Source organism: Toxorhynchites rutilus, chromosome 1, assembly GCF_029784135.1.
Source record: "Toxorhynchites rutilus septentrionalis strain SRP chromosome 1, ASM2978413v1, whole genome shotgun sequence".
Lineage (NCBI taxonomy): Eukaryota > Metazoa > Arthropoda > Insecta > Diptera > Culicidae > Toxorhynchites > Toxorhynchites rutilus.
Window position 1 is genome coordinate 142889801 of NC_073744.1, and position 272500 is coordinate 143162300.

Genomic DNA, 272500 nt, shown 5'->3' on the forward strand with positions numbered 1-272500 from the left:
ATGTAATGCCGATCTCAATAAGTCCTCGCATGATAATCGCTGCCACCTCCTAATTAATGAACAATCACTGTATGGGTGACACTTTTCGCTTTGCTTTGATGAAATCTTGCATGAAGTTATAATGATGTATGAAATCTTGCATCTGATTGCTTCAACATCTTGCTGATTTGATAGATAGAATGAGTTATTAAATGCAATTTTGTGTTACCTACAACATTCATGGAATCGAAGTTGGAAGAAAGAATGCATAATACATGATTTACCTTCGCACCCGCTCGCAAAACATACCTCTTTTATTTGTTAAATTGCTCACTTGTTTTATTATTTCCACTATTGATGTCTCAGGCGAAAAAGATGCTGGATATAATTGCCGTCTAATGGTATATATTATAACATATATCGTAAGAACAATTCTGCGTCATATGCATTTGAAAACTCTTAATAAACGTTACATTTTTCGTAGAGTGACCCCCCTATATCGAAATCAAAGTTTGGGCGGGGCATTCACCGGGTCAGCTAGTTTGCTATGAAAATCTTGAACAAACATTGACAAATTCATCGAGAAGATCTATCTGAAATAATGTTTTAAAGCATAAAATCGGTGTCAAGCAATGTACACCATTATGGCGCAATCATTTCGGTTCAAGTACTTCCATTGTTTCCACTTCACTTTCGCCACACTCGGCAAGGTCATCCCAAACTTGTCAGCGGAAATCACCCCCTCAATCCGGTACATTAGTTCCAGACAATAATGGCGTATGGTCATACCAATTTCTCCTCTCCGCTTACATCTGGAAACATTTCGTTATTGTTAGGAGTGGGGGGAGAAGGCACGAGCGAACATTGTTGGTAACCACTCAACGAGCATTCCACTCATGAAGTTCGCCCATTGCCCGGCAAACATCGAGCTGATGCTGCCGCTTGACGATGATCCATTTCCATCCGCTGGAGAGGTGGATGGACTGGATATAATAAGGAATGAAAAATGTCCCATTCCGTCCACCGAAAATCCATCACAACGTGTATCGTTTCCCTTGGTAAAAATTGCGCCCAGTCTCCCCGGCTTTCCGGCATTCTTTCCGGGGCAACTTTTCCACACAATCGGTTTGAAGTGGTACTCGAGGATTTATTGTTATTCATATTTGGGGAAAATTTGCCAAACTACCTCTCAATTTCTCAGCCCCGAAGTGCTAGTTGTTGGCACTTGTTTTGGATAACCTTTTGGGAGTGAGAGGGGGGAATGCGAGGAAGTGATGTTATGACTCTCGTTTTATATTTAGCGCCGTCGGGATGAAAGTTTCCCCATGAATATATTAATACTTTTCTATCCGTTTTTTTTAAATTTTACCTACGAGGGAATCTGCCACTGTACACTCTTCAATAGGCCAGTGTCAATCTAATGGCAGTATTTCATAGCCACTTACATTGGAAGCGATGTCGTCCATTACCCTAATTGAGCATCTTGCTTTTTGATTAGTATAGGGCTGAAGAGTAGCCCTTAAGATGCAAGGAAACACCCTCTCAAAGGTGCTGTAAAATCACGTTGGAAATTACGGCACGTCACACTACTGGACCTGCTGTTTGACTTTTGCTGTTTCCTGCCGGCAGTAAATTATTTCATTCCCTCATCGTCCCAAGCGGGCTGCGATCTGCTGTTGGAATGTGGAAAGTGCGTTTCGAACAATAGCTTCGGTTGTAATTAAATACATTACCGGAAGCTAGCACGACATCGATTGTAGCGGCGTCTACTGATATCCTTCGTAATCCGGGATCGCCTCCGGTATGATTTCCAATGTTCCTCTTACGATATCTGCAGTACATGTCACATAAATACGTCTCGTGTGGGGGCGTTCTGCCTCCGCTTCTTTCGTCTTATTACAGGATGGATCCGGTCGGCTCTCGTTATCCCCAATATGATGTGCTGCTGTTCTTGTTAGGATCTCTTGGACCCTCAGGATAAGAAACCACATCCTGCTAATCCGGGTGACAGACCAACCAATTGTAGGGTTGTATTCAGCGGAAATTCTGCTTCCAAAAATTGGTGCCAATTAATATACCGCCAAAAGCGCAACACCCAGCCTCTCAAGGTGAGCAATCAATGCCAGAAGAATATTATGTAAGCATATTTTCTCCGATTTCATTATCACATAACCAAACTTCGACTCCGGCCTTGAATTCATTGTCCTTTCGTAGAGCGTGGCGCTAGCAACCGGACAGAGAAACCAATCTGTAAAATACGATTTCAATTCAATTCTAATGTCTGATTTATAATCATGACCCAGTTACTCGTCACGCATTGCAAATGCATCGAAGGTTCTCTGCACCGGCACCGGCCCTGCATCGAAGCGTTCATCCTTGAGGCCACATCAACCGCAAGCAGCATCGCGTTTCCTACTGCTGTACCGCCCGAGGGAGAGATGTTTTTCGTTTCCCACACCACTGACTGGGTTCAAGAGGACTGAATGCGATTCCTGCTCACGATACTGACGATATCGGTATTGCACCTTGAGCGCACGGAACGTAACACGGCATGGTCAAGTTTCCGATCAGCAGCGCAACGAACCATTTTGCTTCTAGCAGGATTGCAAACGGAGCGCCTCTGAGCGCTCGGTCCTCAGAAGTGGCTGTGCTTCTCAAGACCATCGCGGTGTCAGAGAGAGCTGATCATAGCGAAACATTTATAGTGATTGCGGTGTGAAGCAGCCGAGATGTCAAAGAGCTGTTCCACGAATGCCTTACCGACGGTATGTCAGCTAATGAATATAACATTTAAAACGTTTCGTTTTCGAAAAGTTCCCGGAATTGATTATTTTAGTTCAATTTGTTGAAAATTATTCCATCTTCCTTCAAGATTACAATCACTAGGAGAGGTAATGGGTTTTAGTAGGGAAAATGGAGGAGGGGGTAGTTCGTACAGTTTTTATATAATGAGAACATTACAAGAAACTACTTACGTACTCAAATAATGTAAGATCTTGGTTTGTCCACTTTTTTGACGTAGGACTACGTCTTTCATGTCTATACCGGGGTGTAAAATTAAAGTTTCGAAAACGAAAGCGTTACGCCGGAGACCGAGATTTTGAGCGTTAATAGCTCCTAAATAACTGAACGAAATGGTATGATAAACACTTCATTCGAAAGATAAAATGTCTACGCGTTATATACTTGTTACTTTTTGATCCAAAAACTTGTTTCAATAGTCTTAAAATTGCTTTCAAAACAGGCTATTGAAATCACCAATCGGTATATAAGGGAGCGCCGCTCGGAAATCCACTCAGTTCTAAAGGAACAGCGATTGGAGCATGTTGTCGCTGTTGTGGTGAAGCTCTTCGTTTATCATGAAAGCGCGGATAAACGGTGTCACCAAGAGCCTGTTTGTGCACCTTAGGCTAGAAGGGAATCCATCAGGAGGAGAGTGATGCCACAAACGGTTCCCCGGAAAGAGATCGGAGCAGCCGCCACACACACACATACACGCGCGGTACTCTTCGTTTGGATACCATCCAGCATCGAGAAAATTCCGGAAAGATTCAATCGTTGCTGAAGAATAATCTGCCAGTTCCCCTGGGAATTGAAAAATACATTCATGCGAAAGAGTTTATTTTAATTTTTCTAACCATATAACACAGCGACCGAATATTTTTCAATTAAGTGCTATTAACAAGTGGTTATCGAGTTAGCATTAACCACTGGTGGGCTTCGAGTATCGAGGAAAATATGGAAAGAACTAATCGTTGCTGAAAAATAATCTGCCAGTTCCCTGGGAATTGAAAAATACATTCGTGTGAAAGAGTTTATTTTAATGTTTTCTATCCATAAAACACTGCAACCAAATACATTTGGTTTTGTGATTTTTCAATCGATCGCAATTAACAGGAAAGCTTCTGAAAATAATTCTTCCCCATCAATAGAAAATTTTCGTATCCAATATTGTATGCGCGCGCAACGAAAAATGTTTCGCATCGCGAAAATTATATTATTTTCAATCGATTATTGCTCAGTCGCCGAAAGTTTCAAACTCAGAGAGTTCATTCCCCTCTAGTTTGGCTTTCAAATTTCCATCGTAAACCACACCTTTTCTCGATTCAATCACGCACAAAAAGCATACTTAAGCGATATTCTGGTGGTGAAACGCATTCATTTTTCGTGAGGCCATCGATTTGGCTTGACCTGAAACGCATTCAGTAGGTTTGGAACTGTGAGGGAGCGCAGAAAAGCCGATCCATCAGAAGAAGAGAAGACGAACGAGAGAGTATCAGCACCAAAAAACGGTTCTGTTTGAGACACCGAATCAGCCGCCACACACACATATATACGTGCGGAACTTCTTTCGTTTAAATGCCATCCAGCATCGAGAAGATTCCGGAAGAATATTATCGTTGCTGAAAAATAATCTGCCAGTTCCCCTGGGAATTGAGAAATATATTCATGCGAAAGAGTTTTTTTTTATTGTTTTCTAACATATAACGCTGCGACCAAATACATTTGATTTTGTGATTATTCAATCGAGTACAATTAACACATGGTTATCAAGTTAGCATTACCCACTGGTGGTGGACTTCGAGAAGAATCGAGAAGAATCCGGAAAAATGTCATCGTTACTGCGAAATAATCTGCCAGTTCCCTTGGAATTGAAAATTACATTCAAGCGGAAGAGTTTATTTCAATGTTTTCTATCCACATAGTACTGCTGCGATCGAATACATTTGGTTTTGTGATTTTTCAACCGAGTGCAATTAGCAGGAAACCTTCTGAAGATTATTCTTCCCCATCAGTAGGAAATTTTCGTGTCCAATATTGGATGCATGAAACCTTGTACCTCCAACGTAACGCTCTCGTTTTCGAAGTCCCCCAAATATTCATTTATTCATTCATTCAAAATGGATTCAGATTCAACCTCAAACAAATAATCACTGAATCAACGATAGTCCTACGTCACCATTGCGGTTATACCATAGATATAACCCACTTCCTGCTTTTAATGCTCTAGTTCAGCGCACCTGTGTCAAATCAGGTATTCAAATGGTTCAAAACATATAAATAAAATTGTTTTTTCATGATTTACAGTAGTTTTATAGGATATTTTTTACGGATTCACACCCTCCTTTTACGGATTATAAAATCCACCTTCTATTGGTGTCAGAGCGCCCCTCAATTGAGCTAGCTTTTAATCAATCACCGAATGATTTTTTGGTACGTATTCAGATCATTTCTGGATTATAACACATACAAATGTTGTAAACATCATGCTTGCACACCATTTGTATCAGATTTATATATCTCAATCTAAACCATGTAATTTATGCATCTCGATGACCTCAATTCTGATCATGGTTTGTCCGATGCGCTGATGTTGGTTTGTCCACATGATTGCTATGGCAACCGCATGGCGTGCTGCAGTTTGTTTATTTTGTTTGGTTGTTCTTCGCGCGAAGCAGAAATAAAGTTTCTCTGTGCAGAAAACCTACATCATAGTAAGCTCAAGCAATGAAAAATGCAATATCTACTTGAAGATTCGATTTTTTTTTTCATTCAAAAATAATCTTTTTTCGGACAAACCATGATCATGATTTCTCTTTGAAGAAAATCGTTAAAAGACATAAAAAATTGGATAATTTGAGCTCTTCATGGTATTATTAGCAACTAGAGACTTGAGGCTTTTCGACAAAACCAAACTCATCTTGATTATATGTGACTAGCTGACCCGGCAAACTTCGTCCCGCCCAAAATTTCATTACCTTCAAACATTCACGTTTTCTTACTAAACGCAAGTTCATGAGTCCAATCGCAGAATTGTTCTGTGATTGATCTTCTAATCGACCCCGTTGAGTTTACCTTTTACTATAAAATTCCTAGTACTTTTACCAAGCTGATCCATACCATTATAATATCAGATTATTTACAGACATAATTCTCGTTCAAGGGGGTCTTCGTAGCCACTTGGTTACGCGTTCGCTTACTAAGCGATCGATCGAGAGTTCAAACTCAGGGCCCTCAATTGACCATCTTTGTGTTGTTATAGAATAACTACGTCCACGCAACCATCATCAGCTATGGAGATCGATCTACGGTGGAACAAAGATCGATTCATCCATACCACTGCTCTGCTCTGCAAGAAACATCGGGCTGCTGTTCTATAAATAACCCAACAATGATCAATATCAACTGTCTCCGCTGTCCGGTCTACTGAATAATGGAAGAACAGATAGATTACCATTACGCCTAAATGGCTACTACAGTGTTATTTAACATAATGTAATGGAACAGAAAAACCTAACGCCTAAATGGCTACTACTTCTACTGTGTAATTTACAATTTATAGAAACATAAACATATGTACATGTACACGATAAAAACCCGGCTCTGTTACAGATAAAATGCTAATGAGCCTGATAAATAAATAAATGGGATAAAAAAAAATTCTCGTTCAAGATTTTTCAACCACTTGCAAATAACATGTTTCTCCGTTTCTCCGTTACCCCTCCCCTCTTCTCCCCTTAGAAAGGGAAGAGGAGTATCGAACCACCATAGAAACATTTGTTGCATTCTACAACCTCCACATGCCAAATTCGGTTTCGTTTGCTTGATTAGTTCTCGAGTTATGCAGAAATTTGTGTTTTATTTGTATGGCAGCCCCACCTAAGAGAAAGGGAGGAGTATCTAACTACCATAGAATCATTTATTGCACCCTACAACCTCCACATACAAAATTTGGTTCCATTTGATTGATTAGTTCTCGAGTAATGTAGAAATTTGAGTTTCATTTGTATGGCAGCTCCCCCTAAGAGAGGGGGGTGGAGTGTCTAACCACCGTAAAAACATTGATTGCACCCTAAAACCTCCACATGCAAAATTTGGTTCCATTTGCTTGATTAATTCTCGAGTAATGCAGAAATTTGAGTTTCATCTATATGGCAGCCCCCCTCAGAGAGAGGGGTGGAATGTTTATTCATCATGGAAACGTTTCGTGTCCCCTAAAACATTCGCAGAACAAATTTGGCTCCATTTGCTTGATTAGTTTTCGAATTATGCAGAAATTTGTCTTTCATTTGTATGGAAGCCCCACCTAAGAGAGGGGGGAGGAGTATCTAACCACCATAGAATCATTTATTGCACCCTCAAACCTCCACATGCAAAATTTAGTTCCATTTGCTTGATTGATTCTCGAGTAATGCAGAAATTTGAGTTTCATTTGTATGGCAGCCCCTCTTAGAGAGGGGGGCGGAGAGTCTAGCCACCATAGAATCATTTATTGCACCCTAGAACCTTCTAATGCAAAATTTGGCTTCATTTGCTTGATTAATTCTCGAGTAATGCCGATATTTGAGTTTCATTTGTATGGCAGCCCCCTCTTAGAGAGCGGGGTGGAGAGTCTAACTATCATAGAAACTTTTACTGCATCATAGAACCTCAATAAGCTTAATTTGGTTTCATTTGCTTGATTAATTCTTGAGTAATGCAGAAATTTGTGTTTCATTTGTATGGCAGCCACGATTATTTCTTGCCTTTGCGAGAACAATACACTAACTGGTCATATGTCGCAATTTGTTTCTTTATATAGAGTTGGGGAAAAAAAAAGTTGTATTTCTGATCGAAATTTGACGTTTATTTAACATACTTATCCAATTTAAGTCAAATATGCGCCGTTTTGTTCGCAAACTTGTTTCCATTTAGAAGGCAACTTCATGTTCCTGGCCAATCGAGCGAGTGCTCACATGCCAGTCTACCTATATGATTTCAACGATTTTATCGGTTTCCACGACGATTACCAGTACGGGGTGTATCTTCGACAGCCACTACACCAGAACGAAATCGATCAAACCAATGCTGTGCTTTGCGAATAGTTACAGTATCGGTTCCATAAACTACACGATTTTTTTCGGCCGCCTTCGTTGCAGTTTCACCTCGGTAGTAATAATAGGTAGGTAGTAATAACGTAAAATATGGCGAATTTCTTGCTTGGTGGACTCCATCTTTAACGCGCTATAACTTGAGACTGAAAAGGACAATCACAACACTGTCAAAACGACACTTGTAGCACAGATTATCGTCTTTAAATAGCCGTATAGTACGACCCGATGCGATAAGTACAACACAAGATATGTTTAAGTGTTGTTAATAGTGACAATATACGATATTTCTTTTTCCCCAACCCAATATCAATGCACGCATTGCACTGAGTATATAACGAGATGCATCTCCCGTGCATCGCCATTCAGCAAGCGTCAAACACGCGTCTAACAGATGCATACAGTTGCAGCGATAAAAATGAAACATCGCGAGAATGACCGTTTATGAAAAATCGTTTCTCGACTCTCGGTCAAAACCGTCAACAAAGCTAGGAGCTTGTTGCATCAGAACAGAGCCGATGCGCACGAGAGCAAATACGAATGGTAACTGAAAGTATCGAACGTGTGCTAATCACATGTACAGAAAATGAAAAAGTTCTAAGTTTCGCGCAACGAAAACACGCAACCAACACAAAGCCAAACACTGATGCCTAGAAGCGACCTATAAACATTTGCACTCTTCTTTTTTTCGCCTGCTTTGCCATGGCTCGGACCGTTGTGTTAATTACAATGCCAGATGTACTTCAAGTGAAATATTCGCTAGCGTTCACAGCTCGAAGGGAAACATAAAACACAAAACGAGCAGAAAGAGCGACCTTCGTTTTTTCGGGTACGGAAAAATTCTGAGAATTTTCCTCAGAGGAAATGCAATACTTATACGCTAGCGATAGCTTACTTCCTATGTAAGGGTGGGGTTCGCAAATATTCTGGAGTCTCGCTATATCCCTTCGTTGTTCCTATTCTAACGGCTGCATAAGTTGCCCGTTATTGAAAGCTCTGTTCGGGAAAGCACACAAATGGGCAGAGCAAATGCATGGGAAAATGGGAATGCTTCCAATTTTCATCAATTTAAACCATATACAGACTATGGGATTGTAATGTATAGCATATAAAACAAATCTTAGAAAATTTCCGATTCGATTGGTATGCAAATCGTTAAAATCCGTTCGCAGCAAGAATAGTTATTAACGTTATCTTTTTTACATAAAAACGTGACCTGTTTTCTGATTTGGCACCCTTAATGTAAGACGTAGTCCTACGTCAAAACAGCCGCGGCTCAAAAAAGCCGCTTTTTGAAAAGAGTCTCAAGACTCAAAAAAAGCCGCTGTTCAAAAAAGAGCCGCTTTTTGGAAGAGTCTCGGCTCAAAAAAGAGCCGTGGTTCAAAAAAGGCGTGGCGTGGAATTGCTCTATATTTTGGGTCTACCTAAAGGGTGTGTCACATCAAATTGCATCACGGAAAAAACGCTGTAGAAATTTAATTTTTAGAAATTATATCTTCAGCTTTCGCTTATAATCAGATAAGAGTGTATAGATCACGTTGGTCATACTTCACTGTCAATTTTTCGTAAATTTGGAAAAATGTCGTCGAACGAAAAAGAGCGTCGTGCATTAATCCTGTGCACTCATTTCGTGAATCCGGAGTTGTCACATCGGGACATCGGTAAGATGCTGGAAATCGTCCAATCCACGGTCAGCAGAGTACTAAAACGATACTTCGAGAACCTAACCATCGACCGGAAGGTGAAGAACGGCAAAAATGGATGCTCCGTCAGTGAAAAAGATCACAAGCGCGTAGTTAAGCAGTTTAGACGTGATCCGAGAAGTTCGGTCCGGGATGTCGCCAATAAGCTGAATTTGTCAAGTTCATTCGTCCAGCGGACCAAGCAGCGGGAGGGCCTGCGTACATACAAGGTTCAGAAGGCTCCTAACCGCGACGAAAGGCAAAACATGGTGGGGAAAACGCGAGCCCGGAAGCTGTACACCGAAGCCGCATTGCCTGGTAATGGACGACGAAACCTACGTCAAAGCGGACTTTTGTCAGCTGCCGGGCCTGTTGTTCTTCTCCGCAGAGGACAAATTCAGCGTTCCGGAGGAGATTCGCAAGCAGATACTATCCAAGTTTGCCAAAAAGTACATGGTGTGGCAAACGATCTGCTCTTGCGGAAAGCGGAGCGCCCCCTTCGTGATGACCGGCACGGTAAACGGGCAGGTTTACCTTAAGGAGTGCCTACAGAAGCGCTTACTACCACTATTGAAGCAGCACGAGGGCCCGACCATCTTCTGGCCGGATCTCGCTTCGTGCCACTATTCAAAGGACGTGTTTGAGTGGTTCGAAGCCAACGGGGTCACCTTCGTGCCAAAGGAAATGAACCCGCCCAACGCGCCGGAGCTTCGCCCAATAGAGAAATATTGGGCGATTATGAAGCAGGCCCTCCGGAAGAACCCAAAAGTGGTCAAATCAGATGCGGACTTCAAGAGAAAATGGATTTCTGTTAAAAAAAACTACAACCTGACGTTGTACAGAACCTTATGGACGGGGTAAAGAGGAAAGTGCGAGCATACGGGCTTGGGCTCGAAGTATGAATGGAAAGAAAATGCCAAAAATTGTTTAATAGTTTTTATTTTACTGTCTAAAATTTTCAAAAGGATCGGTCTACTGGGCGAATTTCTACAGCGTTTTTTCCGTGATGCAATTTGATGTGACACACCCTTTAGTAGTAATGCGCCTGTTAAAATGATTTTTTCTGCCATGAACAATATGTGGACAACGGAAAAGTCACGACTCAATGTTGAAACCATGAAAATTATGATAATTGTCAAACAGAACTTCGATCTGGAATGTGACAAATATAATGATAAAACTTCCAAAAATCATTATATCCTTTACAACGTCATTTCATCATCTAAATATTCATTCGTTGAATTCCTAAGAATGTTTGATTATTGTGTTTTATACTCGGTTTTATTCATCAAGTTTTTTTTCGAAAAATATCAATATCAAAGTTATTTTTTTACTTACGTGTCCCGTTTTGATTCCTGAACTATTTGATTAGCATACCGAGAGATAATCATTGAATTTCGTTGCTCCCTAATACAATATCGGTGTTTAATGGTTAATTGAGTGCAACCATTTCGTAGTCCCACGTTATAGTCGTGGCTTCCATCCTCAATTTTTTGTTTTGTTTTTGTTTTTCACTCGGAAACAGTGCAACCGTGGTCCTAAGCTGTAATGATACGAGTCGCATTATCCGGCGCCATGGAGGCCGCACTCTCCTTCCTCAGCATATGTGTTATTTCGTATTCCACAAAGTCACAAACTGATAACGGAAGAACACATTTTTTTAAGGTGAAGAAGACTCCCAAGCTGTCGAGTTACAAATCTTAAAGGACTGCACCGAAGAAGACTTCGGAAATTCTTCAATCAATAGAAGAGACGTTCAAAGCCATGTGATTGCTGAAAAAATCGTTTGTATCCAAAATTATCACCCAAAATCCCAACAATTAAGCGCCGCACCCATCCTACCCATGCAAGTTGTGCATCGGAAAAACCTACATGTCATACGTTCGCCTCCTCTTTCTCGTTAGTATCCGTCTCGATATAAAATAGCACCAATCTTGTCGAGAAACTGAACGCCAGCATAACAAACAACAATACTTTTCAGAGATTTAGAATTCCACAAACACACACAATCAGAGGGCGGTGTTCCGCCCGTTTGTCGTTGAGACAGGCATCGCACGTGAACCGCATCATTTATTTACCCGATTGACCATCAATTCAACACACGGTGAGATACCTCTCCAAGATCACCTTCCCTTGCACCGTTGTTTAGCTGAAACCCTAACGATATTAGATCCTGCTTCTTCCTTCGGCGTCGTGTCGTATTCGTCTCCGTCCGCTTCTGACGTTTCCTTTTAATTAATGTTATTCAATTGATGCTGAATATTTATGTTACATTATTTTTATTCAATTAAACTTGTTTCCGATTTGGGCGGCCAGTCGATGATGTTGCTTTCGAAGGCGGGAAGAATTTGTAGCATCGTTGCTGACCCAATCAAAATCGAGCAGCTTGAAATTGGCGTTACGAAACTTTCTCCACGACACATAATAAAAAGGATAAACCAAAAGATATAGTCGAAAAATTAAATTTTCTCTCAAGAACCTTTGTCCTCTGTGTGTCAAAGTGTGTATGTGAACCTCTCTCTGTGCGTCACTATGTCGGACCGAGGTGGGGACCAAACTCGATTAGTGTAATTAATCCGGAATCCAAGCAATTTCTGAAGACTAAAGTGGAGCAATCATTCCATCGTGGGTTCAGAACTCAGTACCCTCAATTAACCATCTTTGTGTTGTTATAGAATAATTACGTCCACACAACCATCATCAGCGATGGAGATCGATCTACGATGGAACGAAGATCGATTCATCCATACAACTGCTCCGCTCTGCAAGAAACATCGGGATGTTGTGCTATTAATAAATCAACAGACGGACAGTGGAAAGTGTTTGATACATTTGTTTATTATATTCATTAGGAATGCCTCGCATCCATAAACAGACAACGTCTTGCCAACTGTACAAAATTACTTGACAGGTGTAGGAGATTTAAGTTAAAGATTTCATTACTAAATCTTCATAAAAAAATACTTTATCACTTTTCGAACTTATACTACACTTGCTATTCACTTGCGATCTGAACTAGACCTAACTGAACTATCTTGTCCCTCCTGCTTTCATAAGAAGCAGTTATTGTTGTTGTTATGGCTTTGGTATATCGTGGTAACTCCTCCCGTCCCAAATAAGTTTGTCCTCAATGTCAAATTGGTCGTGCTGAAGTTGGGGTATTGAGACAATTAACAAGTTCTCGAAATCTTCCATCTGAAATGTCTGGGTATGGTGACTTAGATATTTTTTCTGTTAGTTGATACTCCTCAGGTGCTGATGCGTTTATTGGAAGGTGTTGTTTCTCCTTACTAAAATGATATAGATCAACATTATGGCTGCACAATGACTTTTGTACTGATGCTGATGGTTCCAACTATTGTTATTTTCTATTTTAGAGAATTATTCTCTAGGTAGACATATTGAATCAAATGTTAAATTACCGAGAATGTTTATTTGAATTTGATGTGGCTTACGGAATATTTTGACTTTCAAAAAATCTTTCATGTCATCATAGAGAATTTCGTGTTGATGTTGTATGGCGTAGATTTTGAGAATGAATTTCAATTATTTCAATAATATGCTGCTGTTTGAATTTGATGTGGCTCAGATGATTAACTCTGGTATTGAGGGCTTCGTTGAATAGAATTTGTTTGCTGTTGTTTTATTAATAACTAGCTGACCCGGCAAACTTCGTCCCGCCCAAAATTTGTTTTTTTGCTATTTATTTATTTACACCGTCTTCGACTAGTCGTACAGACTGTAATTTGCTTATACCTATGATAGACATTTTATCCTATTTCTAAAAGCGTTCTTAGTCAAGTTTAAATCATACACATCACAAATAAGATTGAATTGGCGGAGGCAAGAATCGAACGGATTGTTGTAGCCGTAGTGTGTTCTGTGGTATGGTATTGCAAAGAAAGGCGAGTTCCGGAAACGTCTGGGAGGTATGTTGAGCGGGATCTGTGCAAGCAATTCAGGGCAGTCAATAGAACCTCCAAGAATATCGAATATAAGTAACCGCTGCATCGTAATTCGTCTGGCTGATAATGCTTCCAATCCTATGAGCTTGCATATGTCAGGGTATGGCGGTAGGTTGGTCGCATCATTCCATGGAAGTAGTCTAAGAGCGAAGCGCAAAAACTTTCTTTGCACCCGCTCGATCGACAAGGTGTGGACAGCGTGGTAAGGGGACCAGACTGGCGCAGCGTACTCCAGCGTACTGCGAACTAGTGAACAGTATAGTACTTTCAGTGCATGGATATCTGTGAATTCAGCTGCGTGACGTCGAATAAAGCCCATAACGGAAAATGCTTTCGCGGTCGTAACCGCCACATGCTCACCGAATCTAAGCTTGGAATCAATAGTAACTCCAAGGTCGTTGATGCACGATACACGTTCCAACTCTGTCGATTCCATCCAGTAATGATGCATAACAAGACTATTGCAACGGCCGAAAGAAATAATTTTGCACTTATTGCCGTTGACACGCATTCCGTTGTCTCTACACCACACCAACATAGTGATAATATCTGCCTGGAGTGCATCACAATCTGAGGAAGTCTCGATAGTACGGTAGAATTTTAGGTCGTCAGCGAAAGAGAGTTTAGATGAGGAAAGTAACATGTGCAAGTCATTGATAAATATGAGGAATAGCATCGGTCCTAATACGCTACCCTGCGGTACTCCAGATGTAATATTAAAGACTCGGGATCGAGTTGAGTTGAGCGCCACATATGCGGTTCTGTAACGCAAGTACGAGGAAATCCAATTTGTGATTGAATCTGGAAATCCCATGTGCTTCATTTTCTCGATGAGCATAGTATGCGGAACCGTATCGAACGCTTTCGCGAAGTCAACGTATACTGCGTCAACTTGTCGTCTATCTTCTACTTCGCGAGACAGGGCAGTGACGTAGCACATAAGATTCGTAGTAGTAGAGCGATGCTTCATGAACCCGTGTTGTCCTTCAAAAATAATGGGGGACATCACGTTGTACAAAACTTTGTGCACCAACCTTTCAAATACTTTACTAATACAACACAGTATAGTAACGCCACGATAATTCTCCACTTTTTTGTAGTTGCCAGACTTGTGAATGGGAACGATGTAGGCAGCTTTCCAGGCTTCCGGAAAGGTCATTTCACGAAGTGACTGGTTAAACAAGAGGGTAATTGGTGCCGCTAATTCCCTCGAGCAGTTCTTCAGCAGTAGGGGAGGTATACCATCCGTCCCGCATCCCTTTCTGATGTCCAGGGCATCGATAGTTTCCACAATTTCATTTTCGGTGAACTGGATCACTGGCAGGTCGATGTTGTATGCAGGAATGTGAGCAAAACAACCGCGTCTTGGTACCGGTGACTCTTTGCTAAACACGCTCCCGAAGAACATAGCGAAGAGGTTCGCGGCTTCTGCGATTGTGTTGGCTTGGATACCATTGAAGTTGACGCTACGAGGGATTCGAGTGGATGCTTGCCTTTTTTCACAAAATCCCAGAAGCACGATGGGTTTTGTTTTACGCTAGTCTGAATCCTGGCAATGTAGTTGCTGTAACTGTCGAACAGCACTGTCTTGTATTGCAGTTCGACATTTCGAAGATAGTTCCGATCGCTTACAGACTTCGAATTGAAGAAGCGGTGACGAGCTTTCCTAAGAATGTTGCGCAGGTTCCGGAGTTCGGGGGTCCACCACGGTTTGCTAGACATTGATCTGAATGAACGTCTTCTGCGAGGCACATTGTCATTAAGCACTGCATAGAGCTTGTCATAGAATGCTGATAACAGTTGTTCTATTGGTCCGGTTTGCTGTAAGAAGTCCCAATTGATAGCGCTCAGAACCGTTTTTAACTGCGCGAAATTGCATAGGTTGAAGTCATAGGAAGGATTATCGTCTAACTCGGTGTGCATAATTAGATCGTCGCTGTCCTCGTCGAGTAGTATAACAAAGGGTGCATGGTGATTGTCCACTGACAACAGAGGCGAGCCGGGTTCGATTACGTCCAACTGCTCTGGAAGGCTCACAAATGCTAGATCAAGAAGCCTGCCGTTCGCGTTCAGGTATTGGTTGACTTGTTGCAGTCCAATAGCAAACATTGTTTCGATGAGTGCCTGTTCATGTTCAAGGTTAACGTTTGTGGGTATAAAACCGTTCACATCATCATCAAATTGCCAACGCAAATTTGGTAGATTAAAGTCACCTAGCGATACAACAATATCAACTGCGGCAGCTCGGTTCGCAACGTCCTGTACTGCGTTAGCATGCGCGTAATAGAGATCAGTGCTTGAATTGGGTGGCAGATAGATAACCACAAGGTAGAGGCACCTACGATGAAGTCGTAAGCAGACTGCGACTTGCTCGAGGTGGTCGCAATTCATTAGCGGAATAAACTCGCTGTTGAGTTGAGCTTTAACTGCGATTAGCGCTCCACCTCCCCGAGAATGCTGGCTTGATAACCGGCTCCGATCACAGCGATAGAATATGTAGTCGGTCGAGATCTCAGCACTATCAATGTCCTCCCGCAGCCAAGTTTCAGTGAAGACCAGGACATCGTAATCGCAACTATCAATACCTTCAAACATTCACGTTTTCTTACTATGCGCAATTTCAGGGGTCCAATCGCAGAACTGTTCATTGATAGATCTTCTAATCGACCCTGTAAAATTACCTTTTATTATAGAATTTCTAGTATTTCTAACAAAACTCATCATTATTTTCAGACACAATTCTCGTTCAAGATTGTTTAACCACTTGCAAATAACATGTTTTCCAGTTACATGGAATAAATGTTTTATACACAAAATATGATAGAATTAAGACAGCCCTTAATCGGACATTTCCTTCCTCGAGTTCTGCTCTTATCAACACATTCGTAATTTGTGTTTCATTTGTATGGCAGCCCCCCTCCCTCATAGAGAGGGAGGTGAAGTGTTTAACCACCATAGAAACATTTATTGTAGACTAAAACCTCCATATGCTTAATTTGGTTCCATTTGCTTGATTAGTTTTCGAGTTATGCAGCATTTTGTGTTTCATTTCTATAACAGAACGCCCCCCTTAGAAAAATTCACTTAAGAAATGTTTCTTGCATCCTACAACCTCCACATGCCAAATTTGGTTCAGTTTGCTTGATTCGTTCTTGAATTATGCAGTATGCTTAAGTATGTATGCTTCATTTGTATGACAGTCACTCCCCCCTCCAAGAGAGACGGGAGAAGTGTCTATTCATCACAGAAACGTTTCGTGTCCTCTAAAACATTCGCATCACAAATTTGACTCCATTTGATTGATCAGTTTTCGAATTATGCAGAAATTTGACTTTCATTTGTATGGCAGCCCCCCTTAGAGAGGAGGTGGAGAGTCTAACCATCATAGAAACATTTATTGCACCCTAAAACCTCCACATGCCAAATTTGGTTTCATTTGCTCGATTAATTTTCGAGTAATGCAGAAATTTGTATTTCATTTGTATGACAGCCCCCCCTTAAAGAAGGGGGTGGAGAGTCTAACCACCATAAAAATATTTATTGCACCCTAAAACCTCAATATGCCTAATTTGGTTTCATTTGCTTGATTAATTCTCGAGTAATGCAGAAATTTATGTTTCATTTCTATGGCAGCCCCCCCCCCCCTCTTAGAGAGGGGGGAGGGGTCTCAAATTATCACGAAAACCTTCCCCGGCCCCAAAAACCCCTACATACAAATTTTCATTTTGATCGGCTCAGTATTTTCCGAGTCCATAAGAATCGGACAGACAGACAGATAGACAGACAGACTGAAATCCATTTTTTTATTTATAGGCTAGCTGACCCGGCAAACGTCGTCCCGCCCAAAATTTGTTTTGGTTATCAATTACTTCAAACATTCACGTTTTCTTACTAAGCGCAAGTTCATGAGTCCAATCGCGGAACTGTTCATTGATTGATCTTCTAATCGACCCCGTTGAATTTACCTTTTGCTAAAAAATTCCTAGTACTTCTACCAAAACTCATCATTATAATATCAGATTATTTTCAGACACAATTCTCGTTCAAGATTATTGAACCACTTGCAAAAAACACGTTTATCCGTTACATGGAATAAATGTTTGATACAGAAAATATGATAGAATAAAAACAAACCCCTCCCTCTTCTCCCCATAGAGAGGGGAAGGAGTGTCCATTCAACATAGAAACGTTTCGTGCCCCCTAAAATCTTAACATACCAAATTTGGCTCCAATTGCTTGATTAGTTTTCCAAATCAGAAAACAGGTCACGTTTCTATGAAATAAAGTTAACGTTTATAAATATTTTTGCCGCGAACGGATTTTGACGATTTACATACCAAACGAATCGGAATTAACCTAAGATTTGTTTTTTATGATATATATTGCAATCCCCTGACGTTTAAATTGATGAAAACTAAAAGCTTTTCCATTTTCCCATACATTTGTCATTTGTGAGCTTCCCTGACCATGCCGTCAATAACGAGCAACTTATCGGCGATCAACGAAAGGGAATTATTCAAATTCAAAAAATTTAATTCAAATTCAAATTCCGTAAATAGTTGAAATGAATTCCGTGATTCTTTGTTCACAGAATAAAAAGAAAAAGAACGAAGGGGAATATTTGGCTAGAGTAAATATATTGGATCTCACTGAGGCAAACTTTCAGTATCGTTCTGGATACGAAGCAATGAACATCGCTTGTTCTTCCTTGTTTTGCATCATCACATGTCTTCGTTTCGGATTGATCTGTGGACGCGACCAAATTACTTACATGCTGTTGCCTCTGGCATTGCAATCATTACATCAAACTGACGCCATTCCATTAAGGTTCTGTGCTACACTAAAGTGACCTGATGGTCAGAAGTCTAACGCGGGACACAAAAAACAAAACGTTATGTTATGTTATGTCAAATTACCGAATGGAATGCTCGAAAATTCCAATTCATTTGTCATTGATTTTAATGTTAACGTATGCATTCAAAAAATGGACCAATTTCGGATGGCGATGAAAGAAAATTAAATTTTTTTCTTTCAATCTTACGTTTATTAAGTCTACAACAAAAATTATTCAAGGATGTTGATTCGCAGCAGCAGCACTGTCAAGCAACTTGATGATTTTTCCATACTGCAAGCTCCACCCCGTATCTGAGCAGCAGGTAATCACCCAGAAGGAGTAACTTGAGGTGCTGGTAAAAAACTTCCTTCCGGCGAAAGAAGTTAAAAACTTCTTTTCGTACTCATAATGAAAGACGAGACTTACTTGATGCTAGAATTCAACGAATGGCAGGGGACCGGGTACTTTACGTTCCCCAGGTAAGCGATGACGTCGAATATATCATTCACATCAAGTTCTCGAAGACGGTCCTTCTCTGACAAACGTGAAGGGAATGTCCAATATAGTACCAAGTGCTTGCCGGAGTTGGGAAGGTGATGTGGTCTTTATGCCGAACCTGGGATCCAGCCCATTATGCCAAAGATCACTGGAGGATGGATCGGCTGGAGATAAACATTGTCGCGAAGACCACCAACCTTACCAACATTCCCCAGCTTCGCCCGATAGAAAACTTTTGGGCGAATGGCCAAAATAGAGAGACAGAAAAGGTAAAATAACACGCCGATATACATCTTTTCATCGGCCATGGTTCAAGTTCCGGCCAACTTCCGTAAGACCGCCCAGCGCTTCATTTACGATACTTCATCAAACAACTCTGCCTCTTCCTGTCGAGTATACACTAGTTCTTCCGGCTTATTTCAAACGTCAAACCCTGACCGAGCTAGGGAACCAAAGATGAACCTTTCGTCTGACTTACGTTGGTCCCTGCGGATCAATAGGGGACTTTTAAAAAAATCATTTTCCAATTTTGTTGCTGTCGCTACCAGTTGATACTCTCTAAACAAAAAGCCCAATATCGGTACGATGAAACCAGCTTAACGTATTAATCTTTGGATGCATTAGAAGCGCTCTTGAACAGTCTGCCAAATAAAAGTTTTTTTTTTTTTGAGGTTCATCCATTTAAGAAAATCAACATGATCAAATTGTGATAATGGAATATATTGACATCGCGGGACATTTTCGTTTCTTTTGCCAAATGCGGGACGTTTCGCGGGACGGAATCGTACGCGGGACATTTTGTCGAAATGCGGGACTGTCCCGCGTAACGCAGGACGTCTGGTCAGTTTATGCTACACAATTGTGCTACTGTGCTACACAACGAATTATTTATTTCTCGGTCCGTGAGACCAGTGCGCGACTATAGGAGGGTTAATGACAGCAAACCTGCTCCAGCGTGGAGGACAGTTATGTATAAATATACAATCCTTTCAGGTGAACTTTTTTCAATGATCAATTTCTGACAGGGTATTAACCAAATCATAACCTTCAGACATCAGTCTTCACCTACTTTCCCCCTACTATCACAATTTCACTGCAACAACGTGTTGTGCTTTCATAAAATGCTTTTAAACATTCCGCCGAGTAGCGACTGAACCGTCGCCGCCTTCATCACGACATTGGCCGCTGCATGGCAGAGACCGCACAACAAAGGGTAATGTCATTGCCTCGGGCTGCTGTTGGCTGCTTTCCGCTTGCGAAAATACAACACCTCTTACATCCGGAACATTAACCAGCACAAAGCACTCTTACTCTTACACCTCATTCGGCAGTCGGTTCGTTTTCGGCGAAGGACGGAGCGGAAGTTTCGCCACAGATAGCATATGCTCCGCCGCCGCCGCCACCCCATCATCCATTGGTCATCCTTGAAATGCCAACGCTGAAGTGATGCGCTTCGGGTTTCCTTTAATGCGAGGATGCGCGGATATTGTTTATGTCCACACATAAGGGTGTTGTACAGCGTACTGCGAAAACTCCACGGCGAATCCGTCGGAGGATGCAACGTTTCAATCATAGATAACTTTCTGGCGCGGGACGAACGCATCAAACCGGCAAATAGAGAACCCAGCAAATCTGCACGAGGAGGCCAAATTGAGTTCACATTGGCATGAAACCGGAGTGGAGGCCTGTCCCCCGGAACCGCGCGAATCTCAATCCCGGTGAGCGAGGGTATCCAGAGTTGAAATTCAATTTGAATTCTTCACTCCGTTTCATTTGCTTTCGGTCGGATAGATTGGTAAATTATGATAGTTGATATTTGGTTTCGCATTGTACGAATCTGCGTTTGTATTTGTTCGCAGCGTGGGCAGGGATTTGGAGAAGGAATCGGGATGACACTAGGTAGTTCGGTAAAAGCGGAGCAGAAGCCGTCCGGATGTGTGTACGACGAGTCCTTACGAGATACGATGATGTGCTTGCTCTTTGAGGGGGCGGGGAATCGGGCTTGGAATTTCGCAATAAACCCTCAGTCCTTTATCTTATGCCACTTCACATCTCCGTAATGCCGTTCCGTTCGAACACAAATGTACGCTCTGAAGTAGTCAAATTTATGAGTTTAAATTGTAACAACGAGTACAAGAACGATGACCATCGGGGCTACACAAATCACTTTAACGAGTAAGTACAGAAAGAAGTTTTATGTGGACCTTTGTAAGTGTATGTGTGTAAGTGTATCTCTCTCTGGAAACAGATGTATGGAATGCATGTTTTGCCGACTTATGTATGCTACAGCTGCAGCAGGCAAAAACCGCACTAGTCCAGACACTAAACCGCACACAGTACTCGTGTGTAAGTCACACAAACTTTCCATCTTCAACCCCTTTTTTGCCGACTTTACCGGGGCATACGGGTATGGCAACATGTTTTGTGGTGCCGAATGTTGAATATAAATTTTTCCAGATTTATTTTTGTGCTAAGTGCATAAGAAGGCACCGAACGATGGTAGCAATTTCGGCGAGAGAAAACAAATTCTTGAGAGTTTATTGTTTCAAACTTTGTCCCCAATGTCAACGCAGACGAGGTGATCCAATTTTGAGTTCTCGTAAAATAACTTTAAGTGTTACGACCGACCTATGCGATATATGTCGGAGTCGAGGAGGACGGAAGCGGAAACCCCATTCTGCCTCGTAGGACATGTGGCTGAACGCATAATCTTTTTATGGTATGTGTTTCCGAACAATGGCACACGTATAAATTTGAAATTGCACCGTAGGACATGTAAGACATGCCGTTAGTTGAAGTATAGATCTGATTGCTGATAGCAAAGAGTTACGTTTACATTGACAGTTGCATGGGTGCCCACATGTAGAACAAACGTCAATGTTCTCTATGAATGGTAATTTTCTGCGGATACTCATTTTCAGTTCACCTTACCCGCTTCCATGTTGCTAATTTGTTTCACAGAATGGTTTGTCGCACCCAGATCCAGCAATTCAAAGTAAAAGCATGGTGAAATCATCAATGCAAAGTATGGTTTGTACTTAATTTGTAAATTGAAGTTTCATTTCAGAGTAATCTCAAAGGTGTCCATTGAAATAACAAACAATTATTTTCCACTCAAATGAACTTCGAATTTCTTCAAACTTTTTGAACGTCAATGCTGATAAATGTGTGTGTACTAAAAACATATTTCACAAATTGGAGGCGATCTGGCGTAGTGGTAACATCCATACCTCTCACGCTGAAGGTCACGAGTTCGATTCTCACTCCCGACATTCTTCCAAAAATGGAAGTAAAAGTGACGAACCGACCAAAAGTATTGAAAGTCATTATAAATAGATATTTCACAGGGAATTGTAATTCCCTTCATTTACTAGTCCTTTTCCTTTTTCAAAGGGAAACTAATCATATCGTACAATTCACTGCTTAGAGAATATTTTGGAACTTAAGCCGATCAGGGTAAGAAGAAATTTGATTGTATCTTTGACGACTTTTCAAAACATTAATGCAGTTTTTTTTTTATTAAATCGTTTATTTTTACAGGCTCAGTTGCATAAGTTTAAAGGAGCCAAACTCCTATCTGTATTGTTACAAGTATATATAAACATTTTTCATTAATTCTAGTGTTAATGAAGTAGAGAACCGATTACTCGCGGTTTGCTCGAGTTTAGAAGGGTGACATTTTTTCAGGAAAAGGAAGGGATATAAGGATATGTTGACAATGTTCACACTCACATTCGCACTCACATTCATCATACTCAATTCTTAAGCCTATCTTATATCTAATACGTATTTACATTTCACCTTATTCTATTGTTAGTAAGAAGGGATTTGCTTTCTCGCAAAGGAAAAGGAAAAGGAGAATATAAGGATATAAGGACAATCACACACGAAGATCGATAACTTTTAGGAAGACATATATTTGGGACATGTAATCAAGGTATAACCGAGCCAATACATCTCTCACCGGCACATTGGGCTGTCTTCCTCTGGCCCGAAGAGAGTTTTCTAAATTCGATCTGGCAACAAGATACACCTCGCACGACCAAACAACGTGTTCGATGTCGTGGTAACCTTGGCCACAAGCACAGATATTGCCATCGGCAAGATTAAAACGAAAGAGTAGCGCGTCTAACGAACAGTGATTGGACATGAGTCGAGAGAAGGTGCTAATAAAGTCCCGACTCAAGTCCAGACTTTTGAACCATGGTTTGAGGCTAACCTTAGGGATAATCGAGTGAAACCACCGACCTAATTCATTTTCGTTCCACTAACGTTGCCAGTTAGCGATGGTATTTTTACGGACTAAAGAATAAAATTCATTGAAGGCGATTTGACGCTGATAAATATCGCCTTCAATTGCACCTACCTTTGCCAATGAGTCAGCCCTCTCATTACCCGGAATTGAGCAATGTGAAGGGACAAAGACAAAGGTAATGACATAACAGCGTCTGGTTAAAGCACTCAAAATTTCACGTATTCTCTCAAGGAAGTACGGCGAGTGCTTTTCCGGCCTCACTGAACGGATAGCTTCGACAGAGCTAAGATTATCCGTTACAATGTAATAGTGTTCAACAGGTCGTGAGGCGACGCTGTCCAGCGCCCAGTGTATTGCTGCCAATTCAGCAATATACACTGAGCAAGGATTTTGAAGACTGTGGGAGGTGCTAAAAAATTCGTTGAACACTCCAAATCCTGTGGACTCATTCATAGAGGACCCATCAGTAAAGTACATATTATCACAATTGATACGCCCATACTTTGCATTGAAGATCGTAGGAGCGATCCCCGATCGATGATAATCTGGAATTCCATGGATTTTCTCCTTCATGAACAGATCAAAATGTACAGAGGAATTGATGTAGTCAGGAAAACAAACACGGTTGGGAATATACGAAGAAGGATCAACCTGCATGGAGATGAATTCATGATATGAAGTCATGAATCCAGAATGAAAATTTAGCCCGATCAGCTGCTCAAAATTTCCGATCACCAATGGGTTCATAACCTTACACCGAATGAAGAACCGAAGAGATAATAAATTGAAGCGATCTTTTAGTGGGAGTACGCCTGCCAAAACCTCGAGACTCATGGTATGCGTTGAGGGCATACATCCCAACGCAATACGGAGACAAAGATAAAAGATACTGAATTCGCTCGAGTTTAATGAGATGTGTTTTGGCAGCTGATTGAAAACAGAAACTGCCATACTCCATCACTGAGAGAATAGTTGTTCGATACAACATTATAAGATCTTCGGGATGGACTCCCCACCAGGTGCCGGTAATTGTACGGAGAAAGTTTATTCTTTGTTGACATTTTTTACTCAGATACCTAATATGGGCCCCCAAGTACATTTGGGGTCGAACCAGACCCCAAGATACTTGAATGACATAGCATGAGTGATCGGTTTACCCAAAAGTCTTAATGCAGTTGTTGCAGTTCAAAATATTGTTTTTAAATTTATAAGGTTAAATGTTCCACAAAAAAACCTATTCCCAAAATCAAACATACAAGTTGAACACATTTTGTGGTACCATTGAAACGGATATATGGCGGGAGTAACATAGACAGGTGATTTAATATGTGAAACGTTAAAGCTATTCGCTCGTGAGAGGTATAATATCAAATCGTTTGTCTGTCAATGTAAACAATGGGCCCTATTGTCGCGACCGCCGATATTATCCATTGTGATCAATGGATAGGCTTCAAATATGAAGTCTCAGTCTAGAAGTTTCTTTGCTAGCTACAGCGAGGAAAACTCATTAAAACCCTTTCTGCAGCTAGTCAATACGTGGATGCCAATCACGTAATGCGGCGTTGATTCCACACTGCGATACTCTCCCGGCTCAATGGAAGCGCGTCCTCACGCTATCAGCGGAAAGAGAGTGCCGACAATGTTCAGCTCGCGATGTTACTGCTGCTGCTACCGACGTAGACCGATGCGAGGCAGAGCTCGATTGTTGGTTGTCCGGATGAACTTCGATGTCCGTTGCTACTGCTGCTCCTGTTGCTGCTGCTATTGAAGCAGGCCGATGCGACACCTAGCTTGATTATCGGCTGCTCAGGTTAGCTCCGTTGTTCGCTGCTGCCACTGCTGCTAGTTTTCCTTCCAGATGTTGCTCGTATCATGTCCGTTGTCAGAATGCCGGCTGCACTTTTTTTTTACAACTTAAATGCATTTTTATTCAGATTTTTTTTTCTATTTGAACACATATTTTACAGTTCAAGTGACACAGTCTGGGCTTTACATCTTTGGTTCAGCTTTTGGATTTAAAATCATACTGTTGAGCAAAAGTTCCTTATTTTTAATTTGACAGTTGTTCACCATTTTAATGGTATTGTTTGAAATTAAATTTGAAAGAGACTACTTATAAACTACTAACTAACTAACTAATAACCAACTAACTAATCTACTATATACAAATTTTTTATCAGGTCAAATTCAGAGGATCTAGATTTCTCAACAAATTTAGCTTTTGTTTCATACATAATTGCATCTAGTTTTTGGATATTAGCCTCTTGGTGTAGATCCGAGATCCTTGTGTCAAAAGGACGATCAAGAATCATCCTCAATGCACGATTTTGCGCCACTTGGAGTTTGTTCCAGTGAGTCTGAGCACATGACCCCCACACCACAATTGCATAAAGGATGGCAGGAGCTATTATTTGATTGTAGACGGCCAGTTTGTTCACCTTTGAGAGACGGGATCGTCGACAGATCAGAGGGTACAGAGATCGAACCAAAGCGGAACACCTATTCAAATTCTTCTCCACGTGCTGACGGAAGAGGAGTTTCTGATCTATCACTAGCCCCAAATATGTTACTTCAGCGGACCACTCAACCCTTGTGCCATTCATCACCACAACGCAAGATGGAGGAGGTTTGAGTTTGGGAGACTGCCTGTGCAGGAACATGATTGTTTGGGTTTTGGAGGCATTGATTTTAATTTTCCATATGTTAGCATATTCAACAAAGGCGTCAAGGCATCGTTGAAGCCTGTTTGTAATTTCACGAGGCATCCTACCCTTGACGGCAATTGCGGTGTCATCTGCGAACAGAAAGGACGCGCAGCCATCTCCCAGGGGAGGAGTGTCAGAGGTGTAAAGGCTGTACAGCAAAGGGCCCAGCAGACTTCCCTGCGGGACCCCTGCCTGGATGGAAAATGTGTTTGACAAACAGCCATTCAACGATACCCTGAACGACCTTTGCTGAAGGTAACACCGGATGATTTTCACGAGATAAATTGGAATGTTAAAGGAACAGAGCTTATATACAAGCCCGTCATGCCAGACACAGTCGAAAGCCTTTTCGACATCCAACAGTGCCAAGGCTGTGGACTTGGATACAGCCCTGTTCCTTTGGATGGTGTTCATCACTCTCACTAGTTGGTGGATAGTCGAATGCCCCCGTCTAAACCCAAACTGTTCAGGCAGGAGGATGTTGTTGACCTCAACAAATTTTTGCAATCGGAATAAAATAATTTTTTCAAAAAGTTTGCCCAGCGCTGAAAGGAGGCTGATAGGTCTGTAGCTTGAAGGTAGAGTTGGATGCTTCCCGGGTTTGCGGATCGGCACGATCTTCGCTTCTTTCCAGATGCTTGGATAATAGTGCAATTCCAAGCATCGATTGAAGATGTTGCTGAGCAGCGAGTAGACTTTGGGAGTGAGCCTTTTCAGGATCAGGTTGAAGATTCCATCAAACCCGGGAGCCTTCATATTCTTAGTGGCCTTCAGCGCTGAGCAAACTTGTTCTGCATTGACCTTATCCTCCCGAGGTATGGCACAAGGGGAGGTATCTAGTTCTTGGACGCACTGCGCAACCTGCTGTTCGAGCGGACTAGCCATATGCGAGCCAAGCAAATGCGACGATGCAATGTGATTGCCTATCGCATTCGCTTTCTCAATAGGCGCAACGAGGAGACTATCGCCGACCTTGAGAGGAGGAACTGGTTTCGGATGGTTTTTCAGCACTTTGGCAACCTTCCAAAATGGTCTGGAGCGATCATCCAAGTTTTGTACGGTGCGCCCGAAGCTGTTGTTTCGAAGAGAGACCATCCTGGAAGCAATCTGCCTGTTCAGATCGGCCATCTCTTCCTTTCTGCCGAGATCCCCGGTCCTCTGAAACTGGCGTCTACGCACATTTCGCAAGCGGATCAATAGTTGAGTGTGAGAGTCAATAGCAACGAACTTATCCCTCACAGGAACACGCCGCACACACGCCACATCAGCCACGGAGATGGCGTATTGAAGTCCCTCTATTGCTTGGTCGATGTCCTCCACTGAATGCAGCAGCGGGTTCTCCTCGAGGTGATGGTTCACCATCCTTCCAAACGCCAGCCAGTTGACGTGATGGTAATCCTTTCGAAGGTAGATGGCTGGAACAATGTTGACCCCTACTTCAGCAACCACCGGAAGGTGATCGGAGCTGAGCTCGTTTAGCGCCACCGGCTTGGTCAGCATGATGTTTGAAAGGAAGATGTCCAAAGTCGATGGATTTCCCGCAGGTGAGGTGAAGGTCGGCTCGTCCGAGAACTGTACCGCATACTGCCCATGTTGCGCGTGGTCGAAGAGAAGCCGCCCGTTTTGATTTTGTCGGTAGTTCCGCCAATCCTCATGGCGGGCGTTGAGATCACCCCCAACAACAAAGCGAGAAGAGGTGCGAGTGATGGCAGTCAAGTCATTTCGGAACTGACGCGCCATCCTGTTGCTGTTCGGACACTGATGAGGACAGTACACGGCAATGAAATGGATGTTGCCGTTTGTCAATGCGACCTCCACACTAATCGCCTCGATGACCGACGTGCGAACGTGCGGAAGTATGTTGAGCCTCAGGCCTTTCCGTACGATGACCGCAACACCGCCCCCCCTAGAGCTGGTGCGATCAAGCCGGATGATGTTGTGATCCGGCAGCCAGAAACTGTCGCCGGATTGTAGGTGGGTCTCTGAGAGCAGACCCACGTCGATGCTGTGTCTGCCGACGAAATCGGCAAACTCGATGGCTTTTGCTCTTATCGAGCAAGCGTTCCAAGTGGCAATTTTCAGAGACCTAAGAGCCATATTCAATGATAAACTTACCAAGCACATTCATCTGCTCGGGCTTGTTGCGGCACGCGCGGAGGGCGGTCGTCATCTTGTCAAAAATTTCCAGTAGCTCCGTCGGGGTGAACTTTTCGGAGTTGGTTTCAGTTTGTGGTGGGCGCCAAAATCCAGGGGGGGTGGGAGTCGAGCGCTGTCCGGCGGGCTCGCCGGAGGAACGTTGAGGAGGGGCAGCTCGATCCCGAGCGCTTGGATGAGTTGTTTGCTGAGTGGGGCGAAGCGGAGGAAAATCTTCTGCTCTAAACGACTTCTCCTTCTTCCGCCCCGGTTGATTGTTGATAGACGCCTGCTTGCGGATATGTTTGAAATTTTCGCGTTTCGGGCATTGCCGGTCCGAGCCCTGATGAGCGCCGCCACAGTTGATACATTTGTACTCCACTTTACCAGCTTTGTCCACTGGGCAGTCACCAGTGGCGTGGTCCTTAGCACACGTGCTGCAGCGAGGTTTGATGTTACAGTTGCGGGTGCCATGTCCAAAATTCAGGCACCGCTGGCACTGGGTGACGTCGCGACGGCCGCCACGGTAAGGTTCCCATCGGATTCTCAGGGAAAAAAGAGAGCGGATCGCTTTGAGGGCATTCAGCGTCACCGTCCCTTTCTGAAAGTGCACCAGAAACAGACAGTCCGGGTACATCTTCTCGTTTTCACCTCTACGTTTCATCCGGTAAATGGCGGTTACGACTAACTTAAACCGATCCTTGAGTTCAGCGGTGATCGTCTTCGGGTCGTAGTTAGACAGGCCGCGAATAACAGCCTTGAAGGGTTTGTCCCCCGGGATGTCGTGGGTGAAAAACTCAATATTGGCATTCTTCAAAAACACCACGACCAGATCAAATTCATTCCGCGTACGGAGGAAAACTTTAGTGCCGATGCCACATAGCTTATATTCTGCTTTAACGCCCATCGATGCAAATTCACTGATGAGTTTGTCGAGAGCGACCGCCTTCACCACCAGCGGAGGGAGTTTGATTTTGGTTGCTGCCTCAGTAGCAGAGTTTGCATTTTCAACCGTCGCGCCGAAGTCGCCTACTTCGGTGCCGTTCGATGCGGTGTCACAGTCGCGAAGGCTCGACTCTGTGCGGGCACTTTTCACCGCGCCACCATCGCGTGCATCATTAGATGACGCTTGCCTTGAAAATTTATTGCCCCTGGCAATGCGATCATTTTTTGCAGGGCTCGAGCCTGCCTTCCTCTTCTTCTTGCTCATCACACACTACGCGAAGCGTCAAATTTATGACGCGGTAAGAAGAAAACACACGATACGAATAACGCGAAAAACGAAAAGAGAAAACCACACGACGATATCCAAGTTGGATTACCACTGGTGGGGTCCAATCTTAGATCGAAGCGCAGCGAAAGCAAAGTGAACTGGACTGCTCAACAGTCCGAATGATGATAATGAATAATCATGCCGGCTGCGCGGAATGGCTCGCGCTTTTATAGCCTGGCTCATATTTTCCTTTCATCTGATTGGTCTATAGTTTTCATGGCATGTTTCTCATGCTTTTTTTATTATTATTATTATTACTATTATTTCATTTGGTATTATGTTAGCTCTGTACTCTACACCTATTATTATCATTATCACATCGAGTAAAATCTGGAATTATAGAAATCGAGGAAAACAGCTCGATTCGTTACTCTTGCTCGAATGTCAGCGATGGTGTTGAAATATTTTGAAACGGGTTTGAAATCTTTCACAAAGCACTATAGAAAGGAAGCCAAGTCTTTTTTAGAAACATCTGCTATGAAAAATTTAAATATCTGTAGATTCAATCAGATTTTCATTCACTGCTCTATGATAATTCATGTCAATTTGCGTAGTAATATTCTTTGAGAATTGGTGATAGAGTATTTGAAGTACAGGGTTTTCCATTTCGGGCTTCCGAAAGTATACAGCCTTGCGCTGACAACCGTTTGACATAGCTGTCAACCAAAGCGTCATATCGTTAGTTGAATGTTACTTTACAATATGGATCGTTCTAGCATCGCACAACATGTTAATTTTGTTAGATTACACTATAAAAATGATGAAAAACCGGCAAATGTTTTTCGAGCATTACGGACGGATTTTGGTCGTCATGGACGGCATACAGAGCACACAATCGCTAATGTAGCGCGTAAATTCCAACAAACTGGATCCGTAGCGGATATTGTGAAACCTGTACATCATCGTAATGTGCGTTCGGCCGAAAATATTGCTGCTGTTGCTGCCAGTGTGGAGGATGACCCGAATGTTTCGATTCCACGACGTGCTCAGCAATTGGGCTTGTCAAACACATCATTGTGGCGAATTTTGCATTTGGATTTGCACCTACATCTATATAAAATCCAACTGGTACAAAAATTAGAGTGTGGTGACCATGGAATGCGTCGGGCATACGTCGATTGGGTGAACGAACAACAGCAGCAAAATGCTGAATTTTCGCATCAAATTTTCTTCAGCGATGAGGCACATTTCGAGCTCGGTGGCTATGTGAACACCCAAAATTTCCGTATATGGGGCTCAGAAATTCACACGTGATTGTTGAGAGGCCATTGCTACCGCCAAAAGTCACTGTTTGGTGCGCATTATGGTCTGGTGGAGTCATCGGGCCGTATTTCTTTGAAAATGAGGACGGCGAGACGGTAACTGTGAATGGTGAGTGCTATGGCCGCATGTTAACCGATTTTTTTTTGCCACAAATTGAAGATATGGATACGGATGACATGTGGTTTCAGCAGGACGGCGCCACGTGCCACACAACACGACCGAACATGGCCATATTGCGAACGAAATTTGAGGGACGCATAATTTCGCGTTTTGGTGATGCCAATTAGCCGTCTAGATCATGCGATTTGAACCCGCTAGACTTTTTTTTGTGGGGTTATGCGAAAGACCGTGTCTATGCCAACTCTCCGCAAACTCTTGAACATATGAAAGACAACATTCGTGAAGTTATGACCGAGATACCGCCCCATATGTGCCGAAAAGTCATCGAAAATTACCTGTTCCGGATCAAGGTGTGCGAGGAAGCCCCAGGTGGACATTTGAATGATGTTGTATTTCACACATAATGGCATAAACCAAACTTTAATTTGGAATAAAAGTTTCATCGAAATTCGAATTCTAAGTGTGTTTTATTCCAATTTACTTTCGGAATTTAAAGTTGGAAAACCCTGTATATACGGTTCAACAATAAGAGGAGAGAACATTATAAAAAATCCAAGTTGAGCCGTACTTTTTGAAATAAAGGGGTGGTCCAAATCACCCCGTATACCCAACTGTCCCCGTGTTACCCTAATACAGGGTGTACTCGATTATGTGCAGTCTCCGATTTATTTTCACTGTATATAATCGGATCCTGTGTATAATTGAGTAAAAAAGATTTTTCTTATTCGTTTTTAATGCAATTCTTTTCATCCCCTTAACGTCAAAAAACACCATTCTCACATGGAAAAAATAAGTTCATCCAGAACCTTTCAGGAAGTGATAGACAGGACATGCAGGAAGTGCAATAATAATAGAGCTATAGAATTTTTTTGCTTTGTTCCGGGCTCTGTTTGCATCAAACTAGCTCTACATTAAAAAGTACACTACGTATGACGATTATGTCGCTTCTGTTTGAAAGATGTGAAAATATCATTCAGGATACAGTCGGGAAACATATAAATTGGTGGATTTAAGTAACTTTTTGAAAGTATAAAACTTACTTACGGTTTTAAGTTGTTTTTATAAACGGAGTGAAGCCCTCTAACCGCTCTTCAATTGTTCTTTGATACAAAACTCATATCTCTTCCAATTTCGCTGCAATATCATTTTAACAATTCGTGGTGAGAATTCGATCAAAATCTTCAAAAATTCAGATTTTTACTCCACTGTACTTAAGATAGCCAATTAACATTCACCTTCAAGTTAAAATATTACAATTCTCCAATATATAATCGAGTCCGACATGTAGTGTGATAATTTAGCAATTATTATTATTCCCAAGAATATTTATTAGGCTCCTTCAGAGTTGGCCCTACACAAATAATCACAGTTGTTCTATTTGCACTAGTTAATATTTAATATCTCTCGTGACGCACAACTAATTTCCTCGTTACACAGCTTCGGTGCTGTTTCATTTTAATCAGTAATATTTATGAATTGCAGAAAGACAAAGTTTTCTGCGGTGCCGAAATTACTAACAAATCTACCCACGCACATACCCTGATCACTGCTGGTTAGAGTTAAACTTGTTACGCTACACAAACACAAATCATTTGTTTGGGCATGGAAGTGGATCAAAGCGGTTTCCGAAGTTTCTCTCGTCGATGCCATGCCATTCCGTACCATTAAAATCTCATCAATCCGTCCGAGTTGTCATCGGCGGATGTATTTGTCGCTCGCGCTGGCAGCAAAAGGGGGCAGGCGATAATCGCAGAAACATTGGCTATTGAAATCGAAACCATGATTAATCGATGACAAATTAGCAAACCACTCAAGCGTTTATCGGCGGTGATTCTCCGGTTTCGGGTTTGTGGCCGTCTCGAGCGAGTAACGACACATTCCGCATCCGGAATCCGTACAATCTTGTTGACGAGTTCCTTTGTCTTCGTGCCGGCCGGGATAGCGTTCCGTCAATCCACTTTGTGTAATTATCTTTTGCAGGAAAGGTGGGAGATTCTAGGACTTTCGTGATGACGCCTATGGGGTTGAACCAAACTGCTCTTATTTGTTTGGGGGGTCACTCGTTCTGTCCTGAATCGCTACATAAACTTTAACGGACATCAAACAGCACACTAAAACGTTTATTTTGAATATTTTGTGCTTAACTCTAGCCCAAACTAGCCTCGTAAAACCGTTCACTTTAACTCGACACTTTAACTCAAACTTTCCCTCGATTGGTCCCATTTCCAAACTGTTCTGATTCGGGAGCACAAAAAGGTTGTTCTCAATCCGGACGAGTCGTACCGTCTCTCAAGGTACACATCGTAAAATGTTCGCCGGTAAAACTTCTTACGCAAGAAGTGGCGGTAGTTTCTAAAGTAAATGACTCTCTCTTCACCTGCGGGACCACCCGATGGCCCACATGATTGCTATCCGAGATCACACAAGAAGATTATACACTAATAGCCACCGATTTGAGGATATGTTCGGTGTCATTTAATCACTTCCAGTCGGACGAACACATTCCCTCTTTGATTCGGGGGGAGCACTATCTTCCCTGGCCAATCGTCGCCCGTCGTTATCCTTATCAGCAAAGCTAAGTTTTGAACTCCCCAATCGCTGTGAATTGTCTCATTTTCCACAGTGCAAACACACACACACACATCGCTCTTAAGCAGACAATCTCGTTAGGATTAGTTGTAGTTGTGGGAAATGACTCTAATGGCTGCTGTCGTAACTGTTGTGATCAAAGATTTCGTTTAATTACCGGAATAATAGCTAAGTACTGCTGGTCTTGCTCCCCCTCCCCTTTCTCGCACCGAGAAGATGTGTTGAAATTAAAATTCCCGCAGCACAGAGTGTATCAAAATGAAGTTACCGCTTCAAGTACCAATCTGTTGAATGTGAGGGAAAAAAATAATCTCATTCTCGCATATTAATTTGACGCTAATGAAAATTTCCACGTTGGTCGTCATAAATCACGGCGAACCAGCCTCCGGCTATTTCATGCAATAAATCTGCTCTCTTCGGAAAAAACATATCCTGCAAGACGAATATTTGCCTTGAAATTTTCAAAAAATAAAAACAACGCTGAGATGAAAGCCTCGTAGAAAAAAAACGCGAGGTCGATGGATGAACAGCGTAAGAATCTGCCATCTGCTGGCTCGTGGAGATTTTCCGTTGTGAGAAAAAGAAGCATAACGCGAATTGCATGAATGATTTACCGTAGAAACGTCATTTTCCTTGACTCCCCAACCTCAGCCGGTTCGTCATGAAGGAACAAAGCAAAAAAAAATGGACATGGTTCGCGGTAAATGGCTAACATGGGAAGCGCATTTAAAATATTAACGCTGTGATAAGGATTTATTAATAAGTGAGTTGTGGTGGTATTGATGGTGAGACTGACATGAAAAATTGCGCCCTCCTGTTTTTGAAATTTATCATACTTTATACAGGATAAAGTCTGTAGGATTATCCAGTAAATGCTCACTAGATTAAACGTGGTAAAACCTTCGGCTCCAAAACCATTCAAGACTAAAGAATTTGATCGTAAACTAGCTGACCCGGCAAACTTCGTCCCGCCCAAAATTTTTTTTTTTTTGTTATCAATACCTTCAAACATTCACGTTTTCTTACTATGAGCAAGTTAATGGGTCCAATCGCAGAACTGTTCATTGATTGATCTTCTATTCGACCCCGTTGAATTTATTTTTTACTATAAAATTCCTAATATTTCTATTAAAACTCATCACTATAATATCAGATTATTTTCAGACACCATTTTCGTTCAGGATTTTTCAATCACTTGCAAATAACACGCTTCTCCGTTACATGGAATAAATGTTTTATACAGAAAATATGATAAAATAAAGACAGCCCTAAATGGGACAATTCCTTCCTAGAGTTCCGCTCTTATCAACACATCTGGCGAATCCTTTTTTTTGGTATAGATAGAAGAGGAGTATATAACCACCATAGACTCACTTATTGCACCCTAAAACCTCCATATGCCTGATTTGGTACCATTTGCTTGATTAGTTCTCGAGTTATGCAGAAATTTGTGTTTCATTTCTATGGCAGCCCCCCTCAGAAAGGTGGGAGGAGTGTTGAACCACCTTAGAAATGTTTCTTGCCCCCTAAAACATCCACATACCAAATTTGGTTCAGTTTGCTTCATTAGTTCTTCAATTATGCAGAAATGTATGCTTCACTTGTATGGCAGTACACCCCTCCCCCCTTCAGAGAGAGAGAGAGAGAGAGAGAGAGAGAGTGGAGGAGTGTCTATTCACCATGGAAACGTTTCGTGACCCCTGAAACATTTGCATGACAAATTTGGCTCCATTTGCTTGATTAATTTTCGAATTATGCAGAAATTTGTCTTTCATTTGTATGACAGCTCCCCTTTAGATAGGGGAGTGGAGTGTCTTCCCACCGTAGAAACATTTATTGCATCCTAAAACCTCAATATGCCTAATTTGGTTTCATTTGCTTGAATAATTATCGAGTAATGCACAAATTTGTCTTTCATTTGTATGGCAGCCCCACCTTAAAGAGGGGGGTGGAGAGTCTAATCACCATAGAAACATTCATTGCATCCTTAAACCTCAATATGCCTAATTTGGCTTCGTTTGCTTGAATAATGTTTGAGTAATGCAGAAATTTGTGTTTCATTTGTACGGCAGCCCCCCCTTAGAGAGAGGGCAGGGGTCTCAAACTATCACGAAAACCTTCCCCGACTCCAAAAACCCCTATATACGAATTTTCATGTTGATCGGTTCAGTAGTTCCCGAGTCCATAAGAATCAGACAAACAGACAGACAGACAGAAATCCATTTTTATATACAGAGTTTTCCAACTTTAAATTCCGAAAGTAAATTGAAATAAAACACACTTAGAATTTGAATTTCGATAAAACTTTTATTTCAAATTAAAGTTTGGTTTATGCCATTATGTGTGAAATACAACATTATTCAAATGCCCACCTAGGGCTTCCTCGCACATCTTGATACGGAACAGGTAATTTGTATCTCGGTCATAACACGAATGTTGTCTTTCAAATGTTCAAGAGTTTGCGTAGAGTTGGCATAGACACGGTCTTTCGCATAACCCCACAAAAAAAAAGTCTAGCGGGTTCAAATCGCATGATCTGGACGGCCAATTGGCATCACCAAAACGCGAAATTATGCGTCCCTCAAATTTCGTTCGCAATATGGCCATGTTCGATGTTGTGTTGTGTGGCACGTGGCGCCGTTCTGCTGAAACCACATGTCATCCGTATCCATATCTTCAATTTGTGGCAAAAAAAAATCGCTTAACATGCGGCCATAGCACTTACCATTCACAGTTACCGTCTCGCCGTCCTCATTTTCAAAGAAATACGGCCCGATGACTCCACCAGACCATAATGCGCACCAAACAGTGACTTTTGGCGGATGCAATGGCCTCTCAACAATCACGTGTGGATTTTCTGAGCCTCATATATGGAAATTTTGGGTGTTCACATAGCCACCGAGCTCGAAATGTGCCTCATCGCTGAAGAAAATTTGATGCGAAAATTCAGCATTTTGCTGCTGTTGTTCGTTCACCCAATCGACGTATGCCCGACGTATTCCATGGTCACCACGCTTTAATTTTTGTACCAGTTTGGACTTTATATGGATGTAGGTGCAAGTCTAAATGCAAAATTCGCCACAATGATGTGTTTGACAAGCCCAATTGCTGAGCACGTCGTGGAATCGAAACATTCGGGTCATCCTCCACACTGGCAGCAACAGCAGCAATATGTTCGGCCGAACGCACATTACGATGATGTACAGGTTTCACAATATCCGCTACGGATCCAGTTTGTTGGAATTTACGCACTACATTAGCGATTGTGTGCTCTGTATGCCGTCCTTGACGACCAAAATCCGTCCGTAATGCTCGAAAAACACTTGCCGGTTTTTCATTATTTTTATAGTATAATTTAACAAAAGTAACACGTTGTGCGATGCTAGAACGATCCATATTGTAAAACGGCAGACATTCAACTAACGATATGACGCTTTGGTTGACAGCTATGTCAAACGGTTGTCAGCGCAGGGCTGTATACTTTCGGAAGCCCGAAATGGAAAACCCTGTATATGATTCGATTATATACAATTTGTTTTGAAAAAAAACTATCTTTTTATATTTGAAATATGACTTATTTTAAGAAAAAAATTTAATCTTCCAACGTAAACGTGAAAAAGCTATTTTAAGTACAGCGGGGAAAAAACGCGGTTTTTGAAGATTTTGCTAGAATTTTCACCTGGAATTGTTTATATCGATATTGCAGCGAAATTCAGAAAGATAGAGGTTAGGTGTCGAAGAACAAATTGTAAAGTGGTTTAAGAGCTTCAATCATGTTTAGTATGAATTTTCGAGATAAAATTAAATTACACAATTTTTGATTTTTTTACTTCCAAAATGTTATTCAAATCCACTAATTTAGATTTTCCACTACTATATCTTGTACTAAAGTTTCACATCTTTCAAATGAAAGCAACAGAATTGTTTTACAAAGCGTACTTTTCAGTGTAGAGCCAGTTTGAAGCAACAGAGTACGAAACACAAAAAAAAGTTCTATAACTCTGTCATTGTTGAAATTCGAACATATGCGTGGAAGGATTTTTTCCATCAAATATGATCTTCTATCACCTCCTGAGAGATTCTAGAAATAAATATTTTTTTTCCTGTGAGAAAAGTGTTCTCTTTACGGGGATGAATCAAAAACCAAATTCTTTTGACGTAGGACTACGTCTAACCGGAAGATATAGGGGGTGAAATGGAAATCTAGGCACTGAACAAGTAGGAAAAAATGCAAGATTTGGAACGCTTATAACTCGAGCGATTCCCAATAGATCGCAAAGGTTTTTGCATCAATTGATAGGAAATATATCTACGCATCTATCATAACGAAAAACATTTCATTTTTCTTGAGATAAATAATTGAATAATTGTGAAATATCAACCATTGTCAAAATGCACTATGTGCCCATTTTTGATTGGTCCATTTTGTGCTCCTCAAATCGTACCGACCAAAACGGGCAACCAGAGCAGCAGTGAAATATAATGAAGCACGATTGGAAAGGAAAAAGAAAAAAATGAACGAAACATTGGTCGCTGTCTCACACATGCGTAATTCTCGAGCCAGCCAGTCAGCTTAAAAATCCCCGCTCCGCTGCCGTAACGATCATTCTCATTCAAACCGTACACCACATCGGTTCTCATCACAACACATCAACAAACCAACCCAAGCAGCCATGTCTGGACATGGTAAAGGAGGAAAAGTGAAGGGAAAGGCAAAATCCCGCTCGAACCGTGTTGATCTGGAGTTCCCCGCAAGGGTAGCTAGGCCGAGCGCGTTAGTACCAGTGCACCAGTCCACCTAGCCGTCGTTATATAGTTTCGGCCGCCGAAGTGATCGAGTTAGCTGGCAAAGCTGCTCGCGACGATAAGAAAACCCGCATTCGGAACAGAACACATTCGGTTCGGTGGACATCAAGACAACAGGCAGTTGCAGCGAGTGGCGAGTGGCAAACGCAATCGCAAAACGGCATCAGGTAGCAGAAGAAAAAAGTTTGTTCTTCATACAAACTGCTTTGGTGGCAAATCCAGAACAAGGCGGCATCGAGGGCGTTCGAATAGGTTTTTTTCAAAACCACGAGTACTAAGTTTTCTAAATTGGAACCATTCCATAAAACAAGGCGCTTTTCAGGGCCATTAAACCTTCCAAAAAAGAGTTTAGGAAATACAGTTCAATGCTTTCTAAAACATTATGCAAAATAATAATAAAACACGAATTGATTTTTTCATCATTTGTTTGCCAGGATCTGATGAGTATGTGAATTTGGCAGTTGTTCTGAGCTTATTGATAGTTGGGGACTTTCCTGATTATTCAATTTTCACCCATTCTTAAATTGTTTCCAGATTGAAAGTACAGTAATTTACAATAAGTTCGACATTTAGCTAATTGGACGGACATGTAATGCGACTTATTTAGTTGGACATTTTTGTAAACATAGAGATCCAAATTATGACCCCACATTGAAAGTCGACACTGTTCCACTGTCATCGCAAATGTTCAATTACAGGTTAAAATCGCCTCCAATGTCACACTGAGTGGCGCTTCGGCACGTCGCATTGAATGTAATTTACTGTACAACATGTCACAAAGCTGGATGGGAAGAAATTTTCCAACTGTGAAAGCTGTGGCGAGTGGCAACAAATCGCTAAACAGGAAGGTTTAGCCGAACAAGATGGGGATATCGAGTGATAACAAAACAATAAACTCTTTAGATTGAAGATAATTTTGTGATCCTGAAAAGCACCCTTTTTAGCCTGCATGTGAATCCAACGAGCGAACAAATCGTAATGAATGTATTTTTTTTGCCATCGCTCCCTTTTAACGCTCATTCGTTCGTCTCGTTGGACTCGCCCCTCTGGCTGAGTCTGCCGATTTGTCTCTATCCTGTGAGTGTGTACCGCTAGAGTATAAAACACGCGGACCCCAAAAAAATATCTTATTTTCTTTCAAACCGTAAACCCGTGTGGTTGTACGGCATCGGCATCGTGGACGTAACAAAGGAGGACGAGTTAAGGGAAAGGCAAAGTCTCACTCGAACCGTGCAGGTCTCCAGTTCCTTGTTGATCGCATTCACTGATTGCTCCGCAAGGGTAACTAGGCCGAACGGATTGGTACCGGAGCACCAGTATACCTAACAGCGATTATAGAGTTTCGGCCGTCGGAGTGCTCGAGTTGGCTTGCAAAGCTGCTCACGACAATCAGAAAACCCGCATCAAGAACAGAGCAGGTTCGGTTCGGCGCTCATCAAGGCAACAATTAGTTTCAGTGAGTGGCAAAGTGTTTCTCCGGCACGTCGCATTAAATGTAATTTATTGAACAACATGTCACAAGCTGGATGGGAAGAAATTTTCCAACTGTGAAAGCTGTGGCGAGTGGCAAACGCAATAGCTAAACAGGAAGGTTTAACCGAACAAGATGGGAATATTGAGTGATAACAAAAACACAACACCAAAGGTTCTTTTCAGAACCATCAACATATTCATAAAGAGTAAACAGTAAACTAATCCATTTTTCAGGTAGATAGGTAGGTATTCACGTAGGAGAAGAAAATAAAACAATATATTTAAAATATATATTTAACAAAAGCTGTCCCCTTTGTATAGTCCTACGTCACTCCGGTTATGTCCCCGACATTACCCACCCGTCTTTTTTTATTCTCAATAAATGAAAAATATATGCATGAAAAACGAAATGAAAAAGGTGGTGTGTCTGGGCCTAGGGGCACGGACGGGAACTTGACATAGGACAGTGATTGTGTGTAGTAATTGCATTTTGATCCAGTTTTTTTATTGTTCAAAATCTGTAATTTTAATCTCTTTAGATATATCAAATGGAAGCCCTGAAAAAAAAACCGTTTCCTGTATGAACTTGTATCCTTTAAAAGGGGTAGGTAAGATAACGTGGTAGAATCCGGAACCACGTATAAACATCAATTTACTGTCCAGATCCAACGATTTAACATCATAAGTTTCTATGGAGCTATGGAGGTTTACACCGAACATCTCCAAATAGTTTCAGCTCAGGAACATAGAAGCCACAAAATGATTTATTTTTTTAAGAAAAAGAGAAATATTTGCAAAAAGAGCCGTTGTAAACAAATTTCCACCCACAAATTTCATTGTATTCTTTTAACCGTATGAACATAAATCTGAAATTGTAAGTAAAACTAGCTGAAATTGTATTGTGTTCATCTGTGAAGTTTAATAGTTATTCATACAATAGTAAGAATCATATCGTCGATACAGCAAATCAACCTCGAAAATAGTTTCTGCACTGAAAATACGGGAAATTGTAAAATGAATTAATCGCTAAGAAACTCAGAATCTTAAATTTTACCGTGTCCAATATGATAAACACCATCAAGTGACCGTAAAAGTGGTTAATAAAATTTTGACATAATTCGAATTCTGTTTTGTTCAGAAAATTATGAAACGTTGTGGACTATATGTTTCCGGAATGCAGAAAGCACCAAAACCGTAGTTAGAAGCAAGATATCACAGTGAATTCCCGTGAGCGGGAACTCTACACATAGTAGGAACCAATTTGTGTTGCATCATGAAGAATAACGAAACTTACGTCGCTGGACAAGAATGTTACATCGCGAATTTCAACGTTTTCGTTCCATAGCATATTCGAAAGACAAAAAATGCCGAAATTGGCGATACAATTCACATCTGGCGGGCATTGAATGCGGAGAAGTTAGCAGAAGTATGACCGGTAAGGTATACCAGAATGAAAGTCTTCAGAAGCGTCTTTACTCATTTCTAAGAAGCGCAAAGATTCCACTTTGTTTTGGTTTGATCCAGCGTCCTGCCACTGTGCTCGAAACGCGTTGAACTAGCATGACACCAACAATGAGGATTTTGGGCCAAAAAAAATGAAACCCATCAAATTCGGCGGAGCTTCGCCTTAAGGCCGTTTTATATTATCAGGCACGTAGCGTAAACGGCACGTACCGACACCGGCAGACAAATACATGATGTATTCATATCATCAGGCATAGCAACTTCTCTGTACGGACTAGAGATGGGCAAACCGTTCACGAACGGTACGAACGAACTAGTTCGCCGAAAAGAGTGAACGAACGGTCGTTCTTTTTCAAAGAACGGTAGTTCTCCCCACGAACTGATTGCGAGCGAACGGTTTGTGAACGAACTGATTCCGAAAGAACGGTTTGCGAGTGAACTGTTTGAGAGTAAACTGATGGAGAGTGAACTGCTTGTGAACGAACTGGTTCAGAACGAACTGTTTGCGAGTGAACTGTATGAGAAAGAACTGATTGAGAGTGAACTTATTGGGAACGAACTGTTCGAGAACGAAGTGTTTGCGGGCGAACTGTTTGCGAACGAACTAGTGCAGCTGAACTTATTTGCGCTGGACGGAATGAACAAATATAACGATAACGCTTGTAAGGAAAATAAAACGATATTGTCATGATGAGCAAAATACATCTAGCGCAGGGTTTATTTTGTTAATGTATACTCAATTTTGTGTTAAAAATTAAATTTGATTTTCATAGTTTTAAAAGCAAAACTATATATTTACAATTACATGTATTCTTTCATTTCCGCCTAACATTCATATATTTCGTGATTATCAGAAAAAAAAATCTGGGGGAAGCTGGGGCGATTCATGGATTAGGTAAACATAAAATTTTATAGTGAGGGCATGTTGAGAAAAAAGTTTTTTCGTTGCTTTCAATTCATTGATTTGCCTATTGCGTGTTATTGTGATTGATTGTTAGTGAAAATCGCTGTTGATTTTTTTCCCTGAATGAACATTATGAAATATGTAATCTTACATGGAACCAGTGTGTTGTCCAAAAAGAGAATATGAAAAATTGCACATATTTTGTGCGCATCAAATTATTACATAAATCACATACGTACACTATCCAATCCAACGATATCAATTAATAGCTGTCTATTGATATTGGGTTCCAGCCAACATTCTATGTTGTTCTTAATACCGCTGAACGAAAGAGCGAAAGAACGGTTCAAAAGAACTGATTCACGTAGATGAACGGTGAACCGTTCATCAAAGTGAACTGTTTTGCCCATCTCTAGTACGGACCGGCAGCGCAGACGGAGCGTAGAAAAGCTACTGGTGATTGAACCGATGTCGTACCGAAGAGCGACGAACGCACCCACACCACGAACTTCGACGTTGGGTTTGTATGTATGGTGCTACTCGCCCATGTAGTTCGTGCCCGGCACCGGCAAAATATTCGTTTCGAGAATTCCTTCATGCATTTGTCTGAAGCGTGCTGTGTATGCCCGGAGCCGTTCCGCTATATATACGCATACACATTTGAAACACACGCAATAATATTTGTCTTGCATGAAACATGCCGTGCCGGTTACGCTACGTGCCTGATAATATAATATTACCTTTACTGAAAAATTTTAGACTATCGTGAAGACAACACTTTGACGGCATACTAAAATGATTGAAAATAGATTGTCGTTGCAGAAAGTAGGTATTGTTTTATAATTCGTTTATTTTTACTCAGTTATATAGGTTTTGAAGAGTCGAATTCATAACTATTTTTTTTATTATAATGTTCCTTGGTTTTATGATTGATAAGATACTCGCGGCCGACTCGAGGCTCACGCGGGTAGTCGTTGAGAGTAGACGTACTTTTCGTTCGCTCCGCGTTTGGTTTCGTATCGTGTTATTTTGCCTAAGGGTTGTGGCGAATTGGCCAAGTGTGATGGAAAAGTTCTGTTTCTGAATCATTTCGAAACAGTTATTTGCTATAATATCCGCATCCAATATCGGTTCGGGTTCATTATTGTTTGATTCATGGTATTTTTTTAAATTAAAGTGTTTCAAATTACGACGGGTTCGGACAATCATGTTCAATCGTGTACACATGTGACGGAAAGTGTATAAGTATGAGTGAAACGCTACGTGAAACGAAGCGGCATAAGCAGGAAAAATAACGAACAATTCTCCGCGATACTTGCAAGCTGTTCACAAAATGAGCAGTGATGATATCACCACTACTAGAACGTCACAGGACCGCCAGCAGCAGCACAATGAAGCTAAGGAATTTGATGTTTTTTTTCACTCTCTTTCCCTCTCTCTTAAGGTGGCCGTACACTGTTTGTCCGGAGGTCAGGTATTTGATACCTTTTGAAGTTTGGTTTGAATTTGTGCAAACACTGTTTTGTTTGCCACTCTTTAATTATCAACATTTGCAAACAATGCCAATCATCGAACATGGAAAAAATTCTTCTGAAATATTTAAAGTAAACTAACCATGTACCGACAGGATCGAAGAACATACCGAAAAATATTTTAGACATCCAATAACTGAGTATTTGCTTGTCGTGTTTTGTGTGTTTTGTGTTTTGTGAATATATTTGATCAGTACACGTTGATAAAATTTTATCTGTCATGGGGAGTCAAGTGATTGGTTTCGGTCAGACAGTGTATGAGCACCCTTAGCTTGCCATGTTGCACTGAATGGATGAAAAGCAACTACGAGCGAGTGTTTTTTTGCTCCTTAGCAGTTTTTTTTTATTATTCAATATTTATGTGCATGTGAATACAGTAGAAGCCCAATTATTCGCGAATTGATGATCCGCGGATTATTCGCGATGGAGAGTTCCATACTAAATTTATAAACCTTACCAGGATTGGTCAGTGAGTGGTAAGCTCATGCTCTTTCATTTTGGTCATGGCCTTCACATTATCTGACCACTTGTTTACACGACCTTATAGATGGATAAAAATTTTCTGTATTTATTCAACACTGTTTTCATGTTGAAATGCCTTTTTTCGCGTTTTCACCTCATTTAAGTACTACATTGCGTTATATGCGATTTTTGTTATTCGCAGCGATCTTGCCAGACTATTCTGCGGATAATCGGGGTTCTACTGTACTTGATACTTGATTTTTGTTTTTTTTTTTTTTTTATATCTGTATTATAGTGATTTTCAACTCATTTGGCTGGTTCGTCACTTTTACTTCCATTTTTGGAAGAATGTCGGGAGTGAGAATTGAACTCGTGACCTTCAGCGTGAGAGGCATGGATGTTACCACTACGCCAGATCGCCTCCTCTGATACTTGATAATTATGACATCTAGGGGTGTCTTTTTTTTTCTCGCTTTGTTATCGGTATAGTAGAATTTTTTGGCCGTCTGAAAGCTGATTGCTTGTCATTGTTTATGCGTGAGTAGCTTTAAAATATGTGTATTTTTTATGAAAGGGTGGTCCTGCACCGATCTGATAAAATATTGGCTACCTCAATTTCTACAATTTGGAGGATTGGCGTGGATTCCAGATTCTGGATCGGAACCAGTTATTTTGTTTGGATGCGTTCTTATGTGTGTATTTAGGTTTAATTCATTCCTTATTTATTATTAGTTCGGAATACGAATACAATTCCAAATTTCCAGTTTGCAAATGTAAGTTTTAGATCTAAAAATTTTGAATTGAATAATGGTAGATATTAAATATCAATTAATCATTAAATATCATTATCATTAAATATCAATGTAATGAAGTGTTTTTGCGTAGTTATGTATATGAATCTATCTGAATATAAGTTCGTGATTTATAGTAGGTAGTTGGTATCAATAAGAATTGTAAAATTTCATCGCCAGTTTGTTTTATATACTTTATTTGTGTATTCCTTTCGAATGCTCATGGAAATCAGATTTTAGATTCAGTTTTTCTATTGTATTTTAATGGTTTTGGACGCTTTGATACATAATGTACTATTTTTGTCTGTAGTTTGTATTTATATTGGTAAGAATATATACCTTCTAAAGTGATCTTAGGTAACTCATTAACACTTTGAGCCCCGTGTCGGTCCATAGGGATAGGGCTTTTCGTCGGAATAACGTTGATAACTGGGACATTGTTTGTCTTCGGATGTCTTACGATATCGCATTACCTTCTAATCGAATTTGTGACTTTTTTCACGTTATACAATAAATAATATTTTTGGAAAGCGGGGACTGAACTGATAGTATGTAAATGCGCTTGATACGGACTGAACGAAAAGTATAGCAAGAAAAATCCGGGCCTCAACGTGGCGACGCGCTCTAAATCTCTGATATAGTACTATGCCCGAAAACCGCACCGATTCGAGCTATGGTTGAGGATTTCTTTCGGTTACCTTCTCAGGTAGCTTAATAATAATCTCCGGTGTATCAATTTCAGAATATAACAGAATACTATACGCGAAAAATCATATGATAAGTCCTCGATACGCGATCCGAGTCATTGTTGAGGAGTTCCTTCGGTTACCTTCTCAGGTAGCCCATTCAGAACCTTCAGGGATTACAATCGATTCGCTGATTTAGACGATGCCAGTCAGCGCTCTAGTTGATGTATCCAGTGAATAGAGAACAGACACTCTGTTCAAGTTAGAGGCCAATTACTTGTTCGACACTGGTACAAGTAACTTGGACAGAGTGTCTGTTCTCTGTTCACTGGATACCTCAACTAGAGCGCTGACTGGCATCGTCTAAATCAGCCTTAAGGACCAAAGATCGAAGTTCTCGCTCGGCTGCGCGATAAATATTCAGTCAATCAATCTAGTTTTCGATGAACCGTGTATTGTTGATATTTTCGTCTCTTCCTTTTCACTGAAAATTCTTTTTCAGAGAGAAAGAGATGTGGAAAATCTCTATCTCGGAAGTTCAACGAGAATGCTTTTTCGTCTCGCATTTGGTACTGAAAATATGGAGCGAAAAATCAAAGCTAACTTTACCAACATTAGTCTGTTAGAGCAGCGTCCAAACGATCTACATTTGGACAGCGTCTGAATTGTACAAATATTAATCCATCTCATGTTCATTTCACGACGAAACCCAATATTGCCGCATGTTTTCAGCTGTACTAAAGAAGTGAAAAAGACGGGTGGGTAATGTCGGGGACATAACCGGAGTGACGTAGGACTATACAAAGGGGACAGCTTTTGTTAAATATATATTTTAAATATATTGTTTTATTTTCTTCTCCTACGTGAATACCTACCTATCTACCTGAAAAATGGATTAGTTTACTGTTTACTCTTTATGAATATGTTGATGGTTCTGAAAAGAACCTTTGGTGTTGTGTTTTTGTTATCACTCGATATTCCCATCTTGTTCGGTTAAACCTTCCTGTTTAGCTATTGCGTTTGCCACTCGCCACAGCTTTCACAGTTGGAAAATTTCTTCCCATCCAGCTTGTGACATGTTGTTCAGTAAATTACATTTAATGCGACGTGCCGGAGAAACACTTTGCCACTCACTGAGACTAATTGTTGCCTTGATGAGCGCCGAACCGAAGCTGCTCTGTTCTTGATGCGGGTTTTCTGATTGTCGTGAGCAGCTTTGCAAGTCAACTCGAGCACTCCGACGGCCGAAACTCTATAATCGCTGTTAGGTATACTGGTGCTCCGGCACCAATCCGTTCGGCCTAGTTACCCTTGCGGAGCAATCAGTGAATGCGACCAACAGGGAACTGGAGACCTGCACGGTTCGAGTGAGACTTTGCCTTTCCGTTAACTTGTCCTCCTTTGTTACGTCCACGATGCCGATGCCGTACCACACGGGTTTACGGTTTGAAAGAAAATAAGATATTTTTTTGGGGTCCGCGTGTTTTATACTCAAGCGGTACACACTCACAGGATAGAGACAAATCGGCAGACTCAGCCAAAGAGGCGAGTCCAACGAGACGAACGAATGAGCGTTAAAAGGGAGCGATGGCAAAAAAATACATTAGAGGTGAATGAACTGCAAAGTTTAAAGCTTCTTAAAAACAAAGAAAGAAGAAGAAGAAAAATACATTCATTATGATTTGTTCGCTCGTTGGATTCACATGCAGGCTAAAAAGGGTCCTTTTCAGGATCACAAAATTATCTTCAATCTAAAGAGTTTATTGTTTTGTTATCACTCGATATCCCCATCTTGTTCGGCTAAACCTTCCTGTTTAGCGATTTGTTGCCACTCGCCACAGCTTTCACAGTTGGAAAATTTCTTCCCATCCAGCTTTGTGACATGTTGTACAGTAAATTACATTCAATGCGACGTTCCGAAGCGCCACTCAGTGTCGCATTGGAGGCGATTTTAACCTGTAATTGAACATTTGCGATGACAGTGGTACAGTGTCGACTTTCAATGTGGGGTCATAATTTGGATCTCTATGTTTACAAAAATGTCCAACTAAATAAGTCGCATTACATGTCCGTCCAATTAGCTAAATGTCGGGATAAGTGTAAATTACTGTACTTTCAATCTGGAAACAATTTAAGAATTGGTGAAAATTTAATAATCTGGAAAATTCCCAACTATCAACAACTGCCAAATTCACATACTCATCAGATCCTGACAAACAAATTATGAAAAAATCAATTTGTGTTTTATTATTATTTTGGATAATGTTTTAGAAAGCATTGAACTGTATTTCCTAAACTCTTTTTTGGAAGGTCTAATGGCCCTGAAAAGCGCCTTGTTTTATGGAATGGTTCCAATTTAGAAAACTTTGTACTCGTGGTTTTGAAAAAAAAAACCTATTCGAACGCCCTCGATGCCGCCTTGTTCTGGATTTGCCACCAAAGCAGTTTGTATAAAGAACAAACTTTTTTCTTCTGCTACCTGATGCCGTTTTGCGATTGCGTTTGCCACTCGCCACTCGCTGCAACTGCCTGTTGTCTTGATGTCCACCTAACCGAATGTGTTCTGTTCCGAATGCGGGTTTTCTTATCGTCGCGAGCAGCTTTGCCAGCTAACTCGATCACTTCGGCGGCCGAAACTATATAACGCCGGCTAGGTGGACTGGTGCACTGGTACTAACGCGCTCGGCCTAGCTACCCTTGCGGGGAACTCCAGATCAACACGGTTCGAGCGGGATTTTGCCTTTCCCTTCACTTTTCCTCCTTTACCATGTCCAGACATGGCTGCTTGGGTTGGTTTGTTGATGTGTTGTGATGCGAACCGATGTGGTGTACGGTTTGGATGAGAATGATCCTTACGGCAGCGGAGCGGGGATTTTTAAGCTGACTGGCTGGCTCGAGAATTACGCATGTGTGAGACTGCGGCCAATGTTTCGTTCATTTTTTTCTTTTTCCTTTCCAATCGTGCTTCATTCTATTTCGCTGCTGCTCTGGTTGCCCGTTTTGGTCGGTACGATTTGAGGAGCACAAAATGGACCAATCAAAAATAGGCACATAGTGCATTTTGACAATGCTTGATATTTCACAATTATTCAATTATTTATCTCAAGAAAAATGAAATGTTATTCGTTATGATAGATGCGTAGATATATTTCCTATCAATTGATGCAAAAACTTTTGCGATCTATTGAGAAATGCTCGAGTTATAAGCGTTCCAAATCTTGCATTTTTTCCTACTTGTTCAGTGCCTAGATTTCCATTTCACCCCCTATATCTTCCGGTTAGACGTAGTCCTACGTCAAAACCATTATCGGCATCAAGGAGTCACTGAAAACGAAACCATGTTTCGGCAATCATAACTCACCGAAAAATAAAAATCGGCTTTGCGTTTCTCGCGAGAATCGAAGTGAGCGTATAACATTCTCTCGCCTCCTATATTCTCAGCTATTTTTCCCTGTGGGTGAAAACGGATGTTTTTCGTCTCAAATCGGCGAGCATTTCGATCTCTGCTAAGGACACAAAGCATGTTAATTGCGACGTCTTCTAATCTAACGGGTGTTAAATAAAAAATGAGAATTTTTTCAATCACATATAATATATAAATTTTTTTCATTGATTTCAGTATTTTTTATTAATAACATAATGTATTTTCTTCAAAAAAATGTCAGTGAATGTTTGAGTAAGGGCCGTGGTCTGCTGTTCGACGCAACTTTGTCGCGATGCTCTCACAAGAACGTTGTACGGCACTTACGTCCATTTTCCGGATACAATTCCGGATTCTTGTAGTCAGTTGCTTCGTGTCCTTGGCCCTCCAATTGTTTTTATACACTAGGGCACTGAGTAATCCAAAGAAATCCTGGGACAAGTTTGTTGGGTTACGATCTTTCGGCACGAACGGTATCTTTTTCTCCTCAAGATACGGCAGCGTCTTCTTGGCGTAATTGGAAGACGCCTTGTCCGGCCAGAAGACGTACTTCCCATCCGCGTGATGCTCGTTTAGGAACGGCAGCAGGATTTTATCGAGACACTCTTCTCGATAGATTTGTTGGTTGATTGCCAGACCGCTCGGCTTAAACCAAGGCTTTGAAATGCCCCGGTCGGAAATGGCGATGTACAACATAACCTTTTTTTCAAACTTGTGCTTGAACTTGTATTTCATTTCAGGCGGTGTGGATGACTTGTCGCTGGAGTAGTAATTATCATTTCCTGGAATATGCGTTTTAGACAGCGGAAAATAGCTTTCGTCGTCCAGAACGAAAGACGTCCCGCGGTATTTTTTGATCATCCACCGACACTGTGATTTAACCGTCTCAATCTGCTCCTCCGTGTACTCCGGCGACCTCGTCTTCTTCCTGCAGACGATTCCTTCCATATCGAGGGTCCGATGGATCAATACGTGGGAGCAGCCATATTTCCGACCGGCCTCACGCAGGCTGGTTGCGCCCTTGTTGACAAACAGCTTCTTTAACGATGTCTTCCTCTGCTTCGTCATTATCGTCACCGGACGACCACTTCCGACCTTCCGCTTTACGTTCCGGGAACCCAGGATACGATATACCGTACTGACATATACATTTTCTTCCTTAAAATGTGCCACCGTGAACTTTTTTCCTTGCTGGAAATGTGTTTCGTAGAACCGTACAATGCGTTCGCGGAGCACGTTCTGTTTCGACGCCATCTTTGCTATGACTAAATTCAAACTAGCAAAATCAAACACGCCTACTGTTCCTAGGGAGCCCAAAGAACAATTTTTTTGGAGAAAGAAAGATTTACGCTCTTTATTTGAGTTACTGAAAGGTATTGAAAAAATTCTCATTTTTTATTTAACACCCGTTATATCGAATTCCAGAAGAGGAAAACGCACGTTCAGAGTCTACTGATGTTGGGCGTACATCCAATACCATTGTTATGTAGTTGCCTCCGATGCCCTCTGCGTCGTAGTACGAAAACTCTTGTTTAAGGGTTTCTATTAACACTAGATTTACGGATGTTGATTGTATACCTATTTTTACTGAAGTGAGCCAATATGGCTCACACAAAAAAAATTGAAGTTTTGCAAAGAAAGTAGTTCTAATGAAATGTTTATTATCAAAAAAAAATCATGGAAAACATTTTTTACATATGAACTTTGTTTTCGAAACACATTTTTAATGAGTCAAATAGGCTCGGTCCGTGAATCTAGTGTTAATCCGTGTGTAGACGTTGAGCATGGGCTGGACGTTGTTACCTATGATTGCTGCAATCGTCGTTCAAGTTTTTCCTTGATGCTCAACTGTTCCGCAGGTTCTAAATCGTCCAGTGGAATAATTCCCTCCTGTTATCCAGCCCAGCTACTGAATCAATACAATCGTCGTTAAATTTCATCCAGACACGCAAAATTTCGAATGACTACTTGATCAATGCAGTACGTGACGTTTGATAGAAGACACCCACTCTACATTGTTGTGTCGAATCGGTCCCAACAAATGGTGTCGACAACGATGCCGATATCGTGCCATTTTGCAATGATTTTGTCGACAATCAATTACGAGCCAAGGATGGGCCAATCTGGCACCACGTCGACCGATCGCAGCACTGCTTGAATCTTATTATAGCTTTGTTTGTGTTCAAGGAAATTAAAATAAAAAGTGCAGTAAAGCGTTCTTTATAATCCTTTTATTATACGCATAAAACGATAAGACGATAAACTGATTATTCAACTCTGGTAATACCATCATAATTCGAAGCATCCTCCTCATTCAATTCGTTAACATCGCCGGCCGGGATTTTCATACGTTATAATGAGGGAGAAAGTGCGGCAGCAACAGCTGAAATAAAATAAATTTTAAAGCCTAATCTTCTATCGTCTTCGCTAGTAATACCATTCTATTTATCCTCCTCAGTTTAGCCGTAATATATCGTAACTAATCGTTTCATCTTATTCACATCCTCGCTAATCATTCTTCAATCACTGGTGTTCCAGCTGCATGTTCTCCAGGACGGGTTTGGTGCATGAAATTTGTGCCGCAACAACTGAAATAAGATGAAGTTTACTTTTGAGAATAATGAAAATATAAGCCTACCGTGTTAGCAAGTCATTTGATTTGAGAAATTACCCTTTGCTGTTGTAACCATTCAACCACTGCTTCAATGTTTTGTTTTTAAATGTAGCACTCGCTTTCGTGTTTTGAATGACAGCTTAGCGAGAAAGAGAGAAAGCAAAGCTACAGTGATCGCTCTGTTCAAGTTATCTTGTAGAATTATAGCTGAAACTATAGACATTGTTGTCTGCGGGAGGCAAGGTGAGGTAATATTCCAGCACTTTTGTAGCACTTTTCGTCGCTCGGCCGACATGGTGTCCATAACTGCTCGAAAATATAGGAATATAGGAATCTGGCAGTCACAGTAAACATTAATTGTGTCACGATCACGAACAGAATGAACATTCATGTACGCGAACAAAACTGCATATACGAAACATCTTTCTGCAATCCTTTCAATCAAGGCTTCAGGCAGCTACTTAGAAATTTCTGATGTTAGATCCGATAGCTGTTCTAACATAAATTGCAATCTGACTTCAGCTTCGTAACGGGTTTAGTTTTTCCGGCATAGCAGTGCAACAGCGACCAGAACTTTTTCGAGAACATCAACCAATTATTTTGTTGTTGTTAGTTCTTCGTCGCTGAAACTTATGTTGTGCTTCGTTACCAGATCGAGCAGTAATTTTCGAACTGAAGTTTGGAGGTCGTAGAATCGACGCAACATTGCCAGAAGACTAGTCCCTCTGGTTTTCCAACCAAGAAGCAAACAAATATCCTTTCCGTGGTCCGCGATAACATGCTTATGGAGAACATTGTCGATTTTTACCGGAGATTTTCTGGAGAGCTTAACTGTTTTACCTACTTTGTGGATTGTAGAACAGTATTCGGTCTTGATGATGAATTCGCCGGTTTCGTTAAAATCGGTGATATCATCATTATCATCGTCATCTTCTGTATCCAACCCGTCACAATCGACAGAATTGGATGTTGATACCACGCGTCCCTGACCACTAAATGAACACAATGCGCAAATAGGCAAATATTTGTAATGTGTAAAAATGACAATTACCGAAATTACCGGTTATTGATAGTAAAATTACCGGTGATTCGGTAATGAAAAATGACCCGGTATTATCGGTAAAACCGGTTAACAATCCCTACTTGGAACGGAAGGGGAAATTAAAACCAGGACTAGGAGACGAAAAATAGAAACCATTACCATTTATTGGTTTATTTCCTGGCGTGAGCAATTTCGTGTATTTAAACTTCATCGAATACACCCTTCATTATATATGTATTGACGATGAACAAAAAACTAAAAAAGAACGATCTACACTAGGTGAATCTGTTCAAATAAATATCATTCCAATGCGAACTCATTCTGTACAATGTATTTTAGTAATAACCTCTTCAAAGACGAAAGCCATCCATGCAAAAGTTGAAAGAACCCCACTCCTGAATATAACTCATTAGCCGCCATTTAAAGAATTCGACCCTCACCGCAGCGAACACATTCTCGATATCGTTTGAAGTCACGACCGAAGCAGACTTATGAATTATTGAAAAAAAAAATATCAAGACAGCATCCACGCCATTGCCATTCATGGGAATGCTTTCTCCAAGCGAAGCTAGGAACCTCAATCATCCGAGAAAGCTCGCTATAGCATTCGACCGATATACTTGCTGTTCGCCCGCGGAGATGATTCCGACATTGTCTTCGCGCGCGAAAAATATTTGATTTACTCCGTGCACTATCAATTATGCAAATAGAGAACGCGCGCGCAAATGCAACGACATTCGCTCCCAAGTGGATGCAATCTATTTAACGCTATCGCGACTCCGTTGGTCGCAAATTGCTATTGGAGGTCACCGCCGTGGTGGGAGTTGTAGCAGAGAAAAATTTCTCATTTCTCTTACAAACAGCTTCGCGCAGCAACATCAAACGACTAATAAAGATTTATGCTGTCGTTCATCTACGTCAGCTTCGGGACCACCATAGCAGCGAAGGAATCGGAAATTAGAAGATAGAGGAAGAAAACTGCAAACCGCACGTACGATGGCCATACGGTCGGTGGCGATGTGGGCGTTGGGTTGGGAAAACGAACCAGAGTGTTATCTATGGGTGAAAATTGAAAGCTGGCGTTGTGCTTTGGTGCTGCTATCTATAGGGAATGGCGAGAATGTTTGGAAATAGATGTTAACGAGAGCTTTCCTAATTTCTAAGTTCCAAATTTGTTGGAGGTTAGAATATTTCGCATGGAGACAGTGTAAATTTGTGTTTATGTCGACCTCAAGAGAGTGACTTGCACTTTTATAAAAGGTTCAATACAAAGTGGTATTGCACACACTAAATTTTGCATAACCTCAGTTGACAAACCACAATTATTTTGTGTCAGGTGAGATCATAACATATGTACGAATTAAAATGAATACTATGTTATGATCATTCAACACATACGACACTACGTCAAAACTGCATAATTATCAAATTGCATTATTAAACAAAGCAACTGTTTGCCTAAGCAACGTTTTTTTGCTATGTGAAGAATGGAACGCGATACATGAATCATGGCATCGCAAAAATTTGGGTTTAACCCAAATTTGTGAAATATTAATAAAAATATTAATATTTTTGTGCTCCTCCTGGACTACACCCAAACTACACCCAAACTAGCGTTGACTGAAAACATTTCATCTTTGGCAGAAATTTTTTTATTTATTTCAACACCGTCTTCTATTAGTACAGACTGAATTATTTACTTATAAACTAGATGTAACTGTTAATTCTATTTTTAAATGCGTTCTTTGTCAAGTTGAAATCGAAAACATCACATACAACATTGAACAGACGAATACATGAATCTAGCGGGTTGTTGTAGCCGTAGTTTGTCCTATGGAATGGAACCGATAGTAGAGATGAATTCCTCGAGCGTCGAATGGGAATATTTAGAGACACCTGAGCTAGAAGCTCAGGGCAGTCGATGTTTCCTTGAAGTACATCAAAAATGAACAATCTTTGTATCGTTGTACGCCTGACAGATAGTGTATCCAGTCCTATGAGCTCGGTCGGCATAAGGGGGGAGATTCAGTGGGTCGTTCCATGGTAGCTGTCTTAGTGCAAAACGGATAAACTTTTTCTGCACCCGTTCAATCCTCAGGTTGTGAACTACGTAGAAGGGGGACCAGACAGGAGCAGCGTACTCAAGAATGCTACGGACCAACGAACAGTACATGATTTTCAGAACATGGATATCACTGAACTCGTACGCGTGGCGGCGTATGAAACCCAGAACTGAGAAAGCTTTGGCAGTCATAATGCCTACATGGTCATTGAATCTCAGTTTTGAGTCTATCGTGACTCCAAGATCGCAGATTGCCGTTGTGCGATCCAATATCGTCAATTCCATTTTATATTGGAAGACTATGGGGCTTTTAGAGCGACCGAAAGATATAGTCTTACATTTCCCTTCATTGACTCGCATCCCATTATCACAGCACCACTCTAGCATTGAGTTAATGTCTTCTTGAAGAACTACGCAGTCCAAAGGAGATGAAATCACCCGGTATATTTTAAGATCATCGGCAAAAGAGAGCTTGAGCGATGAAAGCAGTGAGTACAAATCGTTCATGAATATGTTGAACAGCAGTGGACCCAGAACACTTCCTTGTGGTACCCCAGACGTGATATAAAAGCTGCGGGATTTAGCTGCATTGACGACGACATGTGCTGTGCGACCACAAAGGTATGATGAAATCCACTCCGTTATCCAGTCAGGGAAGCCCATACATTTCATTTTCTCCGTTACTAGGAAGTGTGGGACTGTGTCAAAAGCTTTCGCGAAGTCGACATACACCGCATCAACTTGACGTCTCTCTTCTATCTCGCGTGATAGTGCGGTGACGTAGCACATTAAATTTGATGTGGTTGAACGGTGCCTCATAAACCCATGTTGTCCATTGAAGATTATTGGAGACGCCACGTTGTATAAAACCTTGTGCATTAGTCGTTCAAATACCTTGCTTAGGCAGCACAGCATAGATATACCACGATAATTTGTCACCTGATTGCAGTTTCCCGATTTGTGAATAGGAACAACGAAAGCAGTTTTCCATGCTATTGGAAATGTTTTCTCCTGAAGCGATTTGTTGAAGAGGCGAGCAATAGGGTTCGCAAGTTCAGTGGAGCATTTTTGAAGTAACAGGGATGGTATGCCATCTGTACCACATCCCTTCTTGATGTCAAGATCGTCCAAGGCGTTTGCAACATCATCAACCGAAAAGCGAATGACGGGTAGATTGATGGTGTGAGACTGAATATGAGCAAAACTGTCACGTTTCTATACTGGATATGCTACACTGAACACACTCTCAAAGAATGAGGCAAACAGGTTAGCAGCGTCTGTGTCCGTGTTGGCCTGGACATTTTCGAAGATAACATTGCGTGGGATGCGAGTTGAATTTTGCCGACTCTTTACGAAGTCCCAAAAGCACGATGGGTTTTGCTTAACACTGGCCTGGATCTTGGACAGATAGTTATCGTAGGTGGATTTTAGTACCGACTTGTAATGAGCTTCAATATCACGGAGATTTACGCGGTTGATCTAGGTTTTTGTTCGGAAGAAACGGTGACGGGCCTTTCTTAGGACGTTACGGAGATGCCGAAGTTCTGAGGTCCACCAGGGTTTGTTGGAGTTGTGAATTGCTCGTCTTTTGCGTGGGACATTATCATCAAGTACTGAGAAAAGCTTGTCGTAAAATTTAGAAACTAATCTGTCCAAAGATCCGGTTTGCAATAAAATGTCCCAGTCAATGTCATCCAATACCACTTTAAGCCGCCCAAAATCGCAAGAGCGAAAGTCAAAACGAAGTTCGCTATCTAACGTTCTTTGTTCCACAAGAACATCACTTCTCTCATCGAAAAGCACGACCACAGGTACATGATGAGTGTCGACCGGCAGTAGAGGTGCAGTCGGCTCTATAATATCGAGCTGCTCAGGGTGACTTACGAATATGAGGTCAAGAAGTCTACCATTCACATTCGAATAGCGATGAAACTGCTGTAATCCGATGGTAAACATAGTTTCAATAAGAACCTGCTCGTGCTCAGTAGAAACATTCGAGGGAATAAGTCCGTTTATATCATCATCCAATTGCCACTGTAAATGTGGGAGGTTGAAGTCACCTAAAGAGACAATGATGTCCACTGCAGAAGCACGGTCGGCGATTTGTTGAACTGCACTGGCATGTGCAGAAAAAGAGTCAACACTTGAGTTAGGCGGAAGGTAGACAGCGACGAGATAGATGCATCGACATTTCAATCTTATACAAACTGCTACTTGCTCAAGGTTTTCACAATTTGACAATATAACGACTCCACTGTTGAGGTGAGATTTGACTGCAATCAATACACCTCCGCCACGAGAGTGTTGACTGGATTGGGCGCTACGATCACAACGGTAAATTTTATATTCGGGTGATATTTCGGCATTATCGATATCTGCACGAAGCCATGTTTCCGTGAAGACAAGCACTTCATAGTCACAACTAGAAAGCAGCAATCGCAGTTGCACAATTTTGGTACGTATCCCTCTTACATTCTGATAGTACAGAGCAAAGATTCGTCGGGATGAATCGTATCCAGGAGCAGCTGAAGGGTCAACGCTATGATGTTGCTCAGGTGTTGTAAATGGATTGAGAGCGACGGCTGGGGTTGCATCTTCTACAAATTGAGTCGCTCGACTGGATATATCAGAAACTCCCGGCCTTTGATAGCTGAAAGCAAGGTGCGTTACTGGAAGGGATACGTACAAATCAAATGCATAATTGCCTGCTGAAGATGACTGGAAGACCCCCTCTCTACTTTCGTACACAGGACCGGGATGGCTGAAGGTCGATGGCTGAAATGTCTTGACTGTGACGAAAGGATTGGGGGCTTCCATAAGGTTTACAGGCGTGCATCCCGGTGAAATTGGTGTGATCGACAATGTTGTGAGATTCGACGAGCTGTGAATATCGTTGCGGCATCTCTCTATCGTAGAAGCGCTGAAATCGGTTGGTATTACCGGTAGTGAATTGTCCAAATTAAGTAGGTACTTGCCCGTTGGACCACTGTGGAAGTCCCCGTTTCCACACCCAAACACAGGTCCGGGACGACTGATGATCGTAGACGGGAGGAGCTCGACTGTGAAGGGGGGATAAGGGGCTTCCATTGTGCTTAGTTTATTGCGTCCCGGGGAGGAAGCGGGTGTCGAAATTTTTCTGATGCATTGTCCTCAAACTCTCGAAACATTAGTCCTTCTGGCCATGTTGCTGGATCAAGAGCTTTGCTTTTAAGTGATTTATCAATTCCAATCTTAAATGACACGAATGAGAGCGTGTTGATGTCCTTTCCTCTGGGAACCAGCCTAACTACTGGAGGGTCACATTCAATTTCCAGATTAGCTTTCGTCATGGTCCGTACTGCATCTTCGGAGACATCAGGACGAATCCGAGAAAGATATAGCCAAAATTTCCTATCCTCATCAGCTTTGAAAATAGGAACAGATGCCACAGTATCCTGAGTGGGTTTGCTGCCAATATTGCATGGTTCGGGACGTGCAGTTATTTCCATAGTACGAGGACGTTTTGCGCCCCTTCGTTGATCGATAGTTGGCCAAGTAGAGCTATTAGTTGGAATGTATTGAGCAGTTGGCTTCGAATTGAGCTGCATTATCTCTGTTCGTAGTTCGGAAATTGCCGTTGAAAGAGAATTCAACGGCGATTCCCTATCGATATTGTTTGAAATAATACGAAAATGCGAGTTTTCAAACAAATTTGCGCAATCGTCGCACATCCAGAATAAGTTTTTGTTGTTGGATGTAAAATAAGAATGAAGTGCGCGCGATACTCCAGAGCAGGTGATCATGTGAAAAAATGCTCCACAGTAACCACGGCAGACAACCATGTCGATACCGGTTATCGCTTCAGAGCACTTCTTGCATTGCTTTGCCATCGTAATTCGCTAATATATAGGTTTTCGCGTGAATTAATACTTATGCGCCTACAGTTAGGTGACCGGCGAGTGTATTAGCGGTTTATAGCAAGATGCAAGCTTTAGAGTATCGGTTTGGAATTTTTCACGGTAGATGTCGCTTCGGACAGAAAAATCGGCGTGGAGAGTAGTGCGCTTTTGTTGATTTGCAAATCAAAACAAAAAACACAACACGCGCGAGAAGTGATAATATATCACAACGGCACAACTGGATGAGATACAGAAGCACATATACAACACAGGACCGCTAATGAAGCTTCGCAAGTACGGAAACGAGAACGAACGGGATAAAAAACACGTAGAAAAACGTAAGTAAACAGGACTGTAAAAAACACACTTGTACACATGAGACAGATGCCCCTATATGATGCCATTTGTGTGCTGGAGGGTCAAATGCGCAAATAATGAGCTGTTCTTAAAGTTTAAAAATGGCTTGTATGTATACGAGCAGACATCTCTTTCTGTTTTCTTTTCTCATTTCATTTGGGATTGTACCAGAAAAACATTCCATACGACGTCAATGGGGATCGAACCAAGGCCGGCTGGAATGCAATGCTATTTCCCACGACCACGCTATCCATATAGCTGCCAGTGCTGTTATATAGAAGTGTGATAATATTACACCTCATCGTAAAATGAAGTTGGAAAGTGTTTCCTAAGAGGATAAATAAGAACATAAACGAGAATATATCTTTCTCTGTCTGGGCCGTGTATTTGGCAAACTATACGAAAAGCTTCCACGTGCTTTCATTTAAATGTGTCTGCTGTTCCGCTCGCTCATATTGGCTCTAGCATATATATTATATAAATGATATACATGTATTGGGGAGTAGAACATTTTCTGTTATTTTTCAGCTCATTTAATGTAATAAATTGGGAAAATTAACTTTGGGCGTATATAACGAATACCGGCTGAATACCGAAGCCGCTCAAAACCGAAAGGGTTTGTCCTGTTTGTTGAGGAAATGCAGCATCCGTTTCTCCAGGCATTCATTGAGGTTCATGACCTGGTTGATTCATGAAGCGATTCTGTTTCCATAGACTACGGCATGAAAAAATGTGTTAATTGCGATCAATCGCAGGAAATTATGAAGCATGAGCTGATTGAAAAATTGATTAACAAGTAGCTCATTCCACCGTACAAATTTTCATGGAATGCCTAGAGAGAAAAGGAAAAAGTTTCCTAATGACCCATTCCATGAGGTTATGCACCAGAAAACCAAATTTCAAATCTAGTTTTAGGAGAAAATTGAAAACGCTTTTTGAATAAGCACTAATTATATCATAAATTTTTTGCAACAAATTTAATTTTTATGCACCAACCATTGAGAGAGGCGAGTTTAAAAAACTACTTAATTATATTTAAAATATTTTAGGTTTTCACTATTTTTATATTTCTTGAGATATCTCTGCACATGCTTAACCAAATTTCAATGTCTAAAGGGTGTGTCACATCAAATTGCATCACGGAAAAAACGCTGTAGAAATTTAATTTTTAGAAACTATATCTTCAGCTTTCGCTTATAATCAGATATGAGTGTATAGATCACGTTGGCCATGCTTCACTGTCAATTTTTCGTAAATTTGGAAAAATGTCGTCGAACGAAAAAGAGCGTCGTGAATTAATCCTGTGCACTCATTTCGAGAATCCGGAGTTGTCACATCGGGACATCGGAAAGATGCTGGGAATCGTCCAATCCACGGTCAGCAGAGTACTAAAACGATACTTCGAGAACCTAACCATCGACCGGAAGGTGAAGAACGGCAAAAATGGATGCTCCGTCAGTGAAAAAGATCACAAGCGCGTAGTTAAGCAGTTTAGACGTTATCCGAGAAGTTCGGACCGGGATGTCGCCAATAAGCTGAATTTGTCAAGTTCATTCGTCCAGCGGACCAAGCAGCGGGAGGGCCTGCGTACATACAAGGTTCAGAAGGCTCCTAGCCGCGACGAAAGGCAAAACATGGTGGGGAAGACGCGAACCCGGAAGCTGTACACCGAAATGCTGACGAAGCCGCTTTGCCTGGTAATGGACGACGAAACCTACGTCAAAGAGGACTTTCGTCAGCTGTCGGGCTTGTTGTACTTCTCCGCAGAGGACAAATTCAGCATTCCGGAGGAGATTCGCTAGCAGAAACTATCCAAGTTTGCCAAAAAGTACATGGTGTGGCAAGCGATCTGCTCTTGCGGAAAGCGGAGCGCCCCCTTCGTGATGACCGGCACGGTAAACGGGCAGGTTTACCTTAAGGAGTGCCTACAGAAGCGCTTACTACCACTATTAAAGCAGCACGAGGGCCCGACCATCTTCTGGCCGGATCTCGCTTCATGCCACTATTCAAAGGACGTGTTGGAGTGGTACGAAGCCAACGGGGTCACCTTCGTGCCAAAGGAAATGAACCCGCCCAACGCGCCGGAGCCCAATAGAGAAATATTGGACGATTATGAAGCAGGTCCTCCGGAAGAACCCAAAAGTTGTCAAATCGGAGGCGGACTTCAAGAGAAAATGGATTTCTGTTCAAAAAAAACTACAACCTGACGTTGTACAGAACCTTATGGACGGGGTAAAGAGGAAGGTGCGAGCTTACGGGCTTGGGCTCGAAGTATGAATAAAAAGAAAATGCCAAAAGTTGTTTAATAGTTTTTATTTTACTGTCTAAAATTTTCAAAAGGATCGGTCTACTGGGCGAATTTCTACAGCGTTTTTTCCGTGATGCAATTTGATGTGACACACCCTTTATTTGCAATGCCGATTTCCCCCAGGCAGCTAGATTTTGTAGTCTCTGTTAGGGAACACATTTCGGTAGGAACAAAAGTTCCCCCTACTCTCATGTATTTACAATGCCGGTTTTTCCCAGGCAGCTTGGTTTTGATGTCTCTGTTAGGGACTCGCCGCATGTGTCGTCAATTTTGACCAATCAGAAGTGGGTATTTCCGTTAGGATAGGGCTTGAGATTTTTTAATTGTTCGATAGTTAGTTTTATGACATATATTATTTTATTCAATATAAAAAATTGTTATGGAGTGCCGAAATCGATTGACGCAAAAATTTCATCAATCCATCATGAAATGACTGAGCAAAAAGCGTTTGAAATTTATTTATTTATTTATTTTGACGTGGGACTACGTCTAACCGGAATATATGGGGGGTAAAATGAAAACATAAACACTGAACATGCAGGAAAAAATGCAAGATTTCGAATGCTTATAACTCGAACATTTTCTACTGGATCGGAAAGATGTTTGCATCAATTGATAGGGAATATTTCTACGCATCTATCGCAATTAATAAAATGTCATTTTCCATTAGATAAATAATTGAATAACTGTAAAATGTTAAGCGTTATCTAAACGCCCTAACTGCCTCGTTTTGATTGGCCCGATTTACGGTTTCCCCAACACAGACTTCAAAAACAAGCAGCGTTGGGGAAATTGGAATTGAAAATACATGAAAGTAGGGGGACTTTTGTTCTCTCCGAAATATGTTCCCTAACACAGACTTCAAAACCAAGCAGCATTGGCGAAACCGACATTGCAAATGCATGAAAGTAGGGGCAGCTTTTGTTCCCACCGAAATGCGTTTCTCTAACACAGACTTCAAATCCAAGAAGCGTGGGGAAGTTGGCATTGCAAATACATGCAATTCGGGGGCATTTTTGTTCCGACTGAAATGTGTTTCCCTACCACAGACTTCAAATTCATGGAGCGAGGGAAAATTGGCATTGCTAATACATGCAAATCGAGGGCAATTTGTTCTGACTAAAATATGTTTCCCCAACACAGGCTTCATAACCAAGGGGTCTAGGAAAATAGGGATTGCAAATTCATGCAGGTCGGGAGTATTTTTTTTCCGACTGAAATCTGATTACCTTTAAAGACTTCTAAACCAAGGTGTCTGGGGAAATCGGCATTGCAAATACATGCAAACTGCGAGTACTTTTATACTCGTTTGCCTTTGTGCAGACTCGAATGCGTTTCCCTAACACGGTCTCCTAAACTTAGGTACCTGGTAAGATCGTGCAGACACTAGAGACATAGCATTTGTTCAAACTTTTTACTCACAACGTAAATATATTGAATTCAATTGAATTCGGAAATTGTTTCATTCAATCAAAAATTCAATCAATACATACAAATGATTACTAAGCTAAGGAAGTCCCACGTCAACCTTGCGGTTATATCATAGATATAACCCACCCATTTTTTATTTTATTAATCATTACAGTGTAAGGTGGAACCTTTTAATTTACTGCAACCAGTTACTAATTCGGATTCAATAGTACATATCCTTAATCAGATCAATTATCTATTTGTCTAATTTATCTATTTACTAATTTGATTATTTTTTTATAGTTGCTGATTTTCCCCATTAAGCCAAGCCATGCTATCTCGCCGAAATCCACTGATTGAATGATTGTTTTTAACGAAATTAGGAAGGAGATTCCAATAAGTTATGCCCCTGACAAACAGAGTGTTGCCATAATGCGAGGTGATGAACTGAGGGATTATAAAATTTCTCATTCTAGAACTGCGGAAACTTTGCAATTTTTGTTTTAGATATCGAGGCGATGAATAAATTGCATCATTAGTTAAGTATCTTGAAAATTATTAAGCATGCACGCAACTTCAAAAACTCATTGAATGGACATCCCAGTAATTTCTTTTGAAGGTGGCTGACTCTGGAATATCTATTAAGGTTGAAAACGTACCTGACACAACAATTTAAAGCAATTCGCAATCTATCTAAAGCTCTGACTGAAACAGAAAACCTTAGTTTTCTCAATGTTAACAGGAAGAAGGTTTCGACAAGACCAAATGTGAACTCTTTTTAAATCATCATTTAGAATGTTAACCATCACTTCAATAGACAGATTAGTAGAGCGTAGATATATTTGGACATCGTCAGCAAACATATGAATTTGGCACGCTTTCAAAATAGTTGTAAGATTATTTATATAAGTGAAAATAGTAAAGGGCCTAGAATGGAGCCCTGAGGCACACCAGATACTATATGCACTGAATTAGATTTTTCTTCATTTATCGAAACAATTTGAGATCTGTTAGATAAGTACGATTGTGCAAGACGAACCGAATTACTTGAAAAACAGAACTGCTCGGACAATTTTATCAATAACTTGGTATGTGACACGCGGTCAAATGCTTTAGAAAAATCTACGAGTAAAAGAATTGCGACACCTTTATTATCAACGGTTCTACTACTATCATCATGTACTTTGAGAAGAGCTGTGATTGTACTATGGCCTGATCGGAAACCAGATTGTAATTCACTGATTAAATTAGAAGAGTTTATGTACTCATGAATTTGATTTTTAAGAATTTTTTCCAATACCTTTGACAAACTACACAGAATGCTAATAGGACGCAAATTATTCAAGTTTAGATTGTTTTGTTTCTTTTTTATCGGTATGATCTTAGCACATATCTATGTTTGAGGAAACTTTGAATAGTGTACTCATAAATTCATTATGAAACAAATGTTTTGGGAAACTAATGGTACAATCATTTTAATAAATCTAAGCGGGATTCCATCCAACCCAATAGCATTGGATTTATTAGAAGTTATAGCAGTAATTACTTCATATTCAGATATATGGGAAAATTTTGAAACCATTTTCATTTCTAGGAACAACTGGTAAAGTAGTATTATCCGAAATAAAATTAGATCCAAAATATTCGTTGATTGTATCACACGAATATCCAAACTGATCATTATTTTTGACAGACTTTGTAACTTGTATATTTTTCAACTTTTCAACAAATCCTTACTAGAGCTGGATTCATTCGATCGAGATGAAATATAATTCATCTTTGCAACGTGAATCAGCTGTGTTACTTTGTTACGTAAACGCTTGTATTGAATGAAATTCAAAGAATCTCTGGTGGTAATCCAGATACGCAATATTTCTTTCGACCATGGCATTTTGGATTGCATTGTTGAACCATGGATTTTTCTTTGGCCTTGAGATTTTAATAGGTACAAATGAATCATAAAGTTCAATGAATCTTTGATTTAGAAAATCCAAGGCAATATCAGGGTCAGAAATGCTGTACAATGAAGACCAATCGATAAATTCTGTAGCACGGCCTAGACCGATCAAATCAACATTGTTATAATCTCTTTAACATTGAAATTGATTTGTAGTGTCAGTACGATTGAAATCCAACGATGCAAAAATAATGTCATGTTTAGAAAAACCGGGAGCTGATACCTGATTGAAACTTAAGATGAATTCCGTTCTATTGGTTAACGTTAGATCAATCAACGAGCATCCTCCGGGATAGTAATGAGTAGGCTCGAAATTGACACATGCTATACCTAAAGAATTCAAATTGCTATCTAATCTCATCGCTAGAGGTGAAGAAGATCTCAAACCAGTATTAAAATCTCCAATTACAACAATATTTGTATAATTTAGAGATAAAGTACCAAGTTGATTGAATAATATTTCAGAGCTGTCGTTTCAGGGAGGGTTGTAAATAGTACCAAGAAGACATTTATTATTATTCATTTGAACATCGAGAAACATAAATTCAGTGCGATTTACATTTTCTACACCATCAGAGAAATCAGAATGAGACAAAACTTTGCACAGCAAATATTTTTTATAGTAAATACAGAGTCCACCACCTTGGCTGTAAATTCTGTCATTCCTGATCAGGTTAAAACCTTCAATAGCAATCACGTCATCGGACACGCTATCAGAGAGCCATGTTTCGGAAATACAAACTATATCCAACTTACTATCAATAAGCATCATTTTCAATTCACTAAATTTACTCAAATTGCGAGCACACAAACTTTGAATGTTAATGTGGCAAATATTCAGTTTACTGGAAAGTAAAGCACAATTCATAACAACTCGTGGTATACAGGCAAAACTCGTATTTAAGAGGGCATTATCTACATTAGCTAACATCGAACATCATTGTATCATTGTATGCGAAGTAGCATAACCCCAACCCATGAGTGGAAATCAGCAACAAATTTAAGTATTGAATGAAGCTTCATGTGCACAATATTACAATTATTTCGATACAATTTGTTTATAATTTTATCTATATATGTGATTCGTTCATTGTGTAGCGAGAAGAAAAAAGTTCACTCATTTTGAATATCAGTCGTTGCGAGTTTCGAACAACAGCAGCAGATTCAGCAACAACAACTGCAACATCAACCAGAAGGCAGCAATCCAGGTCCAAACGATGGCATCATGACTTTCAGGAAGGAATGATTCAAAGGAGAAATGAGGAAGAGAGTCAAGGAAAAAAAACTTGGGAGGAATATACAGATACTTATCGGATAAGGTTAAATTTCATTCGATTTTCAGGAGTGGAATAAACAAGGATTAACATGATTGGATACATGGACGTCAGGGCAGGAAATGATAAATAAATAAGGAAAGGTTCGATTTTACTTCAGTTGATCCACGGAATTTATTTGATTTGCATCAACATTCGCAATAGATTTCACGAAAACTGTACCGTCCCTTGTAAAGACAGAATACAGCTTGCCTGCCTTCTTCAGTTTAACTGCAAGCGCCTTGATCCTACGTGCCTCCATTGTTAAGTTTTCGTGAATGAAAAAATTGGAAAATTTTTACTATGTGCTCGATTTTCGATTTTCAATTTGTACCCCAATATATTCCCGAAAGACGTAATCCTACGTCAAACAAAACCAACTCGGTGCCTTGATTGATTCTCGATAATATTGATCACAACGGAGCAAAAGAAATTGTCGTCAACAATCGGGCACACCTCCAAAAAATAACATTATCCGAACCCAATTACTGTAATTGTTTTTAAATACCATCAATGAATCAGCCGACTGTCATTGGAAACCGCCAGCGATCGTAAATTCAACCCGTCCTACATTACCATTAATGCTGCGATTTAACTCTCCCCAGCATTATTCCTGCGGATATGCCTTTTCCCCACAGCTGAAGTCCAGCGAGAGATGCAATTCAGGCCGATAAATTACCCCCCTGGCCATTTTCTCAGCAACTCTGAACTGAATCCCCGCTAGAATCAACGATTATATGCAAAATTGCAATTTCAATTACCGCCTCCCGCCAAACGGCTCGACTTGTCATCGAAACTCCCAAAAGAGAGATCACTGTGCCTCTCGAGTGGGCACACTTTTTTTCTTCTTCTCTCGTTCAATAAAGGCAATCGAATTTGCATATTTTTAATCCCAACCATCGCCACACATCCGATGAAATTATGTCGCTCGTGTACCCCGAACAGCACAGAACAAGTGAAACCTCTGTCTAATGGAAAACATCAAATCGCATAAGGCGGTAAATTTGCGACCGCGCGACGGAGGCAATCATCTTATCAAGAATTCAAATGAGAATTTATGATATTTAGCATTGAGTTGAGCCTAAGGTATCACACTTCGCTCGTTGCGATAGCGAAACTGTCGTCGCAAATTGAGGGAATAGATTTAGAGTAGCGAAATGAATGGATCACCTTACTTCTAGACTGTTTTCTTTCGTTGCAATGCTGTAAAATTGGCGGAAGTGATTTTTGATTTCTATCAGATGGGATCTCTCAAAATCGCTTTGAACGTCTTTTGTATGCGAGTGCCGTTTGGTATCATTCTTCTTATAATTCCATTCAAAGCAAATCATTTTCACATTTTTATACACCCTCAGAGCGCCATCCGATTTTCTCCAAAACTCGAAGTAAACATTGTTTCACCACTTTTCCCCCCAATGTTCGCCAGCTCTCGCAGCTCATGCTCAACAGTTTCCCGGCTGTCGGGTTTCTGAGAGAAAGAGAGAAAATATGACACGCACGACGCGTTTTCCAAGCATGGGAAAGTTATGACGACCGCGACAGTGCCGGCATGCTATCTAGCTAGCGGACCAGCACCTGGTCCGGATCCGGTTTTCACCTTCATATGACTTTGGCTGGTGTAACAATTTGGGCAGCTAGAAAGGCCGGAGTTTCGAATATTTTTGTTTGCCGTGCATCGAGGGAACAACCTGAACGATAGCACGTTTCATTTTTCCGGGGTTTCCGCTACAAGGTCCCGTAGCAAACTTACAATTTTTGTTCTATTTAGAATCAGGTCATGAACACGTCAATTGCGAAAATTTACACACGAAAATGTTACGAGTAAAATATAAGTTTTTCAGGAGTCTCGATACAAAAAAAGCTATATATTTTATAAACAACTAGCTGACCAGGCAAACTTCGTTCCGCCCAAAATTTATTTTTCGTTATTACAATCACGTTTTCTTACAGAGCGCACGTTCATGGGTCCGATCGCAGAACTGTTCATTGTTCATTGACCTACCCATCAAATATAATTTTTTCCTATAAAATTACAGTACTTCTACCAAAATTCGATATTGTAATATCAAACTATTTTCAGACATAACTCTCGTGCAAGATTTTTCATCCACTTGCCAATAACATATTTCTCCGTTACATGGAATAAATGTTTGATACAGAAAATATGATAGAATGAAGACAACCCCAAATCGGACAATTCTTTTCCTGAGTTTTGCTCTTATCAACACATTCGGCGATCCATTTGTATTTATATAGATAGATGACGATATAGGAGTGCGTTTTATCACATCAAAATCCATCAAATCCATTTCCGAACGAAGATCTATTTCGTTATCGCAAACATCAAATGGACTAACAATGTTTGTCAATATGTAATTGCAGAACACATGCGACATGAATTTTTTTAACTTTCCCATTTTCCTTCAGTGTTTTCCGAAAATTTTCAATTGTCATGTTTGGTTGGAATATGTTTGGTTTAAATATGTGCATTATGTTTATGGGATCCCTCTCCTTTTCAGAGGAGGAAGGGGTGTCATACCATCATAGAAACATTTCTCGTACATAAACACCCTCACATCCCAAATTTGGTTCCATTTGCTTGATTAGTTCTCGAGTTATGCAGAAATTTGTGTGTTTATTTCTATGACAGCCCCCTCTTTTAAAGGTGGGAGGTTAGATGAACCACCTTAGAAATGTTTCTTGCACTCTAAAACCTGCACATGCCAAAATTGGTTTCATTTGCTTGATTAATTCTCAAGTAATGCAATGATCCATCCACCCCGCTCCTCCTAAGAGAGGAGGAAGGAGTGTCTAACCACCATAGAAACATTTATTACACCCTAAAATCTCCATATGCCCAATTTAGTTTCATTTGCTTGATTATTTCTCGAGTAATGCAGAAATTTGTGTTCCAGTTGTAAGGCAGCTCCCCCTTAGAAAGAGGGGTGGAGTGTCTAATCACCGTAAAACATTTTTTGCCCCCTAAAACCTACACATGCCAAATGTCTCTACATTTTTTTTTGCATTTACCTGAGACACCTTTACATGATACTTGTTTTTCATTGTTATTAATATCCACCGATATACTTATTCCTATTTTCTACTCATTAAGCTAGCTGCGCAAAAACATGTTAACTTTGAAAAATCATAACTCGAAAACTAAAAAAAAACGCCTCTCTGAATTTTGGATATTTTAAGTGAAATAACTCAGCTTTCAAGAAAAAATAATAAAAAATATAGCGCCCGTGGTCCCGACACCATGAAAACTATAAAAAACAAATACAATCAATAATAACGAAACCCAAATTCAAATTTTGTGCAACTCTGGCATTTTTTCAAAAAAGAATAAATCAGCTAATTGGCTTCAATTTGATATGTCGACCATCTAAATCGGCTCAGTAGTTCAAAAGTTGAGATTTTTTGAAAAAAATAATTTTTTTGAAAAAAGTGGAAAAAAATTATTTTTCGGGCCACCCTAAAATGGAAATGGTCCCCCTAACAAAAAAATAATAAAAATACGGGTCTAATGAATAACAAAATTTCCACTTTCCACGAAAATCTGAGAATCACTATTAGTCCAGTCAAATTAGCTCATTTAAGAGCTCAGCTTGTAACAAATTGGCGGTATTTTTTTTCGCCAAAGTGCTTGGGAAGGTGTCCTAATCATCATACAAAAAGTCTACCAAAATCGGATCGGTGCTTCTCCCCCAAACTCCACATTTTTACCCCCTGAAACATTTTTTTTGCATTTTTCTCGCTCCTTATCACTTTTTTCGATAAAATTGGTCTATACAATTTTAAAGAGCGTGAAATTATACATAAAGGGTGTGTCACATCAAATTGCATCACGGAAAAAACGCTGTAAAAATTTAATTTTTAGGAATTATATCTTCAGCTTTCGCTTATAATCAGATAAGAGTGTATAGATCACGTTGGCCATGCTTCACTGTCAATTTTTCGTAAATTTGGAAAAATGTCGTCGAACGAAAAAGAGCGTCGTGAATTAATCCTGTGCTCCATTTCGTGAATCCGGAGTTGTCACATCGGGACGTCGGTAAGATGCTGGGAGTCGTCCAATCCACGGTCAGCAGAGTACTAAAACGATACTTCGAGAACCTAACCATCGACCGGAAGGTAAAGAACGGCAAAAATGGATGCTCCGTCAGTGAAAAAGATTACAAGCGCGTAGTTAAGCAGTTTAGACGTGATCCGAGAAGTTCGGTCCGGAATGTCGTCAATAAGCTGAATTTGTCAAGTTCATTCGTCCAGCGAACCAAGCAGCGAGAGGGCCTGCGTACATACAAGGTTCAGAAGGCTCCTAACCGCGACGAAAGGCAAAACATGGTGGGGAAGACGCGAGCCCGGAAGCTGTACACCGAAATGCTGACGAAGCCGCATTGCCTGGTAATGGACGACGAAACCTATGTCAAAGCGGACTTTCGTCAGCTGCCGGGCCTGTTGTTCTTCTCCGCAGAGGACAAATTCAGCGTTCCGGAGGAGATTCGCAAGCAGAAACTATCCAAGTTTGCCAAAAAGTACATGGTGTGGCAAGCGATCTGCTCTTGCGGAAAGCGGAGCGCCCCCTTCGTGATGACCGGCACGGTAAACGGGCAGGTTTACCTTAAGGAGTGCCTACAGAAGCGCTTACTACCACTATTGAAGCAGCACGAGGGCCCGACCATCTTCTGGCCGGATCTCGCTTCGTGCCACTATTCAAAGGACGTGTTGGAGTGGTACGAAGCCAACGGGGTCACCTTCGTGCCAAAGGAAATGAACCCGCTCGACGCGCCGGAGCTTCGCCCAATAGAGAAATATTGGGCGATTACGAAGCAGGCCCTCCGGAAGAACGCAAAAGTTGTCAAATCGGAGGCTGACTTCAAGAGAAAATGGATTTCTGTTTAAAGAAAAACTACAACCTGACGTTGTACAGACCCTTATGGACGGGGTAAAGAGGAAGGTGCGAGCATACGGGCTTGGGCTCGAAGTATGAATAAAAAGAAAATGCCAAAAGTTGTTTAATAGTTTTTATTTTACTGTCTAAAATTTTCAAAAGGATCGGTCTACTGGGCGAATTTCTACAGCGTTTTTTCCGTGATGCAATTTGATGTGACACACCCTTTAAATTTGATTCTATGAAATTTTTTGTACGACCACCCCCACGCGAGCAACACCCCTATTAATACCCCGAGTTTTATATTTTAGTTAGTGGCAGTACTCGCATAGCTGTTATTTCAAAACAATCTCAAAATAGAATCATTCGAGATAAATCAGATTTACAAAACATATTGACTTTCTTTCAAAATCATTCGCCATTTATCACATCTACAAGGCTGATGGCTCTTTCATCCGGCATTGTTGCAGATGCGAGCATCAATTGCCATCATGCTTGCTCCGAAAGTATTTCAAATATGAGCTCGCTCCATATCCTTCATCGTTATTCGATGAAAATGGTATGAGAAAAACTCAAAAATCCAGCCTGTATTTTGTATTTGAGAAAAGCTCAGTTGAAATTGACGGAAATATTTTTTATATTATCGATGGCGGATTCTTATTACAACTGTTATTACATTCAACTGTGAAAGAAATTATTGATGCTTACGCGTCTTATGTCCAAAATTCCTAAGGTAATAATGTGTGCGCCGTCTTTGATGGTTATGATCCGTCAGGCATCAAACATTTTGAGAGGAATCGACAATATGAAGGAGAAGGAATTAAGGTAAAAGATATGGCGCCAGATACAATCATCGAATTCAAGTCTCAAGATTTTTCCGCGAGTAGCGAAAATAAAATTCGTATAACATAGAGCTGTTAACGACTGCCTTCACTTCGAGCGGAGTATCGACTAAACAAGCGCCAGGAGATGCGGACTGTCTCATTGTGAATACCGCGATCGAGATTTCAAAAATTGAAGAGTCGCATTCAGTTGTAGTTGTTAGCCAAGACGTTGATTTAATGGTACTACTGTGTGCATTAACACCACCAGATTGTTCAATCTTTTTATCGAAGCCGACAAACGATAAAAATCCTCCTACTTTATACTCGATAGCTGATAGTTTTTTTTTTCAAAAAGGGAAAAATACAGCTAAGAAAATTCTTCAAAAACACGATTTTTCCGAAGTTATTGAAACGTTTCATACGGAAGGGTCCAGTCGGGAAGAAATTTTCGAGCAAGGCCTGAAATTTGTCATGGCTTTATATGGTGGAGATCCTGAATTTGAATCGACGTTGAACGAATTTCGGTACATGTGCTTTTCGAAAAACGTGGCGAGAAACAAGACCATTAAGCTAGCAAATCCATCCGTCAACATCTTTACAGAACGTATTTGCAAATACAGAAATTTTAAAGATCCTGCTGAAAGCGAGAAAAATGCAAAAGAACTGTTTCAGGGGGCAAAAATTTGGAGTTTTGGGGGAGAAGCACCGATCCGTTTTTGGTAGACTTTTTGTATGATGATTAGGACACCTTCCCAAGCACTTTGGCGAAAACAAATTTTTCCGCCAATTTGTTACAAGTGAAACTCTAATTATCCTGGACTATATATTGGTTTGGCATGGAATGGCTGTATATTAGGGTGCCAATGAATGTATGGGAAAAAACGACCCTAAAATTTCAAAAAGTTACCCTATACAAAATGTTCACTACACGTTGTTTGGTCGTGGGAGGTGTCAGATCGAATGTAGAAAACTCCCTTCGGGCTAGAGGAAGGCAGCCCAATGTGCGGGTGAGAGATGTGTCGGCTCGGTTAGACCTTGATTACATGTCCCAAATATATGTTTTCCTTAAAGCTATCGATGTTCGTGCGTGAGTATCCTCATATCCTTTTACCCTCCTTTTCTTCCTTTACGAGCAATCGGTCCCCTTGCTATAAACAGGAGAATAAGTTGAAATGTAAATTCACAATGGATATAGGAATAGATTTAAGAGTTGAGTGTGTGTGATTATCAACATTCTTATATCCCATCCTTTTCCTAAAAAATATGTCATCCTTCTAAACTCGAGTCCACCGAGAGTTTTAAAAATATATTTAAGAATTCGGCTCCTTTAAACTTATGTAACTGAGCCTGCAAAAATAAACGAATTTTAAAAAAATATGTTCACCACTTCTAAAAAACACCCTATGCAAAATATCAGCTCAATCGGACTTAAGGGACAGTGGCGCAAAGTGGTCAAAGTTTGAGTTTTTAGAAAATCGAAAAATCACCATCAAGGGGGGAGTAGACGAAATCGGGGTTTTCGAAAAAAAAAATTGATGCCAAATGTCTTGAAATTGCATGAAACGTCGAGATATAGTGTCATCTCAAACCGACAATCTGGAACTTAGTTTTCTTTACGGAATACGAGACGAAACGTATGATTTTAAGTGCCAATAAAACTAGTTATCTCGATTATTCATTCGGAACTTGATGCGAAATGTTGATTTGCACGATAATAAACCCTGTGCAAAATATTAGCTCATTCGAACTTCATTTATTAGTGTCACAAACGTTAAAATTTAAGTGTTTTGAAAACCGAAAAATCACCGGAAATAGGGATTTTTTTTTTGATGCCAAATGTCTTTAAATTGCATGACACGTCGAGATTTACAGTTATTTTAATTTTTTTTTGAAAAATCGTCTTTTCAGATAGAAAAATGACTAAGTGCCAAAAAAATTTTTTTTGACGTAGGACTACGTCTAACCGGAAGATATAGGGGGTGAAATGGAAATCTAGGTACTGAACAAGTAGGAAAAAGTGCAAGATTTGGAACGCTTATAACTCGAGCATTTCTCAATAGATCGCAAAGGTTTTTGCATCAATTGATAGGAAATATATCTACGCATCTATCATAACGAATAACATTTCATTTTTCTTGAGATAAATAATTGAATTATTGTGAAATATCAAGCATTGTCAAAATGCACTATGTGTCCATTTTTGATTGGTCCATTTCGTGCTCCTCAAATCGTACCGACCAAAACGGGCAACCAGAGCAGCAGCGAAATAGAATGAAGCACGATTGGAAAGGAAAAAGAAAAAAAATGAACGGAACATTGGTCGCCGTCTCACACATGCGTAATTCTCGAGCCAGCCAGTCAGCTTAAAAATCCCCGCTCCGCTGCCGTAACGATCATTCTCATTCAAACCGTACACCACATCGGTTCGCATCACAACAAATCAACAAACCAACCCAAGCAGCCATGTCTGGACATGGTAAAGGAGTGAAGGGAAAGGCAAAATCCCGCTCGAACCGTGTTGATCTGGAGTTCCCCGCAAGGGTAGCTAGACCGAGCGCGTTAGTACCAGTGCACCAGTCCACCTAGCCGGCGTTATATAGTTTCGGCCGCCGAAGTGATCGAGTTAGCTGGCAAAGCTGCTCGCGACGATAAGAAAACCCGCATTCGGAACAGAACACATTCGGTTAGGTGGACATCAAGACAACAGGCAGTTGCAGCGAGTGACGAGTGGCAAACGCAATCGCAAAACGGCATCAGGTAGCAGAAGAAAAAAGTTTGTTCTTTATACAAACTGCTTTGGTGGCAAATCCAGAACAAGGCGGCATCGAGGGCGTTCGAAATGGTTTTTTTCAAAACCACGAGTACTAAGTTTTCTAAATTGGAACCATTCCATAAAACAAGGCGCTTTTCAGGGCCATTAAACCTTCCAAAAAAGAGTTTAGGAAATACAGTTCAATGCTTTCTAAAACATTATCCAAAATAATAATAAAACACAAATTGATTTTTTCATAATTTGTTTGCCAGGTTCTGATGAGTATGTGAATTTGGCAGTTGTTCTGAGCTTATTGATAGTTGGGGACTTTCCTGATTATTCAATTTTCACCAATTCTTAAATTATTTCCAGATTGAAAGTACAGTAATTTACAATTAGTTCGACATTTAGCTTATTGGACGGACATGTAATGCGACTTATTTAGTTGGACATTTTTGTAAACATAGAGATCCAAATAATGACCCCACATTGAAAGTCGACACTGTACCACTGTCTTCGCAAATGTTCAATTACAGGTTAAAATCGCCTCTAATGCGACACTGAGTGGCGCTTCGGCACGTCGCATTGAATGTAATTTACTGTACAACATGTCACAAAGCTGGATGGGAAGAAATTTTCCAACTGTGAAAACTGTGGCGAGTGGCAACAAATCGCTAAACAGGAAGGTTTAGCCGAACAAAATGGGGATATCGAGTGATAACAAAACAATAAACTCTTTAGATTGAAGATAATTTTGTGATCCTGAAAAGTACCCTTTTTAGCCTGCATGTGAATCCAACGAGCGAACAAATCATAATGAATGTATTTTTCTTCTTCTTCTTTCTTTGTTTTTAAGAGGCTTTAAACTTTGCAGTTCATTCGCCTCTAATGTATTTTTTTGCCATCGCTCCCTTTTAACGCTCATTCGTTCGTCTCGTTGGACTCGCCTCTTTGGCTGAGTCTGCCGATTTGTCTCTATCCTGTGAGTGTGTACAGCTAGAGTATAAAACACGCGGACCCCAAAAAAATATTTTATTTTCTTTCAAACCGTAAACCCGTGTGGTTGTACGGCATCGGCATCGTGGACGTAACAAAGGAGGACAAGTTAAGGGAAAGGCAAAGTCCCACTCGAATCGTGCAGGTGTGCAGTTCCCTGTTGGTCGCATTCACTGATTGCTCCGCAAGGGTAACTAGGCCGAACAGATTGGTGCCGGAGCACCAGTATACCTAACAGCGATTATAGAGTTTCGGCCGTCGGAGTGCTCGAGTTGGCTTGCAAAGCTGCTCACGACAATCAGAAAACCCGCATCAAGAACAGAGCAGCTTCGGTTCGGCGCTCATCAAGGCAACAATTAGTTTCAGTGAGCGGCAAAGTGTTTCTCCGGCACATCGTATTAAATGTAATTTACTGAACAACATGTCACAAGCTGGATGGGAAGAAATGTTCCAACTGTGAAAGCTGTGGCGAGTGGCAAACGCAATAGCTAAACAGGAAGGTTTAACCGAACAAGATGGGAATATCGAGTGATAGCAAAAACACAACACCAAAGGTTCTTTTCAAAACCATCAACATATTCATAAAGAGTAAATAGTAAACTAACCCATTTTTCAGGTAGATCACGTGGGAGAATAAAATAAAACAATATATTTAAAATATATATTTAACAAAAGCTGTCCCCTTTGTATAGTCCTACGTCACTCCGGTTATGTCCCCGACATTACCCACCCGTCTTTTTTTGCAATTTTTGTTCGAGATAACAGTAAATGGCACCGAATTTTTTTTTTCGAAAACCCAGATTTTCGGTGATCTCTCGGTTTTCAAAAAAACTCAAATTTTACCGTCTGTGACACTAATAAATGAAGTTCGAATTAGCTAATATTTTGCATAGGGTATATTATTATGCAAATCAACATTTCACAGCAAGTTCCGAATAAAAAATCGAGGTAACTATTTTTATTGGTACCCAAAACCATACGTTTCGTCTCGTATTCCGAAAAAAAAAACCCAGAGTGTCGATTTTTGACCAATAATTTTTTTTCGAGATGACACTAGATCTCGACATTTCATGCAATTTTAAGACATTTGGCATCAATTTTTTTTTTAAACAGGAAGTGGGTTATATCTATGATATAACCGCAATGGTGATGTAGGACTATCGTTGATTTGGTGATCATTTGTTTGAAGTTGAATCTGAGTTCATTCTGAATGAATGAATATTTGAGGGACTTCGAAAACGAGAGCGTTACGTTGGAGGTACAAGGTTTTATGCATCCAACATTGGATACGAAAATATCCTACTGATGGGGAAGAATAATCTTCTGAAGCTTTCTTGCTAATTGCACTTGATTGAAAAATCACAGAACTAAATGTATTTGGTCGCAGTATTATATGGATAGAAAACATTAAAATAAACTCTTTCGCTTGCATGTAATTTCCAATTCCAAGGGGAACTGGCTGATTATTTTGCAGCAACGACATCTTTCCGGACTCTTCTCGATTCTTCTCGAAATCCACCAGTGGTTAATGCTAACTCGATAGCCACCTGTTAATAGCACTTGATTGAAAAATATTTGGTCGCTGTGTTATATGGATAAAAATCATTAAAATAAACTCTTTCGCATGAATGTATTTTTCAATTTACAGGGAACTGGCAGATAATTTTCCAGCAGCGATTTGATATTTCCGGAATTTTCTCGTTGCTGAATGGCATCCAAACGAAAAAAAATTCCGCGTGTGTGTGTGTGTGTGGCGGCTGCTTCGATGTCTTCCCGGGGAACAGTTTTTCGATCCTGATACTCTCTTGGTCACCTTCTCTTCTCCTTCTGATGGCTCGGCTTTTCTGCCCTCCCACACAGTTCCAAACAAACTGCATGTCTTTCAGGTCAGGTCAGGCCAGGTAATGAATCCCTCGATCCCTCGCCGTCCAGCTCGTCCAGCGTTCAGCTCGTTCTATTACGATGTGGCTTGTCGATGTCCTCACAAAAAATGAATGCGTTTCACCACCAGAATATCGCTTAAGTATGCTTTTTGTGCGTGATTGAATCGAGAGAAGGTGTGGTTTACGATGGCAATTTGGAAGGCAATCTAGAGGGGAATTAACTCTCTGAGTTTGAAAAGATATATTTTGCTGAGTTATCAGCTTCGTCAGATGGAAGAGTTCTCTTAAAAATATATCATCGACAAGTACTGATAACCGTATGAATATGTGTTAGTGCTCCATCGTAACCAGTCGGACACCGTCCAGTAGATGGGCAACATCGAGCCCGAAACCGGTCGACGAAAAAGGTAATTGTAACCCTTTTAATGTTTGTAGGGATTATAAGTGTTGTGTCCTAGTTCCGTGTCGCGTCTCGCGAGTGAATAATAACGATTAGTTCTTTCCAGATTTTCCTCGATACTCGAAGCCCACCAGTGGATAATGCTAACTCGATAACCACCTGTTAATAGCACTTGATTGAAAAATATTTCGTCGCAGTGTTACATGGATACAAAACATTAAAATAAACTCTTTCACATGAATGTATTTTTCAGTTCCCAGGGGAACTGGCAGATTATTTTTCAGCAACGATTGAATCTTTCCGGAATTTTCTCGATGCTGAATGGTATCCAAACGAAGAGTACCGCGCGTGTATGTGTTTGTGTGGCGGCTGCTCCGATCTCTTCCCGGGGAACCGTTTGTGGCATCACTCTCCTCCTGATGAATTCTCTTCTGGCCTAAGGTGCACAAACAGGCTCTTGGTAACACCGTTCATCCGCGCTTTCATGATAAACGAAGAGCTTCACCACAACAGCGTCAACATGCTCCAAACGCTGTTCAATTATAACTGAGTGGATTTTATTTTTTTTTCATTATATATTTAATTTTATTAATTTAATTTTTGATTTACAATTAGTTTACAATATAAGAGATTCCACATGGTGATTCAATCTTTAGTCCAGCTGTTACTGATATAATTAATTTATATAAAATCAAATTTTTCCTAGATGGTTGTTGTACCATTTTGTCAGTTGTTACTGAACTATTTTGGTTTGATTTAAACTTACTTAACCTACTATATACACACTTAAACTACTATATACACAAATTTACAACATTTAGGGATAAAGGCCCCTGATTTTTTGCCATTCCGACTGTCGGGTTCTGGCCATGTGCCGTTGTTCGAACTGCTCGATTCTAGTTCCTATTGAGTCGAAGCAAGCTAGCCGGTGGACGTCAGTGGTTCTCGTGTGCCACGGAAGATTGAGTATTAGTTTCAGGAAGCGGTTCTGAACTACCTGAAGCTTATTCAGGTGAGACCTTGCGCATCCACTCCAGACCGGAGAGCTGTACTCTAGCATCGGCGACACCACTTGTTTGAATACTGCCAGTTTGTTCTCAGTACATGTTTTAGCCCGCCTGGCGATGATCGGGTAGAGGTTACGAAGCATGGTGATGGCTTTGTTAACGCGATCATTTACGTGCGAACGGAAGATGAGTTTGCTATCTAGAATCACACCAAGGTAGCGAACCTCGGATGACCACTCTATCTCGCTGTTCAGTACTTTCACTCTCGATGTAGGCTTAAGTCGCTTCGTGTTACGGTGTGGGAAAATAATCGCTTGGGTTTTAGCCGCGTTTACCCGAATCTACCAGGTGTTCAGATATTCAACGTAAGCGTTCAGCCCGATTTGGAGCTTAGCTACGAGGGCATTGATGATACGTCCGTTGTAGTGAATTGCCGAATCATCGGCAAACAGCGACAGTTTGCCTCCACCGGGTAGAGGAGGAATGTCCGAAGTGTACAGGTTATACAGTAACGGACCCAGTATACTCCCCTGTGGGACACCAGCTGCGACCGGGTACGGCTCCGAGAGGGCACCAGCAATGTATACTTTGGATGTTCTACCATGAAGATATTTCTGGATGGTTTTCACCAGGTAAACTGGGAAGTTGAAACTCTGAAGCTTAAATATCAGTCCGTCATGCCAGACATTATCGAATGCCTTCTCGATGTCCATCAGGGCCATGATGGTGGTTTTGGAGAGTTCCTTCGATCGCTTGACCAAGTTGGTTACCCTCTGAAGTTGGTGCACTGTGGAGTGACCTCGACGGAACCCGAATTGCTCTTCGAGCAGGATGTTGTTTTCCTCTGTGTGTCGGAGAAGTCTAGTGTACAATATTCTCTCAAACAGTTTGCTGATGGAAGAGAGTAGGCTGATCGGGCGGTAGCTTGACGGGCTCGTAGGATCCTTATCTGGATTCAGGATCGGCACAACCTTGGACGTCTTCCAGGCAGGTGGAAAATACCCGAGTTCCAGACAACGGTTGAAGGTGCTTGCAGAGCGAGCAGAGCGTATGACTTGGGTCCGAGGTTTTTCAACACAATGTTGAAGTGGCCGTCGAATCCGGGGGCTTTCATATTGCGGGAGTATTTGATGGCTTGATTTATCTCATTCGCTGTGACTCGTTGATCCTTCACAAGCTCGATCGGTACACCGTCAAGCCGATGAACGCATTGTGCAACCGATACCTCCATCGGACTAACAATGCTCCGACCCAGATCGTGTGCAGCCCTAAACTGCTGCGCTATGGCGTTTGCCTTTTCAGAAGATGTAAGGTAGATTCGATTATTCATTTTAAGAGGAGGCACTGGTTTCGGTTTATTTTTCAACACTTTAGCCATACGCCAGAAGAGCCTAGAATATTTAGGCAAACTTCTGAGTTCGTTGTTAAATCGTATGTTTCTAAGTTTTTGTACTCTAGCAGCAATAATTTTGTTCAAATGTTTGTATAGCATTTTCCTAGTTGGATTTCCGGTTCTCTGATATTGACGCCTGACACAATTTCTGAGAGACACTATTCTTCTAGTTTCTGGATCCAGGGGTGTAAACTTATTCGTCACCATAGTCGAAGGGATGAACCGATTTACCGCGTCGCCGATGTCGTCCGACAGTGCTTGCAGCATCCGATCGATGTGCTCTTCCGCATCCAAACGGGCATTTTCGTCAATACGTTCCTCAACGTACCGCTGGAGTTGGGGCCAATTCGCACGATGATAATTTCTCCTATGATGTTGCTGTCGTTGATCGATGTTTTGTTCTAGCTCGAAGACTACCGGCAGGTGGTCAGATGACAGATCGGTGATCACAACTGGCTTGGAACAGCCATTAGGGATGTTGGTAAGGCAGATGTCGAGTGTGGAGCCAACTCCGGCCGGTGAATAGAAGGTTGGAGTGTCCGGATAGAGGACCACATAGTGTCCCGCTTGTAGGTCATCGGCAAGCACCGCACCGTTTTTGTTACCACGGATGTTTCCCCACGTTGTGTGACGGGCGTTCATGTCACCGGTGATTATGAATTTCCCGCTTCGACGAGTCAACCGCTGGATGTCGTTCTTGAATCTGACAGAGCTACCATCTGAGTTCTTACACTGGATTGGACAATATACAGCAATGGCAGTGATGGGCCCATCAGCAGTTTGGAACTCTACGCCAACGGCTTCGATGATCGACAGACGGAAGTCGGGTAGCGTTTTAAATTTGAGTCCTTTCCGGATAGCGATGGCAACGCCACCTTTCGCCGCCCCAACTCGATCGAGTCGATAGACGGCATGATGTGATAGGCTAAAGTTGATGGTAGGCTTGAGGTGAGTTTCCGTTAGAAACGCGATGTCTATTCGGTTCGTTTGTAGAAATTCATTGATTTCCAGCTTCTTCGCCGCCAGAGAGCGGGCATTCCAATTAAGCAGTTGGAGAGTGAATGTTAAGATTTGTGAAAAACTGCATCATCTGCATCATCATCTTTTTTAGCTCAACAATGATAGTCACCAGCTGGGTGATGTTTTGCGTGAGGGCATCCATTGGAGGATGTGACGAACAGCAATTCTGGTTTTCTTCCGGAGGCCCCTGGCTAATGCCGACGGACGGCTGATTTGGCCTGAACCCAGGAAGGAGATCAGATGGGGGGTGTGGGTTGCATATCTTCTGTTGACTCGGTAGTGGTAACGGAGCGAGGTTAGGCACTGGTCTCGATCGAAGAGGAGGCAGTTCGGGAAAGTCGTTCATATCGATGTTTACTTGTTTCGGCTTCTTGCGCTGGCCTGGTTGGTTCTGTCTCGAGACCTCCATCCTGATCCGGTGATATTCTTCCCGTTTGGTGCAAGTTTTGTTCGTAGCCAGGTGGTCACCCTCGCAGTTTGCACATTTGAAGACGCTAGCTTCTTTAGTTGGACAACTGTCAGTGAGATGCTGTTCAGAGCAGATGTTACACCTCGGCCTGAGGTGACAATTACGGGTGCCATGGCCGAAGTTAAGGCAACGCATGCTCTGCGTCACGCTACGGGTTGGTCCTCGGTACGCTTCCCATTTAACCCTCACGTTACTGATCAACCGAATTGCTTGAAGGGCTCTCAGCGATGCAGTGTTTTTTGCAAAGTGGATCAAATATAAACAATTGCAATACAAGATTTCCTTGTTCCGACGACTCATTGGGAAGACCGCTAGTGCCTGGAGCTTGAATTTATCCCGGAGTTCTGATAAGATGTCTTTCTCATCCATTACGGGTAGTCCTCGGATCACCGCCTTGAAGGGTTTCTCGCTTGCCACATCATGCGTGAAATAGGGAATGTTGGCCTTGGTCAGGTACGTTTTTGATATATTATATTCCTCTCGAGTCGATGTGATAATTTTGATACCCATCCTGGTGATTTGGTAAACAGCGTCCACACCGATCGCTTGCATAGTCCTCTTAATTTTGTCCAAGGGGATCGATTTTACTACCAGCGGGGGTAATTTCATCTTCTACTTTGCTGGAGGAAGGATTCCTGATATTCCTTCGCCGGGATCTGCGTAGTTGATTGCCGATGTTGTAATTGTTCGAGCAGATTCTTGGTCGTCTTCAGCGTTAGCCAGGATCGCAAAACGGTTGCTGACACGATCAGACTGTACAACACTGTCTGTGAGAGAGGCCGATGGACGAACAGATACATTGCTGTTTCGTTTGCCTTTCTTCTGGTCGGGGCTGTTTGATGAATCGTTGGGGTTGAGACTTTTCTTCTTTCTCTTCCCACCCATGCTGTCAATCGCGTACTTCACCTTTCGAAAAATCCGTGCTCACTCGTTGGATGCTAACACTACTTTCACTTCGAACGTTATCTGATTCACCGCTCTCCAAAGTGCGTCCGTACTGCACGAGAGTCTAATACTGAAATGACGCGCGAAAAACGTGAAGAAAACTACACAACGATATCCAAGATGGATTACCACTGGTGGGGTCCAATCTTGGATCGAGGCGCAGCGAAAATAAAATGAACTGGATTGCTCAACAGTCCGATGCCGAATGATGAAATGAAGAGTGGATTTCCGAGCGGCGCTCGCTTATATACCGATTGGTGATTTCAATAGCCTGTTTTGAAAGCAACTTTAAGACTATTGAAACAAGTTTTTGGATCAACAAGTAACAAGTATATAACGCGTAGACATTTTATCTTTCGAATGAAGTGTTTATCATAGTATTTCGTTCAGTTGTTTAGGAGTTATTAACGCTCAAAATCTCGGTCTCCGACGTAACGCTTTCGTTTTCAAAACTTTGATTTTACACCCCGGTATAGAAATGAAAGACGTAGTCCTACGTCAAAACACCGATTTCCTTTACTTCCCCCTTGGGTGATTTTTCGATTTTCAAAAAACTGGAGTTTTAATCGCTTTGCGCCACTCTCCCTCAAGTCCGATCGAGCTGATATTTGGTATAGGGTGTTTTTTCGAGGTGGTGAACATTTTTATGAGGTAACTTTTTGAAATTGGAAATGACCATTTTCATTGGCACCCTGCTGTATATATATTTTTTTAGAATTTTCAAAAAACACATTATTGGGAAAAACAAAATACACTCCATGCATATCCACGATGACAGGTTGGTTGACACGTTTTTTGACTTACAAATAGCGTCCGACATTTGAGGCTGCACGTGGAGGCTTCTGTTTTGAACTTAATTTAAAATCTATATACATAAAAATGGATTTCTGTCTGTCTGTCTGATTCTTATGGAAACTACTGATCCAATCGACATGAAAATTGGTATGTACTGGTTTTTGGGGAAAGTTCTTATGACAGTTTGAGATCCCTCCCCCCTGTCTAAGGGGGGGGGGGGGGCTACCATACAAATGAAACACAAATTTCTGCATTACTCGAGAATTAATCAAGCAAATGAAACGAAATTTGGCATGTGGAGGTTTTAGGGTGCAATAAATGTTTTTACGGTGGATAGACACTCCACCTCCCTCTCTAAGCGGAAGCTACCAGCTCCCCTCTCCAAGGGAGTGGGGCTGTCATACAAATGATACACAAATTTCGGCATTACTCCACCTCTCTTTCTAAGGGGAAGCTACCATACAAATGAAAGACAAATTTCTGCATAACTCGAAAACTAATCAAGCAAATGGAGCCAAATTTGGCATGCGAAGGTTTTAGAGGACATGAAACGTTTCTATGGTGAATACACTCCTCCCCTCTCTTTGAGGGGGGGAGGTACTGCCACACAAATGAAGCATACATTTCTGCATAATTCAAGAACTAATCAAGCAAACGGAACCAAATTTGACATGTGGAGGTTTTAGGGTACAAGAAATATTTCTAAGGTGGTTCAACAGACCTCCCCCTCTCTAAGGGGGAACTCCCATACAAATGAAACATAAATTTCTGCATAACTCGAGAACTAATCACGCAAATTGTGCCAAATTTGGGATGTGAGGGTTTTTATGTTCGAGAAATGTTTCTATGATGGTATGACACCCCTTCCTCCTCTGGAATGGAGAGGGTGTCCCATTAAAATAAATGCACATATTTCAACCAAACATATTCCAACAAAACATGACAATTGACAATTTTCGGAAAACTCGGAAACTTCTACAATTATATATTGACTAGCGTTGTTAGTCCATTTGATGTTTGCAGTATCGAAATTGATCTTCGTTCGAAAGTGGAAATGGATTCTAATGTGACAAAACGCACTTCTATATCTTTTTCTATCTATATAAATTGAAATGAATCGCCGAATGTGTTGATAAGAGTAAAACTCGAAGAAGGAATTGTCCGATTTAGGGCTGTCTTTATTATTAATATCATATTTTCTGTATCAAACATTTATTTCATGTAACGGTGAAACATGTTATTTGCAAGTTGATGAAAAATCTTGCACGAGAATTGTAGATTAGAAGATCAAACAATGAACAGTTTTGCGATTGGATCCATGAACGTGCGCTTAGTAAGAAAACGTGGATGTGACAACGAAAAATAAATTTTGGGCGGGACGAAGTTTGCCGGGTCAGCTAGTTATCGATAAATTGCCAGCCATCAAAGCATATCATATTGATACGGTTTGAAATGAACTTCTGCGGAGATTACGTTTCCACACGCAAAATTTAAAAAACTGGAACAGAAACAAAATGAACGTGACCTTTCGTAGACAGTCGACGAAGGCAATCAAATTATCTTTTTCAGAGACGAATATACGAATGAACGAGACGATCGCCAGTGGAGCGTTTCTGCTAGGGGTCAAGCAAAAAAGCTGCTTTTATCCCAATTGAAGATTTCCTGCTCTGGTCATGGGTGACCTTGCTCTGGATATCAGCATCCTTACTTCCGGTCTGCCATTAGACAATATGTGGGTCGAACTGTAATCAACGTGAAAAGGGTGCGTAATGGTGGTTGCAAAAAAAAACGCAAATAAATAAAGCCAATTTGACCGCATAAAACCATCTCGGTTGATTTTTCACGCATTTTTCATCCGACTTTATGCGGTAAGGAAGCTGTTGTGAGTTTTTTTTATTTTGGGATAATAGGAGTCGGCTGAATGGCACACTTTCCACGAGGTGCGGATGGTTTTTTTTTATTAATTCGTTTATTTTTACAGGCTCAGTTTCTTAAGTTTAAAGGAGCCGAATTCTTAAATATAATTTTAAAACTATATATATAAACAATTTTCATACATCTATGGTTAGTAAGGTGGAAAACCGATTACTCGCGGTGTACTCGGGTTTAGGAGGGTGACATATTTTTAGAAGAAGGATGGGATATAAGGAAATTGTAACAATGTTGATGAACACTCATTTCTTAAATCTATTCGTATATCTATAGTGTATTTACACTTCAACTTATTCTACTATTTATAGCAAGGGGACGAATTACCCGCAAAGGAAGGAAAGGAGGGTATAAGGATGTAGACACAATCACACACGAAGATCTATAGCTTTAAGGAAAACATATATATGGAACATGTAATCAAGGTCTAACCGAGCCAACACATCTCTCACCGGCACATTGGGCTGTCTTCCTCGGGCCCGAAGGGAGTTTTCTAAATTCGATCTGGCGACGAGATACAACTCGCACGACCAAACAACGAGGTGCGGATGGTTGTGAAGTGAATTGATAAGCCGGGAAATTACATTGAGTTTGTATCTATTCACGTATTTGCGATGATGATGGCATGAGGATACTATGCATAATAATCATCAAAGCTGACAAAGAACAATGCATACATTTCATATTGAAGAGCGATTTTTGTGTATTTTCCGTAAATCATTTTTACAAATTGTTTTCACGATTGATTAGACATGTTGTCAATATGATGAAGCGAAATGGTGTTATCAGATGAAGTCAGGAATAGATGGCATTCTATAGCTCTTCGAGCATACTACTGGTAATTGTTTTCATATATTCATAAATTTCCAAAAGTAGACAAAATAAAGTCGCCCGGAACAACGTTCGAAAACGAATGTTTGTAATAAGGAATAAAAAAAATAAAAAAAATCCTTATCCTTATTTGATTGATTGATAATTCAATCAGATGCGCATAAGTCTTGGAAAATAGTATGGAATAATAGTTTAATATGTAAAACCAAATTAGAAAAAAACATTATATTCTTATTTTTAAATGTGAGTATTAAGTATTTTATAAGAGTCATGTCGAAAGAAAACCGAAATACCGAATCGAAATATCAAAGCCCACATTCAACAGAAATATGCATCAAGGTAATGTTAAAATTCAAAGGGATCTTAAAGAGAACCGACACAATCAGTACAAATTTAGCACTTTATTAGGAAAAACCGCAGAGTTGGAGGGGTTCCTTCCATATGAAGAAAGTTATGTCTTCGAACTATATTGATTGGTGGCAGACAATAACAGTATATCGGTGAGCCGACATACTGCAACGAACATTATGAACTTATTAGAAGAGAAAAGGGCAGAAATTTAGCAGCGGTCATACTAATGTGATTACTTTGAGTTGTATATTACACGTACTAAGTTCAATTTGCAGAAACGTCATCTATTGTGAGATTGTGGGCACTGAAGACTTCAAAGTTGACGATATTTTTTCTTATTCTGATTTTTGGAATAAATCATTAAGGACTGGATAATTGACATACCCTGGACAAAAAAAATCAGAAAAACAAATTACATAGTCTAAATCTCTAAGTGATTTTTGGGAAGTTGCAACCTCGCGAGAAACCAACACAGGAAGATGCGTTTTGTATCATTTTCATCATTTCAGAACTAAGAAAACATTGTTGCCTAAAGAAAACATTGTTGAAGTTAGTCCTAGCGATTAGGTTTGCTTTATTACAAGTTATGGTCAAACAACTGGATCTTTAAATGTGAAAAAATAACTAGCAATCTGAAAGAAAATATTGAAACGAAAACTTTAATGAAAAAAATATCTACTCTTCTAACCAATATGTTTTATTGAGGTTAGAATAAACACCTTATAAAATGATCACGGCAAAAGGTGAGGGGATATTTAATTCATTACGTTTGGAGGTGATACTATCTTAAAGCAGCTGGCGGCGCCTAGGAATACCGACTACCGTTCGGCCAACCATGGTTTACAAAGTGTCGAAAATTATGAGAAAAAATTATGAAACCTAATGTGAACGAAATTGAAATATTTTTTTAAAACTTGGTCGAAACAGTCGAAACAAAACTGGCAGGGGAAGTTATTGGGCATTCCGTGGAAACTACGGATAAGAACACCTGCTAACAGAACAAGAACACGATGAATTATATTTCATCTCGATCGAATGAATCCAGCTCTAGTAAGGATTTGTTGAAAAGTTGAAAAATATACAAGTTACAAAGTCTGTCAAAAATAATGATCAGTTTGGATATTCGTGTGATACAATCAACGAATATTTTGGATCTAATTTTATTTCGGATAATACTACTTTACCAGTTGTTCCTAGAAATGAAAATGGTTTCAAAATTTTCCCATATATCTGAATATGAAGTAATTACTGCTATAACTTCTAATAAATCCAATGCCATTGGGTTGGATGGAATCCCGCTTAGATTTATTAAATTAGTTTCCCAAAACATTTGTTTCATAATGAATTTATGAGTACACTATTCAAAGTTTCCTCAAACATAGATATGTGCTAAGATTATACCGATAAAAAAGAAACAAAACAATCTAAACTTGAACAATTTACCTCCTATTAGCATTCCGTGTAGTTTGTCAAAGGTATTGGAAAAAATTCTTAAAAATCAAATTCATGAGTACATAAACTCTTCTAATAAAACTCAGTGAATTTCAATCTGGTTTCCGATCAGGCCATAGTACAATCACAGCTCTTCTCAAAGTACTAATGATATAAGTAGAACAGTTGAAAATAAAGGTGTCGCAATTCTCTTACCCGTAGATTTTTCTAAAGCGTTTGACCGCGCGTGTCACATGACAAAATATTGATAAAATTGTCCGAGCAGTTCTGTTTTTCAAGTAATTCGGTTCGTTTTGTACAATCGTACTTATCTAACAGATCTTAAATTGTTTCGATAAATGCAGAAAAATCTAATTCTGTATGTAGAATATCTGGTGTGTCCCAGGGCTCCATTCTAGGACCTTATGGTTTTCACTGTATATAAATGATTCTACAACTATTTTGAAAGCGTGCCAAATTCATATGTTTGCTGATGATGTCCAAATATGTCTACGCTCTACTAATCTGTCTATTGAAGTGATGGTTAACATTGATGATTTAAGAAGATTTCACATTTGGTTTTATCGAAACTTTCTTCCTGTTAACATTGAGAAAAATAAGGCGATGCTCATATCTCCAAATCGGAGTCGTTTGCCATTTCTGGATATTCCAATCTTGATATCTTTGGCTAACATCTAACATGATGAGAGCTGGAGTTAAAATCAATCTTTTCAAATCGCTAATATTACCTAATTTCTTATATGGCGCAGAGTTAATACTGAATGCTTCAGTCAGAGCTTTAGATAGATTGCGAATTGCTTTCAACTGTTGTGTCAGGTACGTTTTCAACCTTAATATATATTCCAGAGTCAGCCATCTTCAAAAGCAATTACTGGAATGTTCATTCAATGAATTTTTGAAGTTGCGTGCATGCTTAATAATGTTTAAAATACTTAACTATTCATCTCCTCGATATCTAAAACAAAAATTGCAAAGTTTCCGAAGTTCTAGAATGAGAAATTTTATAATCCCTCAGTTCATCACGTCGCATTATGGCAACACTCTGTTTGTCAGGGGCATAACTTATTGGAATCTCCTTCCTATTTTCGTAAAAAACAAATATTCAATCAGTGGATCTCGGCGAGATAGCATGGCTTGGCTTAATGGGAAAAATCAGCAACTATAAAAAAAATCGAATTAGTAAATAGATGAATTAGAAAAAAAAGTTGCTGGGTCAGAGCCTAGAGACACGGGCGGGATCATGATATAGGACTGTGATTATGTGTAGTAATTACATTTAAATTGAGTTTTCATTGTTCAAAATCTATATTTTTTTCTGTTTTGATACATAAAATAGATGCCCTGGAAAAACCGTTTCCTGTATGTACTTGTATCCTTTAAACGGGTTAGATGACATAACGTGGTAGAATTCGGTACCGCATTCTGTTCAAAAATGTACACGAAAATATCATTAAAGCCATTACTGCATTCAATCATGCAGAAGAAGACAAAGAGTCATCATGTATCATTTTAAACACAAGTCTAAATAGTTAAGACCTACATAAATATAAGCCTGAGTCAAATCAATTTATAACTACAAAAATATATGGTAGATAAAGGGTGTGTCACATCAAATTGCATCACGGAAAAAACGCTGTAGAAATTTAATTTTTAGGAATTATATCTTCAGCTTTCGCTTATAATCAGATAAGAGTGTATACATCACGTTGGCCATGCTTCACTGTCAATTTTTCGTAAATTTGGAAAAATGTCGTCGAACGAAAAAGAGCGTCGTGAATTAATCCTGTGCACTCATTTCGAGAATCCGGAGTTGTCACATCGGGACATCGGTAAGATGCTGGGAATCGTCCAATCCACGGTCAGCAGAGTACTAAAACGATACTTCGAGAACCTAACCATCGACCGGAAGGTGAAGAACGGCAAAAATGGATGCTCCGTCAGTGAAAAAGATCACAAGCGCGTAGTTAAGCAGTTTAGACGTGATCCGAGAAGTTCGGTCCGGGATGTCGCCAATAAGCTGAAATTGTCAAGTTCATTCGTCCAGCGGACCAAGCAGCGGGAGGGCCTGCGTACATACAAGGTTCAGAAGGCTCCTAACCGCGACGAAAGGCAAAACATGGTGGGGAAGACGCGAGCCCGGAAGCTGTACACCGAAATGCTGACGAAGCCGCATTGCCTGGTAATGGACGACGAAACCTACGTCAAAGCGGACTTTCGTCAGCTGCCGGGCCTGTTGTTCTTCTCCGCAGAGGACAAATTCAGCGTTCCGGAGGAGATTCGCAAGCAGAAACTATAAAAATTCCATCTGATCGGAACCAAATTTGTTAAATATGTAACATAGTTTATCATTCAAATTGCTTTTAAAAATTAAATTCGTTTAAATCAAAATTACCTACGTAACAAGTACATAGATTTATACATAAAATAATAACAGACTCAAAAAATCATACAAATGAAACACAAATGCCATACAAATGAAACACAAATTTCTGCATTACTCTAGAATTATTCAAACAAATGGAACCAAATTGGGCATATTGAGGTATTAGGGTGCAATAAATATTTCTATGGTGGTTAGACTCTCCACCCTCCTCTCTAAAAGTGGGCTGCCATACAAATGAAACTCAAATTTTTGCATAACTCGAGAATTAATCAAACAAATGGAACCAAATTTTGCATGTGGAGGTTTTAGGGTGTAATAAATGATTCTATGGTGGTTAGATACTCTTCCCCCCTCTCTTAGGTGGAGCTACCATATAAATGAAAGACAAATTTCTGCATAACTCGAGAACTAATCAAGCACAATTTGGGATGCGAGGGTTTTTGGGTATGAGAAATGTTTCTATGATGGTATGACCCCTCCCAACACGACAATTGAAAATTTTCGGAAAACTCTGAAGGAAAAATGGAAAATTCGGAAAATTAAATTCCCATATGTTCTACAATTACATAGTGACAAGTGCTGTTAGTCCATTTGATGTTTGCGCAAGCGAAATTGATCTTTGTTCGAAACTGGAAATGGATGTCAATGTGATGAAATGCACTCCTATATCTTCTTCTATCTGTACCAAAAAAGGATCGCTGATAAGATGTGTTGATAAGAGCAGAACTTGAAAAAGGAATTGTCCGATTTAGGGCTGTCTTTATTCTATCATATTTTCTGTATAAAACATTTATTCCATGTAACGGAGGAACATGTTATTTGCATGTGGTTGAAAAATCTTGAACGAGAATTGTGTCTGAAAATAGTCTGATATTATAATGAAGAGTTTTGTTAGTAATACTAGGAATTTTATAGTTAAAGATAAATTCAACGGGATCGAATAAGAGATTAATCAATGAACAGTTCTGCGATTGGACCCATGAACTTGCTCATAGTAAGAAAATGTGAATGTTTGAAGGTATTGATAACAAAAAACAAATTTTGGGCGTAACGAAGTTTGCCGGGTCAGCTAGTAAAATAAATAAAACGATTTCAAATGCCAACAAGAATATACGTCGATTCATCAGTACTTCAAGCGGAATCGGTCAAGAAAAAACAAGAAGTGGGTTATATCTGTGATACAACCGCAAGGTAGACGTAGGACTACCGTTGGCTCGGTAATCTTTTATTCGAAATTGCATCTGAATCATTTCTAAATGAATGAGTGAATGAATATTTTGAAAAATTGCTGAATGTTTTTCTTGTTAGTGTGTTTTTTATGAGTATAATGAGTATGGAATTGTTATTAATATAAAATTCAACTCTTTCGAACTTGTTGGTGGTCTCGAAATGAACCGATGGAATTTGAGTGGCCTTAGAAAAGCAACTGATGATGTTTGAAACATGATTCATTTTTGTTTTCGTGGGAATAACACGAGATTGTTCATGATCACGCAGAATATAAACTGAGGGCGCCACTTCACGGCGAAAACGAAATAAAGTCTATATAATCTTGCATAAAATTCATTTCGTTGTTATCGTTATGTGGCAATTTTTCATGATTGTTCCATGCGAAAGCAGAACAGAAACTGATGATATTGACGAATTTATGTTAGATTTACAACCAGATGGCGCAGCGAGTAAAATGTGCAAGGCGTGCAAAACATTCTCCACTAACGATGACAGCTGCGCTCATCTTGAGCATTTTCGAGGCCAGTAATATTAACAGAAGCGTTTCTTTTGAGAATAGCGCAAGTGAGAAGTGTTTATATTCCTAGTCGCTTCAAGCCACCAATGTATGGCTCTGTATGCATGCTATGGCGAACGCTTGTTTGGCGCTGACTGGTTTACGTTGTACGAACGATGTCTAAAGGTGTGATTCCACTGAGGCAATACTAAATAACATGTAGCATGATATTTAATACTTGCAAGTATTGTCATTGCTGTTGTGTCCATGTGGTGCCAAAGATAGATTGATGTAGCTATGAAATGTGGAATAATGCTGCTGGTGCAACAAGCATATAATCAACTGTAGCCGAGTCTGTGTCAATTTCGAAAAGGGCTACCGGAATAGTGTTCGAGGTAAAATTTCAATGCATTAACATGAAAAAAGTGCAACATGCGATCAACTAGTGTATTGTTCTGCGAGGGCAAGAATGACTCATCAATCAATCATCGTCGTTCACCCTATCTCGGACCATTGTGGTTTTATATTGAAAATGGTTTGGTTTTGTTTTGGAATGTCTTCCTCGAAGAAGAAACTGAGTTCGATGCTTCTCCACAGTACCAAGTGATGGTTCCCCCATATGACAGTCATTTGTCATCGTTTGATTGACTGAGGAGTTTAGTTTGGAAATTGTTCATTAATTCATCCTGTGTCGACTCGATTCCGTTCCGATCAATTTTAGTAGTGTTTGAGAATGCTTCTGCTTGTGAATGGAACAACATCAGCGGGATGCAAGCAAAGCAACACTCGTCTATAGCTGTTGAATAACTTCTTCGAACAGCGGACAGTCGGTAGCGGATTGGGTAGATCTATAATAGTATAACAGTGGGAATTCAATCGATGCAACAAATAGTGTAAAAACAGGAAGTGGGTTATATCTGTGGTATAACCGCAAGGGTGACGTAGGACTATCTTTGATTAAGTGACCATTTGTTCTTAGTTGCTTCTGAATCAATTCTGATTGAATGAATAAATGAATATCTGGGGGACATCGAAAACGAGAGCGTTACGTTAAAGGCACAATGTTCAGCAAAAAAAGCAATCACACGAAAGTTGTATAATACATAATACATTGATTGTATTGTGATATGATTTGTATTCCATTTCCAATAGACAAAATATCTGTTGCATCAAATCAGTCTACATAATTTTTGCGTTCGCTCATCCTTTCTCACAACACCATTTCTCGTTTGCGAAATTGTTCAGTAAACATCGTTTGCCAGTGCGCGTAGAGCGGGAATTTCTTAAGATGCATTGCACCTCTAATAAATTGCAGAAAGACGTGGTCCTACTTTGATCGCACTTGATTAAAAATTCCAAAACGAAATGTATTTTGTCGCAGCATTATATGAGTAGGAAGCAAATAATCACTCGAAAATTACATGATTTTCGCGATGTGAAAAATTTTCCGTTTTTCATGTTATGCATCCAATATTGGATACGAAAATTATCTACTGATTGAGAAAAATAATATTCAGAAGCTTTCCTGTTAATTGCGATTGATTGAAAAATCACAAAACCAAATGTATTTGGTTGCAGTTTTATATGGATAGAAAACATTTAAATAAACTCTTTCACATGAATGCATTTTTCAATTCCCAGGGGGTAGGGGTAGAACTGGTAGATTATTTTTCAGCAACGATGATAGCAACGAGGGTTCCGCGCGTGTATGTGTGTGTGGCGGCTGCTCCGATGTTTCAAGCGGAACCGTGGCATCACTCTCCTCCTGATGGATTCCCTTCTGGCCTAAGGTGCACAAACAGGCTCTTGGTGACACCGTTCATCAGCGCTTTCATGATAAACGAAGTTAGCTTCACAACAACAGCGACAACATGCTCCAATCGCTGTTCAATCATAACTGAGTGGGTTTACGAGCGGCGCTTGCTTATATACTGATTGGTGATTTCAATAGCCTGTTTTGAAAGCAATTTGAAGGGTATTGAAACATGTTTTTGGATGAAAAAGTAAAAAGTATATAACGCGTAGACATTTTATCTTTCGAATGAAGTGTTTATCATACCATTTCGTTCAGTTGTTTAGGAGCTATTAACGCTCAAAATCTCGGTCTCCGGCGTAACGCTTTCGTTTTCGAAACTTTGATTTTACATCCCGGTATAGAAATGAAAGACGTAGTCCTACGTCAAAAAGGTTCTGCATACTCAAACAAAATGCAGTTTATTTCACCAATGAGGCCACAAAAGTGTTTATGAAAAGCAGTAGACTTACACCGAAGCTAAATGAAGACGGATATTATTCTTCGCTTTAACATAAAAATCGTAGTTGGAATACCATCGCTGTCAGAATGCCTGGGAATATGTTATGTGAAATCGGTGAATGATCATCAAACGAATAATTATTGCAACCATGTTTTACGTACGACATCTTTCATCTTTCTTTTTTGACGTAGAACTACGTCTTTCATTAAGGGTGCCAAATCAGAAAACAGGTCACGTTTTTATGAAATAAAGTTAACGTTAATAACTTTTCTTGCCGCGAACAGATTTTGACGATTTATATACCAAACGAATCGGAATTCCACTAAGATTTGTTTTTGTGCTATATATCACAATCCCCTAATGTGTAAATGGTTCAAATTGATGAAAACTAGAATCATTTCCATTTTCCCATACATTTGTTCCGCTCATTTGTGAGCTTCCCTACCCATGCCGTCAATAACGAGCAACTTATGGAATGATTTAAGGCCAACGTAAATAAAGGAAAGAAGAAGAAGAACGAATGAAGGGGAATATTTGCCTGGAGCATAAATATTGGATCTCGCTGAGGCAAACTTTCAGTATCGTTCAAGATATGAAGTAATAAACTGAACATCGCTTGTTCTTCCTTGTTTTGCGTCATCACATGTCTTCGTTTCGGATTGTTCCATAGACGCGACCAAATTAGTTACTAGCTGATGTCTCTGGCAATGCAATCATTACATCAATCTGACGCCATTCCATTAAGGTTCTGAACTACACAATTATGTTGGAAACCATCAAACTAGGCTATCATCGGCTCACAAAAAAAAAATATTGTTCAGGAATTTTGTGTGTAATTTGGTTTCGCATGACAGTACCAAAACTATTTCTATCGAGGATGACAACTAAGCTAATCGAGATAGGAAATATCAATAGGAAGGGCTTCTGTTGAGAAGAGCGCAAAGTGGAGATACGTGTGTATGTGTAAAATAATATTCTAAGTTATTAACAAGCTACTTGAACAAAATAACAGCGTAGTTCTACGTCAACAAAATGGTCGTGTCTTGAACACAACCTCTTATAATTTTTTTTTTTTTTTTGAGAAGGAGGAAGATGTGTTAGGATGTGTTTTGTTTTTTTGTCGCTTAAATTTTTCAGAAAAATCAGAATTTATCTTCAAATTTCCCGGTTTCACGTATTCTTTCTACGCTAAAAAGGTTAGAAAATCGCCATTTCACAATGTGGTATGTATATTTTGAAGAATGGCTTGGTATAAGTGTTGTAACTTAAATTGTTTTCAACTAGATAAACGATGAGTAGCATGTGTTGCGCTAAAAATACTGCAAATCCTTCTTGTATCGGCCCTTACATTATCAATTATATAATCCAACTTAATACGATTACGATTTCATCACCATTATCAACAGTATTCATAACCTGTATGCATAATCAAATTCGAAATTTTCGAAGATAGTCAATGATTTTGGTCCAATCGCGTGTTGAAATCATCGTAAATATACAAAGCCCTAACTTTCTTACCATATACTGAAGACTAATGGTTGCAACGAATCTAAATAGAAATAGAATGGTTAATCACGACCGATTCTTGCTTTTCAGCGCGTAGAATAAACAAACATCATCACTTTTGTGGTTCTGAACTCTAATGTAGGTGTCGCATGAGCTGATTCAGCTTTGTGTAAATTCGTCAATTGGATTGCATCACGGGAACACCAAGTCGAATGCGCAAATGCGAATATTGCTTCTAGTTGACTAGTTGACATTTTATTCTTCGGATGAAGTGATTATTATACCGCTCCATTCAGCCGGTAAAGAGGTACTAACGTGCAAAACCTTGCACTTCAGCGTCACTCTCTTGTTTTCGAAACTTTGAACTTACACCCCGGTACAGAAATGAAAGACGTAGTCCTATGTCAAAAATAACTCGTCTGTAACAAATACAATTTAGCTGCATTCTGCATTCTAGGCTGAATGACTATGTTTCGAGCGAACCGGAAGAACTATGCAGTTGGTAACACCGCTAAAAACACACAAAAACACACGTGAATGACTGAAAACGACCGCTACACCGCGTCTAATAAATATTAGCCGGTGTAATCTAATTGATGAGCGAATTAGATTACACCGACCGATTCATCGCTCTCACAACTTCTCTCCATGACTCTCCGCCGGCTGCGGCAGACGTCAGCTAAACCACCTTCTTGGACCGGCCGCCCAAAGATTACCACCCCCGCAAAAATACGGCACCGCCGCAGTACTCACTACACATTATTTGGCGGGCTATTCGATCCAAAACAACACGCGGTTTTTCCGCTCACCGCCGCCCTGTTGCGCTCGCATGTGGAGTAACCGTCAGTCGACCCCTAACTGCACAGGACGGAACGGCGCGACGCGCGCGAATCTATCTTCTCCTGGGCAGGAGGTTCAGACGGAATGTTGCGAAGAGGCTTCTTCAGTCACAACATAGATCTCACGTCGTTCGCACTCGGTTGCGGTTGCGGTTGGGGTTGCGTGCGCTCGAAATCGAGTGTCGGGTTCGGTTTAAGTATGTTCGATCGGAAAGGTGCAATAACAAGCCGCGGATGAGCGAAAACGGAAACGGCGCGCTGTAGCTGTGTATATCTGTGTCTTCGTGGTATCGATGAGCTCAAACAGCTCAGGTGAAAAATCAAGTGGTTTATTTTGGGTGAAATTGAGATGAAAAATCAGACGAAAATCATCCCGATCATAGATTTTTTTTTTCTTCTCTTGAAAAATGAGGGAATGTTATTCATAGCATAGCACGCTAAATGGGAGATAAATTTCAGTACTGCGTCTAGATGAGAGATAAGCGGAGGAGCCGTTGGCGGAGTGTTGTTATTTTTGGAAGTGGAAATCAATATCCGTTCAATTGCAACATCGTCGATCTCCCGCGGTGGCAGTTGTTTGAAGTGGATAAAAGTGTCGAACGAAGCGTGGCAACAGCAAACTTCAATTAGGAAGCTGCTGAAAATGGAATCAAAGTGAGAAAAGGTGAATCTGGGCGACTAGCTGTGATGAAACCGTGACGAATTGCTGGACAGTAGTGGAATTGTGCTCTGTGGGTGGAGATTAATGATATTAATAGATTATTTTTCAACTAGCCGCGGACAGTGCTAGACCGGAAGTGTCGCAGCAAATATAGTGCCAGTACAAGGGCAATATCATCAACATATGTTTGACTAGGTGAGTAGCGTATACATGAGGCACTTCCATTGTAGGAGCTTACATTGTACATTTAATTCGGAAGCATCGGATATTCAAATTGTGCAAAACATGTTTCTTAGTATGTTTTTGTGAATTCCACCCAATTTTGAGAGGAAAATTTTTTGCTCAACCGAGAATTCTCGTTTGCGCATCCAGTGACGATACTTTTCACTTTCATGAAAATGCTTTTTACGCGTACCAACTGAATTCGCCGAAATCATAACTCGACACATAAAATGTTGCCTGGTAGCAGGAACGAGGCCAAAGAAATAAATCTCAACTACGATGGAAATCAATCGTAAAAAAAACATGTTCATATGATACTCGAAAGATCAACATGAGTGAAGGTTTTTAAATCGTATTTCCATACGGGCTGATTTAAACTTCACAAAGAAAAATCAAGTACAGGTAAACTTCGATATAACGTACATTTCACTTTCAAAATTGTACGTTGTATCGAATTGTACGTTATATCGAAGCATAATAAAGTACTCACAAACGTAGTCTATAATACATTATTGAGTTGCTGTTTTAGTCAAGTTAATTAATAACTTCAATCAGAAGACAAAGCCAGCCTTTCTCATGATGTTTCCCTTCGTACTGTTGATTAAAGCTTGATTCATTTAGAATCTGGAATCACCAAACCAGCTGTATTTCGAGATTGATTGAAGGTACAAAACTTGTTTTAGCATCACAATACAGATAATTAATTGTTCTATCAGAAAGAAAATATTGAAAAAAATTTCCTTTACACTTTGCAAAGGTGTACGTTATATCGAGGGTACGTTATAACGAGGGTACGTTATATCGAAGTTTCCCTGTACTCAGAATGTGAAAAGAATGGAAGCCTGTGATTGAATCAATATAGAACAATTCCTCGTTAAATCACCAGCCGTTTCCTCGATCCTCTCCGATTTTTTTTCAATCTGTATCATTCAAACCTTACGTTCGACAAAGCTATTGGAAAGTAAATGAACTCTTTGAAAAAGAAATAGTTCAATTGTCATAAACAACTAAAAAATAGAATTTGATCATTTAATTTGATTACTTAAACACTATATTTTTACGTAGGATTACGTCTTTCGGGAACATATTGGGGTACAAATTGAAAATCGAAAATCAAGCACATCGCGAAAATTGTGCAATTTCAAACGCTTATTGCTCAGCCATTTCGTGATGGATTGATAAATTTTTTGCGTCTATCGATTTCGGCACTCCATAACAATTTTCCATATTGAAGAAAATAATATACTTCATGAAACTAACTGTGGAATAATTGAAAAATCTCAACCCCTATCCTAACGAAAATACCCACTTCTGACATCAAAATCAAGCTACCTGGGGGAAATCGGCATTGCAAATACATGAAAGTAGGGGTAGCTTCTGATCCCACCGAAATCTGTTCCCTTACAGAGACATCAAAACTAAGCTGCCTGGGAGAAATCGGCATTGCAAATACATGAAAGTTCGGGGGAGCTTTTGTTCCTACTGAAATGTATTCCCTAACAGAGACCTCTAAACCAAGCTGCCTGGGGGAATTCGGCATTGCAAATACATGAAGGTAGAGGGAGCTTTTGTTCCTGCCGAAATGTATTCCCTAACAGAGACCTCAAAATCAAGCTACCTGGGGGAAATCGGCATTGCAAATACATGAAAGTAGGGGGAGCTTTTGATCCCACCGAAATCTGTTCCCCAACAGAGACATCAAAACCAAGCTGCCTGGAGGAAATCGGCATTGTAAATACACGAAAGAGAAGGGGAACTTTTGTTCCTTCTTCTTCTTCTTCAATGGCACTAACGTTCCTAGAGGAACTTCGCCGTCTCAACGTAGTATTACTTGCGTCATTTTTATTAGTACTTAGTTGAGATTTCTATGCCAAATAACACGCCTTGAATGCATTCTGAGTGGCAAGCTCTAGAATACGCGTGATCACAGTGCAAGTCGGAGGAAATTTCTTTGACGAAAAATTCCACCGACCAGAACGGGAATCGAACCCGAACACCCGGCATGTTAGTTATGACGCTAACCACTCGGCCACGGGAGCACAACTTTTGTTCCTACCGAAATATATTCCCTAAAAAAGACATTAAAACCAAATCATTATCAAAGAGTTTAACGAAATAATTCTTCAAACATATCCACAATCAACAGATAGCCTGACGGAATCCTACGTCAACTATGCGGTCGTGTCTCGGACACAATCCTCCTGTGACTTTTTTATATTTTAAATATGACTTATTTCACGAAAAAGAACTACCTTTCAGCGTTAAGGTGAAATTTAAGTTTCACCTTTCATATGTACAGTGGGTTCAAAATCGAGATTTTTGAAGATTTTGTTTGAATTTTCAATATCGATATTGCAGCGAAATTAAGATAGATAGAAGTTGGGTGCCAAAGAACAAATTGTAGAGCGGTTAGAGAGCTTTAATCTAACTGGTGGAAACAATCAAGTCCAATATGATTTTTTATGATAAAATTATAAATAACACAAAAAATGAATTAAAAAAATCGAAGGGTTGAATCCGAGACACGACCACTTAGGACGTAGGACTACGCAATCTTTTTTTTTTAATTTGGTGGTTTATCATTTCGGATATTGTTTGCGAATACGTCGAAATTTCATAAATAACTCTTTAGTAAAAAGTTCCGGGACCCTGAAAAGGTTTAATGGCTTGCGTGGTTTTATAGAATCATTTCGAGAAGGACCGATTCTTTTTTGCCTTTGCGAGAACAAAGCAATAACAAGTCATATGTAGCAATTTGTTTCTTTATATCAATGCACGCATTGCACTGAGTATTTACCGAGATGCATCTTCCGTGCATCGCCATTCAACAAGCATCAAACACGCGTCTAACAGATGCACACAGTTGCAACGATAAAATTGAAACATCGCGAGAAAATACCGTTTATGAGAAATCGTTTCTCGACTCTCGGTCAAAACCGACAACAAAGCTAGGAGCTTGTTGCGTCAGAACAGAGCCGATGCGCACGAGAGCAAATACGAATGGTAACTAAAAGTAGGAAAAGGGGAAACATAAAGCACAAAACGAACAGAATAAGCGACCTTTGTTGTTTCGTGCACAAAAAGATTCTGACAATTTTCCTCAGAGGATTTACAATACTTATACGCTAACGACAGCTTACTTACTATGCAAGGGTGGAGTTTACTTCGCAAATATTCCCTTCTCGCTATCCCCCTTCGTTGTTTCTTTCCTAGCGGCTGCATAAGTTACCCGTTATTGATAGCTCTGTTCGTAAAAGCACACAAATGGACTGAACAAATATTTGGGGAAATGGGAATGCTTTCAATTATCATCAATTTAAACCATATACAGACTATGGGATTGTAATGCATAGCATACCAAACAAATCTTAGAAAATTTCCGATTCGATTGGTATTCAAATCGTTAGAATCCAAAATCCATTTTTGAATGAAAAAAATTATATTTTCAAGTAGATGTTGCATTTCTTATTGCTTGACTTTACTGTCATCATATTGATCCATTCAGAATTTGGGTTTTCTCCAGAACATTGACTTTTCTTGGGCATTTTAAACCTGAACAGCGCTCAACACAGAGAAACTTTATTTCTGCTAAGCGCGAAGGATACCATAAACAAACGATGCACCAAGCGGTCGCCATAGTAACCAGGTGGACAATCGAACATCCGTGAATCGAACAAACCACGTTCAGAATTTAGGTAATCGAGATGCATTAATTACATGATTTAGATATATAAATCTGATACAAACGGTCTGCAAACATGATGTATACAATATTTGTAAGTGTTATAATCCAGAAATGATCTGGATACGTACTAAAAAAATCGTCTGGATTAAAAGTTAGCTCAAACGAGGGGCGCGTTGACACCAATATAAGGTGGGCTTTATGAACCTTCAAAACGTGTGAATCCGTAAAAATATCCTACTACTACTGTAAATCAAGAAAAAGACAATGTTATTTATATGTTTAGAAACATTTGAATACATGTTTTAAAAAAGGTGCGTTGAATAGAGCATCCAAGAAAGTGGGCAAACCAAATCAGATTTTCGACTGGACAAACCAACATCATTTACCTGAAATTTTTTTGAGCTCTAGAAAGATTTTTTCCAGAAAAACCATGCTTCGTCATCGTTTTTGGGCCTCCTCAAAAATTAGCCGGGGTCTCGAAGTAGAATTACGTCTTTCGGGAACATACGGAGGGTACGATTTGGAAAACTAAATATCGGACACGCCTCGAAAAACGTCACGTTATTTCTTGATGGTTATACGAGATTTTTGCACCAATCGATACGAGCGCTCCCTAACAATCTATTGACGAATTTCATGCCAACTCATCTTAGGAGTTGACAACACCAACTCAGATTGCAATGATACTTTGTGGGTGTGGAAACACTGGTCATTTGAGCAACTTTGCATACTTTGTAAATTAGACCACTTTTTGAAAAGGGTAATAAATTTTAAAAGATAACATTAAACATGAAAAAGTTGCTTTTTTCCAGGAGGGGTGTACCTTTCTCTGTAACTTTTTGGTTATTGTATGGGATGTTCATATATTTTTTTACAGAAATATGAATTCTAATTTTAAATGTTTTTTCTATGTATTTTTTTTTTCAAAAAAAACGCTTGATATTTTTAGGGAAAAAATAGAATACAGGAAATAGTTTAAGATTTTTTAACAATGTATTTGGAATTTAATTTTTCCTAAATACACTCGACAAGAAAAATAGAGGAACAGAGTGCGATGTCGAAAATATTAGGCGATTTTTGACTTTGACAACTTTATGGAATATTTTACGTACATATTTTTATCTTGCTCTTTGTAGGTGTAGTGGACAACAAAACCGAGAAGAAATAAAAAAATCGATTTTTTTCTGTTTTTCCAAAGATTTTGTGGACCAACACAATTATTTGTTGTTGGACTCAATCCTATCCTGAACAAAATTCAAATAAATTTATCAATCAGCTATCATTTGGTTTCTATAACATTCCTGTGAGATCCTTCCATACAGAGCTAGAGTAGAGTTTGAATAAAAAAAAAGTCCTTCGTCTTTGATGATGAATTATTCAATGAACAACCATCGCACTGCAAATCTAAAGGTAGTTTTAGAAACTCCAATAAATTCTGCACAAGGATAATTTGTTACTTTGACAAAAAAAAAATTTTAAATGTTTTGCATCGTTTTCAAAAAAGTTCCAAAAACAGGAATTTTACAGTGCTTTACAAAATCTGCGGTAATTCTGCAAATATCGCAGTAGGTTCTAATGTTTGCAGGCATATTTTTTCCCCACCATGTTTTAACTTTCGTCGCGGTTAGGAGCCTTCTGAACCTTGTATGTACGCAGGCCCTCCCGCTGCTTGGTCCGCTGGACGAATGAACTTGACAAATTCAGCTTATTGACGACATCCCGGACCGAACTTCTCGGATCACGTCTAAACTGCTTAACTACGCGCTTGTGATCTTTTTCACTGACGGAGCATCCATTTTTGCCGTTCTTCACCTTCCGGTCGATGGTTAGGTTCTCGAAGTATCGTTTTAGTACTCTGCTGACCGTGGATTGGACGATTCCCAGCATCTTACCGATGTCCCGATGTGACAACTCCGGATTCTCGAAATGAGTGCACAGGATTAATTCACGACGCTCTTTTTCGTTCGACGACATTTTTCCAAATTTACGAAAAATTGACAGTGAAGCATGGCCAACGTGATCTATACACTCTTATCTGATTATAAGCGAAAACTGAAGATATATTTCCTAAAAATTAAATTTCTACAGCGTTTTTCCGTGATGCAATTTGATGTGACACACCCTTTAGTGTATTTCCTAAACCTCTGTGAACGTTTCCTAATGATACGTTTAGCCGTTTTTCTAGCCGATTTTTAAAAATTTGCGCATTTTGGAGCATCGCAAATCGCACCACAAATATAAAATGCTGCGCGACTCTAAGAATAAACGATTCGTAATTCTCGTTTTCATGCGTTTGTAGGTGCAATGATTGCAAGGAATAAAGATACCCACACTTACACATACGCATTTCCACACATACACGCACTCCTCACCCACAAACTTATAAAGACGAATGTTACGAATCGTTCATTCTGAGAGTCGCGTAGCATTTTGTACTTCTGGTACGGTTTGCGATTACATGTTCCTCTAATTTGCTTCAAACTTTGAAAAATCGGTTAAAAAACGGCTAAACGTATCAATAGGAAACGTTCACAAATATTTAGGGAATACACTTAGCTAAAAATTTTCCTACAAACATTAGAACTTACTGCGACATTTGCAGAATTACAGCAAATTTTGTAAAGCACTATAAAAACCTGATTGTTTTTGTCCTTATACCTGAAAGTTGTAGCTTTACCCTCCTGTACTCGCGTGCAAAATCATAACACGTATACTCGCGCACGGTGTCATAGACCGAAAATTGAACTTCTCTGTAATGTTTCCATTGTGTATTTTTCAGGCTTTATTGGCATTTTTTTAAAGAAGATTGTATGATTGAATGAAAAATTAAAAAAAAAAATGGGTGGGTTATACCTATGATAGAACCGCAAGGTTGACGTGGGACTACCTTAGCTTAGTAATCATTTGTTTTTGTTGATTGAACTTTTGATTGAATGAAACAATTTCCGAATTCAATTGAATTCAATTTATTTGCTTTGTGAGTAAAAAGACTGAATAAATGCCATGTAAGGTCAATTCATACATTGTGATAGATCATTATCTCCGTTACAAGTGAATTTAATGACAGTTCTTTTACGTTAGGTATGATTCCTAGGACAAAATATATGAACGGGAGAATTATCAAACGATTATTTTGTTTTACATTTCCCTCTGAAGTTTGCATCTCTCAAGTGTACGTACTTCTCGAACTGCGAATTTGCTGGATTTGATGAACTTCAGGCACTCAGTTTCGATTTTGACATGTACGTCGAACGCACATTGTCTAATCAATAGGCGTTATCGCAGTAAACGGTTATCAACATTTTGCTTAATCATCAAATGGTATGCGTAAAAATTCAGTGAGTAGAAGGCATATCCTTCAATGCAATCTTGAATAACGGAGCCAAAGCGTTGTGTTCGTAGCTTTTTGTAATCCGTGTTAGGAGAACGTTTTTTTGAGAGCAAAACAAAGCATACGGGTGCAGAAGTATCCCCGGCTTGCATGAATGAACAACATCAACTTCTAGTTTTTATACTACAGATGCTTTAAACTTGAATGTTCATTCGCCTCTAGTGTCTGCACGATTTTCCCAGGTTACTTAGTTTAGAAGACCGTGTTAGGGAAACATATTCTAGACTGTACACAGGCAAGCGTGTGAAAGTGCTCGCATTTCGCATTTTTTTGCAAAACCGATTTCCCCAGACATCTTGACAATTTTCACACGCTCCATGGATTTGAAGTCTGTGTTAGGGAAACACATTTCAGTCGGAACAAAAATACCCCCGACTTGCATTTATTTGCAATGCCGATTTCCCCCAGGTACCTTAGTTTTGGAATCTTTGTTAGGGAACACATTTCGGTGGGAATAAAAGCAAATTCATGTATTTGCAATGCCGATTACTCCAACGCTGCTTGGTTTTGAAGTCTGTGTTAGGGAACATATTTCTGTGAGAACAAAAGTCCCCATTCTTCCATGTATTTGCAATGCCGATTTCCCCAAGGCTGCTTGGTTTAGATGGCTGTGTTGGGGAAACCGTTAATCGGGCCAATCAAAACTTGACAGTTAGGGCGTTTAGGTAACGCTTAACATTTTACATTTATCCAATTGTTTATCTAATGAAAAATAACATTTTATTAATTTCGATAGATGCGTAGAAATATTTCCTATCAATTGATGCACACATCTTTCCGATCCAGTAAGAAATGTTTGAGTTATAAGCATTCGAAATCGAAATTGCATTATTTCCTGCATGTTCTGTGTTTAGGTTTTCATTTTACCCCCTATATATTCCGGTTAAACGTAGTCCCACGTCAATATATTTTCTTCGTCTTTATTATGTTTTAATAGTCATCTAATTCAGCCTCCTCAAAAGTAATTTTTGATATTCCAACAAGAATAACAAAATTTGATTGTTTCACTGTTATTAATTAAAAGTGAGCAACTGAATATAATTCAAGGAAGTATAAAGAGCTAAAAAATAACATAAAAACGTATTAATCGATTGTGATTTCATTGGAGTAAGAATCAGAACATAGCATAACTGCATGCTCGAAACGAATATATTTATTTACATTTCATGCAGTTGTTGCGTGTTTTTCGGGTCTTTTATCGAAGAGAATAATGTATAACGACCTTCTAGAAAAATACCAGATGATAAAGGTTTTGGAATATAAAGTTTACTAATATTCTTTGTCTCTGTATTCTTGGTAAACTAAGATATAATGCCTGTTTAAGATGGGGCATAAAAAGATGATATAAAAAGATTTCTAGGAACTTAATTTTCTTTTTCTTGTTTTCTTGTCGATATTATCCATTATAAAAAATATACCCGAAACTGTAACTGTTGAAAATAATCATAAGCCACCGATTAGTTTACAGTTTACAGTTTACAATTCTTCCACAAGTGAAATTCTTTCACAATTGTGGATATCTATGACCATTATTTTTAGCGAATAACTATATACGAAAGTTAAATATTTATATTTTGCTTTTGAACGTATGAATCTAACGACGAAAAGTTAATATATGGATCCGTTCAATCCAGTTACAAAAGAAAATGAAATCAAATAAGAATAGTCCGGTAATGATCTTATGCATTATATTCGAAAAAAAAATTCCACGCCACTAACATTAATTTATACATTTCATTCAACAATATTCTAGAATATGTAAAAAGGCACTTGTCCAAAAAAGTTACTCCTATACTCGCGTCGGTGTGTCAGACCGAAAGTGTTAAAAAAGTGGCACACGTCCCCTTTGTACCAACACATGCGATACGCTAAACGATAACGAACGACGAATAACGAAGCTAAAGAGAATCGCAAAGTCGTAGTGTTGATATTTTCAGAGAAATGAACGAATTATTGATTTCTCGGTCTGACAGACCAATGCGCGAGTATAGGAGTGTTAAAAACGATGGCCATCGATATGCGTTAATTTTTCACGATGTAACAGCATGTTAAAAATCGTTTAAAATTTCCGACTTCGCACACTGTTCCTCTAATTTTTTTGAACGGCCTTTTGAAAAATCAGTCGTAATATAAATTGCTCATATTATAATGAAAATTGTGATTTTGGGTAGCTTTCATCATAAGTACCAAATTAAAAAAAAAATCGGTGAAGTTCGAGTTAATATTTGTTGTTTTTTGGCCGATTTTACATGGAATTGCTCTTATGTTTGATTCGTAACATTTTTGCAAGACTTTCTCTATTTAGAAACAGGTCAAGAACATGTCAATCCCGAAAATTTACACACAGACAGGTCATGAGTTAAATTCTCACTCCAAACATTCATCCTTCGGAATGAAAGTAAAGCCCTGGTCCGAGAGACGAACCTGAGGACTTTTTAGTGGAATCAAAAATATACAAAACTCAAATCAAAAATATAAATTAATCTTGAGAAAAGCGTTTGTAGTTTGATTCTTGATTCAAGAGCATTTGGTGCAATATAGTTTGGTACTGTTTTTTGTTGTTAAAATTATCTAGTATACACTCTGTCCAACTTCTATAAGACCACCCTGATTCCATTTCGTTGCAACACAAACAGTTAGAATTTCAACAAGATACATTTATACATTGTTGAATGCTTAGAATAAAGTATATTCAACGTCAAATTCGTTCAAAAGAGATGTTTGTTTATTAATTGTGCTTAAATATGATAATTTCAGCTGTCTAGTTTCTATAAGACCATTTCAAAATTCAGTATTTTCAATGAAAAATTCAGAACGATCAACTGATAATTAGCAACCTTGCCGTTTCGGCTAATAACCTGGAAAATTCGTGTTGGAATACTGTTTACTAAATTCTGCTGAATGGATTTCTCGATATTTTTCCATGTTTCCGAAATTGCGACCTTGAGCTCTTCAATCGTGGTGTACCGTTTTCCCTCAGTGTAGATTCTTTGTACAAGGATCCCCCTGAGATTTTAAACAAGATTCAAGTCTTGAGAGCGAGCCGGTCAGTCCAAAAGAATAAGTTTTTGATCCTTAATCCATTGCTTAGTTTCCTTGGTGGTATGAATAGTAGCATTGTTTTGCTGGAATGTGAATTTTTGGTGACGATATCCACGCAAAAACGGTAGGAGAGAGGATTCCAGAATATGTATGTAATCCTTGAATGATGTGAAAACTATCTTGAGCTTTCCGGTTGCATAGAATCCCGCCCAAACCATACACAAGCCTCCACCAAAATTCCTGGTTGAAAAATACTGTTCCTTCTTTCGTAATCACGCCAGTACCCATTAAAACCATCAGAACCATCCAAATTGAACTATTTTTCGTCAGTGAAGATAACCTATACATTGAAGAATTTTTCGTTATGGTATATAGCAAAATGTATTCTTTTGGAAACATTCTTTGTCACAACATACCGTGTCCCACTGTCGGTTTATGTGAGCTTTGGCAAAACTCAGACGTCTTCCGATGTGAGATGGTGTAAGATGAGGAGCTTGAACCTTTGAAGCCTTTATGTAAGGATTTTTTACCAAAACTTGACGAATTGTCACCCGAGTAACATTTAAATTGAAATATTACTATATTTGCATAAGCGATTTTGAGGTATTCGAAGCTGTTTTAACACTTTCGACGCCCCGTTACCCAGAGATGGGTGACACTTTCCTCGCTCAAATTGAGTAGGAGTTTTAGAAGGAATTTGATAGAATAGGCACCCAAATGTAACTATAGGATATGAAGAAAAATAATTAAATCATAACCATAATATTATACTGTTTATACTATACTTTTTATTAATTTATAGTAGGGATGGTTTGTACTGCAGTTTTTTGCAAAACCCCTATAATATGACCTTGGCATGTGTTAGTGTCATCAATTCGTCTTCAATTGAAAACAAACATTGCTAGATAATGTAAAAGTTATCTATAAACTAAGTTTGATCTTCATTTAATAATTTAATCGCAAGTTGGGCTCTGCAAGAATCTCAAAAACGTCGCGTTGGGCGTCGAACGTGTTAACTATTTCCCGTTTATCGCAGTCAGAGAGCCTCGATTCCAGTGGAGCTCTCTCCTTCTTACAGTATCCTTGAGGATTCGCCAAATAATTGAGCACTACTTGATGGGATCGTCCAATTCGACGAGCAATTTCTCTGATTGCAACATGTTCTTGGCGAAATGCTTCGATTTGTCTTTCTTCTCTCTCCGTGAGTACTTTTCCTTCCGGCATTTCCTAGATTTATTGATCAAAACAACGAAAACAATGGAAAATTTAACTGGTCTTATAGAAACTTGACAGTTGGAAGACACAAAAACATCCGTTTACGATCAGCGCTTGCACACACATATCAATCATGCAGTGTATGGTAGTCACCAATACCAACACACTAGAATATAAATTAAAGCATTGTTTGTTTCCAATCACACTAATCAGCAAGATCACCGCTTGGTCTCATAGAAGTAGGCCTGAGTGTAGTCATAATTGAATGTCGGCAGGTTTCGTCCATGGGAAGCTCACCCCCGTATGTGTCGCCAGTTCGTTTAGCAAAAGTTTCAGTGTAAGAGCGGATATAATTATCAGGCTGCTCCACCAGTTTGAAACCTCCTCGTTGTTGCAAGTGAGAACGATCTGCTACCACAGCAGACCCATCCACACCGGTATAAGTGATTACGAGAGAGAGTGCTCTGGAACGTTACGCTATATGAACGGACACCACCGCAAGAGTTACATATTACAACGAAACTAATTAATAAGGGAAAATCTTCTGTATTAGCAGATTTAGAATTGCAAAATTTGTTCTAATTTACACTATGAATCTTATGGAATAATTAATGCATTAACAGGATATTGAGACAACCATCAATGGGTAACAGTTCGGCTGAAAAGTTCATAAGGTTGACGTATAGATGGCGCCTCTTGCAAAAATCTACTTGACTATCACAAAGCACCATCTTTGAATAGATATGTGTCAAAATTTGACAGCAATCGGTCGATTGGTTCGTGATTTACAGCAATGAGAGTGAAGCAACTTTTGTTATTGTGAAAAAAATGGAAATATCACAAATCAATGAAAACGATGGCAAAATTGCATGAATTGAGCTTCGAATTGCTTTCGCATTCACCGTTTTCTCCAGATCTGGCCCCAGCGACTATTTTCTGTTCACAGACCTGAAGAGAATGCTCGCTGGCAAAAAATTGAAGACCGATGATGAAATGATTACCGAAACTGAGGCCTGTTGTGGAAAAACCAAAAGAGTACTACAAAAATGGTATCGAAGAGTTGTAAGATCGATATAATAGCTGTACCGCCCTCGAAGGCAATTATGTTGAATAATAAAATTGAATTTTGCAAAAAAAAAAATTGTTTTACTGTGTTACCTTATAAACTTTTCAGCCGAACTGTTAGTAAAGTTGAAGCATGACATCAAATAAGAGGTTCATTTAGGAACGTAGCTGTCCAATATCATTGTATTCATATCAGAGCAATTAAGAAACGTAAATATTTGTGTTTGATTATGATACTATTTTCCACTAACAATGTTATTCCGGTTAACATAAATATTAGCTCCCATCCCCGATTTGATTTCACCTCTAAATTATGATCTGTCCACCCAATCGTGGGCTGTGACGTCCTTCCCGTTGACATGAGCATAAATAATGACCAATATTGAATCGAAAAATGCCCGCAAACTTGCCCGCATTATCACTATCAACAACGTGTGCATTTGAGCCAACCAAAATTCACGCGTGCGGTTATGAACCGAACCACTTGTGGTAATCACGCTGATTACACAAACAAAGCCGGGAACCGGGAACTAGCTGACTGATAGCAATCTGTGTACTGCGAGTGGATGATATCCTCGTAAACAAGGGTTCCCCCGCGCTCAATATGTCGCACCTTTTCCCATCCATGAGTCAGTTGAATCATTACCCGTAATATATTGTGGATCAATCATTAGGGGCATCATCGGCACCATCGGCACCAAAGAAAGGGAGTGGCGGTTAAGCGATTCCGGATGGGTTACAGGTGGAAGCACTGGCGTTCTGGAAATTCAGCGCAGTGTCTTTAAAGTGGTAGCAAAGCAAACAAAGTTCAAATTAGTAGCAGCCTCGAGTCGTGTATAATTAGAATTCATTCCAAGTATGTACACACGTGATTAGATAATATACAATGTGCGCGACCTCATCTTGATTCAGTACAGACACTGTAAATTGGATTGAATCGGATTATTGAAAAAAATAATGTAATGGACGAAGACATAGCAGCTATGCTTAATGTTTACTACCTCTGAAGGAGGTGAGAGGTACCATAATATATCAGAGTGATAATCCTCTCAAATGACGCTAACCGCGGAGAAATTCAAGGATAAGTGAGCGAGGCGGGAACTATCAAATGAAAAATTCAAATTATGATCCGCAGCGGATGTTTTATTTCCTCCGCCTTTGTTTTTTTTTTGTGAAGAAAAGTCCCGCTTTTTCGAAGTGATAAGACGCGTCTCGTTGGAATGTGCTTCTTTCAACAGGGTCCATTCTTCTCACTACAGAAACCAAAGGGACAAGAGAAACTGAGTGGCACTGAGGGAAGAGGACTGTAGAATCAGCCCCATTGTAGGGAACCGTTCGTACCGTACATTTCTACCACACGAAAAGGGCGGAAAAATCAAGTAAACGAAATTGAATCACAAAACATACATTGCAGCAGCTATAAATACCATACACACATGCATCCCGACGGAACGTGAAGTGATTACCGAGCATCACTTTAATTCAATCACCGTAATAATTCCACTTTCCAGCCAAACCCGTTCATTAGCTGACAGCTTCCGCACGCCCACCCGATCCGACAGGCGGCATAAAACCCATCGGGGGGAAACGTAACCGATTCCTTCCTGCAACATGAGCGCAACGTAGAAAATGATGGATTTAATATAAAATTTATATCCCCTTGTGTTATTATTTACGACTGCGAAAGATAGCCGATACACTTCTGGTGTGTGTGTGTGAATTGTGAATTGGATTCATCCGTTTTATGAGAACACTGATCTGGGCGGACGAAAGTGCCTTTCAAGAGGCAATTAAATTCAACTGGTTTGTGGTTGTTCCTGATAGAAGTTATGTTTTTTTTTTGTCGTCTTAATCGAATAATTGAATGAATTTGTGTTTTGTTAACCTTCAAACATTTACGTTTTCTTACTATGAGCAAGTTCATGGGTCCAATCGCAGAACTGTTCATTGATTGATCTTCTAATTGACCCCGTTGAATTTACTTTTTACTATAAAATTAGTATTTCAAACAAAACTGTTTCATTTCTATGGCAGAGCTCCCCCCAACCCTCTTCAGAAAGGTAGGGGGAGTGTTGAACCACCTTAGAAATGTTTCTTGCTCCCTAAAACCTCCACATGCCAAATGTGGTTCAGTATGCTTGATTAGTTCTTGAATTATGCAGAAATGTTTGCTTCATTTCAGATGCCAAATTTCTTTTCATTTGCTTGAATAATTATCGAGTAATGCAGAAATTTGTGTTTCATTTGTATGGCAGCCTACCCCCCCCCCCTCAAACTATCACGAGAACCTTCCCCGGCCCCAAAAACCCCTACATACCAATTTTCATGCTGATCGGTTCAGTAGTTTCCGAGTCCATAAGAATCAGACAGACAGACAGACAGAAATCCATTTTTATATATATTAGGCTGTCAAAAAAGTCCTGCGGTATTTTATTTTTGAATTTTCATTTGTTCATAAAATTAGTTACAATCATCTGTTTTAAGTCAAATATGCACCGTTTTGTTCGATGGCTTGTTTATCTCGTTGGGACTTCATAATCGGTATGGAAGCAGTCAATAATGTTCCCAGTGCACAAGAAAGGAGATAAACGGAACATAGAAAACTACCGAGGAATCACATCACTTTGCGCCTGCTCGAAAGTTTTCGAAATCATCGTCAATGATGCTGTGTTTTCCTGTTGCAAGAACTATCTATCACAAGATCAGCATGGATTCTTCCCAAAAAGGTCAGTCGCTACCAATTTGGTCGACTTTGTTTCTTTCTGTCTGCGCAGCATGGAGCAAGGCACTCAGGTGGACGCAGTGTACACAGACCTTAAGGCTGCTTTCGACCGTGTCGATCACAAAATCCTGATAGCAAGGCTGAACAAACTAGGCATTTCCTCGAGATTCACGATATGGTTGAACTCTTATCTAACAGATCGGTGGATGTGTGTCAAAATTGGATCTGCGCAACCTGCGAGTTTCTCCAATCTTTCGGGAGTGCCTCAAGGAAGCAACCTAGGCCCACTGTTGTTCTCATTGTTCATCAATGAAGTGTCCTTACTACTTCCATCTGGCTGCCGCTTATTTTACGCCGATGATGTGAAAATATATATGGTTATCAGGAACGCTCTTGATTGCTTTAGACTTCAGAACATGGTCGACTGTTTTGAAGAATGGTGCTCAAGAAATATAATGTCGCTCAGCATCACGAAATGCAGTACCATTTCGTTCCATCGTAAGCTAAAGCCAATTGTGTTTGGCTACTCCATCTGTGGCCAAGTTCTGTCGCGAGTAAGCCATATCCGAGACCTTGGAGTGACACTCGATAATGCACTCAGCTTTCGACTACACTTCAGTGAAATAATCGCTAAAGCCAACCGGCAGTTAGGATTCATCCTTAAAATTACAAGGGAATTCCGTGATCCACACTGTCTCCGATCTCTCTACTGCTCCCTAGTTCGATCCATACTGGAGTTTAGCGCAGTTGTATGGTGCCCATTTCAAGCAAATTGGATTTCAAGGATTGAGTCTGTTCAACGGAAATTCGTACGACATGCTCTCTGGAACCTTCCGTTGCGGGATCCTCTAAACTTGCCACCATACGAGGCGCGTTGTCAACTTTTGGGACTGGAGACGCTGGAAAGAAGGCGTTTCAACGCTCAAGCTATGTTTGTCGCTAAACTTTTGACCGGAGGAATCGACTGCACTGTTGACACAAATCAATATTTATGCGCCTGAACGTACTCTTCGTGTCAGAAACTTCCTGTATCTCGAAGGACGCAGTATGAACTATGCGTTGCATAATCCTGTCCGTTTCATGTCAGTCCGTTTCAACGAAGTTTTCGACTTATTTTACTTCAATATCTCATCGGACACTATTTATAGACGACTCATTCATAGATGACTTATTGTGTATTTTGAATCGTTTTTATTTCGTATGACCAAAGCTTTGATGTAGTTGTGACGTTTATTTTTAAATAATCATTTAGACCAAATGTGAGTCAGATGAGTCAAAGAAATAAATAAATAAATAAATAAATAATACCCCTGTTATAGAAGCTCGCTTCCTTATTTGCAAAAAACTCGGATAGCCAATTTTCACAGGCCTCTTTGTGGCTAACTTCTGACTACCTAGCTCGTTCGCCATGGACAAAAACAGGTGGTAGTCACTTGATGCAAGGTCCGGACTATACGGCGGATGCAAAAGAACCTCCCATCCGAGCTCCCGGAGCTTCTGGCGTGTCACCAAAGAAGTGTGTGGCCTGGCGTTGTCCTGATGGAAGACAATGCGGCCTCTGTTTATCAAAGATGGCCTCTTCTTCATGAGTGCTACCTTCAAGCGGTCCAGTTGTTGGCAGTACAGGTCCGAATTGAGCGTTTGGCCATAGGGAAGCAGCTCATAATAGATTATTCCTTGACAATCCCACCAAACACACAGCAGAACCTTCCTGGCCGTTAATGAGGGCTTAGCCACCGTCTGAGCCGCTTCAGCGGGCTTCGACCACGATCGTTTGCGCTTCACGTTGTCGTAAGTGACCCACTTTTCATCGCCAGTCACCATCCGCTTCAGAAACGGGTCGATTTTGTTGCGATTCAGCAGCGATTCACATGCGTCGATACGGTCAAAGATATTTTTTGCGTCAACGTGTGTGGCACCCATACATCGAGCTTCTTTGTGAATCCAAGCTTCTTCAAATGGTTAATAACAGTTCGATTACTTATCCCCAGCTCTTGGCCGATGCTACGGCTGCTACTATGCCGGTCTTTCTCGGCTAATTCAGCGATTTTGTCGCAATTTTCGACGACTGGCCTTCCGACGACCTCTACACCAGAACGAAAACGTTGAAAGCATCGTTGTGCGGTGGAAATGGAAATTGTATCGGGTCCATAAACTGCACAAATTTTATTGGCAGCTTGAGATGCATTTTTGCCTTTGTCATAGTAGTACTGTAAAATATGTTGGATTTTCTCTTTATTTTGCTCCATATTTGCGACACTATAACTCACGAACGACTTAACCAAACAAAACACTGTCAAGGACTATATTATAGCGCGCAAAAATACCTTTCCAACAAGCTATAGTATCTCTCGATACAATGAATACAACTAGAACTACGCGCTTACAACGACACCTCGCGGAAATACCGCAGGACTTTTTTGACAGCCTAATATATAGATAAAAGAAAATATTATCAGAGAAAAAGCTGATAACTGAATTGAATTTACCATAAGAGGAATGAATTAGCATAAATAGTAAGCATAAAATTACTCGCAACGATAATTCGTTCTACCGTTAAGGTGAAGGTGGAAGCTAGCCATTGTAGTAGTATAGGTAAACCCACGTGTAAAAATGGGGTAATAGTGGTTGTGAGAGAAAAGCAAAGCACACGTAAATAGATCAGTTCGCTTATCAGACTGTGTGGCTCTACTAAAGTAAAATGTATGAACGATATGTTCCGATGAACAATTGAGGATATAAATATATAGAGAAGGTGCATTTGCATACGAAGTAAAATTCTGATTATACGCGAGCGTAACATGGGCAAATTTATAACACATGCGAATTGGGACTCTTTTGGTATTAACAAGTTTTTTTTTTATTTAAATCGTTTATTTTTACAGGCTCAGTTACATAGTTTTAAAGGAGCCGTACTCCTTACTGTATTGTTACTAGTATATATACATTTTTCCTTAATTCTAATGTTAATAATATAGGAAACCGATTACTCGCGGTCAACTCGAGTTTAGAAGGGTGACATATTTTCTTCAGGAAAAGGAGGGGATATGAGGATATGTTGACAATGATCACACTCACACTCTCAATCACACTCATCACACTCAATTCTTAAACCTATCTTATATCTAATATGTATTTACATTTCATCTTATTCTTAAGAAGGGATCCGATCTCTCACAAAGGAAAAGGAAAAGGAAAAACTAAGAGTATAAGGACAATCACACACGAAGATCGATAGCTTTAAGGAATACATATATTTGGGACATGTAATCAAGGTCTAACCGAGCCAACACGTCTCTCACCGGCACCATGGGCTGCCTTCCTCGGGCCTGAAGGGTGACCTATATTAACAAGTTCTTCTGCATAGTAACTCGATGTTTATAATTCTTTAATATTTTTCTTCATTGAACGTATTGTTCTCACATATTCACGTTGGAGAGCCTTAACCCTTCTCTTTGTTGACCGAGTCATTTTGATTGAATGTAATACTTTTCCGTTTACAATTTTTGAAAGCATAGGCAGCCGTAACAGTGTTCCGAGCTCTGCAATACAATTTTCTTAACCAATGTTAAAGTTGCTTAAAATTACATTATTGACCCATTAAACGTAAAAATAATAATTGTAATGATATCAACACAATTTTATTTTATTGATTTTCATTATATGAAACACTATGACTCAGGTATTAGATTTTATTGAATGGTTTTTATAGCTGTTTCTATGATGTTGTCTGGCATCAGTGTCGAGAAAATAATGATGCCAATACAAACAAAACCATTGCGGAAAATTGAAAAATTAAATTTTAACTTTCAGTGCACTAGCTCGAGTTTTCCGACAATTTTTACTATACATTGCGACGACAGATGAAAAATCAATATCTTGTGAGTTATCGATTAGAGTTTGGTTGATAGTACTTGATGGGAAGTGTGCGAAAACGATCATTTTCTTCACACTGTTTCGCAAAATTATTGATTTTCGGGCGAGGGATGAGGGAGGGTTGATGAAAGAAATGAGCGCGATTGTGGCAGCCATTTGTGGCTTCCTTCCACCTTCACCTTAAAGCTGATGAAATATCTGACCTCCCGACAGGTTCCGTTAGCGACGGTGAAACTTCCTCGCTCATTCATCCCACAACACGAATACCCTGGGATTGGAGTTACCCACAATATTTACAGAATAATCTTTATTTCTACAAATTTTTCAAACTTTTTGGAACAAAGAATCTGTAGTTACAAAATTGAAAGATTTTTCAAAATAACGTTCCAATATTAGTTATGACTTGATGTGAAAAATAATGAATCAGTCTAAATGAGTGTTATCTCTGATTGACATTCAAATGTAGCGTGCAGAAAGATGCAAAAACTTGTATCATCGGTTGGCATTAAAATAAATGAATAACACTGTTGGGATGAAGATACTTCAATTTTAAAGGCTTTTGGTTCAGTTTTTAATGAGGAATTCAAGATTTGAACCAATCAATTTGGACACTCCCCAATAATCTATTGCAATATAATTATGAAATTTCCAATTGTTAATAATACAGCGTTGAAAATAGAGCTTCTAATTTGCCATAAATTTGTGTAGACCGCAAAATGGTTCTCTAACACGGAATAAATCGGTCTAGTTCATTTTTAGGAAAATACATTGCCGTCTACACATTTCTAGTTATCTTTCGTTCAACCTCAAAGTGAACAAATGAGAAATATATTCGGAAAATATTGATGCTCAAACCATTGAAAATGCTGAATTCGTCCGCAACAACACGGCTCTTACTGGAATTCGTCATTAAACGTTACCTAGAGAGGTTCAACTATTACCGAATCATTCGAACGTCTCGATGACTAAACCTATTTTGACATTTTTTGTACGACTTTTTGTTTTAATTATTAAGTTGAACAAAACAAACTGAAACACCAAAATTCATTCACATTCATTCGAAAACCAGAACAATTTTTCTTACTTTTCTAGTGCTACTGTTGCCCAGGAAAAAAAAACATCAAATCGAAGATATCAGGTAGAATATTTTAAACAGCTTCCCCAAGGCGAGAGTAGGATACTGGTTTTTGGAATCATCTACTGAATCGTGAAACGGTTGAACGACGAAAGTTTAAATGAAAAAAACTAATTTAAATAAAAACATACTTGATTGATTAATGTGGAATGAAAAAAGTCTACCAGAACCTGTTCATATCTTAAACATTCATTATGTCCCTTTTTCAAGCGTTGCCAGCGTTGTTCAGTTTTTAAACTATTTACGTTAATATGTTACCTTTTAATTCATTACAATCATTACGTTTTGTTTCATTTTGTTTTATTTTATGGAGGATTTTTCTACAATCATGATACTAAATCTAAGATTCTGCTTCAAAATTTAACTCATGAATGTAACACAGATATCAATAAAGATTTTCTGATGAAAAAAAGACGGGTGGGTAATGTCGGGGACACAACCGGAGTGACGTAGGACTATACAAAGGGGACAGCTTTTGTTAAATATATATTTTAAATATATTGTTTTATTTTCTTCTCCTACGTGAATACCTATCTATCTACCTGAAAAATGGATTAGTTTACTGTTTACTCTTTATGAATATGTTGATGGTTCTGAAATGAACCTTTGGTGTTGTGTTTTTGTTATCACTCGATATTCCCATCTTGTTCGGTTAAACCTTCCTGTTTAGCTATTGCGTTTGCCACTCGCCACAGCTTTCACAGTTTGAAAATTTCTTCCCATCCAGCTTGTGACATATTTTACAGTAAATTACATTCAATGGCACGTCGCATTACCACCACTCTGTATCGGATTGGAGGTAATTTTAACCTGTAATTGAACATTTGCGATGATAGTGGTACAGTGTCAACTTTCAATGTGGGGTCATAATTTGGACCCCGAACGTTTACAAAACTGTCCAACTAAATATGTCGCATTACAGGTCCGTCCAATTAGCTAAATGTCGAGATAAGTGTAAATTACTGTACTTTCAATCTAGAAGCAATTTAAGAATTGGTGAAAATCAATAAGCTCAGAACAACTGCCAAATTCACATACTCATCATATCCTGGCAAACAAATTATGAAAAAATCAATTTGTGTTTTATTATTATTTTGGATATTGTTTTAGAAAGCATTGAACTGTATTTCCTAAACTCTTTTTTGGAAGGTTTAATGGCCCTGAAAAGGGTCTTGTTTTATGAAATGGTTCCAATTTAAAAAACTTAGTACTCGTGATTTTGAAAAAAACCATTTCGAACGCCCTCGATGCCGCCTTGTTCTGGATTTGCCACCAAAGCAGTTTGTATAAAGAACAAACTTTTTTCTTCTGCTACCTGATGCCGTTTTGCGATTGCGTTTGCCACTCGCCACTCGCTGCAACTGCCTGTTGTCTTGATGTTCACCGAACCGAATGTGTTCTGTTCCGAATGCGGGTTTTCTTATCGTCGCGAGCAGCTTTGCCAGCTAACTTCGGCGGCCGAAACTATATAACGCCGGCTAGGTGGACTGGTGCACTGGTACTAACGCGCTCGGCCTAGCTACCCTTGCGGGGAACTCCAGATCAACACGGTTCGAGCGGGATTTTGCCTTCCCCTTCACTTTTCCTCCTTTGCCATGTCCAGACATGGCTGCTTAGGTTGGTTTGTTGATGTGTTGTGATGCGAACCGATGTGGTGTACGGTTTGAATGAGAATGATCGTTACGGCAGCGGAGCGGGGATTTTTAAGCTGACTGGCTGGCTCGAGAATTACGCATGTGTGAGACTGCGACCAATGTTTCGTTCATTTTTTTCTTTTTCCTTTCCAATCGCGCTTCATTCTATTTCGCTGCTGCTCTGGTTGCCCGTTTTGGTCGGTACGATTTGAGGAGCACAAAATGGACCAATCAAAAATGGGCACATAGTGCATTTTGACAATGCTTGATATTTCACAATTATTCAATTATTTATCTCAAGAAAAATGAAATGTTATTCGTTATGATAGATGCGTAGATATATTTCCTATCAATTGATGCAAAAACCTTTGCGATCTATTGAGAAATGCTCGAGTTATAAGCGTTCCAAATCTTGCATTTTTTCCTACTTGTTCAGTGCCTAGATTTCCATTTCACCCCCTATATCTTCCGGTTAGACGTAGTCCTACGTCAAAACATAAGATGAGAAGAAACAATTCCACCCCAAATCACTAGAGAAACAGCAAATTTTGACACGAACCATTTAGGATTTGTTTGAACTTAGTACTAATGATGGAAGCTACCCAAAATCTAAATTTTCATTGTCATATGACCAATCCTAGAATTAAGACTAGTTCTTTATGAGGGCGTATGCAGAAACATCGAACTTTTTTTCAAAAAAAATCGTAACTCAAATCCAGATGTCCGATGAAAATATGATGTTTGATAAAGTTGTTAGAAAATAAATGAATATTTTAATTGTACTGTTAAAAACTATTTCTTTAAAAAAATTAAAATTAAAAACTTTTATATCTCAAAACATCCTCCTTTCGAATTTTTTTTTGCGTATTTCTATTGTAGGGAAGACGGGGTAAGATGGCCACCCTAAGCATAGAGTACAAATAAACACAATGCATACAAAATTGAAGCATTTCATTGTGTCAACATCAATCTTTAGTATGTTTTCCGCAATCACGTTGACTTCCAAAAGTTTTACTTTTTGTTTCATAATGTTATATGATTAATTAAAAAAAGTATGAAAAAGGTGCTACTAAAATCATGACAGGTCAAGTTGGCCACCACTAAAGGCTGATTTAGACGATGCCAGGCAGCGCTCTAGTTGAGGTATCCAGTGAACATAGAACAGATACTCTGTCCAAGTTACTTGTACCAGTATCGAACAAGTAATTGGCCTCTAACTTGAACAAAGTGTCTGTTCTCTATTCACTGGATACTTCAACTAGAGCGCTGACTGGCATCGTCTAAATCAGCCTTAAGGGTAAGATGGCCACATGAAATGACTCGTGAATCTAGGCGTATAGAGGATAATTGTATGCGGCGAATCGTGCTACATGTCAAGGTTGTTGTATTTTTGATCAAGCGTAACAAGAGTTGGAGGTGTTATTTTTTCTGAATTACCTATAACGTGCTTAATGTAGGGGAGGACGGAGATCCGAGGTAAGATGGCCACTCTCTAGATTATTTAACCATTTAACGGGCCGTGAGAACTAGGCAACTTTTGTGCTCCCTTGGCCGAGTGGTTAGCGTCACAACTAACATGCCGGGTGTTCGGGTTCGATTCCCGTTCTGGTCGGGGGAATTTTTCGTCAAAGAAATTTCCTCCGACTTGCACTGTGATCACGCGTATTCTAGAGCTTGCCACTCAGAATGCATTCAAGGCGTGTTACTTGGCATAGAAATCTCAACTAAGTACTAATAAAAATGACGCAAGTAATACTACGTTGAGACGGCGAAGTTCCTCTAGGAACGTTAGTGCCATTGAAGAAGAAGAAGAAGAGAACTAGCCAAGGGATCGACTTCAACTTCAGAGAACATAATCCTTACATGAGGAAGAACACATATTTACCTTTGAAAAATTTTTAACTATTGAAACAGTTGAAAAAACTGATGTCAGTATAATTGTTACTGCCCGTTAACGTCGGAAACACTTCACTTTATTACACCTTTGGTTGTGCAAAAATCAAAACAATATTTCTAGTGCAGCGATACCGATTATTTCAGCGATTAACCATATTTGTAGTGCAGCGAAAAAACCTGTTTTTTTATAAAGAGTTTCAAAGAAAAAAAATAATATTTGAATTTTTCATCAAATACACCATTCCTTTAATTAAAAAGTGCATCATCTTACACAGTAGATTCTAATTAGTACGTTTACAGTGAAAAACTTTTCAACTTGTTGCATTTTCAACGAATTTAAACAGAATTTTCAGCCGGCGCTCTAAAATCGAGGTTTTGTTACATAAAAATGACTCCTAAATTAATATCGTACATTTTAAGCAGCCCAAAAAAATTGGGGTTTTACCATATACCTTTAGAATGTTTTGGCTAGGTAAAATATTGAAAGAATATTTCGAGTGCAGCAAAAGAATATTTTTTAGTTGGTGGCAATGTAGTTGCCAGCACCCGTTAAAGGGTTTAACAATCAACTATTGGACAATTATAACACATTAGTTTGGTGTTTTGCATTCCACTCAATCATGTATACCCATTTGGCGTGTGTATAGGTGAAACGTCATGATAAACAAGAAATTAAGATAAGCAAGAAATTTAGTGTTTTCGTGGAAAATATGGACATGTCCTGTGAAACCAATGTCACAATAGTAAACACACAGGCCTGTTTAGCGTGTCTGACTCATAATTGAAACTTATTCTATTTGGTATCTGAAAAAGACGGGTGGGTAATGTCGGGGACATAACCGGAGTGACGTAGGACTATACAAAGGGGACAGCTTTTGTTAAATATTTATTTTAAATATATTGTTTTATTTTCTTCTCCTACGTGAATACCTACCTATCTACCTGAAAACTGGATTAGTTTACTGTTTACTCTTTATGCATATGTTGATGGTTCTGAAAAGAACCTTTGGTGTTGTGTTTTTGTTATCACTCGATATCCCCATCTTGTTCGGCTAAACCTTTCTGTTTAGCGATTGCATTTGCCACTCGCCACAGCTTTCACAGTTGGAAAATTTCTTCCCATCCAGCTTGTGACATATTGTTTAACCTGTAATTGAACATTTGCGATGACAGTGGTATAGTGTCGACTTTCAATGTGGGGTCATAATTTGGACCCCGAACTCTACGTTTACAAAAATGTCCAACTAAATATGTCGCATTAAATCAATGAAAATCAATAAGCTCAGAACAACTGCCAAATTCACATACTCATCATATCCTGGCAAACAAATTATGAAAAAATCAATTTGTGTTTTATTATTATTTTGGATATTGTTTTAGAAAGCATTGAACTGTATTTCCTAAACTCTTTTTTGGAAGGTTTAATGGCCCTGAAAAGCGCCTTGTTTTATGGAATGGTTCCAATTTAGAAAACTTTGTACTCGTGGTTTTGAAAAAAAACCTATTCGAACGCCCTCGATGCCGCCTTGTTCTGGATTTGCCACCAAAGCAGATTGTTAAAAGAACAAACTTTTTTCTTCTGCTACCTGATGCCGTTTTGCGATTGCGTTTGCCACTCGCCACTCGCTGCAACTGCCTGTTGTCTTGAAGTCCACCGAATGTGTTCTGATCCGAATGCAGTTTTTCGTCGCGTGCAGCTTTGTCAGCTAGCTCAATCACTTCGGCGGCCGAAACTAAACACGGTTCGAGCGGGATTTTGCCTTTCCCTTCACTTTTCCTCCTTTGCCATGTCCAGACATGGCTGCTTGGTTTGGTTTGTTGATGTGTTGTGATGCGAACTGATGTGGTGTACGGTTTGAAAGAGAATGATCGTTACGGCAGCGAAGCGGGGATTTTTAAGCTGACTGGCTGGCTCGAGAATTACGCATGTGTGAGACTGCGACCAATGTTTCGTTCATTTTTTTTCTTTTTCCTTTCCAATCGTGCTTCATCTATTTCGCTGCTGCTCTGGTTGCCCGTTTTGGTCGGTACGATTTGAGGAGCACAAAATGGACTAATCAAAAATGGGCACATAGTGCATTTGGGCAATGCTTGATATTTCACAATCATTCAATTATTTATCTCAAGAAAAATGAAATGTTATTCGTCATGATAGATGCGTAGATATATTTCCTATCAATTGATGCAAAAAACTTTGCGATCTATTGAGAAATGCTCGAGTTATAAGCGTTCCAAATCTTGCATTTTTTCCTACTTGTTCAGTGCCTAGATTTCCATTTCACCCCCTATATCTATATCGGTTAGACGTAGTCCTACGTCAAAAAACATCAAATTTATCATGAATGCGCCTTAAGTTATTCAACCAACAATTCAAGTGGTGTGATGTTATCATTCAACTCGTTAACTAGGCGCGTTCAAAGGTGCGTTTATGGCAAATTACATCTCTTATAATAATGGCCACCTTTCCCCCGCTATGAGTCAAGCAAAAGTGTCTCAAAAATTCTATGAAATGCTTTTAAAGCATACCGTTTTCTATACAAACACACTTAACAGACCTACGTGTTTACTATTGTAATATTGGTTCCACAGGACATGTCCATATTCACTACTAATACACTAAATTTCTAGCGAACAAAATAACAAATCGGTGCACTTTGCCATCTGAAAAGTTTATTTTTATTGTTTGTCATGACGTTTCACCTATACACACGCCAAAATGGGTATACATGATTGAGTGGAATGCAATACAGCAAACTAATGTATTATAATTGTCCAATAGTTGATTGTCTCAATAATCTAGAGAGTGGCCATCTTACCCCGGGTGGCCGTCTCCCCCCGTCCTCCCCTATAGCCCTGCCAATTTAACAAAGTTTGACTATAGTGGTGCCGTGGTAAATTCACCAAAATGGAAATAAAGGGTGTGTCGCATCAAATTGCATCACGGAAAAAACGCTGTAGAAATTTAATTTTTAGGAATTATACCTTCAGCTTTCGCTTATAATCAGATAAGAGTGTATAGATCACGTTGGCCATGCTTCACTGTCAATTTTTCGTAAATTTTGAAAAATGTCGTCGAACGAAAAAGAGCGTCGTGAATTAATCCTGTGCACTCATTTCGAGAATCCGGAGTTGTCACATCGGGACATCGGTAAGATGCTGGGAATCGTCCAATCCTCGGTCAGCAGAGTACTAAAACGATACTTCGAGAACCTAACCATCGACCGGAAGGTGAAGAACGGCAAAAATGGATGCTCCGTCAGTGAAAAAGATCACAAGCGCGTAGTTAAGCAGTTTAGACGTGATCCGAGAAGTTCGGTCCGGGATGTCGCCAATAAGCTGAATTTGTCAAGTTCATTCGTCCAGCGGACCAAGCAGCGGGAGGGCCTGCGTACATACAAGGTTCAGAAAGCTCCTAACCGTGACGAAAGGCAAAACATGGTGGGAAAGACGCGAGCCCGGAAGCTGTACACCGAAATGCTGACGAAGCCGCATTGCCTGGTAATGGACGACGAAACCTACGTCAAAGCGGACTTTCGTCAGCTGCCGGGCCTGTTATTCTTCTCCGCAGAGGACAAATTCAGCGTTCCGGAGGAGATTCGCAAGCAGAAACTATCCAAGTTTGCCAAAAAGTACATGGTGTGACAAGCGATCTGCTCTTGCCCCTTTGTGATGACCGGCACGGTAAACTGGCAGGTTTACCTTAAGGAGTGCCTACAGAAGCGCTTACTACCACTATTGAAGCAGCACGAGGGCCCGACCATCTTCTGGCCGGATCTTGCTTCGTGCCACTATTCAAAGGACGTGTTGGAGTGGTACGAAGCCAACGGGGTCACCTTCGTGCCAAAGGAAATGAACCCGCCCAACGCGCCGGAGCTTCGCCCAATAGAGAAATATTGGGCGATTATGAAGCAGGCACTCCGGAAGAACCCAAAAGTTGTCAAATCGGAGGCGGACTTAAAGAGAAAATGGATTTCTATTAAAAAAAAAACTACAACCTGACGTTGTACAGAGCCTTATGGACGGGGTAAAGAGGAAGGTGCGAGCTTACGGGCTTGGGCTCGAAGTATGAATAAAAAGAAAATGCCAAAAGTTGTTTAATAGTTTTTATTTTACTGTCTAAAATTTTCAAAAGGATCGGTCTACTGGGCGAATTTCTACAGCGTTTTTTCCGTGATGCAATTTGATGTGACACACCCTTTATGAATTTTTTATTTATTTATTTTTTTTTTTGAAATTGTAACCATTTTGGAAAAGTTACATAAAAAATGGAATCTACATACGATTCTATATGAAAAAAATATAAATAACGGTTTATCCTAGGACTAAACGTTATCGAGATATAACCATTTCTTTATAGTGAAAATAATGTTAGTGAAATTTCTATGCGGTGCCGAAAACCTAATCATAATGTCGAGCAGCAGTATGCATTTTCTAATACTTCACGAACAAAGTTTTTATTATATTAAATTGGTTATATCTCGTAAACGGATAGTCCTAGGATAAATTTTTCATGTAGAAACGCATGTAGATTCTATTTTTCATGTTACTTTTCTTCAATGGTTAAGATTTCACAAAGCATTGAAATTTCGAAAATACTTAAAAATTCATATCTTTATTTTGGCGAGTTTACCACGGCACCACTATACGTCAAACTTTATAAAATTTCCAATAAAATTGTACAAAAAAACGACGAAGGGAGGATGTTTTGAGATATAATTTTTATTAATCTTAAATTTAATTTTTGAGAAAGATTTTTTAACAGTACATTTAAAATGTTATTGTTCCTGAACGGTTCATTTATTTTGTAACAACTTTATCAAACATCATATTTTGATCAGACATCTGGATTTTGAGTTCCGATTTTTCGAAAGATAGATCAATGATTTTTATTACGCTGGTATGGGGATATTATTCTGTCGAATTCGACGAGGATCCTGCGTATACTGATGCTTGCCCACGCTCAGAATTGTTCTTAGCACAGACGATCGTTGTATGTTTTGTCATTTTTTATGACCAAACACTACAAATTATTCTACCGCCCGTAGAATAAAATAAAACATGATACGACATAAAAATGTTTCGTTTCAAAAGAACCACATAATGAATTAATTGTTCCTGACATTTTGAAGCAAACGAAAAAATCAATACCGAACCAATAATAGAGTTCTGCGCCGAAACTACACGATCCCATTTAATTAGTCTTCTCCTGGCTGCTGTCCTACATTTGATGTAGGGGGGAAAAGCGTACTTCTCGTTTAATTGACCGCCAGTACAAAATGAAAAAATAAATTATAGGAGGTTGTGTCCAAGATACGACCGCATTGTTGACGTAGAACTACGCTGTTATTTTATATAAGTTGACGATAATTGATTGATGATTCATTCTTGCCCTCGCAAAACAATCGTATGTCGCAATTTATTTCATGTCAATGCATTGAAAATATACCTCGAAGGCTATTCCGGTGGCCTTTTTCAAAATTGACATAGACTCGGCTACAGTCAATTATATACATGTTGCACCAGCACCATTATTCCATATCTCATAACTACATCAATATATCTTTGGCACCGCATGTAAACAACAACAATGACAACACTTGCAAGTATCAAATATCATGCTACATGTTATTTAGTATTGCCTCAAAGGAATCGCACCTCTAGATATCGTTCATACAAACTAAGCGTAAACCAAGCGCCAAACAAGCGTTCACCATAGCATGCATACAGAGCCATACATTGGTGGCTTGAAACTACTAGCAAAATAAACATTTCTCATCATTTTGCGCTATTCTAAAAAGAAACGCTTCTGTTAATACTACTGGCCTCGAAAAGAGTTGCATTACTTTCTCATGCTCGAGATAAGCGCAGCTGTCTCCCTTAGTGGAGGAAGTTTTGCTACTGGCAAGCAAAACCTAATCACATACAAAATTCCAGAACATTTACTTCCTTGATGACTAAACAAGAGAAATAAACTCTTTTTGTTAATAACAACCTCGAAAACAGTAGCAATGCTTCATTATGATCAATATTAGCGCAAATGCAATCCTAGTTGAAGGCCCTTTTGCGACTGGCACAAGAACCCAAATAACTTATAACATTCCAGTAAGATATTCAAGATGCTTAGTATTCCCAAATAATTTTTTGGTGCACAACCTTAACGTCTGCTTCGCCATAACGCCAGTTTAACGCATTGATGCATTCTCAAAGGCACCAAAGAAGCCCTTATGATGGCGGAAAACAAACAATGTTAACTGCTTGAAGAAAAAACAGAATTATGCCACACAGCTTGTACTCTGCTGTAACACCCATCGATGCGAATTCGCTGATGCTCCAAGAGCGACCGCCTTCACCACCAGCGGGGGGAGCTTGATTTTGGTTGCTGCCTGGGCGTTTACATTTTCGCTGTTGTTCGGTGCGGTGTCACATTCGCGAAGGCTCGGTTCAGTGCGAGCGCTATTCACTGCACCAACACCGCGTGCATCATTAGATGACGCTTACCTCGAAATTTTATTGCCCCTAGCAATGCGTTCGTTTTTTGCAGAGCTCGAGCCTGCCTTCCTCTTCTTCTTGCTCATCGCACACTACGCGAAGCGTCCAATTTATGACGCGGAAAGAAGAACACACGATACGAATAACGCGAAAAACGAACAGAAAAATCAAACGACGATTTCCAAGTTGGATTACCACTGGTGGGGTCCAATCGTAGATCGAAGCGCAGCGAAAGCAAAGTGAACTGGATTACTCAACAGTCCGATGCCGAATGAAAGTTTGTCTTCTTCTTCTTTCTTTGTTTTCAAGAGGCTTTAAACTTTGCAGTTCATTCGCCTCTAGGCAAGTTTGTCTCAGCGAGATCCACTGTTATACTCTAGGCAAGTATTCCCCTTCATTCTTCTTCTTTTCCTTTGTTCAAGGAGACTTTAAATCCTACGATTTCCCCTCCGTTGGTCGTCGATAAGTTGCTCGTTATTGATATCTCTGTTCGGGAAAGCACTCAAATGGACAGAACAAATGTATGGGAAAATAGAAACACTTAAAGTTTTCATGAATTTTAACCATTTACTAACAAGGGGATTCTAATGTATGACATATTAAACAAATCTTACGGAATTTCCGATTCGTTTAGTATGTAAATCGCCAAAATCCGTTCGCGGCAAAAATAGTTATTAACGTTAACTTTATTTCATAAAAACGTGACCTGTTTTCTGATTTGGCTCCCTTAATGAAAGACGTAGTTCTACGTCAAAAACAAAAATCCACATGCGTTTCACCCAACAACCCAACCCACACCCACACACGAATCGATTCGATAATTCTTCCAGTCGAGCAGTTGGGCGAACACTTCTCTCTTGTCTCCTATGATCCTCCGGCTGACTGTGTTTTTAATTTTGGAATATTCATCTGCATTTTATTTTCCCCCAAATTGATATCCAAACGATGGCATTAAAAGTAATTATGCCTTTGTATTTTTTTCTCTGACTCGACAGTTGATGCATTTTGTTTTTTCGGTGATTTAAAATTACGCTTTATGGGTTTTGCTTGAAAAGCTTATTTAACGTCCATCCGAGCGAACAGCGCTGAATAATGGCATCGGTTTCAATACAAAGTACAAAGCAGAAGTTAATGTTTTGTCCTATACCTATTAAGTGATGAAAACGCAAAATGTTGTGCCATGAAATAATTTGTTCGGCATTTGTGACGGCAGATGTTGCAAGAAAATGATATCGTCACTAAAGCGCAATCATCATGGTTACCGCATTTATATTTAAACGAAATAGAATTATTTATCGTAAAAAAAAAGAACGCATAATAATGAAACATTGTCTACTTAGCGAAACGTGGTCCAAGATGAATGATTAAAAACAAGCAAAACTGCTCGTACACCGCATCGTAAGATGGATATGTTTTTGTAAAATTCCAAAATACTTATTGTTTTAGCCCGCCATGCGCCGAATATTGTAGTCGAAGTTGTCGGAGTTATCACGCGAAGCAATAGAAAATTGTTTATAGTTCCTATCTATGGAACAGATGAGACACCGAAGAATAGTCGAAGGAAGAAGAAGAATAATTTGAGTAAAGTTTTTACGTAGGACTACATCTTTCATTTCTATACCGAGGTGTAGGGGAGAGGGGGGCACATTCGGAAACTTTTTTTCCTTGATTTTTAATATTTTTTGTAAAATTAAAAAAAAATCCTGAATTCATCGTGGTCGACATCAATGTATCATATGAGCGTGTTAGAGGTGTGCGTTAATGCGATTACGAATGGTTTATTCGAATCTTTGAAAATTGCCTTTTTGTCCGAATGTGCCCCACCAATACAAAATGAAATCATTTGAGAAGTAAAGTTTATCCTTTCAGGTTTTTTCTAGGTATCCCGTCGACGATGTACAGGTAAGCGATAACAGATATAGATGGTAAATAGATAGCCTAATTTCTCTTTGTTTTCAGGTGCGGTATTGTGTGTAAAGTGTGTTGTGATTGTAGTGTATTTGTTTATTTAGTTGTGTACAATGAATGAGTTGTGTAATGAATTGATGTGTTTTTTTTCTGTTGGTTACTCGGGTCGCAACAGAGGTTTAAGAATGCAATAAATGATCTATGGTGGTTAGATACTCCTCTCCCTCTCTTAGGGGGGCAGCCATACAAATAAAACACAAATTTATGCATTACTCGAGAATTAATCAAACAAATGAAACGAAATTAGGCATATAGCGGTTTTAAGTTGCAATAAATAATTCTATGGTGGTTAGACACTCCAACCCCCTCTCCTATGGGGGGAGGGTCTGCCATACAAATGAAACACAAATTTATTCATTACTCGGGAATCAATCAAGCAAATGAAACCAAATTTGGCATGTGACATTTCTTCATAATTCAAGAACAAATCAAGCAAACGGAACCAAATTTGGCATGTGGAGGTTTTAAGGGGGAAAGAAACATTTCTAAGGTGGTTCAACACTCCTCCCACCTTTCTGAGGGGGGGGCTAACATAGAAATGAAACATAAATTTTCGCATAAATCGAGAACTAATCAAGCAAATGGCAAATGGAACCAAATTTGGCATATGGAAGTTTTAGGGAGCAATGAATGTTTTTATAATGGTTTGACACTCCTTTCCCCTTTCTAAAGAGGGGGGGAGGTTGCTGCACAACACGAGATCTAATCGAACAAATGGAATCAAAATTATAATTAGGATTAGAAAGGAATTGTCCGATTTAGGGTTGTCTTCATCATATTTTCTGTATGAAACATTTATTCCATGTAACGGAGAAACATGTTATTTGCAAGTGGATGAAAAATCTTTCACGAGAATTGTGTCTGAAAATAATCTGATATCATAATGTCGAGTTTTGGTAGAAATACTGGAATTCAAGTAAAAATAATTTTAAAGGGTTATAAAATCAGTCAATGAACAGTTCTGCGATTGGACCTATGAACGTGGGTTTAGTAAGAAAACGTGGATGTGATAACGAAAAATAAATTTTGGGAGGGACGAAGTTTGCCAGGTCAGCTAGTTTTATTATAAAAAGAGACCTAAACTATCAATTTGTGGTGAGATAGCTATATATTTTTTCATGAAATTCACGCAAAAAAAATCAACTTGTTCTTAGGGGGTCCGTCTTTACCACCCTTCCCCTATATAAAAAAGTTTGTCATTGTTCGAAACTGAGTTTGAAGTTAATTTACATGTATCAAATATAAACTAAAATATGTATTTTGGACGTGATCTCATACGAACTTTTCATGCTTTTAATAATAGTAGGCATCAAACGAGAGGACAGTTTTTTGTATGATGAAATACAGGAGGTATTACGTTAAAAAAAATTTCTTGCAATTGAAAGTCTCGTTCTCGCGGCTGAATTAATGAACATATTTACAGAATAAAAATTATTAATGAAATATCACTTCTCCCTATCGAATGAATATTCTATGTAAAAAAGTAATGAGTTTTAAGTATGTGGTTAAAAATCGTGTACGGAAAAGTTTTTTCGTGACGATTTTTTCGCCTGACGTATATTTTTAACTATATTAGATGTAATAAATATATTAGATGCAATAAAAGATGGGAAATGATGACTTAATAAAATGTCGCTGAAATGTAGACTGCATAGACGGATGGTTTCTATAGTAAGCCGTTGAATCCATTCGAGGTACTGGGTTTTATTCGTCTTCCTGATGGAATTACATACCTGGCCGACATATCTGCTTATGATAAGGAACAACATAAATTGTGTGACTGCTGGATTTCGCGTTATGATCGTTGACAGATTATATTTTCCCGATTCTGTATTGCACATCACTGGAATAAAAGAAACGGTTTAGATAAACACCCTAACGAAATTATTTCTCATCACTTTTGAATCACAATAAAATCTAATATCGCACTTGAAGTGTAAAAACACTTTGTTTGTTTACCTTTGCGACATTATTCTTCACTGTAATTTGTCGATGAACTTCTGATAGGTTTGAGATTACGAAACGCATCTGGTAACACCAACATTGTTTACATTCGAAAGTGTATTCGTTCGGCTGGGTTCGAACGAAACCAATAATAGCTTTTCCGAACGTGTTCGAATCAGAGCGTTCGAACGAAAGCAGATACGGCCGTTAACAAGACTAATTACTTACCCGAAAACTTTTTCCAATAGGAAGAAAATTAATTTGAAAACAGGCTAATTAAATCGGAGAACCATTGTGGTTACGAACTGACGGGAGAATAGTCTCACTCGATTGCCACAACACTATGCTCTCCTCTCCCAGTCCCACAGAGACTATAGCGAAAAACGATGTATCGATAATAATTCGATACAAATAGCGTACAAATGTTGCCGTTGGTTATGGATTTACCAGCGGAGAATACGAAATGTTTGATATGGGATATAAAATATTTCACAATATCAAAGAATCTGAATTGTTTGGTATAAGCATCATCGAATTTTCATGAATGCCACAATCGATCGATGATTCAAATTGTCGGGAAGGGGGGTATCATTTGCGCTGGGTAATTCCAAAGAGAAATCGATTCCTCCTTTGAGCATTAAAAAATTGCTTTAAAAGTAAGCTATTGAAGTAATATCAATCTAACTCATTGACGATGCTTGCATTTGTGGTAACCGGAGTGTTCCCGAACATTGACGCAAAACCAACGCGCCTCGGTTCTTTTCGAGACCATCGACAAGTTCAAATGAGTTTAATATCATGTGCATCCCTGTATAAATAATTCCAAACTTATCACACACTAACAAGAAAAACTTTCAGCGTTCTTTCAAAATATTCTTTCATTCTTTCATTGAAAATGGGTTCAGATATAACAGTTCGGTTGAAAAGTTATAAGGTAACACAGTAAAACTATTTTTTTTGCAAAATTCAATTTTATTATTCAATATTATTGCCTTCGAGGGCGATACAGCGATTATAGCGTTCTTCCATTTTTTTCGATATCATTTTTCGGTATTTCCAAAATAGGCCTCAGTTTCGGTAATCACTTCATCATCGGTCTTAAATTTCTTACCAGCGAGCATTCTCTTCAGGTCTGCGAACAGAAAATAGTCGTTGTGGGCCAGATCTGGAGAATACGGTGGATGAGGAAGCAATTCGAAGCCCAATTTATGCAATTTTGCTATCATTGTTTTTATTGATTTTTGATTTTTCCATTTTTTTTTTAAATAACAAAACTTCAATCTTATGAACTTTTCAGCCCAACTGTTAGCTTCAAACAAATGTTTACCGAGCCAACGGTAATCCTATGTCTACTTGCGGTTATATCACAGATATAACCCACTTCTAGTTTCACAGAAGAAAAGCGTCTGTACAGTGTATTGAGTGAAAACTATAGTTGGACGAAATCTCAAAGTAAAAGAAAGTTCAAAACTAGTTATAGTGGGTTGAAATAAACGAAAGGACTATAGTTGAAGGATATAGGAGTTAGTTATAAAAGATCAAAAAGAAATAATTGGAAACATGAATTCATTAGTGGATTTTTGTCAAAAAAAAAACTAAAAAATACTATTTAGGGAGCTAGTAGCGTTGAATTGATAATTTTAGAAAAATGGTCGATTTATGGTTTATAAGACCAAAAAATGTAAGCGTAATTAACAATTGTACATTATTTATTAATTGATAAAACCTATTTACGGTTTTGAGCTGTAACAAACAAAACTGCTGCTAAAATCTATACCGGAAATCCAAACCTATAGGTACCCAACAAATGATTTACGCAACTACAGAAGAAAATGGATTCAGTACATCACGATCGTGAGTTTAAATTTTTGCAAATTGTGTAATAAGCGCTCGCTTTGAAATTCATTTATCATTCGTAATATTCGCTTCCCGGAGGATCCCATTAATTTTCTCGTATGTTAAGCAATCTCGACAAACTACGAGGCGTCAGTTGCTAGAAAGTAAACAAATTTATACACACAAAGCCACGGGTTACGAGTGTTCATTCCGAAAGCGGCAATCTAAAGCAAACCCACGGTTTGTGTTTACTTTGCTTTCACCTCAATTTGATCCGCGTGAGTTATTCCTGCAGCTATCCCCGGTACCCAAATATGTAAAATCGCTTCGCATATCCCACCTCCAGCACCACTTTTTCGTACGGAACATACTCCATTTTGACGACGCTTTAAGTCCTTCAGCTTCTTCAGCTTCCGACTGAATGGCCATAAAGTGGAAGCGCGTTTTGCTCCATCATCCTCTGGCTCCGGGTTTTATCTCATTCCGCTCGATTTGACCGGAGTGAAGGTCATGCCGGGTCTGGCTTCTATTTCTGCCCGTGATAACCCGAAGCATACAATGAGAGCAGGGGTGTATAATAGTAGAAACTGTTATCTATCGACATACTTATAATTTAGTTTGATGTAGAGGGGATGTTTATTTTGTTTTCAGAAGAGCAAATAATAATCGGATGAAGGAAGTTATGATTAATATATTCAAATGATTAAGTGCACTCTCGCTCTGACATTGACAACACACGCATTAGATTATCATAATACTCGGGCGCCACGCCACGAATTTCCTGAACAGTTCGAAACTCATTTGGGTAAACAGTTTCGCCAAATCCACAAATCCAATCAGTGAGCGAGTGAGCAGTGATTATTGTGCCTCCATCAGAGTATTGGCTGAGATAAACTCACTAATCGGTGTGGCGGAGAACTTTCAGCTTGTTTTGCTTTTCGCGAGATTCGATTACCATAGAAGGGTTTCGGCTTCCCGTGCAGCAGATAAATTTCAGTCGGGGAATATAAACAAATCGGAAAGATGCTGTAACCCATACACCCTATTTCGAGGAGTATATCACCAGTATTGACTTGTGTTAATATACTGCCCGTCATCTGTCAATTGGAGGGTTGACATAAAACGTGAATAAAACGATCTCAAGTAAAGGCGATTTGTACCAAACGACAAAACCTATTAGGGTAGGGCGGGGCTAGTTGGTCATTTTTGAATAAATTTGGTTATAACTTTGTAGTACGAAGTTTTGCGTTAGAATGTTATGTACCACAATGAAGCTTACCTTTTACCCTTTCAATGAAAAATAACCAGAGAATCAATTATTTGACATTTTTATTTTATTTAACGTCTTTATATTTCAGAATAAATTGACCAACTAACCCCACACACGAGGTAAATTGGTTAATAATAGGCATGTTATTTTTGAGCAAATAATAAGCGGCTTTACATTAAAAGTTTCCTTTATTATAAATAAATTAATTCAATCAAAATAAAAACAGTTAACTAATATCATGTAGCAAGTAAAAAAATTAATGAAAATTACAAATTCTCATCCTAGAAAATTAGTCAGACAATCTTTTCTAGCGATTACGTCTCTCTTCCACTTTGTTGCAAACCAGAGATGCCAGGTTTGAAGACATGTCTTCATTTTGAAGACATTTGATATGGTGAAGACATTTTGAAGACATTATGAAATATGTGAATACATTTCAGTATGATAGCGTACGTGGATTTTTAAAAGATATTATTTCCATGAAATTCTAACTATTGGGCGAAAATATCGTCAAAAAAAAAAAGACGGGTGGGTAATGTCGGGGACATAACCGGAGTGTCGTAGGACTATACAAAGGGGACAGCTTTTGTTAAATATATATTTTAAATATATTGTTTTATTTTCTTCTCCTACGTGAATACCTACCTATCTACCTGAAAAATGGATTAGTTTACTGTTTACTCTTTACGAACATGTTGGTGGTTCTGAAAAGAACCTTTGGCGTTGTGTTTTTGCGTTTTTTTATGAAGGCTCACCACCTAGCCCCGTACATGGAATACATCTTTACATTGTCTTTGATCCCCATGTACGTCCATCACGACCATTTGTTTTAGAAAGCATTGAACTGTATTTCCTAAACTCTTTTTTGGAAGGTTTAATGGCCCTGAAAAGCGCATTGTTTTATGGAATGGTTCCAATCTAGAAAACTTAGTACTCGTGGTTTTGAAAAAAAACCATTTTCGAACGCCCTCGATTCCGCCTTGTTCTGGATTTCCACCAAAGCAGCTTGTATAAAGAACAAACTTTTTTCTTCTGCTACCTGATGCCGTTTTGCGATTGCGTTTGCCATTCGCCACTCGCTGCAACTGCCTGTTGTCTTGATGTCCACCGAACCGAATGTGTTCTGTTCCGAATGCGGGTTTTCTTATCGTCGCGAGCAGCTTTGCCAGCTAACTCGATCACTTCGGCGGCCGAAACTATATAACGCCGGCTAGGTGGACTGGTGCACTGGTACTAACGCGCTCGGCCTAGCTACCCTTGCGGGAAAATCCAGACCAACACGGTTCGAGCGGGATTTTGCCTTTCCCTTCACTTTTCCTCCTTTGCCATGTCCAGACATGGCTGCTTGGGTTGGTTTGTTGATGTGTTGTGATGCGAACTGATGTGGTGTACGGTTTGAATGAGAATGATCGTTACGGCTGGTTGGTCTTGAATTAAAGAGACTTTAAACTCTGAGAGTTCATTCGTCTCTATCGTTACGGCAGCGGAGCGGGGATTTTTAAGCTGACTGGCTGGCTCGAGAATTACGCATGTGTGAGACTGTGACCAATGTTTCGTTCATATTTTTTCTTTTTCCTTTCCAATCGTGCTTCATTCTATTTCGCTACTGCTCTGGTTGACCGTTTTGGTCGGTACGATTTGAGGAGCACAAAATGGACCAATTAAAAATAGGCACATAGTGCATTTGGACAATGCTTGATATTTCACAATTATTCAATTATTAATCTCAAGAAAAATGAAATGTTATTCGTTATGATAGATGCGTAGATATATTTCCTATCAATTGATGCAAAAACCTTTGCGATCTATTGAGAAATGCTCGAGTTATAAGCGTTCCAAATTTTGCATTTTTTCCTACTTGTTCAGTGCCTAGATTTCCATTTCAACCCCTATATCTTCCGGTTAGACGTAGTCCTACGTCAAAAGTAGGGCTTTAGTCTCAGCGAACGAAGCAGACCGAATACATATTGTCTCTAGTAGACATTAGTTCATTTGCGCTCGAAAATTCGAATTATTGTTACATAGAATTTCTATTATTTTGGCCCTACTATACAATAGATTAACCTAGATCTTTCAAACGACCACTTCACAAATCGAAGGTTTTCCGATTACATATCTTTTCTACAATTAGTTTCATGGATATGGTTTCAGTTACAACCAAAATTTCAAAGCTGAAATAAACAAATAGAGTTATCACAGTTCCGTTTTTGTGTGAAGAACTTTTCTCCGATATTATGAAGACATTTTCTCGTACCATGTCAAGTCTTTTGAAAAAGATAATCACCTGGCATCCCTGCGACGTACAACCGCTTGCATTTGTTTTGATGACATTTGTACCGTTCGACCCAAAGTATATAGAAATAGCCTTCAGGTATGCTACATTACTCAATGCGTTATTGTGAGTTCTGATATTCAAAGTAAGCGTTTATTATATTTAATGAAAATTTTACAGCAAAAAATATAAATATGACAATTATATTACAAGTGGTTTGTGTGGTGGTTGTCTCGTTTCAAACACACTGGGTTTAGCAGTAAAACATATGCTTTCTATATTTGTTTTTACACGGCATACCTGTAAATTTTATATGCGTTGCTCTCAAACGAGCAATTTGTGTGGCCAACTAGCCCCTCTATATATAAAAAAGAATATTCATGAAAATTCAACAAAAATAATTTTGAAAGCGATTTCCATTAACACTTAAAGCTAATACGTACAATAAAGCTTTGTCCTACGTTTGAGCCGATTTTTTCATGGTTATTAACCATTTTTAGAACACATTTTATAATGCGCAAACCGTGAATGATTTTTGGCGAAATCGGAACCATGTCCGTATTTTTTAACCTACTTAATAAAAAGTTTTCCGATTTGATTTTTTTTTTTTGTATCAGCAATTAGCTATTTTTCATCCATAGATCGCTTATTTTTTGGACGCTCAGATTCCAAGATATCGTCACTGACCAACTTACCCGTATGACCAACTAGCCCCGCCCTACCCTACTATTTCTTCTTCTTCTTCAATGGCACTAACGTTCCTAGAGGAACTTCGCCGTCTCAACGTAGTATTACTTGCGTCATTTTTATTAGTACTTAGTTGAGATTTCTATGCCAAGTAACACGCCTTGAATGCATTCTGAGTGGCAAGCTCTAGAATACGCGTGATCACAGTGCAAGTCGGAGGAAATTTCTTTGACGAAAAATTCCCCCGACCAGAACGGGAATCGAACCCGAACACCCGGCATGTTAGTTGTGACGCTAACCACTCGGCCAAGGGAGCACAATACCCTACTATTTACAATAACTTAAACATTCATCAGAGCATCTGATCAGTTCGAAAGCAAAATATATATTTACGATAGACGGAATGGAATAAGATAACATTGTTTTGATCATGCGTGTTTATCAACAGATTGTTTACATCCATCAATTGCAGAATTCCTATATTTTACTCCGAATCAGTGAATCTGTTCGAGTTGAATACACCATTTGGCTATGCAATGTTTACGGACATTTCTTGCGTGGTAATAAAGATATCCGCCTCTACTGTTACAGTCATATGTCGCAATCAAACCCGATTACATTTTCGGGGTATTAGCAGGAAATTGCATCGTAAATCAATTCGGGTTGCGTAAGTTAGGATAGGGTTTTTCTGCGCTTGATCCAGTATGTTGCCATGCTTTTCAATCTGCATAAGCTACGATAACGACCATCTGCTTCGAAACCCTAGTCAGTGCTAGGTCTGTTGTGATGTAATATGATCCTTCCGAAGTTGAATTTTCCATTTGAGCTGCGCCTGTGTTTCTTTGATGGTTTTTACCAATGTGTGGTCGAACGTTGTTGATATATATGCTGTTGTGCTCTTAATATAGTTATAAACGTTATAAACCTATTCTTCTTCTTTTTCGTTTATTCTTCCTATTCCTATTCCTATTCCTATTCCTATTCCTAAACAACATTATTTTAATCTCATCTAACCAAATTACCTTCCTCCAATCATCAATTGCCCAATTAAGTTGGCCTCATTCCCACTTCAGCCGTTCTTCAAATATTTTTCTCTGAAAGGCATAGTTTCGCATGGAATCTGAAGGTCGAATTCTTTTTTTTGCATTTTTTTTTTTAATTTGGCTCAAATTTTGTAAACGCGTTCCTTATGACCAAAAAGAACAATTTGGTGTCATCCACAATGTTTGAGGTTGTTTGGGGCTATATGGAGAAAGTATACACTGTTAAAAAATGTTTCATTTTTATTTTATTGCGAAAACCAAATTTTCTCAAAAAATGTTTTTTTAATAGACAAAAAGTTATATTTTTTCATAAAAAAAAGGATTTTTGAAAATTGTTGAAATGATCCTTATAATTGTTTGAAAACCCGATTTTATGGAAATACGCATATTTTCAGTCAAAAAGGTAAAATTTTGCTAAATACTACCGTTGGTGAGCTACAGTGATTAGAAAATAAAATTATTTTTACGGCATAACGATGTATAAAAAATATACTTTCCCTTTTATTCCGCGCGGCGTATGAGGTGAGATGGCTCAAGTATGGCATTCCCGTAGGCGAATGGCGTGACTATAGCTTGTCACTAGGTGAGATCTGAAGTCGTGTGCGCATATGTTATCTGCTCAGGTATCAAAAAGAAGTTGAAAAGTAAGGTAGCTTCCTCAATGTAGCGAGAAACTTTGCTATCTCACGTCACTCGAGTTCGAGTTTCGAGTTCATAATGAATGAAGTATCTTGTTTAACACTTTGAGCCCCGAATTTTTCTTGCTGCGCTTTCCATTCAATCCGCAACAGGAGCGTTTGCACAATATCAGTGTCGGTCCCAGCTCCCAATGATACTTATTGCATGAATAGAAAATAGTCAAGAATTTAACTCAGATTTTGTAAAACATCCGAAAATAAACCGTATGTATTTTTATTTTCTTATTTTGAAACTGTCAATCCCAGTCAGTTAGCGCTTCCCTACCAAAAAGCTAAACGTCGAGCCCTAGAGACCGACACGGGGCTCAACGTGGTAATGTTTATGCAATATCCATCCGACTGAGGGCTTTTGTCGTCAAAGAAAACTTTCTGAATTGCACTGTAGTCACACCTATTCTAGAGCTTGTCACTCAGAATATCTTCTTCTTCTTCAATGGCACTAACGTTCCTAAGGAACTTCGCCGTCTCCACGTAGTATTACTTGCGTCATTTTTATTAGTACTTAGTTAAGATTTCTATGCCAAATAACACGCCTTGAATGCATTCTGAGTGGCAAGCTCTAGAATACGCGTGATCACAGTGCAAGTCGGAGGAAATTTCTTTGACGAAAAATTCCCCCGACCAGAACGGGAATCGAACCCGAACACCCGGCATGTTAGTTATGACGCTAACCACTTGGCCACGGGTGCACTCAGAATGTATTCAAGCCGAATTGCATAGAAAATTTCAGAACATAGCGGGAGTTGTATGAACGGTGTGTGTCAACGATGAATTCCAGATTATTGTTTTTTCTTCGAAACACAATTTCTCGCGTCACTGTGCAGTCGCGTTTCATGATTCCAACAACGCTTGCGCATTGAACCTACACACGTGCTCTCCAACTGGCACTTTATCAGGATTGATGATAATAGTGTGATTGTCATTTTGCAATTCAAGTGTGATTTGATGAATATTATTAATTCATTGTGCTCATTCAAAAAGGCTTCCAGCTCGCCGGAGATGCTCCTGGCTTCAGACGAATTAAGGTTACTTGTGCATGTGTCATTGTCATTGAACAACGTAAATAAATTCGTTCGGTTAAAATATTTGAATATTGTTCATATAAACATACGAAAATCGCGATTGAAAATAGGGGATTGGGGTTCAAATTTGAGGTTATATGTATGGTATGGTCACTCTATTTGTTATTAAATATATGGTAATCGGTATCCCAGCGGTATCATATTTAGTTTACAACCTATTCTCATGCCTACCAAATTTTTTGTGCGTAATTTCATCCAAATCGGTCAAGCCGATTCAAAGGAGTTCGGTCACAAACATGGTGACACGGGATATTCATAGATATAGAGAAAATCACGAATAAAAAACAATCAATTTGTTAAATACATTTGAATCGATTTAATATATTGAATAATGATCAAGTCGAAAACAATACCTTAAAAAAATCCGAAACTTCAAACGAAAACGAAAATCCATTTTTTTTTTAAATTATAACTATTCTTCTCCAGTTTGGCGTACTAAGCAATAAACTTCATTAGTTGTCCGCTGCAATATTGGATACACACGAGAAAATCAAAAACACCTGAGAACACTGAGTTTTAAGTGTTATTTTCGAAATAAAAATAATAAAACTTTTTTTTAACATTGCATACTTTCTCCTATATAAAGAAAGTATGCAATGTTAAAAAAAAGTTTTATTATTTTTATTTCGAAAATAACACTTAAAACTCAGTGTTCTCAGGTGTTTTTGATTTTCTCGTGTGTATCCAATATTGCAGCGGACAACTAATGAAGTTTATTGCTTAGTACGCCAAACTGGAGAAGAATAGTTATAATTTAAAAAATCCAATAACAACCTAAAACATCGCGGAAGACACCAAATCAATCTGGGCAATCGTTTCTGAGATTTTTTTTAATTTTTAAGCAATCATTGCTTATTGCCCTTTCTCAAAAATAAGACTAGAGTCAAAATGACACACGAATTGCAAATTGTCTCTTTCGGACAAAAAGAATGCATCTTACAAATTTGAGCCAAATAAAAAAATACAAAAATTAAATTTATGAAAAAAAAATTGTCATTTTCGGCGAAACGGCTTCACTGTTTGAGGTGTCATACGGATGGAAAACTCACTCTCTATTTGTTTTGAAATTTTAGAAGTTGATAAACTTTGATTTGGATTACCTTTTGATACGATAGCTGTCTTTGATGTCTGCTGTGATCGCGTTGCTGGTATGAAAGAGCCACTCTTTTTAAACATTTTAACTATTTTAGTAATCGTTACTTTGCTTAGTCGGATAGCTTTTGTCGGTGGCATAGTGTTCTATTATCAGTTTTCGGACACTTAGCGAAGTTTATGGATTTTTGGGCAGTTTGAAACAACATAACAATGGTACTAAGCATGTTTGCGTGAATAAACTTCAATTTTGTTTTTGTGAACGCTGATGATATGATATATATGATATGATATATATGATATATATATATATATATATATATATATATATATATATATACGCACATAATTCCTTAAGGTAAGGATAAGCATATTCGATCAGCGATAAGCGAAAAATTAACTCAGTTCTCAAAAAAACAACGGAATATGTTCAAATTGAGAGCAAGAGCTGATAAAGCAATTAAACTACAAAAAATTACTTTCACGCTAGAGGGTTGTTTTATGCTCTTTAACATTAGCTTTTCGCAGCGTATAGTTATAATCCTGCTCAGAATATCACGTGCCCCCTTCATCATCAGCACCGTATTAAATGTTCCCCGGAAAAAAAAAACATCGCACGACAAGACGAAGGAAGTGCATGGCTTATCGCCATCGGTGTTGTCTGATATCACACGTAATTGAAGGCTACATAGCAGCAGCAGCAGCAGCATTATCTGGGCCAGTGTCAAGTTACACTTGACCGAGCCGACGGCCCGGTCACCCAGGGTAGGCTCTGATCGAACCGAGAAACTTGTATTGTCCCGTTTTTTGTATTTCAATGAGCTCTCTAATAAATTGAAATCGGATAAATCTCGTTCACAAAAACATCGTGGAAAATTTCGGTCATAAAAGCGAGAGTCATTAAATGAACGAAGCGTGAATGAAGAAGTGTGGCGCTGCAAAATACGGCTCCTGGCCCTTTCCACCGGAACCCATATCAATTTTCCAAGGCTAATGATCATTTTCTTTCCGCGCGCCTGTTGACGTAATTATGGGAGAAAAAGCTGCGCTGAAAACATTTTCCACTTGATGCTGGTTTGGGTTTTTTTGTGAATTAAAACAACTACACCAATAAGGGCGAACTCGGGGGATTCAGATATCGGTTATAGAACACCATCAATTATCAACTGGTCGAGCTCTAAATATATCATTAATGTGTTTTTTTTAGATTTTTTTTTGTGCGGCACACAAAATAAAATATCTCAGCTTATCGTCCCTCGGAGGTTACGGAAAGTAGCACAAGCTGCGACTTTGACTTTGCCACGGGGCGAGGTCAAAGCTGGAAAGGTCAGCAAGAATGTGCCGCCAAAGGGCGTCCTCACAAACATAATCTTTTCACGAGCATCTTTATTCTCTCACGTAGAATGCGATGTTTGTCCGCTGTAGGACACCTGTGTGGGATGAATGATTATTCGGATGTCGAAAAGCGCGAGCAACCAGTACTTTCAAACGTTTATCATTCGGATGTCCGACGGGGCAGCCAATTGAATTACCAATTAGGCGAGAGATAACCAGAGTGACGGTATGCGATGGTCGAGCCAAATTTTAAATGGTGACACCACAACTATACATCGAGGTAGTGAGAAAAGTTTCCTTCATTTCAGTTGATAGTAATTGTTTTAATTCTGTTCTTGTTTACTAGGAAATAGTTATAACGATTCAGAAAGGCACATGACGAGAGAAAGAAAGAAAAACACATCGCTAAAAATTTTGATAAAAATATTCATAGTATCCTTCAAGAGAAACAAGTTGATGAGTCTGAGCCTAGGGGCATGGACGGGATCTTGACATAGGACTGTAATTATGTGTAGTAATTGCATTTAAATTGAGTTTTTAACTGTTCAAAATCTGTATTTTATTTCTCTTCTGATACATCATATGGACGCCCTGCAAAAACCGTTTCCTGTATGTACTTATATCCTTTAAACGGGTTAGATGACATAACTTGGTAGAATTCGGAAACGCATTCTGTTCAAAAATGTACACAAAAATACCATTTACCAATGGCTTTACTACCCTTTTCTTCTGTTTATTCAATCATTCAGAAGAAGACAAAGGCTCATCATGTATCGCAAGTCTAAATAGTTAAGACCTACATAAATATAAGACTGAGTCAAATCAATCTATGACTACAAAAATATATTATAGATAAAAATAGCATTATCTTCTTCGTTACCACGTTGTCCGGAACATTGTTTGTAATAACTTTATAGCCCTGTAAGATCGCGACTACTCAAGCTATCATAATCTGATTTACCCTTTCGATCTTCTAAATCAGCAGTCATTTCAATTCATTTATTGCATTTTTACATATCCAAAGAACGTATTCGATATTATGACATCCTGGACCACAATTACACAAATTGTTAGTAGTGAGACCTACACGATAAAAACATGAAACGAGGACAAATCGATTGGACAACATACAATATAATATAAAATTAATGCTTTTATCAGTAAATGGAGAATGATTCGTTTTACGCATCAACTCACATTATGAGCAAACCCCCGAATTTAGGCAAAAACATTGCTCGTTGCGTCGGGGAGGAAGCAAGTGGATAGTGCAATCGAAAGAAAACATACCCAATTAAATCGTTAAATTGTTACCTTTTTTTACTATATTCACTGTTTATGTTTCAAGCAAACAAAATGTGGATAAATTTCCTGTCTAATGATATATAACACAACATATGTCGCAATAATTATTTTGAGTAATATGCGTTTGAAAACTCTCAATAAATCGTTACATTTTTCGTAGAGTGACCCCCCTATATAGAAATCAAAGACATAGTCCTATGTCAAAACCATAGAGGCGAATGAACTGGAAAGTTTAAAGCCTCTTTAAAACAAAGAAGAAGAAGAAGAAGAAGATAAGAAAACCATTCAAGTTTTTTGTAGAGTGGTCGATCTTTGGTGTCAGACTACCACCTTCGGCAGTCTCCAATAAATGGAACCAGATTTTTATCAATTAATCATTACTTTTGGTCCTCCTACATGTTATTTCATAATATTTAATTGAAGGCTTGTCTGGCCGAGGGATTTTTCATCAAAAAAATTTATTCCGACTTGCATTGAGGTCACGCATATTCTAGAGCTTGCCATTCCAGAATACATTCCACGCGTGTTCTTCGGCATAAAAATCGTAACCGAGTACTGCTAATAAAAATAACGTAATACCTACGTTGAGAAGGCAAAAGTTCCACTGGGAACGTTGGTGCCATCCAAGAAGAAAAAAGTTATTGCTAAAAATGACGCGGTATTTTACTGAGAGAGGTTTTCAAATTGGAACTGAAACAGACAAGACCCACTGAATACGTTGACTGATATATCGACAATTTAATGGCAATTACACGGCAACTTCCTGGAGCCAAAGGCCCGTTGAGTCAGAAAGAGAACTAAGAGGAAAGAAGGGCCAGTCTACAGAGGGTACTACAGGCAAAAGCGAGAACGTAGAAAGCGACAGCGAGCTTTTTAAACTTTCTCAGTTTCTCGACGATAATAGCGGGCCTTATTCCCGAATACACTACACGTAAAAACAATGTGGAGTGGGTACAACCTTATTCCGGATTGCACGCCACTGTAAACATTTGGTAGAATTCATTATGAATACACCAAGTTCATCCACCGATGATACCGTTTTGTCTCATATTCCGAACACCTAAGCTTTGATGGACATTAAACAGTGTCTCATTACTCAAAATGGTACTCTTTCGCGAAATTAATTTGATTTTTGGATACAATAGAGCCTTATTTTTCATTTGACTACAATAAAATTGATTCACGAATACATATTCATGGTAAAAAACTAAAAATATGTTTAATCACTTTTGTCTCGAATTCCGAACACCATTTTTGCCACTGACTCATATTCCGAACACTTTTGTCGCAAATTCCGAACAGCAAAAATGCAAATTTTTTTTTAAATTATAACTTTTAAACTACTGGACCGATTCATATGGTCGATATATCAAATTAAAGTCAATTAGCTAGTCTTTTTTGGAAAAATGTTATGCTCGCAAAAAAAAAGGATTTTGCTTTTGTAATTACGGATTGTATTTGTTTCCTATAGTTTACATGGTTTCGGGACCTAGGGCGCTATATCAATATCGATACCTGTAAATAATGTTAAAATGAAGTCTATAACCCAAAGAATTTCAGGGTTTTGAATATTCAATTATTTATAACACTAAAGTTCAGTAAATTCACATTTGAAAATAAAGTGTTCGCAATTTGAATCATGCCTAGAAACTTGATTCATATTCCGAACACTAATTTTAATGAAAATTTCTGCATAACATATCATTTTATTTCATCCATTTATTGTACATTCTTACCATTTCTAGCACTTAACATGAAAACAACAAACAAAATAGTTGAAAAAACTACAAAAACTAAAAAACGAACGGTGTTGAATTTCATCATTGGTTTTGACTGGCACTATTTTGACTATTATAATTTATAGGCTGTATCGATACCTGTAAATGATGTTAAAATGAAGACTGTAACCCAAAGAGTTTCAGGGTTTTGATTATTCAATTATTTAACACATTGAAGTTCAGTAAATTTACATTTGAAAATGAAGTGTTCGGAAATCGAATCATGCGTAGAAAATTGATTCAAATTCCGAACACTACTTCAATATGAATTTTAATAAAAATTTCTGCATAAAATATCATTTTTTCTCACCCATTTATTGTAGGTTCATACATTCTCTAGCACTTGACATGAGAACAACAAACAAAATAGTTGAAACAACTACGAAAACTGAAAAATGAACGATGCTTATTTTTTACGGAATCTGCTAACGCAAACATTTTATCGTTAGTTTTGACTGTCACTTTTTTGCGAATGTCTAATATTATAAATTATAGGCTGTATCGATACCTGTGAATGATGTCAAAATGCCATACCTCACCTATACCCCAAAGAATGTCTGGATTTTCATTATTCAATTATATATAATAAAAGTTTAGTAAATTTACATTTAAAAATGAAGTGTTCGGAATTTGAGACTGTTCGGAATATGAGACAAAACGGTATTCGGGTATACACTTCACGCTCTCGTTTGTGTAAACAGAGCGATTCCTCTTGCTCATCATAATCGCTGATCATACACTCTCCCAAAAAGTTAGTATATATGACAAGTTTTTTGGCAAATATTACCAATGGCTAGTAATTTTTTTGCAATACGAATTATTCGGATTACATGCGGACTCAATCGAATCTATTTTTCAAGTGAATATTGCTTGAAAAAAAAAATCTTACAGCTTTTTTTCCCCATGCTGTCTGTTTTTCCTATGCTGTCAAATTTTCGGCAGGTATAGTAAAGACCAGGTGATTGGCTTTAATTTGATATGTCGATCATCTGAAACGGTGTGGTAGCTCAAAAGTTATGATTTTTTGAAGAAAAGTTATTTTTGGCAAAAATGCGAAAAAATGGTTTTTTGGACCACCCTAAATGGAAATGGTCGCCCTAACAAAAAATAAAAGCATATGGGTCTCAAAATTTGCGATAAAGAACAAAACTACCACTTTTGGCGGAAATCTGAGAACCACTATATCGGTTTGGAATGGTTCATGTTTTCTTACTAAGCGCAAGTTCATGAGTCCAATCGCACAACTGTATTTGTATTTACCTTTCACTATAAAATTCATAGTACTTCTACCAAAACTCACCATTATAATATCAGATTATTTTCAGACACAATTCTTGTTCAAGATTTTTCGACCACTTGCAAATAACATGTTTCTCCGTTACATGGAATAAATGTTTGATAGAGCAAATATGATAGAATAGAGACAGACTCGTCCCCTCTTCTCCCCTTAGAGAGGAGGGAGGAGTGTCTATTCACCATAGAAACGTTTCGTGCCCCCTAAAATCTTCACATGCCAATTTCAACTCCAATTGCTTGATTAGTTTTCGAGTTATGCAGAAATTTGTGTTTCATTTGTATGACAACCCACTCTTAGAGAGGGGGAGGAGTGTCGAACCACCATAGAAACGTTTATCGATCCCTAAAACCTCTATATGCTAAGTTTATTTACATTTATTTGATAAGTTCGCGAGTTGCTCAGCACTATCCCCTCCTCCTCTTTAGAGAGGAGAAAGGAGTGTTAAACCACCATAAAAACATTTATTGCTCCCAAAAACCTCCATATACCTAATTTGGTTTCGTTTGCTTGATTAACTCTCGAGTAATGTAGAAATTTGTGTTTCATTTGTATGGCAGCCCCCCTCAGAGAGGGGAGAGGGGTCTCAAACTATCATGAAAATCTTCCCGGCCCCAAAAACAATCAATTGCCCCTGATATCAATTTTCATGTCGATCGGTTCAGTAGTTTCCGAGTTCATAAGAATCAGACAGACAGACAGAAATCCATTTTTATATACATAGATAAATCTTATTCAATTTGTTCAAGAAAAATGTGTATCTGGGCGAACGTGTTAACGAGATAGAGTCATCAAAAGAATAATTTCCAATGCTAGCTTTGCGACTATTTATAGAGCCAACAAAATATTCCACTGGTTCTTATTAAATAATTACGAAAATTACTACTCAGGTTCTGGACGTGCCTGACATCGAAAGTGCCGTGTTACAGTTGATTACACTTATCATTTGATTCTTTCCTTTCCGTTCTTCCCTGTGTCGTCTCACAACGTAAGACTGTTTTCGCTTCTGTCATAAGAATAATGGAATAATTGCTGTAATATTAGGTAAATTTCGTTCCCTATAATAGAAATAGGTTTCGTCAAAGAGAAGAAAGACATTATCTGAATATTGTTCAGAGTTTGACCCAAAACTTTATGCTTCTTCCATCCATCCCCAAAACGACAACATAGACGAAAGTTTGCGTGTGAGCCAGATTCGGTTGTGAGTACGTGTTACCAGCCTTTTAAATTTTTCCTGTGATTCAGATATAAAACAAAAAAAAACTCGTAATTTATTGGCCCAGACGAAATCGCAACAAAGCAAAGCGCTTCACAATGCCGGCGCACATTGAAATTTTCGCAGAAGTTTATGTCCAAAATAAATTAATATCCCCAACGTTTCTTCCAACATATGTTTCTTTTGTACAGTTGCACGATTCTTCAAAGCCCTGTGTTCCACACTTCTAAGCCCGCTGTGTCAGCACCTGACAATACAGTCCCACACAGCACTCAAAAAAAGGAGGTAAAAAAACCTCGGATCGCACACGAAACCCCGAAAATAATGTCGTACGCGATAAAAATGCCAATCGGATCGTGCTGCAATAACTTCCGTACCGCGCACACACGAGGGACACTAGTACCCTCTTGCTCCTTTAATTTTTAACGCTGACTCCGGTGACTTCGAAGAGCAAAAAAAAAGGTAAATGAAAACGACACACGATTCGGTTCAGGGGCACCCGCCCCCTCCCTGCGTGGGAGGCAATTTTCACCGAAGCATATACACAATTACTTCCGTTGGGTGGGTGCGGGAAAAACGAGAACGAGAAATCGTGTTGGCATCGGGGAAAATTTCTATTTTATGTTAATTGTCGCAATTTGTGCGTGTTGACGTGCATTCGGATGTGAACCATTTGTATTCTTCTGTGGAGTTGCGTTGGAAAGTTTTCATTTCGCTGCGGAAAAACAAAAGTCCCCAGGCAGCAGCCCCGTTTACAGTATGCTACGTTCATATTATGTTTGGCTTCTTTTGGTTTGTTTTTGTTGAAGCTTCTCAAGAGAATCGTAATCATAATTACATAGCGACTATCCGTTTTATTCTGTTTGCCAAAACTTGGTCATATTTATTTCGACAAATTGTATAGAAGTATTATGGTTATGATGAGTGTCACAAAGTTGTAATTGAATCAAACTCAAACATAATGGATCTCGCAGAGTCGACCTATTTGTTTGTTCTCTAGAACATCACCGAACCTATTTCCCAAACCAAGAAATTTACTGCAGTGTTTTCTGTTCTGTATCTGGCGTTGTACTTATTTGCGAAGACCCCCTTTCCTGGGAACAAACTTGAAAGTAAAACATGAGCTGTCAGGATTACTTTGGACAACTGTTATTAAGATTAATTGTAGTTCTGTTGCTCCCTATATGGGGCAGTGCATATTGTGGACTTCAGTGATATTGTGTCACACTATGTGTTGAGGGTTCATTAGTCTCGACCTTGTTGGAAGATATAAGACACTCGTTAGAATATGATCATTAGGGTGCCAATGAATGTATGGGAAAAATCGACCTTAAAATTTCAAAAATTACATGCAATTTTAAGACAATTTGGCATCTAAAATTTTGAAAACACCACATTAATATACCAATTTTCATTTATTTAAACCGTTTACGGTTGAAGATTTGTCCAGTACAAGGCGGACTCGTTTATATACAGTCTGTTCTTATCACTGTATATAATCGAATCCTGTATATAATCGAGTCAATTTTTTTTCATTGTTTCATATACAAATATTTTTTTGGATTTTGACGTAGGACTACGTCTAACCGGAAGATATAGGGGGTGAAATGGAAATCTAGGCACTGAACAAGTAGGAAAAAATGCAAGATTTGGAACGCTTATAACTCGAGCATTTCTCAATAGATCGCAATGGTTTTGGCATCAATTGATAGGAAATATATCTACGCATCTATCATAATGAATAACATTTCATTTTTCTTGAGATAAATAATTGAATAATTGTGAAATATCAAGCATTGTCCAAATGCACTATGTGCCTATTTTTGATTGGTCCATTTTGTGCTCCTCAAATCGTACCGACCAAAACGGGCAACCAAGGCAGCAGCGAAATAGAATGAAGCACCATTGGAAAGGAAAAAGAAAAAAATGAACGAAACATTGGTCGCTGTCTCACACATGCGTAATTCTCGAGCCAGCCAGTCAGCTTAAAAATCCCCGCTCCGCTGCCGTAACGATCATTCTCATTCAAACCGTACACCACATCGGTTCGCATCAAAACACTTCAACAAACCAACCCAAGCAGCCATGTCTGGACATGGCAAAGGAGGAAAAGTGAAGGGAAAGGCAAAATCCCGCTCGAACCGTGTTGATCTGGAGTTCCCCGCAAGGGTAGCTAGGCCGAGCGCGTTAGTACCAGTGCACCAGTCCACCTAGCCGGCGTTATATAGTTTCGGCCGTCGAAGTGATCGAGTTGGCTGGTAAAGCTGCTCGCGACGATAAGAAAACCCGCATTCAGAACAGAACACATTCGGTTCGGTGGACATCAAGACAACAACAGGCAGTTGCAGCGAGTGGCAAACGCAATCGCAAAACGGCAGCTGGTAGTAGAAGAAAAAAGTTTGTTCTTTGGTGGCAAATCCAGAATAAGGCGGCATCGAGGGCGTTCGAAATACTAAGTACTAAGTTTTCTAAAATTCCATAAAACACGGCGCTTATCAGGGCCATTAAACCTTTCAAAAAAGAGTACGAAATACAGTTCAATGCTTTCTAAAATAATATCCAAAATAATAATAAAACACAAATTGATTTTTTCATAATTTGTTTGCCAGTATATGATGAGTATGTGAATTTGGCAGTTGTTCTGAGCTTATTTATGGTTGGGGACTTTCCCGATTATTCAATATTCATTAATTTTTAAATTGCTTCTAGATTTACATTTAGCTCGACATTCAGCTAATTGGACGGACCTGTAATGCGACTTATTTAGTTGGAAATTTTTGTAAACATAAAGTTCGAGGTCCAAATTATGACCCCACATCGAAAGTCGACACTGTACCACTGTCATCGCAAATGTTCAATTACAGGTTAAAATCGCCTCCAATGCAACACTGAGTGGTGTTTCGGCACGTCGCATGACGAACAAGATGGGGATATCGAGTGATAACAAAACAATAAACTCTTTAGATTAAAGATAATTTTGTGATCCTGAAAAGGACCCTTTTTAGCCTGCATGTGAATCCAACGAGCGAACAAATCGTAATGAATGTATTTTTTTTGCCATCGCTGCCTATTAACGCTCTTTCGTCCGTCTCGTTGGACTCGCCCCTTTGGCTTAGTCTGCTGATTTGTCTCTATCCTGTGAGTGTGTACCGCTAGCGTACAAAAGGCGCGGATCCGCTGAAAAATATATCATTCTCTTTCAAACCGTAAATCAGTGTGGTTGTGTGGCATCGTTTCACATCACATCGCATCAACGGATTGGTGCCGGAGCACCAGTATACCTAATAGCGGTTATAGAATTTCGGCCGCCGGAGTGCTCGAGTTGGCTTGCAAAGCTGCTCACGACAATAAGAAAACCCGCCTACAGAACAGAGCACATTCGGTTCGGAGGCAACAACTAGTTTCAGCGAGTGGCAAACGCAGTCGCAAAACGGCAGCAGGTAGAAGAAGGAAAAAGTTTGTTTATACAACCTGCTTTGGTGGCAAAACTAGCCTCCGTAAAACACGGCGCTTTTCAGGGCCATTAAACCTTTCAAAGAAGAGTTATTGAAAGTTTTTCACAATACCAATGCATTCTAAAGAGACATAATATGACATATAATATAAACTGATTTATTTTGTTTATCTTGTTCTTGAACTTATTGGTGGTTGGGGTCTTTTAAATTGATCATTCAGTTTTCACAAACCCATGCATGGTTTCCGAATTAAAAATGGCTTCAAATTACAACACATTGTATGCAGGATGGCATTAACGAATTTTCTCGGTAGCAAGAACTGCTTTCTTTGGTTGATAACTGATGTTGAAAAATGAATGACGTTACATCTGCATTGTATAGAAAAATAACTAAGGAGCAACATGATGAGCTTATTCTTCTTTCTTTGTTTTTAAGAGGCTTTGAACTTTGCAGTTCATTCACCTTTATGTATTTCCTGCTGCTCTGTTCTTATTTTAAAGGGCTTTAATCCGAAGGTCACTCGTCCATGTATTTACTATTGGTTTTTCAGAACGCTTATAGCTCGTTTATTTCTCGACAGATCGTAGAGTTCGTCTCCAAAACCTCAGTTCTTTTTCATTTTTATTTACTTTGTTTGCGGAAACTACAAATCTTACAATTCATTCGTCTCCGAAACACGGATACAGTTTAAGGTACGGTAATGTGCTCAATTGTGAAATATATGATAGTGAATGAGCTGATGACCACCTATGCATCCCCTATCACAGCCATCATTTTGATTGTACGATATGTACATACGTCGAAAGATGCCCTGCGTTTAACATTTAATAAGTACAAAGCCTTCGGAAAAAAATTATGATTTAACTATAAGACAGCGAGAAAAAATTGAGAAAGTTTGTAAAAAAAAACGCAAAAACACAACACCAAAGGTTCTTTTTAGAACCCCCAACATGTTCATGAAGAGTAAACAGTAAACTAATCCATTTTTCAGGTAGATAGGTAGGTATTCACGTAGCAGAAGAAAATAAAACAATATATTTAAAATATATATTTAGCAAAAGCTGTCCCCTTTGTATAGTCCTACGTCACTCCGGTTATGTCCCCGACATTACCCACCCGTCTTTTTTTAATATAAATGAAGAATTTTATTTTTAATTAATCTTTTTTAAGTCAGAAAATACCTTTCTCACAGAAAAAATCCGACTATTTTCAGGAGGTGATAAAGGATCATATTTGATAAAATTTTTCTACGCGTATGTTCGTATTTTAACAACGACAAAGTTATTGAACTTTTGCTCTGTTTGCAGCTTACTGGCTCTTTTTCAGCAAGTACGCTATGTAGGACTATTCTGTGGATCATTTGAAAGATTAGAAAATTTTGTACAGGATATAGTTATGAACGATCTAGTTCAGCAGATTTACATAACGTTTTGGAAACGATGAACTTAAAAGTAAGTGGTATCCAAGGTTTTATTATTAATTTTACCCCAAAAATGCATAATAAACTTGATTGTTTCTATCAATCAAATTAAAGTTTTGCAACCGCTCTACAATTTGTTCATTGACACCCAACATCTATCTTTCTTATTTTTGCTGCAATATCATTTTAAACAATTCCTGGTGAGTCTTCAATGCAAATCTTCCAAGATCACGATTTTCGCTCCAATGTACTTATTGTAGCCAATTAACTTTCACCTTAACTTTGAAATATTATATGTTTTTCTTGACATAAGGTTTGAAGCTTCCGAGTCTCTGACAATGTAGGGTAGGGCGGGGCTAGTTGGTCATTTTTGAATAAATTTGGTTATAACTTTGTGGTACGAAGTTTTTCGTTAGAATGTTATGTACCACAATGAAGCTCACCTTTTACCCTTTCAACGAAAAATAACCAGAGAATCAATTAATTGACATTTTTCTTTTATTTAACGTTTTCATATTTCAGAATAAATTGACCAACTAACCCCACACACGGGGTAAATTGGTGAATAATAGGCATGTTAATTTTGAGCAAATAATAAGCGTTTTTCTATTAGAAGTTTTCTTCATTATAAATAAATTAATTAAATCAAAACAAAAACAGTTAACTAATATCATGTAGCAAGTAATAAAACAAATTAATGAAAATATTTTCTTATCTTCTTTGTTTTTAAGAGGCTTTAAACTTTGAAGTTCATTCGCCTCTATAATGAAAATTTCAAATTATCATCGTTGAAAATTAGTCAGACAATCTTTTCTAGCGATTTCGTCTCTCTTCCACTTTGTGGCGAACCAGAGATGCCAGGTTTGGAGACATGTCTTCATTTTGAAGACATTTGATGTTGTGAAGACATTTTGAAGACATTATGATATATGTGAATACATTTCAGTATGATAGCGTACGTGGATTTTTAAAAGATATTATTTCCATGAAATTCTAACTATTGGCCGAAAATATCGTCAAAAAAAAGTAGGGCTTTAGTCTCAGCGAACGAAGCGGTCCGAATACATATTCTATCTAGAAGACATTTGTTCATTTGTGCTCGAAAATTCGAAAGATTTTGACATTCAATTTCTATTATTTTGGCCCTACTACATAATAGATAACCCTAGATCTTTCAAACGACCACTTCACGAATCGAAGCTCTTCCGGTTACATGCCTTTTCTACAATTAGTTTCATGGATATGGTTTGAGTTACAACCAAAACTTCAAATCTAAAATAAACAAATAGAGTTATCACAGTTCCGTTTTTGTGAGAAGAACTTTCCTCCGATATTATGGTGAAGACATTTTCTCGTACCATGTCAAGACTTTTGAATAAAATCACCTGGCATCCCTGCGACACACTACCGCTTGCATTCTTGCTTGCATTTGTTTTGATGACATTCGTACCGTTCGACCCAAAGTATATAGAAATAGCCTCCAGGTATGCTACATTTTACAGCAAAAAATATAAATATGACAATTATATTGCAAGTGGTTTGTGTGGTGGTTGTCTCGTTTCAAATACACTAGGGTTAGCAGTAAAACATATGCTTTCTATATTTAATTATAGCTTGCGTAATGAAACACGACATACCTGAAAAATTTTATATGCGTTGCTCTCGAACGAGCAATTTGTGTGACCAACTAGCCCCTCTATATATGAAAAAGAAGATTCATGAAAATTCAACAAAAATAATTTTAAAAGCGATTTCCATTAACACTTAAAGCTAATACGTACAATAAAGCTTTGTTTTACGTTTGAGCCGATTTTTTTCATGGTTATTAACCCGTTTTCAGAACACATTTTAAAATGCGCAAACCGTGAATGATTTTTGGCGAAATCGGAACCATGTCCGTATTTTTGAACCTACTTAATAAAAAGTTTTTCCGATTTGCTTATTTTTTTGTATCAGCAATTCGCTATTTTTCATCCATAGTTCGCTATTTTTTTGGACACTCAGATTCCAAGATATCGTCACTGACCAACTTACCCATATGACCAACTAGCCCCGCCCTACCCTACCTATTTTTCAATTTAACAATTTCAAACAAAAATTTTTTCGGAAGGGGTGGGTATGAAATCTTGACAAACATTCCCAAACACATTTAAATTTAGTTACAAAAATGAGAAAAATAAAATATCAAATACACTTTCCATGACGTAGGCATTACTTACAACGCGTCAAAGTTATATTTTTGTTGTGTAACCTTTTAAGGTTAAATAAAAAAAACATAAAAGTTGATGGGTCTGGGCCTAGTAGCACGGACGATATCTTGACATAGGACTGTGATTGTGTGTAGTAAATGCATTTGAATTGAGTTTTTTCATTGTTCTGTATTTGTTTTTTTTTTGTATTATGTTTGTATTAGTATTGTTCTGTATCTGTATTTTTTACTTTTTTGATATTCCAAATAGAAGCCCCGAAAAATATGCGTCGGTGTATTTTTTTCGAAATATTAAATCAGCAGACAGTTAAATTCATTATTTGCATTTTTACATAACCAATTTCATGCTCGATGTAATGACATCCTGGACCACAATTCCTTAAATTGTTAGTAGCAAGACCTACATGATAAAACGTGAACTGAGCACGAATTGATTGGACAACAATCTGAACTTCAATCTAATAAAATCTTTATCAACGTTTAACCTGTTGAGCCAGGCTCTCGTCAAATATTTGGGTAGCATAGAGTGAAATCATCCGATATCATCTTCAAGATCATTCCTAGATAATCCCTCCATTGATTCTGACAACTTTTAAATGCCTATTATCGGCAAATCGAGAATGATTCATAATACGCATCTTATCACATTGTGAGCTAACGCCGAATTGTATGCAAAAAGATTGCTCGTTGCGTTGTGGGGGAAAACGAGTGGCTAGTGAAATCGAAAATCATACCCATTTTAATTGTCAAATTGTTAAGTTTTTTTACTATATACACTGTTCATGTCGTAAGCAAAAAAAATCTGGATAAATTTCCTGTCTCATGGTACATAACACAACATATGTCGCAATAACGACTCTGAGCAATATGCGTTTGAAAACTCTTAATGAATCTTTACATTTTTTGTAGAGCTAGCCCCTATGTAGAAATCAAAGACATGGTCCTATGTCAAAATGTCTGAATAATATAAAAGAAAAGTCGTTGTTCGTATGATACCTGACTCGTATACCTGACTGACTTTTCAACTTCTTTCAGATAGCATGCGAAGGTTTGAACTGTAAGATGTAAGACTTTTTTACATGTCATGAATATATTAGATTGGAGAAAAAGTAATCCATTATTTTTGGTTCTATTCCGTTGCAACACAAACAATTAGAATTTCAACAAGATACATTCATACATTGTAGACTGCTTAGAATAAAGTATATTTAACGTCAATCCAGTTCAAAAGAGTTGTTTGTTTATTTATTGTGCTTAAATATGTTAATTTCAGCTGTCCAGTTTCTAAAAAAAAATAATTGAAGAACTTTCGTTATGGTATATGGCAAAATGTATTCTTTTGAAAAGGTTCTTTGTCGTGACATACCATGTCCCACTGTTGATTCATGTGAGCTTTGGCAAAACTCAGACGTCTTTCGATGTGAGATAGTGTAAGATTAGAAGCTTTAACCCTCTTATCCCTCTTCATGTAAGGTCTTTTTACCAAAATTTGACGAATTGTCTCCCGTAAACATTTAGATTCGAAGATTGCTTTATTTGCATAAGCGATTTTGAAGTATCAGAAACTGTTCTAACTATTTCCCGATTATCCCGGTCAGGAAGCTTTGACTTACGTGGAGCACTCTTCTGTATACCGTATCCTTGAGGGTTCGTCAAATAAATGAGAACTACTTGATGGGATCGTCTAATCCGACGAGAAATTTCTCTAATTCCACCATTTTCTTGATGAAATACATCGATTTGTCCTTTTTCTCTATCGGTGAGCACTTTTCCTTTCGACATTTTCCAGATTTATTAATCAAACAAACTAAAAAAAAAATAGAAAACGTAACTGGTCTTATAGAATCTTAACACTTGAAAACATTTGTTTACGCTCAACGCTTGCACATACACATATGAAAATCATGCAGTGTTTGATAGTTACCAATACAAATACACTATAATATAAACTGAAGCGTTGTTTACAATGGCACAAAGCAGCAAGATTATCACCTGGTTTTATGGACAAAGTGTAGTGTGGCTCATCGCTTATTTTTTTACGCAACTTACAAATCGTGAATCGTTAACTGTTAGTCGTGGATAAAAATGTGAATCGTGTCGTTTTTTAAATACTTGAGAATCTGTGATTCGATGAAATTTCTAAAAATATTACTATAAGTTATATTGTACGATTTTTTTCCCGGTTGCCTTCACAACTTAACCTGAATAAAAATACGCGCGGGTCCGATTAGTTTCATAAGAGTTCTGTCGGTTACCTTCTCAGGTTTCCCAAAAATAACACTCCGACGTGGAGTTCGATAGAGAATACCGAGACGTAAAACGTAATTTATCATTGGTCTTGTGAGTTTTGGAGAAGTTTTCTCGGTTACCTTTTCAGGTTTCACAAAAATAACTTCGCTGTTGCGTTCGGAGTTCGATAAAAAGTACACAATAGAATAATAGAATGTATAGCCGCTTCAATTAATTTTAGAGGTTTTGCTTCCTAAGTTACCTAAAGATAATTCCGGACGCATGTTGTGACACATTAAATTAATGGAATTTCGTTTCGTCGATAGTTCACGTTCACATAATCACATCACTTACCTCAGTGAATCCTGATTCTTACCTCTCCCCACTAACAACTATCCCTACCATGATAAAAGCTAGGGAACCACGCTATCTGGCCTTCGGGCGGCTAATATCATACTAACATTCTTTCCCTTTCCCTGGTGACTGTAAGGACGTGGCCGGCGTTGACCATTTAAAGCTCGAATCACCGAAAACTGCACAACGAGAATGATTTTCTTGTCCCAAGCGTCATTCTGTGTGTTCTTTGTGCAATTTGGTTGGTTCAAGTCAATCACGGAGAGCAATTACGAGTTGTACAGTCAACCCAAGGTCAAGCTCAAGCTCTCCTGGATCATTATGCATTGATACATTGGGCCATCGTCAAGCGGATCATGGAGAGGACGCAGAGCCCGGATTTGGGCGCAGTGACCGGAAAATAAAATGAATATTTTTTTCTTTGCATAATATTGTTTGAACTACTAAAAGACAAATGAGGTGATTTTTCAAATTAAAAAAAAATATTCTCACAATTCTTGATCGTTCCATCGTTTGGAAATATTTTATACCAACGATATCAACAAACTCACCACTTTGACAATTGTGATTCATCTCAATTGGATCTTGGCGGCTGAACATTAACTTGAGTGACGAATCCTCCGGCTGAAGAAGGTCTCGGTTTTGATGCCTCCAAGATTCAGGAACACTGGTCTTCACACTTCATCAAGGGTAGGGAGCTTATGGGATAAGGATGGACATTAGAATTTGAATTTCGCTGTCGGTCGCGAGCAATCTAGACAGAAAACCTACGCACAAATTATAGGGACTTATGTACAGGCGCATATGTGTTAATCGAAAATGCAATACATTTCAGCTCGACTGAAATGAGCTCAATTTGTATTGATTGGGATAGGGATGCCAGTGTGTGCTCGGGTTGGTCAAAGTGAGGATACAGGATAGCGTTTGGTGGTTAACCACTTGCATTAATATCTCGCCCGAACCGGTGAAACAATTTGTATCAATTTGACATGCTTTCATGAGCACAATTGGTCACATAATCGGCAATCTCATGTTGGAACCCTGTAGAAGCTCAAGCTCATACAGCAATTCCAATTCCAATTCCAATTGAAATCGACAAATGACAAAACATGAGTATTTTTGATTCGAATGAAAGTGTGTATTCCGTTTGGGTTAGAGGAAATACGAGTTTTCCACAGCAATTGGGAATTTTTTGACTCAAGCGTAACTTTTGAAAACGGCGTATTGATTTGAGTAAGAGAAATCTTTGATAATTTATATCTCAAAAACTATGTGTCGTACCGAAACAGTGCCTTAGAAAGAGTTATAGAGTATTGATTTTTTTTTATCCCATTCATTTATTTATTAGGCTCATTAGCATTTTATCTGTAACAGAGCCGAGTTTTTATCGTGTACATGTACATATGTTAATGTTTCTATAAATTGTAAATTACATAGTAGTAGTAGTAGCCATTTAGGCGTTAGGTTTTCTGTTCCATTACATTATGGTAAATTACACAGCCATTTAGGCGTAAGGGTATTCTATCTGTTCTTCCATTGTTCAGCAGACCGGACAGCGGAGACAGTTGATATTGATCATTGTTGGGTTATTTATAGAACAGCAGCCCGATGTTTCTTGCAGAGCAGAGCAGTTGTATGGATGAATCGATCTTATTTCGACCGTAGATCGATCTCCATCGCTGATGATGGTTGCGTGGACGTAGTTATTCTATAATAACACAAAGATGGTCAATTGAGGGCCCTGAGTTTGAAAGTAGAGTATTGATGGTTGAATATGAAAAAAATGTACACTGAGAAAAAAAATTAGCACTCTTTTTTTTTACAAAATAAAAATTCAATTTGCAATATCCAAAAAACATATTTTTTAATTTTTTTTAAATTTTTCCATACAAAATTGAAGGCATGCAGAAAATTTAAAAAATGGGCCCAAGATGGTAAAACTAATTTTGACGAACTTTGTGGACCATCGAATTTTTAGGAATTTTCGAAACTTCGAATTTTTGTATGTTAACAATCATTTTTAGCTACAAATTATGAATCCTGATGTGATTTAAAACAGAAAAGGTTATTATCAATCTCATTTCAAATGTAGCCATTCCCGAAATATTTTAAAAAATATTGTTAATTTATTGTCTTTTTTATAGTAAATAATCCCTTTTAATAATTTTTTTTTTCTTTCTTTATTAAAGAGATTTTCAGCCAAAGGCTGGTTCATCTCTAATCCCTTTAATCCCTTTAATATGTTTGTCGTGTTATACCGTCATGTTCATGAAATTTTATGAATTTGCTTATAATTTCCAACAACTTTTCCAAATACATCATCATGGTTCATTTTTTGACTCAAGCGTAACTTTTGAAAAGGGCGTGTCGATTTGGGTAAGAGAAATCTTTGAAAATTTATATCTCATAAAATATGAGCCGTACCGAAGTAGTGTGTTACAAAGAGTTATAGAGTATTGTTGGTTTAATTTGAAAAAAATATACACTGAGAAGAAAAATTAGTACTCTTTTTTTTATTTACAAAATAAAATTTTAATTTGCGATATCAAAAAATATGTATTTTTTTATATTTTGTTCAATTTTTTCATATAAAATAGAAGTCACGTAGAAAATTTAAAAAATGGCCCTAAGATGGTAAAATTATTTTTGACGAACTTTGTGGAACATCGAATTTTTAGGAATTTTCGAAATTTCGAGTTTTTGTATCTTAGCCACAAATTATGAATTCTGATGTAATTCAAAACAAAAAAGGTTATGATCAATCTCCTTCTAAATGCAACCATTCTCGATATATTTAAACAAATATTCCTAATCTATCATCTTTTTTATAGTAAATAATCTCTTTCAATATGTTTGTCGTGTTATACCGTCTTGTTCATGAAATTTTATGAATTTTCTTATAATTTTCAACAATTTTCCTAAAAATATAAAAAAATACATATTTTTTGATATCGCAAATTAAAATTTTATTTTTTAAATAAAAAAAGAGTACTAATTTATTAATATATTTTATTAATACTTCTCAGTGTATTTTTTTTTTCAAATTAAGCCAAAAATACTCTATAACTCTTTCTAACACACTATTTCGGTACGACTCATATTTTTTGAGATATAAATAATCAAAGATTTCTCTTACTAAAATCGATACTACCTTTTCAAAAGTTACAATTGAGTCAAAAAATGAACCATAATGAAAAGTTGTTGGAAATTATAAGCAAATTCATAAAATTTCATGAACATGACGGTATAACACGACAAACATATTAAAAGAGATTATTTACTATAAAAAAACAATAATTTAGAAATATTTTAAATATCTCGAGAATGGTTGCATTTAAAAGGAGATTGATAATACCCTTTTCTGTTTTAAATAACATCAGGATTCATAATTTGTGATTAAAAATGACTGCTAACATACAAAAACTCCAAGTTTCGAAAATTCTTAAAATTCGATGTTCCACAAAGTTCGTCAAAAATAGTTTTATCATCTTGGGCCCATTTTGACGTAGGACTACGTCTAACCGGAAGATATAGGGGGTGAAATGGAAATCTAAGCACTGAACAAGTACGAAAAAATGCAAGATTTGGAACGCTTATAACTCGAGCATTTCTCAATAGATCGCAAAAGTTTTTGCATCAATTGATAGGAAATATATCTACGCATCTATCATAATGAATAACATTTCATTTTTCTTGAGATAAATAATTGAATAATTGTGAAATATCAAGCATTGTCAAAATGCACTATGTGCCCATTTTTGATTGGTCCATTTTGTGCTCCTCAAATCGTACCGACCTAAACGGGCAACCAGAGCAGCAGCGAAATAGAATGAAGCACGATTGGAAAGGAAAAAGAAAAAAATTAACGAAACATTGGTCGCAGTCTCATGCGTAATTCTCGAGCCAGCCAGTCAGCTTAAAAATCCCCGCTCCGCTGCCGTAACAAGCATTCTTTATGTGGACACCGACTGGACAACATCGTTGCTGGACGAGCTGGACGGCGAGGGATCGAGTGCCATTCTCAAGGCAAGAGGGCGGAGGTGGTAGCGCTGGAGTAAAGTAGAGTAGAGTTTTCAAAGGGCCTTTCTCAAGGCTAGAGACGAATGAACTGCAAAAGTTTAAAGTCTCTATAATACAATACCTTCCTTCCTTCCGTAAGGATCATTCTCATCCAAACCGTACACCACATCAGTTCGCATCACAACACATCAACAAACCAACCCAAGCAGCCATGTCTGGACATGGGAAAGGAGGAAAAGGTAAGGGAAAGGCAAAATCCCGCTCGAACCGTGTTGGTCTGGATTTTCCCGCAAGGGTAGCTAGACCGAGCGCGTTAGTACCAGTGCACCAGTCCACCTAGCCGGCGTTATATAGTTTCGGCCGCCGAAGTGATCGAGTTAGCTGGCAAAGCTGCTCGCGACGATAAGAAAACCCGCATTCGGAACAGAACACATTCGGTTAGGTGGACATCAAGACAACAGGCAGTTGCAGCGAGTGGCGAGTGGCAAACGCAATCGCAAAACGGCATCAGGTAGCAGAAGAAAAAAGTTTGTTCTTCATACAAACTGCTTTGGTGGCAAATCCAGAACAAGGCGGCATCGAGGGCGTTCGAATAGGTTTTTTTCAAAACCACGAGTACAAAGTTTTCTAAATTGGAACCATACCATAAAACAAGGCGCTTTTCAGGGCCATTAAACCTTCCAAAAAAGAGTTTAGGAAATACAGTTCAATGCTTTCTAAAACATTATCCAAAATAATAATAAAACACAAATTGATTTTTTCATAATTTGTTTGCCAGGATCTGATGAGTATGTGAATTTGGCAGTTATTCTGAGCTTATTGATAGTTGAGAACTTTCCAGATTATTCAATTTTCACCAATTGAAACCATATTGAAAGTACAGTAATTTACAATTAGTTCGACATTTAGCTAATTAGACGGACATGTAATGCGACTTATTTAGTTGGACATTTTTGTAAACATAGAGTTCGGGGTTCAAATTATGACCCCACATTGAAGGTCGACACTGTACCACTGTCATCGCAAATGTTCAATTACAGGTTAAAATCGCCTCCAAAGCGACACTGAGTGGCGCTTCGGCGCGTCGCATTGAATGTAATTTACTGTACAATATGTCACAAAGCTGGATGGGAAGAAATTTTCCAACTGTGAAAGCTGTGGCGAGTGGCAACAAATCGCTAAACAGGAAGGTTTAGCCGAACAAGATGGGGATATCGAGTGATAACAAAACAATAAACTCTTTAGATTGAAGATAATTTTGTGATCCTGAAAAGGACCCTTTTCAGCCTGCATGTGAATCCAACGAGCGAACAAATCATAATGAATGTATTTTTTTGCCATCGCTCCCTTTTAACGCTCATTGGTTCGTCTCGTTGGACTCGCCTCTTTGGCTGAGTCTGCCGATTTGTCTCTATCCTGTGAGTGTGTACCGCTAGAGTATAAACCACGCGGACCCCAAAAAAATATCTTATTTTCTTTCAAACCGTAAACCCGTGTGGTTGTACGGCATCGGCATCGTGGACGTAACAAAGGAGGACAAGTTAAGGGAAAGGCAAAGTCTCACTCGAACCGTGCAGGTCTCCAGTTCCCTGTTGGTCGCATTCACTGATTGCTCCGCAAGGGTAACTAGGCCGAACGGATTGGTGCCGGAGCACCAATATACCTAACAGCGATTATAGAGTTTCGGCCGTCGGAGTGCTCGAGTTGGCTTGCAAAGCTGCTCACGACAATCAGAAAACCCGCATCAAGAACAGAGCAGCTTCGGTTCGGCGCTCATCAAGGCAACAATTACTTTCAGTGAGTGGCAAAGTGTTTCTCCGGCACGTCGCATTAAATGTAATTTACTGAACAACATGTCACAAGCTGGATGGGAAGAAATTTTCCAACTGTGAAAGCTGTGGCGAGTGGCAAACGCAATAGCTAAACAGGAAGGTTTAACCGAACAAGATGGGAATATCGAGTGATAACAAAAACACAACACCAAAGGTTCTTTTCAGAACCATCAACATATTCATAAAGAGTAAACAGTAAACAGTAAACAGGTAGGTATTCACGTAGGAGAAGAAAATAAAACAATATATTTAAAATATATATTTAACAAAAGCTGTCCCCTTTGTATAGTCCTACGTCACTCCGGTTATGTCCCCGACATTACCCACCCGTCTTTTTTTTTAATTTTCTACATGACTTCTTTTTTGTATGAGAAAATTAAAAAAAAATTAAAAAATATGTATTTTTTATTTTGTAAATAAAAAAAGAGTACTAATTTTTTTTCTCAGTGTTCATTTTTTTCATATTCAACCATCAATACTCTATAGCTCTTTCTAAGACACTATTTCGGTACGACTCATAGTTTTTGAGATACAAATTATCAAAGATTTCTCTTACTAAAATCGATACGCCCTTTTCAAAAGTTACGCTTGAGTCAAAAAATTCCGAATTGCTGTGAAAAACTCATATTTCCTCTAACCCAAACGAAATACGCACTTTCATTGGAATCAAAAATACAAGTTTTTAAAATCTGCATTTTTAGGACGATTTCATTTGGAATTCTGCATAGCAGAAGGGCTAATCGCGGAATAGCTGAAAACTCATGTTGCAAGCTCAATCCTATTTTCACAGCTGATGAAGGAAAACATATGAGCAGGTTCATTCGAGACGACTTCCAGAAACGGGAAGTTATGTCACTAAAATGTTGTGGAAATGTCAATGAGAAATCTAACAACACAACATACAGAACTCAACTTGTCACAGGGTGATTCGCGTGTCGTTTTGAAGAAGTGGGCATACAAACTCTATTAGTTAGGCCGCATTTTCAACGTTCTGCCGGGGGATAAATCAATATTTTTCAATTTTCATCAGCATTCACTGCACCAACATGTCGGCGCATACGTGTTAATCGAAAATGCAATACATTCCAGACATGTCTATGAGAGGTGAACGGCCAAATTAATTAACTATAATCGATTCATTATCCCCGATCGCATGTTTCTGTCACCGAATCGCACATTCGATAATTCGATTTTAATTGTTTTTCAACCCTTTTTTTCTTGCACGCAGGCGGGCAGTATTGAAATTGTACGAATATTTTGTTTTGTTGCTTATCGAGGTAAATAGCTCAGGGAATCGGTGGTTCGGATATCTGGATCGTGCACATATATCATTTCCGCTAACCACATAAGTGTCAACATTGGAAGCATGCATGCGGAGAAAAAAAGGTGATATGTGAAATATGGTCTTCCCATCTACAGGGTTCCAACATGAGATTGCCAATTATGTGACCAATTGTGCTCATGAAAGCATGTCAAATTGATACAAATTGTTTCACCGGTTCGGGCGAGATATTAATGCAAGTGGTTAACCACCAAACCACTGGCATCCCTATCCCAATCAATACAAATTGAGCTCATTTCAGTCGAGCTGAAATGTATTGCATTTTCGATTAACACATATGCGCCTGTACATAAGTCCCTATAATTTGTGCGTAGGTTTTCTGTCTAGATTGCTCGCGACCGACAGCGAAATTCAAATTCTAATGTCCATCCTTATCCCATAAGCTCCCTACCCTTGATGAAGTGTGAAGACCAGTGTTCCTGAATCTTGGAGGCATCAAAACCGAGACCTTCTTCAGCCGGAGGATTCGTCACTCAAGTTAATGTTCAGCCGCCAAGATCCAATTGAGATGAATCACAATTGTCAAAGTGGTGAGTTTGTTGATATCGTTGGTATAAAATATTTCCAAACGATGGAACGATCAAGAATTGTGAGAAGATTTTTTTTTAATTTGAAAAATCACCTCATTTGTCTTTTAGTAGTTCAAACAATATTATGCAAAGAAAAAAATATTCATTTTATTTTCCGGTCACTGCGTCCAAATCCGGGCTCTGCGTCCTCTCCATGATCCGCTTGACGATGGCCCAATGTATCAATGCATAATGATCCAGGAGAGTTTGAGCTTGACCTTGGGTTGACTGTACAATTCGTAATTGCTCTCTGTGATTGATTTGAACGAACCAAATTGCACAAAGAACACACAGAATGATGCTTCGAAGTAGCAAATCATTCTCATTGAGCAATATTTGTTGATTCGAGCTTTAATTAGTCAATAACGACGCCGGCCACGACCTGAGGAAGGGAAGGAATGCTAATATGATAATCACCACCCGCAGGCCAGAATAGTCGCCTCTATAGCGTGGTTTCCTTGCGATTATCATGGAAGGGATAGTTGTTAGTGGGTAGAGGTAAGAGTCTGGATTCACTGAGGTATGTGAGGTAAGTCGAAACAACTCTGCGAAACACATTCTCTAAATTTGAATGTATTTCGGATTACGATGGTGGAGATGTACTCTATATTAGTAGTACTCTATTGTATTTTCCAATAGCTACGGAGAAAATTGGCATTGACCTACCTGAGATGGTAACCGGAACCTCTATAATGATTCGAATTGGCGGTGTATCATGTGATTTTTTGCGTGCTCTACTCTATCATCCATTCAAATCGCGGCGCCGGAGATCATCAATGGGTTACCTAAGAAAATAACCAGAAGAATTCCTGTATAATGATGTAAATCAGCGACATTATATGTAAACTTCACGCCTACTACTCTATTGTTTTTACAAAATGCAATGCTGCTGATGATTAGTGGGCTACTTAAGATTGCAACAGAAAGGAATCACTTATTATGGCTTGAATCCACGATATATCCTACATTTTTTCTCGCATAGTACTCTATTGTATTCCTAAATCGCGACGTTGGAGTGCATGTATTGACTACCTGAAAATTTCTTCTACATATATGTGATTCTTTCCACTCGGCCACGGGAGCACCACTAGATAAAGGCGTTCCTTCTGGCCGCGAGTATCATACTTCCCTTCCCATGGACACTAGATAAAGGCAATTCTTCTGGCCACGAATATCATATTAATATGCCTTTCCTTCTCCTGGAGATTGTAAGGATGCGGCCGGCATCGTTATTGACTATTTAAAATTCGAATCACCGATACTTGCACCATGAGAGTAGTTTGCTACTCCCAAGCGTCATTCAGTGTGTGTTTCGTGCAACTTCGCTGGTTCAGGTCAATCACGGAAAGTAACTACGAAATGTACAGTCTATTCAAGCTCAAGCTCTAGAAAAAGGTAAGGTGAAAAGCATGTTACATTGCATCAGGCGTGGGGTATTTACGGTCAATTATTTGACCTAGTGACTTTCTTTATTTTTAGTATCACTCTAGACAGCGTTCAGCCAACGCCATATGAAAATTAGAATCTGTTTCTAAAGGTTATGAAAAAAATATAATAAAGTTCATAGTCCTATGTTAACAATGCGGTCGTGTCTTTGTCACAATCCTCTTATTTTTTTTTTGTTTTTTGTTTTGACAAAAACCATTCGCCGACCCATTTTTCTAAGTCTTTATATTCAGCGAAGTGCTGTAAGTGCAAGTGCAAAAAGATGATAATCTATAGGGATCAGGTCTGGAGAATACGACGGGTGCGATAATGTTTCCTAGTTGAGGGTTTTTATAGCTTCATTCAGGGCTTCAGCGGTGTGCGCCAATACGTTGTCAAGCTATAATATCACTTTACCATGCAAAGTTGAAATTTATCGTTTGATGTCGGTGGTGAACCGTATTCACCGTTTCATTCGATTTTAGTAGCTCATGGTCCTGCTCCCAGCACACACAGAACATCGTCTGTCGGCCGAAATGATTTGGCTTTGCAGTGGACGGTCCGACTTCATCAAGTGAAAACGATGATTTTTTGTGCTAAGGGTTCTCAAAATAACGTTATAACAAGCAAACGATTATAACGCATTGTTCCCAAACCGGACCGGATTTCAATTTGCATACAGGAAAACCTGTTTATGTGCGGTTGCTTTTTGTGCGATTTCTCATTTGTGTGACTGTTTAGATGCAATATTATTATTTGTGCGATTAGTTTGTGTTATTAAAGACCCAATGACATACTAAATCGCACTAGAAGAGCCGCACAAAAACAGGTTTGCCTGTACTTGCTGCATCTATGTATGTATATATATATATATATATATATATATATATATATATATATATATATATATATATATATATATATATATATATATATATATATATATATATATATATATATATATATATATATATATAATGGATTTCTGTCTGTCTGATTCTACTCAGAAACTACTAAACCGATCAACATGAAAATTGGTATGTAGGGTTTTTTGGGGTCGGGGAAGGTTCTTATGATAGTTCGAGACCCCTCCCCACTCTCTAAGGGGGGGCTGCCATACAAATGAAACACAAATTTCTACATTACTCGAGAATTAATCAAGCAAATAAAACGAAATTTGGCATGTGGAAGTTATAGGGTACAATAAATGATTCTATGGTAGTAAGATACTCCTCCCCCCTCTCTTAGGGGGGGGGCTGCCATACAAATGAAACACAAATTTCTGTATTACTCGAGAATTAATCAAGCAAATGAAATCAAATGAGGCATATGGAGGTTTTAGGGTGCAATAAATGTTTCTATGGTGGTAAGACACTCCGTCCCCACTCTAAGGGGGGGCTGCCATACAAATGAAACACAAATTTCCCCATTACTCGAGAATTAATCAAGCAAATAAAACGAAATTTGGCATGTGGAAGTTATAGGGTGCAATAAATTTTTCTATGGTAGTAAGATACTCCTCTCCCTCTCTTAGGGGGGGCTGCCATACAAATGAAACACAAATTTCTGCATTACTCGGGAATTAATCAAACAAATAAAACGAAATTTGGAATGTGCAGCTTTTAGAGTACAATACATGATTCTATGGTGGTAAGATACTCCTCCCCCCTCTCTAAGGGGGGGCTGCCATACAAATGAAACACAAATTTTTACATTACTCAAGAATTAATCAAGCAAATAAAACGAAATTTGGCATGTGGGAGTTATAGGGTGCTGTAAGTGATTCTATGGTGGTAAGATACTCCTCTCCCCTCTCCTAGGGGGGGCCGCCATACAAATAAAACACAAATTTCTGTATTACTCGAGAATTAATCAAGCAAATGAAATCGAATGAGGCATATGGAGGTTTTAGGGTGCAATAAATGTTTCTATGGTGGTAAGACACTTCTTCCCCCTCTCTTAGGGGGGGGGGGGGTCTGCCATACAAATGAAACACAAATTTCTGCATTACTCTAGAGTTAATCAAGCAAATGAAACGAAATTAAGTATATGGAGGTTTTAGGGTACAATAACTGTCTTTATGGTGTTTAGACACTCCGCCTCCCTCTCTAAGGGGAGGGAGCTACCATACAAATGAAACACAAATTTCTGCACTACTCGAGAATTAATCAAGCAAATGAAACGAAATTTGGCATGTGGAGGTTCTAGGGTGCAACAAATGATTCTATGGTGGTTAGTTACCATACAAATGAAACACAAATTTCTGCATTACTCTAGAATTAATCAAGCAAACGAAACTAAATTTGGCATGTGAAGGTTTTAGGGTGTAATAAATGTTTTTACGGTGGTTAGATACTCCTCCCTCTCTCTTGAGAGGGGCTGCCATGCAAATGGAACACAAATTGCTATATTATTCGAGAACTAATCAAGTGAATGAAACCAAATTAGGTATATGGAGGTTTTAGAGCACAATAAATGATTTCACGGTGGTTAGACACTCCACCCTCTCTTTGAAGGGAGGCTGGGGATACAAATGAAACTCAAATTTCTGCATTACTCGAGAATTGATCAAGCAAACGAAACCAAATTAGGCATATGGAGGTTTTTGGGTGCAATAAATGTTTGTATGGTGGCTAGACACTCCACTCCACACAAATTTCTGCATGACTCGAGAACTAATCAAGAAAATGCCAAATTTAGCATGCGAAGGTTTTAGGGGACACAAAACGTTTCTATGGCGAGTGTCTATTCCAGTCTCTCTGAGGGGGAGAGGGGCTGCCATACAAATGAAGCATACATTTCCGCATAATTCAAGAACTAATCAAGCAAACGGAACTAAATTTGGCATGTGGAGGTTTTATGGGGAAGAAACATTAATGAACAGATCTGCGATTGGACTCATGAACTTGCGCTTAGTAAGAAAACGTTAATGTTTGAAGGTATTGATAACAAAAAAACAAATTTTGGGCGGGACGAAGTTTGCAGGGTCAGCTAGTAATGTATAGAAGGGATAGTAACAACGATAATTTAGCAAGCGATTTAAGTACTAGACACATTCTTGTCAAACATGTTGCTAGATATGATACGAAATTTAAGTAAATTAGATGAATTTGTAGCCTCTTTAGAAACGTTGCTAATTTTGAAGAAAAGAAAGTTCTTTTTTTCCAAAAATGTTTATTAATCAGACGTTTAATTTCTACACCCAAACTAGCGTTGGCAGAAAAGATGCCATTTCCTGGTCATGAGAGTCAAATGCGCAAATAATGAGCTATTTTGAAGCTTAAAAATGGTTTGTATGTATGTGTGCAGAAATCTCTTTCTGTTTTCTTTTCTCTTTTCATTTGGGATTGTGCAAAAAAAAAGTCCATACGACGTCAATGGGGATCGAACCAAGGCCGGCTGGAATGCGAAGTTACTTTACACGACCACGCTATCCATATAGCTGCCAGCGCTATTATAAAGGAGCGTGATAATATTACACCTCATCATAAAATGAAGTTGGAAGGTGTTTTCTAAGCCGATAAAGAAGAACATGAACGAGAATATATCTTTCTCTGTCTGAGCCGTGTATTTGGCAAACTATACGAAAACCTTTCATTTAAATGTGTCTCCTGTTTCGCTCCCTAATATTGGCTCTAGCATATATATTATACAAATGATATACATGTATTGGGGAGTAGAACATTTTATGTTATCTTTCAGCTCATTTAATGTAATAAATCGGGATGCCAATATCGGGACTAGGATACAGCTACTGAGATAGATTGGGTTGATGAGGAGGGCAGGAATCAAACAGTGATTCCTTTTTTTTTTTTTGAGGAATTGGTAAAGAGAGAGCATAAGATTGATGTCGCGACTAGCTAAAATGTATCTAACTGGAAAGTCAGATTAGCTTTCTAGTACCCTGAGTGATTCCGATAGATGAGCCCTGGCAGAATGAAAGTTTGTACAGGATCAGACCACTTGCTCGATGTCATGATAACCATCACCACAAAAAAGAAAATTTCTGGATTAGTTTTAATTTAACCATTTTTATATATCCTTCAGATTTTGGTTTTAATATTTAATTTAGGCTGATCGATTTAAATTTTCGAAAATCGGAAACATCGGATTGGTTTTCATGAAGTTGTTGGGGTTGAGCTGTTGTATATTTTATAGTGGTTACTGTCGCGTGGCCCAGTAAAGGCGCTAATCCGGGCAACCCAAAATTTCAATCCTGACAGAGAACCTTCGTCCTTTGGCACACAAGTTTGGAAAGCGATTTTCAAAACCGGAGTGGTATACTCCTTACAGTTTTTTTATGAAAAACCCTTTAATTTTACCAGCAATGCCACCCGATGCTCGACTACGATATGCGTGATTGACACTAACATAATTCGTGCGATTAATTCCATTTTAACGAAGGGTTATATTCAGTGCAGATGAACAAATCAACACATGGAAACGGTACTGACTTCTCAAAAGATAGCAGTTCTCTATTAACACAAATCGCTCTTGTCATCCATCATCGATCGCAATTTGCGCCAACAGTATAATAAATAATTCCGTCTGCCAGCCGTCAAATTTCGTATGAATATCGCCTCGGCACGTGGTATTTCGAATTTTTTTCCGTCGACAAGCGAGCACACCATTAATATCCCTCAGCATTGCTTCATCACACTCCATAACATTCCATACACAGCGCATACTTCCAAATATATTTTTTAATTCTCTCAATTTTTTGCCTTTTTGTTGCAGATTTGATATCACCCATCCGTCGAGCGGTTGCCCGCTGTTGCCGAGGATAGCCATCTTCATCTGCCAGGAAGCTGGCAGGGCTCGAAACATTGTGTACTCCCGATGGGTCACAAGCGGTGGAATACCAGCACGGAATCCGATCCAATGAAATTAAACGGTTTATCGCACTCGAGATATGTTCCGCAGTGGCCGCCCGTGTGTCGCAAGAGGGGCAAAAAACAATCGAATGCACATAAAAGCAAATGAATAAATAAACAAACAAACAAATAAAAACATTATCAACGACAAGTGGAAGCCGCGCCGCGAGAAGGGGAAAACAGCGAGAATTCCACGGAGGCGGATAGTCGCGCAAAAATTATTATCAATGCAGGATAATTAATTTTGCTGCGGAACTTTTGTTTTATCAGGCCAATACATCCCGCCTGGAGAGAGAGAGAGAGAGAGAGAGAGAGAGAGAGAGAGAGAGAGCGGTTTGAACCAGCGAGCGAGCGTGGTGTTGCGGCTGAGGTGTGTCCACTAGCGGGGGCACTAGCGCTAAGCGGAGGTTCAATGACCGAGAACGACCCCACGGGAATCGTCGGATATTACACCAGCACCGATGCGACCGATTGGAACGAGACCCTTCGCTTCGTACCGAACCACCACCAGGAGGCCAAATTGGACGTAACGTATGCCGTGTTCGAGGGCCTCGTCGCTCTGATGGCCGTGGTTGGCAACGCGATGGTGATAGTGGTGTTCAAACGCGAGCGACGTCTCCGCCGACGGACCAACTTCTATATCGTTTCGCTGGCCACGGCTGACTTCCTGGTAGGCCTGCTCGGGGTTCCGTTTGCGGTGCTATCATCCGTCGGATTGCCCAGAAATCTGTACGCATGTCTTTTCACCATCTCCCTTCTGATCGTGCTGTGCACAATCTCGATCTTCTGCCTGGTCGCAGTTTCGGTCGACCGCTACTGGGCCATTCTACATCCGATGGCGTACTCACGCAACGTCCGTACCAAAACTGCAATCGGTAAGTTCCCCGCAATAAGGTCATTTCAATTTTCTCGCTTCAGTTTACGTCAGCACACGCATCTGTCGCGAAATGTTTCATTTCCGCCAAAACCCGCCGACTCGCTCGGATTAAGATGAAGATGGCGGTGATAATCGCGACTGTGAACCAGTTAATGAAACTAGCGACAGATTGTTATATAGCAATAAATTTATTTTTAAACGGTGCGACGACCGCAATCAAATCGTTCGGCGAATTATGAAGGTAGTAAACCAGGGTAAACGTGTCTCTACAAACATGGTTGGAGGGTAAGAGATGGTAGCCGTATAATCTTCTGATCACGAAAATAAATCAAACCCAAGAAATAAATGCTGTCATTCGTCTATAATTCCACTGAATTACCTTAAGGGCGTATTGAAATAGAATACGCATTTGTTGACAAATAAGTTAATTTGTTTACATCAGGGCGTCAACAGAAAAAGCGCATCGCTAATCGAATAAATTATTTCTTCTTCTAAATCGTCGAAATATAATATAACTTGGCATATACTAAGTCACATATAAAGTTCGATCGAATAAAAATCATATATAATGTCAAACAATGTATCCTGAAAACCTCGATTTCATCTATCACTACAGATTAAGTCTCAATTCGGTGTAACAAGTTTTATGATATTCAGCAAACATTAAATCGTATAACTTTTGCACATGCTAGGTCGCGAAAAAATTCGTATCAATTTACGATCAAAACAAACCAAAGGACGCATCATGTGTATCCGAAATTGTATACAATTGAAAAACACGATTTTCTATATCATCAATGGATTAAATCGTATATCGGTATAACGATCATCCTTGTATAGTGATCTATTTAGTGATCGCACATTCTATTCATTTTATGTCGCAAATCGCATATCAGTGTAAATAAAATCGCATCTCAGTGTAATAAAGTTTGTGAGTCGCATGAACATATAAATTGAATCAATGGGCCTGATCACGAACGTCACTTCACGGTGAAAACGAGATGAATTGTGTACAACGTTATTACGGCTGCCACCGTGTGTGTAGAATCCGGAAGAGTTCATCCGTCGTGACAACTTTGATGAACTCGGTGTTATTATGAATACCACGATACTGTCACGTCACCGGGAAAAACAAGTATATTTGTCACTTGTATTTTAGATGCTGAAAGCTAGTCACGCGGAATGGAGTAAGCTTGGAGATTTCGGATTTATTTAGCTTTTTTGCTAAAATTTTGAGGACTAAAAATGTAGCTCCCGTAGACCGATTTAAACATGGCGAAAGGTCTAATTTCGATCGTCCTAAATGAATAGAAATTTTTTGTTTCTATTTTAAGGATTAGACTAAAGAGAGTTGCAACCCTATAAAATGGCAATGGAGGCCACTGGCCCAAAACGATCATTATGATTGATTATGTATAATATTGATTTGTTGATATTGTGAATATGAAATAATAACTGTAATGTTTTTCCAACATTGCAGAGCTTGTTTTTGTAATTCAAACATCCGCAATTGGTGGACAAGGCCCGAATCAGGACGATAGCTACATCGAATAAGGCCATTGTTCTTTTGTTTTACGTAATAGAGATTTTCAACGATATTGTTTTGAAGACATACTTTGAATGAAAGAATATTTAAGTTTCAAATAAGGAAAAAATTAATCTATCATCGCAATACAGTAGAAGCTCGATTTTCCACGAGCGGATTATCCGCGACTACGAGTTCCCTAGTAAATCTATCAACCTTCCCGAAATTTGTCAGTGAGTGGTAGACTCATGCTCTTTTATTTTGATCATGGCTTTCACATCATCTGATCACTGATGTACACGACCATACAGATGGATAGTTCAATATTTTCTGTATTGATAAAACATAGTTTTCATGCTAAAAATATCTTTTTTCCCTGCTTGCACCTCATTTTTAGCCCTTTATTGCGTTATCCGCGATTTTCGTTATACGCGGTGATCTACCCCGACTATTTCGCGGATAATCGGGGTTCTACTGTACTTCCAAATTATTATTTTTTTAAATTATTCTCTAGTTCTTTTTCCATGATTTTAATATCCGTCTAAAGCAAATCTGAATCATTTTCCGCTTTTGGGAAATTCCCTGGAACTCATTAGATGTTTCATATAAAAATTATGCTTCTGACCGACGCTGCTGATCAGTTTCTGTTTAAACAATTATATCATACCTCATGTCCCGTATATCAAATTACACGAGAATGGGAAGGATAAGAGGATTAAACTTCAGAATCCCATATGGGAGTAGCTCAGATTATACTGATCATGAGATGGATAAATTCTGGTTTATTCTGAGATATAGAAGATATTAGAAGATAAAAATTGTACAAACGGTTCTTAAAAAATGATTCTAACGTTGACCTATACTAAATACTTCTCACTATCGAACGAATAAGACAGAGCTGACTACAAGTGTATGCGAGATATCGATTATTAAACTCATGATAGTCATGCTTTACCTCTAGAGTAATCTATAGAAAGAAGACATAAAATTACATTCCCATATGTTCAACAACTACATTATTCAAGAGCAACCAGGTATTCCTTCTTATCTTTGAAGCACCGTTTGATTCAGCAAACTAACGCACCAAGCAAATGATTCATGGAATGAGTTCGAATAGTTGGATTGAAATACCGAATCATCGAGGTTTAATCGCAAACTTGTCATTCTAAAACATACGTTCAATTAAATGGAATATTATCTGATACACTTAGTAATCTTACCTACATAACGTTAAAACGTCCGAAATTATGCAACCGACATAACGTTCAAACTCCCGAAATTATGCAACCGACATGTCTCTTATAAACGGGAATGAACTCTTTCACTTCACGGAATTTATTTTTACACGCAACTGTCCGTGACAATGATGATAGACACAAAAAGATTAAGTGAAGTGTAAATAACGTGAAAGCGTTTGTGACAGTGATGTTCGTGATCAGGCCCAATGTAGTACTCCAAAAAATTGTATTACACGCTGTGTCGCTCAACAGTAAATCATATTAGATCGTTATTGAGGCCATATTACATCATGATAAGAATTTGACATATCAAAAAATGGGTGGGTTATATCTATAATATAACCGCAAGGTTGACGTGGGACTACCTAAGCTTAGCAATCATTTCAGTGAGCAGAAGATATGATGGCATTTCCTTCAATGCAATCTTGAATAACCGAGCCAAAGCGTTATGTTCGTACCCATTCTTGTAATCCGTGTTAGGAAAACACTTTTCGGAGTGCAAAAAAAAACATGCGGGTGCAGAAGTACCACCGGCTTGCATGAATCAACAACTTCAACTTCTACAAAAGTACTCGCAGTTTGCATTTATTTGTAAAGCCCATTAACCAAGACATCTTGGTTGGAAGTCTGTGTTAGGGAAACTCGTTTCATTCGGAACAAAAATGCCCCTAACTCGTATGAATTTGCAATGCCGATTTCCTCAGACACCTTGGTTCCGATGTCTGTGTTGGGGAAACACATTTCAGTCGAAACAAAAATACCCCCGACCTGCATGAATTTGCAATGTCAATTTCCCTACGCTCCATGGATGTGTAGTCTGTGTTAGGGAAACACATATCAACCGGAACAAAAATACCCCCGACGTTCATGTATTTGCAATGTCGATTTCTCCAAGGCTGCTTGGTTTTGAAGTCTGTGTTGGGGAAACCGTAAAGCGGGCCAATCAAAACGAGACAGTTAGGGCGTTTAGATAACGCTTAACACTTCACAGTTATTTAATTATTTATATAATGAAAAACAACATTTTATGTATTGCGATAGATGCGTAGAAATATTCCCTATCAATTGATGCAAACATCTTTCCGATCCAGTAGAAAATGTTCGAGTTATAAGCATTCGAAATCTTGCATTTTTTCCTGCATGTTCAGTAATTATGTTTTCATTTTACCCCCAATATATTCCGGTTAGACGTAGTCCCACGTCAAAATCCTCGATGTCGTATGAACAGTGTCGACGTCTGGTGGTGATATGGTGATTTAGGGAAGCAATTTAATCTCTATCAGATTAGCAGGCGGTATCGGTGGTATCGGTTCTGTAGCAACGGGGTGTCGTAGAAAAAATTCCAATGAATATTTTGAAACTTTAGGACAATACCTAAAGCGTTATATTGGGGTTTTCGAAAATTCGAAAAATTGCCAAAACGGCGGCCATTTTTGTTAAAAATGAGATATTTTTTATGAAAAAAATTCTAAATAGCGATTTTGAAAAAATCGAAAAAATTAGATATCAAAAAACGGCTATGTAACGCCTTAGATAATTCATTTTTACATGCTGATAAAAAATTTCAGCCAAATCGGTCGAGTAGATCCTGAGATATGGATACCACCAGTTGAAATAACATGGTTTGGAGAAAAACACTTTTTAAAGTTCATACAGCAATACTATACCCCTTGAGGTGACTTCATACTTTTGGCTGTAACTTTCCAACGAAATTAACTATCGAAAAATCCTATTATGACAACATTTCTGAGGGCATATGCTTCCCAAAAATGGAAAAAACAAATCTGGTCTGGAAATTCTTTCGATTTTCCAGACCAGAGTCCCCCCATAAATTGGTAAAATTTGAATGAAAATGTAGCACTGAACCTTACTTGACCATTTCTATATAAATTTCAATACGTTTCCACTAAAATACAAAAGGCGACCAGGATATTGCATCTTTTTCGTATTATATGTACGAGTTCTAACTGTTCTAGAAATATATTCCAGCTATCTCGTATTCTGCCATCGACCCCCTATATAGCGAGATAACTGTTGCTTATCATCCAAACAACCGGAGTTCGAATCGAAAAATGTTGTCATAAACACTGCGTTTCATAACTGTAGAACCAGATGGAAAAATTCTCATTCCTTTCAGAAATTAACGTCAATTTAACATGAATAACCCATTCGGGGTGGTTCTGACCGAGCTGCGCCATGTTGTAGTGTGTATCTCGTTCTACGCAGATGATACTGCTAGTTTAAGCTCTTCAAATCCCTCATACTGCTGGTAAGCTGCATCTAGTATTCGTACGATCACTCCTCATAATTTCTTGATAGGGTTTCGATATGATAAACAAGCTGAGTAGTTCAGAATCTGAAGCCCCTATTCAATCAACCATGCGATGATCTTGCGGATTTTATGAATTGATGGCAAATTACCCAATTATCACAATGTTTTTGATGTCCCGATGTCCACCCTGTAGTCGAAATTCTTCAAAAAAAATTGCATCTTTATCTTATTCATACAAAATACTTACCTATACTTAAAAACATTGCAGTTGGTTAAATGAGAGAACTTGACCTTATTTTGTCATCAATTAATAGACATAAAGTAAATACCAAGTGTATTATAAATAACAAATTTTTATAACAAGTTGGTTCACGTAACACAACATATACAGTATCTTGAAACTTTGAGAACCCCTGATTAAACGTTTGCTAGGTTTGGCATATACAGGTCGTACTCGATTATATACAGACTTGATTATATGTGATTCGAGTATATACAGGGTTTTCCAACTTTAAATTCCGAAAGTAAATTAAAATAAAACACACTTAGAATTCGAATTTCGATGAAACTTTTATTTCAAATTAGAGTTTGGTTTAGGCCATTATAGACACGGTCTTTCGCATAACCCCACAAAAAAAAGGCTAGCCAAAATCCGTGCGTAATGCTCGAAAAACACTTGCCGGTTTTTCATCATTTTAATAGTGTAATTTAACAAAATTAACACGTTGTGCGATGCTAAAACGATCCATATTGTAAAATGGCAGACATTCAACTAACGATATGACGCTTTGGTTGACAGCTATGTCAAACGGTTGTCAGCGCAGGGCTGTATACTTTCGGAAGCCCGAAATGGAAAACCCTGTACAATTTTGGACTCAATTATATACAGTTTGGAAATTTTTTTTTTTTTTCAAATATGGCTTATTTCAAGATGGAATGTAACCTTTCAATGTTAATGTGAAGTTTAAGTGGCTATTACATGTACAGTGGGGTAAAAATTGTGATTTTTGACGGTTTCGCTTGAATTTTCGCCAGAAATTGTTTATATCGATATTGCAGCCAAATTAAGAAAGATAGAAGTTGGGCGTCAAAGAACAAATTATAAACGAGCTTTAAAGTTTTTCACTTCAAAAATGTTATTAAAAACCACTAACTTAGTTGTTCTACTACTATATCCTGTACTAAATTTCCTCATCTTTCAATTGAAAGCATCAGAATCGTCTTCCGTAGCGTACTTTTTAATGTAGAGCCAATTCCTATAACTCTATCATTGTTGAAATTCGAACATATGCGTAAGAGGATTTTTCTCATCAAATATGATCGTCCATCACCTCCTGAGATAATCTGGATTAATTATTTTTTTTCATGTGAGAAAGGTGTTTTCTCACTTTAAGGGAATGAATGAAAAATCAAATTCCTCTTTTATTAAAAAAAACCGAAAACGAAAAATACATAAAAAAAACAAATAAAAAAATATTTTGACTCGAGTATATACAGGAGTGTGCTCCCGTGGCCGAGTGGTTAGCGTCAAACCTAACATGCCGGGGGTTCGGGTTCGATTCCCGTTCTGGTCGGGGAAATTTTTCTTCAAAGAAATTTCCTCTGACTTGCACTGTGGTCACGCGTATTCTAGAGCTTGCCACTCAGAATGCATTCAAGGCGTGTTATTTGGCATAGAAATCTCAACTAAGTACTAATGAAAATGACGCAAGTAATACTACGTTGAGACAGCGGAGTTCCTCTAGGAACGTTAGTGCCATATAAGAAGAAGAAGATATACAGGAGTCGATTATATACAGTGAAAATAAATCAAAAACTGTATATAATCGAGTCCGCGCTGTACATGCAAAAATGGAGGCGATATACGTGTATGCCATATTGTATACGTATTTAACCCCTTAGTGTACGATTTAATTATCAAAAGAGCGGACCAAATGCAAATGCTTCAATGGGTCACGCATCGAGTAATTTCACTACTCTACTGACCGTCTCATGCCGGCGCTGTACGATGCTACGAACAACCCCGAACGTTAGACGCTCGATGGTTCGACGCATCGTGTAGTCGATGGACGAGTTACGAACATTCAATGTCGCACGTCGAATATTCGCGTTGGAAGGTACTCCGATCGTTGTGGATTACCTTCCAACGCGAGTGATACGAGTCAAAGGATTTTTGTCATTCGTTGATTCGACACTTGATGACATTCGATACTCCGCTACACAATTCGTCCGAATCCATCTTTGACAGATTGGTTTGTTTACAAGTTGTAGATGGAGGAACTATAAAATTGATTTACAAAATTCAAAATATTCGGCAAAATATTGCAGTTTAATAATGTTGATTTCAAGTATTTTTAATTTACAGCCCGATATCAGTACAGTTGCTACGGCAGCAATTTCAATACTCGCATCGCCATCCAGTTTCCAAACGTTTTTGATGATAAATAAAAACAATAAACATTCGATCCAAATACTCACCGATTGAGTTGAATCGGACATTCACTTCACCGTGTAGCAGCACATTCATCACAACATTTGTCGATTCATTGAGTCAAATGTTTGAGTCCAACATTCGAGTGAAACGTTGGACGAATCGTGTAGCGCCCGCATTAGCGCCTTGTGAAATGCAAGCGCACAACGAGAGAGACTCGATGTTTTACGTTTTGGCAGCATTATTTCACATCGAGTGTGACTCGATGTTGTACGTGAAAGGGTTAAGGCCGTACCGCTATTACGATGCCTTTTACACTGGTATGCGATTTGACCCGACAATGTCATATAACATGAATAGGATATACGTTCACAATACTTTGTATAGCAATATTAGGATGCTCGTTTTACCGATACATGGCTTAATCCATCAATGATAGAGAATCGCGTTTTCGCATTTTCTGTGATTTTAGATACACACGATGCATACTTTGATTGATATTCTATATGATTGTAATGTGATATGAATTTATATGTGACCTTGCATGTGCAAAAGTTATACGATTTAATGTTTGCTGGGTACACATATCAAACAAATGCAGTTCGTGAGTTGCACGAACGTATAATTCAGATCAATTCAATACTGGGAAAATGTTTATTACATACTGTGGAAAGTCATTCAACAGTAAACCGTATTGGATCGTATATGAGGACATCATATTGTGAATTTGACAAATCAAGATACAATGCTGACGTCTGGTGGTGATATTCATTTAGGAAGGCAAATTGATTTCTACCAGATCAGCAAACTCGAAGGCTTAAATATTCTTCAAAATTAGATGAAAAATTGTACTTCATGTTATTATGGAAGAGTGGCGCAAAGCGGACAAAGTTACGTTACATGAAACCTCGAGATCTACTGTCATCTCGAAAAAACAAAATTGTCAAAAATCGACCCTTTTTTTCGCAGACGTTAAAATTTCAGTTTTTCGAAAACAGAAAAATTACCGAAAATCGGAATCACAAAAAAAATTATGTTAAATGTCTTATAATTGCACGAAACGCCGATATTTACTGTTATCTCGAAAAAAAATGGTCTGAAAAGTCGATTTTTGACATCTCGACGTCTAATGTAATTTAAGGACATTTGGCATCTACATTTTTTTTAACCCCGATTTCTTTTACACCCCCTTGGGTGATTTTTCGATTTTCAAAAAAATCAGACTTTGACCGCTTTGCGCCACTCTTCCTTAAGTCCGGTTGAGCTAATATTTTGCACAGGGTGTTTTTTCAAGATAGGGAATATTTTGTAAGGGGTAACTTTTTTTAAATTCTATGGTCGATTTTTTACATTCATTGCCACCCTAACCACCACTCATTTCGAACATTTATATCCCCCTCCCACTAACAGTCAATTGAATAATTTCCTTTTTCTTTAACATCAATGTTTTCATATATACGAATGGTGATTTGTGAGGCTGAACGTTTTAATTAAATATTTTCCGCCATTTGTTTTTTATGTCTTTTATTACACATATATACGCATGACAATAGACGTATTAGGTGCATATATTAGGTTGGGGAAAAAGTAATCCATTATTTTTGCGTGGAATTAAAAAAATTGTCCGATTTGGGTTAAATATGCATCATTTTGTTGTGAAATTTGTTGTCATTCTAAAGGTTCTGAAGGCTTCTATGAGGAATGCCTCTCTCATAGAAGTCTTGACGAAAAAATCTGGCAATAGATTCTTGCAATCTTTTCTTGATCTCAATTTCATACCTCTCGGGAAGTTTTGCAATGCGAGGAAAGGTGGTAATCGCTTGGTGCTAGGTCCGGATGCGTTAAAAAATCTCAATCAAGCTCCCAGAGTTGTACGGCCTTGCGTTGTCTTGATGGAACACAACACCTCTTCTGCAGCCCAATTATGATCCCAATAGGTCGATTTTTCGAGATAACATCAAATCTCAACGTTTTAAACATTTTTAAGTCATTTGGCATCTAACAATTATATTCGTACATGCTTTCTAATGCAACAAGCAGCATTCCTTCATTCCACTCCATTCGAGAGTAAGCTTACATGGCAAGGCTTCTGGGAATGTTGTTGTGGAAGATCTCTCTCTCTCTCTATCTCTCTCTCTGACTTAAAAGAATAATTTACATTAAGAGTAATAATTGTATTCATTGTCCGTTTTGTGGTTTAAATTTTTAGTAGCTAGTGCAATTCGACACTCACCCAGCTAGCACCCACCCTTTAAAGGCGATGATGTCCATCATCATCAGCTTCTAAATAATTCCGCCAAATTTAAAGTTTAAGTTTTCCTAACAACCTATAAAATAACAAAATCACGCAATAAACATCAACAAATACTGCAAAACTCCTTTCAATGTTTGTTTAAATTTAAAGATGAGCTTGATTCCAGTTTTGTTAACAACTTTTATTCATTCAATAAAATCATACAATTATTCAAGACGACCCTTCTGGCCTTCGGGCGGGGAATATCATACTAACATTCCTTCCCTTTCCCTGGTGACTTCTTGGAAGTGCCCGGCTTGCACAATGAACTGATTGAGGTCAATCACGAAATGTACAGTCTACCCAAACTCAAACTCAATAAAATCGTACAATACTTCGTATAAAAACATAAACATTCCCATCTTTTCACCGTTCATTAAACCTCGTAGTAGAAATCTGTCAGTTATAAACTCTTCGCCGAAAAATAAAGGAAAAAAGACGGGTGGGTAATGTCGGGGACATAACCGGAGTGACGTAGGACTATACAAAGGGGACAGCTTTTGTTAAATATATATTTTAAATATATTGTTTTATTTTCTTCTCCTACGTGAATACCTACCTATCTACCTTAAAAATGGATTAGTTTACTGTTTACTCTTCATGAATATGTTGATGGTTCTGAAAAGAACCTTTGGTGTTGTGTTTTTGTTATCACTCGATATTCCCATCTTGTTCGGTTAAACCTTCCTGTTTAGCTATTGCGTTTGCCACTCGCCACAGCTTTCACAGTTGGAAAATTTCTTCCCATCCAGCTTGTGACATGTTGTTCAGTAAATTACATTTAATGCGACGTGCCGGAAAAAAACTTTGCCACTCACTGAAACTAATTGTTGCCTTGATGAGCGCCGAACCGAAGCTGCTCTGTTCTTGATGCGGGTTTTCTGATTGTCGTGAGCAGCTTTGCAAGCCAACTCGAGCACTCCGACGGCCGAAACTCTATAATCGCTGTTAGGTATACTGGTGCTCCGGCACCAATCCGTTCGGCTTAGTTACCCTTGCGGAGCAATCAGTGAATGCGACCAACATGGAACTGGAGACTTGCACGGTTCGAGTGAGGCTTTGCCTTTCCCTTAACTTGTCCTCCTTTGTTACGTCCACGATGCCGATGCCGTACAACCACACGGGTTTACGGTTTGAAAGAAAATAAGATTTTTTTTTGGGGTCCACGTGTTTTATACTCTAGCGGTACACACTCACAGGATAGAGACAAATCGGCAGACTCAGCCAGAGGGGCGAGTCCAACGAGACGAACGAATGAGCGTTAAAAGGGAGCGATGGCAAAAAAATACATTCATTACGATTTGTTCGCTCGTTGGATTCACATGCAGGCTAAAAAGGGTCCTTTTCAGGATCACAAAATTATCTTCAATCTAAAGAGTTTATTGTTTTGTTATCACTCGATATCCCCATCTTGTTCGGCTAAACCTTTCTGTTTAGCGATTGCATTTGCCACTCGCCACAGCTTTCACAGTTGGAAAATTTCTTCCCATCCAGCTTGTGACATATTTTACAGTAAATTACATTCAATGGCACGTCGCATTACCACCACTCAGTATCGGATTGGAGGTAATTTTAACCTGTAATTGAACATTTGCGATGACAGCGGTACAGTGTCGACTTTCAATGTGGGGTCATAATTTGGACCCCGAACTCTATGTTTACAAAAATGTCCAACTAAATATGTCGCATTACATGTCCGTCCAATTAGCTAAATGTCGAGATAAGTGTAAATTACTGTACTTTAAATCTAGAAGCAATTTAAGAATTGGTGAAAATCAATAAGCTCAGAACAACTGCCAAATTCACATACTCATCATATCCTGGCAAACAAATTATGAAAAAATCAATTTGTGTTTTATTATTATTTTGGATATTGTTTTAGAAAGCATTGAACTGTATTTCCTAAACTCTTTTTTGGAAGGTTTAATGGCCCTGAAAAGCGCCTTGTTTTATGGAATGGTTCCAATTTAGAAAACTTAGTACTCGTGGTTTTGAAAAAAACCATTTCGAACGCCCTCGATGCCGCCTTGTTCTGGATTTGCCACCAAAGCAGTGTGTATAAAGAACAAACTTTTTTCTTCTGCCACCTGATGCCGTTTTGCGATTGCGTTTGCCACTCGCCACTCGCTGCAACTGCCTGTTGTCTTGATGTCCACCGAACCGAATGTGTTCTGTTCCGAATGCGGGTTTTCTTATCGTCGCGAGCAGCTTTACCAGCTAACTCGATCACTTCGGCGGCCGAAACTATATAACGCCGGCTAGGTGGACTGATGCACTGGTACTAACGCGCTCGGCCTAGCTACCCTTGCGGGGAACTCCAGATCAACACGGTTCGAGCGGGATTTTGCCTTTCCCTTCACTTTTCCTCCTTTACCATGTCCAGACATGGCTGCTTGGGTTGATTTGTTGATGTGTTGTGATGCGAACCGATGTGGTGTACGGTTTGAATGAGAATGATCGTTACGGCAGCGGAGCGGGGATTTTTAAGTTGACTGGCTGGCTCGAGAATTACGCATGTGTGAGACTGCGACCAATGTTTCGTTCATTTTTTTCTTTTTCCTTTCCAATCGTGGTTCATTCTATTTCGCTGCTGCTCTGGTTGCCCGTTTTGGTCGGTTCGATTTGAGGAGCACAAAATGGACCAATCAAAAATAGGCACATAGTGCATTTTGACAATGCTTGATATTTCACAATTATTCAATTATTTATCTCAAGAAAAATGAAATGTTATTCGTTATGATAGATGCGTAGATATATTTCCTATCAATTGATGCAAAAACCTTTGCGATCTATTGAGAAATGCTCGAGTTATAAGCGTTCCAAATCTTGCATTTTTTCCTACTTGTTCAGTGCCTAGATTTCCATTTCACCCCCTATATCTTCCGGTTAGACGTAGTCCTACGTCAAAAATATATTCGTCGATGTAAGCAAGCAGTGAAAAAGCAGACGAGTGATTTGTATGGAGTTTCACTTCCGCGTTACGACATTCATAAAAGATTGCCATTCACAACTGAAATATTCAATTTGTCAATATGTCATAATCGCAATTCGACCTCTTTCAGCACCTCTTCAATTCAATGATACGAAAATATCTCATGACTCAAACTTTCAAGCATTCACTTAATTCATCCAGCGGATGAATGAAAGAAGCATCGCACAGGTAAACAAAATAAACATTCCACATCCATCAGCCGTTTGTTTATCAACTGAAACGCTCGTTATGACTATTCCGAACAAGCAATAAATCCGATCGATCCGCTACCAATCGATTCGATCGCACACCGTCGTTGCCATTTCGCCAGTTTTATGGCACCTTATTGTCATCGCCGAGCGGAAGCATCAGCAGCTAATATGGATTTAATTATTTTAATTCAACAATCTTTCACGCTATCGGCTTATCTGCACGATGCGGGTTGCGGATCGTCAGTTAAAGTGACACGTGTTTAAGTTAATTACCCCTGTTAACTGTGGACTAAAACAGAACGCATCAATAAGTATGAACGATTAAGCGCCAAGAGAATTAATTTAGAATGACGCGTGCGTCAAATTTTGAGCCTGGTGTAGCGATAATTCATCAGAACGGTTCCAATCTGCCAATGAAGGAAGGTGTTTGCTTAATGTAGCAATCAATGGATACACCAATGATTATCGATATTTTCCGCTAGGATTATCGTTATCGTGAAATTCAAATGCATATGTAAATTGTATTGCCAACTGAAATAATTATTTCGTGCAAATATTTACCCACCCTGAATATGACATTAACGTACTGTAATCCTGACTTTTGTTTCAATTCAAATAAAATTAAACTCATATGTTTATAAAACCGATCCATGACAAATATTGTGTGTTTAAATGCCTCTCCATCGTTTGCAGTAATCATCAGCCTGTGCTGGCTCGCCGGGTCCGTCATCGGTTTCCTGCCGCTATTCGGTTGGCACGAGACACCCACGGTGGACACCTGTCTCTTCCTCAAGGTCATGGACTACGACTATCTGGTGTTTCTGTACTTTGCGACGATAATCACCCCCGCGCTCATCATGTTGGCGTTCTACGCACACATCTATCGGGTGATAGTGAAACAGGTAATATCAAATTCACTGCAAAATAAAAAATTGTATGGCAGGCAAATATTCTGTATCGAATACACACTGTAATTAGTGGATTTTGACATTATAAAGTGGTAATGGTAAAAGACGAAGGAAGCACAAGAAATGTAAAGACGATGAATGAATCAGAAGCAGTTTCAAACGCAAGAATAGCTTGCAAAACTGTTAGATATACTTCAATTTTGGAGGCCTAGAATGCTGCTTGAGCATCATACAAAAAATGAATGGTTTTAATTATAAATGAACACATGGTGATTATATATACACCGTTCTTAAACTACAAATTTCTACACCAAAAATTGGTTTTTAGCTCATGTTTTGTCATCCCGATTTATTACATTAAATGAGACATAACATAACAGAAAATGTCATGGCTCTCAAATACTGGTAAGCATTTGTATAATATACATGGTACAGCAATATAAGATTAATACGAGCGAGCGAAACAAAAGACAAATAAGCTTTCCGTATTCTTTGCCACATGCACGGCCCAGACCGAAACAGATATTGCTCTCCTTCATGCGCTCCTTTCCTACTCTTAGAAAACACTTTCCAACTCCATTTTATAATCAGGTAAATATAAATTAAGAACACAGCCGCTTCATTGCTTCGACAACTCGCAAGCAGATCGGTCGAACCTATATTTGATCCGATACAGGTGTTTTTTTTACATCCGTTTCTAGTGTGTATTTTTTCATCTGGTGCGCTGCGAGCGAAGTAAAGCTCATAAAAAGTGGTGCGCTATCGAGACAATCCGGCAGCAAGACACATCATCACACACGCTACACAGCGGCGGCAAGTAGAAGTTTATTTTCCTCTTTCTTCTTCCATCATTCTGTATAGCTTCTGTGCACGATTTACACCATTGTTTAAACTTTGTGTTTACCAAATCGGCAAGCGTTGGCATTAGGGGTGTCCATTTTGATGCATCACCGTTGAACTATTATTGGAACTTTTTTTCATTTTCAAATTACACATAATAACAAAAATTGAAATAAATAAAATTTTCAACAATAACTAATATAGAAATATAATTTCTTTTACTAATTTATATTTTCCAAATTATTATATTCTGTTCATATCGAACAGTTGTCTACTTCTTCGTTTTTATTAATATGGCAGAGGGCGGGGAGGATCCCCCATCCACGCCAAAGAATATATCAGATAATGAACCTCCTCCTGAAGAGCAGGAGGATGAAACAGAAGATGAGGAGGAAAATTCTGTTTACGAGATAGAAAGCTCTGAAGATGAGGAAAAAGACGAGAAGCAGGATTTTCGTCTAAAAGAATACCCTGATGGCGCCAAAGGCCCATTTATCGTATACTTTAGACGAAAATCCAAACCTCTTAACGTCATTCGCATCTCAAAAGAGTTGACACAGAAATTTTCCGAAGTTACCGAGATTACTCGGATGGGGCCAGACAAATTACGAGTTGTCGTCTCCAGCAGAACCCAAGCGAATGAAATAACGCGCTGTGATCTCTTTGCGATCGAGTATCGCGTATACGTACCCTGTTGCAACATTGAAATAGACGGTGTAATAAACGAAAAGGGTTTGACTCGAAAAGAGATACTCGATGGTGTCGGTCGCTTCAAGAACTCTTCACTTAAAAGTGTGAAGATTCTTGCATGCGATCGACTGAAATCTGTGTCACTTAAAAATGACAAAAGAGTCCTCAATCGGACAAACTCTTTTCGTGTGACATTTGAAGGTTCCGCCCTTCCTAACTACGTTGCAATAGGTGCACTTCGTTTACCTGTTCGGTTGTTTGTACCCCGGGTAATGAAATGCAACAAATGTATGCAACTCGGTCACACGGCCGCCTATTGTTGCAACAAAAAACGTTGCGCAGATTGTGGAGAGAGCCATGATGAGAATCCTTGCCCGAAAGAGCGCAAGTGTTTTCATTGCGGCGGGACTCCTCATGATCTTACTCAATGCCCGGTGTACATACAACGAGGGGAAAAAATCAAGCGTTCCTTAAAAGAACGTTCCAAGCGGACTTATGCAGAAATGCTTAAGAGTCCCGTTCCAACGATTCAGGACAATCCCTACTCCATTCTGCAGAACGACGAGCCTGTTGCTGACGCTCCCTATGCAGGAAGTTCCGGTACATCGCAGGGTGCCATCAGGAAAAGAAAAATTACTTCTTTTCCATCACTCCCCAGAAAGAAAACCGAAACTTCCCAAGTTGGAATGAAAACTCGAATCGAACATGCTGAGAATAGACCGAAGCAAGTACCTCCTGGTTTAAGCGGTTCTTCTACGCACCAGGGGTCCTCAGCACTTCCCGGAGCAGCACCCAACACGTCTGCTCCTTTTTCGCGGTCGAGGCAACAGCCACAATCTGGCTTGCTTGCGCTTTCTGACCTGGTGGACAATATTTTAAATGCTTTAAATATAAATGACCCTCTTAAAAGCATAGTATTATGTTTGCTTCCGATTGTGAGAACATTTTTGAAAGAAAAATGTGGTTTTTTGGCTGCGTTCATTTCCCTCGATGCCTGATTCAGTGCAAGAGGTCAAGGATTTGACAACTGTAATACAGTGGAATTGCAGAAGCATTATTCCTAAACTAGATCAGTTTAAATTTTTAGTTCACAGCTCTAACTGTGATGTATTTTCTCTCTGTGAAACATGGCTTTCTTCAGCCGATGAGCTGAATTTCCACGATTTCAACATTATTCGCCTCGATCGAAATGACTCGTTTGGTGGCGTACTATTGGGGATTAAAAAATGTCACTCCTTCTATAGAGTCAGTCTCCCATCGATGACAGGCATTGAAGTTGTTGCTTGCCAGACACAAATCAATGGCAAAGACCTCTGCATTGCTTCGATATATATCCCTCCCAGAACTATGGTAGGCCGCCATCAGTTCTTTGATACTATCGAGGCAATGCCGGAGCCGCGGGTAATCTTAGGTGATTTTAACTCCCATGGAACAGCATGGGGATCACTCTACGATGACAACCGTGCCACTTTGATTTATGATCTGTGCGACAACTTTTGACAGTTTTGAATACTGGGGAAGCAACCAGAATAGCCAACCCTCCTGCACGGGCAAGCATGCTAGACATATCTCTATGCTCTTCTTCGTTATCCCTGGATTGCATGTGGAAGGTAATCCAAGATCCCCACGGTAGTGATCACCTACCAATAATTTTATCGATCGCTAATGAATCAAGCTCTCGTGAGTCAGTCAATATTTCGTATGACCTCACGAAGAATATTGACTGGAGAACATTTGCGGAAATAATATCTGAAGCAATTGTTTCAATGCATGAACTTCCTCCACTCGAAGAGTATAACTTTATATCGAGTTTGATTTACGAAAGCGCACTTCAAGCTCAAAAGAAACGTGTACCGGCTACCACTTTCCGACGTCGTCCTCCATCACTTTGGTGGGACAAGGAATGTTCAAAGGTCTACCTTGAAAAATCATCTGCTTTCAAAAAATTCTGGAAAACTGGATTAGTGGAATGGTTTCTAAAGTACCAAGCTCTAGAAGCCAAACAAAAAGGTTTGATTAAAGCAAAAAAGCGTGGATATTGGCGGAAGTTCGTCAATGGTTTGTCAAGGGAGACCGCTATGAGCACTCTTTGGTATACGGCTAGGAAAATGCGTGGCTGGAACCATACAAACGAAAGTGAGAAATACTCTGACCGTTGGATTTTTAACTTTGCAAGGAAGGTTTGCCCCGACACCGTTTCTGCACAAAACGTCGTACGCGACATTCCACTTCAAAGCGATTATGAGAATTTTTCGATGGTGGAATTCTCAATTGCCCTTCTCTCATGTAACAATTCAGCTCCGGGGTCGGACAAGATTAAATTCAACTTGTTGAAGAATCTTCCCGACTTGGCAAAACAGCGTTTGCTGAACTTGTTCAACAAGTTTCTGGAGCTGAATATTGTCCCGCATGACTGGAGACAAGTGAGAGTGATAGCCATACGGAAACCCAACAAGCCGGCTTGCGATCACAACTCGTATAGGCCGATTGCAATGTTATCCTGTATTCGTAAATTGTTAGAGAAAATGATTCTACTTCGTTTAGACAAGTGGGTCGAAACGAACAATTTGCTGTCAAATACGCAGTTTGGCTTCCGCCGAGGTAGAGGGACAAATGATTGTCTCGCGCTGCTATCTTCTGAAATCCAAATCGCATTTGCTCGCAAAGAACAAATGGCTTCCGTTTTTCTCGATATCAAAGGGGCATTTGATTCAGTTTCCATGGAAATTCTCTCAGAGAAGCTTCATAATCGTGGACTTTCACCAATTCTGAATAATTTCCTGCACAATTTACTGTCAGAAAAGCACATGAATTTCTCTCATGGCAACTCAAAATCTTCTCGTTACAGTTTTATGGGCCTACCGCAAGGCTCCTGCCTAAGCCCCCTCTTGTACAGTTTTTACGTCAATGATATGGATGATTGTCTAACTAGAGACTGCACGCTGAGACAACTTGCAGACGATGGAGTTATTTCCATCACGGGTACTAATCCCGTCGTTCTGCAAAAGTCGTTGCAAGATACCCTGAACAATCTGTTCACGTGGGCCCTCAAGCTGGGTATCGAATTCTCTACGGAGAAAACTGAAATGGTCGTTTTTTCTAGGAAGCACGAACCCGCCCAATTCCAGCTTCACCTATCCGGCAAAACGATCCAACACTCTATGTTTTTCAAATACCTGGGTGTATATTTTGATTCTAAGTGTACCTGGGGGAGACACATTGCGTATTTGAAACAGAAATGCCAGCAAAGAATCAATTTTCTCCAAACAATTACCGGAACATGGTGGGGTGCCCATCCAGGAGACCTCATTCAGTTGTACAAAACAACGATATTATCAGTTTTAGAATATGGCAGTTTTTGCTTCCGATCAGCTGCCAGGATTCATATTCTCAAGCTGGAGAGAATACAATATCGTTGCTTGCGTATAGCCATGGGGTGTTTGCATTCGACACATACGATGAGTCTCGAAGTTTTGGCAGGAGTACCCCCGCTTACTCTTCGGTTCACAGAATTATCCTACAGATTTCTCATCCGTTGCAAGATCATGAATCCATTGGTAATTGATAACTTCGAAGATCTACTCCAACTGACTCCTCAGTCAAGTTTTATGGCTTTATACCATGAGTACCTTACACACGACGTGCACCCTTCACCAGGCATCTCCAACCAAGTTTGCTTCCCATACTTCTGCAATTCCTCTGTCATTTTTGATCTGTCCATGCGACAAAAAATCCATGGAATCCCAGATCACCTGCGCTCCGATTCTATTCCGCCGATATTTTCGGCAGAATATGGGAAAGTTAGATCTGATAAAATGTTCTTTACTGACGGTTCATTCATAAACGGGTCCACTGGCTTCGGCATCTTCAATGAAAATTCCAGTGCCTCTTTCAAACTCAAAGATCCTTGTTCCGTGTATGTCGCTGAACTGGGTGCGATATATTACGCATTAGGGATCATTGAAACATTGCCCATCGACCACTATTTTATTTTTTCAGACAGTCTCAGCTCAATAGAGGCAATCCGCTCAATGAAAGTTGATAAACGCTCATCTTATTTCCTAACAAGAATAAGACAACTATTGAGTGTTTTGGTCGAAAAATTATTCACGATTACCTTAGCATGGGTTCCCTCTCATTGCTCGATTCCGGGGAATGAGAAAGCGGACTCGCTAGCTAAGGTGGGCGCTTTAGAAGGCACACTTTTTGAAAGGCAAATTGCTTATAATGAATTTCTCCACATTCCTCGTCAGTATACGCTCGTAAGTTGGCAGCGCATGTGGAGTGGTGATGAGTTCGGTCGTTGGTTACACACGATTATCCCTAAGGTCTCGACGAGTGCATGGTTCAAGGGATTGAATGTAGGTCGTGATTTCATTCGTGTGATATCTCGGCTTATGTCCAATCACTACAACCTAAACGCGCATCTCTATCGCATTGGGCTCGCAGCAAACAATCTTTGTGATTGTGGCGATGGCTATCACGACATCGAGCATGTTGTCTGGCCGTGTATCCGATTCCATGCTGCTCGCTCTCAGCTCTCCAGAGCACTGAGAGCACAAGGCAGACAATCGGATATCCCCGTCCGGGATATCTTAGGTAGCCGCGATCTTGATCTTCTGCTTCATCTATACCTGTTCCTCAGAAACGCCAATGTCAACGTTTAATGATGTTTCCTTCGTTGTGTCCCTGTTTCATATCCATCCTATCCGATCTATAAACTTTTACTTAGTTGCGGCAATACATACACACACTCTTTACAGATACACGGGCCAAAGGTTGTGCAGTCCACTGATCATTCAACAAGAGCAAAGGTTGTACCGCTCATGACAAATCTACACGAGCTGATGATTGCGCCGGCTAGCGACCATTCTATCCTGGATTCCTCGAGTCGAGAAAGACGCACCACGCTAGATATGGGGTACAGACTAGGGGGGCGTTGCTGATTAATGGTCAGCTGCATCCCAATAGGAAGTATCCCGTGTCGGGCACACGTACAGAGCATCGAAGACTACCAATTATGAGAACACTTGTAATACTAACCTCGAGTCAACCGCGAGTAATCGGTTACATATTACTAACATAGTCTAAGCAAACATTGTCAAAATATTGAACTCCCGGCCCCGTTAGGCTGACGCCATATGAGCCTTAATAAAATATATATTTTGGAAAAAAAAAAAAATTTATTAAAGGGTCGTTAAACGTTAAACTCAAAAAATGAAGGCACAGTATAAAAGTATTTAGTTTTGCAGCAGTTTGTTTGAGAAATGTATTCGTTTGAAAATATTTATTAATATATATATATATATATATATATATATATATATATATATATATATATATATATATATATATATATATATATATATATATATATATATATATATATATGAAGTGAATTATATCACATCCACTATTCAAGGAAGTTAATGATATTTTCTAGCATCAATCCAAATGCAGTAATCCTAATTATTATTATGGCCGCACTAAAAAACATGAAAAACAACAAGAAAAACGCGAACTTCGAAATTTGTGAACTATTGCAGTTATTACTTCAGCCATTCCATGCCAAAGTGATATAGTGGTTTTCAGATTTGAAAATTGGTAGCTTGTTTTCGTCATGGTAAAACATTGAAACTGTTTTATTTTTTTTTTTTTTTGGTGATTCGATTTTTTTCACTTTTTCCCAAAAATGACTTTTATCAAAAACTCATAACATTTGAACCGCTAAGCCGATTCAGATGATCGATACATTACATACAAATTGAAGTTAATTAGTAGTTTGGAAAAATATCAAACATCCAAGAAATTTGAATTTTGTTTTCGTAATTCTTTATTGTATCCGTTTTTACAGTGTACATGGTTTCGGGACCAACGGCGCTATATTTTTCTATATTTTTTCTTGAAAACTGAGGATTTTTTTACGCATTTACATTTTTTACTCAAAATTAGATATGTGTTCTTTTTTCTTTTTTGAGTTATAATTTTATAAAGTTAACCGATAGTTCGGAATATTAATTTCTTTCCCTTTTACCTATTCTAAAAAATTCATAACATTTGAACTGCTAGAGCGATTCAGATAATCGATGTATCAAATTAAATTTTAGAATTTTTTGGAAAAATATTGCACTTGCGAAAAAAAAATAATTTTGTTTTCGTGATTAAAAATTGTATCTGTTTTTTATAAATAAAAAAAAAATTTTTTGCAAGTGCGAAATTATTGACTTAAATTAACTATGTCGATTATCTGAATCGGTTCAGTAGATCAAAAGTTATGGATTTTTTAAAAACGTCATTTTTGGAAAAAAAAAAAAGGAGAAAAATGATTTTTTGAAGCATCGGTTAAATTTGAAAAATCATAATTTAAAAACGAAGAAGAACACATTTTTGGATATGTTATCTAAAAAATCCTCAGCTTTCGAGAAAAAATATAAAAAAATATAGCGCCCTTGAATGAAAACTATAAAGAACAATTACGATCAATAATTAAGAAAACAATTTTTTTTGCAAGTATAGTATTTAAAAAAAACTATCTAACTGGCCAATTTGATATGTCGATCATCTGAATCGGTTTAGTAGTTCGAAAGATATACATTTTTGAAAAAAGTTATTTTTGGAAAAAAGGGGAATAATTAGATTTTTCGAACCACCCTAAAATGAAATGGGATCTAATATTTAACGATAAGGAACAAAATTACCAATTTACACAAATCTGAGAACCACTATGTCGGTTTGGCATGGAATATATATAATACTAAAAAAATATAGTTTGATGTTAATTTCCCCTGCAACAAAAAAAGCTGATTACTAGAAACTAATTTACGTTAACGTTTCATTACCTTGTAAATTCTAGATACAATACCAAAGAAATAGAAATAGAAATTTATTCAGAAATCATATTTTTATGTTATTTTTGAAGCGTGCATACATTATTTAGTCGTATAATTATTGTATCGTTCAATTTATTTCGATGAGAATGCTTTAAAATATTTCAACTGATGCTCTTACCACATTTTAATTTTTGTATTCAATGTTCAGTTTCTATGGCGAAGCTTCATTCGTAAATTACACATTTATCATCATTGGTGGAATACGACCATAAATGTTGTTATGAATAGCACAGCAAGTTATGATTACAATACATATGGGTTTATTTTGCCACAAATCGTTGCCACTTTTTTCTCTCAAGTTCCACTTCTCTTCTCTGCTTCAAGGCACGAAATGTCATGTTTTCTGTCGAAAATGAAATGCTTTCTGACAACGCTAGTTTGGGTGTAGAACGTTGCCGTATAACCTTTTCTTAACTACTTCAGTCTATCTTTGGCAATGCGTGGAAACAAAAATAATGGCAGTATGGCAGCCTCTGTGGAATCACAAATCTAGACATCATACATAGAACGCAACCAGCACCAAACAACCGTCCAACAGAGCACGCACACAAAATGTTGTTGTAGCGACAAAAAGTGGAACATCGAAAGAATGAGCGTTTATGAGAAAACGTTTCTCGAATGCTCGTTCAAAACCATCAAAAAAGAGTAGAGCCGATACGCATGGAAGCAGATACGAATGGCGCTTTAGCCTAACGAAGATGTGCTATTCATACGTATGGACTATGAAAAAATGAAAAGATTCGCGTAATGAAAACAACAACTAACACGGTATACACACTAAGCCATACCAGGTATGATAATCACTTCATTCGAAACATAAAATGTCTAAGAGTGACTGATGTACGATCACCAGTGTGTTTCCCTGACACAAACTCCAAAACCAAGGAGCCTGAGGAAGTCGTAAACTATATGCAATAGAAAGGCATCGCAGGCATTGGGACATTTCTGATACATGCCAGCCGGCAGTACTTTTTTTTAGCGGATGCGAACACAACGCTTTGGCTCACTTATTCAAGGTTGCATTGGAATATACATTACACCAGCTCACTGAACTTCTACGCATATCCTTTGATGATTAGACAAAATGTTGATAAACCATTTGGGGCAATAACGTCAATTGATCCAATAATACAACAAAATTGTTGTATAATAAAATGATCGTTTGACAGATTTTACATTCACATATTTTAGAGGCAACGATAAATGAATGAAATGGCATCATGCCATACTTAAAAGGATAACGAACGGTCAGACTCGATCATTAGATTTACTTACAACGAAGAACGTCATTTAGTTATTGCATGAATTGACCTAAATTGGGATGTGATCAAACTCTTTAGTTAGAAAGTAAAAATGTTGTATTCAATCGAATTCGGAAATCATTTCATTCAATCAATACAAACAAATGATTACTAAGTCAGCGGTAGTCCTGCGTCAATCTTGCGGTTATATCACAAGTATAACCCACCCACAGTTTGTTTTGAAGAATAAGAAAAAAAATTTCATGAGAACCTCAAAATATTTTTATTCGAAGAAAAATTTGAAGTTTGATTTTACATATTTCGACAAATTTTGGATTCTTTTCCAATAAAACTTTTTTTGCTTCGACGAAAATCATTCGAGGACCCATTCTTCTAAATATTTATACTCGGCGAAGTGCTGCTCTGCAAGTGTGTGTTTCATTGAAGCAAAATGGTGGTAATCTAACGGGACCAGATCTGGAGAATACAACAGGTGTGACAACGTTTCCCAGTTAATGGCTATTATTACGCCTTTCGCGGCATTAGCGATGTGCGTCGGTGGATTGTCACGCTGTAATATCACTTTACTGTGTCTTCGGGCCCATTCCAATCTTTGTTCTATCAATTCATTTGTTGTCGGCAGCGATCTGTATTCACCGTTATACCTGGTTTTAGTAACTCGCGTTACATTACACCCTCCTGGTTCCACCACAAACCGGGCATTGCCTTTCGGCCGAAACGATTTGGATTGGATGGGCCGGCCTCACCAGGTGAAAGCCATGATTGATGCACTTAGGGTTCGTGATCGCTTTTTTCCTCATATGGAAACACAAAAATAGCGAATGCCGCAAATACTCTTTGTTATTTTTTGCAGAGTTACACTTATATATTTGAGAAGTTGTTTTTTTGTTCGTCCCATTTGTTTATTTATTCAGGCTCACTAGCATTTTAGCAATAATGGAGCCAGATTTAATCGTGCACATGTTACTTGTTTATCGTATCTATACATAAGGTAAATAACACAATAACGCTGCCATACAAATGAAACACAAACTTCTGCATTACTCGAGAATAAATCAAGCAAACGAAACTAAATTTGGCATGAACCTCCAATAAATGATTCTATGGTGGTTAAATACTGGCTGCTATACAGATGAAACACAAATTTCTGCATTACTCGAGAATTAATCAAGCAATCGCAACCAAATTTGGCATGAGAAGGTTTTAGGGTTTTTCGACACTTCACTCCTTGAAGGTATTGATGACAAAAAACCAAATTTTGAGCGGGACGAAGTTTGCCGGGTCAGCTAGTATTAGATAAATGCATATATGTCAAATCAAAAGAATGCACACAACACATGCTCGTAACGTCTACAACATCAACAGGACAAATTCAACTCGCACACCTGATACAAACACTCTTTTGACGTAGGACTACGTCTTCCAGTAGTAATGCCAAATAAAAAAACAAGTAGCATTTTTATGAAATAGAGTTAACGTTAATAACTATCTTACCAATTGAGTCGTGAATTCTCTAAGATTTGTTTAATATGCTATATATGCATGATCGGTCCATCGCCAGCTTGGGTACTATTCTCGGGAAAGAAAGAATGGATCTTAAATCAATCATTCTCAGCTCATTCTACAAAATCTCGCAAACCACCGGCTCTTTCGAGGATAACCCAAAATTTTACTAGAGTCTTATTTTTTTAAAGGCGATCTGGCGTAGTGGTAACATCCGTATCTCTCACGTTAAAGGTCACGAGTTCAATTCTCACTCCCGACATTCTTCCATAAATGGAAGCGAAGTGATGAACCAGCCATAAGTGGGTGAAAGTTACTATTATACAGAAAAAAATAAAGTAAAAAGTCCTTTCATTGTATCCAAAAATAATATCCAAAGTGATAAACGATAAAATTGAATAATAAAATGTGGAGCCGATCTGGCGTGGAGGTAACATCCATACTTCTCACGCTCAAGATCACGAGTTCAATTCTCACTCCCGACATTCTTCCAAAATGGAAGGTAAAAGTGACGAACCAGCCAGAAGCGTTGAAAGTCACTATAATACAGAAAAAAAAAAAAATAATAAAATTTCGTAGACCTACGTCAACAATGTGGTGGTGTCCTGAACACAACCCCCTACAATTTTTTTCAGATTTTCCAAAAAAATCTCTTGATTTTGTGATCTCTCCCGTTATGTTATTATTGTCATCACGCTTCTGAGCTTCTGTCAGCAGTGTTTCACAGTTGATATCGATTATGAGTTCATTTATTGTTTCCGTTCCTTCAAGAAACCGAGTTGGAAAAATCCATCTATCTACACTACCTTTAAAAATGCCAAGCAGAGCATTTCCGAAACTATAAAATAAACATGATTTTTTGATTCATTTAGTCTATCGGGGGGAGGTGAAATAAATAAAGGAGTTTTGTATAAAATCATTGCAGCCAAAAATAGCTGTTAAAAGAATGTTCTAACGGGGTGCCGTTTCGTCTTTCATTTCTATATTGGGGTGTAAATTCAAAAAAACGAGAGCGTTACGCCGCAACAAGATTTATAGCGTTAATTACCCACTAACAAACTGAACAAAACGGTATGATAACAACTTCAATTGAAAGATAAAATGTCTACGCGTTATATGCTTATTGATCCAAAAACTTGTTTCAATAGCTCAAAAATTACTTTGAAAGCGAGCTATTGAAATCACAAAAATCTTTATATAAGCGGGTGACAGCCCGGTAATAAACTCAATTATAATTGCACAGCGGTTGGAGCATTTTATCGCTGCTACAAGATTGATGTGGCGAAGCTAACTTAATTCATCAAGATCATCGAGTTTTATTAGCATGAAAAAATACTCATTTATTTACTACTTTACTGTTTACTACTATTATATTTATTTACTATTTTACCACATTTGCAAGCCTCAAATCACTTTTACGTTTGATGTTGCTTATATTAGGTTGTCAAAAAAGTCCTGCGGTATTTCCGCGAGGTGTCGTTGTAAGCGCGTAGTTCTAGTTGTATTCATTGTATTGAGTCATACTATAGCTTGTTGGAAAGGTATTTATAGTCCTTGACAGTGTTTTGTTTGGTTAAGTCGTTCATGAGTTATAGTGTCGCAAATATGGAGCAAAATAAAGAGAAAATTCGACATATTTTACAGTACTACTATGACAAAGGCAAAAATGCATCTCAAGCTGCCAATAAAATTTGTGCAGTTTATGGACCCGATACAGTTTCCATTTCCACCGCACAACGATGGTTTCAACGTTTTCCTTGTGGTGTAGAGGTCGTCGAAGATGCGCCACGCTCCGGAAGGCCTGTCGTCGAAAATTGCGACAAAATCGCTGAATTAGCCGAGAAAGACCGGCATAGTAGCAGTCGTAGCATCGGCCAAGAGCTGGGGATAAGTCATCAAACCGTTATTAACCATTTGAAGAAGCTCGATGTACGGGTGCCACACACGTTAACGCAAAAAAAACATCTTTGACCGTATCGACGCATGTGAATCGCTGCTGAATCGCAACAAAATCGACCCGTTTCTGAAGCGGATGGTGACTGGCGATGAAAAGTGGGTCACTTACGATAACGTAAAGCGCAAACGGTCGTGGTCGAAGCCCGCTGAAACGGCTCAGACGGTAGCCAAGCCCTCATTAACGGCCAGGAAGGTTATGCTGTGTGTTTGGTGGGATTGTCAAGGAATAATCTATTATGAGCTGCTTCCCTATGGCCAAACGCTCAATTCGGACCTGTACTGCCAACAACTGGACCGCTTGAAGGTAGCACTCATGAAGAAGAGGCCATCTTTGATAAACAGAGGCCGCATTGTCTTCCATCAGGACAGCGCCAGGCCACACACTTCTTTGGTGACGCGCCAGAAGCTCCGGGAGCTCGGATGGGAGGTTCTTTTGCATCCGCCGTATAGTCCGGACCTTGCACCAAGTGACTACCACCTGTTTTTGTCCATGGCGAACGAGCTAGGTAGTCAGAAGTTAGCCACAAAAGAGGCCTGTGAAAATTGGCTATCCGAGTTTTTTGCCAATAAGGAAGCGAGCTTCTATAACAGGGGTATTATGAAGTTGGCATCTCGTTGGGAACAAGTCATCGAACAAAACGGCGCATATTTGACTTAAAACAGATGATTGTAACTAATTTTATGAACAAATGAAAATTCAAAAAAAATACCGCAGGACTTTTTTGACAGCCAATACATAGTCTTTCTGAATTTAGATAACATACTATCATGCAATAATTTTTTCGATCTGTCTTCACGATGTTTAATTAAATCTATCTATCTAAAAATTGCGTCCATCGTGTCGTTGCTGAACCGATTTCGAAGTTTGTCCTTATTTTGTTTATATTCAGAAAAACGGCACAGTGAGATCGTTCGAAACAAGGAGCGTCACAAATGCGAGCGAACTGTCATTTCTGTTCAATCCATTTGTTTGATGTTTGATCCACTACAAGTCAGTAGAAAAATTCCGAGTTCCAAGATTCACTTATGATATTGTTATTCAAATGGATAGAATCCATGGGAGGGGCAGCAACGGCCTTTATCCCATAGTTCCAAGCAAAACCTCAGGCTGAGCTAAGCCAACGCACAGCCTCAGTAGCCATTCGGCTATCATTGCAAAGGGAGGACTTGTTTGACCAATTCCAGAAGGAGTTCTGAATGCTTTGTTGTAGAACTGATACAGTTTATTTAAACATAACTACCTCTGCTAAAAAGGCAAGCATCAAACACTCAACCGGCAAGCATTAGTTAGGACTCAACCGTTGACGATTTGCATGATAGATGTTCTCTGGGCACATGAACTTGAAAGGCAATCGTACTAATTACTTGGAGTCCGAAACTCTTTCCACATCGTTCATGTAATAAGTTCGTATAAGATAATTAATTCAGCAAGTGCATTTGTCATTTGCGTTCTGAAATTTGTTGGAACTTGAATACACTCATTTACTAATTTAATTCAAGAGATAATATTACTAGAAATAGAAAGAAAGTCACCAGGTTAATCTCATAACGCTGATTTAAAAAAATATATTTACGTTCGATTTTTATATTTTTTTTTCAAAATTACTCGCATACTCCAGTATTTGTGAGTAATTTGTATGAACACCGATGAGATTGGGAGGCCAAACTGAGCTGGCTTTCTTAGAGCACCGATAAGCATGCTGGTTTCTACAAAGTATAAAGTATAAAGACATAAAGCATATTAGATGATTGAAGGATTTCTTGGAGCATACTGCGATTTAGAAGCACAAAAGTGACTGCTGTGATCACGAATGTTCTTGAAAATGGTGAACACGAGGAGCCCGTTAATCATATGCGAAGCAATCCGTTCAGATTGATTGCTGACGAAGCAACGGATCTGTCGAAGAAATAGGACCTGATCACGAACATCACTTCACGGTGAAAACGGAATGAAATGCATACAAATCGCATACAATATATTTCGTATTCACCGTGAAGTGACGTTCGTGATCAGGCCCATAGTCATCAGCCTCAAGGTAGCCGTACACTGTTTGTCCGGAGGTCAAATTTACACTTTTTGACAGATAAAGTTCGGTTTGAAATTTGTATAAACAATATTTTGTTTGCCACCCTTCAGTTATTAGGAGTAGCAAACAATGTCAAACATCGAACATGGAAAAATTCGACTGAAATATTTAAGGTAACCTAACCATGTACAGACAGGTTCGAAGAACAGACCAACAAAATATTTTAGTCATCTAATAAATGAATATTTGCTTGTCATGTTTTGTGTATTTTTATCAGTGATCAAATTTTATCTGTCAAAAAAGGTCAAATACTTGGCTTCGGTCAAACAGTGTATGGGCACACTTAGCGGCCAGAACTAGCCATTGAAGGATGGTATACTGTTCGTGAATAATTGCTTTGCTTAAAAGAGATTGTCCATCACTTTTCATTGTGGAGCGTATTTGCTATAGTTCTGCCTTATGCTCTTTGTATGCGTCTAAGCATATTCCAGATGAAATTGGGCAAACCAAAAGCTGTCATAGATGCAGTCCCTTACAGACTAGTAAGTGTGATGAAATTCAGGAAATTCTTAAAACCCTTGAAATTGCTGCATCCATGTGCGACTAGATGGCTTTCACTGGAAGCAATTGTGCAAACAGTGGTTGACAGATATGAACCACTCCGAATCTACTTTCGATTTGTGAAACATATTAATCATGCTAAGAACACCAAAGTGGTAGACTAATATTTATTTGACATTTTTGTCATACATACTCAAAGTGATTAACAACATGAACAAGCTATTCTAAAGTCTCTGAACTTCTCATCACACATCAATCCATTCTACCGTTTACTGAAAATTTTCCTAATCTGGTTCCGAGATAAATGATTCAGCCAATTGATGAGGAATTCAGAGGGCTGCGCATTGTTGATTTTTCAGACTATTCTCCGGATGAACGAACTAATGTAGTCATGTTTCGGGGTAAAGTTCCAGCCGCTACTGCCCGTGTTGGCGAAATGGCATTCCCGCAATTAAGAAAACCCAAAAATTTTCTGAACACCGAAGAGAGTGGTTTGGTGCACATGTCTGCAACCATCAAGTTTAAGTGTAATGCGTCCATATATGATAAGAAGAAATAACTTTTGAACCATGTTTTACACGTCAGACGTAAAAATGTTGATTGATTGATTGTGTTGAATTATAGAGCCTTTGAACTTTTGCGGTTCTAGTCCTGAGAAGGGCCCTTGTGGATAAACTCGATTCGAACGTCTTCTTCACAAGCCTTGAGAAAGACACTTCATTGTCATTGCTCGTCAGCAAACCGAGCCCGCTTTTGCAAACATCAAACGTCGTTCTCGTGAAAATGTTCAACATCATTCGCAATTAAATATAAAAAAATTTCAACAAAAATCCTGACAAATCCTTTTGATTTTCTAACATCCAGATTTCTGTTCAATACACCTGGCAATCCTAGCCTTACCCTACATAAGGCCGTGGAAACTAGGCAAGGCATCGACTCAACCTTCAGACATTGTCCTTAAATGACATGAGGAATGAGTCCTTACATGAGGAAGAACACATTATCTTTGATAAAAAAAACTATTGAAACAGTTGAAAAAATTGGTGGCAATATAATTGCCACTTGTTCCATTCATAATTTAGGTTTCTTCAGAATATTGCATTTTCTTGGGCATTTTAAAAGTGTTCACCTCAACACACTCAACACAGAGAAACTTTATTTCTGCTATGCGCGAAGGACACAATAAACAAACTGCAGCGGTTGCCATAGAAATCATGTGGACAAAACAACATTATTAGTGATCTAACGCAAAACCTAAACGATCGGTGAGACATCTGGATTTTGTTTTTGAACTAAGAAAATGATGATAAGGTAACCAAAAACTCAAAAACAAATAACGTATATTTTACTTCCGGTATTTCGAAGGTAGTTCTCACATGCAGGAACCATGCATTTTTCAACTTGTTTTTGATTGTGCTCTCGAATTTCCTTTTTTGATTCAACCATTGTCAACATTTATACAATTTTCACTACTGAAAGAGGTAAGAAAATATCATGTTATATTGGCGATCTAACGCAAAACTTAAACGATCGGTGAGACATCTGGATTTTGTTTTTGAACTAAGAAAATGATGCTAATGTAACCTAAAACTCAAAAACAAATCACGTATATTTTACTTCCGGGCTTTCCAAGGTAGTTCTCACATGCAGGAATCGTGCATTTTTCTACTTGTGTTTGATTGTGCTCTCGAATTTCCTTCTTTAATTCAACCATTGTCAACATTTTTATAGTTTTCACTACTGAAAGAGGTAAATAAATAACATGTTATATATAAAATTGCGCAGAATTAAATTTCTTACAAACTCATCGCAATCAAATAATCTTTTATGATTATAACATTGTAATTGATGGAAAGAACTACAAAGCTTCCATAAGCTCAAATGGCAAAATTTTAAACCATCATCACTTTCACCGCAGCGCCGCCTAGGTGTAGATTTGTACGTTAGATCGCCAATATAAAATTGCGCAGAATTAAATTTCTTCCAAATCATCTTCGCAATCAAATAATCCTTTATGACTATAACATTGTGATTTATGGAAAGAACTACAAACCTTCCATAAACTCACATTGCAAAATTTAAAACCATCATCACTTTCACCGCAGCGCCACCTAGGTGTAGATTTGTACGTTAGACGCCAATTGACGAATTTACGTTGGATTTACAACCAGATGGCGCAGCGAGTAAAATGAGGATGTTTTGTTATTTTGGTATGAAATTCGTTCAAATTTTCTAGAAAAATCAAAATTTATCTTCAAATTTCCCGGTTTCATGTATACTTACCACGCTGAAAAGGTTAGAAAATCATCATTTTACAATGTGCTATATGTATTACGAGGAATGGCTTGTTATAAGTATTGTAACTTTAATTTTTTTCAACTAGGTAAACGTTACGGTGTTTTGCGCTAAAAATACTTCAAATCCTTCTCCTATCGACCCCTACAAAACCAATGATATCAGCCAATTTGATATGATATCGATTTCATCGCAATTAGCCATAGTATCAATAACCGGTATGCATTATCAAACATCAAATTTTCGAAGATTATCTATGACTTTGGTCAAATCGCGTGTTGAAACCATCGTAAATATACAAAGCCCTAACTTTCTTACCATATACTGATGACATTCAATGGCTGAAATGAATCTAAATTGAAATAAAATGAATAATCACCACCGAATCTTGCTTTTCAGTGCGTAAAATAAACAAACACCCTCACTCTTGTGGTTCTGAGTTGAGTTGTAGATGTCGCATGAGCTGATTCAGCTTTGCGTAAATTCGTCAATTGAATTGGACAACTCATGATCAGCATTGAGTTCATCAAAATGCGTTAATTTAAGGTTTTAGCGTAAATCTGATACAAAAGGGTATGCAAGCATGATGTTTACAACATTTGTAAGTGTTATAATCCAGAAAGGGTATGAATACGTGCCAAATAATCATCTGATGATCGATTGAAAGTTAGCTCGAATGAGGGGCGCATGGACACCAATAGATGGTGTATTTTATAATCCTTTAAAACATATGATTCCGTAAACTACTGTAAATCATGAAAAAGACAATTTTATTTATATGTTTTGAAACATTCGAATACCTGATTTGACAAAGGTGTGCTGAATTAGGGCATTAAAAAAAGTGGGCAAACCATGATCATATTTTGGACTGGACAAACCAAAATCATTTACCTTATACAAAAATTAAAACAATATCTCTAGCGCAGAAAGAAAGTGCATGAACTTACATAGTAGATCCTAAATAGAACGCTTACAGAAAAAAGCTTATCAACTTGTTGCATGTTCAACGAACATAAACAGAATTTTTGCTGGCGTTCTGAAATCGCGGTTTTTTACATAAAAATGACTCCCAAATTAATATCGTACATTTTTAGTAGCCCTAAAGACATTGGAGTATTACCAGATACTTTTTGAAGTCTTTGGTTAAGCAAAATATTGAAATAATATTCCAAGCGTGGCAAAAAATATTTATATAGTTGTTACGGCCTTATAATAGGTTAACCAACCGCAAAGTCTATGTATTAGTAAGAATTTACATGAATAAGACAAAAGCTAGAAATATATTTTTGTTTAAAAACTGGAAGTGGGTTATATCTTTGATAGAACCGCAAGGTGGACGTAGAACTAACGTCGACTTAGCAATCAATAAGTAACAAGCATATGAATGTTAGACGTTTCATCTTTCGAATAAAGTGATTATCACACTTCGTTTAGCCGGAAAAGAATTATTAACGTTCAAAGAAGGACTCGATTCCTCCTCGGAAATACCCACTCCCCAAACCCCGACAATTGGAATCATCGTTGAACCTGATCAGGATTATTAACGCTTGAGAAGGAATGGATTCCTACTCGGAATTACACAGCGAAAATAAGACCCCCTTCTCAACAATCCCAACTTCCCAATAACGACGATCGATTGCAGCATTCGTAGGCAAATAATTTTATAACGCTGCTTTTATAAATGTGATTTACCTGATCAGGATTATTAACGCTTGAGAAGGAATGGATTCCTACTCGGAATTACACAGCGAAAATAAGACCCCCTTCTCAACAATCCCAACTTCCCAATAACGACGATCGATTGCAGCATTCGTAGGCAAATAATTTTATAACGCTGCTTTTATAAATGTGATTTACCTGATCAGGATTATTAACGCTTGAGAAGGAATGGATTCCTACTCGGAATTACACAGCGAAAATAAGACCCCCTTCTCAACAATCCCAACTTCCCAATAACGACGATCGATTGCAGCATTCGTAGGCAAATAATTTTATAACGCTGCTTTTATAAATGTGATTTCTCCGATATGCAATATAAAATATCCACTTCGATCATATCCACTACATCGTATCATACCATATCAAATCCATAATCAATCCGAGTAGAATAGTACCCGCTGCTTGCATCTGATTTGCTATGCCGATTTCCATAGGCTCTATGGTTTTGAAGTCTGTGTTAGGGAAGCATTCCGATTTCCAGAAACGCAAGCAAGTACAAAAGTACCCGCAGCTCGCATCTATTTTGCAATGCCGATTTCCCCAGGCTTCATGATTTTGAAGTCTGTGTTAGTGAAAAATACCTATTTGCAGAAACTCAAACGAATACAAAAGTACCCGCTGGTTGCATCTAATTTGCTATGCCAATTTCCCCTGGCTCCATGGTTTTGAAGTCTGTGTTAGGGAAACATCCATCCATTCCAGCGATCGTACCTCAATCGTTGCGCAATTATAACTGAGTTGATTTCCAAGCGGCACTCGCTTATATACCGATTGGTGTGATTTCAATAGCCTGTTTTAAAAGCAATTTTAGGGCTATTGAAACAAATTTTTGGATCAAAAAGTAACAATCATATAACGCGTAGACATTTTATCTTTCGAATGAAGTGTTTATCATACTATTTCATTCAGTTGTTTAGGAGCTATTAACGCTCAAAATCTCGTTCTCCGGCGTAACGCTTTCATTTGCGAAAGTTTGAACTTACACCCCAGTATAGAAATGAAAGACGTAGTTCTACGTCAAAAATTTGGCTATAGGGGTCTGAGGTATCACTTATTTCTGGAAAAGGGCCCAAAATAGTTTGAGAACCCCTGCTATAGAGTGACCGCCATATGAACACATGAGAACAATCAATTTGGAGTAACTGTAGCAGTCTGTTCTAATTCTTAAATTGAAGACGAAGCAATAAACAAATATATAAATCAATATATCCAACGCACTTTGCTAACTATTGTTTTCGTTGCAGCTTCGCCAAATCGTCACCATGAACCCCGGCGGGGGTCTTTCGTCGGACAGCCGCCGATCGTCCGAGCACAGTCGTGTCCGCATATCGGCCGTGAAACCGGGCCGCTGCAAAACCGCCGGCCAAGGTGGTGGCACGATGCTTCGGGTGCTAGGTGCAGCACAGAAACGTGAAGTCAAGGCTACCCAGAATCTCTCCATCATCGTGCTGTTCTTCATGATCTGCTGGATTCCGCTGTACACGATCAACTGCATCGTAGCCTTCTGCAGGGACTGTCAGATTCCACCCACGCTGATGCTATTCTGCATCATATTATCCCATCTGAATTCGGCCGTAAACCCGCTGCTATACGCGTACCATTTGAAGGACTTCCGGGCGGCGCTGCGGAATCTCATTCTCAGCCTGTGCGGATATGAAGCGGGTACCCAGGATCTCAATTATCGGGCGTCGCTCGCTAGCCAACAGCAGCTATACGCGCAACGACATTCCATTATGGATAAGAGACTCTCGCTGCAGCCAAAAATCTATATCGGTACGGGTTGAACTGTTTTGTGTTAAAAATTTGAAGAACGCCATTTTGAGTTTGATTATATCGATACATTTTTTTTACGAACACAAGCTGAATACGAAAGAACTAAATATCATTTTATTATTTCTGAGAAGAGGGTTTTGTGTGGTGCCGAAAAAGGTAATTCAGACTTTAGTCCATAAGTTGTTGCACATAAGAACACTAATCCACTGGTGAAGGGTATATAAATCCACAAATAATGTAGCCACAACATGACTGATATTTTTGGATTAAGCATGGTAGTCAATCGATTTAAAGTTTGGGCTGAAATGTTACATCCACTAATTGAATTTTTCCGTTTGCAGATTCTCCAGTTTACCATCGAGCACAGCAGCAAATACGCAATCAACAACGATTCCTGGAACGCTCGGAAAGTGGACCTTTCCACAGTCCAAACAAGAAACGTCTGATCAGCAGCACCAGGTCCGATCCCGGGTTGCCAAACGTTGTCATCAACACGTCCACCATCAGCAGTAGCCCAACCAACTCCAACTGTTCCTCACCTCAAAGGTACGAACATGGAGGACTGCTGGACATGGCTTTCCAGCGAAGGACTTTGGAGATGTGGGGAATTGCGGAGGTTTCCAGTATGAACGAAAATAGCGTACAGCGGAAGACTTTGGATGACGAAGAACTCAATGAGCTGGTTTCATCATGTACCGACATTGAAGCACCTGTGGTTCAGGAAGATCAATGTGCGAGAGACACAACCTCATGTATGAAGGCGGAGTTAGAAAACTCAACCATTAAAATAGTGGATAATGACAATTCTGAAGCGTTGGAGCTAAACAGTCACCCAATTGAAGAAGATCGTAACGTTAGCTCGTTATACAACATTGTAATGTCCAAGAGAAAAAGTCAGAGTACCTGTTGTATCCTGCAGGAAGCAAACCCCGATTCTCGGACCACATCGGACGCCATCTATCTCATCGAGAATCATTCACCGAATCGAATACTCTCCAACCGAGGGTCACAGTCCCTCGCCAATAACAACAACAGCGTCGTCCACTGTACAAGCACTGGTTGTGCCAACCTTTGTAGTATTAATCTAGTCGATAGTTTCAACAATAACCATAACCACAATCAACATTGTAAGCATGCTTCTAGTCCAGACTTCCCCTCGCCGGATGGAACCGCCACAGCAATGTGCCGTAACCGACGCTTGAGCAAGTCGTTTTCTCTGTTCAACCACTCAACTCAGAGTCAACCATCGAAACTGCTGTTGTCACCGCTTACCACCACCAATTCGGCGGTAACCACCATGGGCAGCAGCGGGTCATCACATTCCAGCCTTTTCAAACTGTTCAGTTCCGGTGGAACGAAGCAACGCATTCGGAGCTTCGGATTCAATAAACGATCCCTATCGAATGATAGATAAATGAAAACACGTATTGTAACTGTTAAGTGGAGTTTATTTAATACTTTGATTTTATTGTAGAAAATAAATGTAAATTCTATTGAAGACGAGTATTTAATTGATTTCAATATCACATTGAGGGTAATATAACCTCAAATATGCTAATTGTACTGAAAATAGTTAAGAGTTGAAATTGAATATGAGAATATTGCTTAGGCAAAGAATCAAATTAGTATAAATCACAGGAAGACGGAAACTATTCTCCTGACAGTCATCGATGTAGATCCATGCGACACCTGTATTTGAAAACATCAACGAGAGATTGTATGCAACAAAGATTGCGTACAATTGTACCACAGAATGAAGCAAATCATTGACGAATTTACGTTGGATTTACAACCAGATGGCGCAGCGAGTAAAATGAGGATGTTTTGTTTTTTTGGTATGAAATTCGTTCAAATTTTCTAGTAAAATGAGAATTTATCTTCAAATTTCCCGGTTTCATGTATTCTTTCCACGCTAAAAAGGTTAGAAAATCATCATTTTACAATGCGCTATGTGTATTACGAGGAATGGGTTGTTATAAGTATTGTAACTTTATTTTTTTTCAACTATGTAAACGATGAATAGGGTGTTTTGCGCTAAAAACACAGCAAATCCTTCTCGTATCGGCCCCTAGATTATCAATAATATCAGCCAATTTGATATGATATCGATTTCATCGCAATTATCCATAGTATTAATAACCGGTATGCATTATCAAACATCAAATTTTCGAAGATAAAATAGCGTGTTGAAACCATCGTAAATATACAAAACTCCAACTTTCTTACCATATACTGGCGACATTCAATGGCTAAAATGAATCTAATTTGAAAAAAATGAATAATCACAACCGAATCTTGCTTTTCAGTGCGTAAAATAAACAAACACCCTCACTTTTGTGGTTCTGAGCTCTAATGTAGATGTCGTATGAGCTGATTCAGCTTTGCGTAAATTCGTCAATTCGCGTTGACGGCATTGATTCCGTGCCCCTGTGTTGTGAAACGAAAATAATAAGGGACTCTCAGATGCAATAAGAACATTTTTGAAAAATAAATCATGAGTGAAAATTAACTTTTTCGTATCAAATGTGTATTCTATGTAACAGAGTAACACATTTTTTCCAAGTAGTTTAAAAATCCTGAAAGAAAATTTCTCCAACAATGATTCTATATTATAATTGTGAAGTATTAGCAGAAACATAAGATAATAAGGCAGAGAAGATTGATTAAATAGGAGTTAGGACTGCACGTTTGCAGTATTCAAAATACATCAAGTAATAATTTTGATTCAAGTTCAAACAAATTAAAATTGCCGTCGAGGCTGCTGATTTAACTGACGAATTTACGTTGGATTTACAACCAGATGACGCAACGAGTAAAATGAGGATGCTTTGTTTTTTGGGTATGAAATTCGTTCAAATTTTCTAGAAAAATCAGAATTCATCTTCAAATTTCCCGGTTTCATGTGGTTTTTCCATGCTGAAAAGGATAGAAAATCATCATTTTACAATGTGCTATGTGTATTACGAGGAATGGCTTGTTATAAGTATTGTAACTTTAATTTTTTTCAACTAAGTAAACGATGAATAGGGTGTTTTGTGCTAAAAATACTGCAAATCCTTCTCGTATTGGCCCCTACATAATCAATGATATCAGCCAATTTGATATGATATCGATTTCATCGCAATTATCCATAGTATCAATAACCGGTATGCATTATCACACTTAAAATTTTCGAAAATTATCTATGACTTTGGTCAAATCGCGTGTTGAAACCATCGTAAATATACAAAACTCCAACTTTCTTACCATATACTGACGACATTCAATGACTGAAATGAATCAATTGACGAATTTACGCAAAGCTGAATCAAATAGTATTCTAATGTCTACTATGTTTGGATTCTAGAGCAACTTCATGGAAGTTTGATTTTTGTCAGCAATTGTAATTATTTTTTTCACGAAAGGTGCTGAAAACTTCAGTCGTCTAAAACTAAGACGCAAGCGGAAAACTTTTCGTCTCAATCTAAGTCATACGGAGTCAATTGAATTTATTTTTCAAGTTCATTCTACATGAAAAAAAACTTGCAACTTTTTTTCCCATGCACTGTCAAATGTTTATCCGTCAAAGAGACAAAAGATTGTGTGCCTCTGACTTTGTTCGTTTACGTTTTTGGTCGACGTAACGAGAAGTAAAATTGAATTGAAATTAAATTTAGAACACTTCAAAAATACTGAAATTTCAGTTTCTGTTAAAATGTCGGGCCCTTATGATTTTGAACGCTAGCATTGATTTAGGAAAAAAAACTAGTTCGTTCATTTCATTTGCTTATTTTTACTTTTAGTAACAACACTTTTCCTATGTAGTGAACTATTATAAGAAAAGTAACATACATAAACAAAATCTTTGACGTCACAGATTTAAAAAATCTTCCCACCTTTCATTTTCCATCTCGGTGTTGTGCGACGTCTTTCTCATTGTTAGGCGGCGGTGACACTGGATGCAGAAAAGTGGTCGTACGAATTGTATGCAATAGGGAAGCTAAACAACCACATTGAGTTGTATTGGTGTGGTTACATTGCTTCCCCCATGCTTCGTTCGTATTCGTCAGCTTCTATCGAACAAAATTGTTTGTTTCTATTCGTACAATCAAATTTTCGTGCGTACTCCTATCCAAAGTAACCTTAGCCTTATACTTATGACAGACATACAGCTGTACTACCGTTGTACTTCGAAAATTGTATGTCTGTCACCATGTACAGCGCTAGAACCATGCAAGCAACTCGGTACAATCGCTGTACCTGTACCGACCTATTTTACCGCTGTACATGGCTACAGTTGTACTGTGCGCAGCGCCACAAATGGTTAGTGGTGGGTAGCATGAACAAACTGAATCAAAACACTTGGTAAATATTCTTTTCATTGACTTTCTCTTGAGTAAAAAACTCATATTGGAAACTTGTTTGTTGTGTTTGATAGTTTAGACACTAAATAAAAACCTTTTTCATTGAAATATGTGGTGAAAATTGGAAAAATTTCTGATTGTCAGTTTGACATACGGTACAATGTACAACCAAAGTATGTCTGTCATGGTACGATAGTACCTGTACAACGCTGTACTCTTACAGCGCAAGTACAGCTGTATGTCTGTCCCTGGTATTATACGGTTATCCGTCCAAACCCAGCGCCGTTTTTTGAAACCGGTCCGGCAGAAACCGGATAATGTGTGATCGCACTAACAATGAGGTCGTCTATTGTACACCACCCTCAGTAATGTTTCTTACATAATATAATTCAGCGATGAAATGGATAAAAAATATTGAATATCATCGGAAGCACATAAATTGTAATGTAGTCATTTGTGAGCACGGTCTACTGTGAACCAAAACTAACAAGTATAATCAATTCTCGCGTAACTTTTGAAAAGGTCCTAAGTAACAAATGTAAACAAATTGAGTTAATGGATGCACACCATTAGTTCTCAATCATTGAACGCATTGCGAAAACAACCGTTCAAGTATCTATCCTTTTCACCTTTTTATCACCGATACAAAATATGTCCAATGTACAGATTCTAATTTTAAGCACTCAACTGTTACTTCGGACGCCACTTTCCTCTAACGTTCGATACGTCCGAAGTAACAAAGCAATCAAAACAACACGAAGTCGCACTTCGGACATTTTGAGTTTTTGTTATTTTCGAGTGTAGATACCGTTTTCAGTGCAATTCTACGAATGATAACAATAAAGATCTGCTTTTAGCCCAAAGTGCAAGTGTTTGGATCGTTTTTTTTATTGAATCGTTCATTTTTACAGGCTCAGTTACATAAGTTTAAAGGAGCCAAACTCCTATCTGTATTGTTACAAATATATATAAATATTTTTCATTAATTCTAATGTTAATGAAGAAGAGAACCGATTACTCGCGGTTTGCTCGAGTTTAGAAGGGTGACATTTTTTCCAGGAAAAGGAAGGGATATAAGGATATGTTGACAATGTTCACACTCACATTCGCACTCACATTCATCATACTCGATTCTTAAGCCTATCTTATATCTAATATGTATTTACATTTCACCTCATTCTATATTTAGTAAGAAGGGATTTGATTTCTCGCGAAGGAAAAGGAAAAGGAGAATATAAGAATATAATGACAATCACACACGAAGATCGATAGCTTTTAGGAAGACATATATTTGAGAGATGTAATCAAGGTAATCAAGGTTCTGTGCTCCCTTGGCCGAGTGGTTAGCGTCATAACTAACATGCCGGGTGTTCGGGTTTGATTCCCGTTCTGGTCGGGGGAATTTTTCGTCAAAGAAATTTCCTCCGACTTGCACTGTGATCACGCGTATTCTAGAGCTTGCCACTCAGAATGCATTCAAGGCGTGTTATTTGGCATAGAAATCTCAACTAAGTACAAATAAAAACGACACAAGTAATACTACGTTGAGACGGCGAAGTTCCTCTAGGAACGTTAGTGCCATTGAAGAAGAAGAAGAATCAAGGTCTAATCGAGCCAACACATCTCTCACCGGCACATTGGGCTGCCTTCCTCTAGCCCGACTCAAGTCCAGACTTTTGAATCATGGTTTGAGGCTAACCTTAGGGATAATCGAGTGAAACCACCGGCCCAATTCATCTTCGTTCCACTTACGTTGCCAGTTAGCGATGGTATTTTTGCGAACTAAAGAATAAAATTCATTGAAGGCGATTTGACGCTGATAAATGTCGCCTTCAATCGCACCTACCTTTGCTAATGAGTCAGCCCTCTCATTACCCGGAATTGAGCAATGAGAAGGGACCCAGACAAAGGTAATGACATAACAGCGTCTGGATAAAGCACTCAAAATTTCTCGTATTCTCTCAAGGAAGTACGGCGAGTGCTTTTCCGGCCTCACTGAACGGATAGCTTCGACAGAGCTAAGATTATCCGTTACAATGTAATAGTGTTCAACAGGTCGTGAGGCGACGCTGACCAGCGCCCAGTGAATCGCTGCCAATTCAGCAATATACACTGAGCAAGGGAACTGAAGACTATGGGAGGTGCTGGAAATTTTGTTGAACACTCCAAATCCTGTGGACTCGTTTATAGTGGACCCATCAGTAAAGTACATATTATCACAATTGATACCCCCATACTTTGCATCGAAGATCGTTGGAGCGATCCTCGATCGTTGATAATCTGAATATCCATGGATATCTTGCTTCATGAACAGATCAAAATGCACAGAGGAATTGATGTAGTCAGGAAAACAAACACGGTTGGGAATATACAAAGTAGGATCAACCTGCATGGAGATGAATTCATGATATGAATCCTGAGTGAAAATTTAACTCGATCAACTGCTCAAAATTTCCGATCACCAATGGGTTTATGACCTTACACCGGATAAAGAACCGAAGAGATAATAAATTGAAGCGATCTTTTAGTGGGAGTACGCCTGCCAAAACCTCGAGACTCATGGTATGCGTTGAGGGCATACATCCCAACGCAATGCGGAAACAAAGATACTGAATTCGCTCGAGTTTAATGAGGTGTGTTTTGGCAGCTGATTGAAAACAGAAACTGCCATACTCCCCAAGATACTTGAATGACATAGCATGAGTGATCGGTTTACCCAAAAGTTGAAGCTTTGGTTGTGCTGGTCTATGCTTCCTAGAAAAAACCACCATCTCTGTTTTCTCCGTGGAGAATTCGATCCCTAGCCCAATGACCCAGGTTGAAAAATTGTTCAAAGTATCTTGTAAGGGTTCTTGCAGGACGGATTCGTTTGATCCTACGACAGAAACCACTCCATCATCTGCAAGTTGTCTTAGGTTGCAATTTTATGTAAGGCAATTGTCAATATCGCTTACATAGAAGTTGGGCTTAAACATGAGCCCTGGGGGAGTCCCATGTAGGAGATCCGACTTACTGTCGAATCCCCATGAGAAAAATTCAAATGTTTCTCACAAAGCAAGTTATATAACATATTATTCAATAGAGGTGGCAGACCCGAGAATGGAGTTTGTCTGACAGGACCTCTATTGAAACTGAATCAAAGGTCCCCTTTATGTCCAAAAATACTGAAGCCATTTGTTTTTTTTCGGCGTAGGCCATTTGAATTTCTGAAGAAAGCAACGCAAGACAATCATTCGTCCCCTTGCCATTCGTTTCAACCCATCGATCAAGGCGAAACAAGATCATTTTCTCCAACACTTTCCGTATACAAGACAGCATTGCTATTGGGCGGTACGAATTGAAGTCGGACGCGGGTTTTCCGGGTTTTTGAATAGCTATAACTCGTACTTGTCTCCAATCATCTGGAACAATATTATTCTCCAGAAACCGATTGAATAAATTCAACAAGCGATGTTTCGCCACATCAGGGAGGTTTTTCAGCAAGTTGAACTTAATTCTATCCGATCCCGGAGCAGAATTGTTACATGAAAGCAGAGCAAGAGAGAATTCTACCATCGAAAACTCGGAATCAAGATCGCACCTACCTTGTGGTATATCTTGAACAATTTTTTGCACAGGAGCGGAATCAGGACAAACCTTCCGTGCAAAATTCAAAATCCATCGATGTGAATATTCCTCGCTTTCATTCGTTGAAGAGCGATTTCTCATGTTTCGAGCCACTTTCCATAATTTTTTCATTGACGTTTCTCGTGACAAACCTCCCACGAAATTTCGCCAATAAGCACGTTTTTGACGTAGGACTACGTCTTTCATTTCTATACCGGGGTGTAAAATCAAAGTTTCGAAAACGAAAGCGTTACGCCGGAGACCGAGATTTTGAGTGTTAATAGCTCCTAAACAACTGAACGAAATGGTATGATAAACACTTCATTCGAAAGATAAAATGTCTACGCGTTCTATACTTGTTACTTTCTGATCCAAAAACTTGTTTCAATAGTCTTAAATTTGCTTTCAAAATAGGCTATTGAAATCACCAATCGGTATATAAGCGAGCGCCGCTCGGAAATCCACTCAGTTCTAATTGAACAGCGATTGGAGCATGTTGTCGCTGTTGTGGTGAAGCTCTTCATTTATCATGAAAGCGCGGATGAACGGTGTCACCAAGAGCCTGTTTGTGAAAGAGTTTATTTGAATGTTTTCTATCCATGTAACACTGTGACCAAATATGTTTCAATCAAGTGCTATTAACAGATGGTTATCGAGTTAGCATTAACCACTGGTGGGCTTCCAGTATCGAGGAAAATGTGGAAATACCTAATCGTTACTGAAAATAATCTGCCAGTTCCTCTGGGAATTTAAAATTACATTCATATGAAAGAGTTTATTTTAATGTTTTCTATCCATGTAACACTGTGACCAAATACATTTGGTTTTGTGATTTTTCAATCAATCGCAATCAACAGGATAGCTTCTGAAGATTATTCTTCCACATCAGTAGGATATTTCCGTATCCAATATTGGATGCATAAAACCTTGTGCCTCCAACGTAACGCTCTCGTTTTCGAAGTTCTCCAAATATTCATTCATTCAGAATGAATTCAGATTCAACTTCATACAAATGATCTCTAAATCAACGATAGTCCTACGTCACCCTTGCGGTTATACCATAGATATAACCCACTTCCTGTTTTTTCCTTTGATCAAGTTTTTAAATTGATTTTCAAGGTCCAAATACGACTGAAAATTTTCAATGGTTCCACGTTTCCGAAAAGCTTTGAATGCGTTCGATTTATCCTGATAAAGCTTGGAACATTGGCTATCCCACCATGGATTGGGAGGCCTTCGGCGAAGAGTGGAACCTGGGATGGGTTTCGTTTGAGCGCGAACCGCGCTGTCATAGATCAAACGAGAAAGGAAGTTATACTCCTCCAATGGAGGTAAACCATCTCTGGAATTGATGGCTAGAGTAATCGCGTCCGCATAATTTTTCCAGTCAATGTGTCTTGTGAGATCATATGCCATGTTTATAGATTCAGAAGAATTCGACCCAATGGTGATGGAAATTTTGATTGGCAAGTGATCACTACCGTTGGGGTTCTGGATTACATTCCACTTGCAATCTAACGATAGTGAATTCGAGCAAAGCGAGAGCACTCAGAGCTCTAGAGCACTGAGAGCACAAGGCAGACAATCGGATATCCCCGTCCGGGATATCTTAGGTAGCCGGGATCCTGATCTTCTGCTTCATCTATACCTGTTCCTCAGAAACGCCGATGTCAACGTTTAATGATGTTTCCTTCGTTGTGTCCCCGTTTCATATCCCTCCTATCCGATCGATAAACTTTTACTTAGTCGCGGCAATACATACACACACTCTTTACAGATGCACGGGCCGAAGGTTGTGCAGTCCACTGACCTTCAACAAGAGCCAAAGGTTGTACCGTTCATGACAACTCTACACGAGCTGATGATTGCGCCGGTTAGTGACCATTCTATCCTGGATTCCTCGAGTCAAGAAGACGCACCACGCTAGATATGGGGTACATACTAGGGGGGCGTTGCTGATTAATGGTCAGCTGCATCCCAATAGGAAGTATCCCGTGTCGGGCACACGTACAGAGTATTGGAGACAGCAACATCCCAATTACGAGAACACTTGTAATACTAACCTCGAGCCGACCGCGAGTAATCGGTTACATATTACTAACATAGATAATAAGAAAAACTGTCAAAATATTGAACTCCGGCCCCGTCAGGCTAACGCCATATGAGCCTTGATAAAAATATATATTTTGGAAAAAAAAAAAGCGAGAGGTCAAGAGCACTTGGGTTAGCAGGAGGTTTAGGTACACGTGTTGTTTCCCCAGTGTTCAAAACGGTCATATTGAAGCTGTTACAAAGGTCATATATCAACGTTGAGTGATTGTCGTCGTACTGTTCCCCCCAGGCAGTTCCGTGGGAGTTGAAGTCTCCCAAGATCAATCGTGGCTCAGGAAGGAGTGAGCACATGTCAACAAGTTGCTTGCGGATAACCGCAGCTCTCGGAGGCCAATACAAGCTGACAATACAAAGCTCTTTACCTCTGATGTTTGCATGACAAGCAACAGCTTCGATCCCCCCAATAGGTGGAAGGTCAATTCAAAAAAATGAGTGGCACTTATTGATCCCCAATAGCACCCCTCCGTATCTGTCAACACGGTCCAAGCGTATAATATTAAAATCGTGGAAAGAGATATCATCTCGCGAAAAAAGCCAAGTTTCGGACAGAGCAAAAACGTCACAATTGAAGTTATGAATTAAAAATTTGAATGTATCCAATTTAAGGATAAGACTACGACAATTCCACTGTAAAACAGTGATATCTCCGACCTCTCTATTTGAATTAGACATCAAGAGAGATAATCATTGCAAGGAGGGGCCATGTTTGCATCAATTGTTGCAAAATTGTCTTTAATACTGGAAGCATTGAAATGACAATGGTTCTGATGGAGTCGGAAACATTAAAGCATGTGAAGATTTGAGCCAGAAGGTCAGTCAACTTTATAAATTCCGATTAGGGAGTTGAGCTGGACGGAAAAATAGGGACATTTGGGGTTTTTGATGTCCCCTCGAGTGCTGGGTCGTTCGAAGGTGAACTATTCCCACGGAAGCCAGGAGGAACCTGATTTTGCTTGTCCGCTGCACTCGATTTTTTAGGCATGCTAACAGGAGGTATAACCGGAGGGGCTTGTCCTTGAACTTTGGGAGTGGTCACATTTTTGCGCCGGGGATTCCCTTTGAAAATGAACGGTGTGCCCCCGTTAGCTGTGTCCGCTTCCATTTCGTCAACGGGCAACGTGGCGAAGACATTTTGTGTGTTGATTGGTTGTTGTTGTTGTTGGGCCAGTGGAGAAGCGCCCTTTAAAATATCCGCAAAAGTGCGTTTCGAGCGTTCCTTCAAAGAGCGCTTCTGTTGCTCCCAGCGACTCTTGTAAGTTTCACAAACTGAGAGCTCGTGTGGGGATCCCCCGCCATATGGACATTTATGCTCAGTCGCACTGCAAGATTTCCCCTCATGTTGCTCTCCGCAAGTGGCACAGCGCTCCTTGTTGGCACAATAATCTGAAGTGTGACCAACTGACTTGCATTTTTGGCAAGTCATAGGCTTTGGCACGAAAAGCCGCACAGGCAGTTTTAATTTGCCCACCATGACGTAGTCAGGGAGAGCGGAACCAGCAAAAGTTACTCGAAACGAGTCTGACGGCGTGAATTTAGTTTTTCCCTTTTCTTGGGATACTGTCCCTAGTTGGCGGCTGTCCAAAATTTTAACGCCCACCAACGGGAGTCTTTTAAATTTACCAACTCCTTCCTTTATCATTTCACACGTCAGACCCGTTTCAGTTACCACCCCCGGAATTTCTACGTCATGGGACGGCACGTAGACACGATACTCTAGGGAGAATCTCTCGTCGATCACAATTGCATTTGCGTGTTTCCGATCACTCACGACAACACGCAGTGTGTTCGGTCTAACCTTAGAGATTTCGACCACGGAGGAATAATATCTTGCCAAATCTTTCGAAACCTGAATGACATTGATGGATTTTCCTTTCGGGTTGGGCCGGAAAAAAATAACCCATGGGCCAGCTACAGGTGAATCTTCTGGATAGACCTTGACACGGGGAGTGGAAGCAACTGATGGGGAGGTCGAGGTCGATTGTTGAGCGGGAGCGGGATCAGTAGGGCTGGGAGGCAAGTTCGGGAGTTGAGCGGAAATGGGAGCGGGAGAATGAGGGGGTGAAGAGGAAAGGTTTGCAAATTTTCTTGAGGGAGGCTTGTTGAGGTGAGTTAACTCTTCCTGTGAAGAGACATCTTCTGAGGGAGGAACGCGTTTAAGCGACTTCCCAGCAGCCGTAGCTGGGGAGGGGGAGACAGTGGATTCGATATCCATGTCAACGCTTTCTTCCCCTTCTGCCATTTAAAATGGCTGATGTACACTTTCTTATAATTTTTGCAAGTTTTGACGTAGGACTACGTCTAACCGGAAGATATAGGGGGTGAAATGGAAATCTAGGCACTGAACAAGTACGAAAAAATGCAAGATTTGGAACGCTTATAACTCGAGCATTTCTCAATAGATCGCAAAGGTTTTTGCATCAATTGATAGGAAATATATCTACGCATCTATCATAACGAATAACATTTCATTTTTCTTGAGATAAATAATTGAATAATTGTGAAATATCAAGCATTCTCAAAATTCACTATGTGCCCATTTTTGATTGGTCCATTTTGTGCTCCTCAAATCGTACCGACCAAAACGGGCAACCAGAGCAGCAGCGAAATAGAATGAAGCACGATTGGAAAGGAAAAAGAAAAAAATGAACGAAACATTGGTCGCAGTCTCACACATGCGTAATTCTCGAGGCAGCCAGTCAGCTTAAAAATCCCCGCTCCGCTGCCGTAACGATCATTCTCATTCAAACCGTACACCACATCGGTTCGCATCACAACACATCAACAAACCAACCCAAGCACCCATGTCTGGACATGGTAAAGGAGGAAAAGTGAAGGGAAAGGCAAAGTCCCGCTCGAACCGTGTTGATATGGAGTTCCCCGCAAGGGTACCTAGGCCGAGCGCGTTAGTACCAGTGCACCAGTCACCGCCGTTATATAGTTTCGGCCGCCGAAGTGATCGAGTTGGCTGGTAAAGCTGCTCGCGACGATAAGAAAAACCGCATTCAGAACAGAACACATCAAGACAACAACAGGCAGTTGCAGCGAGTGGCGAGTGGCAAACGCAATCGCAAAACGGCAGCAGGTAGCAGAAGAAAAAAGTTTGTTCTTTTTACAATCTGCTTTGGTGGCAAATCCAGAACAAGGCGGCATCGAGGGCGTTCGAAATGGTTTTTTGACGTAGGACTACGTCTTTCATTTCTATACCGGGGTGTAAAATCAAAGTTTCGAAAACGAAAGCGTTACGCCGGAGACCGAGATTTTGAGTGTTAATAGCTCCTAAACAACTGAACGAAATGGTATGATAAACACTTCATTCGAAAGATAAAATGTCTACGCGTTCTATACTTGTTACTTTCTGATCCAAAAACTTGTTTCAATAGTCTTAAATTTGCTTTCAAAATAGGCTATTGAAATCACCAATCGGTATTTAAGCGAGCGCCGCTCGGAAATCCACTCAGTTCTAATTGAACAGCGATTGGAGCATGTTGTCGCTGTTGTGGTGAAGCTCTTCATTTATCATGAAAGCGCGGATGAACGGTGTCACCAAGAGCCTGTTTATGCACCTTAGGCCAGAAGGGAATCCATCAGGAGGAGAGTGATGCTACAAACGGTTCCCCGGGAAGATCTCGAAGCAGCCGCTACACACATACACACATACACGCACGGAATTCTTTCCGTTTGGATCGAGAAAGATCCGGAAAATAATCTGCCAGTTCCTCTAGGAATTTAAAAATACATTCATGTGAAAGAGTTTATTTGAATGTTTTCTATCCATGTAACACTGTGAGTATAATATGAGCTACTCCCATGTGGGATTCTGAAGTTTAATCCTCTTATCCTTTCCATTCTCGGGTAATTTGATACACGGGACATGAGGTTTGATTTAATTATTCAAACAGAAACTGGTCAGTACTTTGTTAATACTCTTTCATTCAAAGTATGTCTTCAAAACCATATCGTTGAAAACATCTATAACTTAAAAAGTTATAACTATCGTCCTGATTTTTGTCTGGTCCGCCAATTGTGAATGTTTGAGATACAAAAATTAGCTCTGCAATGTGGGAAAACCTTTACAGTTATTATTTTATATTCAAAATATCAACAAATCAATATTATACATAATCAATCATAATGATCGTATTTGGGCCAGTGATCTCGATTGCCATTTTATGGTATTCCAACTCTCTCTTAGTCTGATCCTAAGAATAGGAACAAAAAAAATTATAGGAGGTTGTGTCCAAGATACGACCGCATTGTTGACGTAGAACTAAGCTGTTATTTTGACGTAGGACTACGTCTTTCATTTCTATACCGGGGTGTAAAATCAAAGTTTCGAAAACGAAAGCGTTACGCCGGAGACCGAGATTTTGAGTGTTAATAGCTCCTAAACAACTGAACGAAATGGTATGATAAACACTTCATTCGAAAGATAAAATGTCTACGCGTTCTATACTTGTTACTTTCTGATCCAAAAACTTGTTTCAATAGTCTTAAATTTGCTTTCAAAATAGGCTATTGAAATCACCAATCGGTATTTAAGCGAGCGCCGCTCGGAAATCCACTCAGTTCTAATTGAACAGCGATTGGAGCATGTTGTCGCTGTTGTGGTGAAGCTCTTCATTTATCATGAAAGCGCGGATGAACGGTGTCACCAAGAGCCTGTTTATGCACCTTAGGCCAGAAGGGAATCCATCAGGAGGAGAGTGATGCTACAAACGGTTCCCCGGGAAGATCTCGAAGCAGCCGCTACACACATACACACATACACGCACGGAATTCTTTCCGTTTGGATCGAGAAAGATCCGGAAAATAATCTGCCAGTTCCTCTAGGAATTTAAAAATACATTCATGTGAAAGAGTTTATTTGAATGTTTTCTATCCATGTAACACTGTGACCAAATATGTTTCAATCAAGTGCTATTAACAGATGTGGAAATATCTAATCGTTACTGAAAATAATCTGCCAGTTCCTCTAGGAATTTAAAATTACATTCATATGAAAGAGTTTATTTTAATGTTTTCTATCCATGTAACACTGTGACCAAATACATTAGGTTTTGTGATTTTTCAATCAATCGCAATCAACAGGATAGCTTCTGAAGATTATTCTTCCTCATCAGTAGGATATTTCCGTGGGTTTTTGTTGTGTGCTTTTTGCATTCCATCGTGTATAATCTACAGACATGAATGAGAAAGCGCTGAAGTGAACTTCACACAATTTTGTTTTGTTTCGCGGGTGCTCCCGTGGCCGAGTGGTTAGCGTCATAACTAACATGCCGGGTGTTCGGGTTCGATTCCCGTTCTGGTCTGGGGAATTTTTCGTCAAAGAAATTTCCTCCGACTTGCACTGTGATCACGCGTATTCTAGAGCTTGCCACTCAGAATGCATTCAAGGCGTGTTATTTGGCATAGAAATCTCAACTAAGTACTAATAAAAATGACGCAAGTAATACTACGTTGAGACGGCGAAGTTCCTCTAGGAACGTTAGTGCCATTGAAGAAGAAGGATATTTCCGTATCCAATATTGGATGCATAAAACCTCGTGCCTCCAACGTAACGCTCTCGTTTTCGAAGTTCTCCAAATATTCATTCATTCAGAATGAATTCAGATTCAACTTCATACAAATGATCTCTAAATCAACGATAGTCCTACGTCACCCTTGCGGTTATACCATAGACATAACCCACTTCCTGTTTTTTTTTCAAAACCACGAGTACTAAGTTTTCTAAATTGAAACCATTCCATAAAACAAGGCGCTTTTCAGGGCCATTAAACCTTCCAAAAAAAGAGTTTAGGAAATAAAGTTCAATGCGTTCTAAAACATTATCCAAAATAATAATAAAACACAAATTGATGTTTTCATAATTTGTTTGCCAGGATCTGATGAGTATGTGAATTTGGCAGTAGTTCTGAGCTTATTGATAGTTGGGGACTTTCAAGATTATTCAATTTTCACCAACTCTTAAATTGTTTCCAGATTGAAAGTACAGTAATTTACAATTAGTTCGACATTTAGCTAATTGGACGGACATGTAATGCGACTTATTTAGTTGGACATTTTTGTAAACATAGAGATCCAAATTATGACCGCACATTGAAAGTCGACACTGTACCACTGTCATCGCAAATGTTCAATTACAGGTTCAAATCGCCTCCAATGCGACACTGAGTGGCGCTTCGGTACGTTGCATTGAATGTAATTTACTGTACAACATGTGACAAAGCTGGATGGGAAGAAATTTTCCAACTGTGAAAGATGAGGCGAGTGACAAATGCAATCGCTAAACAGAAAGGTTTAGCCGAACAAGATGGGGATATCGAGTGACAACAAAACAATAAACTCTTTAGATTGAAGATAATTTTGTGATCCTGAAAAGGACCCTTTTCAGCCTGCATGTGAATCCAACGAGCGAACAAATCGTAATGAATGTATTTTTTTTTGCCATCGCTCCCTTTTAACGCTCATTCGTTCGTCTCGTTGGACTCGCCCCTCTGGCTGAGTCTGCCGATTTGTCTCTATCCTGTGAGTGTGTACCGCTAGAGTATAAAACACGCGGACCCCAAAAAAATATCTTATTTTCTTTCAAACCGTAAACCCGTGTGGTTGTACGGCATCGGCATCGTGGACGTAACAAAGGAGGACAAGTTAAGGAAAAGGCAAAGTCTCACTCGAACCGTGCAAGTCTCCAGTTCTCTGTTGGTCGCATTCACTGATTGCTCCGCAAGGGTAACTAGGCCGAACGGATTGGTGCCGGAGCACCAGTATACCTAACAGCGATTATAGAGTTTCGGCCGTCGGAGTGCTCGAGTTGGCTTGCAAAGCTGCTCACGACAATCAGAAAACCCGCATCAAGAACAGAGCAGCTTCGGTTCGGCGCTCATCAAGGCAACAATTAGTTTCAGTGAGTGGCAAACTGCTTCTCCGGCACGTCGCATTAAATGTAATTTACTGAACAATATGTCACAAGCTGGATAGGAAGAAATTTTCCAACTGTGAAAGCTGTGGCGAGTGGCAAACGTAATAGCTAAACAGGAAGGTTTAACCGAACAAGATGGGAATATCGAGTGATAACAAAAACACAACACCAAAGGTTCTTTTCAACCCTCAACATATTCATAAAGAGTAAACAGTAAACTAATCCATTTTTCAGGTAGATAGGTAGGTATTCACGTAGGAGAAGAAAATAAAACAATATATTTAAAATATATATTTAACAAAAGCTGTCCCCTTTGTATAGTCCTACGTCACTCCGGTTATGTCCCTGACATTACCCACCCGTCTTTTTTTGACGTAGAACTACGTCTTTCATTAAGGGTGTCAAATCAGAAAACAGGTCACGTTTTTATGAAATAAAGTTAACGTTAATAACTATTTTTGCCGCGAACGGATTTCGGCGATGTACATACTAAACGAATCGGAAATTCCGTAAGATTTGTTTTATATGCCATATTCTATTATTCTTATTCTATTTCATATTCTATTTTCCCATACATTTGTTCTGTCCATTTGAGTGCTTTCCCGAACAGAGATATCAATAACGAGCAACTTATCGACGACCAACGGAGGGGAAATCGTAGGATTTAAAGTCTCCGTGAACAAAGGAAAAGAAGAAGAATGAAGGGGAATACTTGCCTAGAGTATAAACAGTGGATCTTGCCGAGGCAAACTTTCATTCGGCATCGGACTGTTGAGTAATCCAGTTCACTTTGCTTTCGCTGCGCTTCGATCTAAGACTGGACCCCACCAGTGGTAATCCAACTTGGAAATCGTCGTTTGATTTTTCTGTTCGTTTTTCGCGTTATTCTTATCGTGTGTTCTTCTTTCCGCGTCATAAATTGGACGCTTCGAGTAGTGTGCGATGAGCAAGAAGAAGAGGAAGACAGGCTCGAGCCCTGCAAAAAACGAACGCATTGCCAGGGGCAATAAAATTTCGAGGTAAGCGTCATCTAATGATGCACGCGGTGTTGGTGCAGTGAAAAGCGCTCGCACTGAACCGAGCCTTCGCAAATGTGACACCGCACCGAACAACAGCGAAGTAGGCGATTTCGGCGCGTCGGTCGAAAATGTAAACGCCCAGGAAGCAACCAAAATCAAGCTCCTCCCGCTGGTGGTGAAGGCGGTCGCTCTTGACAAACTCATCAGCGAATTCGCATCGATGGGTGTTACAGCAGAGTACAAGCTGTGTGGCATAATTCAGTCTTTTTCCAAGCAGTTAATATTGTTTATTTTCCGTCTTCATAAGGGCTTCGTTGGTGCCTTTGAGAATGCATTAAACTGACGTTATGGCGAAGCAGACGTTAAGGTTGTGCACCAAAAAATTATTTGGGAATACCAAGCATCTTGAATGTCTCACTGGAATGTTATAAGTTATTTGGGTTCGCGTGCCAGTCGCAAAACTGCCTTCAACTAGGATTGCATTTGCGCTAATATTGATCATAATGAAGCATTGCTACTGTTTTCGAGGTTGTTATTAACAAAAAGAGTTTATTTCTCTTGTTTAGTTATCAAGAAAGTAAATGTTCTGGAATTTTGTATGTGATTAGGTTTTGCTTGCCAGTAGCAAAACTTCCTCCACTAAGGGAGACAGCTGCGCTTATCTCGAGCATGAGAAAGTAATGCAACTCTTTTCGAGGCCAGTAATATTAACAGAAGCGTTTCTTTTGAGAATAGCGCAAAATGATGAGAAATGTTTATATTGCTAGTAGTTTCAAGCCACCATTGTATGGCTCTGTATGCATGCTATGGTGAACGTTTGTTTGGCGCTTGGTTTACGCTTAGTTTGTACGAACGATATCTAGAGGTGCGATTCCTTTGAGGCAATACTAAATAATATGTAGCATGATATTTGATACTTGCAAGTGTTGTCATTGTTGTTGTTTACATGCGGTGCCAAAGATATATTGATGTAGTTATAAGATATGGAATAATGGTGCTGGTGCAACATGTATATAATCGACTGTAGCCGAGTCTATGTCAATTTCGAAAAAAGCCACCGACAATAGCCTTCAAGGTAAATTTTCAATGCATTGACATGAAATAAATTGCGACATACGATTGTTTTGCGAGGACAAGAATGAATCATCAATCAATTATCGTCAACTGATTCTACAATGAAAAAATCATTTCAGAGATTATTCTACTAAGCAGTTGTTTCTAAAATTCCACAGCATTATATATCCGAAGATATAAACAAGCGACTTATATAAAATAACAGCGTAGTTTTACGTCAACAATGCGGTCGTATCTTGGACACAACCTCCTATAATTTTTTTTATAATTCCTTAACCTAATAACCTTAACCTATTAATTTCAGTATACTTATTATGCACACCAGTGCGGATTATTTATAACGGTGCTGCGTGTTGATCGTTCGGTACAGCTGAACCCGTGTATCGCACCACGCGGTGATGATGTCGAAGACGGTGCTACGGCGATAACACACCAGCACACAGCGTTCGCGTGCAGGGTTTCTTCCTCTCACTTGTTGTGTCTGCTTCAATGAATTCACAGGGAATCCCGTTAGTGTCCAACACTCACTTCACCAGCCACGAAAATAACGGTATCACTTCAACGATGGACGATAACGATATAAAACCGTCCGGCGGCTTCGAGCTTAGGAAGACGAATGTTTGGATCGTTGTTCAGTAGTTATTTTCAAATTTTCATCCTGCAACGTAATTTGTCCAATGTACAAAGTCGTCAGTCAAAACGTCCAATGTAACATTTTTCGCTCGGAGGCTTCAATTTCAAACTAAAATCACATTACAACAGTTTCGATTGGTTTTCCAGAGTTATTATTGGCTGATAGTGGTAAAAGTAGTAATAAGGATCGATTCCTTTTGAAACAATTCGCGAAACAATGTTCCGGTCTTTAACTTGGTTTTTCTCGAGTTGATGTGAATGTTACATAGGACCTTTTCAAAAGTTACGCGAGAATTGAACATATTTTGCCCGAATATATTTTGATTCGTTGTATTTTCATACAATGAGGTTCCATCAGAGTAGAAATTTCTAATCAACATGTTTAGTGGCAAATTCATGCGCTTTCTGAATTAAAAGCTGGTAGAATTTATCAGTTTTTAGTTCGTTTCTTCATTGAGTGGACATTCATTCCATAAAAAGATTGTTTGAAAATTTAGAAAATTTGAAGATGAAATCTAACATACCTTTGGGAAATGCCAAATAACTTTGGATTTAACCCTGTTGGAATATCTCCCTGCCCTAGCCGTATCCGCGTTGACGGCTTTGAGCTTCGTATTACGAAATGGGGGAGTAGGCATGACAATATGGGGTTGCAGAAGAAATGAACACACTTTCAAAATAAAAATTATGAATGAAAATTATTTTTTCCAAATCAAAATAGTACTCTATGTAAATGAAAATCACTTTAACTTGCAAGTAGGGAAAAAATATCATACAAAAATTGTGTCTAAAGATGATTTCATATTATAATGGTAAATTTTGGTGAGAATATCTAAAATTTCATAGAAAATAGTTTAAATTAGGGTCAGAACAACGTACTGCTAGTAGGTAAATAACGCCAAGAAAAAAATTTCATACACATTTTAGTAATTTAAAACTGTCTTAGGGCCGACTAATCTGATAGAGAAAAGTTGGCCTCATACAAACTGATGTCGTATCCAGATGTCGACACCATTCCGCCGTCAACGCGAATAGGAATTTGCTGCCGAGCTGTCAAAGAAGAAGATGTCAAATTTGAGATGAAAAACGGAAAAAAGCACAAAAAGGAACCCGTAATATCTTTCACCCAACCGTTTGCTTCATTCCAGCATATTCGTGTCGTAATGTTTGTGGTGATCGGATGTAGCTGCGACATGGTTGCTTCATAGGGCAAACCAAACCCGATAATCGACCGCAGCAGTAGCAGCACCAGCAGCGGGACGGGCGACGGATGACGACGGTTTTCCAATTCGCGGTGTGATACAGTGAATTAGGCGAATAACCGAGCGCCAATGGTGAAGAAAGATTGCAAGTGATTCCATGGGATGGAATATTGTGCGAATTGAATCGTTGGTTGGATGACGGAAAGCTGCTGCTGTTGGATTGGAACGGAACTACGGAGGGCTGCGCTCTTATGGTCTCTTGCGTGCGGTATTTTCCTCCTGTGTTTCGATAGTGATGTGTGTGCATTTTGTCTGCGAATAGTTCTTTTTTCTCTCGCTTCGTCAGAGATATATGGGTGGAGCGCGAAGCTGTCCCGTCTGGAATTCTCGGAACGGCCACAAGAGAAGAGCAATATTCTGATCGATTATATAAAATAGCTGTAATTACTAATACACGGAGTTGGGGCGTGACGAGGGAATGTATTTCTGGTGCTGTGATCTGTTGGGTAGCTTTCGTGTAGTGATAGTGTCCGGAAATTGTCGAGGCTAAGAATTCCAGCTGACACGGGAACTTCCTCCGCACGCATTTCTGGTTTTGATTTTGGTTCCTCGCTGTGGGAGAGTTTCACGGGTGTTGAAATTCGTCACTGCGCCTGAGGCAGCGTTGCCAGCTTTGCGCAAACGTATGTTGCGTGTTTTTCTTGTTTTGATACATTTGTTATTCCGAATAGGCGCGTGTATTCAATATTAAATAATAGCCATGGTAAACAAATGGAAATCGCTTATTTCGTGCAAATATGCTTGCCTTCGAATCAATTGTTGATAGTCACAGTTTAACATGCTGTAAACAATCCTAATGCATTTGCAAAAAATTGGCAAAAGATACGGGTATCGTGTTGAGGTATGCGTTCAATGAGTTTGTTATTTCCTTCGAAATCAACGGCCTGCGAGTCTTGTTATTGTTAACGGTAAATAATTTGACAGCTTTTGATTGGCATATCTACACTACACTCGAAGAAATAATTAGTAAATTTGGATTAGCAAATATCTTTTTGCGGTGAATACTACCAATTCGTTAGTTATACATTTTGCATTCATTTCTCAACTGGACATGATGATAAACACCTGAACATGAACGATCGTGGAAATATTAATTTTTGCTATTGACTGATTAATAGGACGAGAGTGACAAATCATACCGTTATTCCATAGTTCTCGTAATCTTGTAATGGGCTGCTATTGACTTAAACCTACCCGTTGTGAGCTGTTTTATATTTCCTTGTTCGATGTACAAAAGAGCCTGCTACTTGTCTATTTCATAGAGTCCTTAAACGTTTGCAGTTCATTCGCCTCTAGCCTACAAAACGAGCCTTTTGGAAAACTAACAAACCCGTTAGTGCCCAACGTATGAAATTAAATACGCAAAAATGCCCGTTTTTGAAAAACTGTTCTTGATGAAACTAAAGTGTTATGCGCATTTTAAATGATACCACATGACAATTTAAGAGTGTTTTTAGTGTCAGTTTCATTTTATCTGTCACTAGCTAACCCGGCAAACTTCGTCCCGCCCATTTACTTGATTAATTCTCGAGTAATGCAGAAATTTGTGTTTCATTTGTATGGCAGCCCCCCCCTTTGAGTGGGGGAAGGACTGTCTAACCATCATAGAAACATTTATTGCACCCTAAAACTTTCACATGCCAACTTTGGTTTCGTTTGATTGATTAATTTCCGAGTAATGCAAAAAATTGTGTTTCATTTGTATGGCAGCCCCCTCTAAGAGAGGGGGAAGGAGTATCTTATCACCATAGAAACATTTATTGCATCCTAAAACCTCCACATGCCCAATTTGGTTTCATTTGCTTGATTAATTCTCGAGTAATGCAGAAATTTGTGTTTCATTTGTATGGCAGCCCCCCCCCCTTTGAGTGGGGGAAGGACTGTCTAACCATCATAGAAACATTTATTGCACCCTAAAACTTTCACATGCCAACTTTGGTTTCGTTTGCTTGGTTAATTTCCGAGTAATGCAGAAATTTGTGTTTCATTTGTATGGCAGCCCCCCCTTAGAGAGGGGGGAGGGGTCTCAAAATATCACGAAAACCTTCCCCGGCCCCAAAAACCCCTACATACCAATTTTCATGTCGATCGGTTCAGTAGTTTCCGAGTCTATAACAATCAGACAGACAGACAGACATCACTCCATTTATATATATATATATATATATATATATATATATATATATAGATTTTTGTTGTTTTGTTATGTATTGAATTGCAGGCTTCAATACATTCAGGCTTCAGTTGGAGTTTAATGGAATCGCAAAAATAAACGTAAATTTATCAAAGTTTTACCTCTTAAAGGATTCTAAATTGCTCAAATCTGTGACACAACACTACTAGACAAGTGTAGAAAATGATATCTGGCAAAAAATCCGAAGAAAATTATGAAACCGCAAAAAAATCTATGGGCCTGATTCTCGAATACACTACGAATACACTTCACGGTGGAAACGGAATGAAACGTATTTGCGATGACAACGGTACGGTGTCGACATCTTGATACGAAATTAGTTTCCCACTAAATTTATCATTATAATATCAAATTATCTTCAGATGATATTTTTGTATGAGATTATGATATCACATGAAGGAAACAAAGTTTTCCACTCACATTGAATACCTGTTTGATACGAAGAAGTTAATTTTCATTAATGATTTTTTTTTTGGAAAAGTGCTCATTCTGCCTGAAAACTCATCATTATTAAAATGACCTTCAATTCGGATGCAGATGTGGCCGTTGTTCTTGAAGGACATTCACCTGATCTTAGTGATCTCTGCTCGAAACAAAAATGGTCTGCCGTGCAACTGTTCCATTACCTTGTTGACGCAGATTTCGTTGGACTAATCACCACAGAGACAAATAGGTACGCACTGCTAAAAGGAGATACAAGATTCCGTGTGACCGTACCGAAAATGTACAAATTTCCAGGAATTGTGCTCGTTTCGGGATACGTAAAAGTACCAATTGAGCGGTTCTACTGGGAAGCAAATGAAGATACGTACAATATGCTGATTGCCAACGCTATGCCAAGAAATAAATTTGAGCAAATCATGAAATATATGCATTTCAACGACAATTTACTTAATGATGGGTCCGACAAATTGTTCAAGGTTCGACCTTTGATTGAACATGTGAATGACAAATTGCAATCTATGCGATCCCTATGAACCGTGGGACAATTATGCGTAGAACGGCAGTACACGAAAGTGCTAATAAACCATGGAAAAGGTTGTTGAAGTTTAATTTTATGAAATAAAACCGTTTTGTTCGATATTCAAATGATTTCCATTTTTGATGCTGTATAGGCTGTATAGGCAAAATATTGTGTTTACCAGTTAAGTCAATTGAGGCACGCGTGATGTGGTATGTTGCACCGTCCTTTTGATACCACAGCTTCTACAAATTGAGGACATGGAAATGGTTCTGTAGCGGTCACCATTATTACATTCTGGCCAATATAATTTTTGAAGGCAAACGAACCAATGATTCCATCGGCCCATAACACCTCTCGAGCATCGTCTCTGCACTGTACGATGTCGCTGACGATGGTGTGCCCTGATAGATGATTATGTCGACCTTATGTGTTCATGATGAGTTTCTTGAACTTAACTATTTTCTTTTTAAAACTAAGCACACAATTGTGTATGAAATTTTTATCTAAGCTGCTGAATTGATGTAAGCCTAAATGGGATACTTTTTAAAGATATTTCATGAAAATGCTGGCCGCGACTTCACTTGAAGTGGTCCATATGAAGGGTCCAATTTTCCAACACTTTTTCGAGCATTTCCGTTGGCATCTCACCAATTAGCCATCCGAAATGCTTCCGAGGCCCCAATAATCAATAAATAAGGCTGGTGAATCCGTATGGACAGGATACTCTACGTAACCTCATAAGAAGCAGTCTAGATGTTTCAAATCACGCCATGTAGACCAGATAAATAAAGAAGGGGGATTTCCAAGACACGATCGCATTGTAGTCGTAGGACTATGACATTGTAGTTTCATGAATGAAACTCCTTTTACAAACATTTGGAAACACTGACAAAGAGCCAATGAATACATGTTTTCATTGAGTGCGAGACGCGAACGTTTCACGAAGTAATAAAACATCAATTTGATCAGAATTTCAAATTGACTCTCAGTTTTAACATGTCCTGTTTGATTGCACACTGTCTGGAGCGACACTGAAACACTGAACTTATTGAATATCCGAGTAGGTTTTCAGTATCTCTTAGCAAAATTACATTTCAATGGCTCCCAAATAAAACATTCTAAGAAATATTCAGAACTGCAACAGAAAAGCTGAACCAAGTCGGGTGTTGGGTGGGATAGCGGCGTCGACAGCAACCACTGCGGAAGAAGGTTTCTCCTTCAGTTTCCCGCCGAAGAACGCAGCTCTACTCGCTGAATTCGTTTGCTCACATCCGGCTTGATATGCGCTGCACATTGACGCCACTGTAAAACCCGGGAACGATTCCCGAGTTCACGAAAATTGATTGATCGCTCGGGAAGAGTCTCCAATAATTTTTTCACGATTTACCAGTCATCCGGCTAGCAATCTGTTTTATGTCCTTATTGCCAATGCACGTAGCACATTGCATTATGCATCGCGGATATCCCTTTCGTGCTAGATCCTAAGGCGGCCAGTGGCCATACTTCTTCCCCCACCACCGTTATCTATATGACAACGCATAAAATCAACAATTCGTACGTGAGGTCTACTTTGCTACTGCCCGTCAGTGCATGCTCTGTACTATGCTTGCTTCGCGCATATTCTGAAAATGTATTCTACTGCGAAAAATTTTGTACGTTCGTTCAACACGATAGCAAAATAGAAACTGAGTTTAAAATTTCGAAAACGAGAGCGTTTCATTTGAGGTGCTAGAACTTGAGAGTAAATTGAAAATCACATTGAAATCGCAAAAATCGATAAATGTTGGTGACATCAAAAAAACCTATAAATATGCTTGAAAGTTCATCGAAGTCAAGATAGATCAGTGGTTGATGCATGTCGTCGGATTCTCATAGGCTTTTGTAATTTCTTCAATATTTCTACATTTTTGTGATTTCAATAATTTTCTTTCGAGTTTTTGGCCTACGGAAAACAATTTTTGTACCAATAAGTAGCAAACATCACCTTTCATATTTCGAAAGTGATTGTTACACCATTTCGTCCAGTCAAGGTATTAACGCTCAAATTTTTGCACCCCAAACGTAACGTTCTCGTTTTCGAAATTTTAAACTTTCACCACAGCACAAATGCAGAAATGTAGTGGTGCAAAAATACTCTCTCCGTCAGACGGCATGGAATTTGACACGGTACTTCCACCGAACAAAATTGCACCACTGTGTGCTATGTTTTTCTTCTATTCTTCCTTTGTATCGAGCAAAACAGCTGTGTCTGATATCAGCATTTAGAAAGACTACTGGAGCCAAACTGTGACTTGAATAATGATGATCATGGTTTGAATTGTAGAGGATTTATAATTTATCAGTTCATTCAGTTCATTCATTTGGCTAATTTGGAGAACTAAACTAAGCTCCTGGCCTTGAGAAAGGCCAAACCTCACTATCGTTTGGTCGTTATCTGGATGACTGATGAATCGTGAATGCTGTGATATCGCAAAGAGCATGTTTATACTCAATAAATCGAAAATTGCAATATTTTAGCTGTTCAAGTTGTGTTCGTTCTACGGACAATGCTGCATCTACTGGTTTTATTTCATAAATACGTTGTTTTCTGATTTGGCGTCATTATTGAAAAACTTAGTCAAAAAACTAGAGGTGGGTTATGTCTTTGATATAACCGCAAGGTGGACGTAGGACTAACGTTGACTTAGCAATAAATAAGTAACAAACATATAAATCTCAGACATTTCATCTTTCGAATAAAATGATTATCATACCACTTCGTTTAGCCGGAAAAGAATTATTAACGCTCAAAGGGGGAATCGATTCCTCCTCGGAAATACCCAGCGCAAATAGTACCCACTCCCCAAGCTCCGACAATTGGAATCATCGTTGATCCGGGGCAGAATTATTAACACTTGAGAAGAAATGGATTCCTCTTCGGAATTACACAGTAAAAATAAGACCCCCTTCCCAACAATTCCAATTTCCCAATAACGACGGTCGATTGCAGCATTCATAAACAAATATTGATGTGTAATACAATATCCACTACACCATACCATATCGTGTTCTTCACTATCAAATCCAAAGTCGATGGCACCCATCGGTATCGAATTATCATCAATACCTCGGTTTTCGCTAAATGCTCCGTTAAGTCCGACTGCAGAGGAGAAATGGAATTGGAAAACCACAAACGGGAGAAAGAGATGGTGGAGATCGAAAGGAGATTTGCAGAAAACTTTTGCATTTTATTTTTCGAATAATGTGATTATCATACCACTTCGTTTTGCCAGAAAGAGATTATTAATGCTCAAAGGAGGAATCGAGTCCTCCGAGAAAATACCCATCGCAAATTAGAATCGACTATCGATTGCGGCATTCGTACACAAATAATTTTATAACGCAGCTTTCATCAAAGTGATTTCTTCGATGTGGTGAAATATCCACTATCATATATTTCGTATTCGTCATTATCAAATCCATAGTCAAAGGCACCCATCGGTATCGGATTATCATCGAAACCATGGTTTTCGCTTAATGCTTCTTTCAGTTCGGCCTGCAAAAACTTTTCTGAACTCTAATCCATTAAATTTGGTGTCCCTGAAAAAGGCCGTTGATTATATGCTAAGGTAATAGCACGCTCCTCGAATACGACGGGCCAGCTGGATGTCCCCGGGCATGATGTAACGCGTTTTGCGTGGATAGCACACAAATTGGTATATTCGAATAGGCCTCCAGCAGTGCCATAACCGCGGAACTTTGGAAGCGTCAGGTGGTTTTGAAGTCCTGGGCAATTCCACGAACCAAACGCTGCAAAGGTAGCTCGCGGATCCGCCAATCGGTCGACTTCTGATAGCGACGAATTTCACGCAAAGCGACGGTTCCCGGTCGGTAGCGATGTGGCTTCTTCACACTTCCTGCGACTGGTGCGATTTTCCGAGCTGCTTTCGTGGTGCCTTACCACCGATAGATTTACGAGCTGTCTGCTTGGTCCCAATCAAACGAGTCCTCACGGTGCGAGAGTAGAGATACATGTGATCGAAAGCAGAGGAAGCGTCATGTTTTATATCCATCCGTTCGATTCAACTGCAGAAGAGGAATGAAATTGGAAAAGAAGACCACAATGCATAGGCGTCTAAGTGCGGCCGTCCTCATCTCACATCGCAGCATCAACTGAAGGGATTTCCAGAGCGTATGCGAGTTTATATACGGTTTCAACAACCTGTTTTCTAAGCAATTTGAAAGCTATTGAAACAAGTTTTCGGGTCAATAGTTAACAATCATATAACTCGTGGACATTTTGTCTCTCGAATGAAATGATTATTATATCTCTCCGTTCAGCCGGAGAAGAGGTATTAACGTTCAAAACCTTGCAGTCCAGCGTCACTCTCGTTTTCGAAACTTTAAACTTACACCCCGGTACAGAAATGAAAAGGTAATGATTTCTTACGTTTTCGTTATTGCTACGCATTCAAAATAGTTTAAAATAAAGTAAAGGGTGTGTCACATCAAATTGCATCACGGAAAAAACGCTGTAGAAATTCGCCCAGTAGACCGATCCTTTTGAAAATTTTAGACAGTAAAATAAAAACTATTAAACAACTTTTGGCATTTTCTTTTTATTCATACTTCGAGCCCAAGCCCATATGCTCGCACCTTCCTCTTTACCCCGTCCATAAGGTTCTGTACAACGTCAGGTTGTAGTTTTTTTTTGAACAGAAATCCATTTTCTCTTGAAGTCCGCCTCCGATTTGACAACTTTTGGGTTCTTCCGGAGGGCCTGCTTCATAATCGCCCAATATTTCTCTATTGGGCGAAGCTCCGGCACGTTGGGCGGGTTCATTTCCTTTGGCACGAAGGTGACCCCGTTGGCTTCGTACCACTCCAACACGTCCTTTGAATAGTGGCACGAAGCGAGATCCAGCCAGAAGATGGTCGGGCCCTCGTGCTGCTTCAATAGTGGTAGTAAGCGCTTCTGTAGGCACTCCTTAAGGTAAACCTGCCCGTTTACCGTGCCGGTCATCACGAAGGGGGCGCTCCGCTTTCCGCAAGAGCAGATCGCTTGCCACAGCATGTACTTTTTGGCAAACTTGAATAGTTTCTGCTTGCGAATCTCCTCCGGAACGCTGAATTTGTGCTCTGCGGAGAAGAACAACAGGCCCGGCAGCTGAAGAAAGTCCGCTTTGACGTAGGTTTCGTCGTCCATTACCAGGCAATGCGGCTTCGTCAGCATTTCGGTGTACAGCTTCCGGGCTCGCGTCTTCCCCACCATGTTTTGCCTTTCGTCGCGGTTAGGAGCCTTCTGAACCTTGTATGTACGTAGGCCCTCCCGCTGCTTGGTCCGCTGGACGAATGAACTTGACAAATTCAGCTTATTGGCGACATCCCGGACCGAACTTCTCGGATCACGTCTAAACTGCTTAACTACGCGCTTGTGATCTTTTTCACTGACGGAGCATCCATTTTCGCCGTTCTTCACCTTCCGGTCGATGGTTAGGTTCTCGAAGTATCGTTTTAGTACTCTGCTGACCGTGGATCGGACGATTCCCAGCATCTTACCGATGTCCCGATATGACAACTCCGGATTCTCGAAATGAGTGCGCAGGATTAATTCACGAGGCTCTTTTTCGTTCGACGACATTTTTCCAAATTTACGAAAAATTGACAGTGAAGCATGGCCAACGTGATCTATACACTCTTATCTGATTATAAGCGAAAGCTGAAGATATAATTCCTAAAAATTAAATTTCTACAGCGTTTTTTCCGTGATGCAATTTGATGTGACACACCCTTTAACACCAACTTCGGGCCAACCAGGAGAACCTGTCGGGCCACATGCGGCCTGTGGGTCGCAGGTTCAGTAGCTGTTCTAGAACATCTAGAAATCTGTATGTTCGTGGGATAGTTGTTGAATAAACCATGCAGCTCAGAACCCATGGAAGAGCAAATAATTTGAGGAAGTATATTGAAGTATAACGCCGACAAAGAAAATCTTTCGAAGAATAATTCTTATGACTCAGCATATTGGTGCTACCACTTCCGACAACTCATTTCAATTGTGGAAGTGAAAGTAAACCCAAAAATGCATTAAACAATTATCGTTCAAAACGCTTTTTGCATTGGTTTTGTTTCCTCATCCGATTCTCGATTCTGGAAAATACAAAACCGTTCGATAGTGGAAAAATGAACACAAAGTCGGGGTGGGCAGCGGTCAGCATTGGCAGCACTGTTTCCGCCGGTTTCACGAGCACAAACTCCGATGGACCATTTGCCCGAACGCAAGAGGGAGAGGGCAAAAAAGGGACAAAAACGCGAACCGAACACCGTTGCTTCGAATCGCGGGATTATGCGACGTTAAGTTAACGTCGGTGCAGTGTTTTGTTTTGTTTCCCAGAGTGAGAAGACCAGACGGGCAGCAGAGCGCGGATCTCGTCGGTCGGGCTCAGCATCTTCTCTCTCGAACATCATAACACCATCACCATCCATCGAAGGCAGCAGCAGCATCAGCAACAGTAGCAATCCGCCGCCGCTGTCAGGAGCATGACTTTTGTGCGCGTGTGTGTGCGTGCGTACGTGTACGTGTGTGTGCATGTTTGTGCTTTATCAGTTGTGAATTGCTTTGAGGAGAAGAAAAGTTTTTTTTTTGTAGTTTATTCGCTAATCTCGTTGCGATGTTTTCAGTTACATTAGTGCGGGGTTACAGAGAAGAAATGCGTTAAGGTTTCAACAGTTCGTAACAAATTGCGAGCAAAGAAGTGCCGAAGAAAGTCAGTCGGGAGGAAATCCACCCGCAAGTGCCTGCAAGTGTGTGCGTGTGTGTGTGGGTGCCCGTCTCTTTGCGCGAGGAAAATTCGGTGCGAAAATGAGTGATTAAAATAAAATTACATCGACGAGAAAATTCTTCCGCTAGTCGAGTGAGAAGAGAAAAAAAAGTGAAGCGATCGAAAGAATGAAGTGAAGAATTTTTTCGGTTTCGATTTTGAAAGTGGAAAATTTCATTAACAAGTAACCAAGTGAAACTTGCGGCAACCGCAGGCGGTACATCATCCGCTTCCCGAGTCCCGAGAGGCCGGAAGACAGAACCGTGTGTCCGTAGAAAACCGGCGAGAAGTGCGCACGCGGTGTGGGTGAGCGAAATTGTGTGTGTGTGCGGTTTGTTCACACGCCGCAGCACCACATACGGAAGTTGGAACCAACTGATAAGGCTAGCCGGCAGTTATCTGTCTATCTGTGTGTAATCTGGTGCCAAGGATAAGGCAGACGGCGGCTCCTACGCCACCAGTGTCAGGTGAGTCATACAAGTACTATGGGTTTTCAGGCGGACAAAAATCGGAGGAGTGACTGATCTGTTTTTCTATATTTCCTATAGAAAGTAGTTACTTCAATTGAGAAAATTGTAAGGGGTTGTATCTAGGACGCGGCCGCATATTTTCGACGTAGAACTACTCAATTATATTATGCAATCCACTTGTTTACCACTTCGAATATTATTTTAGAATGCAATGAAATTTTTGTGAAAGATTATGTTCTTCGTTACAAATAAAATTTGTCAAACGATCATTGTATTTTACATTTCCCTCTGAAATTATTGCACATCTCATGTTTGCGTTGTTCTCGAACCGCGAAAGTTCATTCACCTCTAGTATCTGAAATGACGATTTTCCCAGGCTTCTCAGTTTAAAAGTACGTTTTAGGGAAACATGTCCAAAAAAAATACCCCCGACTAGCATGTATTTGCAAAGTGGATTCCCCCATGCACATTGATTTTGAAGTCCGTGTTAGGGAAACACAGCTCGGTGAAAATAAAAATACCCCCGACTTGCATAAATATACAAAGCGGATTTCCACAGGTACATCGATTTTGAAGTCTGTGTTGGGGAAACCTTAAATCGGGCCAACCAACCCTTGGCAGTTAGGTCGTTTAGATAACGCTTGAAATTTCACAGTTATTCAATTGTTCATCTCATGAAAAATAACATTTTATTAATTGTGATAGACGCGTAGAAATATTTCCTATCAATTGATGCAAACATCTTTCCGATCTGTTAAGAAATGTTCGAGTTATAAGGAGTAGGAAGGAAGTTCTTCCAGTTTTCATGAATTTAAACCGTTTAGAGATTAGCAAATTGTAATGTATAGCATATCAAACAAATTGTTGGCACTGGCAACACGGCATAAGACGCTACAGTCGAGTCTACATCGGTGGTGGTCAAAATGCCTTTCTGACAGAAGACAGGAAGAACGAAAGAACACAAAGAACACTGTTTAGTCATTGTTTCTATTCCCTGCATTCATTCATAGATAGAGCGTGCAATCAAAATGTGGTGTAAATTAAAGTAGTGAATTTTCTTTAAATTATATTCCTATCACATCATTCCTAAATTGTACTTGAAGTTATTGTTCTTAAAGTTAAACTTACTCTATACAAATTCATGCAAATTGTGAGTACCTACGATGGAATTACTTATTCACTAAATTATCATGAACTTAACCTAACCTTACATAATTATATAGGAAGTAAAGTTTAATTGTTTGCTGAAGAATCAATTGTCTCATGCTTCACCGGCAAACCGAATTTTGTAAGTCTAATCATTATTCTTATGAACTATTGTAAAATTAAATTAAAAATAAACTAAAGCTAAAGCTAAGTTACAACGAAAAACAAGGTTTGTGACTGGCTCGAAGAAATCGGTCCAAAGACAATTCGAAAACATAACCCAACGCAAATCTTGGAGAATTTCCGATTCGATTGGTATGCAAATCATGAGAATTCGTTCTCAGTGAAAATTTTTATTAACGTTAACTTTATTTCATAAAAACGTGACCTATTTTCTGATTTGGCACCCTTCCTGAAAGACGTAGTTCTACGTCAAAAGTCGGGACTGTGGCAGATACTACGCCTGAGAATGAAATTCATAGAAGCGCACCCATATATTTCAAAGTTTTCAAACTTGCCTTTTCGGATTCCTCCTCTCAATGGGGTTTAAGTCCGGGCTACGAGCTGGCCAGTTCAAAACCTGAATGCTTCTCTCGGAAAACCATGACAAAGACTTGCTTCAAGTGTATATAACCTTGTATACAAATCATTTCGTTTTCACCATGAAGTGACGATCGTGATCAGGCCCATTATTTTCCTTTATGTTGCTTTGAAATATTACTCGAGAATCAAAATAAGATTGAAAAAGCATAACTGGCAGAGTTGCGTAGATTCTACGACCTCCGAACACCAGTTTAAAAATCGCTGGTGTAAAAATGAAAATTACCGGTAATTCGGTAATGAAAAATGAACCGGTATTACCGGTAAAATCGGTAACGCTAAAACCGGTAAACAATCCCTAGTCTCAAACGTTGCATACGAAAGAAAAACAATCCCTATTTGGGACCCTTTTTGAGAAAATTTCTTATCACTGTTCCTACTCTGTTGATCCTGTTCGTTATCGCCCGGTTGTTTAAGCCGATATTCCTCAATTCGTGGATTGATCTCCGCTCAGTTTCGTCTAAGTACTTTCCTTTCGACATCGTGCTCAAAAATCGTCCGAAACGTTACACCACCAAAAACTGATTATGGCATGAGTGTACACTAGGGTGCCAATGAAAATGGGCATCTCTAATTTAAAAAGGTTACCTCATAAAAAATGTTTACCACCTCGAAAAAACAACCTATGCCAAATATCAGATCAATCGGACTTAAGGAAGAGTGGCGCAAAGCGGTCAAAGTTTGAGTTTTTTGAAAATAGAAAAATCACCCAAGGGGGGGAGTAAAGAAAATCGGGGAATGCGATTTTTTTTTTTGATGCCACATGTTTCAAAATTGCATGAAACGTCGAGATCTAGTGTCACCTAAAAAATTTGCTTTTGTCAAAAATCGACACTCTGGGACTGGGTTTTTTTTTCGGAATACGAAACGTATGGTACCAAGTATGGCATTAGACTTTCACCTTCCCATTCAGATAAAGATTACGAACTATGAACCCTTTTGCTCCTATATTCCGCTTGAGATGTGATCGAACCCCACAACATGCAACAGTAAGGTTACCCTGCTGGAATTTGAAAGCATACCTTCATGAAATAAACGTCTATCTAAATAAATGCAGTGTATATATTCCAAAATTCTGGATACTCTTCCATATCCGCGCTAGCACAAAAAATTCTCGTATGCTGCTCTTGTTTGTCGTAGCCAGCGTTGCCAATGTTCCAGTTTAAATTGGATTTTTCCAGTTTTTTTCTTCGATCCAGTCAAACAGTTAAACCTTGAAATCTTCCAGTTTTTTCAAATATTGTCCAGTTTTATCCAGTTTTTTTATATTGTGCTTCAGATTGGTTCATAGGTTCATAGGTTCATAGAGCCCGCGTGCTATGCTGACTTTGAGTTTATATAAGTATTATATGTTATAGGTCCTCCAATTCATTCTGAAGTTTAGAAAACCATAGGATCAATGTGCTCCATTGACTTTAATTGATATGAATATTAAACCCAAGTAATCTCGCTTCCATTTACATCCGTTTACATCAATCGACCCTTCATGGAAATGAAAATCCGAAAATCTCATGTGTCACAACATGCGGCAAAGATTATTTTTAGGTAACCTAAAAAGGAAAACCTGTAAAATTAATTAGACCGGCTGTATCTTCCTCAATCGAAATCAATTCCATCCAATCCAAAAGAGCTTCTCACAATTAAAACCTGAGAAGGTATCCGAGAGAACTTCTCTAAAATCAATCGTCTCGGCAATACGTTATTCATGGCTTTATAGTACTCCATTCGCGACGGCGGAGAGTTATCTTTGGGAAACATGAAAAGATAACCGGAAGAATTCTAAAATCAATCGGACCGGCGTTATATTCCGTTATTCAACTATATTGAATTTCCATCTCGAAGGGACATAGTTATCTTTCTGAGAAGCCGAGAGGATTCCTCTAGAAACAATCATCCCGGAGCTATGTTCTAGCTTTATAGAAATTAAATCGCGATGGAGGAGAGTTATCTTCAGGTAACCTGAGAAGATTACCGAGAGAAATCCTCCGAAACCAATAGAAATTCCTCGAATATTGTTCCACAGTAATGTTCGAATGGTGGGAAACGTTATTTTGATCTGCTCGAATGGTTAATTAATGGTTCATTTCGCTATTCATGAACTACATGTAAATATTACACGAAGCTTCGAAGTAAGGTCTATTTCTCAAGCACTGGAATAGATAAAAAATATGTTTTGAATAACTCAAAGCAGAACTTCTCAAAATAAAATGATTTTTCAGGATCCAGTTTTCTTCCAGTTTTTTGAAAAATATTTTTGGCAACTCTGGTCGTAGCACACCTCGATACAGAGGGATTCCTCTCCTTGTATCGAGCTGTGTGTGTATGTGTGTGAAATCAGCCTTAGGCATGAATGATATCCGCTCGTAGTGTTATGCTAGTTCACTGCATCTGTGTTTTCATTCTATTCTATTTTTGATTTCCACCTCTAGCCCTGAGAGGGGGCCCTTGTGGAAAGAAACTCTATTCCATACTCCTCCATCACCTGACAAGAAAACAATCCTCTCCTGCTCGACGCTCTGCGGCAACCATGTTGCTTCGATGACCACCAAACGAGAAGTGGTGTGGCATCAAATTGCGGATGGCTTATTTAAACCAAATATGTTGAAAATGGGCAAAAACGAAAGTATCAGTTGCTCGTTATTGACAGCTCTGTTCGTGAATGCACACAAATTGGCAGAGCAAATGTATGGGAAAATGAGAATGCTTCCAGTTTTCATTAATTTAAACTGTTTAGGCATTAGTGGATTTTACTGTATAGTATATCAAACGAATCTTGGAGAATTTCCGATTCCATTGGTGTGCAAAGTACCAAAATTTGTACGCTGTGGAAATAGTTATTAACGTTAACTTTATTTCAAAAAAACGTGACCTGTTTTCTGATTTGGCACCCTTCCTGAAAGACGTAGTTCTACGTCTAAAAATTGTTGGTGCCAAATGTCTTAAAATTGCATTGCTCGTCGAGATTTCCTGTTATCTGTGCCCACTTTCCGATGAATGGATGACTTTTTGGAAATTGTCAGAGCTATCCATATATATTTCTTTAAGAATTTAAAAATAAAAAAAAATTGAGAAAAATGAATTTCAATGTTTTCAACGTAAAAGTTTCAAGAGATTTTTTTTTCAAAATTGCTCAAAATGTTTTAATGAAAAATCAAATAATAAAACTAACCAACATTTTGTGGGTTTTATATTATATGAGTTGAGATTTTTCGAAAAAAAAGTTTGAAAAAACTCAAAATTTCGAAAATAATTCGCACTCAAAAACAATTAGACCTACAAATTTTTAGTTAAAGAATAAAATGTTCATTACAAAATATCGTGTCATTTTTAAAAATGCAGTATTTCAAAAGCTATGAATTTTTGGAAAATGTCTTTTTTGAAAAAAAAAGTCACAGGAGGGTTGTGTCCGAGACACGACCGCATAGTTGACGTAGGATTCCGTTAGGCTATCTGTTGATTTTGGATTTGTTTTAAGAATTACATCGTTAAACTCGTTACATCGTTAAATAATGATTTGGTGGTCCTTAGAAGGGCAATTTTGTTTGGTAGTTGGGTATTGTTCGTTCACTCCACCAGTGTTTACCGAGTGATGATGACAGAAGTATGGTAAACAGTCGATGGGTGGTGCGTATCAGATAGAAGATGCCGAAGTGGAATGAGATATGATGAAAACCGCCCTCTATGACCCTAGACGAGATGCCTCCTGTGTTCTGTACGGATGAAATAAAGAGAAAAAACTTACCAATGTAGATAATTACCAATACCGAACACAATTATCAATTTTTCTCATCAGTAAAAACACGTTACTTTAATATAGAGAAAACATATCTGAAATTTTTTCAACCCAATGCGAATTTCAATTGGACTAACAACACCTAATACTATATATAGAGCATATGGGAAATCACTTTCTCGAATATTTCTTCCCTTTTCCAATTTTTTCTCGCCGCATGAACTTTCCTAGGGTGAAAATGAAAACAACAAAACAGACAGCTTAAACCGGACGACCCGTTCTCGAGCGGGAACACACCTTGGTTTTTATTTATGAAAATTGAAATAAATCGTTTCATATATCAAGTCATTTTTAACACAGCTGCTACCATATACGATTTTACAATTACACCTGTGCTAAATTTTTCGCAATACACGATCGGTCATTGATATGAAATTTCACGAACATTAAAGTTCCAAATTTAAATTTTATTTGCTAGAATTAATCGAATCAGTCACCCTACTTGCAATATAAAAACAGTAAGTGGGTTATATCTGTGGTATAACCGCAAGGGTGACGTAGGACTATCGTTGATTTAGTGATCATTTGTTTTTAGTTGCATCTGAATCAATTCTGAATGAATGAATAAATGAATATTTGAGAGCGTTACGTTGAAGGCACAATATTCAGCAAAAGAAGCGATCACACGAAAGTTGTATAATACATAATACATTGTATGTATTGTGATATGATTTGTATTCCATTTCCAATAGACAAAATATTTGTTGTATCAAATTAGTCTACATAATTTTTGCGTTCGCTCATCCTTTCTCACAACACCTATTTCTCGTTTGAAAAATTGTTGAGTAAACATCGTTTGCCAGTGCGCGTAGAGCGGGAATTCCTTCTTAAGATTCATTGCACCTCTAATAAATTGCCGAAAGACGTGGTCTTACGTTGATCGCACTTGATTGAAAAATCACAAAACCAAATGTATTTGGTCGCAGTGTTATATGGATAGAAAACATTAAAATAAACACTTTCGCATGAATGTGTTTTTCAATTCCAAGGGGAACTGGTAGATTATTTTTCAGTAACGATGACATCTTTCCGGAATTTTCTCGATGCTGGATGGCAACCAAACGAAAATAGTTCCGAGCGTGTATGTGTGTGTGGCTGCTCCGATGTCTAAAGCGGAACCGTTTGTGGCATCGCTCTCCTCCTGGTGGATTCCCTTCTGGCCTAAGGTGCACAAACAGGCTCTTGGTGACACCGTTCATCCGCGCTTTCATGATAAACGAAGACCTTCACCACAATAGCGACAACATGCTCCAATCGCTGTTCATTTATATCTGAGTAGAGATGTGCCATCCGCTCATGAGCTGTTCATTCGAATCGCTTCATTATAGTGAGCGGATTCGGATCGGTTCGCAATCAAAACAACGCAGCTCATCAGCTCATTACGGAGCTGTTGAGCTAATGAGCTGATGAGCTGTTGAGCTGATGAGCTGTTCAGCATATCCTAAGTATCTTCTATGTTGGATTGCAGCATTCAATTTTTGTTTTATATCATATTATTAGAATTCATATTAGTTTTTGTTTGTGTACAATTATATATTAAATTCGTTTATTTTTCTGCTTTCCGTCCATTTTGAAAATGCACACTATAAAATGTCCCATGGTAGTTATGCAATTGTGTGGACAACCACAAAATTCAACTGAGCTGAAGAGCTGTTCCAAATGAGCAGCTCTCTTGTATGAGCTGAACGGCTCTGAGCCGCTCACCATGATGAGCTGATTTTCCCATCTCTATATCTGAGTGGACTTCCGAGCGGCACTCGCTTGTATACCGATTGATGATTTCAATAGCCTGTTTTGGAAACAATTTTAAGACTATTGGAACAAGTTTTTGGATCAAAAAGTAACAAGTATATAACACGTAGACATTTTATCTTTCGAATGAAGTGTTAATCATACCATTTCTTTCGGTTGTTTAGGAGCTATTACCGTTCAAAATCTCGGTCTTCGGCGTAACGCTTTCGTTTTCGAAACTTTGATTTTACACCCCGGTATAGAAATGAAAGACGTAGTCTTACGTCAAAATGCCCCCGACTTTCATGTATTTGCAATGCCGTTTTCTCTCGGGCATCTTGGTTTTGATGTCTCTGTTAGGGAACACATTTCGGTAGAAACAAAAGCTCACCCTACTTTCATGTATTTGCAATGTCGATTTCCCCCAGTCAGCTTGGTTTTGATGTCTCTGTTAGGGACCCGTCTCATGTGTGGTCAATTTCGACCAATCATAAGTATTCCCGTTAGGATAGGAGTTGAGATTTTTCAATTGTTCGGAAGTTAGTTTCATGATATATATAATTTTCTTCGATATAAAAAATTGTTATGGAGTACCGAAATCGATTGACGCAAAAAATTCATCAATCCATCATGAAATGACTGAGCAATAAGCGTTTGAAATTGGACAATTTTTACGATGTGCTCGATTTTGGATTTTCAATTTGTTCCCCAATATGTTCCCGAAAGACGTAATCCTACGTCAAAAAAGGGAAATAATTTATTTTTCGGACCACCCGAAAATGAAAATGAGCACCCTGATGAAAAAATAGAAAAACAGGTATAATATTTTGCGATAACAAATAAAATTGCCAATGTTGATGAAAATCTGAGTAGAAAAATTTACCACAAGTGTTGAAAAAACCATGAAAAAAAAATCGTCCACAGTGACACGGCCCATTCAATCGATTTTATGTGTGTACGAACCGGTTCATGCGGTGTTCAGGAAATGCTATCAAAGCAGCCTTTCGAGTGCAATCCTCAGATAAGATACTTAAACATGCCTAATCTACAGTCCATTCGAGTGATTGCGTCGGTCGTATTGCATGCTGACTAATTACTAACTCGCAATCCAAACGCAGAGCCAGTGCAGTTTTGCAGTTTGCTTTGACGCGAAACACCCCTCCCTCCCCAGAGGAAGAAAGCCCGAAATTATAATTTGTTGGTGATTGGCACGAGCCTAGTGAAGCCCTCCGTGCTCGAAGCAATTGGTATTATGTTATTCAATTACGATTATCATTCCCAGCCGCGCGCCGAAGTCCAATCGCCGCCTGACACAAACATTGGTCTAACGGACCGCTCGCGCGCCCATCTTCGGTTGCGCAACATAAACTCGCCACACTTGAGCGGGCAATGGTAAAAGTAACAGCAATTGTACGATTTTTTTTGTGTTTGAAAAAAAAAGAAGAAAAACAACTTGGCGCACAATATGTTTGCGAGCCACTCGAGAAAGAAAAAACAACATCCCGTATATTCTTAGATGAGACGTTGATCTCGGATGATTTGTACTGATGCTGGCTGACATCTCAGCACTTGGGGAAGGCTGAGACTTTGAAAATGGTTATAACACAGAGATCATTGGGAAACCGACAGTAAACACCGGACTTAATTTATTTCCACTAATTATTCGCGCTGGCTTAATTCGGCCCCTTACGTTTTTACGTTTACTTATGTTGCGTAAGTGTTGTGTTTTTTCATTCGGTTGATTTCATCAATCGCTTTTCATTCGCACTTTTCCTTGATGATGCCGGCTGTTATGGTTTCACGCTATGATCGGTTCGATTTTTTTTCAGTTGGACTAAACTTGGGACTTTCGCTTTCCGTGCAAACTAAGCTTAAACTGAACAAATCATCGTAGTTATATATTTGTTTACTGTTTTTTTTCACTGACACCGTTGTTGGAAATACTTAACATTACAAGAAAATGTCATCAGACAATCTCTAACCCATATAATTGAATCTTGAATCCGAGTTGAATCTCTCGGAATGAAATGTATTCAAAAATCCGCCAATTCAGACGCACATATGTACACATCAATTTGACAGCAATGCCAACTTTTTCGCGGTTAGTGTACACTCAATTGAATTTCGAGACCGACAGTGAAAATGGACTTTCAAGAAAATTATTTTAATATTCGTGGATTTTAATGTTCAAAATAGGTTCCCCATCTTTAATACACTTTAAATATTGATTTAATAGCGACTCGTCACGGCGTTATAATGAACAAGAGCCCAACTTTCTGGTTTGTAATATTCCGTAAAACGCTTCGAAACGCCAAAATAGTATTCTCTGGAAACCGTTTGGCCGGAAGAACACCTCATTGATAATAGTTTGTTATAGTTATAATAAGTCCTGGAACATAATTGACACACAGTGTAATCAACGCCGCTATAACTAATGGGTTCCTCGAAAGGTAATTGCCGATTTTTTTTCATTGCGAATAAAATACATTTTTTGTGCATAGAATCAACGCATAAAGATGGGATGCATATCATTTTAAAGCTTAAGCTCTCAAGTTTTGGAATACTATACAAAAAAAATTATCTTGGTATGTGTAGTCGTTGTGGACGAAAATATCGAGAAGAAATGAAAAAGCGATTTTTTTTGTTTTTCCACACATTTTGTGGACTAATTTTTTGCCAACAAACCTAATAGCAAATCCAATTAGACTTCTCAACCAGCTTTCATTTGATTCCTATAACGTTCCTGTAGGACCTTTCAATACAGATACATTGCTGTTTGAAAATATACAGAGAATATATTGATTATTTATTGTTCAATAAATAATGATCGCATCGCAAATCAAAAGCAGTTTTGAAAACTCCAATAAATCCTGTACAAGAAGAATTTCATGCCAACTCGACTGGCCATCGGCAGCAACATCTTAGATTGTAGTGAAACGTTGTGGGTGTAAAGACATTGGTCATTTAAGAAACTTAGTATACTTAAAATCTTCGAAAAAAAAGCGGGTGCTCATATAAAGCCATTCCATGTCAAACCGTCTCTTCAGAAGCTAATCCGTGTGCGATATCTTCCTTTCTTGCTTTGTATCGACCAAAACTGTTGCATATTATATTAGATTGGGGAAAAAGTTATCCATTATTTTTTGGTGAAATCCAAAACATGCACCTTTTTGTCAGAAAATTTGTTGCAATTTTAAAGGTAGCCATTTATTATCACTATCATAAGAGTCTTGGTCCGAAAAACTCTAGCAATAATTTTTTACAATCTTCTTTTGATTCAAATTTCTTATCAATCAAGCGTTGTCCTGATGGAACACAACGCCTCTTCTGTTGGCCAATTCTGGACGTTTCTGGTCAATCGCTAGCTTCAAAAGTTCCATTTGTTGACAGTAGAGATCTGAATTTACTGCACGACTACAAAAATTTAAAAAAAATAAAATATTGAAAAAAAATTAAAAAAATAAATTTTTGGAAGACAACGTACCAAACTACCGGTACCTGCCTGCACCTGTCCTGGAAAATGACCGTTTCAAGCTGTACTGGGATCGCACTGTTCTGACCGACCTCTCGATCCACCACAACCGCACAGATATAATGGTTTACGACAAGAGCGACCGCAAAGTCACCATCATCGATGTCGCTATTCCACTGAACCAGAATCTGGAGGAGACCCATGGTCGCAAAATCTGCAAGTACCGACCATTGGCCGTGGAGCTCAAGGAACTGTGGGGGCTAAGGGAGGTCCCAAGAATTGTTCCAGTCGTTCTCTCTGGAACTGGAATTGTCCCGAAGACACTTCTGGAAGCGCTAAAGGTGTTGAACATGGAGAAGGAATTGGCCGGCATCCAAAAGTCGGTCATCCTTAGCACCTGCGCGATTGTCCGACAATTTCTCGGTCAGGACTGAAACAGCACGAGCATGCAGATACGTGCATTCCGCAGAGCCTAGTCCCCCTTTGGCATTCAGAAGCCCGGGGGCAGGTGAAAATTCTGGCTAGGTTCGCCTAGTTAAGAAGTGAGATAAGTCTGCAATTAAATTTCACGTGTTTTACTGTTTTACTGTTACTATCGGCACCATAAACAACATTCACAATATCATCGGACTGGCTTGCATTTCCACCTTTATTAAAGAAAAAGTGTAAAATGCACCGAATTTTCTCTTCGTTGATCTCCATTGTTAACACCCTGTAACTCACAACTGAATGGAAAAACAAAAAAAAAGCAGAAGATTTTTTTAGTGTGAAATGTCACTCTTACAACGAGCCTAAATATGAAATTGTATGATAGATAATACGCGAGATATTGAACACTAAAGCCAGCTACCAGGAAAATAATGGAAATCCTTTTTCCCAACCTAATATATCTGTTGTCTGCTCGCTAGCTGGTGCGAGTGAAGATGTCGGTTAAGCGATTTGTTTAATTCAAATAATCGAATACCTGTATTCACAATCGAGTAATTTTGGATCGAATAATGCATAATAAAAATATCGATCAATCGATCAATTTGGGGCGATTACTGCGAAAAATGATACCAGGAACCATTTTCAAGGTTAAGCATTTTATTCAAGAGTTGATTACGGTGAATTTGACATGCCACTCGGAATTTATGATCGACTTTTTTCACTTAGATGTGTATATTAATTGTTTGAGATTTCGCCATTAAAAATCCAGAGTGCTAAGGTAAAACTCTCGTACTAATGGTCAGTGATTCTATAAACAGACTTTCACTGGATTAGTAGTTATAAGCGTCAGAAAAAGACTTTTTAAACAAGTGCTCTATCCCAACAACATTCGATGATCGAAAGATTTTGAACAATTAAAATCGCTCTTTTTTCAATCGTCCGTAAAAATCATGAATTGATAAATTCAACATACCAAATACAGTTTCATTTAAAACCTGTTATTTTGCACTTATATGTTTATTTTTAAAATTATATTTATTGTAACACATTATAACCTTTTTCTTATTATCAATGTTTGAAAACAAATATTCCATCGATAAATGCTGAATGGATATGAATACTGAAAGATAATTATTCGAATGAATTTATTATTTTAAAATGCCCTTTGATAATCATAACAGATTGAATGAAAAAATTAGAGGCGCTAGCAGGGTTGCCACTTATACAGGATATTCTGTATTTCACAGATTTTTCGCCAAATTGCAGATACAGAATCTGTATTTACAGAATTACAGATTTTCAACAATTATACAGAATTTACAAGTTTTTTTTTCAATTTTAAGTATTATATGTATTACGGTTCGTACGTAGATACCTTGATTTATAAAAATATTGGACGCAGCACAACGAGATGGCTTTCGTTGGAGGAAGTTCTTAAGCGAAATCATGAGCGATTTGAAGTGCTTCAACTATTCTTAAGTTAAGTATTGCCATACAACCATTCCATGCGAAACCGATATAGTGGTTCTCAGATTTTCGTGAAAATTTGTAGTTTTGTTCTTTATCGCAAAACATTATTGGCAAAACATTGTTCTTTATCGCAAAACATTGGCAGCAGCCCGTTGACCCGTATTTTTTTTTATTTTCCATAAGGGTGACCAATTTCATTTTTGGGTTGTCCAAAACATCAACTTTTTCCTCTTTTTTTTCTTTCCAAAAATGACTTTTTTCAAAAATTCATAACTTCTGAACTACTAGACCGATTAAAATGATAAACATATCAAATTTAAGCCAATTTGTTCTTTTTCGACAAAATACTGCAGAAATTCTGCTCTTGTTATTATTGATTGTATTCGTTTTTTCTTGTTTTCAGGACAAAAGGCGCTATGTCATTTTATATTTTTTCTGGAAAGCTGAGGATTTTTCACATAACATATGTCGAAACCAGAGAGGCGTTTTTTTCGTTTTTGAGTTATGATTTTATGTTAACCGATGGCCTAAAAAATCATTTTTCACTTTTTTCGGGGAAATGACTTTGTTCAAAAATTTATTACTTTTGTACCACCGGACCGATTCAGATGACTAAAGCCAAAGAACATTGGCTTTAATATGATGTGTCGATCATCTAAATCGGTCTAGTAGTTCAAAAGTTATGAATTTTTGAAAAGTCATTTTTGGAAAAAAGAGGAAAAAGTAGATTTTTCGGACAACTCTAAAATGAAAATGGTCACCCTACTGACAATATAAAAAATACGGGTCTAATGTTTTGCGATAAAGAACAAAACTACCACTTTTCACGAAAGTCTGAGAACCACTATATCGGTTTGGCATGGAATGGCTGCATAATCAATCCACCAAGCGTATATTGGCTCATTTGAAAAATCCTACGCTACGCCAAACATTTTTCTATCCCTAAAGTTTGTTCTACCACTCATCAATAACGCCAATTGCACTTTTCAATCAGAAAGCTCAAATCGATTTGTCGTGACTTCTATATTGAACTCGCGAAACAAAATTCAAACGATCCGATTCCAGTGATCCGGTTATCAAAACTGCGGCCTTGATAAATCCTCGAAATTTCGTCAAGCTACCTAACCTTAATGATTTGATGCGCCAGTTTCCTCAAATCGCTATTGGATGGCAGAAGGCGTGAAGAGAATTTGTTTGTATCCATTGCTAATGTCGTTTGTAGGACACTTTTTGATAACATTCACCAGCGAATGCTGAGCGAATATTTTGCTTTACAATGCCAATAAAACAAAGTCTGGATATCGACTGGTACCCACAATTATAGATCCTATTTTGAAAGCGAATAACTATGTATCGGCCCACAGAATTAGCTGCAAGGATGAAATTGTTGGAAAATTCGAAGGCAAGGTTCAACAAAATCATACAACGTCATACAATTCAGAGGATTATGCTTTATTTAATTGTATTGATACGACTTTAACAACTCATAAATAAGAAAAATAAATGCAAAAGTGAAAATAAACATTAATTTCTTTTTTTCCCTTAATTTTTCGATACAGATTTTGTATACAGATTTTTTTTTTGCCGAATATACAGATGTACAAATTTTTTAAGAAAATTTTATAGAAATTAATGTGGCAACAATGGGTGCTAGATTTGAGGTTGACCAGAGTGAACCCAATATTTATATGGTGGCCTCCTTTTTTTCTCATTTCTCCTGGATGGAATGATACGCACGGTGGATGGCTACGATTGTTTTCGCAGTGATACTGATGTGTCCAAATTGTATTTCGCTTCTACATTAAATACTGTCCCAGAAAGTATGTATTTTTGAAACACTTTTTGACGTACATTTCGTTCTTCATCGAAGTAGTTGTAATGAACGGTAGTGAAATTTACCGTAGCCACAAATAGCTTCCCAGACCGTAGCTTTTTTATCGAATTTTTCAATTTAATTGGATGTTATAGGTTTAATTCTGCTTCCTATAGGTTCGCAGACTCAAACGTTTTTTTTTGCGCGGTGATAGTTTTATTTCAACCTGCTTACCTCTTACCTTTACCACATTCCTTACTGAAACATCCTTCTTTTACTCGAAAGCCTTCATTATACGATTATCCAAACGAGTGCTGACTTGACCTTAAAGTTCATCAGGATTGCGATCTGCCCGTTTTTGTCGATGAAGAAAACACATAATTTTAAGGAGAACCATAAAAAAATTTTATTCGAATGTGAATTTGATTCTACACATTTCACCCATCTTTGAGACAAGTTGTGAATTCCTTTCCAATATTTTTGATTGGTTCCGACGAAAACCATTCGACGACCCATTTTTCGACATCTTTATATTCGGCAAAGTGCTGCTCTGCAAGTGCATGTCCCGTTGACACAAGCGGTGATAATCAGACGAGGCCAGGTCTAGAGAATACGGTGAGTGCGATGACGTTTCCCAGTTAAGGGTTTTTAATGCGACCATAATTTAGTGGTGTACGCCGGTGCGTAGTTCTGCTGGATTATCCCTTCACCATGTCTTTGGGTCTATTCATTTTTTTTCAAGTTTCATCAAGTTTAAATATATCTTTTGTTGTCAGTAGCGATCTTGACCGTTTTTTTCGGCGTGAATGATATCCCTTTCGGAATGTACATGCTGCCAATGCATCGTTTCAAGACTCAAAATACATCCTGATCTTAATCAATAGTGATAGCGATAGTGGATCCGCATCGCACTTCGCATAATTCATCGGGCGGTCAAACTGCAACACACAAGAACTGAACGCATTCTTCGCCGATTGCCCGAAGTAACCAGACGAAGGAAAGTCGCGTCCAAGTTCCGTTATCGGTTACCGCGTGATTGTTGTTTTTTTGCCGCTGAAGAGTTCATTTCACTATCTGGATAGTGAGTGAAGTGCCCTGCCTGCAAGTGGATAAAGGCTTTCATCCTCGGAAAGCCAAGCATTGGTTTTTGTTTTGTCGCTGCTTCGCCGACATTGGAGATTTCGCCGAGTCATCGTGCCAACAGTGACAGTGCGGGTAAGCTTTCACCGACGACTGTGTGTAGTGGTGTCGTAGGCACATTCCCACCACCAACGAGCTTTCAGCACGCTCCCGTTCATCTGCACTGGAGTGCGTTCATAGGTGAATAACATTAAATATACTGAGAGAAAATATTTAATAATTATAAGTTTTTTTTTTGTTTTTGTGAATTATTTTATTGTGAAATATTGTTTAAAAAAATACTTAGAATATAAGTGAAAATTTAAAATGGCAGAGAGTGGGGGACCTTCGGATATGGAGGTCTCTGACTCTAGTTCCCTCCTAACGGATAAAAAAAAGTCACTCAAACGTGTTCCAAATACGGAAGATACTTCTTCTGGGGACGAGTCAGCTAACCCTACCAAGCCTCCCTCCAAAAAACTAGCAAATCTCCCATCTGCCCTTAACGATCCCACTCTACCTTCAACCTCGTCTTCTCCCTCTGTTCTTCCCGCTCCTTCTCAACCTTCGCCTTCCCACTCTCAATCCCCGTCCTCGCCTTCCCCCCCTGTTATTCCCACTCCCCGTGTAAAGGTCTATCCAGAAGATGCGCCCGGAACTGGTCCCTGGGTTGTTTTCTTCAGGCCTAAGCCAAATGGAAAGGCGTTGAGAGTCATGCAGATCGCGAAAGATCTGGCAAGGTATACCTCCGTTTCGGAAATTTCGAAGGTTAGACCAAACAAATTGCGAGTTGTCGTGAATGATCGAAAAGACGCAAACAAGATTGTTGTCGATCAGCATTTTACAATTGAGTATCGGGTCTACATACCCTCTCACATAGTCGAAATTGAGGGTGTGATAACCGAAACGGGCTTGACGTGCGAATACATTACGAGTGAAGGTACCGGCCGTTTTAAAAAACTGCCCTCGACGACTGTTAAGATCTTGGGTTGCCGCCAGCTCGGAACAGTCTCCCATGAAGGAGAAGAAAAGAAATTTACGCCGTCCAACTCGTTTCGAGTCACCTTCGCTGGTTCAGCTCTCCCTGACTACGTGATGGTAGATAAATTGAGGTTAGCCGTGCGACTTTTTATTCCAAAGCCAATGACTTGTCTAAAGTGCAAGTCAGTTGGTCACACGGCTGCTTATTGTGCCAATAAAGAACGATGTGCCACTTGCGGAGAACAACATGAGGGGAAATCCTGCAGTGCGACTGAGCATAAGTGTCCATATTGCGGGGGATCCCCACACGTGCTCTCAGCTTGTGAAACATACAAGGCTCGCATACAAGAAGCGCTCTTTGAGGGAACGCTCTAAACGCACTTTCGCAGAAATTTTGAAGGGCGCTTCTCCACTGGCTCAAGAACAACAACCAATCAATACACACAATGTCTTCGCTACGTTGCCAGTTGACGAAATGGAAGCGGATACAGCTAACGGGGGCACGCCGTTTATTTCTCAAGGGAATCCCCGGCGCAAAAATGTGACCACTCCCAAAGTTCAAGGACAAGTCCCTCCGGTGATACCCCCTGTTAACTTGCCCAAAAAATCGAGTGCAGCGGATAAGCAAAATCAGGTCCCTCCTGGCCTCCGTGGTAATAGTTCACCTTCGAACGACCCAGCACTCGAGGGGACATCAAAAACCCCAACTGTCCCTGTTTTTCCGTCAAGTTCAACTTCCCAATCGGGATTTATAAAGTTGTCTGACCTTGTGGATCAAATCTTCACGTGTTTTAATGTTTCCGACTCCATCAGAACCATTGTCACCGCAATGCTTCCAGTACTAAAGACAATTTTGCAGCAATTGATGCAAACATGGCCCCTCCTTGCAATGATTATCTCTCTTGATGTCTAATTTAAATAGAGAGGTCGGAGATATCACTGTTTTACAGTGGAATTGTCGTAGTCTTATCCCTAAATTGGATTCATTCAAATTTCTAATTCATAAACTCAATTGTGATGTTTTTGCTCTATCCGAAACCTGGCTCTCTTCTCAAAATGATCTTTCTTTCCACGATTTTAATATAATACGCTTGGACCGTGATGACAGATACGGAGGGGTACTATTGGGGATCAATAAGTGTCACTCATTTTTTAGAATTGACCTTCCACCTATTGGAGGGATCGAAGCTGTTGCTTGTCATGCAAACATCAGAGGCAAAGACCTCTGTATAGTCAGCTTGTATTGGCCTCCGAGAGCTGCGGTTAGCCGCAATCAACTTGTTGACATGTGCTCACTCCTTCCTGAGCCACGATTAATCTTGGGAGACTTCAACTCTCACGGAACTGCCTGGGGGGAACAGTACGACGACAATCGTTCATCGTTGATATATGACCTTTGTAACAGCTTCAATATGACCGTTTTGAACACTGGGGAAACAACACGTGTACCTAAACCTCCTGCTAAACCAAGTGCTCTTGACCTCTCGCTTTGCTCGAATTCACTATCGTTAGATTGCAAGTGGAATGTAATCCAGGATCCCAACGGTAGTGACCACTTGCCAATCAAAATTTCTATCACCAATGGGTTGAATTCTTCTGAATCAATAAACATGGCATACGACCTCACAAGACACATTGACTGGAAAAAATATGCGGACGCGATTGCTCTAGCCATCAATTCCAGAGATGGTTTGCCTCCATTGGAGGAGTATAACTTCATTTCTCGTTTGATCTATGACAGCGCGGTTCGCACTCAAACGAAACCCATCCCAGATTCCACTATTCGTCGAAGGCCTCCCAATCCATGGTGGGATGGCCAGTGTTCCAAGCTTTATGGAGATAAATCGAATGCATTTAAAGCTTTTCGGAAACGTGGAACCCCTGAAAATTTTCAGAAGTATTTGGACCTTGAAAATCAATTTAAAAACTTGATCAAAGGGAAAAAACGTGCTTATTGGCGAAATTTCGTGGGAGGTTTATCACGAGAAACGTCAATGAAAAAATTATGGAAAGTGGCTCGAAACATGAGAAATCGCTCTTCATCCAATGAAAGCGAAGAATATTCACATCGATGGATTTTTAATTTTGCACGAAAGGTTTGTCCCGATTCCGCTCCAGTGCAAAGAATTATTCGAGATATACCACAAGATAGGTGCGATCTTGATTCCGAGTTTTCGATGGTAGAATTCTCTCTTGCTCTCCTTTCATGTAACAATTCTGCTCCGGGATCGGATAGAATTAAGTTCAACTTGCTGAAAAATCTCCCTGATGTGGCGAAACATCGCTTGTTGAACTTATTCAATCGGTTTCTGGAGCATAATATTGTTCCAGATGATTGGAGACAAGTACGAGTTATAGCTATTCAAAAACCCGGAAAACCCGCGTCCGACTTCAATTCGTACCGCCCAATAGCAATGCTGTCTTGTATACGGAAATTGTTGGAGAAAATGATCTTGTTTCGCCTTGATCGATGGGTTGAAACGAATGGCCTACTCTCAGATACACAATATGGGTTCCGCAGGGGCAAGGGGACGAATGATTGTCTTGCGTTGCTTTCTTCAGAAATTCAAATGGCTTACGCCGAAAAAAAACAAATGGCTTCAGTATTCTTGGACATAAAGGGGGCCTTTGATTCTGTTTCAATAGAGGTTTTGTCAGACAAATTACAATCTCGGGGTCTGCCGCCTCTATTGAATAATATGTTATATAACTTGCTTTGTGAGAAACATTTGAATTTTTCTCACGGGGATTCGACAGTAAGTCGGGTCTCCTACATGGGCCTCCCCCAGGGCTCATGTTTAAGCCCCCTTTTGTACAACTTCTATGTAAGCGACATCGACAATTGCCTTACACAAAATTGCAGCCTAAGACAACTTGCAGATGATGGAGTGGTGTCTGTCGTAGGATCAAACGAATCCGACCTGCAAGAATCCTTACAAGATACTTTGAACAATTTTTCAACCTGGGCCATTGGGCTAGGGATCGAATTCTCCACGGAGAAAACAGAGATGGTGGTTTTTTCTAGGAAGCATAAACCAGCAAAACCAAAGCTTCAACTTTTGGGTAAACCGATCACTCATGCTATGTCATTCAAGTATCTTGGGGTCTGGTTCGACTCTAAATGTACTTGGGGGGCCCATATTAGGTATCTGAGTAAAAAATGTCAACAAAGAATAAACTTTCTCCGTACAATTACCGGCATCTGGTGGGGAGCCCATCCCGAAGATCTTATAATGTTGTATCGAACAACTATTCTCTCAGTGATGGAGTATGGCAGTTTCTGTTTTCAATCAGCTGCCAAAACACACATCATTAAACTCGAGCGAATTCAGTATCTTTGTCTCCGTATCGCGTTGGGATGTATGCCCTCAACGCATACCATGAGTCTCGAGGTTTTGGCAGGCCTACTCCCACTAAAAGATCGCTTCAATTTATTATCTCTTCGGTTCGTCATCCGGTGTAAGGTTATGAACCCATTGGTGATCGGAAATTTTGAGCAGCTGATCGAGCTAAATTTTCATTCTGGATTCATGAGCTCATATCATGAATTCGTCTCCATGCAGGTTGATCCTTCTTCGTATATTCCCAACCGTGTTTGTTTTCCTGACTACATCAATTCCTCTGTGCATTTTGATCTGTCCATGAAGCAGGATATTCATGGAACATCAGACTATCTTCGATCGAGGATCGTTCCAACGATCTTCGATGCAAAGTATGGGGATATCAATTGTGATAATATGTACTTTACTGATGGGTCCTCTATGAATGAGTCCACAGGATTTGGAGTGTTCAACGAATTTTTTAGCACCTCACACAGTCTTCAGAATCCTTGCTCAGTGTATATTGCTGAATTGGCAGCGATACACTGGGCGCTGGACAGCGTCGCCTCACGACCTGTTGAACACTATTACATTGTAACGGATAGTCTTAGCTCTGTCGAAGCTATCCGTTCAGTGAGGCCGGAAAAGCACTCGCCGTACTTCCTTGAGAGAATACGAGAAATTTTGAGTGCTTTATCCAGACGCTGTTATGTCATTACCTTTGTCTGGGTCCCTTCACATTGCTCAATTCTGGGTAATGAGAGGGCTGACTCATTAGCAAAGGTAGGTGCAATTGAAGGCGATATTTATCAGCGTCAAATCGCCTTCAATGAATTTTATTCTTTAGTCCGCAAAAATACCATAGTTAACTGGCAACGCAAATGGAACGAAGATGAATTGGGCCGGTGGCTCCACTCGATTATCCCTAAGGTTAGCCTCAAACCATGGTTCAAAAGTCTGGACTTGAGCCGGGACTTTATTCGCACCTTCTCTCGACTCATGTCCAATCACTGTTCGTTAGATGCGCTACTCTTTCGTATTAATCTTGCCGACAACAATCTTTGTGTTTGTGGCCAAGGTTACCACGACATCGAGCACGTTGTTTGGTCGTGCGAGCTGTATCTTGTCGCCAGATCGAATTTAGTAGTCACCCTTCGGGCCCGAGGAAGGCAGCCCAATGTGCCGGTGAGAGACGTGTTGGCTCGGTTAGACCTTGATTACATGTCCCATATATATGTTTTCCTTAAAGCTATAGATCTTCGTGTGTGATTGTCCTTATACCCTTAGTTTTTCCTTTTCCTTTTCCTTTGTGAGAGATCGGATCCCTTCTTAAGAATAAGATGAAATGTAAATACATATTAGATATAAGATAGGTTTAAGAATTGAGTGTGATGAGTGTGATTGAGAGTGTGAGTGTGATCATTGTCAACATATCCTCATATCCCCTCCTTTTCCTGAAGAAAATATGTCACCCTTCTAAACTCGAGTTGACCGCGAGTAATCGGTTTCCTATATTATTAACATTAGAATTAAGGAAAAATGTATATATACTAGTAACAATACAGTAAGGAGTTCGGCTCCTTTAAACCTATGTAACTGAGCCTGTAAAAATAAACGATTTAAATAAAAAAAAAGAACTGAACGCAACCCTCTCTGGAGGCAGAAGAGGACAACCGACAGAAGAGCGCAACCGATTCTGGAATCAAATCCGTAAATTGCAGCTCTTGTTATGGCTCCACCTAAGTTGTTTTTCTAACCAGAGATGGTGGCGGAGGCGGCTGCTGCAATTAGTGTTTCTGAGCTCGCCCCTGCAGTGAAGAGGGCACTGAGGAGGTGAAACAGCACAAAATGTGCTCTCGTTTTTGCGTAGCTACGCTGTTCTGCGGGAAAATCGTACGGATGTAGATGAGTGTATCGGAATTAATTGGCAGCAGCCGATGTTACAATACTTTGTTGCATCGTGTTGTCGAAATGGGGGTGGAATTTAAACAGGTCATAGGGTATCGAATTTATTTTGGTCTTGTTTTGGGGCTATGCAACATAGTTGCATTTTTTTAGCAGAATGTGCGAGCGAACGCTGATTCTGCTAATCCGAGACCACAATGAATTCATAGTTTCGATTTTTCGACTAATCAATCCACCACCACTTATTTGTATACCCTATTGAGATGACTCCGGAAAAAGGGTCACTGGAAACAAGTGTGACATTGCTTACAGTTTCATTCCTCCCGTTCCGCTTTCGATACCACTTGATTGGGGCAATAAAACCCCGTGGTACAAATTACCCCCTCACATCATCCATTACACCGCCAGCAGAGCCTCCTCGTCCGTGACGGGCGGATTGTAGAATACAAAACACAGAGTATAAATTTAATTTCTATTATATTGGCTAACGTTCAATTTGCCCGACTGCGAGAGAGCAAGATCAGAAAACCGCACCATCGACCGGTGGGACCTTATCTCGGGCGCGAGCCACAAATAGCACAACGGAACGAATCAATTGTGCAGATTGTGTCGCCGTTTTCTTGGGAAAATTGAATATCGAATAAAGGAAAAATTGAACCTCATGGAGGATGCAAACAGCCAAGAAGTGTGACGCCTATTTTAACGCACTGATAATCACAAACACCAGAACCGGTAGTTTTACGTCAATTGCGGAGAAAATTGATTGTCGCTTTCTTTGGACGAATTTCCTCCCCAGCCAGCGGCTCCGAGATGCGCATTGTACAAATCCGAGATCCACGATAGGTTTCCTATTTTGGGTCGCCCTTGTTGATGCGTCATGGTGAATAAATTTGCAGCGAATGACGTTTCCGTGCAGTGTTCGGTTGTACATGGGGGATGATCTGACGGATTGCATCACTCAATTAAACGTGAGAGAAATATTTGAGATAGGATCCGTATTTCCTTGGCACTTCGGATCATCTGCTTGTGGAAAATTACAGTAAACATGCTCTGTCCAATCCAATTTGCGAAAAATATTTTCAATGATAAACCTTGATATTAAGCATATTAATTACACAAATATGATAACGCAAGACGGCATATTGCAAACGTCATGATAGGATATTCAAATGAACAGTACTAGGGAGTGCAACCTCGGGCATCATATTCATCAGACAGACTCTTCAGATCGCCATTTTTTCTGAACGATGTGGTATGATTCCATGGAAGAACGATTCACTTTTTGGAAAGTATCAAAATTTAGTGCACTTGGTTACTGGGTTGTCTTGGAATCTCTATTCGCTTGAAAAATTGCCATATGTTTTAAAATAGACCATTTTATTTTTGATAAATATTTTTTTTTAAACAATCGAATGTTCTACATTTACACAACCAACATATCGCTTGTTTTTCTTCTTTTAAATAGTCTACTCAAACAAATCAAATCGATAGCAATCTTCCGTGATCATTTCGATCAGTTTAAGTAACTTTAAGGCTTTAACTTCGTTCCTGCCCGCGAATGTTGGGTGGTGGTGTAAACAGTTCTAGCAGTTGATTTCTGAAGTGCATGCACAATTTTAACATTTTTTTATAACATTCAATCGGCATACTGATTCAGAATTATTAGTGCAAACTTTTTTTTTTGCTTTGTGAAAAATGAAACGCGTTTTTGTTTTTTCCTCGACATATTCATTTGCACTACTTAGAATTGAAAAACAGGGAAACTTCGATATAACGTACCCTCGATATAACGTACACTATCAAAGTCCAAAGGAATATTTTTTTGAAAGTTTTTTTTTCTTAAAAAAACAATGAATTATATGTATTTTGATACTAAAGCTTGTGTTGTACCTTCAACCAATCCCGAAATACAACTGTTTTGTGATTCCGGATTCTAAATGAATCAAACTTCAATCAACAGAACGAAGGGAAACATCATGAGAAAAGTTGGCTTCGTCCTCTAATTTAATTTATTCATCAACATTACTCAAACAGCAACACAATAAGGTGATATAAGCTACGTTTCAGAGTTCTTTAGTATGCTTCGATATAACGTACAATTCGATACAACGTACAATTTTACAAACTCGCATCTCAGACGCCATCACGTAGATCTCTTTTCTTTTCCTATGAAAGTCGAAAAGAAGCTTTCGGGACGTTCTATTTAGATAAATTCCTAGTGTTATATGAGAGTGAAAAGGTTTGCTATCTGTTTTCAGAATGATGGCTTTTATTTCTCTAAAAGTGGCGAATGTATTAAAAATTTACTGAAACTCATATTCGTACGGTATTTGAAATGATTGGCATTCGACTTCGAAAGTGTTGATCAATTTCATGATTTAATATTTTGTATGGCAATCTTTCTTCACTGCAACTCCCTTCAGTCTTTCAGGAGGCTATCTACAAGATTTTTGATGTATTCGGGAGTAATATTTACTCATTCATCTACTAAGTGATTTTTGAGTTTATTTTTGCTATATTTATATCAGAAGGTAGGAACTTTCCTGCCCGGATACTCCCATAGTTTTGCAATGGGATTGATGTCGGGAGATTGTGAGAACCAAATTCCCAATACATGTCTGAAGTCTGAGAATTAAATCGTTTCGAAAGGTCGATAGTGGGTTGTAAATGAAAGATTTGCAGATCGCGATGCAATTTCGATCTTTTTTTAAATTGTTTTTCTTAAACATGCACCGCGTTGGTTTTCATACCCACGGGTGAAGAGTGTTTTTTATGGCGGAATCACTTGTACGCATAATGTGTGTGTACCATAATGAATGCCGTGTGAAAAGAATGAATTATGAAATAACCATCTTCAGATACTTCCGCCAAACCACATAAACCATTGGCCTTTTTCAGAGCCACCAAAATTTTCAAAAGTAAAGTGATAATAAAGAATATTCGATAATATAAGGATAAAATATATTCGATTTGATAAACAAGCGAATTGAATAAATTATTTCCGCGGTCGTACGTCAATAACACGGTCGTGTCTCGGACACAATTTCCTATATTTATTTTCGTTCAAGTAACTGTCAAATTATGTGGTATATCGTTTCCTATAAAAATTATACGAGTGTACTACACTAGTTAAGTCAAAGTAATAACAAAAAAAAACAAAAAAACGATGGATGGGTTATACCTATGATATAACCGCAAGGTTGACGTAGGACTGCCGTTGGCTGAGTAATCATTTGTGTTTTTTCAATTGGCAATAATTGCACCTCAACTCTCTCTCTCTCTCTCTCTCTCTCTCTCTCTCTCTCTCCTCTCTCTCTCTCTCTGCTTCGCAGAGCTATCTTTTGTATGTATTGATTAAATTATTGATTAAACTAGTGAATGAATGAAAAAAAATACGAATTCAATTGCAAACAAATCCCAATTTACGTCAATTCATGCATTATGGTTACATTACGAATTCCGGAGTGTAAAAATGAATGGGTGTGTAAAAGTACTGCTAAGATCTGCAATGCCGATTTTCCCAACTTATTGGTTTCGGAATCTGTGTTCGGAAAAACACATTCCGGTTTGCCAAAATGCAAGCGAGTACAAAAATATCCGCTACTTGCATCTAATTGGCAATACCAGTTTCCTCAGGCTCCATGGTTTTGAAGTCTGTGTTAGGAAATCTTCCATTCATTCCAGCGATGTTACCTCAATCGTTGCGCAATCACAACTGAGTAGATTTGCGGGCGATACTCGCTTTTATACTGATTGGTGTGATTTCAATTGCCTGTTTTGAAAGCAATTTCAAGGCTATTGAAACAAGTTTTGGGATAAAAAAGAAACAAGCATAGAACGCGTAGACATTTTATCTTTCGAATGAAGTGTTTGTTTTGTTCATTTTGTTCAGTTGTTTAGGAGTTATTAACGCTCAAAATCTCGTTCTCCGGCGTAACGCTTTCGTTTTCGAAACTTTGAACTTACACCGCAGTATAGAAATGAAAGACGTAGTCCTACGTCAATAAATATGAAAACTGATTTTTTTAAAATTAAAATACACAAAAATACAAAATACAATACACTATTCTCGAATGCTTACAAATATTTATTTGAAAGTAACATTCCATCTGTCATTCTATTCATGCATGTATCGTCAAAACATGTTTTTTTTTGTCTCTCTCTGCTCCCCCCTGCCTCTATCTTTCTGCATCTCTTTCTCTTTCTCTTTCTCTGTCTCTCTCTGTCTTTTCAGGAGGTTAGGAAAGCTCTACCAGCCTTATCTGGGGCGGGTAAACCAAGACGTCGTGTGGGGCTCCCATCCACCAAAACCAAATCCTCCAATATCATACTAACATTCCTTCTCTTTCCCTCGTGACTGTAAGGATATGGCTGGCGTCGTTATTGACTATTTAAAGCTCGAATCACCGAAAGTTGCACAATGAGAACGATTTGCTACTCCCAAGCATCATTCGGTGTGTTCTTTGTGCAATTTCACTGATTCAGGTCAATCGCGGAGAGCAACTACGAATTGTACAGTCTACCCAAGCTCAAGCTCGTTTAGGAGTGCACTTAGCCTCTTCAAATTCCACTCTCTGCTCTTCTCTGGACCGTTTGAAGCGCCTTGTGGCGCTAAGGCAGCTGGCCCGAAGCACGCCAAGTGCCTCACTCCACCAATAGGCTGGAGGACGCTTGTACCTAAGTTCATTTTTTCTTGGCATTGTTATATCACATACTTTTGCTAGCGTTGCTGTCAGTTCATCTGCGTTCATGTTTAAGACGCCGCTCTCCACACGTAATGCTTAGTATTTTAGTATTTTAGTATTTTAGTATTTTAGTATTTTAGTATTTTAGTATTTTAGTATTTTAGTATTTTAGTATTTTAGTATTTTAGTATTTTAGTATTTTAGTATTTTAGTATTTTAGTATTTTAGTATTTTAGTATTTTAGTACAGTGGAATCCGTTTATCATGACTCCGATTATATTGACCTATAGCCTATTTTTACGTAATTACACAACGAAGTTTGATTTTCATGTAAAATTCTTCGTAAATAAGTCGGATATAATGACTTTTTTACATGCATAAGCACATATTTACATAAAAAACGTTCGATGTCATTATAAACGAAATCCACCGTATTTTAGTATTTCGAGAAATTAGTATTTTTGTATTTTTAGCAGACTTATCTCACTTCTTAACTAAGCGAACCTAGCCAGAATTTTCACCTGCCCCCGGGCTTCTGAATGCCAAAGGGGGACTAGGCTCTGCGGAATGCACGTATCTGCATGCTCGTGTTGTTTCAGTCCTGACCGAGAAATTGTCGGACAATCGCGCAGGTGCTAAGGATGACCGACTTTTGGATGCCGGCCAATTCCTTCTCCATGTTCAACACCTTTAGCGCTTCCAGAAGTGTCTTCGGGACAATTCCAGTTCCAGAGAGAACGACTGGAACAATTCTTGGGACCTCCCTTAGCCCCCACAGTTCCTTGAGCTCCACGGCCAATGGTCGGTACTTGCAGATTTTGCGACCGTGGGTCTCCTCCAGATTCTGGTTCAGTGGAATAGCGACATCGATTATGGTGACTTTGCGGTCGCTCTTGTCGTAAACCATTATATCTGGACGGTTGTGGTGGATCGAGAGGTCGGTCAGAACAGTGCGATCCCAGTACAGCTTGAAACGGTCATTTTCCAGGACAGGTGCAGGCAGGTACCGGTAGTTTGGTACGTTGTCTTCCAGTAGAGCACATTGGAGCGCCAGTTGTCGATGAACAATACGGGCCACGTTGTTGTGGCGCTCGGTGTAGGCTGCGTTGGCCAAAACGGGACAGCCTCCCATAATGTGCTCTATGTTTTCACCTGGTTGATGGCACATCCGGCAAATGTCATCAACGTCTTGATGCCAGACGTACCGCCTGCAGTTTCTCGTCGGCATTATCCTGTCCTGGATGGCTATCATGTCGGCTTCTACTACTGAAGAGAGTTCACCACGCGTTAGCCACAGATTAGATGCGGCCTTGTCGACGTGTGGCCGGTCCAGTTGATGGGGGTGGGCACCATGCACTGCCTTCTGCTTCCAAGCTGCAATCTTCTCCTCCACTGTCTGCAGATTGCAGTTGAGTTGGTACTCCGCTTGCGCCAAGTGCAGAGCGCTGTATCCTCTGTCGGCAGCGCAGGCAGCCCGGTATAGCGCGTTTTGGTTGGCGCGTTCTGCGAAGTACTCGCGCAGTTGTCGTACCTGGGCAACACACAGTGCAGATATGTCGACTATTCCAAGTCCCCCTTGTTTGCGTGGCAGTGAAACTCTCTCCAGTGCCGATTGAGGATGGTGCATTCCGGCCTCTTTAAATGCTTTCCTCATCCTCCTCTCAAGGTCCTCTAGGTCAGTTTTGCTCCATTTGACTACACCAAAACTGAAGGTCAGCAGGGGAACCGCGAATGTGTTGATCGCGCGTACCTTGTTCCCCGCGTTGAGGAAAGTCCTCAGGACACAGTTCACTCGACTCAAGAACTTGTCTCGCAGCTCCGTCTTGATGTCGGAGTGGCGAATCCCGGTGAGCTGTCGGAATCCAAGATATTTATAGAATTCGCCACGAACCATGTCTCTTATGAACTCGCCGTCATAGACCTCGTAACCTCCGGATTCGGTAAGCTGCCCTTTCAGCAGATGGACACAGCGGCACTTGTCGAGGCCGAACTCCATGCAGATGTCCCTGCTTATGTCTTCGACAACCCGGATAGCTACACCTAGACGCTGACGTGAATCAGCGTAGACCTTGAGATCATCCATGTAGAAGGTATGGGTCACTTCTTCGTGGGCGCCGTCGCCATACCTTATTTTATAGCCATGACCGTTTCTATTGAGCGTCCTACTGAGGGGGTTCAGTGCCAGACAAAACCAAAGCGGGCTGAAAGAGTCGCCTTGGAATATCCCCCTCTTTATCTGCAGCGTTCTAGACTGCAACACATTTTCCCCATCACTGAGGTGCAGAGACGTACTCCACTGCCTCATCGCATGCTGCAGGAACCTAACGACGACGGGATCAATTTTGTAGAGCTCCAATACCCGGATGAGAAACGAGTGAGGTATGGAGTCATAAGCCTTCCTATAATCGATGTAGGCCATACTTAGGTTCCGCTGGTTATATACCGCCTGGCCGACTATGGCTGCGTCGATGATGGCCTGGTCTTTGCAGCCATGCGTATTTTTCCTGCATCCTTTCTGCTCTTCTGCGATGATGTGATGCTGTTCGCAGTGAGCAGAAACTTTGGCGGTAATCATGCTGCTCAGTATTTTGTACAGACTCGATAGACACGTTATCGGTCTGTACTTTGATGGGTTCAATGTGTTGCTGTCTTTCGGGAGGAGGAAGGTGACGCCACGGGTGGCGAATTCAGGAGGGTTGTGTGGGTCACGTAGCACCTTGTTGAAGCACTCAGCTATCTTTGGATGTGCGACGGTTAGCTTCTTGTGCCAGAAGTTCTGAACACCATCGGGGCCCGGTGCTGCCCAGTTCCTCAGGTACCGCGAGGCTTCGCGGACATCGTTCTCTCCGACGATGATAGCTGGCATCTCTCCAATTTCACCACAACTCTCCTCCTCCCGTCTTAACCACATTTGCCCGTCGCGATGTTCTACTGGGGTCTCCCAAATACCAGCCCAGAAGTTCGTCACATCGCTAATATCTGGCAAACCTTCGCGGTAGTCGGGCTTCTCGTCGCTAATGTGGTCGTAGCTTTCTCGCTTTCTCGTTATCTCTGAACATCCGATTTTGTTCCTGGCGCTTTGCAGAGTTAGAGTAACGTTTCAGCCGTTTTGTAAGGACGCTCAATTGCTGTACCAGTGTGTCGAGTTTTTCCGTCAGCTGGTGAGCTCCCAGCTGGCGAAGTCACAGCAACTTGGCGACATAATTTCACCGATCTGCTGCCTCTTTTGTACGCCATCAGTCTTCCAATTGCGGCGCGCTTGTTTAGGATCCGTTGCTCCAATCTCCTTCGCCATGGAGGCTCACGCCTTTCGCGGAGATGTTGGAGCAGTCCGCCTCTTGGCCTAATACGGTATCCTAAACTTTTGGCGGTCGCCACAGCAGCGCAGTAAACTTTCAGTTGCAGCTCCTCCATGTTCTCAGCATCAACCAAGTGCAGCGGAAGAACGTGCTCGTTCATGAGCTTTACTGCACTTGTCAGCCTGCGGGAATGCTGCAACTTCGGGATCCTGGGGCGCGACAATGGGTCTGTGTCGCGGAACTGTGAGATCGCCTCGTCGTAATGGAAGACCAGATCGCGTAGTAGTTGTTGATCTGGCTGTGGGTCTTCCGGCTCAGGGGGTTGTTGTACTGTGGCCTCCACTGGTGCTGATTCGCGTGCCCCACTCGCGAATGAATTGCTCAGCCGTACTGAACTTCGTCTCGACACATCGCTTGCTCTGTTGTTCCTGGAGCTTATTTCTCTCTGCACCTGCTGCTTGATCTCGTCGATTTTGTGTTTGGGAGAGCATGTTGTTGCGTACTATCGCTCTACGCCTCGCGTTCATCGCGTTCTGATCAAGCCTCCCGACGAACTCTGGATACGCTTCCTCGAACATTGTTAGTATGCGAGGGCGACCACTCATGTCCGTCTCCAAAGCAGTGCAGATGTAATAGGCGCGGATCACGAATTCGTTCATTTCGTGTGTCCACATGATCCGGCGCCTAGTGGTACCCACGAGTGTGGACGACTGCCGTCTGGCAGTCACAACACGCCTCGTAGGCGCAGCGTTTCTTCGGTGATGTCGATGGCTGCTGTTTCCGTGTGGCGGTAGCTCTTCGGGTTGAACCCGGCTGGTGGCCCGCTCTTGCACCTCGCCCTCCAGCCGCTGGCCGCTCGCTCTTACTCCCGTTCCAGGACCAGCTCCAGTTCGGGGACCCTCCTCGGGCGATCGCATTCTAAGTATTCTTCGTGAACGTAGCTCCATTTTCTGGGTGTATCTCCTTTGCCCGGGAGACAGCGGGTTGGCAAGGCCTCCATGACCCGGGAGGCCTTCCCCGGGAGAGATATAGCGCTCTGACTCGCTCGCACCCCCTCACTTAGCCACTTTCGACACCCGTTCTCGGAGCCAATACCAGGTGTGTGTTTCCAGTTCACGCCCGATCTAAAAATGTCGTCATATGATCTTCGTGGAGGCGTGAGATAGGAACATTTGAGACCAACAGGTAGGCTCCTACCTTAGTGTTGATCCCCATTTGAGAACCAAATTTTGTATTTGTTTTTTGAATTTTTTTTTGTATTTTTTTTATTTTTGTGTTTTTTATATTTTTACTAGCTGACCCGGTAAACTTCTTCCCGCCCAAAAGTTGTTTTTTGTTATCGTTTGCTTACTAAGCGCAAGTTCATGAGTCCAATCGCAGAACTGTTCATTGATTGATCTTCTAATCGACCCCGTTTGAATTTACCTTTCACTATAAAATTTCTAGTACTTCTAGTACCAAAACTCATCATTATAATATCAGATTATTTTCAGACACAATTCTTGTTCAAGATTTTTCAAACACTTGCAAATAACACGTTACATGGAATAAATGTTTGATAAAGAAAATGTAATAGAATAAAAACAAGACAGACCCCACCTCTCTTTTCCCCTTAAAGTGGGGAGAAGAGTGTCTATTCACCATAGAAACGTTTCGTGCCCCCTAAAATCTGCGCATGCCTATTTTGGTTCCATTTGCTTGATTAGTTTTATATATATATATATATATATATATATATATATATATATATATATATATATATATATCCTATCTAAGAAAACTCGTCATCCTCGCTATTATGAAGCACTGCGGAAACATCCCAAGGAGGTCAAATCTGAGGAACCCATGAAGAAAATGTATGTGGGTTTACATACAGAAGAAGCGGCAGCCAGATGTTGTTCAGAACCTTATGAGTGGAGTTAAGTGTGAGGTACAAGCATACGGTTATGGTATTGTAGTAAAATGAAATAAACATGCCAAAAGCTTACTAATGGTTTGTATTTTATTGTTTGAAAGTTTGAAATGGATCGGTCAACTAGGTATTTTTACAACGTTTTTTCCGTGACGCAAATTGATGTGGGACACCCTCTATGTCTCTCGAAAAAACCTCTTGAAGTTTGGATTCGGTGGTAGAAAAACACAAAATATTTCCGGTATTATAAGGGTTAAATATTTTCGAAATGAATAAAGTTCAACGAGCAATTAATGAATGCCTTGTTTCGTATTTCTGGCCCGTGAAGAACTCATTTGATGAATCCGATAATCTATTCTTACAATTTCCTGTTTCTGCCCCTTTATTTTTTTAATTTCAATTCCCGAACACGTGAAAAGCGCTCTCCATAGACTGAGAGTCGTCTCTTCCTCCGTGTGTGAGCGACACAAATTTCCTCCAACATAGGTGTGCACCACCCATCACGCACACAACCACGAAAATGGAGGAGACTACAGACACAGGTTCTGTTTGTATTTCCTGATGAGCCGTGGGCTATTTTTAAACCATCGAAACTAGTGCAAGCAATTTTAACTATTTGACACGGTTACGGCTACCCATCCGCGCTGCCGCGCCACTGTGTTGAAGAACACCCCCTACGCGCTCGGCAAACAGGCCTAATTCTCGCGATCATCGCTGGCGTCCATCGTACCGTCTTGTCCGTCGCCACCGAACCAGAGCTAGGGTTTGAGAGGTGTATATTTTTAACATAAACGCGCAGCGAAATTGCAATCCAAGCGAACCGCGCCGTCTTGTGGAGACGTTGACCGAGGGACCCTGTGAAAAAATGGTCCGATAGCGGCCGCTACATACTTGCCGCCGTGCGAGGTGACATTGCTGGGACTCTTTATGTTTTGATATGAAAGGAGTTACGAGTGGATTCTGTTGCATAGTTGAGGATGACTCATTCGGTGTGTTTTGGATACGTTACGTAAGATTCGTGATGTTTGGTATGGTACTGATTCCTGATTGAGTTAACAACATGCTGTGAATGACGCTTGTCGGTGACATCCACCCAGAACCAGACGGGAATACTCAAAACGGAAGTTGCTATTCTATGCTCGAGTCTGGGGTGATGCGACGTAATTGGAAAGGTCAAGCTTGTAAGGATGAGTCATCGTTTCGCGCTCTGTCCTGGCTGCTGCTTCTTCTGCTCCCAGTGCGCTGCCCGTCCCAGTTTCGGGATATATTGCTTTTCAGCTCATCGTTCCTCGAGAGACTACTTTTTTGCTACT

General features: G+C 39.3%; 2 protein-coding genes across 4 annotated transcripts in view; both read left to right on the forward strand.

Annotated features, from left to right (window-relative positions):
- The first annotated feature begins 96321 nt into the window (after nt 1–96321).
- LOC129761928 (uncharacterized) lies at nt 96322–209614 on the forward strand. Its single transcript, XM_055759781.1, has 5 exons — nt 96322–97150; nt 171737–172748; nt 186386–186594; nt 207588–208116; nt 208458–209614. Exons 2-5 carry the CDS (start codon nt 172286–172288, stop codon nt 209528–209530), a joined length of 2274 nt encoding a protein of 757 aa, XP_055615756.1. The 5' UTR covers nt 96322–97150; nt 171737–172285; the 3' UTR covers nt 209531–209614.
- Nucleotides 209615–228954: 19340 nt separating this feature from the next.
- The window catches only part of LOC129762541 (F-actin-monooxygenase Mical), a 201313-nt gene continuing 157767 nt past the window's right edge, over nt 228955–272500 (forward strand). For 2 of the 3 annotated variants that reach the window (XR_008740659.1, XR_008740660.1), the window contains exons 1-2: nt 228955–229156; nt 238903–239509. The gene's annotated coding sequence lies outside the window, so the exon portion shown is untranslated. The remainder of the gene's footprint in view (nt 229157–238902; nt 239510–272500) is intronic. The other variant, XM_055760929.1, reaches the window with a different exon arrangement.

Bases quoted from the DNA above. Each gene is read 5' to 3' on its own strand.
- LOC129761928 (XM_055759781.1), top strand. From the start codon at position 172,286: ATGACCGAGAACGACCCCACGGGAATCGTCGGATATTACACCAGCACC. The intron at 186,595-207,587 runs GTAATATCAAAT...TTTTCGTTGCAG, and splicing joins ATCGGGTGATAGTGAAACAG to CTTCGCCAAATCGTCACCAT. The intron at 208,117-208,457 runs GTACGGGTTGAA...TTCCGTTTGCAG, and splicing joins GCAGCCAAAAATCTATATCG to ATTCTCCAGTTTACCATCGA.